This window comes from Cynocephalus volans, chromosome 1, assembly GCF_027409185.1.
Source record: "Cynocephalus volans isolate mCynVol1 chromosome 1, mCynVol1.pri, whole genome shotgun sequence".
NCBI classification, from domain to species: Eukaryota; Metazoa; Chordata; class Mammalia; order Dermoptera; family Cynocephalidae; genus Cynocephalus; species Cynocephalus volans.
This window is the reverse complement of record NC_084460.1, coordinates 145,383,680-145,613,381: the sequence shown is the minus strand read 5'-3', so window position 1 is coordinate 145,613,381 and position 229,702 is coordinate 145,383,680. Positions and strand designations below refer to the sequence as shown.

Genomic DNA, 229,702 nt, shown 5'->3' with positions numbered 1-229,702 from the left:
GTGTGGCCCAGGGCACAACCTGGAAACTAGAAAGTGAATACATTAGGGACTGACATGTCTCTAATAATAATAATATGAAGCTCTTCCCAGACTATATTATATTTTTTAAAGTGGTTTTGTTTTCCTCAAAATTACTCTAGACTTTGACTCAATATTTATTTTAGAGAGGTATGCATGAGCATGGCTTGCAAGGGCAACAGTTGTGTTTTGAATGTTTGAGTCTTTACTATAATTCTTTATTGAGCAAGCTGATGCATTTCATGTTTTTTGCATATCCTAGTCACTGTTGTTTTAAATATCCAGTGACCATCTAAGATCCTGTTTTTTGCTGACTTTTTTTTGTCTTAAGTGATTTCTGAATAGGAGTGTCTGTTCCTAGGGTTCCCAATGGAAAGTGAACATTTTCTGTTATGCTGAACCATATGACATTGCCATTTTATAGGCTCAAAGCGGCTGAATCATAGCAATTTCATATAGTTCAATTGAGATCACCTGGGAATTTCTGAATGGCTAAATTCTCCAGTAAGGCCAGAGAAATTCGTTGGGAATACGTAGGCTGCCAGAACCTAGCCTTGCACAGAGGAACCTGTGGTGGAAAATGTGGCCACAATACTTTGTGGTTCTATGCCTCAAACTAAGTTCTTATTGTCTCAGGCTCACCATCTCCTGTTTCAGCTATCACTGTTCATAGGCTTCAGCTGTATGTATGTAGGTACATCTTGACAGTGCCCACATTACGCTCATATATCTCATTTCCTGTTTTGGAGTTTCCCTATTTTTGCTCCCATGCTCCCACCAGTGCCATTCCCAAACATACATAACCCAGCAGGGAACCAATGACTGGTGGGAGAAAGGGGCCAGTGAATAAATTCTTCTCTCTTTCTGTGTTTGCCATCAATTATGGACAGTCTTGAGACTTACTACATATAGCTCTCAGATGAGTCTTCTGAATCTAACAATTAGTCATATTTAGCAGCAGCCAGCTCAGTAATACTCTTATTGCCTCTGCCTTAACCTATTCATTGTCCTTGTTCATAACATTTATTCCTAATAAAATAATGGAACAAAATCCCTCTGCCTCACCAATGCTTTCTGGGGAACACGGGCTATAACCAATACTAGTTCTCAAATTTTGATCAGTCACTTATGGTAATTACTTGTACTGGAGTTTGAGAAGCACAGCGTTAGGATTTTTTTTTTTTCCACTTTTTAAAGACTATTTTTAGAGTGGTTTTAGGTTCACAGCAAAACTGAACAGAAGGTACAGAGATTTTCCACATACTCTGCCCACACATATGCACAGCCTCCCTTGCTATCAACAGCTGATCTCTTAGAATTTTTACGCACATACAAGTCACCACGAAATAATCATTGTGATAATTAGTTGATCAAAAGCTACTTTGGAAGTTCTAGGTAAGTTAAAGTAAGCACACTGCACCCTATATCTCCTATTGGACACCATTATAAAACCTGGACAAATGCATGAAACAGCTATTTGAGGACTCTGCAAAGAAAATGATAGGTAGATTAAAGACCAGAATTTAATGTACCATCAAACCAGCAGTGAGTTTGGCAATTCTTTCCCTTTGGTTTCTCCTCCACCTGGACTCAAGGCCACTTAAAATCCAGAACTGGGCATCAGTACAAAAAGAGTTCCAGGAAAAGTCCCCTGATTCTGGCTGAAGGAGTGGGAAAGTACTCTTCGTGACAGAGAAAGTTAAGGAGATACTCCATGTTTCTTTTCTCCATTTGCTTGTGCACCACCCCCAAGCAATCTGAGGGTGTCAGTAGCAGCAACAATAGCAGTGATGGGGAACCCACAAACATCTACAATTCTAAGGAAGGGTAACCTTCCTCTACAATCAGAGTAGCTGTGGTCCTAAGACAGTGTGGTAAATCTTCATTGCTTTTGTTCTCTGCCCACTGCTAGGCCCCTGATGGAAGAGCATTCTGCAGAAAGTGTACAGCAGAGTGGGTTACGTAAAGCCCCAGCTTTCTTGCTAGAGGAGATTGGGAGAAGGAGGAGATTGGTAAAGCTTACCTTCAGCATAGATCTGACATCCAAATAGACTTTGAGAACTGAACTGCAGGATAGATTATGACTCAAGTCCAAGACTGGCCACTGGGTGGCATACATGTGGTCTAGATCTGAATAATCTGCAAAGGTTTTGAAAACAGAACTAATATTGAAATTACAACCCTCGCAAGGCTACTTGAAACTTTTGACCTGAGCCCAACAAGGTTGAATGTCTGCCAAAACAAAATTATCAACATTCTCCATAGAATTTAATAAGACCCTGACTCTCATAATATTTCAAGTGTCCAGGATACAATCCAAAGTTACTAGGTGTACAACAACCAGAAAAAAAACTGACATGAGCAAAGAAAAATCAACAGATGCCAATGTCAAGGTAATACGATCTTGCAAAGATCTTAAAACAGGTATAAAAATGCTCAAAGAATGAACACGAAACAAATGGGGAGACAGAAAGTCTCAGCATAGAACTAGAAGATATAACAGAAATGAATGAAAATTTTAGAACAGAAAAGTGTAATAACTGAAATAAAGGCTAACTGGATGGGTTCAATTGCAAATTCCATGAACTTGAAGGTAGATTAATAGAAATCATTTAATTTTAATAACAGAAAAAATACTGAATAAAAAATAATTCCTCAGAGACCTGTGAGACGTTATTGAAAAATCTATATATATATGTAATCAGGGTTCCAGAAGTAAAGGTCAAATGGCATCATACTGTACCCCATCCTAATGCAAAATTTACAGTAATTGTATTACAAATAGGTATTACTAATAGGTTGTATTAGGTAATTGTATTAGTCCGTTTCTGTTGTTTATAACAAAATAGCTGGAACTGGGTAATTTTTAAGAAAATGAAATTTATTGCTTACAGTTTGGGAGGCTGGCAAGTCCAGAGGCCAGGGAACACATTTGGTGAGGTGACTCTGCAGCCATGTCACATGACAAGAATGGTGGAGCAGAGAGGACTGTTTGTGTGTTCTCCTTTTAAAGCCTTCCAAGCCACACACCTGACCACCATTATTAGTCCATTCACTATGGCATGGTCCTACAATTTAATCACCTCTTCAAGGCCCCACCTTTCAATTACTACAGTAAGACTTTCCACCCTCTTAACTGTCACAGTGGGGACCAAGCTTCCAACACATTAAACTTTTTGGGGGGACACAATTCAATCCATAATAGTAATGTAAAGAAAAGTGGGAGAATTGAACAGTATTTGCACTTATATAGGCATGTCAAAAAATTTTTTTAAAAACCTTGTTAATTATCAGTATTCCATTCACTTTGTGAACTAATATAGTAAGATCTTATATTTATATGTATTAACTTGCATTACTTCATTTAGCCAATCAAAATAACAGTGATCAAAAATGGTTCATTGATAGCAAAGTAAAATAATGGAAATGGTAGTGAATGTAAATTATGGTCCATTACGCAAAATAATCAAATTGATAGTTAAAACATGAAGAAGGTATATAATTTCTCATCTCCCTCTTACAGTCCATCAGTAATTCCTATTATCTGACCTCACCTCCACTAGGATTTCTCTGGTCCAAGCCACTGTAAACTCCTCTCTAGATCTCTGCACTCACTTCCTAATTAGTCTCCATTTTCCCTCTTCCTTATTAGCAGTGTTCTATCTACACAATCAGTGTCATATTTATTTCTTTTTAAAAAATAAAACATATTTCTCTCCTATTTTTCACTTTCCAATAGTTTCCAGTCACATATAGAATGAAATCCAAAACTATCAGGGCCTGCAAGGGCCCCTACATAACATGTTCCATCTACATTTTTAGCCTCTTTTTCTATCACTGTTGCAAATCCACCCTCCTCCCCTATACTCTTCTTCTGCTATATTTTCTTCATAGTATTATATCACTACCCAATATTATTATTATGTATATTTATGTATTCATTGCTGGTCTTCCACACTAGAATGTTAACTCCAAAAGTGCAGGGATATTATCTATTCATACACTAAATACCAAGAGCCTAGGATACTACATGATACATGTTAGGCCCATATTTTTACTTCCAGTTTTATTGAGGTATGATTGACAAATAAAAATTATATATATTTGGGGAGCAATAATCAGCCACAATGTATATCGACAAAATAAAATTTTTTTTAAAAATTATATATATTTAAGGTGTACAACATGATATGTTGATACATGTATGTATTACGAAATGATTAGCACAATCAAGCTAACATATCCATCACCTCAGCTAGTTACCTCTTTGTTATTGTTGCTGTAGTAAGAATACTTGAGATCTGCTCTCATCAAATTTCAAGTATACAATAATTTATTATTAACTGTAGTCACCATGCTGTACATTACGTCTCCAGAACTTATTCATTTTATAACCAAAAGTTTGTATCCTCTGACCAATATCTCCCCTTTCCCCCGACCCCAGACCCTGATAACCACCATTCTACTTTGTTACTATGAGTTCAACTTTTTTTTAAGATTTCACGTGTAAGTGAGACCATGCAGTATTTGTTTTTCTGTGACGGGCTTATTTCATTTAGAATAATGTCCTCCAGGTTTATCCATGTTGTCACAAATGGCAAGATTTCCTTCTATTTTAAGGCTGAATAGATTCCACTATGTGTGTGTGTGTGCCTATATACAAGTACGTTGTAAGTAAGTGTATAGAAAAAGACAACTAAAAGATATACAACTATGATACTTCAAAAGTTCATGGAAGAATTTATATTATCTTTAATTCTATTTTTCCATGAACTTTTTGATGTACCCTCATATTATAGAAGCAGTAAGTGTAAAAATGTTTAAATAGCTATATTAATATCAGATAAAGTAGACTTTAAGACCAAGAGCATTAGTAGAGATAAAGAAGAACCTTTTATCAAATTCATCAGAGTCATAGATGTGCATTCACCCAATAACAAAGTTTCAAAATACATAAGCAAAAATTGACAGATGAAGGGAGAAATAGACAATTCCACAACTGTAGGAGATTTAAACACCATTTTTTCCTAGCAATTGATGAAATAACTAGACAAAAAATCAATAGACACAGATGATTTGAATGAAACAGTGAACCAGATTGACTCAACTAATATTTATAGAACACCTCACCCAACAACTACAAATTATTTCCAAGTACAAGACAATTCTGTTTTTAAAAATGGAAAGCAAGCTACATAACAGGTGAAAATATCCTACAATACCTATATCTGACCAAAAAAACCTCATATAACATATTGAGAACATTACATATCAATAAAAGAGCCAAAAACAATAACAAAAAAAGAGCAAAACATTTGAGCAGACACTTCAAGAAAGAATATGATCAAATGACCAATATTCACAGGGAAAGATATTCATCATAATTAGTCATGAGGGAGATGCTAATTAAAACTATGATGAGATACCACTATACATCCACGATAATAGCTGCAATTTAAAAAACCGGCAACACCTAGTATTGGCAAGAATATGAAACTACTGGAATTCTCATCCAGTGCTGGTTGTAATGCAAAATGTCACAGCCAGTTTTGAAAACTGTTACACAATTCTTTAAAAAGTTAAATGTACATCTACTATATAACTCAGCCATTCGACTCCTAGGAATTTATCCAACAGAAATATATCTCCAATGACTTGTACAGCAATGTTCATATCAGCTTTATTCACAGTAGTCAAAGACTGGAAACAACTCAAATATCCATCAACAGGTGAATAGATAAATTATAGTATATTGGTATAATGGAATGTTACTCAGCAATAGAAAAAAAGTGAACTATTGGTATACACAGCAACATGGGTGAATTTCAAAATCGTAGAACTGGATGAAGGCAGTCACAAAAGAATACATACAACTCTGTTTATATAAAATTAAGAAAACACAAATTGTAGTGACAGAAAGCATATTAGTGGTTGCCTGAAGTGTAGAGATGGACAGACTGCAAAATGGCATGAAAAAACTGTTGGAGGTGAATGTGTCAGTTTTTTCACCAGTATATACACTGGTCAAAATTAATCAAATTTACAATTTAAATTGTTGCCATTTGTTAATTTATTTAAAAATTAAACTTAGATTTTGCCTGCCTGTTGGCTTTCCTTTCTGAATAATTCAGTTCAAAAGCCATTATGTGGGACCAAGTAAGGTAGGCATTCTTGCAGGGAGACAATGGTAGAGCAACAAGCTCAGCCCCATACCAATTGTTGGACCCAAGGTAGGATGATGAAGGCATTTGTGTTGCCTAGTGTGAGATGCAGGAGTTCCGGAAGGGTGAGAAGGGCTTCTGAACCAGAGGTCAAAGGGAGGTGGGGGTAACACATTAGGAACATATAGTGGGGGAATCATGTAATAAATAATATGTAATACACATAAGCAATACGTAATTAATCATGTAATACAGGGGTACTTCAAAAAGTTCATGAAAAAATAGAATTAAATGATAATACAAATTTTTCCATAATGAGAGTAATGGGAGCCAGCCTCCTCACTGTTAGAGAAGGGAGTTCCATGTGGAAAACAAGAAAAGTAGAAGGAATCCCAGGTTGTTGGATTACAATTGGATGTATTGGTGTGAGCTCATGGTTTTCAATGTATAGATAGATAAATGCATATTCAATCTGTGTGTGTGTGTGTGTGTGTGTATCTGTATATGTGCCTAGGAACAGTGATCCCAATAGTAATGAGCACACCTGACACACACATGTCAATTTCATGGTTCTCTTCTCCACAAAAAAGAACCAGTGGTCTGCGGGAAAGTGGTTAATTCCAAGACTGGGCAAAAAATAAGTAAAAAATAATAAAAAATGAGCCTGGAACATTTTCTCTCTAGAAAGTATGAAAGTGCTCAAAGAATGATGTGGACATGACAAAAGGACATACAAGACAGCTTGCAGAGGCTTTAGCTGGCTACATCCAAACATTCAAAAGTGTCATGGACCTGAAAGTCAAGGAAAGATGGAGGAACTTTCCCAAAATAAAGAGATTAAAGTGACATGACAACTAAATGTGATATGTGATTCTGGACTGCATTACTTTTCTATAAAAGGATGTTAATGAGACAATCGGCAAAAATTGAATGGGGTCTGAGGATATATCACCATTAACGTCTTGATTTTGAGAGTTGTATTGCAGTTATTTAGGAATTTAGAAGAATGGTCATGTTCGCAAGAGTTACACATCAAAGTGTTCAGTATTTAGTATGTATCGTTTTGACAACATACTTTCAAATGATTTGTGGAATAAAGAGGTTCTTTGTTCTATTCTTGTATTTTTAAGTAAGTTTGAAACAATTTCAAAATAAAAATTATCTTTAGGAGAAGTAATTTTACATGAAATAGTGATATAAAATATATTGCATTTTGTATATTGAAGGACTAGAATAGTATATAGTATATGAGTAATTTATTTTCAGAAAAGAATGTCTGAAGTAGTATCGCTCATTATAAAATTCAACCTCCTGAATATGTCAATTGCAACCAATATGGGAATATGAATATACTTAGTATATGGATTACAGAATTATTGAAATTTGTAGATACGATATCAGAAAATATAGTACTGCTGCCAATTTTTAGAAAAAAAACACTTTAACCACTTTGATCATAAAGACAGATGAGCTGCTTTTCTGGATTTCACAATAGTAATACATACTATCAACCTGACAACTTTTAGAGTGAAGTCCAGGTAATAGCTGTGAGAAAGGCAATTCATATAAGCGTGCCAAACAGTTGTCAAACTATTTAATTCTTGTATACACTTTATTTTAGTCCTAAATTAGATATTTGGTTGGTAGTGACACTTCTCCAGCCTGATTTACAGGTTTAACCTGTTTCAGGCAGTAATTGGTAGCTGTAAACTCAAATTATGTATGTCGCATTAGGGTCAGTGCAGCAGTTTCTTCACCTGCATATTTCTCATACCTTATCATTGTCATTTACTTTTTAATTATGCAATTATTTTAAAGAAGGTTGAGAGAATGTAGCAGAGTTCACTTAAAGGTAGTTTCGTATTAACATACCAAAGCCCTCGTATGTGGCAGTATTACGCATAGCATTTGATGACTCACAATGTAGTAGCACACATTTACTGCCACACTTCTTCACCAAATCGGACAGCAAGATATTAAGTATATGTCTATTGTTGGCCTAGCATTGTGTACACTCCTACTGGTCCTTGATATTGCTTTTTGACTAGTGTGATATTCCTAATATAAATCTATTTCAATAGATGTTTTAACTGGGTTCTGGTTGTAGGACTTTCCAATACACGCTTCTGGAGCTACAATTGGTGAAATCTATCCCCGACCCCAAGCATAGCTTACCCAAGTCATACAGTTAGACATTTTTTCTTTTCTTTTCTCCTGTATATATTTCCCACTCTTCATATTTATCACACTGTCCTGTAATTTTATAACTGTTGCTTAGCTGTATGTTTCCTTCTCTGACACTGATCTTCTTTAGGGTAGATCACAGTGTGTATTCCAATCATCAAACAAATGGCCTAGAATTATTTAATAAATGTTTATTCAATGGGTAAATGACTATAAAGTGACCTTGTAGATAGGCCTCTGGGTTTTTTGTTATCATTTTGTTTTGTTTTAGAAAAATATATATTCTTCCCACCAACTTTCCTAATCAAGTTTGAAGCAGCTACCACTAGAGGAAATATAATACTAGGTCAATGGTCTTTAGAGTCTGTCTAGATCTTTATTTCAGAAGTTTCCATTTTCTTGGTTTTTCATTTAGTTTTGTTTTGTCTTTCTAAAGTGTAGAGTGATTAATAGACTTTTCTGAAATGTAGTGATTAGTAGACTTCAGTAAATACGTATTTATTTACTTATTTTTTAGTTTTCTGACTACTTCCTAAGCTACTAAGGAAGAGTTTTGCAATAAATAAGTAGCTATTTGTTAAATTTTATTTAAAGATTCATCTCGTTCTAAATTCTAGATTGTGTTTTATTTAAACTATGGAGATCAGATGTACCTACAGAAAATACTTAAATGGTGGTAGGAAGAACAGGAATGAAAATGGCAGAACTTAAAATGAATAAGTTTATTTCCATTCCCTTCAGGCTGCATGTGGCTGATGCTTTTATGGAGATAGATTTTATACTGTTGTGTAGTCAGCTTAGGTCACTTGATGATGTACTTCATTGAAGTGGAGTTCCTTTTGAACCAGATAGAAGTCGAATCGTCATTCTAATTTTTTGAGTTATTTAAAATTAATACCAACTGTGAGGTTCATAAAAACAATTTGTTCACTTAATTGTCTTCTAGACCTGATAATTCAAAGCAGTATGTCAATACATTTAAATCAAATGACTTATAATGGAATGTAAACAAATGACTTGTAATGAGAAGTAAACCAAATGACTTATAATGGAAACTGACTACCTAGAAGTGTTTATTCAAGGAGCTGAAAGTGAAATAAAATAGAAGATAGAACATAGAAATGAATGAAAACGTAAGAATGGCTATTAATATGAAACAAATTATGAGAATTCTCTTTATTAATCTGATATTTGAGTCAAAATATCTCTCTTGATGGTTTATAAAAAATGCTATTCCTTTTGATTATTGTCTTTTGCTAAACAGTTCTTCTGAAGTATACAATCAGAACTCATTCGAATGGGGTCTTGGATATGAATTATTTATTGTGCTCTGCCAGGGAAGTACTTAATATCCTTTCCAGTAATTTTCAAAATGAGAAATAATTTTAAAAAATTCAAGTACATTAAGTAATACTTATTAAATCTTTTCTTGTTGATGATATACATATACCAAAAAAAAAAAAAAAAAAAAAACCATATAAAACACATTTTGGTATTCCCAGCCACACTCATGAAATACAGCAGTGTGAAGTCAATTCCAGAGGGCATAGTAAGGGGCAAACCTAAGAAAAGAACATAACTTCTTTTCTGTTTTACCTTTTCATAGGTAATTCCTTTTTTCCTTTACCAGTGAGAAGCTGACTGGAAACTGGAAGGGGTGAGGAAGAAATTCAATTGGAGGGCTGGCCCGTGGCTCACTTGGGAGAATGTGGTTCTGATAACACCAAGGCCGGGGTTCAGATCCCTATATAGGGATGGCTGGTTAGCTCACTTGGGTGAGCATGGTGCTGACGACACCAAGGCAAGGGTTAAGATCCCCTTACTGGTCATCTTCACAAAAAAAAAAAAAAAATAGAAATTCAGTTGGTAGGATTGACTGGTGAAAATATTTGATGTCTGGCGCTTTTGTTCATTATTTGCAAGGCCAGTTAAGTTACACTTTGATGAATTTTTACATGTCTTTCAAAACAAAAGTGGGGTCATTGAGAAATATACTTGCCACATTTCTAAAAAATAAAAAATTATACCCTCTATAGTAATACTTGGTTTTATAAGCTCCATATGGATTTTTTTTGTTACTATATTTAGCAATATTTTAAAATGAAATTTTCTGACAGTTTGTTAATGGTATTTCAGAATGGTGTATGTAAGATTTCCATAGACAAGTATATCAAGTTTATATTCAGCATTATATTCATTACTTCATCACTCCAGATTATAATCAAAGTGAATAGGTTTCTACTCTATTCTATGCAAAGAAAACTCACCTAAGGGAAATAATGTTAATCTCAATTTTATTTTATTTTATTTTATTTTATTTTTTAAATTATTTTTTAAATTTTATTTTGTCGATATACATTGTGGCTGATTATTGCTCCCCTAATCTCACTTTTAGATTAGGTAAAGTCCCAATGCGAAAACTGTGGTTCATTTTATATGACAGCATGTAGCATTTCCAGCTGCTTTCTCTCCCTAATCAAAACATTTGCTCACAATAGCAGCTGCCTCTGTGCCTTGTTTTTAAACCATTTGCAACAAATAAAACTGGGAACAAAGTGTCCATAGTAAGAGAGCTCATGCTTCTGGAATAATGTTATAAAACAAAATAAGAGAGAGAAAAGGAAGCCGACACACAAGCCAATTATTATTTTTACTCTAAAACTTTGTTTTATGAAGCCCTAATAAACAACACTTATGATTAACACTAGTATAATACAGTCCAGAAATTTATAAGTACATAATTGTTTTTTACAGAATAAATGCACTAAAATTGCATATCAGAATTGCATAATACAGTGCATAGCTTATGTACTCAGATGAAGTATTTTGGGGAAATAGAATACAGGGTCTGAGTTTCTCATCTAATAGTAAATTATAATTCTGAGCCATAATCTATGTCATATTTATGAAGCTGCATTAATAAAAGTTTATATGTAGGATATTACGTTGTATTTTAGATAGTATTTGACTCAGACAAAATGCACATCAAAATGAATTGGTGTAACAACTATTTTGGAATACGTTTTATAATCTATACTTGCCAAAGACATACTCCTTCTATTTATATACTTTTAAGAGTACAATGTTTTGATATTACCAAATTTTGCGCTGTTTGAAAAGTATATATTTAATTTTTAATGTTGATGTTATATATTTTCAAACAGTTCATTTCTCCTTGTAAGTATCATATCAAGGGAAGGAAACAGTGAATGTAATTTAGGTCAGACTAACACATTTTACTCACTTTAAGCATTAAAAGATTTGTGTTTGAATGATCTCAATCTCCACATGCTCTGAAAATAAAAATCAAACAATGCAATGAAAACATAGACGTCTGAATAACCAGTTACTTAAAAATTTCACCATCTGCTGTCATTGAAATACCAAGATTGAGGCATTTCCCCATGTTACAAACCTTGATAATCACAATATAACAGGATGAGAAATGGTAACATCATTTTCTGCCTCCTTTCTTATTTGTTGTGGTGCTCTAAGTAAAACGTTGAGTATACAAACAAAGGAAAGGGGTGGCTATTCCCCCGCCCCGTCTCCTAATTGAGCGCTTATATCCAGTAATAGCTTTTTGCTGCCCTGGGCAGCATGACATTGCCTCATTTGGCCACGCACAGCTATTATTCTAGGAGGCAGCTAGTGAAGTGCCCTGATCCATCTGCTTGCTTTTTCATGGGCTGGTGCTTTCCTTGATGTTGACAGCTGTCTTAATATTCCTGCGCCACCTGCCACACAGTAAATACTGTGCTCTAAGATATATACAGAAGTTTATCCCTCTGGTGGGCTTTTCAGAACAAAAAAGCTTAGCATTTCTAAACTATTCTTGTGTCCTAGTTTAAATGCTTCAAGGATCAGCACTTTTGGCCTATTCTAATACATTTGGGGAGTACAGTACATATACTTTGGGAATGGCAATTCAGTTACAGTGTGATGAACTTGAGATTTTTTCATATATTCGAAAGCCATTGAATTGTAGTCTTTTTGTGAAAGTCATGTGGTCACAGAAGGCAGAGAAGAAAGCATATTGACAGTATTTCCAGTGAGCCTTCTAGGAACGCTCTAGACTAAATTAGGGCTATATCCTATTTTGCCCTTAGAAAGATTTCCCGTCTTACCCTTTTTGCTCATCTGCTTCCCCCATCAAGCTCGCTCCTTTAGGGAAAGCTCGTGGTCTTATCCATTACTGTATCTCTGTATCACTAAGAACAAGCATGTATCTGACACATCGTGGGCACTCAAAGACATATCCAGGTTTTGTGGGATCTGAAGTTTTTATAGTTTGGAAAGTCCTCTTCAAAGACAAAAGATTTAAAATTAAGAATAAAAATTAAAAAAATACAAATATAAATACAAACTGAATGTTTATGTAGAATGAAAAAATAAATCATACAAATTTCCCAGTTTAAAAAGTTGTCTAATACTACAAACATAAAGTCTAGAAAAACAATATATTTTTCTATTAACTGCCTGGCACATCACAATAACACTTTTTTTTCTTCAATTTTTAGTAGCATATTCTTTGATAGTCTTTTATATGATGATGGTTTTCTACACAAAATAATGGAAATGTAATTCAATCATTCCTTTAGTTTGGATCTTATTTATTATTGATAGAAGGGCTGTATAAACATGCATTCACACACACTCACTGTTTGTAGTATTGCTATGGGTTTGTGGCTTACAAATAAGGATTCTGATAAATTGTATTTTATGTGGTTTATATCAAAAAGAAGAAAATGTTCAGTGCATTTACATTTATAAAAACTGTATACATTGCTTTACTGAATATATTACGGTTACGAGAGAAATTACATCAATTGGAAGCAATTCTTCCAACTTTGTCATCTGATACCTGGAATAATTTTCCACATGTCACGTGCTCTTGTTGTACATTTCAAATCTTGATTCATCTCTGCTACCCACTTATTTTTAGTGCCAGGGGACATAGGATATGTTCATGTCTTGATAGAAGCTCTGGCCTGAATCTTGGGTGTACTGCTGGGTGAGTTGCACAGTGGACAAATTGGAATTTAAGCAATACTTAACTATACGAGAGGCTGACAATCACATAAATACATCCCACTAAATGCAAACTAGTGTATTTCCAGCTCAAATTCCCCAGCGAATCCCAGATATTCCCAGTATGTCTAATACCTACTAACTGTGGGAGAAATATGATGGAGGGGAAAATCCCAGTGGAAAGAGATTGTGGTCTTAATCAACTTAATCAAGTTAAAATGTTTATTTTTGTAAAATTTGTGAAAACATATTACCATGTGATCAAACAGCTGAGTTCACACCGGGAGAGACTGTGCCAGTAAGGAGCCCTGAAATTTGAGCATAGTAAATATGTTTCTACTGTAGGCATTTACTAAATGTCTGGGAATAACTGAATAAATGAGTGAATGAATGAAGACTACTGTGCTAAATTAGTATCTCTAAGATCCTTACAACTCTAAAATTTGACATTTTTACAGACTTGCTAATACAATCATAGAACTTAATATTCAGAAATGTGTTATTTCGAGTTCAGAATATAAGGATGTAGGACATCTAGAGGACTGATAAATATTGGAAAAGCAAATACATGAAAATTCAAGGTCGTTGATTTATAGCTTTAAGCTAATTTTTCATAGACAGTTTGTCTTAATGGAGGCATGGCAATATTTGTATTTAAAATTCATTCAAATGCTTTGCTCTGCCAGAGTAGAGGTGAGAGTATTGTTAGATACTGGTTGTTTTCTTCATGGAGTAGTTGCTCTTGAGAAAAAATGTAATGGGTCTGTATTGGCCCAACTGTTCACTTTAAGACCCTCAAATACATTATCTTATACTTTTGCAAGCTGTCCATTACTAGAAGGAATTCTATCTGGATTAACATTAGCATTATTTCTACAACACTGTAGACAACTTCAGTATTAAGGACTTCACATATTGTGATTTTGATACCTCCTCATTTACAGAGGAGAGTGGTTATTGTAGAAATACATGGACTATCACAGCGTTTTCCTTGAGAGATTTATTTTAAAGAAAACTTATTATTTGTTAAAACTATAATTCATCAATAAATCTTACTGGCTTTGACCCACTTTTATCCCCAGAGAGACTTCCTGAACAATGTACCCTCTTGGTAGGCATTGGGGTGTAGAGCCTGCTTTGGTCACAGTACAAGTGGGGGACATATCTGGTAGTCATTTAACATTCCTTTGGGGAGATAAATTATTCTCTGGGCCTTCAAGCTGGAGGGAACAGATTGCTTCATTCTCTCTTTGCTTTCATACTCTGGGCTTTCTGATAAGTGGGCCTTTCATGGAGATTGTCTCCTGAAATAATAAAGGTAGAATTGGGAACTTCACTTGTCTTATTCTAATGTATTATCATAGCCTTTTCCTATTTTCTCAGATTCACAAGAGGAGGAGGAAAGATTGCAAATGAGAAAAAAAGGGTTAATCTTGAGGTATAATCTGAGATGAAGCCAGTTGAAGGAAACTGGGCTGATTAACTTTGGTGGGTTAAATCCAGCCAGAACAAATTAGAATGGATGCCTTGGGCTCTGCTGCTTTTAGGAGACAGCTGTGGGGTGGCAGGGAGGCTCAATACAACCAGCTGGTGCTGAAATGACCTGGGGCTTATAGATGTGCAATCTAGTCATAGCAACCTTCTCTTCCTCTAGCACCTGAAAGACGGGGAGGGGATTACTCCAAGGTCTCTCCCTCAATGCCCCCCTCCCCCCGCCGCCAAAACTGCCGTGGACATTTCATTTTTATCTTATTTACCTGTATAAAATTATTAGTGAACAAACGCTATATCACTTCCTTGATTTCTGTATGGGGGCAATTCAACTTGAAACAAAAACAACACCTGGGGTAAATGGGCCTCTCAATGTTTTCTGTAATAGCTACTAGGATACAAAAAACTAAGAAAATCCATACTACTGTATTTAGACATTTATTTTAAAGTAAGTCCTAAGGACCTTTTGGTTTCCACATTTCAGTGATGCCAGTGTAACGATTACAAAATATTTGCTTTAGCATTTACAATTTTGAATCATACTTGGTTTGGATCAGTGACATTTTTGAAAAGGGTTCGCGGAGTAGTACGAGGGTACTTCAAAAAGTTTGTGGAAAAATGGAATTAAAAGATAGTAGGAAATTTTCCTTTAACTGTTTGAAGTGTGAGCACTTTAAAGCACATCTGGGTTAGGAAAAGCTACTCCACATGTAAGCCGAGAAGCGGCAGAACAAGAAACGAGTTGCTGACGCTCGACAGGTGCCACCCCCCTTCGCTTCTGCGACTGGGCCCTGGGGTGACCCCATCTTTTGCACTCCGGGTTAAAGCTGTCGTTTGAGTGGCCGTTAGCTCAAAGGCAGTCCAGGGCACTCTGGTACTGCAGTTTACCGGATGTTTTCACAAACCTTAGTTTGTAAACCTCTTTGAAAAGTCTGAAAACTGCGCACTCACTGTAGGGTAGAAAACAAATAGTTACAAAAAGTAGCTGAAAGCAAAGCCAAACAGGCTGCACCCTGAGCTCGCTTGGGCGGGAAGCCCGCAGGCTGGCTTCGCGGGCTGCGCTTCCGCTCGGCTCTCAGGCCCGCGCCTTAAGCGGGGACCCCGCACGCCTCGCCGGGTGGCGGCGGCGCCGGGCGCGGGGCGGGGCCGCGGTCGCTGGCTCCTCCCCGGGGCGGGCCGCGCCGGGCGAGGGCGGGAGGAGGAGCAGCGGCCACGGCGGAGGAGCGGCAGCGCCGGGGAGCGCGTCGCGCCCGCGCTTCTCCCGCCCGGGATGAACTGAACCGCGGTGGCGGCTCGCGCCGAGTCGGTCCTGCCCTCGCCGGGTCCCCTGGTGCCGGGCCGGACTCCGGGCACCACGTAGTCCTTTTCCCGCAGACGGCCCCGCGCCGGCGGCCGCGCCTGGAGATGTCCGGCGGCCGGAGGAGGGGCAGCGCCCCCTGGCACAGCTTCTCCCGGTTCTTCGCTCCCCGAAGCCCTTCCCGGGACAAGGAAGAGGAAGAAGAGGACAGGCCGGGGACGAGCCAGCCGCCCGCTCCGGGCCGGGGCGTTGCCAGGTGGGAGCCGCGGGGGACGTCGAGGGGCTCTGCGCGGACTCGCGGGACGGGGCTCCTGGCCTGGCCACCCACCGAAAGCCGCTGTCGGGCCAGGCTGCAGGTCGCTGGCCACTTTCTGTTCTCCTTCCTCCATTGCTGAAGTTTCCTCCTCCTCGCCCCGTTCCCCGCGCCGCATCCCTCTCCTCTCCTCAGTTGGTTCAGTCTCGGTTTTCTCGGTTCGGGAAGTTTTCGCCCTGCGGCCGGTGCCTGCTCCGGGCCCAGCCTCGCTCCGCGCTCTTCCTCTTCCTATCCCCTCGCCGTCCGGGGTCTGCTGCGGCTCCACGCGTGCGTTTGCTCTCCACGTCCTGTGGCAAAAGCGGTTCCGCCGGCGGCGTCCTGCCGGCACTAATGGGAAACGCTTGTGAGCCGAGCCGTCCGCCCGCCCGCCCGCGGAAGGGGGGCGCCACCCGAAAGACACTTGTGTGGGGGGCGAGAGATCGCAGCACACGTGGGAGAGGAAAAGCTTTGGGGCGTCACCTCCTCAGCTGGTGTGTTGCCGTCTTACTTCAGTTTTCTAGAAGTGATTTTTTTAAAAAAAGAATTGTGATAATGTGTTCCCAACACTTCATCAAAACGTGAACACCGCGCTAGTTTTATTTACCGTGGACTGGACATTTAAATGATGCCGCCCTTCTTTTTTTTCCCCATGTCTCTTCGGAAACATCTGCCTCAAGTTTCCAAGTAGATCCCAGAAACCAGGACTCGAGCTGTCTTGGTTTCAGTAATCAAAACGTGCCGCTTCTCTAGAATCCTTTCTTCTTCCTCCACCTTCAGTAAATCGAATTTTTTTAGACGTGTCTCATGAAAAATGCCCTTCCTGAGTCTTTTTTATCCATCCTGAAGGAGGAAGAGGGGTTAAATGAAATACGACTCGCTGTTTTAAACTTTTGATGAGAAGAAAGGCTTATACTCCTTCTCCTCCAGATTGCTCTGGAAGAGTGTGTTACTCATGTCATTGGAAGGACGCATTCCAGAAAGCTATGTTTACTTCAGACTGTAAAGACTTCGTGGTGGGCCTCAAAGGAAAATGGATAAGAAACAGTACCAGTGACAGAGCTTGTTTCATTAGTATTCAGGTTTTGTGGTGTGATTTTAGTCGTTTATGTGTTCCTCAGTTTCCCTACTTGTGAAACATTTCCATTATGACCATCTGTTAATAAATTACCACATTTTCCCAAGAGAGCTCCTACTGTAATTGACTGGTTAATTTCCTATTGACCTGTTATTACCCTGTTGAGTTTCAGTAAATTCAAATTCAAAGTTACACGGTAGTTAAAAATAGTTTTGAAGTCTGACAGGTCTCAGCCAGGATGTCAGAGAGTTCTGGTATAAGCAGACAGCCTGTGGTGCTTGGCCTCACTGTAACAACACTAACAGTCTCGGATAATATGAAATCAGTCTTAAAAAGAAATCCCAAGAAGACTCGGTAGGAATTGCAAACTCGAGAGTCAGTGTTAGAAAGGAGTAAACAGGCCAGTTTCAGCTTCGTGTCAGCATTGTCCCGAAATCCTGCCTGCCTCTTCCCTATTTTGTTTTTTTAAAGCACTTCTCAGTTCTGACTCTGGAGCTGACCACTCTAGCGGCTTGTCTGCCAACCACTTCTCTATTCTCATCATCTCCTGATAGGCACAGACTGTGGCTTTCTGACAGTGAAAATTATAATTGTGATTATATGAACACTAATTTTGTCCTTGTATTTTTGAACACTTGCCAGATGTTAAGGGGCAGATAATCCATTGCGTGGGTGCTTTACTGTTTTAAATGAGCTTAAATCTTTCAGTTCAAGGAAACAAAGCCTTTTTTGAAAGTTTAATGAAACAAATGGTAATGCTTAGTAGTACCCAGTGTCCAAGATTGGAAACAGAATTGCAGTTTGTCACTTTGTTCTTATTTCAAAATGAAAGGGTAATTTTGGCTGTTTTTCTTTGTGGCAATAAAAACTTCTGGCCATAAGAGCTGGGTTTACCTTTTGTAGTAGTGCTTTTAGATGGAAAGGAATCAGTTCAACAGATAAAATGTGCTTGGTGTGGTAGGGATGTAAAAATGACTGAGAAAAGGGGTCCTTTCAAGGATCTATGAAAAGCAGAGAAGACCACTTGAAAACAGTAATACTAACACCTATCATGTGTCTAGAATTTTACAATTTAGAGAGTACTTTTAGTAATACTGAACATGATTTTTCACAAACCTGTATCATCAGTACCCCCATTTTATTGTAAAAACAGGATTGAAGAAACTTGACCAAAGTCACATGCTACTTACTCTTCAGTCGGTGAGCTACATACACTGTGCCTGCAACTCTGAGGCCCCTTAACATACATTAAGGATTAATATCTGTGTTCTGGTTTTTCAGTGTACTCAAAATGACATGAAATATATTCTCTCAAACTTATGTTGTACAGTCACCTTTTCTGCACTCCCAGTGTTGACTTAACATGAGTCTTATGTAACTTACACATGTATAAACACAAAACAGGACATAAATTCCTTAAGAAAAGAATTCCTTAACAATTTCTTAAGAACAGAATTAAAAATTAAGCACAAACATAACCACAGGACCAATAAGAGTCAATTGTACAACATTATCCTGGCAGCTGATTTTTGGCTACTCACAAAATGTACATGGAACAAATTGGGACAACCATAGGGTCTTTGGGAGGTTGCCATGACTGTACTGCTTTGCACTACATGATACAGTGCTTCCAGTATTTCTCTGTTTAACCATGGTGTGCTTTTATGGTGTGCTATGAGTTATTTGGGCTTTGCTTGATGCGAACACATCATTTATGTATAGTTTGCTGCTGTTCTATTTTCATTACCTTTCAGCAATTAAAGAAGGCCTGTTAACAACAACAGCATTGTATATTTGAACTCAGGTATGGACTCTTGAGTTGCTTGACAGTACTCATATCTTGGGTGGTTGACCAGATCCAGGAAATGCTTATATTAATTTATTTTGCATTATATAGAAATGAAAACTGCAATTGAAGTTTTTATTGGAAATTCAAGAACTCCTAGCGTTCTGTGGATCCCAGTGTGAGAATCACTGCTGCAGTGTTAAGCTCAATTTATGAGCACACATGGAATGGAGATATTGGACTTGATAGGGGAGACTATGGAGGGCTTCACAGTAGAGATGATTTTAACTGGGTCTTCAAGGAATCAATAATATTTCCATAGGCAGAGAACTTAGCCAGGAAGATAGAAATAGGTAATAGGTATTCTAGACAGAGCAGAGTCCTGCAGGGGTTTATGATCTGTTAGGTGCTATATACATTAGTGGGACAGAGTAAAAGAGGCAGTAAGAAAATTGGCTTAGATCTGGATCATAAAGGTCTCTAGACAGAGTGTTTGGCTCTTGCTTTAAAGTTCAGAGAATTTTTGCAAAAGCCTGTTAAACAGATACTGCTGAAATGTGAAACTGGGAGGGATACCTACCTTCTTGTTTTATGTGCTTTAAGAAAATGATTGCTCAACTTTTGTTTCTTTGCTGTATGTCCGTGCATGATGGACCTGTTTAAAATGACCTCCATACAATGTTTGTAACTCGGAAGAGAGATAGTAAGATGATAACAGTATTTATCAAGGACTGACAGTGTGCTTAGTCCTGGGCTGAGTACTTTTACTTGTAGCATGTCATTTAAACCTCACACTCAGCCTGAAAGCTTGATGCACTTATCACCATCTGACAATTGAGGAAACTGAGGCTGAGAGAGTGCTTAGTGGTGAATGCTATAGGCATTTTAGGTGGAACAATTCTTTGAACTTGACTTCTGTCCTTTGTAGGACATTTGGTATCCATGAACCCTGCCCACTAATTGCCAGTAGCATCCTGCAGTCATTGGGGTAACTCAAAACACCTCCACATAGGTGGGCAGGAGGGAGAGTGGAGAAGGGGAGAATAATTTACCCCAAATCATGAGGATTAATTTTTAGGAGTGAAAGTTAACTTAGGTCTCTGTAGCTGACTCCAAAGCACTGGTTCTTTCTTCCACACCATCCTCTTCTCCATCTTTCAAAACTCGTTTGTATTTGTAAGTCAGTTACACCTTCTTCCCTTAGTCCTGGATTGACTGATTGCTGTGGATTGAATGTCCTCTCCAAAGTCATTGAAGCTTGTATTGTCTCTCCGCAAGTTTCATGTATTAGAAACTTGGCCCCCACTGTGACTGGGAGGGTAGGAAATCCTATTATGATAATTGACAGATGTGTCCCTGAAGAGGTGATTAGATTGTAGTACCATGCCATAGTGAATGGATTAATAATGGTGGTCAGGAGTGTGGTTCTTAGGGCTTTAAAAGGATAGCATGTCAGAGTCTCGTTGTCTTTCTGCTCTGCCATTTCCTGCCATGCATTGCTACAAAGCCACCACCAAAGGAGACCCTTACCAGATGTGTTCCCTGGACTTTGGACTTTCTAGCCTCCGAAACTGTAAGCAGTAAATTTTGTTTTCTTACAAATTACTCAGTTCTGAGTATTTTGTTACAAGCAAGAGAAACAGACTAATACAGAAAATTGGTACCAAAGAAATGGGTTTGCTTATAACAAATAGTTGGAAATGTGGAAATGGCTTTGAAACTAGGTGTTAGGCAAAGGTTGGAGGAGTTTGGAGGACTCAGAAGACAAAAAGATGAGGGAAAGTTTGGAACTTCTTAGAGACTGGTTAAATGGTGGTGAGCAGAATGCTTATAGAAATATAGACAGGAAAGGCCATTCTGAGATGATCTCAGATGTAAATAAGAAGGGACTTGTTGGAAACTGGGGCAAAGATCACCCTTGCTATGAACTGGTGAGGAACTTAGCTGCATTCTTTTCATGCCCAGAAGTTTATGGAATGTGGAACTTCAAGGTGCTGACCCAGGGTATTTGGTGGAAGAAATTTCTAAATAGCAATGCATTAAGGAAGCTGCATGGCTACTTGCAACAGCCTACACTGAGTTATGGTAGAAAAGGCATGAGGCAAAGCCAGAATTTATAATTCAAAAGAAAGCACAGGGCAAAAAATTGGAAAACTTTCAGCCTGGTCGCAAAAACAAGGGTGTAGCCCAGGGGTCCTTTGCTAAGGAGTTGGCCCCAAAACACAAGAGTAGTGATGCTGGCAATTTGGATATAGAAAAGAGAAGCCTCTTTTAAGTGAAGAAGGGAACATTCTCGAGTTAATAAGAGAAAAAAAAAAAAAATCAAATGCTGAGATTGCTAAGATCTATAGTAAAAACAAATCTTCTATTTGTGATATTGTGAAGAAGGAAAAAGAAATTCTTGCTAGTTTTGCTGTCCCACCTCAGACTGCAAAAGTTATGGCCACAGTGTGTGGTAAGTTCTTAGTTAATATGGAAAAGGCATTCAATTTGTTGGTCGAAGACATGAACAGAAACGTGTTCCTGTTGATCACAATCAGATTTGGTATTATCTGTGGTTTCAGGCATCCTTTGGGGAGTCTTGTAACATATCTCCTGAGGATTAGGGGGACTGCTGTATTTTATATCCTATCCAGAGTTCTGATGAAATACTTTGAAGCCCAGATATACCAGAAATGCTAAGTAAAACAATGGTAGCAGGAAACCATAGGTTGATGTAAATTTAAATGAGGGAAAATAATTTAGGTTATATGCTGAAAAGAGAAAATCAGCATGAAGTAAAAGTTAAAGAACTAATACTTGAGTCTGTTCAATCAGTAAATTAGAGTGGCTACTATATGTTCAATATGGTGTTAATGTGGATACATCATGAGTAAATGATCAAAACTGCCCTCAAAGTGTTCCCATAAATTAATGGGAGAGATGAACATGTACATATCTACCTTTAAGATGAGTTCGTTATAAGCCAAACATGTTTTTGGTGTGTGCGACTTGTTTGGTTCAGAACACACGTAATATTTCATGAATGTCACACATTGTATGAGACTTTATTGGGCTTTCAAAATGTCTTCTCCCTTATTAACTTTTTTCTGAGCGTGGTTTGATTAGCATTTGCCACGCCAGAATAGTGGGGGAGATTTGATAGTAACTGTACCAGCAAGGTGGATGGAAGTGTTTTCCCTCTATACCTTTTGCTCCTCCTTGACTCTGCAGGTTTGGCAAGTCCTACATGGTGGCAGAAAAATGCATCCTTTCAGGGGTCAGCATCCCAAGTGAGAGGAAGTCCTTACCAAAAATAGCTTGATGTTGATAGAGAACAATTTGAAGTTTTACAACCAGGAATAATTCACTCATAACTCTTCTTTATTTGGCAGTTGTGAATGGCCAAGTAATGGTACAACTCCAGCAGGAATATCCCTCAATGTTTAACTACTGAGATTATTTAATTAGAAGTATTCAAAGCACTGAAACAACTGTTTGCTTACCCAAGTGTTTTGTTTTGTTTTTTGTTTTTTTGGCCTGGCAGATTAGTGATGACAAAACTAACCAGCCTTTGTTGAGGCCCTACTCAGATCTAAGCCCTGTGCTTGGGGCTTTAAATATATACATTCACTTAATCCTCAAAGCAAACTTATGAAAGAGGTATCTTTACTCCATTTTACAGATGTGTAGTTTAAGGCTTCTTCAAATTCAGTAGCTAATCAAAAGTCTCACAGCATCAGTGGTAGAGTCAGGAGTCATTCTCCTTCCTGAATTCAAAATCTACAGCATTATGTGACAGTTTCCTCTGTTTAACTCGGGAAGACTCATAAAAGAAGGATGGCCTTAGAAAATGGTTTTGAATGAAAATAAAAGACAATGACATGTAGCTGGATGCCTGCCCAGATGGACTGGGTCAGTACTCTATACAGTAAAGAATTTATAGTCCTGACCGTTGGGAGAGAAGAAAATAAATGTATACATTTATATAGGTTATAAATTTTGTATTTAAACACATAAAAAGGGTCAGTCTCCTTCAAAAGAAGAGATAAAAATTGAAACTATAGCAAGATACCATATTCCACCTATTATTAGAAAAGCAAAATTTCAAATCACCTATTAGAAAAGCAAAACTTCAGTTTGATGTGGGGAAACTGGAACTGTCATACACTATGGTGGGAGGTTAAATTGATATAATTTGGAGGAAAATTCGACAAGTTCTATCAATATTACAGATTCACATACTCAGCATTTTCCCTCTAGGAATTCCATCAGATGTATACAATTTGTAAATGGGCCAAAAGTTGCCTATAGACGTTTAATCATTGCAGCATTATTTTAATAGCAAAATGTGAAAAATAAAGTAGATTCCCATCAATTGTGGAATTGATAAATTGATAAATTATAGTATATTTTTAAATAGAATATTATATAGCTGTCAAAAGAATGAGAAAGCTTTTCATGATGGATAATATCTGCAAGATACCTTAAGTAAAAAAAAAAAAAAAAAAAAAAAGCAAGGTACAAACATTGTGTATAGTATGCCTTGATGGGGTATGAAATAAATCTGTTACTGTTGTTTCATTACCCATTTTGGGGGGATGGGGGTCTGAGTGAAAGGATGAGAACAGGAGGGAGACTTTTCATTTTATACCTTTTTACACTTAAAAAATATGTAAATTACCTATTTTAGAAATTAAGAAAAAAAAAAAAAAGACTGGCTTAAGATATGGAGAATTTGTGATTCTGAGTTGGCAAAAATATTCCAAAGAGAGAATGAACTACATAAGCTTGTTAAAGTGAGAAGAGTTCCGATTAAGGTTATAAATAAATAGAAGTAGTATTTATAATGCAGAATAACTTGATATTTTGCCACTTTCTACAAGTTTGAGTGACGTTTATATCTTATTAATCTACAATGTGAAATGGGGTGGAGTTAACAGTGAGAGCTACAAAAATATCAACTCATTTTTATGAGATCACCTATCATCTACCTTGATCCTCCTGTGTGCCCTGCACAGGTCATTAATCTTCTCAGAGTCTTTAGTTACAAAGTGAGAGAGTTGGCTGTCATCTTTAAGGGCTCTTCCAGCTTTAGCATACCAGTCTAAACTTAATGGGATAATAGGTGTGTATAAAGTTAAAATGCCTTATAGATTAAGAAAAGTTATGGTTTATTGGGAAATTAACATGTGAAAATGCATTAGTTAATTCCTCCACATGATCCTAACATTTTGGTCATTAGATTTGAAATCTTCTGTGTTTAACAAGAATTAATTTAGTGCCTTCTATGCCAGGCAGAGTTCTTGGCTCTGGGAACCCAGCAGTGAACAGATGCAGTATGGTCTTTGCCTCAGAGCACCCATGCAGTTTTGTGAGGAAGGCAGACATTGCATAGGTCTTTCTTCCTCTCTTAAAATAAGTACCAAGGCAACATGCAGAGGATTGCAGGAGCACTTGACAGGTGTGAGCCCATTCTTGAGACTCTTTTCTTAGAGGACATAGTTTTAATCTCATTTAAACTCTTTCTTCTGGTAATTCTCTACATGTGTCTAAATAGTGCTTTACTGTCTTTATCGATTTATAAACTTTAGACAATATATATTGACTACTGGTTATGGTAGATGAGCACTTAGCTATTTTACACACTTCTATATCCCTTCACTCATACAGCCAAAATAATTCTTATAAGTTTGGGATTAAATCAAAAGTCAATCTTTAGATTTTTATGACTATGTAAATATCGTTTTCTGCCAAGCCAAGTCCTGCACTATGATGACATTTCTTTGTTTGTATGATCTTTCATTTTTCCTGAAGTAAATTACCTTGTTTTGCATTTCCTTATTACTACTTCTAGGATGCTCAAACACATTTTAAAAATCCTTTCAGTGCTTTTTTTTTTTACCCATTAAATCACATCTCTTACTTCAGTGCCTTCTGTGACCTTTCTCTTGGCCGCTGGGTCTTCCTCTAATTTGTATAATCCAGTAGTTCCTAAATTTGCTGCATTAGTCTTTTACTCAACCCTGTATTAGATCCCGTATTTTTGAATTTCATGTATTCTTCTTTCTTAGTTAATTCCCTTTTTGTTGGAGTATATCCAACAAGAAAGAGTGCAAGTGAGATAAAATTGTTTTCAGTCTTTGCATTTCTGAAAATACTTTTTCTACTCTATTAAATAATTGTCTGGCTATAAATTTGTAATGTAGAAATTATTCACTCTCAGAATTTTGAAGACATTTCTCTATTATCTTTCTCTTTAATTCTGTTGCTATCCTCCCAGCCCCTAGAGTGAACCTGAGCCAGTGGCTAGCCCAGCTAAGCGGCCCTTTCTGAAGCAGTGTGGCCCCAACCTGCCCAGTTGGTGATTAATTAACAGAGCCTTATTGAGGCTTGGCTTTGGCCCCAGAGGTTACTGACTACCAGCCCGAGGTCTCTGGTCCCAGGTTAATAATCACAAAGAATTCTGATGCCAGTCTGATTTCTGGACTTGTTTTTGTGATTCACTTTTTGCAGATTTTGAGAATTTTTAAATCTCTTTTTAATACAGGCTTTACAAATGCACAGTAATATTACTTAGTCTTTTTTTTTTTCTTCATTCATATTGCTGAGCAATTAGAGGACTCTTCATTTGAGAGATTTATGTCTTACCATATAGGATAGAGAGTTTTGCTCAGGCTCCCTGTTTTCAGTCTGTCTTTTGTATACTTCTACTATTCTTGGTTTTCCATTGCCTTGGAGTCTTTCTTTTTTAAAATTTCTAGTCTCCTGCCAAGTGTCTGTGAGTTGGGGTGGAGGCTAACCAAGTTTTATCTAGTCCCCATTTTCAGCCATGTGCCTTATCTCCTACCTTGGGCCTCCAAGTCCCTGAGATTTTTCTGGAGTTGTTTTAGGATAAACTGAAATGATAGTTTCCTTTTCTGCATCCATTTACATCACAGTTTTATCTGTTCTAAATTGTTCTTCTGCCTGCTTTTCTCCTTCAAAAATCTGTTATCTCATGAATGCTGTTATCTTTCCTCGATACCCAGTAGCTTTTTCCTCTTATTTATTGTTTCATTGTCATTTTAGTTGGACTTTTTCATGGAACAGAATTAAAAATGTATTCATGTTTTGCTGGAAGTAGCTAGAAAATCTTTGTAAAAATCATTATTACCAAATTTTTATTCTTTGAGTATGAATTGAACTCCATAACAAAACCTGCCAACAGTGGCTATTGGGAAATAATTGCTAAAAGATTACAAAACAGAGGTTTCCAGCATACTTATAAAATTAGAATATTATGCTTTAAGTGCTAATTTCAAGTAAGGTGTTGGAACAAAAATATAACCCATTGTGATAGAATTAGAAAATGGCCCCCAGTGTACTTGTATTTATTAAAAAAACAGTTAAGGAACATATCTTTTATATATATATATATTTTAATGACAAATAGTGCAAATGGCAGTACCATAAATGACACAAAAATGGTATTTGAATGATCTCACAAATATTAATTTCAAGTAATTTCTGGAAGATATGTTAGAAATTTCTGCTTTTACTCTTTGGAACATCATAATTTTTTTCTAACTACCATGCTTCTTATAACAAGGAATGAAATATTATAAATTTTATGTCTTAATACCTGAGGACAGGTTTGGTAAGACATAAACTTTCTGCTTTTTATTGTCTTGCCTGTTGGAGCACCAATGAGCATTCCCTTGCTGGAAGGGTGGTTTGTGCTGTTTATTAGTCAGAGCTGAAAATGTGAACTTTAATAATTTTGATTGTTTCAGTTCTAAGTAGGCAAAAAGAATCTTACTTGTCAGTGTTGTATATATTATGATACAAAGAAATTACTGTTATGTAATATTTGTAGAATTGATATTTTATTTATCTAAATTTATTACTTACATTTTTTCACTGCCTTTTTTTGCTTTTTAATCAACTAAATTACTTTGGTTTTTTTTAGTATTAATTTATGCTTTTGCAAAACAGGCATGAAATTTTCCCCAAAAGTAAAAGTTCGCTTCAGAATTTTGAAACTTGAGTTTTTTCACTTAACGATAGTGTTTTAACATTTTCTACAATAATATGTATATTTATACAAGTTATAAAAATAATTTAAAATATAATCCTTATAAAAATCTTAGTTGAGTCATCATTTATCAAAATCTCCTTGAATATCTAAATATGTCTCTGCTTACATAGGTTTTGTAATTCTAATGGAGGAGGGCAGAAAATATGTTATATAAATTAATATATAGTGTGCCTTGAAGTAAAAATAAGGCAGGATGAGGGAATGGGGCACAATGGAAGTTGGTGAGTCAAGGGGAAGGTTTTTAGGTAGGGTGGCCTTGAAAGTCCTCTCTATTGGGTAACATTTGAGCAAAGATCTAGATGAAATCTTGGAGTGGGACATGAACAAATTCAAGGAAAGAACTTTCCAGGGGTAGGATCATGTGGCACAGATCCCAGTGTGGGTAGAGACAACAGAATGGGAAGAAGTGTGGGTGTCAGTGACATGGGGAAGGGAGCCAGGGCCGGATGAGGTAGGACTCGATAGCCCGTAGTAAGGAGGTGAAATGATGAGATTGACTTTTTGAAAGTATCACTCGGTCATGAGTTTATGTGTGCATATGTTTATGTATGCACACGTATGTTGTCTGTTTATGTGTGTCTGGAAATATTTAAAGAGGAGGAAGGATTTGAACTGGAGGTGAGGTCAGCCATGGTCAGGCTCTGAGGAGCTCTGCTTGTCCTTGGTCTATTTCTGTTGCTTTTAACAAAATACACAGAACTGGGTAATTTGTAAGAAAACAAAATTTATTGCTTACAGTTTTTGAGGCTGGGAAGTCCAAAGTTCAGGGAACACATCTGGTGAAGGCCTTCTTTGGTGGTGGCTTCAGCAACACAGGGTATCACATTGTGAGATAGTGGAAGCAGAGAGAGAGAGAGAGAGAGACTCTGACATGATGTCCTTTTAAAGTCCTCAGGACCACGCTCATGACCACCATTATTAATCCATTCATTATGGCATTGTCCTACAATGTAATCACCTCTTCAAGGCCCTAACTTTCAACTACCATAGTAGGATTTCCCAACCTCTTTACACTGTCACAGTGGGGACTATGTTTTGGGGGGACATGAATCCACAGCAATCTCCAGTGCCCCTGCAGAACAATTCATTGAATGATACTTGAATTAACACCCCATTTTAGAAAACAACAGAACTGTTTAGAGTTCATGTCACAGCAAAAGATGGAGGTATTGGTTCTTTTGAGATGGGTCATAAACATTCAGAATCTGAAGGATAAGAGGTAGACAGAGGACTTTGGGAAGAACAGAGCAGTCTGTCAAGACAGTTTAGGTATACATCAGACATAACAAGATTCTCACTCTGTAGCCTGTGATTGAACTGTAATTATGGGTCTTGTTTTGGGGATGTGAGATAAGGGACAGGAAATAAAGCAGCTTCAAGGTAGGTACATAAATTATAGGAGAGGACTGACATTATGGAGAAAAGGAGTGTCAGAAGAGTCTAAATTGCAAAGCAACTGAGCCTAATAATCATGTCTGCCTTTCCTCCCCTCTCCCAACTTTTTTCCATGGAGTTTTGAAATCATTCAAATACCAGATGTTTGAACTAAAACACATGCTGGTTGACTGCCTTAAAATTGCAGCTTTTAGTTACCTTTTAATTTGAATCCCAGAAATAGTGCCATAACCACCTGTTTTATATTCTGTTAAGGGTCATGAAAAAAATGCATTGCTGGTCTACTGCTGGCAGTCACCATTTGTGAACGGACAGTTTTCCAGATGGTTATTTGTAAATCATTGGTGTGGAACTCTTTCTTTTTCCCTGTAGAAACAGAAATGGACCTGCTGGATGGGCTCCAGGCCAGTGCACAAAAGTCAGTTTAATCCATGACATACCTGCAGTATAGCATTGAACAAAGAGACCTATAGAGCTTGTCATGTGAAGCTGCGTTTCTAAGAAGAAAATCCCCAGGGTAATGTAGATGACCCCCCAGTATAAGCAGACCCTTCAGGAGGGTGTGAGGATAAAGTCCGTAAAGTATTTAAGGGCCTAAGTATGGGCTGAGAGGGTAAGAGTCTAAGGAAATAAATGACAGGCTAGGAATAGCCTCAGTAACTTTGAAATAAGGGACAGTAGATATTTCTGCCTCTTTGTTGTAATAGCATGGTGTTAGTTTTGATTCTGAGTTGGTTTCTTGGTCATAGTCTTTCTCTTCCTTTACAACAGAAGCCTCAAGATTAATCTATCTGTTTCTTTTTCTATTCATCCTACTATTGTAGGATCACATCAGCATGTGATTTTAGATCTGGCAGAGATCTCATATCAGCTGGTGTGACCCTTTCAGTGTACATATTTGTAAAATCAGACCCAGAAAGGTGCGTTTTGACTGAAGTGCCTTTTGTTGTAAAGTGCTGTCTCTGAAAGCATTTTAGTACTAATTAACAGTGGGAACGGGAGTTGGGTAGGTAAAAGACCCTTTTTTGTTCCATATTATTTTTTCATTTAGTCTAAGGTAAAGTCATACCTGGAGGACTGATGTGTGATTTGATCACATTTCAAGGGAAGGCCAGATTCTGGCTACTTCTAGGGTTTCATCATAGGAATTGGGTCAGGTGGGCTCTGAGATGAGGAACAACATGCCAGGAAGTAAGGGCCTAATGAAGTTGGGGTATAGGAGGAGATGCTGCAAAGTTAACCAGGCTTCTGGAACCAGCAGAGTTTTATATTAGTGGGAGAAGAGAAAACCATAGAGAGATTTGTTCTGATTCTCTCCCTGTCCTCAATAATATTGCTGGTTCCTTTGCTGCAGACCACACTTTGTGGAGTGGGAGTGAAAATCTAGAGTGGGAAGATAATTTCAGGCAGCATCAGGCTGAATGGGATGGACAGGAAAGAGAGAGGATAAATTCTCAGCAGAGGAACCTGGAAATGGTAACAATTCCCAGGAGCTGGGGTGGGGGGGCGGGAGCGGGAGCAGGGGACGATGTGGGAAGGTGCTGTTAGATTTAAGGGCATTCCCATATTGGGAACTCCCTATGTTAAGTAACCTTGTGTTTAGTTAGGGATGTTCAGAATTACTGACAGTGATGTCATCAGCACCAAAAGATCACCTCCTGTCTGGAAATGGCAAGAAATCATAGACTCTGGCATCCATAGAGAAGTGGGCAAGCCTCTGGAAGGAAGTTATGGAAGATGTATTCAGGTCTTACATTTTCAGAAGGTTTTGATGCAGCCATGATCATAATGTGTGGGGAGAAAGACATAGGACGAGGAGGTGCCCAACGTGTTTTACAGGAAGGGAGGAGGGAAGAGTTGTGCTCCCCTCGCTGTGCCTCACCCCTCTTCTCTGAGCTGACCCCGCTGTTCCTGTGAGTCTTCCCGCTGGCCATCCGGGAAGCTGTGTCCTTGCCACACGAGGAACTGACTCTCGGTGAGACCCAGCAGCACCCTTTGTGCTTCAATCTGTGGTATGGACTGAAAGAAAGGGATTTTTTCCTTGTTGGTCCCACTGTGTACTTTCAGTACTCTATGAGCTCCTTAAGGCAGCAGCTTTTCTCTGGGGCCCAGAGCATTGTTGAGCCAGTGTCAGAAAATGGGTGGTGTTCCACATGAATGAGTTTCCTACTCATTAATTATCAATACTTAATGTATTTAAATATTATTAAGTAGAGATATTCCTGACCAGATTTCTGCCTTCCCTATACAACTATCAGTTGTTAGTTTCAGCTGGAGAGAGAGAGGCTCTCAGACCATTGTTTATCAAGAATGTGCTTAGAGGGTGACCTGCTACAGAACAACCTGGGGAAGGGGATAGTTGGTTGTTAAAAATATGGATTCCTGGGCCCCCCTCCAATTGGATTCCTTGACAGTCAGGCCCAGAAATCAGGTTTAGAAACACAGTTGCCCAGGTGATTCTGATACATATAGATACAGGTTCTGAAAGAGTGAGGTCAAGGACCTTGTTTGGTTCATTCATTGCTCAACACCCAGCACCAAGAACAGTGCCAGACACATACAGATGTGCACTGCATACTTGTTGGGTGGGCAAGTGTGTTCTTGGGTCCAGTTTTCTGCTTATCTGCTATTGGTTAGGGAATCTTGTTAGAATTTAATAAAAATTAAGAGTATAAGATATCTTATGTGAAAGGGGTTAGAGGCTCTCCTCTATGTGAATTATTTGAACTTTAGAATGTTAATGTACCCTACTTTTTTCATGGCCCGGAGGTTTGTTTTATTTTTTGTCTAACACAAAGAATGTATGTTGGAATCCTGATTTTCAGCTATGGTCTAAATAAAGTTGCTTTAAAAATGAGCTTCTTTGTTACATTGACCTTCATATTTGGGCTGTTTTGAGAGATTAATTTTCAAATTTCTGTTAGCTAAGATGAGGCTGTTTAGAAATGCAAGGTAGTTTTATGAGGGTACTTCAAAAAGTTCATGGAAAGATTTGTATTATCTTTTTTTTTGTTTGTTTGTTTGTTTGTTTGTTTGTCTTTTTCGTGACCGGCACTCAGCCAGTGAGTGCACCGGCCAATCCTATGTAGGATCCAAACCCGCGGCGGGAGCGTCGCCACGCTCCCAGCGCCGCATTCTCCCGAGTGCGCCACAGGCTCGGCCCTTCCATGAACTTTTTGAAGTACCCTTGTATTTCTGTCTACATGTGATTATGATTTCTGACCCTCACCTCCTGCCAGGAACAAATGTGTTCTTTCTTAAAATATTGCTATTGAAATATTCCTGGGTCCCAAAGTGGGGTTAAGTTGTAAATAAACAATAAGAACAGATTGTCTTCCTTCATGAAGTTTGAGATGAATGTGTTTCTCTTTCCCTCGTGTTTCAAGTCTGAAAGTACCACTTCCAGTCTTTTGAGTTCTTTCTGTTAACTTTTTTTTACTAAATGGATGTCTAAGTATCCAGCTGAAAATGCCCTTTTTTTGTTTTTTGTTTTTTGCATCTGCCCCACTCCCTCCTTCATATCTTTAGAGAAAGATGATAAAGAATATTAATGGCTGGTATATTCTTTCAGGAGATTTATATACTACTTTGTGAAGGAAAAAAAGACTATTGTGTGATACTTACATTGTTCACAATGAATAGTGTTTCTTGAGGAAAGTAAGCAGGAACAAATGGAGAACCTGTTAATAGATTTTTTTATTCATTTAACAGATACACAATATTTGAGTGTTTCACAGTGCCAGGCACAATTCTAGTCTCTGAGGGTGGGGAAAGATGTTGCAGGCAGGAAAAGAAAGTGATTTGCTGGCCTGTGAACTTGGCATATTTTAGCAGTGTGAAGTGGTTCTATGTGATTGGTATACCAGGAGCCAGGTCATGATAACTTTCTGTATCTATGCTAAGGACTCTTCATTTTATTCGTCAACTGATAGAGATTTGTTTAAGGATTTTTATGTTTAAAAAAATTTTTTTAATTTTAACATTTGTTTTGTACATATTTGTGGGGTACAGTGTGTTTTTCAATACGTGCATATACTGTACATTGATTCACTTAGCATAGATAGCATAGCTTTGTACCATTTACTCCACCATTTCCCCCACCCTCCCATCTCCTCCCCTCCCACCCTCCAGTAACCATTATTCTGCTCTCTACTTCTATGAGAACCACTTTTTTTTTTTTTTTTTTTTAAAGCTTCCACACATGAGTGAGATCATGCAGTATTTGTCTTTCTGTGCCTGGCTTACTTCACTTAACATGAGGGTCTCCAATTCCATTGATGTTGTTGCAAATGGCAGTATTTCATTTTTTTAATAGCTGAGTAGTATTTGAGCATATAGCCAGTAGTGGGATTGCTGGGTCATAAGGTAGATAAATTTTTAGTTCTCTGAGGAATCTCCATACTGTTTTCTACAATGGTTGTACCAAGTTACAATCCCACCAACAATGTAGGAGAGTTCCCTTTTCTCCGCATCCTCACCAGCATTTTTTATTTTCTGCTATTTTGATAATATCCATTCTAACTGGAGTGAGATGATATCTCATTGTAGCTTTAATTTGCATTTCCTTGTTGATTAGTGATGTCAAGAATTTTTTCATGTGCCTATTTGGTCTTTTGAGAAATGTCTGTTCAGGTCCTTTGCCCTTTTTTTAGTTGGGTTATTTGGGTTTTCGCTATTGAGTTGATTGAGTTATGTATTCTGGATATTAGCCCCTTGTCTGGTGTGTAGTTTGCAAACACTTTCTCCCATTCTGTGGTTATCATTTCACTTTGTTGATTGTGTTCTCTGCTGTGAAGAAGCTTTTTAGATTGATGTAGTCTCGTTTCTGTATTTTTGCTTTAGTTGCCTGTGCCTTTGTAGTCTTGCTCAAAAAATCGCTGCCCACTCCCATTTTGTGCAATGTTTCCTCTATGTTTTCTTCTAGTAGTTTCATAGATTCAGGTCTTCAGTTTAGGTCTTTGATACATTTTGAGTTGATATTTGTGTATGGGGAGAGATAGAGGTCTAATTTCAGACTTCTGCATGTGGACTTCCAGTTTTCCCAGCACCATTTATTGAAGAGACTGTCATTTCCCCATTCAATGGTCTTTGTGCCTTTATGAAAAATCAGTTGGCTGTAAATACATGGCTTTATTTCTAGGTTCTCTATTATGTTCCATTGATCTGTGTGTCTGTTGTTATGCCGGTACCATGTTATTTTGGTTATTATGGCTTTGTACTATATTTTGAGGTAAGGTAGTGTAATGCCTCGAGCTTTTTTCTTTTTGCTCAGGATTGCTTTAGGTATTTGGGGTCTTTTGTGGTTCCATTTGTATTTTAGGATTGCTTTTTTCTATTTCTGTGTAGAATGCCATTGGTATTTTGATAGGGATTACATTGACTCTGTAGATAGCTTTGGGTATAACGTCATTTTCACAATATTCTTTCAGCCCATGAACATGGAACGTCTTTCCATTTCTTTGTGTCATCTTCAATTTCCTTCATCAGTGTTTTATAGTTTTCCTTGTAGAGCTTTTTTACCTTCTTGGTTAAATTAATTTCTAGATATTTTGTTTTTTTGGTAGCTGTTGTAAATGGAATTGCTTTCTTGATTTTTTTCATCTTGCTCATTATTTGTGTATAGAAGTGCTAGTGATTTTTGTGTGTTGATTTTGTGTCCTGTAACTTTATTGAATTTATCAGTTCTAGGAGCTTTTTGGTGGAGCTTTTAGGTTTTTCTATGTGTAAGATCATGTCATCTGCAAACAGGGACAATTTGACTTCCTCTTTTCCAATTTGAATGCCCTTTATTTCTTTTTCTTGCCTAATCTCTGGCTAGGACTTCCAGTACTATGATGAATAAGAGTGGAGAGAGTGAGCATCCTTGTCTTGTTCCAGTCCTTAGAGGAAGAGCTTTCAGCTTTTTCCCATTCAGTGTGATATTAGCTGTTGGTTTGTCATATATGGCCTTTACTTTGTTGAGGTATGTTCCCTATACGTCTAATTTGTTGAGGGTTCTTATCATGAAGTGATGTTGAATTGTAGCAAGTGCTTTTTCTGTGTCAGTTGAGATGATCATATGGTTTTTGTCCTTCTTCAAAAGATTTTTGAACAGGAGAATGTCATGATTGTATTAACAGACTCATATTGACAGCCAGGTGAAGAATGAATTGAAGCAGAGCAATCCTAAAGGTGCGAGAGACTGATTAAGAAGGGTCTCTAATAATCTAGGAAAGGAGTTGTGAAACCTTTAATTAAAGCAATGACTTTTATCACTAAAAGAGAATTTTAAACTATTTCTGCTTTAAATCTCAACACATTTTAGAATTCTGGTTTAACAGTAAGAATCATGGAACTTAAACATAGGAAACAAGTTTCAGAACCTTTTAAGAAGTGTCAAGTAATATTTCTTTTGGTGATATTAGCTTTGAATTTTTCTGTTGTTTATTCAGTACTTATGTGCTGATTTACTGCTATGTTATTGTGGCTGTTTTGTGTGTGTTTGTAGTGTGCACTTGGAAGTAATTATAGCTGCTTGAAAAGACTGAGTTCTGTATTAATCCCATGAACTCAAAGCTACATTTTTCGCAGCTTTTGTGCTAGAAAAGAAATTCGTACTATTTTCATTTATAGTCTAAGGCAGTATATTTATAGAAAGCCCTGTAAATACTCTAAATAAAGTAGAATTTCAGGAATCTTGAACCTAGAAATAGGAGAAAAAAGTTAAATGGTTGCTGTATGTTTACATAGTTTTTAGGTAGGTCATTCAAAATAGATCGTATTTAGAGAATTCATTTATAAAATCATCAAGGGCAGTATTATTCTTAATTGTACCTCTAATCCTTATAACATTCTCTTTTTACATGTGTTTTGCCAGTTGGTTTTCTTTGATTTGAGCTTAAATAGACCAGTATCAATTCACAATTAATTTAAAAACAAAACAAAACAAAAAAAACCCCGAACTGAATTGTAAACAACCTTGTGGCAAAAAATAAGGCTAGTAAAATAGGAAAAAAAAAAAAAAGAAAGGATTCACCTTTACAATAGCAACTATTGAGACATCCTTATTTTATGCATATATATATGAATACAGATTGTAATTCTGTATTATATAATATTATTTTATTTTCTACTTTCATCCTCTGGTTTTTCCTATAGGATTTTCCATGTCTTTAACACACATCTCACATATTTTTTTTTACAAGCTTGTTTTTTCTATTGATATTTAAGAACACTGCTGTATCTTGTTTGTCCATGTATTTCTCCATAGAATCTGGGACTTAATGAAATTTTAATCTATTGAATTTTCCAGGTTTTCATGATCTTTCTATCTTCTTTTCCTGTGTTTTGACTGTTACCATTAGTTCACTGGATATTTTGCATAATAGCACTGGCTTTTATGGATAGAAAATCTAAGTAGCATAAATTATGTCCCATCTTGTTTGAGGTGGCCTTTACTTGATCTGAGCTATTGACACTTCTTCCTTTCATATCTCTCTACCACCAGTGACCATGATTCCGTGTCTTGGCCACTCTCAGTCATCCTCCTGCTTATCATTGTCCCCTGCCTAAAGGCTCTAAGGGCTTCTCACTGCATGTAGGGCAAAGATCATATTCTGTAACGGGTCAGACCAGTTCTTCATAGTCTGGCATTGAATAACCTCTGGTGTCACTACAGGATTACCTCTGCCTGTCACAAGTTTTATACTCCAGTTGTGTATTAAAAACAAACAAAATGTAATTTCCTGAAAATGCCATATTCTCTACCTTTGTACCTCCTCTGAAGGCATTTTACAAAGCAGGCAGAATTGGTTGTTCCTTATTTCCTCTAAGCTCCACAGCATTTTGCTCATTCAACACTTATAACATCTACCAAACTCTATTGTTAAAGTTTGTGTATCAGTCTCCCCAACTAGACTGAGCTTTCAAAGACCCTGACCTACTCTTTTTCATATCCTTAAGGCCAAACACAGTCCTTAGTACATGGTAGACAGTCTTGATAATCTTTAGAGTGGAGCTACTCAATTTGTTTAGGATTATGAGATCATAAACACAGAGATACAAATATTTAGATCTAAGATGTATATGTGCCTGATAGGCTAAGTAGTTTATTATGACATCTCACAAAGCATCTGGGAAGGTATTCCAGACAAAAGACAATTAAAAGTGACTTTCTGGAAAGTCAGATTCTTAAGGTACCACCAGGGATGCATTTGGGATTACATAAAACTGCATCTATTTTTGAGTGTTCCCCAGATTCACTAGATGAACCTGTATGTTTGTAATTATTTGCTGAGTAGACATGTATTCTATTCCAGATAACATTTAGCATAGGCATTAAAAAAAGATTAGTGTGTGGAGAACCTTAATATAAATAAAATCTCAGAGTGCTAGTACTTTTTGAGGTGATGGTAGTCTTACACTGGTGTTCCTTTGTTCAGATGCATCATTACTGAGATGTTGATTAGCAATGTAAGAAAATATGAAGCATAATGAACTCACAAAAATTTCTGAAGCCTGGATGACCATTTTTGAATGTGTATTTCAAGTTTAGAGATCCAAATTGACATAATCTTAGTATAACATTTTGTATGTGACTCTGAGCATTGCAGATAAAGGACCTTTCAGTTTTTGGTTTAAATACAGAAACTGTATGAGTTTAGTAATTCTCTTTTAATTTCAAAAGAAACTGTGGTTTTTATTTTTCAGTGTTGAAAATGAGCCCATGAGCACAAGTCACAAAAAGGAAAATGTACTCTCATCAGAAGCAGTAAAGGTATAGTTTTAAATTAATATTATTTTATATCAAGTAGATATTTTTAATTGCTGCTCATTCATCCTTTTAGATTCTGTCATCTTATTTTACATTTCAAAAAGAACACCATATCATTACTTTATGTGGAAATACAGCCCAGCTCTGTTTGACATTTGCATCATGAGGTGGGGTGAAAATGGGGTTGGGGGAGAAGGGCACTGAGAAGGGAGTTGGAAGAATGGTGTTCTCAGCTTTGCTACTAACTAGCTGTATGTCTGAGACATGTAACTTCTTTGTGCCTTGGTCTTCTAATCTTTAAATTGGATCATGTGACCTCCACAGTCTCTTTTTCCAGGGCAGTTGTTAGATTTATGTCATGTTATCTAAAATGATGCAAACAACTAATAGTGCTTTTGGGCGGTAGAAGTTAATAACATGTTTCTGCATGTCATTACTATGTGATGGATGTGTTTGGTCAGCTCCGGCCTTTGCCCCAAAAGGGTATAAGCTACACACCTGGAAAATTGTTGATGAGTGCTTGAAAATCTTTGACAATGACTAACCGTTGCAACCTTTCTTTTTATTCATAAATGATTTTCTAGAAATTGGATGTTTCTGTTGTTTGTCCAGTTATGTGATCACATTTTGGTAGCTATCCCACAATCATGGCTTTAGTCCCAGTTGCTTTCTTTTTGTATGATTCGTGACAGTCAGTCTAGGAGAGTTTGTATTTTATGGGGATTTCAGGGTAGTAAATTAGCTTGGTCAGTGAAAAGACCAAAAAGTCAGCTGAATTCATTATACTGATATGGGCATTTTTGAACATTTTTGAAAACTTTATAAAGTCCAAGTTCATTAAGTATGGTAAAGATAAAGTTGTTACATTCTTTATTCCTACCTTCCCCATTGTATTAGTCTGTTTCTTCTGCTTATAACAAAATACTTGGAACTGGGTAATTTAAAAAGAAATAGTGTATATTGCTTACAGTTTTGGAGGCTGGAAAGTCCAAAGTCCAGGAAACACATCTGGTGAGGGTCTTGGTGGTGGCAACAGTGACCCAGGGGTCTCATGTGGCAGAAGATGGTAGAGCAAAGAGAGAGAGACTCTCAAGTGCTCTTTTAAAGCTTTCAGAAACATGCCCCTGACCACCATTATTAATCTATTTACTATGGCATGGTCCTACAATCCAGTCACCTCTTCAAGGCCCCACCTTTCAATGCTGTAGTAGGATTTCCCACCCTGCCAACAGTGACCGTGGGGATTAAGCTTTAATGACTTTGGGGGGCCGTTCAATCCACTATACTCATCATAGTAAAAAATATAAATATTTTATTGAAAGAAAAACATCATGATCACCTTGCTTCCCTTTCTTCACTCCTTTGTGAGTCTGGCTACTACATTCTGTTCCAGGTTTTATAATGTCTCTCACCTACTTCTCTTTTCCAACCAATTGTTAGCCAGCCTGCTGGTTACCCTTGTACAGGCTCTGTAGCTTTCTTCCTCCTTTGGATTTTACATGCCTTGAGTTGCCCTATTGAACATTTTCACTTCTGTTCCTATATATGAAACTTTGCCCTTGTGTTGTTTCACAGGAAGGCTGTTACCTCTGAGATTTCAGACTTTGACATTTCTTTGGTTACCAATTCCTGTCATTCTCTCTTATTGCCTCTTTCCTCACTCTTGACCTTCATCAGACTTTCCTGTCTTTGCTTCCTTCTCTTCTCTTGGTCTGTGCTTGTTTCCCTACTCAGTCTGCTATTATAGCTATACTTTCACTAAAAAGAATCTCCAGTCTTCAAACTTGGATAAATTCAGGCTTGTATTTTCAGAAGTCCTGCTTTCCACCTGTGGAGATTTACTCCAAAAAGTCACATCTTTGTGTATACAGGAAATATATATGGTGGCAAATATATTTATATATATGGAGGCTGGGTATCCATGCTCTTTTTTCTATTATTCTTAATATTTTAGTTTGAGTTCCCATTAGTCCATAGTAGAAAGGGTACCATGGCACTCTTTCTGGGGCAGCCTGAGCATTTTGGCCCATGTAACATTTTTTTTAACCTTCTGGAAACTACTGGTAGGATTTCTTCAACCTAGTCACATAGACACAGTTGTTCAGGGACTGCTGCTACCAGGCATCAAAGCAAATATATATGTTGGTAATGCCAACAGTCAGCCACATACCTTAAAAAAAAAAAGAAAAGGTTAGCAACAACCTTTTTTCTTGCTATTTTGAATAGTATCAGTTGACAGTTTCTCGTTTAACAAGGGGCATAAAGCATGTGGCATTTCTTATTTAGCAAGTGGCATAAAGCATTTTTGTTTTTCTAATGAATAGTTTTCTGAAACATTGCACTTCACTGAAGTTTGACATTTCTCACCGTGCTTCCATCTTGTTAACCTGAATTTTATAATGCCTTCCGTGATAAGAAGGAAAAATATGCATTTTCCCTCTCAAGTCTGAATCATAACAGATTTATGTATATAAACATATTCTTATATATGTCTTCTTATTGTATTTGATTTTGAGATACCAAATTGAGATGTCAAAGATTGCTGGTTATAAGACAAAATGAGCTACAAAAGTTAATTGTATCTTTAAACAATTAAACTACATTTTATATTATCTTTGGATATCATTAAGTTATTGATTCTTAACACTGGTAGCCACTTTGAACACTTGAATCTGTTCTTCTGCTAGAAGGTATTGTTTATATTAATCAGGTTTTTGTATCTAGCTGGAGGAGCTTCCAGATATTTATTCCACATTCTACCATTGTCATATAGCCTTGGACTCTTGCTGTGTTCACATCCACTTTTATTTAAAAGGGTGGAGGCATCCCTTTCTCCCTTCCAAGGCTAAACTCCCTAAAGTCCCAACTCCTCACCCCCCATACCAGCAGTATTGGTGGTCTGTCTTCTGGCTGCCTCTCGTAACTTGCGTTGACTACTTCAATCTCTGAATCTTCACTGGCTTCTTCCCATTTGCCTCAGGTCTCCCTGTGTTTCTCTCTAAATATGTAAAAACAATGTTTTGGTCTTTTAAATTTTTTTTGTGGGTCTGGTTTCCTTTTAGTCTGTCATACCACTTCAGTCCTACTTTTTACTGAAAAATTTTTTACGAAACTCTGTCTTAAATACGTAGTCATTTCTTAACGCTTTCTAATCTGACTTCTTTCTCTCCTTTAGTTCTCTCCTGAACTATGACTTGGCACACATGTCATGGATGCTCAGTAGTTGTTGAATGAGTGAAAGCCATTGCATGAAACCAGTACGTTTAAGGTCGCTAATGACCTCTTGTTGACCACACTCAGTGGCCTTGTCTTAGTTCTTACTATGTTTAATCAGTTGAAACACTTGATTATCCAAGTCTTGCTCTCCTTTTCAGGAATTTCCTTTGGCTTATTTTTGCTTCTGTGATATCATCCCTTTTGCTTTTTTTCCTTCCTCTGGCTATTTCCTTCACTTTGCCCTTCACTGATTCTTTTCTGGCTAAGTAACTTTTCATACAGATGTTTCTCAAAGTCCTCAGCCCTTCTCAATGTCAATCTTCCAAGGTGAAATCTTCCAATCTTACAGCTTCATCTTTTGGCTCCCAGATCTCTCTCTTCTTAAATTCAGTCTTTCCAGAAGTCTCAATATCTTCATAAATGTTCTGTAGTTTTTGTGGTTTCATTTTTTGGGAGACAGGCAGTAGTGGTGGTGGTGGGAACTAGGGAGGATCATTGGACTTTCTGGAATGGTGAGACCCCCTTCAAACTACTCCATTTGAAGATTTTCAAACCCTTTACTTTTAATCCCATGTCTCACTCTGCCTTAAGCAGTACCTAGTGTCTTCACATCTTGAGATTATTCAGATTGTTTGTGGGATGGATTATTTCCCTTATGAGCTTCTGATGAGTTCCCTTTTATAGACACTTAGGTGAAAGCTTTCTCTGCTTGGTTACTATGCCTCCATCTGCCTTTGCCTTCCAAATCTTGTCTGAAATCTCTTACCTGCTGTATCTGTTCTCTTTCTCTCTTTGTACTTTTAACTTAAAAAAAATCTTTTATTATCATTTTAGGGTGTTTTTTGCAGCAGAAGAAATCAGTGTGTGTGGTCTATCTACATTGTTAATTCGAATTTTTATCCCTTTTTCTAGTTGAAGAGAGTAAATCTCAGAGATTAAGTCACTTGACAAAACTCACAATTCTAGTGAGAGGAGGCAAGAGAATTCAGAGGCAGTTCTGTACCATAGTACTTCTCATTTGTGCTGTTAATTTATAAACTATATTCATAAACTGCCTTTATCAAAAAGAAAAATTTGCCTTCACAGGTGCTGTATATTGGTTTTGGAACACTAGACAGGGCTCCTCAAAGATCTCAGAGAATCAAAAGCATTTATTATTCTGGCCCAGTGTTTTCACTGGAGAAGTCCTTATACCGTAACAGGAAGGAATGACTTTCCTCTATGTCATGTGTTCTTGTTCCTTTCTCTTCTCACCTTATGTCTGCCCTGGTTGATTTGATTTCTACCTACATGTTATGACAAAGCCCACCTCTGTTCCTCTAGCCCAATGTGCATTCCTGAGCTTCAGGGTAATAGAGCTAATTTTTTGACAGACCTTTCTTCCCAGATGTCATGGGGTATTTTGACATACTGAAAGTTGAACTAATTTTATCCTGACTTTCTTCTATTTCTGTGTTACCTATCCCTGTAAAAGGTATCACCAAATTACCCAGTCTTGACACCTAGGAATGATTCTGTCATATTATCTCTCTTCCCACTGCACCAAGGCCTATCAGCAACCTTTCCTTCATATCCACACCCACTGCCACTATATAACTCAGACTTTTCTTATTTAGACAGCAATGTTCATCTATATTTTTTTCTCTGATGGTTAAATTAACTTATTTGGTAGTCTACATATAACTACATCCCTTTATCAAAGATCATTGTGGATATAACCTGGACATTCTAGAGCATTTTTAAAAGGCGAAAGTTCAGCTTTTTAACTAATTTTAGAAGTAAGTTATTTATGACATCTCAGAACTGATCACAACAGTGGTGTGTCATGATATAAAAGTTGCAAACAGCTTATTTGTTGCTGTGTTAAACTGTAACCAGCTTAGGCAGGGAAAAATAGTTTATGACCCCCCCTGCCTTACCTGTTTTCATTTTCTAGTGAAAAATTAATTCTATGGTAAGATGTAATGGTATATGTAAAGCAAAATTACTTTCACAGTGGGGATATAAATGGTTTATCTTTACACATTAAAATTAGTTGTAAAATTCATTTACTGAAAAATATTTCCTGTACCAGCCAGCCTCCAAAAAGAAAAAAAAAAAAAAAAATATTGTTGCTTTGCATCAATATTCACTATGGATTTAATTAGATAACCCACCACAAACTGAATTTGTTATGATAAAGGCAAATAAAGAGTAATTTTGATTTTAAAATTTTAGCATCACTTAAGCTATAACTCAAGATAGCAGTATTTATAAACTGATAATAAATTATTACCTTCAAAATTGAGGGAATTTTAACTATTGGTGGCAGAATTTAAACTACTGATAAATTTGCCAGATAATATGTGGCAGCCAAATGTCTTGGTAAAACACTAACTAGAATTCTCTGGTAAGCAGCGGTTTTTGTTTATGAATACCAGATTTTAGTAACTGTTAATATTTTACGTAGTAGTCCTACTCATGATGAAAGCATATGAAATTGTTTGCCTTCAACTTATGGTAACAGGGAAGCCATAAGACATCTAGAGATATCCATTGCAAGAACATATGTGCAATTTTCAGTCTGAAAAGCATGAGTTGTATTAGGAATTTTCCAGGCAAAGAGGGCAAGGGATAAATGGTTTCAGCAGTGGGAATAGCATTGTGCAAAGACATATAGTAGTAAGAAAGAGAAAAAGAAAGGGAGGAAATGAGAGAGGAAGAGGGAGAGAATGAATGAATTCATATGATGATATTAGCATTGCAAGTATCATGAGTGGCAAAAGAAGAAATTAGAGAAGGCCACAGGGGGAAGATCTACCATGACCTTGAATGCCATGCTAGGTAGTTTGGGTTTTATCCTGATGGTAATGCACAGCCATTGGAGGACTTTAAGTATGATCAGATTTGACTACTAAAAGACTGCTCTGGCTTTTGTCTGGAGAGTAGACTGAGAGACAACAGGAGTGAAAGCGAGGAAACTGATTAAGCCACTGTTGGTGCTACTCTAGGGGAGAGGTCATGGTGTCCTGATGTTTTGTCTGACTTTAATGAAAAGTGGGAACTTTATAGTTTACAGAAAATGGACGAGTAGAGACATAGCATGGTCAAGTTCAGTTTGTGATGTTTTGAATTTGAGGTTCCAGTGAAGCATGCAGGTAGTGGTGAATATCTGGTTGATAGTTAGATGTGCAGGTTCATAGCTTAGGAGTCTGAGCTGAGAATACAAATCTGGGAATCATCTGATAATTGAATCTGTGGAAATCAAATCTCATAAGAAGAGCATGAAAGCAAAGCAGACCCAGGCTGGAAATTAGAAGAATGTGGTATATAAGGGGTGTCTGTGAGGGAATGAACTTGAAGGAGATAGAAAGTGTATTCACAGAGGAAGAAGGGAAACCTCAGAGTGATGTCATGGAAGCCAAAGGAAGAATGGTTTTCAGGATAAGATTGTCTCAATTTCTGCAAACACATCTTATGACATCACTAAAGAAAAAAGGTCCATTCAATTAGTAAGTAGGACAGTGTCTCAGAGATTGTGATCAGAGCATGAGCAGGGAGGAAGCCAGACTGCAGGGATTTAGCGAGTAATTGGGAGGGAAGGGAAAGAAGATGGTGAGGGTTGGAAACTCCTTTTTAAGGAGAATGGTAGTGAGGAGAGAGGAGAAGACTGTCTCTGGACATACACTTTTGAATGGTAGAGGCTTAAAGAAGGGACAAATCAACAACTCAGGTCCCTGCATTCCTAGGGCTTTTCCATAGCCCTCAGTCCTTCATTTATTAATCCAACAAATATTTGAGCACCTTGTACTGTCAGAGATACTGCAGTGAGTAAAACAGACAAAAATCCCTTGAAGATTGTACATTCTAGAGAAAGAAACAGATATTAAATGATATGTGTCTGTGTAGTTGTGTGTGTGCATGTAATTGTGTTGTGTGTGTGTATGTATGTGTATGTAAATGTATTTACTGGCAAGTACAAGGAGAAAAATAAAACGAGGGATAGGCAGTTTCAAAGTGGAGAGGTTGGTATTTTAGATAGCAATGGGAAACTTTCAATGAGGGTGGCTTTTAAGTGAAGGTCTGAAGGAGATGAGGGGTGAGTCGTATAGCTATCTGGGGGAAGAACATTCTAAGCAGAGTAAATGCAAAATTCCCTGAGGTAGGGAAGTGTGCTTGATGTTTCTGAAGGCCGGTGAGGAGGATAGTCCTCATCTTTCTTGAGCTCACAGTGGCATTTGGCATTCGGCATTCTTTATTCCCCTCTGCTTTTGGAAGTATTCTTTGCCTTTGGAGACCAGTATTCTGGAGGGAATGACCTGGTCTGGTTTTGGCCTTCTCCATTTCTTTCACTGATATCTTCTCTTCTTGCCTTTTAATCTTTTTTCCCCTAGGGATCTTTCATTGGTCTCTTTTTTCCCCTGCACACACTGTGTATTGCCAAATTGCATTCTTAAACTGTGCTTCTGACTGCTTAGCAGACATCACAACTTGTAAATCACAAGGGGACCAAATATCTAACGTTTGACGTCTGAATAGTTTATTGCCCTACCTCCCCTCTGCCCTTACAAGGCCCTAATTCTTACCTCCCCTTCTTTTCTCATATCCATTTATCACTAAACTACTCAAATTGTTGCTTAGTCATCTATGACTCTTATCCCTCACCCTCCACTTCTGGTCTCATTTTCTGTCCTCATGCTCCAGGCTTGAGCGACACCCCTGCCATGGTAAACATGCTTCAGACCTTGTGTCCTTGTACATGCTATACCTCACGTCTAGAATGTTCTTCTCACCTTTCAAGAGCAAGCTCAAATGTTACCTACTCTATGGAATAGTTTCTCCTCATCCCCTGTCAAGTTAATGATGTCCTCCATTGTATACATAGCTCTTCTAAGCCCCACAGTGATGTAATGATGAGTATCTTGCTAGTCTGTAAGCTTCTTGAAGGCCACAGCTAAGTCTTATTAATCAGCATACCTAGTGTTTTCCTGTATTTCCCTGTATTGGGCACATAGCAAAGAGAGTAGACAGATGGATGAATTTGGACTAAAGGATACTGCATTAAACCATGTTGAATGTGAAGGGAAAGAATTAAAAGTTCCTAAGATACATATGCCTTCATCAGTAGTGTTCATACATTATATGCGGGATAGTAGCATCTTTGATAGCAACTGGAATTGATGTTTTGTTTGCTTGAATCCTGAGGGCTTTCATTCTACTCAGGGTTGGAACAGTAGCAGACAGTCCTGTTGGCAGGCAGTCATAGGCCCCACCTAATGAGTGCCTGTGGCAGGCTGAACTTCATTGTTGTCTAGGGTGAGAATAAAGAACAGCTGCTTTAGATCAAACTTAAAACTTTAATTACATAAATACAGCATTTATTGTAGGTGTTTAGTTTGAATAGCAGTGTTCTTTTCTGCTAGTTTTAGTTTCTACATTTAGAAACCTTTTTTCTTGTTGAGGGTATTTTAATTACCGATACAAATTTATCATGAGATATGAGAGAAAAATTAAGCAAGTGAGATATTTAAAGAAGTTAAAAAAATGCTCTTCCGTACACTTACAATATAGAGATTCTGGGATAGCAAAGAAGCTGAAAATTGAGGGGAAGGAGAAACGAGATTAAAAAAAATTATGCAGATCTCAAAAGGTTAAATGTAAAGGCTTTCATTAGTTTAGCAAAATGTATCTTCCTCATTTGGCAAGATGCTTTGAAAGGAATAATCAAATAAAAATAATGATTGAGTCTGTGAAATAAGTACTATTTTGACAGAAATTGTTTGTCTTGAGATTTTAATGTTTAAAAACAAATCTCCTTGTTCTCTTAATTTTCCTTTTTTTAGACCATTGCCCCAATTTTATAAGGCTCTTGTGAATCTCTAAAGCATTTTAAGAATATTTATGAGTTTTAATGAGCATAGTTCACTTTCTTCAAGTAGCTACGCAGGACGAGTGGTCATTTATACTGGTTATAGAAAAGAATTGATCACTGTTCTATTCATGTTATAGTGTTGTTAGTACATTTTGACACATGGAGAAATATTGTGGCTGGAAATACAACAAATTAAGTGGGGTAGTTAAAGGGGGAAAAAAGTATAACTTTTATATAAATAAAAATTTTCAAAACATGGACTAGCATAGCTTCTTCTGCCAAACTGAGAGGCCATTTATGCTGTTTGCGAGGAGAGGGTGCAAGTAACTTACAGTGCGGGCTCTTAGAATGAGCAGAAGCTTGGATGGGTGAGGTAGAGACAAGTGGAATCAAATTGCAGTTGAAACCCATGAAAGGTGAGACTTGTAGTGACTTTAGGAGGCTGGTGATACTCTAAATGTAGAGGCTCACGTGATAAATTGAAGTTCTAACACACAGAAAAATGCTGTGTGTTTATGCCCTTTGACACCTAAGGTGGGATATTGTTTCTTTGCAGTCAATTTTCTGGGTAAATAGTTTCTGAACATTTTCTCAACCTTTCATATGCTCAATTTTATTAGTGTTTAGTGGAGTACTCCTTTAAACTGTTTTGAACTTGTACTAAAACATGGAATAAGGTGAACAAATGACATTATCTAATTATAATGCTCTTGCCTTCTTGAAGATTAGCTTCTTAAAAAATTTTGTTATGTGAACCTAAAGTGCCCCAAGGTGGTTTTGCCTTGGTGTTCTGATCTTTTTCTGACTCACCCACTTGAGCTTTCCTTTTATAAGGGCTAGTGAGCATAACAGGTGACAGATACTGTCGGACGTGCATTCCTCTTGCCAGTATGTGAGTGAGCATGTTTGGAAAGCAGGGCGAGTTGACACATTGGCCTAAAGCTTTTTGGAATCTAGGAAGAGTGTGAGGTGGAATGCCAGCATGCTCTTTGATACAGCAGCTCAATTTTTCCTCACACAGAGTGCACATGAATGTGAGTTTGCTTTTCAGTATCTTAATTCTGAGCAGGCAAAATGCACTTCTGGAAGTGTTTAATGTCTACAAGAATGCCCGGTGCTGTCCTTGTTTTGCATCATGTAAAACATGAAAGGGTCACAGTGGGCTTTTTCTCTGAATTGAAGCACTGTGTTACTCTATTTTCTTGAGAAACAGTTTTACATAATGTGACAGGTACATGGGTTAATGCAATGCTGAAATGATGAAGTCTATTTAGGTGTTATTGTCTAAAGTACAATTATTTGAAGTACTCTCCATTAGCTCTATAATAATAAAGGCTGAATTTAAATACACATGGAGATTTGCCATTATCTCTTTACTTTTCTCCATGCTTACCTCTCAGTCTTCTCAATTTTGTACATTAACCTCCAGTCACGTTAAACTCCCTTAGAAACTGACACCTCACTAAACATGAAACATACACGCGCATGTGTGTGTGTGTATCACAGTGTCACTTTTTAGGTCTCCTTCAGGAGATGCACTTCCTCTGCATCCCTGTAGTTACCTCCTCTGCTCTCACCTTCACCAAATCTGGGCTCCCACTCTGTAGCTCTGGGTTCCTGTGTGTGCTGTACTTCTCCCTTCACAACACTTACTGTGTGGCTTTGTTAAAGTTGTGCTGAGTGTGCTCTTCAGTAGAGTGAATTGAAACAGAAGCCATCAGTCTTATTCACAAATGTATTCCTGGTGTCTAGCACAGATTCTGTCATGTAATAGCTTATCTGTCAATCTATTTTAGTTTTTAAATGATAATTCTTACTATTCTCTATTTTGTTTTCAAAGATTCTCCAGATTGAGGACAAAAGGGACCATGCTGAGAAGCCAATCACTCTTGCAAGGCAGGAAGATCCCAAAAAGCCAAATGACCTTTCTAGTTCCACTTCAGATGCCAAAATAGGAGAAAGTGATAGACAGCCAAAAGAAAGCTTTTTTCAGTTTCTTGGTAACTTATTCAATATCTCAGGAAAATCATCTCTTGGTGAAGCTAAGCAATCTTCTCTCAAAGATGAACGTGATAAAACTGAGAAGGATTTACAGAATCCTGTTGACCTTCATGAGAAAGGGATCAAAAGGGAGAGTGGCATTTTCAGTGGCTCCCTGGGAACCCAAGCACTTGCAACAGAAGAAAAAGAGTCCAACTCAGCTGAACTCTCAGATGCCTTTTCTGTGGGTACAACACAAGACAGTGAACAAGAAACCAGAGATTTGCTAAAGTAAGTTTAAAATTTAATTGAATCCAAAATTTGAGCTTTCGGACCTAGCTTTTGAGCCTAAATTCCAATCCTATTAATTGAGGGGATTTGAAAAAGTATCCTATAATGTCTATATTAGGAGGTAAAAAAAATTGTATGATTCTGTGTACCATATAGGTAATCTGGGGCCTTTTGAGCTATTTTAGGGGGTGGTACTAATACCTTTTAGGTACTAAATTTGTTGGAGAACAAGATTTATTTCTAACTTAAGACTTCCTTGAATGGGACTGTTTGCTATTGTCTGAATTCCTCCTTTATTAGGACCAGCTATATGTTCAATATGTGCATTTTAGGAACCAAAATGGTGCTATGGTTTGTATTCTATCAATATTTTTTCTTTGTGGAATTTAATTAAAGAGGTTAAGAAAAGCAATTAAATTGACTCTATTCATGAAACTAGCTTTATGAACCTTTTACACAGCTCAAAGAAACTAAAATCTCATATGAATTTAAGGAGCATTTCACCACCCTTTATTTCGTTCTTTGATTGACAGACTCAATTGAGCTAGAAGGAATATTTTCTACCAAAGAAATATTTATGTGTGTTGAGTTCATTCATAACACTCATAACATAAGAGTGTTCATTCATAAATAATAAGGTTCTGTTTTATTAATTTTAATTTTACTTCTACCTGAAAACTTATGTGAAGAGGTCATCAATAATACTGTAGTCAAATATAGATGATAACTTATAGTTATGAAGTACTCTGTAGTTTCAAAGATCTTCCTGTGGGTGCTGTTAATTCTTCATAGCAAGCTTGTAATATGTAGGCCCAGATACATCTTACGGTTGTGAGAACTAAGACTGAAATAGATTAGAGTTTGCCTATCAAGAGTGATGTGGTGGAGCTTGCTCTACCAGATGTTAAAATGTACTGATAAAGCTACGGTATTTAAAACAATGTCATACTGGAGTAATATCTTCTAGACATTTAAATGGAACAAAATAGACAGCCTGAAAATAGACTGTCTGGTATATGTGATTTGAACATTTGAATGTGATGGCATGTGTACTCTTGTAGAAAGGAGGAATTGGGAAAATTGGTAGAAAAAAATAAAAGGCAGATACTTTTCTCATTTTTATTTCAAAATAAATTGAGAGTAACTGTTAAAAAACAAAAAAATTAAATGCAGCTATATGAATTATTTTGGTGAGAAATGACTTTCTAAGCATAATAGCAATGGAAGGTATAGGGAAAGAGATGGTAGATTAGATTACTCCCAATTTGCAAACTCCTTTATGTCAAATAACATTAGACAATGATAAATTCAAATGGAAAATGGGAAATTATGTGCACAAAATATGACAAAATGACAGATAAACAATTTAGACACTAACTAACCAATAGCAAAAAAGGCAAAAAACATAAACAAATCATTCAAATAAAAGAAATACAAACTAATAAGTGAAAAAAGTTTTTTACTAGCAATCAAGGAAATACTAACTAAAGTGAGACAACTTTTTTCTATTAAGTTGATAACAGTAATAATAAATGGCAGTATCCTGAGTGAGTCAGAGTTGATAAGGCTGACACTCATGTACACTGCTTGGAGTGGGAGTGTAATTTGGTAGCATGTTTCAGGGATTCAGCTGGCAGTATGTGTCAAGAACCTTAAAGTTTGTAGATTATTTCTGATGATGTACAAATGTGTTTATTGAAACATTATTTATAGGAGCATGTATTTGGAAATAAATATCCAACAGCAGAAGTGGCTAAATTGTGGTGCTTCTGTAATATAGAATTGTCTAAAGCAGTGCTATTGAAAGTATGGTCCTTGGAGCAGCAGTGTTACCATTACCTAGGAACTCATTAGAAATACAGATTATCTGATTCAGACCCACTGAATGAGAATCTCTGGGAGTAGGGCCCAGCACTCTTCTAACAACTTCTCTGGGTGACATTTTTGCATGCTTACATTTGAAACCCAGTGTTCTAAAACAACTTAAAATGATGGCGATCTTGAGGCTGTTATATGGAAATTGGGTAGAATGGAAAGTTTGTGTTTTTTCTCCTTTGGTTTTGATTAGTTTGGTTATGTTTGGTACTGGACAACAGAAAATGAAAAAGGACACTGTACCTCGTATTTCTCATTAGTAAAGCCCTCCTTGTTAGTAGAATAATTGTTTAAGACAATTCTCCAGAACCACTTCAGCAAAGAAAGGTGATTCTTGATTTAGGAGGAAAGGAAAACACCACTGGACTTCCACTTTGAGATACAGGCTTCCTCCAGGCCTAGTTTTGGAAATTCCACAGATTATAAGGCATAGAATTACAGTTTCAGTAATTTAATGTTGACAGTTGTCAATTTGTTAAAAAATTATAATTTAAAATTTGAATACCATTTTGGTAATATTTTATTTTGACAGTATGATTAAGGACTGCTCACAACTGATTTTAGAGGTTATTTAAATAATATGTCTGAATAATTACTTAATAATAATTTTGAGAATGCATTCTAAGTATTAAGGCTGTTTTGGTTCTATGATATAAATTTAAAGCAAGGATATATTTAATTTTTTTGATTAAGATAATGAGAATATTTTAAATATAAAATACTATTTAAAATGAAGAACCTATACTTTTGAAATTACTAGATTTCAGTGTCACATATAAAAGTTTAATTTTATTGGTTAATGGACACGAATAATGAGTATGTTTTATATTGATAAATATGCTAATTACACTGATTTGATCATCACATACTGTACACAACACTGGTAGTCAACTCTGTACCCCAGAAATATGTATAATCAATTATGTTTCAGTTAATAGATTTAAAAAAAACATTTTTTTATGTAGGAAGGAGTGACTTAAGTGAAGGTCTTGCATTGCTTTTCTCATGAATAAATGCCCCTACTTTTTTGTCTTTGTTAGTCTTGATAATCAGGATGTATTGAATGAAAATGGTTAATGGCTTAATTCAGACAAGTTAATAAAATAACCTGTGCTGTAGAACACTGCCCATTACTATATTACCAAATATATTTTTTGTGTTTACCATTAATACAGTTTTCAAAATCTAGACAAGCTATTATGTATTATTCGAAGTGAATTTTAAAAGATCCTCACCCAAAGACATTGTAAATGACTTTATCTTCAGTTAATTACAAAAATAATAATAAAGAGCTTTGTTATTGTTTTTATATACAGTCGCAAATTCATTGCAAATATTATTTTTAATATCCAGAAAACCTTTAAGAAAACCCATTTGTTAACAATTTTTTGAATGTTTTCTTTACGTTAACTCATGCTTATGGTATAATTTATATAGGAAGCTAGTTTGTAGGTTAAATTTTAAAAAAATATTCTGTTATAATTCATATATTTTCACAGGTTCATATCCATCATAATGAGAAGCTCTACTGTCAAACCTCTCTTGTAACTTTTTTTTTTTTAATTTGCTGGTTTTGCATCTTTTTTTCCCCATAGAAAAGTTAAAAGCCTTCCCTGTTGTGAGAGAAGATATTCTTAACTATGTAATTTGAAAGGAAATGTATCTTATTGCTGTAAAAGTAGCTTAGTCATATTTTCCTAAAAGTTAATTAGATGCTTTTGCTAGTTATTTTCAGGCTGCTATTATAGGATATTCTTTGAAGAGTGACACAAGTCTTTGGTTGACCTTTGTAGTATCAAGTGTATCAAATTTATCCAGAGTCAGCCATGTGTAGTACTTACAGGCTTGATAAACTTTCAAATGATGAACATGATGAGTAGTTATGTTTTGGGCTGAAATCTATAAAACCTTTTCAGATATAACCTTCAGTGTTGACATTTCTAGATATTTTGTTTTTTTCTTACTATTATTTGGATTACACACCTTTGGTATATAGGATAAACTATAGATCCCATGTATAATTACATAATACATGATATTAATATTCTTTTTTCTTTGTTCAGCTGTGAAAGTATACCTTTTTAATTTTTCATCTTCAGCTTATTTTTAAAATTATATGGTGTTGGAATTTCTATTTACTAGGAAAAAATTAAAGGACAATTTTATATTCTTAATATTATCCAATTATGGTGACTCAACTGTAACCTGTGAAAAAATGATGTAGAAAATAGACAATGTTGGTATGATTAACCTTTGAAAAAGTGGGAGTATAGCTCGTCAGTACCTGAAGGGACTAATTATAATACTTGAAGCTAAGCTTGCAGCTTTGATGTTCAATGCTTTAAACATGATAGTATAATTGTTTAGTATAAAGAATGCATATTTTAATTATAAGTATGTAACATTTCCATCCTAGGTGTTACAGGACATTATCTAGTTAAAAATTTAAACTAGTCCATTATAAATCAATTTAATCATTTTAGTAGAAAATACTCAGAAAGCCCTAAAAAAATGTAGTTTTGGGGTCTTTCCCTAAGAACCCCCAAACTGCCAAAAGACATTACTATAGTGAGTTGAAATTTAGTGGACTTTTCTCTGTGATTTATTTGATTAGAAGTCCTTTTAGACCAAAATTTGCATTGATGCAGGATAAAATGTGTTGAGGTGTGGTTAGGAGAGAGTTAGTAGTAAGAGGACCTGAATAAAATCTTTATCCTTATCTCCTTTTTCCTATTTCTTTTGAAATCATGAATATTTCTTTGGGTATTTCTTTCTTAAGAACTATTTTGGTGATCTTTTGGAAAAAAACATTGCAGTCTGTTCACAATAGATTTTAGGTCTTAAACATTAAAACTTTGATAGAAAAAAACTTCTTGTAATTATTTCAGACTTCTGGATATGTTCCTCTGAAAGGCTGTTGTATTTTCTGAATAATTTATGTATTTTGATATGGGATTTCACCAATAACATTAATTTACCTACATGTATTTTTCTTTTCTTGCATATTTTCATAGATAGGTTGCCTTATCCAACTTATGTCTTTGTTCATGTCTTTGATCTAGCCTAAAACTCAGGTAGCAGCTAAAACTACTTTTTCAAAGGAAAGTTTTTCTCTACTCATCTCCTTTAGCTGCATAGTAAAAATAAATGAATATAACGAGCACAATTGTTTACAGTAGTGGTATATTAGGATTTTAGGGGCCATCAATTATATAGATTGAAATAAATTATTTCAGCTAAAATTCAAGAAGTATGTAAAAAGCACAATTGATGAAGTTTTATATGTCAAAGAAGTTTTACTTTGTTTTACCATTTGAACAAATCTAACATTCTTAATGTGACTGCTTTAAAGTTGGGTATAAAAATGTATTTTTTTAGATATTAGAATACTGATAATGGGATTTCTTATTCATATGGATTCCCGAGTAATGTTTTGGTTAATGTGTTTAATATGAAAAAATCAAGTTAAATACACATCAGATTTTTCTACCATATGTTTTCATAGTGAGGACACTAAAATGTAACTAGAATTCAGAATGTAAAACACTTTGATATCACCTCTCAGAATTAAGTCATTAGTTTAAAATAGATTACTTAGCATTTAGTAGCATTTTTTACTTATTTATTAAGATACAAAAAAGTATAAAACATATACGATTTGCCAAATCTTGTGTGGGCACTTAAAAATACAAAGATGATTAAGATACAGTGCCTTTCCTCAAATAGCCACCAGGCTAGTGAGGAAAAACAATAAACACATAGATCTTTATAATTTAATGTGGCAGATGCTGTGTTCTGTGCACCCACAGATCAGAGACTAACTGTCCATCTAAGTAGTAGAGGGATAGGTTTGTGATGAAGATGATTTGTGAGCTGAGTCTTAGAGGACTTGAGAGTTTCTCTCTGGTGCTGAAGAAAAAGAACAGAGAGTGGTGTGTGTAAAGGGCTGCAAGGCAGAATGGTGTGGCGCGAGAACTCCCAGAGGCAGGTTCTTCAAAGGAAGTTGGATGCTGAGAGCATCAGGAATTTTATGCTGGTTCTCTCCTTTTTCCAGAAATCCTTTTTGATGTCTGCATTTACCCAACCAGTTTAATACTTACTACTCTAAATGAATATTTGAAGAACTTAACACAAGAAAGAATTTTAAGGGCAATTCTGTCATTTATTCAGTTTTCAGATATATCTGAGCACTTACTGTGGGCTAGACATCTTGACAGGTGTTTTCCTTTAAAACTTCTTCAACTTTTGTGCTAAAAGTTGCTGTTCAAATTCACATCTAAAAGTAAAGGAATAGAAGCTCGCTATGATTCTCTGATGTGCTGGAGAAATCACAGTGAGGTATCCATAAACTTGTGGTACCGATATGAGGCATAAAGTCAGTGTGGTTGCTTAGAGTCAGATGTTCCTTTGAGATTAGAACTAGAGCCAAAGCCTTGGACTTGTCAGCCACGTTTTCTTCGTTAACCACAGTCAGGGATGTGTATGTAATCATGTAAAGGGTTACACTTCTAAGGAGCTCAGGCATTCTTCATGCTGCCTTGACATTCATGTGGTGCTTGCCAAATCTTTATTATTATTATTTTTAATAAAGATAAGTTTTAAAGCATTCTAGGATTTCTTCCCCAAATTAGTGCATATTAAGAGAAGTGGTGTTTGAAAAGATGTACTTCACCACAATAGCTGGGATTACTGTTAAGTGTTATTAATTATATTTCCTGATACTCTTATGCTGTTTTCTTTTATAGACAAATTGATGGTAAACCAGAGAGGCCTTCAGTAACATATGCAACATATCGAGGCCCCAGACAAATTAGGAAATATTTAAAGCATCAGACCACATTGGAAACTGTGAAACCCTTGGAAAGAGAAAATGAAAGTTCTGACTCCAGTATAAATACACACACTAGCCCTGGAAGTGAGGTTGAGGCTGGGATAGTGCCATCCTTGTCTTCAGCCAGCACAAGCCCATCTGTGAAAGGATATTTGCTTGGAGGCCCATTAGAAGACTCTGACTGTAGCGAAATAAATCTCAACACACAAAGCCATATGACAAATAAACTAGAACTGCAGAATATTGCTTCTTCTAAAGATGTTTTAAATAAAAATGGTCTTGGGGGAGCTGAGAGAAGTAGGGCATCCCCTTTTTCTGTGACTAACTCCAACTACACTGTTGGAGAATCTGACTCACAGCACCATTTAAGTTGTGTACCAGTTTCTCAGACTGACAGAAACTTGGTATGTTCAGCATTGTTTACAGGAAACAGCAGTAGCAAAGTCCCTTGCAGTCCAGCTTTCCAGAGGATAACTACAACAGAAGATACAATAAAAGAAAACAGTTCTGTGATTAGTGATGAGACATTGGTGCAAAAACAGGAGCATGTTGAGCCTCAGAACCCTGCTCTTTCTGATTTCTTTTGTAAATCTGATGAGAGGGACACTGCCAAACAGGAAAGTACAAATTTGCCAAGTCCAAAGAAATCAATTAGGCATGAAGATCTGCAGTTGCCTGAGAGGAAGTGTTCTGACAAGCAAACCATAGATAACTCATCAAAACAGGCTGCCAATCACACCACTACCAGTGCTCTTCAGAGACATGCTGTGACAGACACAGAACTTGTAGATGAAGGAAAGAGGTTGTCTGCCCAAGACTTACAGAAAAATTTGGCTGATACAGAAATTAGGCAAGAAATAGAAAGTGCCTCAGCTGGTGAACACTCAACTTCAAGTCATGTAAAAGCTGTAGAACATAGGATTGAGTCATTACCTAAAGATACTGACCGATTGTTTGAAACAGAAGCCACAAAGCTTGATTTTAGGCCGCATGACAAAACTCCTCACATTATAAGACTAAATCAAAAGGACCCTGTCTCTGTAAAATATATCAGTGAATCAGCAGTTGTAGCATGCTTAGAAAATAAAATAACACCTGAATTGAATTTGAAACTTAATAAAAATCACATTTTAGAATCTCCTCTTGATTCTGAGAGTCCTCATCAAGCCAAAGTGTCACTTGATGCTAATGCATCTCTTACCCTTGACTGTAAAAAATCAGATTTCAATACTTCACTTCCTACCGTTGTTTGTGGAGTTGGTATGCTGAGTAAGTTGGATATTCCTGTTTTAAAGAATGAGGGTTCTTCTGTGCTCATTGAAACCGGGGATGTCAATACTGTTAGTGTTTCCTGTCAGCCTAGCAAGTGTCAAGAAGAAAATGTGGCAAATCACATTGAGGCTGCAGACAGGAAGAGTCCTCCTCCTTCCCATCACCTTGAGCATGCATCTGCAATTCTTAAATACAAGGAAGTTGTTCCTGATAGTGAAAACTGCCAGGTTCCTCTAGGTCCTGAAGCCAGTGGCACTCATTTAGCTGGGGTGGACCCATTCACTTTTGAGTCTAGAAGCTTCTCTAAGGCTCATAGTTTTTCATCTCAAGACCCTAATAAAGCAGAGTTAATGCCTTCAAGCAATAAAAGAAGTAAGAGCATGGTAGAGAAGTCTCATTCTCTTTCCTTGGATACCAAGACTGATAAAATTGCAAAAATTTTATCAAAAGCTGAAGTTGATGGTCAGAACAATGTTCCTGTTGAGTCACATTCTGAAAAAGGAAAAACCATAGCCTTGTCCAAGATATCTGTTTCCAAAACAGAGCCCAGAGACATTTCTCAGGATAAAATTACTTCTTCTGCATTCAAAATTATAGGCGAGCCAACAAAACCTATTTTAAAAGAATTAACTTTTCTAGAGATTGAACAGGACAGAAGTTTTCAGTTGATGGATCATAAGGAGATTAAAGAGAAGTGTTCAGATGCTGGCTTTAAAGAGAATTGTCAAGCTGAGGTTTCTTCTTCTGCCTCCATACAAGAAACAAAGGTAGATATAGGCTCTCCTTTTGTCCTTCTTGAACGTAATATAACTGGGATTTTACCACCTGATCATGATGAGAACGTTACTGGGAAGGTGGCACAGAATTGTGGAGCCAACTCTTGTATGATTCATCAAGCTTTGGATATTTATGGGACAAAAAAGGTTTCTGGTCTTTCAGAAATGGCAAAACTCAGCTTAAGTAATATTTTCCCCAAATTCCAAGATGGCACAAAAGTAAATTCACCATTTCTGGATTCTGATATCAGTTTGGAAAAAAATGGTTTTGCATCTGAGGATTCACACTTTCTTAATGTACCTTTTGTGTTGAGATCAGAAAACAAAACTTTATCTCATAGAAAGAAAGAGAACACTCATTTTCTAAGTGGTAGCATTAATAGTGTGTCTTCTAGTCACTCTGAAGAAGTTAGCGTGGTTGTAAATTCACATAATCCTCCAAATAGTTTTGTTTCTATAAAAGTTACCAAAGATCTCACACATGAAGGTGCCTCCTTAGCTAACCAGCTGTACCCTGATAGCCCTTGTTTGGAATTTGAAACACCTATCACAATAGGGGCAGAAGTGACACCATTTAAGGAACAGTTTGGGATTCATACTGGGAAAGTACCTCTTGATTTTCCAACCACTGCCCAATTTGACAGTCCCTCAGAGGAAGAGACCGGAGCAGTTGCTGGGGCTCTGGCGTCAGTTAACAGCTCAAGCCACCAGTGTTCTGAAGCATCTGCTGAGCACATAGAAGCAAGGAGAAGAGCACATGACCAACTTTTGGACCTCAAAAGTGGTTTACTCGTAAAGGTTGATACGTTGGTTGAGAATTTTAATTCTGTCAGGGAAGAACTAAAATCCAAACACAAAGTCAGTACCTGCCAGAAGCATATAGCTGTAGATGGTATAATGAATCCAGCTACTCTGAAAGAAGACATCCCTGAGAAAAGACCATCAGAAGTGACACTAACAGGGATCCAAGTGTCAGAGTGTTTGGAAGAGCAGGGCATTGGAAACATGTCAGAAGTCACAGAAGAAGAGAAGACTTGTGTTTCATCTCCAGTTGGTGAGAAGAGTCTCCTTTTTGATTCTGATAGAATGAATGTACCTTGTTTGTTAGAAGATCAAGCTAGGAAATTAGTCAATGAGATTATTTATTCAGCCCAAGAAAATTTGACAAATGCTTTTGAAGATACTGAGGATACCTGGGATTCTGAACTTCAGGCTAATACTTCAAAAATTCTGAACAGTGGTAGTGTTAAGCCACATGAAATAGTTAGGGGGTTATCAGAGCAGGCAGTAAATCAAAGTACACATGAAATTAGTGAAAATAAGTTATTAAGTACATTCTTCTCTTTGGGTAACTTAGTTAGTGGCACAGAATCAATTAAAGGAAAAGAAATTGTTGTCTACCAAAAATCCCCATTTTCTGGAACTGGAGCTGGACAATCCGATAGTGTCAATTTGCAAGAATCAGATACTGTTGTACTAGCTGAAGACATGTCCCAGAAAGAGTTAGATGATGGGGTAAAAACACATTTATTTCTCAATGAGGACTGTAAAGAGACAACAGAAATAGAGCATGTGGAAAATCACAAAACTGGGACAGAGAATTCAAGAACTCTTGTATTAAATTTCAAATGGCCTCCATTTGCGAATGATGACATCCATGCACCTGGTACATCCAAAAGCAGTTTGTCTGATAGTCTTGTGTGTATATCTGAAAAAAGCTTGCCAGGACATAGTAAAAGCACACCCCATGCAATGTCAGAGTTAGGGAAAGTACACAAAAAGGATAATGAAGTAAATATAGCAAAAGTTGAGGTTATACCTTCCATGTTAGAAATGGGAAAAGCAAACAAAAAGGATGCCGAATTGAATATTATGAAATATGAGGCAGCTCCTCCTATGTTAGAAATGGGAAGAGCACATAAGAAAGATACTGAGTTGAATATCACAAAAACTGAGCCATGCGCTGATGTCTTTAAAATGGGAGAATTATTCCAAGTGGATGCTGAGAAATATGTTGAAAATGAGGGATTACCCATCATTTTAGGAATGGAAAAAGCTTATAAGATGAGTGATACTGAAAAGGATATTGGCAAAACTGAGGTGGTGCATGTTAGGTCAGAAGTGAAAAATATCTGCCAAAAGGATGCTGAAGGGGATATTGCAGAAACCAAGGTGACACCTGTTACAATAGAAATGGGAAATATTTACCAAAAGCATGCTGAAGGAGATGTTGGCAAGACTGGGGTGACATCTGTTATGTCAGAAGTAGAAAATATCTACCAAAAAGATGGTGAGGGGATTACTGAAAAAGCTGAAGTGATACCGGTTGCATTAGAAATGGAAGATATTCACCAAAAGGAAGAGGAAGGAGATATTGCAAAGACTGAAGTGACACCTATTAGGTTAGAAATTGAAAATATTTGCCCAAAGGATGCTGGAAGAGATAGTGGCAAAACTGAGGTGATTCCTGTTATGTTAGAAGTAGTAAATATTTACCAAAAAGGTGCTCAAGGGATTACTGGCAAGACTGAGATGCCTGTGTTGCAAGTGGAAACTGCTTGCCAAAAGGATGCTGAAGAGGATTTTAGGAATGCTGAAATGGTACCTTTTGTGTTAGAAGTGGAAGCACACAAGAAGGTAGCACCTGCCTCCTTAGAAATGGAAAAAGCATGCCAGAGTGATGCTAACGAGACTATTGGAACGATTGCATCCATGCCCTCTGTGAAAATAATGGAAAGAACATCCCCAGATGATTCTGATGGGAATATTGGGAAGCACGAAGTGTTATCTGCGGTGGTAGATGTTGAGAAAACATACGGGACAGGAATGGAATTGACCATTATGCAAGTGGATGCCATGCTTCCTGTATTTAAAACTGAAAAAGCACCCCAAGAGTCTGCTGAAGGGAGTGTTGAAGAAATGGAGGAAGAGCCCACTGAAATAAAGGAAGGCTTGATAGCATATAACAGTAGACTTGACTCACATTTCAGGGGATATCAATCACCTACATTAAGTAAGGACTATGAGGGCTATCCAGCATTAGTAATGCCAGATTTTCAACCTGAGGATACCATAGTAAGTCTAGACAAAAGAATGTCCGTCAGTGCAGTATACGACAAAAGGAGAGATCTAGATTATAGCAATGAAAAAGAAGAATCTAATTTAGCCTTCATTTCTCAGGAGGAACAAGAACATTCTTCCTTTACTATATTATATGAAGAGCCCCTTCAAGACGAGGACAAGTATGCTTCAGCAGAAGTAAGAACACGGCCTGTCTTGTTTCCTGATGTGTCCCCTGACAGCATACCTGTTACAGCATGTGAAAGGTCTGAGAGTAGAACTGACCTTGTCCATCATTTTGAAAAAGATACCAAACTAGGTGAGCCATTTGATAGTGATGGTTCAGAAATGTTCTTATCAGTGGAGGCCAAAAGGTACAAAGTTTATCCTTTAGCTTTGTCTCCCATTTATGAGGATGACAGCTCACAGGAGGACATTCTATCCAGTGAGGTCTCACCTGGTCACCGTGGCTCCACGAAATCAAGAGAGAGTGAAAACCAGTCCTCTTCTGTTTTATCACTTCTCCAGTCAGTATCAGAGCGTCTGAAGATGAATTTTGATGAAGATGACAGACAGGGATCAGAGGAGGAAGTAGAGGAGGAAGCAGCAGCATTGCACAAGAGAGATCTGAGAGCTCGAAAGAAGGAGCATGTTACCTTCCAGTTGCCAGATTCTTCCATCACATTTTACCCTGATGATGACCAGGAAAGCACTGGAATTTCTAAGAATTCATATGTAATGTCAAGTGAAGCTACTACCTCCAATCTGCAAATTGGTCTGTGGCCAGAAAAGGCCACATTTCTGCAAAAATCTGACCTTACTTCTAAACTACATTCTTCTTTAAAGAGTGCATATCATCAGTATTTGCAGACTTCCAAAACTCACTCAGAAAAAGGAGCCAGATTTGGTGGGATTTTCCAGGAGCCAGTGTCAAAGTATTTCCATGTTCAAGACAAATCAGACAGATTGAGCCCATTCATCGAGGTGAGTTATTTCAATTACTAACTATTGAAGTAAAGTTTTGGGTCATTATCTGAAATCTTATTAAGAAAGTCAGTGTTTTGAGGTTGTATAAAGTTTGTTTTTAAAAAAATTCAGAGATTTATTCTTTGGTTGAAGTGTATTATATCTCATGTACTTTAGCTGGACTGTTGCACTGAGAAAACAAAATCTCTTAGAATTTAAAAGGCATAATAGAGAAGCAAGTTACAGTCCTTTGCTAATATTGTTCAAGCTAAATTAAGTGACAACATTCTGAATTTCTCAAGGTACTGTCTGTGGGAAGATTGTCACTTTCCATTTAGCTTATGTGTCTCATGGGTAAAATTTTTAAGTATTTGCTTGGTGACAATTTCTCATTGTAGTTGCTCATGTTGTTTATACGAAGAAGGGCGGCAAACAGTCTAATTCAAAGGAAAAGCTGAAAATGTTATAGCTGGAATATGTTTTAAAATTCAGTTACATTTTTTTAATTTAGAAATATTTTGATGTCTGAGATAGAGTATTCATTTCAATGAATATTCATATGGGACTTTCCTTTCTGGCATTCCCAAGATCATGGAACTTTCTTGAGGATTTCCAAGGCCTGCATTTCACCTTGAACAGACTTAGTAGCAAACAGTGATACATGAATACCAACCAGTACTTTGCAAGGCAAAGTCATTTTAAAAGAAGTAATGGGATTTGAAGAGATGTTTCTGTCATGGTTTCCCACTGCCTACTACATCCAGTGGAACCTCTTCACTCTGTAACACAGGCTAAAGTTTTGTCCAGCCTTGTCTCCCTGCACTCTGGTTACACTCTCTGTGTTTCCTACCACTGTATTTTTTCTCAGGATGGTTCTCTTCCTGGTATTTTTTTCTCTACTATCCTCACTCCAACCTGCCCCATTTTTTCACTCATTGAAATCCTGTTTTTCAAATCCTCTCAATACCGTTTCCTCAGAGAAGCCTCTTCTGAACCTCCCTGTGTCATCACCTCATTTCCTGCTGGTGCCATTCCCATAGTCTGGCATTTACTTTGTATTTTACCTGTGGATTTAACTTAGTTTCCACTTAGAACAGTTATGTGAATATGATCACCTGTTTTCCCCTTCTAAGCTATGTGCTTCTTGAGGTAGAGACAGCACATTTTCCTATATATTTACATTTATATCCCTTGCTCATAATGGTCAGTAAGTAATTATGGTGATATATTGGATTCATGATTGCTAAGATAGTGAACTATGTATCTTTTTACTGATGTTTCTAAGGCTTACTTCTTCCACTTTTATTATTTCAGAATGTTGACAAACAAACTTTAAGATGTAACCCAAGACCTGGGAAGGTAAGCTTAATGTTCTCAGGTAGACTAAGATAAAAGGTGAAAATCTAAGTTACTTGTTGGCTTAAAGAATTTAAGATAAATACTTTTCGCCAACTTAGCAAATTATTATTTTACTCAAGGATTTAACATCTAAAGTTATATTTGCTTTTATGTACTTAAGATATTTTATTTTCTATATTCTAGGGCATGTTGGAATTTTAAATGCATTCTTAAAATTATTGTGCCTACTCACTATATGTTGCAGATGATTATCTACGATCTCCATGGAAGTAAATACAAACAAGAGATCTACTGTAATATTCCTGATGCCACATCATGGTGCTTTCCGAATGGGGTACTGATAAAAGTTGTAAGGGGCTGGTAAGAAATATCTTAAAATTTTATAGCATGTTTTCAAAATTAAATGTGTCTTCTTGCTGTTTATGCTTTATGTATTTTTTTAAAGTCCTATGTTCTTTCCTCTAGCTTTGGACAGAGTATTTCAAAACATTATTAGTGTTTTATAACTTGATTGTTCTCTTTATTTACTATGGCAAAAAATACAGACTGTTTTTAGTGCTTAAAGACAGCAGTAAGTTGTAAGACCTAATATATACGATTAATACAGTCAATACTATTCTGTAACTGTATGATTAGCAGGATAAATTGGCAAGTTGAGTTGAATGTGGCATAGCTCTGAAAACAAGTTCAGAATTTGTAGTATCCTAAGGAATGAGAAGGACACATAGTTAAAGTCATTTGTACAGATGACATGCTCAAGAAGTAAAGGATTCTTTATATGGTCTAAAAATGAGGGAAAACCTCATTTGTTATTATGGGTCATGTTTCATGGCCTTGCTGGAGCCAGAACTTCTTTGTCCAGTGTTAGGTTACCCCCTGGTCAGTATTCACATTGTAAGCCCTATGATGTGTTGTCTTCATTATCATAAAATGGGACACTTGTTCTATATTATCCAGCAACAGGAAAATTAGGGTAGAAGTGTAATTTGGAATTGTAAAACTATTGTTTTTAAAATAAACTTAGGGCTTTGTGTGTACAACATCTATAAAGTGCATGTATACATAAATGTAGATATAGGCATATATTATGGTACTGTGTTCAGCAAGTATTTTTATTTTTCCAAATCGTATGCACTTTTATCTTTATATATATTATTTGTCTATACCTAAATTAGCTTATATTGTTTCAAAATAGGATTATATGCTAATAGTGGAAGATAGACTGTCTTAAAAAATTTAAGTAGATAAAATGGCCTATGTCTTACTAAGCATCTTTTGTTTTATACCACATTTCTTAGGAAATTAAATGTAACTTGTCATTGCATTTATATTTGTTTAGCTGGATTTTATATGAGAAGCCACATTTCCAAGGTCAGAAATATGTTTTAGAAGAAGGAGAGAAGATGTTAAATCGTGACTGGATTCTTCAGAATAAAAGGCATCCACAAAGAAACTTTGTATTGGGTTCTATCAAACGTGTCTTAAAGGTAACAAAAATTGTTTATTTTCTATGATGTTTTATTTGTCATGCAGTAAAGCTGTGTTATGGCCTAACAGTATTTAGAAATGGTTGCTAATTGTGCTAATTTTATTAATCTTCATTATCATACTCATATTGATAATCTTTTGAGTTTATACATATAAAGTATTAGAGTGAATGATGATTAAAAATATTAACTACATTCTGGTCCATAAAGTGGCACATAGTGTTCTCTCTCTCTCTCTCTCTCTCTCTCTCTCTATATATATATATATATATGATATTAGGAGTATACTATTTAGGAATCTTTAGGAAAAGAGCTGATATTTCCAAATACGTGTTTTTCTACTATAAGTTGCTACTACTTAGTATACATGTGTGTATGCTTGTGTGTGTGTGTGTGTGTGTGTGTGTGTGTGTGTGTGTGTGTGTGTGTGTGTGTGTGTGTGTGTGTGTTATGGGAAATTAGAGAAGTTAGGATGGGCAGAGGAAGGAAGGTGTTGCTCTCATGTTTTCTGTTTAGAAAATATTTTTTAATACTAAGATGAGGAAAGTCTTCCAGTATAATAAAACATTTTGTAAGAATTTCTCTGGTGGTTTAGATACAGGATAAATTAATGATAAGGACAGATTTGCTAAGGAAAAAATTCTCTCCCCATGTATTCTTAAGACTTCAGTAGTAACTTAATACGTGATACAGTGCAGTTACTCATGTGGCAATATGGATATATATATTTTTCAAAGTTTTCATTTATATACTTAAAAATATAAATTGAGGTGAACCCTATTACGGTGATTTGGATTGATGCTATTAAACTATTGATAGTTGTAGGTAACATGTAGAAAAATTAAAGATAACACACAGAAAAACTCAAGTTATTATAAAGAAGTGTCTGCATGTATTTTACATGAATGGATACATTCTGCAAAGCTCTAAACAAACCTGTATATAACAAATATTTGTGTCTGCTTTTGGACCCAGTACTGTGGTGTGCAGTGGGAATAGAAATACAAGTGAGATATGGTCCCTTACTTCAGGTTGTTTAAAGTCTGGGGAAGAGACAGGTGAGTCACATGACCATATGACATGGTAAGTGCTCTACAGGGCCCTGCAGGCACACAGAGAAGAGGCACCTCACTTCTTGGGAAGAGGCACCTCACCTGGAGGAAGTGGCACCTGATATCTTGAGAAAATAAACAGGAGTTAGGTCGCGTGGGAGGTGTGAGAGAGTTCCTTCCTGGCAGAGCCACTTTTGACAGATACAGAGGTGAGCATTGGTGGCTTGATGGTATGGCAAGGAGATGAAGATAGCTAAAGTGGAGACGGTAGTGTCTGTCTTCATTGAAAGATTTCATTGTGACCAGTTTGGCTCCATAAACAGCATTTCATTGCTCACTTAATTAGCAAGCTCACTAGAAATTTTTTGAGATGAACAATTAGTTTGTAGGTGGAATCTTCCAAGGTTTATATAATTTGTGGTTTTGTGCCTTCCTTGTGAATATCAGGCACCATGCCAGGCCTAGTAGGAAAAAAAATGAATAAGAATTGGCAAACAGCCACCTACCTCCCCAGCTCCCCTAAAACCAAACAATAAAGTCAAACATATTCAGCCTCGTGAACATGGATATTTGAATGTACATTTGCACGTCCACCAGTTGCTTAGAGTACAAGAAAGAATAAGTCATGCTTGCATTTTTTCCTTCCTCCATTGTTCTTAGAGTCATTTTTTTTAGTTGCAGTGTTAGTGCTCACACATCTTGAACAACAGGGTAGCAACTTTTAGTGAGGAAGGAAAATAAAACTATTGAGCATTGAACAGGAAAGGTGTTAGCATTGTTCAAAATATTTTACAAAGTAATAATCAGACATCAAACTGTTTCCTTTTTCCAACCTTTTCAAAATTCTGCCTCATTATTTTCATGGTGGTGGTTGCCATGGCAAAGTCACCTAGGCCTGTGTCAACTTTATCTTGCTTCATTATCTTAATTTTAGTTGCTCTCATCTGAGTGGTCAAAATGTCCTTTAAAGGTAATACTTTCACAGGGTTTTTACTTTACTGTGAACATGTACAGCAGACTCCCACAGTTATCAGCAATTGTAGATTTCACTCAAGTCATCTTTGCTCCCAGTGAAAATAATTGGGGGTGGAGATAGCAGGGCAGTGCATTTTGACTCACGTTCTTTCTTTTCTCAAATTAGAATAAATGGCTATTGCAAATTACTATGTTTACTGTGCATTTAATATTCTTTTAAAAGGTATGGCCTTTTTCTTATGACCAGAAGTTACTTAGGTTATCTCCTCATTAATGAGCTGAAGAGAGAGAGATCTATTGTTGGATCAGGGATTGAAGGTATCTTATGTAAGGTGGACACAGATTGATTTTGTTTTTTTTAACTATAATCCATTCCAACCTTGTTTCTTTCCTGTAACTTTCTTTCCATTTCTACTAATTGCTATAATAGTTTAAGCTTGCAGATTTCACCAAGATATATTTGTAAAGTATAGCAAGACTAGAAGAGTCTGGGAGAAAGCCATATAAACTTAGAGTAAACTTTATTGTTGGTAGGTTATTATAAAATGCCCTTCAGTTGCTGGTGTTTACCTTTGTCCATCAGCAATTGTCTTACAGAAGATGCTATTTCTATGAATAACCATCATGAAGAAGGTAGAACTTATCAGTGAAATCTTTTAAGTCAAGTAGAGCAAAAACTGGGCTTCTCATAGAGATAGCTGAGAACATATATATGCCTTCTTATTTTTCTTACTTTTCTTTTCTTTTTTTTTTAACTTATCATATTTTTACTGTTACACTGTTTCCTTCTATGTTGTTGTAGACTTGGATGCCTCTTAGCTTTTTCCCTTTTAAAGTACACCACCCGAACATTGTTTGTCTAATACAATGCAGAGGAAGCTTGTTTGTGTGAGACACTAATATATTCTGTTACAATACCTCACATCCCTGGGGGAACATTAATGTGGCAGTATTTGAAATAATATTACTAGAACTCTAATATTAATAGCATACAAAAGAGCCTTGAAGATTGACAGGTGACTGTTCTGGATATTTCTCGCTATTTTTGAAATTAAATTTTAGAAAGAAATATGCTTTTAATTTTTTAAAGGATATTTTAGGTTACTCTTCTTTAATGTTTTACATGTTAGAATTAATTTTCTTAAAATGAGATGTATAAATTTGCTTGCTTTTACAAAATAATAAAAGTGATTGAGAACTCAGTTTGGGGAAAGGTTGAAAAATCAGAAAATTGCAGTTTTACAATTGCAAAACATATGATAAAAATACAATTGTTCAGTTTCTAATAAATGCCACCTCTGATTTTTATTGCGTTTACCTATTTCATTAAAGTATATTCATTTGAATTTCACAGTGTCATAGGTGAGAATTATGCTACCGAAATTTGAGTTGTATAATTAAACATGCATGAGTACTGAGATAGATTGTGTGTTCAGACAGAAGTGTATCTATAATTTCAGAAAAAGTAAAAATGTGATTTTGATTCCCTAAGAATCCTTTATGAGGTCTTTTTTGAGTTAGAACTTGATTATCATGAGATTTTTATAAATAAGAATACAGAGAATCATCTGTTTAATTGAGATGGGAGAAATAGCTACAAAGCTTACAGAGGCCAGAGTGGGAGTGGAGATAGTATGGAGACAAGCGTGACTGCGGAGTCGTGGGAAGGTAGTGTGGATCACCAGTTTGTTCCATGTTGTAAAAAGGCAAATGGAAATATGAATTTGATGTTATTAGGTCTTGAGCCAAGAGTGTCACCAGGAAAGTGCTGTTCTAACATGCTCAGCTGTACAGCAAGTAGCGAGCTCGTGCTTGACTGGTGGTTGTGACTAGGCCCATAATCTAAGGCTGGGCCTTGAAAGGAAGAGTCGACACCAGTTGACGATCCACCAGAGAGAGCCCGTTTATTAGGCAGCACACACACACATATATAGGGCTTTAAGGGGAAAGCTGATTGGCTTAAAATACAATCCCTACTTAGCATACCGCATGGGGTTTGGGGGGAGCTGATTGGTGTGTAATTCGCGCCTGTGGGAAGGAGAATACGGAAGAGAAGGGCAACCAGCGCCATGATGGGGTGTGGCCGAGAAGGGCTTATGTGATCAGGGTGTGATCCCTTGGGGCATTTGGGTCCCTACAGGCCTGACCAAGAGCTGTGGCAGTGGGAGTGATAAGAAGAGATATACACAAGTAAAATTTTAAAGGAAGGCTTAATAGGACATGGTGACAGTGGGTAGAGAATTTTTTAAGACTGTGATGGGGTGTAGGGACAAATTTCATAATGCCTTTGTTCTTCAAACGAACTCACACTAAAAAAAAATAGAGTCCCACAAGTAGGAAAACAGATTTCCTTTACTCTCACCTCTAATTCCTACTTCTTTTGTCAATGTAAATTAGATAAACACAGTGAAAGGGTAGTGCCTCTCTGTTATTTATTTTTTATATCCCCCATGAGGTCAGCTTTTACTTAACTCCCTTCCTCCCTTATGACCTTGTTATGCCGCTAAGAAGGAAGGCTTACAGACATTTGGCACTCGAATAGTTTGGTAACTCTGAACGTTGCTTAATGGAACTAGTCTTTAAAAAGCAAAGCACAAAATATTGGAACAAGTTTTCATCAATATTTATAATTTTCATGTTATTAACATAACTCTTTAGCAAAACTTACTTTTAAAAAAATGGGTAAGTAGAAACAATATTTCCTTTATGTTGTTTCTGTGAAGAAATTCAACTGAACAATGAGAGTAATTGTAACTGCATGTCCAGTGTGTTGGGAATACTAGACTATGTGTCTCTAGATGATTTCAGAGTCAAATTATTATTATTTTTTTCAGGATTGCAGCATTCCAGAGATAGAGCTTTGCCCACAGTCTGACCCAGCACATTGTCCTATCTACATACAGCGAGCAGTCCCCAATTTGGAAGAACTGAATATCCCCAAATCTGTGTCCTTCACTGTAAAGTCAGGAGTGTATGTATCAGTTTCTCTTTATTATAGTGATGGATGGCCACCAAAGTTAACTTTTTATTTTATATTTCAGTAGGTGACATACATATTTCTGAGGTTTTAGTTAATTAATCTCAGCTATACTCCTGGATACCCAAGAAAGACTACTTCAGGGGTTAGAAAAGATTCTTTCTTTGGATTCAATTAAGGCTTTGATGTATGACTCACAGGAGCAGGTAGAGAATTCTCAGAGGTAGTTCTTGATAAATAGATCCATTGTCTTTTCATCCAACAAATTTGGGGATTGAGAAATAAAAACATGACACTGGCCAAAAATTCTGGATCCTGAACTATTTCTAGAATGTGTAAGTGCTAATAGTTATTGAATGCCTCCGCAGTGCCAGGCACATGCTACTTTTGTTTTTACTCCTTTGTTTTTTTATTTCTGCAAGGCAGTTGGTGTTATGCTCATGTTACAGATGAGTGATTTATCCTGTGCTACTATCCATAACCTTACTAGGCTTCTGTGTTTCCAAAGGTATCTGTAAGATTCTGGGTCTGAGTTCACCCTTAGTTCCATACATATTGGCTCAAATCACAAAACTGTGTGGATGCCTGGCTCAATGTGGACCCCTCTTTTCTCTTTTATTGTTTTTGTCTGCTCTAATGGTGGTGATTGTATGATTTTGGGGTCACTGTAGGACATCTTTCTTTGTCTCCCCGACCATGAATTAGAACTCTTGGGCAGAACCAGTAATTGGCCCTATCCATGAGAAATGTCTGTAATTGTCAATCTTAGCTGGAAGATAGATGGGTCTTTTGGGAATCTTATTTCAAATATTGTTTCTGAGTCAGCCAAGAGAACTGATATCAGTTCTAAAAATGTGGGTCAAAATATAAAATACCTAGTGGAATCCCAATGTCTGATTGCCCCACTTTTAAAAAAGGAATGGAATATAGTGGAATGGTTTTGATTTTTCAATTATATCCTACTTGATTAAAGGTGCCATATGTTTTAGGTATTGGAGAATTCTAAGAAGAGCGGTGTCTAGCACTTGGAAAGTGAATTAGTTTTATTATAGACAGGATAGATAGTGTGTGAATGTAAGTACTTAGTAACATGTTAATTCTTATATGCTGTCTGGCTAATCACTTTGGGTGTGTTTTACTAGTGTAATTCTGTGATGGAGGATTTATTATTATTATTATTTTTTTTGTAGCCCTTTTTACTTTCACAGAGCCAGAATAAAGTATTACCGTTATACTTTAACCAACTGTTTATTTCTTATTTAGTTGGCTTGCCTACCCAGATATTAATTTTAAGGGGCAAGCTACAGTTTTGGAGGAGGACCGTGGGCTCTTTGAGATTTCTGCAGCGGAAATGAAATCATTGCAGCCGCTTCAAATGGTAAGCAGATTTAAAAAGAGCAGTCCTTTCCCAAGTACTCATGAATCCAAAATTAAATAACTGTGATGATTGCTCATGCATCTCAATCTCAAGAAACGAATGTGTACTATTGAATTGGCAAACTATATATTGTTTTCCTTTTTATTTATATTGTAGAGAATGTGTATGACACATGTCTGAATTTACTTTGTACTGTACCAAGTTTATCACAGTACATGCAGTTTCCTTAATAAGTATTGTTCTGTGACAGTTCTGAATATTTAACAAAGTTCTGTGTTTGTTTCATTGGTGCTTATTACAAAATTAGTTGTTAGTAAATTATACTCTTCCACCGTGGTAATGAATGATAAGCTCAGCATTAATAATAACTGGGCAGTTCTTTCAGTGTTTACTTACTTCAAGATGATAATTGCCTGCAGTATTTATTTCTTTTTGTCGTTGTATTAGTCTGTTTGTGTTGCTATAACAGAAATACCTGAAACTTGATAATTTATAAAGAACAGAGGTTTATTTGGCTTACGATTCTGGGACAGCAGCATCTGGCATGGGCCTTGGGCTGCTTCTACTCATGGTGGAAAGCGGCAGGTACAAGCAGATCAGATGGCGAGAGGAAGCAAGAGAGAGAGAGAAAGGAGGTGCTGGGGTCTTTTAAACAGCCAGCTCTCGTGGGAGTTAATAGTGTGAGAACTCATTCATTACTCCCCCACCTAGGGAGAGCAGTAATCCATTCATGAGGTATCCATCCCCATGACTCAAACAGCTTCCAGCACTGCCACATGGGGGATCAGATTTCCATATGAGTTTTGGTGGGGATAACACATCCAAACTCCATCAGTCGTAAATGTTTTTGAGAGGTGAATTGTTCAATTAAATCTTTGCTATATGATAAACCATTTTTGGTTGTTCGGTGCCTTTTAAAAATATAGAAACCAGGGCAAACTGAGAAATTTTAAGAAATATCACAATGTGGAATAGCATTTTAAACAAGAGGATTACAGAAATATGGTTTTTTATGGGGGAGTAGTTTTTATGCTCTACAACTTTGAGGTCACAAAGCATTGAATGTTATCAAAAGTGTTGACAGAACTTGGAAGGGGAAGTGTGGTCAACTCAATGTTCTCTCTAATTTAGAAACCCCAAGTAATTTTAGAGAAGACATTTGTTTTAATTGCCTTAGAAATCTACTCTGCCAAATGAGATTTCTGAATTTACTAACAATTCCACTCTTCTTTTTGGGACACTCTGCAGTGGGATTAAATCTTAGTTGGTCATGTGTGCTCCAAGGACTAAAGCTTGATTTCCTTCCTTATAGTGGTTGGAATCTGGAAAGTGTCTTTTTAAGTTCTTGCCCCATTTACATTGATGTAGAGCATTCTGATTTGGCTTTGACTACTGTAGAATACTCTGTTTAAAACTTACCACAACTTAAATTTGACTAGTATGTCATCTTCACTAATCAAGTTTTTATATAGCCTACATATGTTGTTTAGTTACTTTCAAATATTTTAAATATTTACATATTTAATATTAAAATATCTTGTTATTTTAAGGGTGGACTGAAAGTGGAAATGCCTATGAACTTAAAGGTAAGTCTTGAACAGACTTTTGTAGCATGCTAAAAACTCTGAGTATTAATCTTAAGTATTTTGAACTAGTATAATAAAAAAAATTAACTGAATATATGATAATACCTAGCTAATGGATGTTGGGGTAGTGGGAAGTGAGTGCACAGAATATTTGCTGAGGGCACACCCTGTAGTTGTGGACGGGGGGTAAGTATGTGAACATGGAGGTCTGTACTGACAACCCAGTGAAACCCACTAATTGTCTCCTATGGGGTGGAAAGGTGATTAGTTTGATTTTTGTTTCTGGAAGGCTTGAGATAGCAGCTAGATATTCAAGTGGAGATATCTAGCAGGCATTTGGGAGTAATGCTCAGGAAGGCGATCAAGGCTGATCAGAAGGAGGTGTAGGTAGCTCTTATCAGATAAATGTCAGTTTGTAAATATGACTCTCTGAAGAGAAAAGTAGAGGTTCTGAAAACTAGGATGGCAGTGGTGCCAGGATCAAGCACATTTGGGGAGGGAAAGGAGGAAATAGAATTACAAAATGAGTATAAAGACAGGAAGAAAACCAGTGTAGTGATTAAAGATGCAAACAGGTCTCTATGTAATTAAGTTACAGCACCTCCAGAGGCAGGTGTGGAGCAGAGATTCATCCATCCTTCTCCTTTGCTCCTAAACAAGACACAACTCCTCCAACCTTCTGATTTCTGGGCTTCCTAATTTATGGAGCTAACTATATACTATTCTCTCAGTTACATAGATGGAGTCTTTTAAAACCTTATGTATCTTTAAAACTGAGTGTATCTAAAACACATTGACTGTATGTTGGAATCGTACATATTGGAGTTTTAGAAAGATACTTATGCCTGGGTTCTATTCTCAAAGATACCATTTTGGTCTTGGAGTGTGGTCAAAAATTTCAGAGCTTCCCAGATGATTCTAACATGCAGACAAGGTTGTGGATCACTAAAAGATGTTCTCTGAGTGACTCTGTCTTAATCGCCTGATTAGGTGAATCAGAACTTCAGGTATGGAAAGCTTGGACATTTTCAATTCGGCAGGTTGTAGGTATATATGAATGGATTGATTATCATAGATAATCACAATTTACAACTTGTTAGGTATTAACTTATGGCTTACTCATCAAAAAATTATGCTTCTTAGTTTGAAGTTGTCAGCATGCATAACATGTATAAAACCCAAATAAAACTTCATCACTTCAAATACAGAACCCTGTGAAAATCTAATGTGTAGAAAACAGCAGGATCAGTATTATATATTTTTTTAACCTGTGTGTTATCAGTTTTTAGAAATAAGGAATCTTATAACTTGTTGGTTTAGTGTGTTTAAGCATGGAGTCTTATTTGCCAAGGTCTTGGGTTACCAGTTCTGCACAAATGATATCACTGGCCACAAATAGGACCAAGTGACAGAGTATGGATAGAGTAATGCTATCTATCATCACTGTTATCACTTCTACATACTTAGGGCAGCTGGTACTTGAGAAGTAAAGAACAGCAAAATAGTAGAAGAGAAATGTTGTACCAATCCAAAATTGAAGTGAATGAAATGCTAGAAATTTGTTTCCTACTATACTCATCTCACCCCACCCGTTTGAATCACATATTTAATAAAAATTATAATTTTTTCAATCATATTTTTAGGAAGTTTTGTCTTCTCATTCAATATTTTGCGTGTCTGTTTTCTCGAAATTAATAGTAACAACCATAAAAACAGTTAGTGTGGTTAAAAAAAAAGAGTATGTATTTTCTCAAATCAATAGATAATTTATTGTTATACCCTGGAGAGTTTTTCTTTCTTACAGGGGAAACTCAGTAAATGTGAGGCAGTTCTGTGTTAAGTTCCAAACACAGGGATAAACTCCTAAAGATAATTCAAGAATCAGCTATAAGACGGTTCACTCTATGAGACGATCCCAGGATTGGGGTGACTAGAACAACGTAATCATACCAAAGTATATTAATATGAGAAAAACATACTGTTAATTAAGATATTTTACCTTTCTTTACCTTATTCTTGTGACTATCAGATACTGTGCTATATTATAAGAATATATTAATAAAAAACAGTGGTCTCTATGTTGTGGTCTTTAGTGTGACTTAAGTAAATCAATTTGTATCAAAAATATGAGCACATTAACTTTTTAAATATTTTGCAGGTTATTATTTATGAAAAACCTCACTTCCATGGACAGTCCAAAGAGTTTAGTGAACATATAGATTCTGTCCCTAATTTTTTAAAAAATGATGAGGACTTTCATGGAATTGGATCAGTTCGTGTCATCGGTGGAGTGTGAGTGTAATATTTTCAGTTTTTGAATTAGAAGTCTGTGTTTGAAGATCAGCACAAGAAATGTGCTAAGCAGAGCAAAAGCAACCTGCCTTAATCTACAAATACATTCCTTCTGTAATATGGAAAGTAATATTAGTTACTGATGGCTTTCTGTGAACTCTTGGTATCAAAGATTTTGAGGTAGATTATATGTAGAAAATAGTTTCTAAAACTTCAACACTTAGTATTTCTAAACACAATATAGAAGACAAGAATTGCAAGATAAAATTACTTTTTCACAGGTTATGAACATGAAGGAGAGCCCCAGTTTTTATCCTGTATCCTGTTGACCTTAGTCAACTTATGTGCCAACCACTTTGGCAATGAGTCCTCCCTTGTTAAGTAGTGCTATTGCCTGTGTATTCCCAAAGTCAAGGGTTTTTGACATTGGTTTGACATTGGTTGTCCTCTGGCCCTGAACTGCTGTTGAGAAAGCCCTCTAAAAACCCCTGGGAATAAAGCCAAGTGTCAGTCAGAAGTTACTGGGGCAGAAGCCCTAGCAAATCTGTGACCAGGCTGGGATGTACTTTTGTATTTGTATCCTGGCAGGTAAAACCGTGGAGAAGAAACTTTCATCATAGTTTTTTTTGCCATTGTCAACAGAGTGCTGGAATCCGTCCAGAAACATTCTGTTGTCTCTCTGTTGATACATTGGTTATTTTGGAATGTTGGTTCATTTTAATTTAAGCATCAGTATCTCTTGATATTTCCTGTAAGATCATAACTTGTTCATGCTAGTCTAGCAAAAGATGCTACTGAAGTATTTTATTCATAGAAGTTAAATGACTTGTCTAAGATCACTCAAGGGTGTGTATTTAGAGACAGACTTTGCAGTTTCTGGTAATAAATTAAGTGATAGCCATACTAGCCAAGATGGAAATGTAAGAGACCACCATATGCTAGATATGCAGGTCATATCAATTATTAGTCTGACATATTGGTAATCATTTAATTCCTTATCCTTGCACTTTAAAAATTTATTTGGGACTTGAAGAACAAACATGGTTTGGATAAACACATTTTTATTGTGATGTGTTTATTTACAGTATTCTCTGGTTTGTGAACACATGCTTCTTGTTAACCCTGCTATAAAATATTTTTTCCTTTTCTTCCCTCTGGGATCTAAATGTTTTTCCCATTAAGTAAATTGAGTTAAAACTAGTGTCTGCACCATAGAAAATTATCTGCTAAAATTCAGTGTGATTCACATTGTTGTTCTCTAACTTTTTTACAACTATTTTATAAAAATCTCAAGTAAACGTGGCTTGTAATACAGTAGACACAGTTTTGTTTTTATATGACACCTGCAGGAGAAAAATATGTCTCCATTTAAAGCTTAACAGCTGACTTCATTATTTTTTCACTGTTTCTATCCGTTTTTGCTTTTGTTAGATCTTTAGCTTTTAGTAACAGAGACTCTTCCTCATCTCTGCCCCATCTTGAGGAATCTGAGGAAAGTGAGTTTGATGTTTCTTAATTTTTCTCAGGCAACATCTGTTTTTAAATAATCCAGAGGGATATATAAATTGAATATTAATCGAAACTTAGTCTGTTAAGAAAAACTGGAAGGGTGAATTTTGGATTGTCATTTTGTAACAGATTTACTGATCTTAATCTATTCCTTAACATTAAGGCCTTCTACACCTTTTATTCTTTTCCCATTTAGGTATAATTAAAAGCATGTTTTGAGTAGCCACATTTATATAAAAGAAAGCTTAGAATTTGAACATTTTCTTTTGAAATTTGTTTTTTTGAAATTTGAAAATAGTTTAAGAATAAAATATTGTTAGTTTCTTTACATATTACCAAAATACTAAGATGTATAAATTGGTTTATAAGTTTATTCCCCTCCCCAGCACTATATATACACTTACAGAAAGTGAAGTGGGATTAACAATTACTGAATGGCTACTGTTATTTTGTGCTTATGAGAACAATTGTTTGGAATACTTTTTCATATCTTCACACTGTAGTAGGGGTGGGGAAAGAAAAAACAATAGTAGGCAGCCCTCCTGACTTTCATTTTGTCAAGCTCCTGAATTCAGAAGTTTCCAACCCTGGTGCTCAGAATAGTTATCTTTGGGATCCTGCCCCACTGGAAGGGTGTCCCACCATAACTATGCGATGCAGCTGAGGGCAGATTTAAGCAGGCGAGTATGTTTTATGGACCAAGGGTGCCCACATTGCATTATATATTGTGGGTTACTCCATAAGAAGGTATGTTTCATGGAGGAGCTTAACAACTAATGGTGTTTATCGTTGTCCTGTACTGGTAGTTTCAGATTAGAAGTCAAGAAACTTGTGTCTCTGAAAAGTACTCTGCCTGTTGCTTTCTGTTTCCATGGTCACCACTGATAAAATGGTGGGACCAACATTTCCCACCCGTAAGTATTTATAGATGTCTTTGTATATGTGTAGGGCACGAGGGCTAATATCAGTGCAGTTGCATTTGCCAGTTCCTCTTTGCTAAACCCTCCTGTATTGTGTTTTTTATAGAAAGCCTGGCGAGAGATTCCCTTGATTTAAACCATGAATAAATGTTTAATATAATACTCATTCTGTGGTTCCAGAAGGGTTTAATCAGTAAAATAAGAATGATTATCTTTGGATCTCAGTGTGGGTTTGTAACTTTTCTCATTGGCTATGTGCTTTCTGTTATTCTTACTTGACAAACCATTTTGTGACCATATTGAGCTGTGGTATCAAGTCACTCCAAAAGCATTTAAATGAGCATTGCTCTGTTGGAATTCTACAATTAACCTTTTTTTTGAGGAAAAAGCCTCCAAACTATAACAATTATTGATCCACGAAGCACACACCATTTGTCTGTCTTTGTAAATGGAAAACAAAACGAATGTGCTGCTTTTTTAGAATATGGAAATGACAACTATGTGCTTTATCATTATTTTCTCTGTTTTGCTTTCTTGAGTACATTTTTATTAATGGCTTAATTGGGTGTCCTCTGTATTTCCAGGTGGGTTGCCTATGAAAAAGAACATTTTAAAGGACAGCAATTCCTGCTTGAAGAAGGAGACTTTGAAGACAGTAATGCCTGTGGGGCATTAAGTGGCCCCATCTTGTCTTTCCGATATTTACAAGCTGTGAGTTAGCTTTCTTATCCTTAATTTTCTACCTGTTTTATCTTTTCATAAAAATTAGACATGGCTGCTGATATAACACGAGGTTATAAAATGTTTCTAACACCTGAGAGCATTAAATTGAACTGCTTTTGTGATTGTCCTGTGTTTCTCAACTGCCATGATTATTATAGAATATTTATTTTTACTTTTCATCCATTGATCCCATAATCATTTTTGAGCACCTGCTTTGTTAGATGTATTGTGCTAGGTGCTGGAGATGTAGTGATCAGAGACTCAGGTCCAGTATTCACCAGGCAGGCAGTATGCAAGAGAAGATAGCACTTACATGTTTAATATTGTTAGTCTAAGACTGGATTAAGTAGAAAGTACTCAGATTACCCAGAAAAAGGTCAGTTGGTCGTTATCCTCACTTGGAGTAGAGAGGGTTTCATGGAGAAGATGACAGCTGAGCTGAAGTTTCAAGTTCAAAAAAGAGTTAACAAAATAGAGAATTTCCAGGACAGTGTGAAGGGGAAATGTAGGTGCTGTTTAGCAAGAGATTAACACATGTTAATGTGAAAAGTCAAAGTTGTAAGCCAGTGGTTCTCAGGCAGGGGTGATTTTACCCCTTAGGAAGCATTTGACAATGTCTGGAGACGTTTTGGCTTGTCGCGTCTTTGGGGTCGGGGGTTACTACCAACCTCTGGTGGGTAGAGGACAGGGATGCTGCTAAACCCTTACAATGTGCAGGTCAGCCCTCAGCAACAAAGAATTATAGAGCCCAAAATGTTAACAGTACTGAGGTTGAGAAACCCTCATGTAAGTGAAATTGTGGTGTGTTTGGGGAAATGTAGTTAAGTCAGGATGTTAGGGAGAACTTTGGGAAGGTGAGTCCAGAGGAACATAATGAAAGGTCTTATGCCATGTTGAGGAGTTCAGACTTTTTTTCTGAGTTGACCATGAGCCACTGATGGATTTTAGGCCTAGTGAGCATGATTGGAGTAATGGTTCAGGAAGACTTTTTTGGCGACTGTGTCAAGAAGTGGCACGGGGTGAGGGAGGTAAGGCTGAAGGTAAGAGGTCCAGAATATTACAGGTGGAGGTTGATGAAGGCACAGAAAAGAGACAGATGTTAGAGATTTCTTAGGCTATTAGGGCTTATCAAATGTTGCTCACTTTTCTGACCAGCCTTGTGGACTTTTTAATGTGTTCAAAGGGACATGTTTTCTTATTATTCAAGAGTTACCATTGCAATCTCTTCAGGATAGTATCTACCCATATAAACTCTAAACTATCTGGGATGGTCTGTCTCTGAAGCCCTCTTGGAGGGAGTTGATAGAGAAGTGGAGGGCGATTACTGGGTCAAAAGCAGTATTACAGTGAGTCAAAAACCAATTCTACGTGAAAGAAATATAAGACAGGCCACTGAACATTGAAATATAATCAGTCCACTGATTGCTTGAGCAATGGCTAGGTAAGACTAAGCCATCTTACCCAGGGATGGGTAAGATTCCCTTCTCACAAACGCAGAAACTGAGGATCCAAGAAGTCGGGTACTGTACCTAAGTGTAGAGCTGCGATCTGAGGCCAAGTCTGTCTTACTGTAGAGCACATGTCATATTACCCATTTTTCCATTATCGCAAATGCTTAGACTTAAAAAGACCTTAACAATGGAAAACTGGATTTCATTCAGTCAAAGGCTTATTAGCATTTCATTTGTAGTTATAAATTTAGGGACACAGTAAAGACCAGTATACATATATAATATGTAAATATTTACATGATTTTCAGACACTTTGTTTATAACTTAAATTTATGTTTACTAAAATATTTTCAGTTGAAATAGATTAAAAAAGCGATGCATATTTAGACAACATACAATTTATGTATGTATGTACTGTGAAAATGCTTTAAAAACTTGCTTATCTACTTATACTTAGAAAAATTATATTTTCTTTCTACTTTCTTTCTACTTATACTTAGAAAAATTGTATTCCAGAGATAGCAGTAATTGGGAAGGAGATCTTGTGATTGTGACCGCCCTACGTAAGGTAATAGGTAGAGCAGATGTGAGACATATTTTCTCTGTACAGACTTTCAGATGCCTCTAACCTGGGAAAGAGTGAAGCACTACATTTAAGATCTCATTTGAAGTAATATAAATAAACAAGAGGACAGATAGAATATCTTCATAATGCAATGCAGTTTTCAAATATCCTGGCTTCAGTATATGGAATACTGTGGATCTAATAAGGTCAAATACCAGACACGTTCCTTTTAGGGATAACGTGATCTCTTTTTCGACCTCTGAAACAGGTGGTACGCAAAGGAGACCATTACTTCTTTGAAGTTAATGGATGCACCAGATCTCCACTGGTGTCTCATATCACATTGCCTTCTGGGGGAAGATCAAGAGTGCAGGGCTTGATCAGTTGAGGCATTTTATGGAATTTAAAAGTAATCAAATTACCTGATGCTTGAGACTTATCTTTGGGCCTGGAGCAACTGCTCATCAGTTTTCTCTAACAGTAGGAAGTACTGTACTAAATTGTCCAAGTGCTTTAAAAATATAGAATTGGATTTTTTTTTTTAAAAAGAAAACAAAAAATATAGAAGGGAGTATAATTTTTAAGGTCATTCCATCACTGTTTATTCTTTTTGGGTAGAAGAGCTCCACTTAAATCTGTATGACTTTCAAGGTTATTTAGCTGTGCCTAGGAAAAGCAGGAATGGTAGTAACCTACTAACCTCATAAGGCTTACACTGGACTTGTCTGTTTGGCTTGAACAAGTCGGTTAGAAGTGTTTTGGTTTTTGTTTTATGTTTTTTTTTTTTCATATTTTACACCACGCTTTGCACGTGTGACCCCTGGAGGTTTATTCCCAGGTGATTGGACCCAGGTCTAGCACATGAGTTAGGTTAGAGCTAGAGCTCTCCCTTGCAGGAACACTATATTGATGGCAACTAATCAGTGAGGTCAGATATTGTTTATTTGATAGGTATGCAGAGAGGGGAAAAAACCAGGAGAGTGGCTCAGCAGGAGAGAAACACTTAGAAAAAGATGGGTGCAAAAGCTATAAGGCAAGAAAAACTATGACAAGATAAAAGTAGAAGATTGAAAGAGGAGAGCAATCCCACCTAGGAGATGACCTGCTTCAAGGTCTCTGGAAATGGTAGACAGTGTGGGAAGGAGAAACTGAAGCCATGTGAATAAATTTATTTGTGAACCCATATGTTGCCAGCACTTGTACTTGGCAGTGGGCCCTATGACAGTGAGTCCCTCCTGCTCTGCTCAGCTCCTGGCTGCATTGTTGCCAAGTGGCCTTTGCCTCCAGTCTGTCTGCCAGCTCTCTCTCCTCACTGCCACCACTCACCCTACCCCACTACTCATAAATATGACTTGTGCAAATCATTGACCAACTGAAGTACATCACAGCATAACACAAGTAATTTCTAAATGACAGGGCACATATATGTACTTATCTTGCTGTGTCCTTATCCTGTTTTACTCCAACATAGCACAGCGATTTATGACATATTTCAGCTTATTCCTGGTCCCCCATATCTACAACCCTAACAGGGAGTAGAGAACAGGTAGTTGTAGGGGCAGAAGAAGTAGAAGCAGAGACAGAGTTCCAGAGTCACCAAAGTGGGAAAGGAGAGGTCCTATAATTGAGAGCTGCTGAAGAACCTTCCCATTATGGTTGAGTCTGATTGTATTGGTGACTATTGATACTGATTTTCGACCAGGACCCAAAATGGGTTCACTTCAGCCATCACTACTATGTTATATCCTCACAGTCACCTTGAGCTAGTTAGCACTCATGTTGCAAGAAACAGAGGCATTTAGGTTTTAAGAAACCTAAATTTTAAACATCATGCTCCAGTTGGGAAGCTTGTTCTGGGGACTTTAAAGCAATCACCTGTAGGCTATTAAAGCCTTGATTTCCTCATCTGGAAAATGGCATTATGTATATATGTGGATATGTGTGTATATACATGTGTGTAAAATCAGGAATTAGGAGAGCTCAAAAAAGATAAATGCAAAAGTGTTTTGAAAATAAAGTGTTCTGTTTATAAGGGTGGGGTGGGGTGGTGATATTGATAAAATATAAATCTACCCAGCTCTCATTTTTTAAGGAACCTTGTGAGAGTAATGTTGGTGGCAAGTACGCTTAGGTTCCAAAGATTAACTCTCAAGGAGAAATTGAAAGCACAGTTATGGGTTAGAAATTGTTTTACAGTAAAATTTTAGGTAAAAAACCTTTACTTTTTATCCTAAAGTTTCAAATGAAATTTTACACAGTGATAATCAGCAATTTAAAAATCTTTGAAAGCTGACAAGTAGTACATAACAAAAGAATGTTTTAAAAACGTATTTTGTCCCTCTCCTTACAGATACCTTGTTTTTGGGAGGACCCTGCTGTGCTTTTTCATATAAAATGAATGTTTACCTAGAATTCTTCTATTCTTCCATTAAATATATAAAAACATATTAAAAATGGGAGAAAATTGTTATTGTTGAGACTTATAGAAGTTGATAACATTTTCTATAGGTCTAAGACTTGATTTACAAACAATGAAGTAGTAGTGGGGAAGGAGGTTTCTTTTAAAAATGTATTGTTTTCTAATTAAAAAATACACAGTATAGAAATTTGAAAAAAGGGGGGGGGGAGGTAAAATTGTTTGGTTTCCTTGTACCAAAGATAGCTACTCTTCATTTTTAATAATTTCTTATAGTATTTTTTTTAGGAAAAGTTATTTTTTTTTTTGCATACTTGTAATCTTACCAATGTTTATAAGTTTGAGTTTGTGTCCTGCTCTTCCATCCTTACATTTACAAGGATGTTTCAAAAAATTTCTGAAAAAAAATGGAATTAAAAGATAATAGGAATCTTTCTGTAAACTTTTTGAAGACCCCTTGTATATCTGACAGTGACTAAAAGCTGAGGGTAGACAAGCAGACAGACTTGAACTCATATACAGTCTCTGTCCCTCACTAGCTGTGGGACCTCCAGCAAATTACTCGGTTTCCTTGGATATAAAATGGGAATGATAGTAGTAGAATCTCATGTGGTGGCTCTTTTGGAAGTAATATACACAAAGCCCTTAGTCAGTAGTAACTAAAGAATGTATTTAAGTGTAAGGTTGTTAAAAACTCATAATATTTAATATTCTATCAAATGATGGATGTAATAATGGTTTATTAAACCATCTTTTGGACATTTACATTCTTTATAGCTTTTCACTGTTGTAAATATGAATCTTTGCATATAAATTGCTCACTAGTTAGTGTTTTTAGGAAACTTAACTCAAAAAGGAGTTTGAGAGTCAGAGAGTATGAACGGTTTAAGTCTTTTTAATCTATTTCTAAATTATTAAGTAGCTGTTCAATTTATATTTCCACCAGCAATGTTTCCTGAGAAAACTGGATTTTTAGATCTTTCTTAATTAAACTTTAAAAAAGTTAAAATTGTATCTAATTGTTTTAATTTGAATTTCTTTAGTATAGTAGTGAAATTAGATATTTGCATATTTGTTTTAAATGTTATTCTTTTCTCTGTTATGAATTGTCTGTGACTTTTGCTGATTTATTTAGGCCTTAGAGTTTTTCTCAGACATCTTTGTTTTAAATATGTTGGCCTGGTATAAACAATTTTTAATTTCCTATCCTCATTTCAATTTTTTAAGAAACAATTTTTCGTTAAGCAAGTTTTATCTATTTTTTCTGCTACATTTAAGTTTGTAAAATCCTCTCCCACATGGCCCACAGTACCTTATGTATTCAATTTTGTTCACATAGTTTTTCACTCTTCAGGAACAAGTGAGACTTTAGTTTCGTCTGCAGTTAGTGTTACACATGATAGCCTATAAATCCCAGCAATTTACCATCAACTAATTTACATTTATATAAAAATGTTATATTTTTCTGATTAAAGTAAATTCAGGCTTATCTTTTTAAAAGTGAACTTACTATGGAGAAATCACTGTCTTGGCAGGTTTATTATGTATATGTACAAGTATTTCCAATACTTACATCAAATGTTTCTTAAAAGAGCTAGTGGGGTTGAAACCCTTCTTTTTCATTTCTACTATGTTAATGGTTTGGAGGGAATTGGGCAATACTCTGGAGCCTAATGTTTGTTTATTGTCTGTTGAGGCCTAGAAATTGTGCCATTTTAATACTTTTGCTAACTCTGTGAGGTGAATGTTAATGCTGTTTATAGATACTGTTAATACTGCTTATAGGAGTAGTGGCTATAAAATTGTTTCCAGTGCCATTTAAAATTCTTCCTCGAGTTACTTGTGTGGAAATTATTCCACAAGTCTGTGATGTTGTGCTAAGATATAGCAGTCTATAAGACAAAATGCAAGAATATGCCTTCCTAAACTTTCCTCTTCCTCTTTTTAGAATTTTATAGAATCTTCTATCACATTGTTTGAATCTGACATAGAGAGTGGGAAGTTTATTGACATTACAAATCAGGAAATTTCTGACTTAGAAGAAATTGGCTTTGGCAGTGAAACAAGATCCATTTATGTTAAAAGTGGAGTGTAAGTTGTCCCCCGCTCTAAGAACCTTGAGAGATTCTTTGATATTTAAAATTCTTGGTTGCTTGTTTCTACATCATCTGTCTTCATTTTTCCCTCCTAGATGGGTTGCCTACCAGCAGAAGTTCTTCTGTGGAGAACAATATGTTTTAGAGAAAGGGAAGTACAAGTGTTTTTTTGACTGGGGAGGATCAAGTAATATAATCATGTCAATACGACCTATCCAGCTGGTGAGTGAAGTGTGAAGATAACCAGTGCCAGTGGCATATAATGATATACAATTGAATGTGTGGAACAAACTTTTTAAAAGTGGAATTGTTAAATTATGAGTGTGTATATAGAGAAAAAATAATCATATGGATTTCTGTAGACCCCAGAAAGCTAGCAGATATTAACACACAGATGAGATGGCTCCGTAATTTGATCAGTTCATTCATTCATCAGCGTTTACGTGCTGATCACTGGCAATAAAAGATGAACAAGACTGCCCTGGTAGGTTTCAATCTCTTAGGGGAAAGAGATGTTATGGACAATTAATTATGGTATGATTAGTGAGAAAATGAAGTGTGTAGGCAGTACTGCGGGAGCAGAGGAAGTAAGCACTCAGTGCCTGGGGATTTGGGGGACCTTGCCACAGAAGAGGATATATTGAGTGATATCTGAAGGGATAAAAGCAATTTTTTCCAGGCAGAGAGGGCATTCCACAAAGAGGGAATAATATCCTTATGTGCAAAGTCATGAAGTTGTGCAAAAGTGTGACCAGTTTGGATAATAACAAACACTGCGGAACAGCAGGGCACTCATGAGATAATGGTCAGAAATTTAGATTCCATCTTCTTAATGGGCACTGGAGCACATATTTCTTCCAGCTACAGTGTTCCTCAAGATGAATTCCTTGTAAATACTTAAATTATAGAGAATTAAGTAGGTTATTTGAGAGTGATAGCCAGTTCAAGGAATCTAGTAAATTGGTCAGACCATTTAAAAAAAGTTCTTCAATGGGTATTTTCAAAATGTTCAGAAAGACAGCTAACATTATATGATTACAATTTTTAAAATGTTTTAATATATTTTTCAGGAACCACTTGGGATAAATGAGCCTCCACATTTGGTATGTTTAAAAATGTTCTTCAGTTGTAATTGTTAAATTGTTTACTGAAAGAATTTATACCCTTTCTCCCAAATCTTTCTCTTTCCCACAGATAACTTTTGTGTGTCTATTGCAGATCAGATTGTGTTGTTCTTGGTACCTGTGAGCAGAAGAGCACCCATCTTTGTTAGTGGTTGTATTGGCCTGGATTTCTCATAGTTCCTTCATTTTCCCCTGACAGTGTTACAGCTCTGACCGCTTTAGGGTTATTTTGAACTTGTACCACTCTTTCTTTTCCTATTGCCCTAAGATTCTTTCTTCAGAGTCACAGACTTAATCAGCACAGTATATTATGCTTTCTCTGGAGCAGTAAACTTAACTATGGAGAAATCACTATCTTGGCAGGTTTATTATGTATGTGTACAACTATTTCTAATACTTACATCAAATGTTTCTTAAAAGAGCTAGTGGGGTTGAAACCCTTCTTTTTCATTTCTACTGTGTTAATGGTTTGGAGGGGATTGGGCAATACTCTGGAGTCTAATGTTTGTTTATTGTCTGTTGAGGCCTAGAAATTGTGCCATTTTAATACTTTTGCTAACTCTGTGAGATGAGTGTTAATACTGTTTATAGATAAGAAAACCAAGATTCAGAATTTAAGTGCCATATCACACAACTAGAAATAGCAAAATAGACATTTTCTAGTGTAACTGACTCTACTTTACACAACCACATTTTTGGGATTTTTACATCAAAGATAGACATGTCGTGATATGAGCAGTACAGATGTAGAAAAAAGGGGATGAGAGACATTGCTCTCTTTTAAATAACAAATTCAGAAAAGTTCCTGTGAAAAAGCCAAGTATAGTGACTAATCTTGAATTTTTGGCATTTGCTACCTTTACCTAATGCTACATCTTTTTCTCTGAATGTGTATGTTATTCATGTGCATGTCAGGGTTTATGTATTTCAGATCAGCTTAGTTTAACATTCACAGTGCTTTCGGTTTTTATGTTCTGATTAGCTCAGGCCTACTGGGAACATTTCCTTTCTGAATATAATTGAGTTGTTGTATTAAGACACACTTCCTGCCAGATCTTTATTTTGAATTTTTGAAAACTCCCAACAGTGGATTTTTAAGGTACTTTTCCACATGAATTCAAAGTAGTATGAATGGCTAAAAGAATTAAACAGGAATAATTTTAAACTGCACATTTTCTGAGTTTTAAGTACAGATAAAATGTCTCATTCTTTTAAGCTCTGTTTCTCCTCCCTGTTATTTCTTTATGGACTTCCTTGTTTGGGGCACATTGCTCGGAAGGTTTTCTTTATAGTATTTCTAGTCTAACTTGAAGAGAGAGGAAGCAGCAGTAAACACCCAGTGAAATCAGCCCTGCTTCATTTTTCTGGATATGGCTCAGTTACTGTCTTGTGAAGTAAATGTTTCTGACAGATATATGATAGCTGGTTATTTGGTAACATACAAACAGACCTTCTTTGTTTGCTTAGTATCAAAGCTCTTATTATTTTCAGTGGACCAAATTTTCAGATGTTTTTCTTGTTTATATTTACCTAAACATAAACAAGTGGATCATGGCTGACAAACTGGTTTCATTCAGTAATTACAAAGTATTTTCTCCTTCACAGTTAGCTATAACAGTCAGATTGGCAATACAGATGCTGCGTTCAGATGGCATACGCACTTTTCCTGTGTGAGCAGTAAGGAGGAGGTTACATCTCAGAGTTCAAGTCAGAAAGGGAATTTTTTTTATGCTGGTGATTTTAAGGGGAATCTCAAGCAACCTAATAGGGGAAAAGCCAGAAAATGTATGTGTGTAGGGATTAGTGTACATCACAAAAATTATCATGATAAAATATTACTGCTGAGATATGTCTTATTTGGGATACTAATAGAACACCACCTTTTACTGAGATTATTTTTCTCCTGAGGCTACAGATCAGTCACTAAGTCTAAATTACTAACTCGAGATATGTAGGGTCATTATAGACTTCTTCCTCATTAGCAGATAGCATTCTATTTTGTTTTTATTTTTTTTCCCAAGTCAAACAAAAACGAAACAGAATGTTATCATCTTTCTCTTAGCAAGTCCTGAATATCAGAAATCTCACTAGATTAAATCTTATACAAGTGAACTTAGTTTTCAGAGGAGATTGTAGTCAAGCACCATTATCTAGAAATTCTAACCAGTTCCCCGCTTTGACCCAACCAAGTACTATGCATTCCTGGAATCTTTTTCAAGTTTATTTGCAAGTATACTTAAAAGTTTGGATTTCTTAAATATTGAGCCTCTGTTCCATTTTATACATGATTCTAGCCAAGAAAAGCAACTGGATGTTTTCTAATATTGGATAATTTAGCCTCATTAAATTTCACAGGATCTGTAATAGTTGTAGTTAATGTGTTACCTATCTGAGTTGTTTTGTGCATATATTCTCCATTAATCTGGAAAGGAAACTGACATAATGATTTATCCACCTAGTTTTTCCCAGACTTAATTTCACCAAGGCACTGTCATTTAATTTGAACAAGAGTAGAAACTACAATTTAATTATTATTAGTAGTAAGCAAAGAGTTGGTTTCTGTATGGCCCATTCTCAAGACATTATTGTGAGAATACTTCAATTCTGAGGCATTTATATGGTGACCAAAATGAGGTGTTACTTTTGTGGGATTGGTCTAATTTTGGGTGAACCATATACTATACATCATTTGGGGGATAAAAGTAAAATAAAGTCAGGTAAGCATTAAACCCAGTTTTTTTTAAGTTTGGACAAAGAACATTTAAACATGTCAAATCAAAAAAGATACTTTATTCAGGTTTTGTGTGTGTCTGAATTTTAATTAATTTTGGATATGAAGGCTAAGACTAAAAACTAGATGTGGCTCCTATATACTCCATCTGAAGTATGCTTAGCATGCATTGTCAGTAGTCCAGGATTTGACATTTCACGGTGAAATGTTCAAGTGTAAATTTTAAACTCAGCAATATGAAATAAACTAATTCAGGAAACTGAGAATACAGGTAGTGAACAAGACAGTTGTGGTCTCTGGTCTTGTGTGGCTTTCCCAGTTTGTATTGTGAATTAAGATATATGCATGCAAAAGAAATTTCTCTACTTCCACTCTTTGGAAATTAAAAGTGATTTGCTTTTTAAGCCTCATGTTTTATAAACCTTTAAGTTAAAAAAACATGTCTTGTTTTGGACTTTCTTTTTCTTGCTATCCTCTGTATCTGTCATGTGGCCCGTGACGGAACCTTGCTGGATCATATCTCCCTAAGGCAGGGAGGGAGTCCCTTGGTGTTTTCATGCTCCAAATTCAGTGTGATTTCACAATAAGAAGTCATGTTGTGCGAGCCACAGTTGTTCAGGGAGGAATTGGTTTTCTCACCTCCCTGGTTTTGTCTGATCTCTGTTATCAGACCAAACAAGGTCAGAGCAGAATGAGATAGCCAAGAGACAATTCCTCTAAGAGGACCCTTGGAAAGATGAAGTTCTCGATGACAAAGGGTGATGCTACAAAAGTTCATTATGATGCATTCTTTGCTACAGTGCAGGCCTGTTAGTGCAGGGTGGACCTGTGTGCTGTGTTATTCCAAGTCTCCAGTGTATTAGGATGTATTTGCAGGGCTCATTATTTTTTGCTTTCGTATTATTGATCCACGGCCGCTAGAGTTGCAGATTATCACACCTCTGGACTAAAGGGAATTATAGTTGAGATTTCATGGATTTTTCTTGACAAAAAGGACTAAAATAGTAATGTAGTTGTATATAACTATAAGCTGTACATTTAAAGTATTCTGATCAGAAAACTGAAGCCTGTAAACTGAAATACATGACATAGATGTCTGTCTTTCTTTACCATAAATCTTCTACTAATCCCGTCATTATTATCTTCTCTGCCATCTGCTCCGAGGCTCTCACAGGCACTCCCCTGCTCACTTAATGGGCATGCACTCACGTTCTCTTCTCTCTTTTTTTAACTGTGGATCAGGAAGACTTGAGGAGAGAGAAAGGGCATACCAGCTATCTGCCACACTAATCCAGGCCTCTTTCCTGTTTAGCACTAAATTGCTTCTTACTTTATACATCTACTCTCACCATAGAGGATAATAATTGTTTGATGCAGTAGACAAGGACCACATTTTAGTGGAGGAGAGATTCTGATTTATAGATAGAGTTGTTTTCTATGCCTCTGTGCTCACAATTTTGTGCAGGATATGATGAAAATGGTAAATAAATGGTGACATTCCATTCCTGAAAGTGTGAGAAAAAGTGAGTTTAAGGAGAATATCATCACCCCTTACATGAATTCATTGATAATGAATGGATAAAATGTGAGTCTAATATGTTGCTGAATTTTTTATAGGCACATAAAATTAAGGGTTTTTATTTGCTTTTGATGATATCAAACAATTGTTTTCTATTTAATTATTGTCTTGTTGTAGCTCAAAGCATTCAGTAAACCAGGCTTCCAGGGTGAATGTATAGATTTTACAAAGGAAATTTCTGATTTGACTTCATTCACGCCATGTTCTTTTAAAGTTCTTCGGGGTTGGTAAGTATACTTGTTGAGTGTTTTCAGCTTTTATTTAATAACTAAATTTATTTTAAATTTACAGAGATTTGATTTTTTTTTTGCATATACAGTGAATTTTAAATTTTTTTTGAGCATTAGTCAATTGCCAATTAACCTGTATTCATTTTGCTGAATTTGTATTTTGAATCATTATGAAATACAGAAAAACAATGCTTATTAGCCAACTTTGGGAGCATTTTAATGATTTTGTTTCTCACTATTAGATTATTTCCTAAATATTTGAATGTTTATATTCTATGTTGACTGTATAGCATAATAGAACGCTATAAGAAACAACTAGTGTTTTTGCCCATGTAAGACATATTACCCCTAAATTCTTTTTTTTTTTTTTTTTTTTTTTTTACCATTTTGTTTGAAGTATTTATTATCCCCATTTCACAGATGAGGAAATCAGATTTATCAGTAAGGTTTCCCAAGATCATACACTGAATGTCAGACCCAGGATTACTTTGGTTTTTTTTTTTTTTTAACTTTAAATTGTATATTCTTTTAACTGGATCAACATACTGGACCTTTCTCACATAGGTATGAAACCTTATGTGATTCTCAATGCTAAAATATATTCTACTTTTTAAAAAATTGTGGTGAAATGCACATAACATAAAATTTACCATTTTAACCATTTTTAAGTGGGTAAGTTCAGTGACATCTCTGTGTATCAAATATCTACCTGATGACTCATCAAAGTCTCTTTAATATCAAAGTCTTCAAAATATCTTGAATTTGTCAGTTCTTCTCCCTTCTCTCTTAGACCATCAGAGACCTGGATCTCCTATTTTTCACTTAAGGAACTTCAGTCTCCTGATTACTCCCTGCCCCAGTGTCATCTTATTTTCAGGGTTTACCACAGACCAACCGTAGCCCTATTTGTTCCCAAAATCCAGTGTAATATTTTTACAAATCTGTTGTAATTCCCGCAGTCATTACCTAGTACCAGTCAGATGAAGTTCACACTTCTTCTTCAGGCTTTACCACCAGCTAGCCTCATTTTCCCAATCCATTCACCATTCTAGTCTTATGCTGTCCCCTATACTCTCCTCTTCCAACATGTACACAGCCATTTGTTTTCCTCCTTCCTCTTTATCCCAAGGGTTGGCAAAAATTTTCTGTAAAGGGCCAATAGTAAATATTATTGACTTTGTGGGTGCTACATGTTCTGTCGCAGCTACTTAGCACTGTCATTGTAGCACAAAGGCAGCCATAGACAATACACAAATGAATAGGCACAGCTGTATCTCAGTGAAACTTTATTTATGGACATTGACATTTGAGTTGTATGTACTATCTCCATGTTATGAAGTAGTTAAAAAAATTTTTTTAAACCATTAAAACAATGTAAAAACCTGTCTTAGCTTGTAGTCTGAATGGAAACAGGCAGAGGGGCGGTTTGGGCCTGCAGGCTAGCATTTGCTAACCCCTGCTCTCTACCAAAGGTTGTTGGTCTCTGGTAAATCTAACCAACAGATATTATTTGTTTGGCCTACATGCTATATTAAAAAATATTTCGTACTGATGCTTAAGTTTAGATTATATTTCAGAAGAACCTGTTTCCCACCGTCTCCTTAAAAATCAGAAGATTTGAAGAATTTGGGAAAGTTTTTGCCTTTGGCAGTAATGAGCTGATACTGAATAGATGGCATGTGTGCTCTCCAGTGTGCCATGGTCACTACCATTCCCAATTTTTTTCATTTGGTCCACTGCTCATTTGCCTTATCTGTCTTGTCTGCTGAAGATGTGCAAGTTTGGGAGCCCTGCTTAATACTACTCTGAATATATCCTTTAAGATTTGGTCCATCCCATTCCCTCAGTTAACCTTGATTAACCCTAATTCAAGCATTCCTTTCCCTTTCATATTTCCTATAGCTCTTCTGCTTTGAATCACTCTGTATTTGTTACTCTTTTTATACTTACTTCTAAAAAGAATATTAGAGTTTTGCAGTATTAAAATACATAAAACAGGGCACTATAAGTTAAATAGTTTATTTGCAACGCTTTAGTAAGAATATGTACTAAGGACCTGAAATAATTTCGTTACTCTTATTTGGCTCTCAGTTTCTTCTCTGATAAGAGAAAATATTTTGCAAGATGTATTTTTGTTTTCTAATAAACAGAAGCATTGAAATGTTTCTGGAGGGGCCGGCCCGTGGCTCACTCGGGAGAGTGTGGTGCTGATAACACCAAGGCCACGGGTTCGGATCCCATATAGGGATGGCCGGTTGCTCACTGGGTGAGCGTGGTGCTGACAACACCAAGTCAAGGGTTAAGATCCCCTTACCGGTCATCTTTTTAAAAAAAAAAAAAAAAGAAATGTTTCTGGAGGAAAGTTTTTTTCCGGACACTGAAGTCTAGGACAAATTAGTCACACATGTCTCTTCATGTAGGAAGTATACAACTATAGTTTAATAAAAGGATACAAGAACCATAATGATTATGTAAGTACCTGGAATGCTTGAGAGACCTGGATTTGAGTCCAGTTCCACCACTTCCCAGCTGTGTAACCTTAGGCAAAATTTGGTCATGTCTCTGAACCTTAGCTTCCTCATCTGTAAAGGAAGGATAATAATCGTACCTGCCTCAAAGGATTCTTATAAGGACTAAATAAAATAATGCACATGAAGGGTTTAGCTTCATGCCTGGCAAATTGAAAACCTTTAATGAATATTGGCTGTAAAATGCTGATTATGCAGAAGATGTGACAATAAATTATAATGTCACAAGAGTATTTCTGTGGTTATCCGAAGGTAACCTGCTCTAGCTTGAGTACAGTCCTGGTGATCTTAAAATATAGGGCTAGTACTTAAGCAGACCCAAACTAAATTAGTAATGGCCAATTCTTTTCTCCCTTGGGCTCCTTCTTTTCAAAAATACGCATCTTAACCAAACTTTTGACAAGTGTTATATTAAATATAACTCAACTATTGAAGATTCTAAAGGATTTGTTTCTTTTTAAAAATTTCCTTCAGCTATCAGATGTGCAGATAACAGATTTTATATACTCTTGTGCGATTTTAGAAGTTGACCTTCTATACTCACCCAGACTGAATACAAGCTCATTACTAAATAAGGATACAAAAAAATTTTTGTTTTTCTCAAAAGTAACTTCTAATCTGTTCACGTACTTAATAATCACCATAATCTGATCCCATGGTTTTGTACTTGAAGGAAGTAAATGAAAAGAAGGTGGTATGTTTCTAACTCAGATTATTGAGGACACAATAAAATAATACATGTAAAGTACCTAGAATAATGCCTGGCACATGGTAAGCAGTCAATAAATGATAGTGGTAGCTGTTTTTTAGCTGGTGCTGGTCAGCACCACGACTTTCTGTCCTACCCCAGCCCCAGTTCCCACAGCACGATGATGAGCCTACACTGCCAAATGAATTGCAATTGACTGTCTTACTGCTTGTTTTTAGCTGGCTGCTGTATTACCAGGAGGACATTTTTTATAATCAGTGTGTATTAGAAGAAGGCCTTTATGCTGACCTTACTTCCTGTGGCTGCCCAACTTCTAGAGTCAAATCCCTCAAGCCCATTGACTATGTAAGTACTTTGCATATTTATGAGAATCTTTTTCTTGTCCACTTTAATTACCACAGGTGATAATATAAAGTTGAAAGAAATGATGCAATGGAAAAAATCAAAATATCAAAAATATTAATAATTTACTTGTTGTTTATAAAATTGAGATTCACTCATGAAATGAAACCCAAATTTAAGATTGATATTTTCCTTTTTTTTTTTTAAAGCAAGAACACAAAACTCAAAAACTAAATTAATATATGCCTGGGCTTAAATTGTAGTCTGATACTTTAACTAGTTTGGGTGACATTAGCAAAGTTACTCAGTTTCCTCATCTATAAAAAGTAATAGTACTTTATAAGGCCACTGGGATATTAAATGAGATGATGCTTGTAAAATGCCCAGCACATAGTGAGAACTCAGTCAGTGTTAGCAATTAGTACCATGGTTGTTATTTGTTACAGCTGCTTAAATATAAAAATAACCTGACCACCTTATTTTTCTATTAGATAAGTCACACACCAATTTTTCTGCTACTCAGGTTTATAATGTGACTTTAAGGCATGGATGACCACTGGTATTGTTTCCAAACCTTGTTTTGAGGAACTGGGGCTTTTCTGCCTGATGTGTGCAGAATTATCTGGGTCAGCTTGGCGGCTCACATTTAGAGTTAAGTAAGTTCTTTCCAACAGATTTATTCAGAATTTTAAATGTGAGAAAAATAGGATCACTACCTTGGGTCATCAGTTTTGGGCTCCTGGTCGATAGGGTCTATGTACAAGAATTGGTGAGGATTTGGGATATTTTCAAGCTGTCTAGTTATGATGATTCCCTAGGGACATGTTTGGTCAAAACTTGAGATTTACACAGCTTGATTGGAAGCTCCGCATAATAGTAGGAGTGACTCAGATCTGTTGGCCAGAACTGACTCCAAGGATAATGGACATACTCAGGATCTTTGATCTCAGTCTAAGCATTGTGGTCCTATTTCACAAGGCATTCCTGGATAGAGTATTCCTGGTATGAGGCTAAGAATAGAGTCTTGGCTGTGGATTGAGAGTAAAAATAGAGTTCTTGGTCTCTCTCATTGGTGCTGTAGATACCTACTTGGAAAGGATAAGTTGCCACTGATGCTTCCTTTCTGCTGGAGGAACACTGGTTTTAAGAAAGAATGTAGTCTGGTCAGTCTCTGCAGGTAGCAGGTTGTGATAATATCGAAAAAGGCATAGGAAAGTAATCCACATTTACTGGGAAAGGAATTTTTTCTTAGTAATTTTTAGTGGTCAAATCAACAAACATACTTATTTGGTGTTAACTCTAAAAGCAAAAGATACAAATCTGAATATGAAAATACCATCTTCAAAGAATTTCGCAGGTCTCTTAATTCAGTGAACTAAACCGACTAAACTTCTAAGGAGGACATTTTAGAAACAGGGTCAAAATTAATGAGTATTACTATTTTTCTTTGAAGAGTTAACAATTCTTTTATATTCATGAAGTGGAAAATGAGAGATTAAAATTAGGTGTGAAAATATGCAAAGAGAAAGAGATGTTTTTCTGTAAATTGTCATGTGCAGTTAGTTGCATGTCCCTGGTTTTGGTCCTGTGGAATCCAGCCAGTGTGAAGGTGCCTGTTGGGAAAGACTTTGAAGGCTTTTCACTCCAAGAACCAGTTAAGGGGTATATTCAGTTTATGTAAGGGCAGCACATTAGTTTCCTTAATGCCTTTTCATGCTACATTTTAAATCTTTGAAAGGTCTTTATTGAAGACATATTTGGGCAGAAGGTTTGGTGTTGAAATGAAAGGAGTATGAGGTAATGTTGGGCATCCCAGCAAAGATTTGCGAATTGACCATAAAGAGGCCTCAACAGGTAGCATTACCTTGGTGAAGCCAACCATGCTTCACTCTGGAGGCCCCAAAACCCTGAGTTGATCAGACCTACGGGGACTGATATGTAACCAGAAGGTCAATTTAGTAATTGGTACTAAGTGGGATCTAGTGACTGGAATGCTTGAGAATTTTGTCTTGGACTTTTTTTATGTCTCTGGAAGAACATGGGAAACTGAATTAGTCATCAGAAGGTTATTTATTACACATAAGATTTGGGTAAAATAAGCTAGATATCTGAAGATTAGTTTACCTAGGCTAACATTCCCCAGAGAAGAGAGTCCTTCTACTCTCCACGTCCTAGTAGCTCACATCCTCCAGATTTGGTGTCTCCTTTCCGTAGACAGTACTAGACACACTGTACCTGTTCTGCTTTTCTTATCCCTTCTGCATTCTCTCTCCCCACATTTTATTCTTACTTAGGAATAATGTGCCTTTTTCTATGTATTTGTTAACAACACTTCCTGTGCTGAAATCCAGTGTGATTCCGGATTCATTCCAGGAAATGTTTTTGTCCAGTTGAGTTGACTTTATGTATGTATGAGCTAGTCCTTTGAGGTTGCTTTTGTTAGTTAAAACTACAGAATTCTGAGGGTGTTGCCTGCAGTTGGCATTTACAGACATGCTAAGACTTGGTGTGTAAGTGTCATAATGGTATGATATTTGAAGAGTCTTAAGCCTTTGTCTTTATACAAGATCAGGGTGTTTGCAAATGATTTGCTGCAAGCTAATGTCTGTCGGCGCAAATGTATGTTACATTCTAGAAGTCCAAAAATGCAGTTTGCAGTGTTGCAATCATTTTACAGTGAAAGGAGTTGGGACAATAGTTTATAGTTGTAATTCTCACTATTGTGACATTGGGCAAAAATCTTAATTTATATGGGCCTCTGTTAACTAATCTGTGAAGAAACTGTGAGAATAGGTATTTTTAAATCTTTGACAGCCTCCACTTCTGTTGCAAATAAGTATCCTGGTTATAATTCTAAATGGACATGAAAAAGAATCTGTCCAGCCTTAGGATTCACATATTGTGAAGGAATAAGCTTTCACAACAGTCCCCAGAATCTCAGTGGTTAATAACAACAGATGTTTGTTTATTTTTTCATATTTTGTCTCAGCAACTGCAGGACAGTTGCTTGGCCTCCACTCCAGGCTATAAGTTGGTTTTAGGTACACTTTTGGTATGTACGGTGTTTTGGGACCAGACTAATGAGAGTGCCTCCCATCAGGGACATGCCTGTCTTCATGATGGGGGGAAAGAGGGAGAGAGACCCCAACCACAGAGTCACATTTGAAGCTTCTGCTCAGATATGGCATCATTTGTCCATTCACATTCTGTTGGCAAAAGCAATTCATAAGACCAAGCTCAAAATCAGTGTAGTGAGGGAATAGACTCCTCATACTCCTCCCTGGCCAGAGGTGAAGTTGAAGAATAAATATATTCAAACAATAATACAGTCTGCCATAGAGCTAAAATCTCATAGAGCTGTTCTGTTACTAAATTTGGGGGGAAATGAGAGATGATGAAATCTGATAATTTCATGTATGTTTTTTTCTCTGTCTTTGAAACAGAGCTACCTTCTTTTTGTGGGTGGAAAAAGATTTTAGATTAATTTTTAGTAAAAGCCTGGAATTGGTTTGTTAGATGTCAAATGAAGTGTATATAGACAAGTTAGAGAAGCCTACATCTGAATATGGTCCACAGTTCCCTTTCAAAATTCATTTGGAATTCTAAAGTCAACAGTTAATTTAATAGTGGGAATTTAATTTAACCATAAGAAGATGGTTCTGTGTAAATATATGTGAAAAATAATACCAAATTAAGTGGCCTAGTGTTGAGAAAGTGAAGTAAGATACAAGATCTTCATCAGGCTCTTCACAAGATATAATTAATTGTATTTCTGTAAAAATTATGTCTGATAATAGAACTGAATAGAGCCGAAGATCTATTTCAAACCACGGTGGATTAGGTGTCTATTGACTTATTTCTTTTTAAGGTTTTCACCAACATTGGTTTGGTAACTATTTGATTATTGAACAGTGATTACAAGAAGACCTTTTAAGGTGAAGCCTTAATGAAGCCTAAAGGAGCCTCAGTGTTCTGTTGGGTTTGAAACCAAAGCCTTCTGTATTTAGCAACAGTCATACCAGGTGTGAAAGAGCAACAAGATGACAAAAAGACCAAAAATGATGATTTGGGCATGAATGGTAGGGTTCTATGAATGAAAAACACAACTCATTAGTGATTTTGGAGAAGAAAATTTAAAGGTATTCTATTTTACTTGGATCAAAGAGAAAAGATTTAAGGTGGCTGAATTTTTTTTATATAGTATTACTAATGCTGAACAATGACAGCATTGCTGAATATGCTGAATATATTTATTCAACCTAAAGTATTGAACACCTACTATGTAACAAATATTTTGCTAAGTACTGAATACAAATAACAAAAAGAATTAGTGAGATTCGTGTCATTAAATCCAAGTGTCATCTTCTTCCTGGCCCTCATGTTTAGATGGTTCCCAGAGATCCATTCTTGGCCTTTTCTCTCTTGTAGCTGGAAATTTCCATTATCATAACTTTAGCTTTCACCTCCATCAAGGTAGATAATTCCCAAATCTTTAGAATAAATAGTAGTCTATTAGTCCCCGAGCTCCATTCCCAGATTCCAAGTATGTCTTCATCAATATGTTCTGCACTCCATTTTCCTTCTTAGACTTGTTTTTTTGTCCTTCATATTTGGATTTATTCTTTTTTTTTAATTCTATTTTTTTTTCATTGTACATGTTTATGGAATACAGTTTATTTAAATACATGCATATATGATATAAGCTAATCAGACTAGTTAGCGTATCTGTCACCTAGACATTTATTGTTTCTTTGTGGTTATAACATTCAAGATCCTCTTTCTGGCTATCTTAAATATGTGATAAAATATTATTAGCTGTAGTCACCTGAGGGCACCAGAGCTTATTCTTCCACTCTAACTGTAACTTTGTAACTTTTTACAAAGTTTTCTTCCACTGCCACCCCTCCCCATCTCCTGCCCTTTCCCTGCCTCTGGTAATCACTATTCTGCTCTTTATTTCTCTCTTTTTAATTTGTTTTTCTTTATTGACCCATAATAGTTACATATATTTGTGGAATACAGTATGATATTGTGGTACATTCATACTGTGTACAGTAATCATATCGGGTGTTTACTATATCCATCACCTCAAACATTTGTCACTTCTTTGTGTTAGGAACATTCAACATCATCTTGACTAGCTATTCAAAGATATGCAGTACTTTGATGTTAACTATAATCTCCCTATGTTACTATGGAATCCCAGATCTCATTCCTCCTATCTGTCTGGTATTTTGTATTCACTGACCACCCTCTTCCCATCACCTTTTCCCCTTCCCCTCACTAGTCTCTAGTAACCACTATTGTACTCTCTACTTCTATGAGAATAACTTTTTTAGCTTCCATGTATGAGTGAGAACATGTGGTATTTCTGTCTTGGTGCCTGGCTTATTTTACTTAACAAATTTCTCCAAAGTTATCTGTATTGTTGCAAATGCAAATGGCAGAATTCCATGCTTTTTTATGGCTGAATAGTATTTCATCATGTGCATATATACCACATTTTCTTTATCCAGTCATCCATGGAAGGATATTTAGGTTGATTCCAACTCTTGGCTGTTGTGAATAGAGCCAAAATAAACAGACTTAAACAGACTTTTTTTTTTTTTACTTCCCCATTTCTGTTGAAAGGCATTATTATTGCCTCCATCATCTCGTCTTAAAACCTGCCTTCATTTTTGATTCTCCCTATTTCATGATTTCCAACAACCAATTAGCAACTAAGTGTTAGCTATTTTTTTTTTAATGTGATATTTTCATTTATTTTTGTTTTCTGTATCTGTTTAAAAATTTTATATTTATTTTTGGGGGGCACAGTGCATTGTTTAAATACGTGCATATACTGCACAATGAATCACTTAGGGTAAATAGCATAGTTTTGTACCTGTTAGTCCATCCCTTCTCCTTCCCCCCTCCTGCTTCCCTACCAGCATGTTAGCTCTTCTGCCACTGTAATGTGTCTGAAGTTTTTCTTCTCATCTCCTTTCCATTGCCATGACCAAGTTCAGATCCTCGTTCTGTCTTTCCCGAACTATTGTGATGGCCATTGAACTGATTTTCTTCCTTTGGCCTCTTTCTTCTTCAGGTCATCTTATGTGCATCTTTGAGCATGTAACCTTCCAATAAATTTCAGACTCTAAGGTTAGGTCTAATCTGCTTCTCTAGGATTATTGCTTAGTCTTCTTCATGTCTCCTGTTCACAAAGCTACCTATCTCAATATCTTCCTCTAACTTTCTCTATTTTGTGTTACTTCTTTGGAAACATAGAATGCACTTTTTCTTTCCAATGTCTAAATCCTTTAAGGACCCCAAATCTAAGAAGTCTTCAGTGAGCCTTATTTCTTGAAGTCATTTTTATCTGCCCTAAATATTCTTTCTCTGCATCTCAAGATGCTTTTCACTTTCTACATTTTATCACACCTTATGTACCTGTAAAGTCATTGAGGGCAAGAGCTATGTTTATTGTAGCTTTGAATTCTGTCACTGCTATGTTCTCTCTACTTAGCACTGTGCCATAAAGATATAAAGAACTCATTATGTAATATGTAGACTAAATAAGCTAATTCACTCATGCCTAAAAATATACAGGCAGTACTTTAATGTAAAGTTTATTTTTCTACTTTAGCTCATTCCATAGAAGGGTTGTACTTTGGACTTACCCTGGACTTATGTCTTGTAATGTAGTAGTAGTAGTTTTGTAAGTTGTAGTTGCCACCCATTGGTGACTGGATATTGAAAGAATAATGGGCACACATGGATGGAGCAAGATACATGAGCAACTGCTGATTGATCTAAGGAGGAAGGTAACTGCAAGTTTCAAACTACCATGAGTGACATTTAAGCATTACCCTAGTAGTGTGTGGAGTAACCTGCTTTTACTGCATTTCCATAGGAGCAGCCATCTGCTCATTGCTTCTCAACTGTCTCCATGGTGGCTTGGCATGGAAGTTTGGCCTTCTTTGAAGTAATAATCCAGTCCTGGCAGCTATAAGTAGGCAAAACCAAAGAAACATTATAACAAAAGGCTATAGAAAAACTTCAAATGAAATTATGATGTGATGACATAAATGATCTTAAGAGGTAGAATAAGAATTGGCAAGACAGCGATTCATTGGTGAAATGGTACTGAATAAGAGTCTCAGCTACAAATCGAGGAACACTGTCAGTCCAGCTTCAGGATGGAAGGAAGCAACGAATTTATAAAGTGTAGAAGAATTTGGTTACCATTAAATTTTTTAGCTGAACACACATATATAGAAATAGTATTAACTGTTGTGTACATTTTGAAAATGAAAACCCACAGTAAATATCACACTTCCTAGTGAGATTTTGAAGCAGTTCCCATTAAGTTCAGGCAGAAGACGAAGGTCTCTACTATCACAACGTTTATTCCACAGTATTCTGGATTCCTAGTCAGTTTAATAAGATTAAAACAAACAAAAAATGTATAAAGGAAGAAACAAAACTGTCTAAAGCATCTACAGATAAATTATTACCGTTCATGTGAATTTTTTTCAAAGTTGTTTGATAAAAGATAAATAGCAATTAAACTGTAGGGTACTTAGGAATAAATCTAATACAAGGAGGTAAGTTCTTTCTGAGGAACATTATAAAAACTTTATTGAGAGATATAAAAGATTATATAGATGAAAAGATTCATACAATTTCAAAGAAAATGCTTAGAGTCTTTGGTCTGTTTGGGGGTGGGGTTGACAAGCTTATCCTAAACCTAATTTAGAAAAGATAGGGGTTCGGAATAGCCAAGATAATTTTTAAGAACAGCAGGGAGGATCACTTATCCTACCAATGTATACTGCATCACACAACAATAATAAGGTAGTAGGCAATGGTGCAAGGAGAGACAAGTGGAACAATGGAATATGGTAGCATAGAAACGGACCTATGTAATAATAGGATTCGGAAGATAACAGAAATAGCATTACAAAGGAGCTATTATGAACTATTAAATAAATAGTGTTGAAGCAATTGGCCCATTACATGGAAAAGGATAGTTAGAATCCTACTTTACTCCAAACACAAATATGAGTAATGATGACCTCAATGTGAAATGCAAACTTTACAACTTAGAAGAAAATATAGGAAACTATCCTAATGATATAGGTATAAGAGAATTGAAAAAAAAAGAAAAAGGCACAAGTCATTTAAAAAAGCATATTTCCTGTTGCTGCTATAACACATTATTTCAAACTTAGTAGCTTAAGATGACAGAAGTTTGCTGTCTTTCAGTTCTGGAGGTCAGAAGTCTGAAATGGGTCGTATTGGGTTAAAATTAATGTGCTGGTGGGACTGAGTTCCTTCTGGGAAGCTTGAGGAGAGAGTCCATTTCCTTCCCTTTTCAGCTTCTTCACCTTTACTTATGGTCCTCTTCCATCTCCAGAGAGTATCACTCCAACCTCTGCTCTTTATCCTCTATCTCTGACCTCCTTGCCTTCTTCTTATAGGGACCCTTGTGGCTATATCAGGTTTACCTGAATAATCTAGACTAATATCCCCATCTCAAGATCCTTAATTCTCAATCATGTCTGTAATGTCCCTTTTACCATGTCAGGTAACATATTAACAGGCTCCAGCAATTAGGATGTGGAAATTTTTTTGAGTTGGGGGTGGGGCAGGTATTAATTATTCAGCCTGCTACAGCAAGCCACAGAATATATTTGCAGCCAATTATGCAAAGGTTTAGTGTACAGAATATAAGAAGAGCTTTTTCAAACCAACTGAGAAAAACCCATTTCAAAAATTGTCAAATATAAATAGGTAGCTCATGAAAGGGAAAAATGGCTAAGGACATAGGTGTTAAATTTCACTTAGTGATCAAGGAAATACAAATTAAAACAGTAATGAGATAACATTACCTTACTTTAGATACAACCATTAAAAAATTTGACAATATTAAGGTTTGGTTTAGCGGAAGAGAAGCGGGATAAATCATATACGGCTAGTGGAAGAAGTGTCAATTACAATGGGAAAAATTAGGATGTCTGTTGCGGCATTGATTGATGAAACAAACTATAGTGCATTTACATAAGAGAAAGAAATATGGTAGTAACAATGAATGAAAAGCTACATGAAGGAACAGTCAAATTTCAAACACAATAGGCAAGAAAAGCAGGTTGCTAAAGGGTGTTTCAGTAAGATACATTTCTGTAATTTTGAAAAACAAAGGACGTGTAACTGTTCATGGAAAATCATGAACTAGAAGGATTCACAACAACTTCAGCATAGTGGTTACCTCTAGGGACGGGGGACGGGGGAATTTAAAGTCAGTTGCACTTGTTTTATTTATTTAGAAAATTTGTTACAAGTATAGTAAAATTAAAATGTAATACTTCTGGGTGTTGGGCACATAGTCATCTACTATGTTATTTATTCTTTTTGAAATGTATTATATTTTTTTAAAAAAAGAAAAAAAAAGGCAAGTAAGAAAGGTAGATCTATAATGAGACTTATTTTCTAAACCAAATGGAAGAGGCTCTATGAGATGGATTATACTGGTGAAGAGTTTACTGGTGAAGAGTTTGGTTTGGGTATCTGAGAGAACTTGGTTCAAGTCCTGACTCCATCATTAATAATTGTTAGCTGAGTGACCTGGGGCATGTTTTTGACCATGCTGAGCCTAAACTTTCTCATCTAATAAAGTGTGAAGATTAAATGAGTTGGTGCATGTGAAGCCACATGGTAAGCACTCAGTAATATTATAACAGCTCATAATCGATAGTTTATTAATACTTGTGCAACACTAAGACATGATAGGCTGAAGGTTATTTAAATGATTTTGTTTTAAATAGGTCAAGCCTAGAAGATTCTAGATTAGAGTCTTACCGGAGATTTATGAGCCCTCTACTAAATTTTTATCATTTCAAATAACTGTTTTTGCCAGCACACTGTTGTTGGTATTTATTTGGAATTGAACGGTATTTGACGTATATATTATGGTTAATTTATTTTAATTCAGTTGGGTGCACTTTATTGTTTAGCTTTGGTTCATTAGGTAAATTCTGGGGTGAATTGATACAATACTGTTGGTCTGTACCGATATGACTGTTCTCAGTGGCTGACTGCAAAACATTTTTAAAGTAAAATTATATGTTATATTTAGGACCTGACCAATTAATGTTACTCTGAGGTACTATGAACATGTTTTCCATACAAAGTTATTTGAAACCCAAAGAACTATACAGTGCCAAAGTATGTCTGTTTAGTTTTTTTTTTTTTTTAATCTCAAAAACTAGTAGTTACTTAGATTTTAAAATTTTGTTAAATTATATTGAAGACGTGTTGATATAAATGTAATCCTTCTATCAGAGTACTTGTACTGGGGTCTTAGAGCTTCAAATTCAGATGTCAGATAATTAGTTAAGCAAGCGGGGTAGTTAAGAATAGGGTTCACAGCTGAGCAAGATGAAGTCAGGTGCTTCATATAATATCATATCTGCCAATCAGAAATATTCTACATTGTAAAATTATCAGTACTTAGAACATTTTAGAACAGTAGCCTAAGGGTTAAGCCTCTGGGGCCACACTGTCTAGATTTGAATGCCAGCTCTTCCACTTAGTGTGTGACCTGTGCCTCCTCAGTGGGACTAATAATAGTACCCATATCAAAGGTAAATTGTAAGAATTAAACGAGTAAATACAGTTCTACAATCCCTGATCTGAATGTATTTTGGGATTTGGAATTTTTCAAATTTAAACAGTAATATGATTTATATATGGCATGTAAGAAAACACGCCCAGTAGAGTTCTGGGCAGAACCCCTTAATTAAAAGAATTTTTGATTTTAAAACTTTCTGAATTCCAGAACTATGAATACGGGATTGTCAATGGAGGGAGGGAGGGATGGGGAGAGAGAGAGAGAGAGAAGAGAGTGAGAGAGAGAGAGAGAGAGAGAGAGAGAGAGAGAGAGAGAGAGAGAGAGTGTGTGTGTGTGTGTGTGTGTGTGTGTGTGTGTGTGTGTGTGTGTGTGTGTGTGTGTGTGTGTGTGTGTGTGTGTGTGTGTGTGTGTGTGTGTGTGTGTGTGTGTGTGTGTGTGTGTGTGTGTGTGTGTGTTTTACTTAGGACAATAATACCTGCCACATATTACGTGCTATATCTGTTAGTGATTACTACTATTGTCACTTAAAATATTATTTTAGTTGATGGGATGAGGAGGAGCAATGAGTTTTGCCTTTCTTATTGAAATTTTTATTTATACTCTTTGTCAAGCATTCCTTTTCTTTCATAACCATATCCTCCTTTTAGAAACTGTATCCTCTTTGCATAGCCTAGATTTGACCCTGTAGGAATGTCCTGTTACTGCTGACACCTAAGAAGAGCTTTTAACCTCAAATGGTTGGCTGTCTTCTAAGTTAACATGGACTGAGACCAAGCCATTTGTAGAGTTCAAATTGTAATCAAATTCTGGCAATTTCTGTTGTCCCTGGAAAGTTCAGATTACTCTGTCACCTTCAGTTTTGAAGACTTATTAATAGTTTATATCTCTTCCTACTTTCATGTTTGGGAAATGTACCAGAAAAGTATTATTTTAAAATAGTTCTTCAGTACTCTTAATTTCTGAGTGATTAGCTCTTAACCTCCCCCCACCATCCTGCTCAGATTATCACTATGATGACCTTTCTAATCTTTCTAACTTTTAAGTACGTTTATAAATCAAGTGCATTTGTAAATTTAAGTATATTTATAAATTAAAACCATTTAAATTAAAATAATTTAAAATAGAAAAAAATCAAGTTAAACATATATATTAAACCTCTAGAGGGTTTAATATTTAACCTTTAAGCTTAGAAACAATAGATGTTCTCAAATGAAAAATTTGATAGATTGGACTACATGATGATATCCTTTAGTTGTTAATGGAGAGGTGGGATATTTTTCTACATTGGTTTATTAGTCATATCTCTTTTTTTGGTAGATGCTATTGGCTTATGTTCTTTGCTCATTCATTTAATGGGGATTTTAGAGTGTCTTACAGATTTTTATAAACTTTTAAAATTTAAAAAATATTATCTGTCATTTTCTACAATTTTTTTTCTCAATCTCCGTGCATTATTATTTTTTTAAATAGAGGTTTAATTGATTTTTGTGGTCCCCTCCATTAAACTTTTCATCTTTCCTTAAGATAAGTTTCTAGATGTAGAATTGCTAGGTCGAGGGAATGAATTTGATGGAGTTGGAGTGATAATGGAAGCTTTTTGAAAAATGTCTTTGTAAGCATTCAGTAACAGGAAGAGGAAAAATGTACACAGGTTCTATTTTTCTTAAAATAATGGTTAGCATTTAGATCACATTCTCATAATAGGCTTTTAATTTTTTCCCCTTCTGGGATATAAAACAGTTCCAGCATGTGATCAGTAAATACCTTCAGTATAGGTGGCTATCACTATTACCACAGCAGCTCTTCGCAGGGAGTGTGTTGCTGCTTGTTGATTGTGAGCCCTGTCCAGTCTCCTTGCCTGTCTGCTCTTCCTCAGTAATCAGTAATTCAACAAGTAGATGTGTGGAAAGAAATAAGCTGAAGTGCTTTTTTAAAAGCCTGAGGGTGAAGATGTTGAAAAAAGTCTAACAATACAGACAGGAACTTACCTGTGGATTTTTACTGTCTGTTCATATTCAGTCACCATTTCAGTGGGTAACTTAGAGTCTGCTCTTGGCTACATCTCTAACCTACTGCTGTGCTAGACTCCTGTGAGTACATTTGTTCCATAAACTGTTGGGGTGCTTCCTATTTTTATTGTGCATATAGCAGAAGAGTTGTCTAATCTTGTCTGCAGTCACTCAGTAACTCAGTGACTAGGGGTGAATTTCTTTTTCTGACCCCATCAGTGAGGGAAAATCAATGCTTCTGGGCAGGCTTTCTATTCTTAACTTACTGTCTCACTGCATGCAGTGATTTTTACGTTTTTTTCCAGTATCCTCTAATCCCTAGATCTGCACTATCCAATACTATAGCACTAGCCACATGTGGTTATTTAAATAAAATAAAATAAATTCAGTCCCTTGGTCACACGAGACACTTTTCCAGTGCTCTAGGCCATGTGTAGCTAGTGGCTGCCCTATTGGAGAGTTCAGGTGTACATTTCTATGACTGCAGAAAGTTCTGTTGGACAGTGCTTCAGACCTTCCCTGATCAGCAGGCAAGGCAACCTTGGCAACATAATGTGAAGAGAAAATTACTCAATTCCCTATTTTCAATGGAAAGATCTTAGCATTCCTTTCCTATGTTTTATTTCAGAGGAAGTATAATTAATTCTTGCCAAAGTGATCCTTTCACTCATGGGCCAATTTCAGCCAAAGGTTCTGAACTGACAGGCAGCAGTGGATCGGACCTCTCACTCCTTCCCTGGAACCATCCCTCTTGTCTTGCATTATTCAGTTTCTTTCTATTCCACTGCCACTTTCTGCTGTGCTCACAAGCATGCTCCTCCCATAGGCCGCTACTCTACTTCGCTCCTCTTCACCAAATTTCTCTGAAACATAATCTGTCTGCCATTGCTCACCACTTACTCCTCAGCCGTTTCAACCCAGATTCCACCCCTCATTTCTGACACGCCACTGAAACAGTTCTTGTAAAGGTTTCTAGCTGCCTCCTGATTGCCAAACCCAAACCAGCTCATTGCAGTCACCCTCCTCTTCAACATGGGAAGAATTTGATGCTGTGGGACAAGTCTCTCCTATAATTTGCTTTCTCCTTTTCTTTTATAATATGAAGAGCTGTCTTTGGGATCTCCTCTCCTGACTTACTTGTTCAGTCACCTCCACCTCCCGCAGCACAGTTCTATCCTTCCGTTTCCATTTTCTTACCCATGGCTCCAGTTATCACCCAGATTCTGAGAGTTCCCAAACTTTTCCTCTTTATACCTGTTCTTATCCCTGAACTGCAGATCAAAGGGTTTGGTGTATGTTCAACATACCTGTTAAGATTCTCCAGCCTCTTAAAACACCCAGTTTTAAATATAACTACTTAGCTCCTGGGCGTGCTTTTCCTCCTTATTTCCTTATAGATTACAAATTATTCCACCATGCTCCCAGCCACTATTTTTTCACATCTTTTTGCTTGCTTACTTTTCCCACTTCTTTGCCTTAGCATTTTATCACTGTGATGGTTTTCCTGGCCATCCCTTATTGTAAACCTTTCCCTGTCCCTCATTTTAGGTCTGGTTCTTTATTTTTTTTTTTTTTTGATGTCAAATATTCTACCAGAATACTGGTACTGTTACTTCCATTCTCTCTATTCTTCACTCATGTTGTTGTCAGATACATTTCCTGGAGGCCATTTTTAAAAAATACACATAAACACACATACACACACACACACACACATATTCAATGCAAACATATGGATTATAATTAACCAATTTAAATTTTTGAATAAATAATATGTTCCCATGGCTTAGAAATCAAAAAGTATCAAAAGGCATTCAGTGAAAATCTTTGCTCCCACTCATGCCCTTTATCTTCTCAGATGCTATCCTCCTAACAGGTAGTGGTGGTTACTGGTTTTATATTTATTTTAGGATTTTCTAAATGTGTATATAAGTAGAAATGTATGTATGTATGCATAAATAAAACGGTAGCATATGAAATTTGCTCTTTTATACTATTCTTCACTTCGTATTTGCCTCTAAAGAATATATCTTGGCAATCTATCCATAAAGAAAGGTTTTCATTCTTTTTTACCTCATTTTTAAAAATAGGATTCCTCTATGAATGTACCATAATTTATTTAATCAGTCTCCTCTTGATAGGCATTTAAATCATTCCCCATCCTTTACTTTTCCAAACACGGCTGCAAAAAATATCTCTTTCATAAGTCTGTTTTCTCTTACGCACTTGTATCTTCAGGTCATTTGTGAGAGCCAGTTGCTTTTGGACTGTTGATTTTCTGTTCTTTGACCATCCACAGTCTGTGCTGCTTGCTCTGCTTCTCAAGTTACAGATACTTCAGCCCAATCTTAGTCCTTAAATTCAAAAGCCTACAAGAACTCCCTGTTGACAAGAAATCTGTCTGCCCCGTCAGTGTAGGAGAGAAGCAGGCACCTCAGTACACAGCAACAAACAGTGCGAGCACTTGGCACTGTGTCCTGTGGGACCCTGTATTCTATCTAAATGGATCTACTTGCTGTTGCCCTCACCCATCCCGTGCACTTCTGCTGCTTTGCACCTAGTGCCTTCCCTCTCTTCCTTCTGAGTCTTCCAAATCCATTGTATCCTTTGAGACTGAGCTCACACACCACCACATCCACAAAGCTTCCTTGATTCCTGCTCCCTTCTGTTAAAAATAATCTAGCTTTCTACTGAGTACTCTCACAGGGCATACCCTTTTCTACCCTGGATTATGTTACAATATCTGTAACTACAATATCTATAATTACAATTATGTGCAGTTCTCCTAATTTAGCTACTAGTTAGTAATACCCCAACCGCAAGCATGGTGACTTGTTTTGATTTCTCATCCCCCAAGTCTCTCAGCATGATTTCTTGCACAGACTAATGAATGAAAAAGAGCAATATTCTATTGTTGTCCGACATGATGGGTTGAGGGAATACATACTTTTAATGCAGAAGTCACCCCTGTCCTTATGCATTCTGGCTATTTTTTTAAGTTAAAAATGCCCTTTTCTCCCTCTTAGCAATGTTCTTAAGAGCCCAGAGCCACACAGTCTTGCATTCCTAACGACTGTGCCTATAATCTCCTGGTGCCATTTTGTTCCATATTTATTCTGTTGCCAGCTAGAAGCATTGGCAGGACCAATATGTGATCTGTACTACAGCATCACAAGACCTTATTACGTGATTTGGATCCAGGTGTCCCTTTTTATTGTGTCCATTTTTATTATGAAATTATGATTGCTTTTCTGAAAACTTCAATTTTAATGTACAAAGAGTTGAATAAAAATTAATAGAATCTATCCTCACGAGCTCAGTTTTGACTATAACATCCATAGAGGGCACATGAGTAAACTCTGTGCATTTGAGATTACAGTGGATCCCGGGGTACCCGGCATTCTGACTGGGATGTTGCTGAGGTATGGCTGCCCATATAGTGATGCTTTCTCTTTTTTGTGCTATTAGGTTTTTGAAGAACCCTCTATCAGCCTTTTTGCTCTGGAACATTGTGAGGGAAGAGAGTTACATCTAGAAGAGGCTGTGAACTCTGTTTTGAACAAGGACCTTCACTTCTACACCCAGTCTGTGTGGGTAAAAAGTGGACTGTAAGTATAGGAGAAGGGCTTGGTCTGGTTTGGTCTGTCCTAGGACAGAGTTGCACAGTTGCTTTTTATTCCCTGACTTCTGTTGTTTTGGTCTGATGATGGTCTTACTCCTTTCTCTCTTGATGTAGTAACAGCAGTTTCTGCTTAAATAAAGAGAAGACTGGGTACCATGCTCAGTAGGCAGTAGTATGCAGTGGTCTGGGGGAAGAGCCCCTATAAAAAAGGGCTGCCACATAGTCAGAGCATGTTTCATAGAGTAGGTTGACCAGATGAGTTTACCCTTGTGAGCCCACTTTTCTTTCAGGAGAAATTTCATTTAGTCAGTAACTTTGATTAAGACCATTTTCTGCTTAATTAAGGCAAGTGACTGTTTGCAAGACTAAGAATGTTCTGTTGTATTTTGATTTGACAGCTTGTTTATTCTAGAATGGTTCCCTGCAGGGTACTCATTTTCATGTGGAGTACAGTGGTTGACCTAGCCTGCCTACCAGTGTTGCTTTTCATTTAGGTTTCATTCAGGGTGGATCCAGATTGTGTGGCTCCTTCACTTTTACAATTTGGGAAGCTGCCTATACAAAAAGAAATTAAAAAGTATGGATACAGAAATTAGGTATCAACTTTACATATTTATTTAGATCAAAAGTGGTGAGAGGCCTGCAAGTGAGGGGCTCTGAAGTTGAAGTTCTATTTGCTTCCTGGAAAATCTGCCTCTCAGGCCATTTCTGAAGAGTTTGGCATATAAGTCAGCCTCTGCTCCTGCACGGTTTTGCTTTGGTATGAAAAGTCAGCTAAAAAAAATACACAAAGCTCTCGATGGTTAACATAAAAATGACTGTTTTTATTTATTATGGCTTTTAAATTATGTGATAATCAGCTTTGCTTGTTTAAATGTCTGGAAATAATGAAAGAGAAAGCCAAGAATATAAGTCAATTTGAAAATTGTCAACTATTTCAAAAATGACGTTTACATTATTCACATGTATAACAGGTTAAATTTTCTTCTGCAAAGCATTTCACATTGTTCAGTGTTCATTAAAATAAATTGATTTACTTTAGCCATAATAGTCCAGTATATTGTTTACCAATTAACTAGTCCTTTTGAACTGAATTTTACATCCCTGTAATATAGGACTTGCACAACATTTTTATTTATTTCTTTACATTCCCAAGTAAAATTAATATTTGACTCATTTCTGAAAAATTTTCACCTCACTTTATTTCACTCTTTTCTGGAAAACTGGTGCCATTTTACCTTGACATTTTTATTTCTTCTCTTTGCCTTATTATCCACCTACTCTCACTATCCCAGATTCTTTGTAAGAGAATTGTACATAGAGTCAGGAATAGTGAAGGCTGTCTGAAGATATTTCTAGGCTACAAATGGCTTACAGGATACTACTTAATGCACAGCCAGCTACCCTCAGTGACAAGTTGGGTTTATTTTGTTTTAAACCCCATGTTATCCCATATCTTTGGATCTGTGATGGTAACGAGGGCCATGATTTAATGCACCATACCACACAGTTTTTCCAGTTGCGGAATCCATGTAGATCAATATATAATTAGGTACAGTTTCTTAAAATCTTGCCTAGATTTTATAACTGAAACTTCCCTGCCTGCTTAAAGAATCAGAGAAGCTGGAGCAGTGGCTATGCCCTCCGTGATCATCCTGTCCTGCCTCTGCACTGGTCTGATGATTTAGATTTGTGTGGGCAGGAAGGGGTCGAGGGAGGTCATCCATCTTCTTCATCTATCCATGATTTGGCCAAGCCTGATCACAGTTGTGGGGAGCAGTGTGGACTTTTCCTCGTAGAGGTCAGTTTAGGTCAGTAATCTACTACCCAGGCTTTCATAGTTTTAATACATCAAGATTTCCTCAGTGACTCCCTCTTCCCCTCAGTTTTATGTACAAGTTGACGTATTTTCCTATATTTACCGAGGTACATGTCCCTAAGGAATTCATCTGGAAAACTGAAGGGCTCAAGTCACAGCCACAGCACCATAGCACCAGCCCTTTATAGCTTGTGTCCTAAAGCCTGGAGCAACCTGTTCCTGAGTACTGGCCCACCTGATGGGCAGACTGCCTTTCCTGCTGCTGGTGCTCTGCACCTCATCTCCAAGGTTACACATTCTGTGGTCCAAAGCAGGGCAACCCTTGCTGCAATTCCAGGTGCTTTGTCTGAACAAGCAAGGCAGCCACCTCATCCTCCACACATACTTTCTTAAAGCACTGTTTGTGGAAGTTCTGCTGAAAATTTAAAGTCCTCTTGGCCATCCCAGCTTATTCTCCTTAGCTGTCCATCTTGCTTGGTAACCACCTAAAGCAGGGCTAGGCCAACTTTTTCTGCAAAGGGCCAAATAGTCTTTTCAGTTTGTGGACCATCTGTCTCTGTCACAACTACTCCACTTGCCATGGTCATAGTGCAAGAGCAGCCATGGTTAATCTGTAAAGGAATGGGCATACTGTGTTCCATTAAGTAAGTAGTAAGACTTCACATACTCACCTCGAGGCCTTGTGCACATTTATACACTTTAATGCAGCCAGAGTTGAAGACGTGGGTATTTAGGAGGATTTGCAAAGGACCAGGCCTTGAAGTATAAGAATGAGATGGGGGCCTTTGTGGATAGTTGTAAGTAGTCCTCGGTGGCCTTGGGGAAGGTGTGGAGGGAGTTGTGGGAGAAGATGCATCTGGAGAGTTTGCTGGAGCCATCCCAACAGGCCTTGAAGGACATGTGATAATGACCCAGAGGCAGGAGAGTGGTTTTCTACTGGGTAATAAACCAGTGTTACTGTCTGCCTTTGAAATGTTAAAATGCTATGAAAAAAGACTTAGCTTATCAAAGGAACACAGAATTTCAGAGCTGGAGAGAACTTTGCATTCATTTTGGAAGAAAGGAAACCAGCATCCTAATTGGAATCCAAATCTTCTCACTCCAATCCAGCCTTTCTCCTGGACGTCCCTGCTTTTTCTGTTAAGAAAAAATGTTTAAATCTGCAAACCTAGAAGTTATAAAGAATGTACCCAATAAAGCATAATAGCAGGTATTTTTGATAAGAGATTGCTTTTTTGTTTTGAAGTATTCCACTTTTTTCTTTCCTGCTCTCTTATAGATGGATAGCTTATGAAGGATCCAATTTCTTGGGAAGACAAATCCTACTTGAGCCTAATGAGATCCCAAATTGGACAGCATTCAGTGGATGGAAAACAATTGGTTCCCTCCGTCCTATGAAGCAGGTAAGTAGTAAAGAACCATAAGATCCAAAGCAGCTTGATTTTCTGGTAGAAATGTCGTAAATCATAGCATCTGAAATATTGGCCATTTAATTTAGTTTGCCATTTATGTAGCAACAGGAGCAGATTAGGATGGGGCAATCTTTTTTTTTTTTTTTTTTAACTTCTCAATATACATTGTAGTTGATTTTCGTGTCCTCTTTCCCCCTTCGTCTCCCCTACTCCCATCTACATCATATCTGTTCACTTGTCTTAACAAGTTCAAGGAATTGTTCTGATTGTTGTATCTTCTCCCCCCCCATTTATTTGTATATTTATTTATTTTTGGCTCCCACAAATAAGTGAGAACATGTGGTATTTCTCTTTCTGTGCCTGACTTTGTTTCACTTAATATAATTTTCTCTAAGTCCATCTATATTGTTGCAAATGGTAGTATTTCATTCTTTTTTTAAAGCAGAGTAGTATTCCATTGTGTAGATATACCACATTTTCCTTATCCACTCATCTGGTGATGGACATTTGGGCTGGTTCCAACTCTTGGCTATTGTAAATAGTGCTGCAATAAACATGGGGGTACAGGTATCCCTTTGGCATGATGATTTCCATCCCTCTGGGTTTATTCCCAGCAGTGGAATAGCTGGGTCGTATGGTAGATCTATCTGTGTAGGATGGGGGAATCTTGTAGGTTTTAACCAATTAATAAAATTGTACCTAAGGTCAACATTGGATTTTAGCTTCAAGTCCAAAGTTGTATTGGCTATGTTCACTTTTCATGGAAAAATAAGATATTGTAAGCTCTTTGTCAAATAATGGAAGCAAGAATATGAACTTTTATACTGTACTAGTTTTACTTTCTAAGTATTTGGATTTTTTCCCCCTACTTACATAATACTCAGGATGGATCTGGCAATTTAATTAAAATAGTATTTATTGCACACCTACTGCTTGTCAGTCTTCTGTTCAAAGTTTCCCACTGCATTTAGCATACAGTCTACACTCTTCACGGGGCCTCTGTGATCAGACTCCCCTGCTTCTCCAGCCTCATCTCTCACGGGTCTCCTCCTCACTCACATGGCAGTGTCATATGCACCAAGGAAGAGTGTGTCCCCACTCAGGTGCTTAATATGGGCTGTGCCCTCTGTATAGAATGTTCTTCTCTCATTCTTTGTCTGGATAATTCTTAATCATCCCTCTGAATTCAACCTAAGTGTCAGGTCCTCAAGGATGCCTCCCTCACCTTCTCCCAATCTAAATTAGATTCCGAGAGACCTGGTTCTTTTTGTACAAGACGTTGAATGTAGTTTATAACCATATAGGTATGGTTGGTTTAGGCTCCTTCCTATTCTACTGAAAACCGCAGGAGACAGGGGCTGTGCATATTTTGCTTATTGCTGTACCCCTAGTGCCTGTCCAAAGTCTGGCACATTGTAGATGCTCAGGGACCATTTGTTTAATAAAGATACAAATGGATGAATGAATGTTTGATATTATGCAAAGTATAGTTGAAGATATAAGGATAGACAAGATTTCTGCCTTATTAGAGCTTACATTTTGTTGGGTAAAACATGTCCAACTCAAAGCAGTAACATAAAATGCAAACTAATGTGTAATCATCAAAAGCCACTAGGCATGCCTAGTTCAGAGAAGTATCAGTGTGTGTAGGAGTGGGGGGACAGGTTTCACAGAAGATGGAAAGTTCAGGCGAGGCTATCGGGTGTGGTGGTCAGTGGATATGCCACTTGTGCCCTCAATCTATCTCTTCAGAAACACTTTCTCACTTGATTCCAACAGCAGTCCTCTCAGGTAGAAATTATTCTCCCCATTTTCTAGTTAGGAAAATAAGGCCCAGAGCAGTAAAACACATTAACAAAAGTCATCCAAGTGTCAGAACCAGGATTTGAACCCAAATCTGTTATGCTTTAAAATTGTGTTCTTACGCAACTACACTCTACTTTCCTCCAGAATATGATCAGCATTTAGCATGCCACCATATATTCTAGGCACTGAGCTGAGTGTAGCATAGTGACTGTACTTGCTGAAGTTCTGATGTTCTGACATTAAGTGTTAAATAAATGGTAGCCAAGAAAAAATGAACCTAATTGGTCTTCACACGTCCTATACACACACACACATACGCCCCCACACGCCCCCCATTCCCACCACTCCTGGGTTCTGCTGGTTCAAATCTTTGCCCTGCCATTTGTGCCACACCAGGTTCCTCTCTAGTGAAACAGTCATCACATTGCTTACATCTCATTGTTGTTAGGGTTAAGTAAGATAGTGTATGTAAAGGGCCTGATACAACACTTGGCTCATATTACTATGGTAATACATTAGTTTTTAAAGATTATTTACTTACAATGTCCCTTGAGAGAACCAGAGATGCTTTTCTGAGCAATGCTAAAATATTAATAGCTTTCTTGGCATAGAGGGTGTGGTACAGGATTTCATGACCTTTACATCTTGTAAAGGTTTATTTCTCACTCCTATTGCATGGAATGATGGGTAATCTCACTGAAAAGCCATAGGAAAATGCAAGGTAGAAATGGGAATTCAGTTTAGCTTTTACCAACTATATAACATAATGTGAATCTTATTTTGTTAGAAACTTTAGTGGCCAAGTTTAATGTTGAGAATATTTTCCTCATTTTTGAATGGTGGTTCTTTGCTAGGGACAAAAGTTATTATCCCTTCCCATTGTTCAGGGTCCTGAGATAATGGGTAGCTAAAACGATGGCCTCTAATTTAACAAGTTTTTTGACAAGAATAATATGATATTCTTCTTGCATTGTGCTTTAAGAACTATGTGATTTCTATTCTGACTAAACATTTAATTTCAGAATAATATTTTAATAATTATTTCGAGCTTTGAAAACCCAGCAAAGGAATTCTGGGTTGCTAAAATAGTAGTTGTCTGTCATATTTAACTTTTCAGTAAGGCTACTGAAACTGCCTATAGTTCATATTCTTGTTTAGAAACTCAGGGCTAATTAAAATATGGTCTTCTTCGAGGCTGGGAATTAGGAAGTCACTGAGGTATTTACAATGCATATCAGTGTTTTTAAGTATAATTACAGAGGAGTCAGACTACAAATGTGTAATAAGGGTAATTAGTACCTTGCTTGAGTTAATTGATTAAAACTGTGATGTTTGGTCCTAAAGTAATTGGGATTCTGTCATCTGTGAAGGTCACGCCTGTTTTCTTATATGTACAAGGTAATGAAACTGTAATAGAGATATACTAAAGCCTCATGAATAGTTACAGTGGGAGACCAGGGTGAATCATAGAAATTTAAGTACATTATTGTTGCATTATGAATAAGAAGGGGTTTGAAACATTTAAAACATTTTGCCAAGTAGAGGTCCTGTTCACCTGCTTTAAATGACCTGATAATTTGCCCTTCTATTTGCTTACTCAAGTGCTCAGAATGTTTATTTCTTTAGGAAGGCTAAACATGGCAGCAATTTACCAAAATTCAACTGGCCTCATGTTGATCTATCCTAAGGTTCAACAGTAAATATTCATTGGCAGTCTTATCACAACACCCTGTTGCATTTACCTTGCCATTGTTTCTCAAACTGAAAGCACTCTCTTATTAACAGACCATTTGTTATTACTTCACAAGGCTCAAACTGGGGTGCCAACACCCCACCAAAGGTGGGGATGTTGAGTGTCCTGTATTTTATTATATTAAGGCTGGAGGCCTGAGTCATGGGGCTGAAAGAATGGTCTCTGTTGAGCTTCGATCATGTTCCCTGCCCTTTCACTGTCTCACTTATCCTGCCAGCTTTGGAATTAGTCTCTTATTCCCTGTGCCTAAGAGGAACTAGTGCATTTCAGCATAGGCCTTAGAGCTTCCTAGTCAAGAGATCTTGTTTTGGTGCAGACAAACCTGGCTCTTCCACATCTGTGTTAACCAAGGAAGATCATAATTGTATTTTCTTAAAGGGTAGTTCTGGTTATTAATTCTGACAAATGGCATAGAAAGCATTTAGTACCCTAGTTGACATATACTAAGCACTCAATGAACATTAGCTATTATCCTTAGAGGTAAGCCCCAGATTTAATATTTTATTTTATAACTTCCTGTATATATTCCAGGCCAAGGGGGTGAAGCCCTTTATTACCCAGTTTTTAAATGCTGAAGTAGTGATTAAACATTTCTTCTTCCTTAGAAGAAATGTAAAGGTTTTATGTAAACAAAGAGATTACCACAGCTACTAGGGCCCTCAGCTGAGTTTTCAAGAACTTCCATAGCAGTCTTTTGGCATTTTATCATAGCTCAAGACAGTATGTCTGATTACTGTACTTGTTTTTGTTATAAGATCCTTGTAGGTAGTACTCTGCCCTCTTTCCATTCTCCTATCTTGCTCAGCACAGCAGTGACACATTAGTTATTGAATGAAATTCATGAAGTCCCTAATTATGCACCACCCCACCTCTTGCTATATGGGGTTCTAGTGAATGAAACTATTATCTTCACAAATTCAAAAGGTCATTTTACAGAAAATATGACAGTTTGTACAATTTAAGCTTTGTGCTTGATAGTCTAAGGATTTATCAATAGAAATGATTAATTTACACATATTTACTAAAGGGAAAATAAGAGTGAAACTGATGTAAATAAGCTAATCACCTCTCACTTCTCCCAGCTTTCCTTCTTTGGAAGGACTGATTTCCAGATTCAAAATGTCATTTCTAAATGGCTCTGTTTCTCCTCTGTCACAGCCTGCAGTATACATTAGAATAAAGAACCGAGGCCAAAATGAGTATCTGACAGTCACTGGAAACCTAGCTGACACAAGGGCAGCATCTGTGTGCATTTCTCCTTATGGTGGAAAGAATACTCAGATCTGGCACTACTGTCGAGGACTCTTTAAATCCAAGGTAAACGACCCCACTTTTTGGTCTTTGTCTTTTTTTTTTTTGTTTTCTTTTAGAGATGAAAATCTTGACAAGTCAACTGGCATTGTAGAATAATGTAACTTCCTAAGAAAGTTCAGTGCACGATCACAGAAATACTGACATGTATGTTACTAAAACATTAAAGTAAAAACTAAGGTTATCACATACTACTGATATGCCTAAATGATTTTTTAAAATCAATGATATAAGTCACTAGATCCCAAGTGGGCAAGTGCTTTCATGAGATCTTCCTTACTTGATGGTCCAGATAAAATCAACTGTGTAATTCCAAACATGTTAAAATCCTTTCATTTTCAAGATATATAATGCAGAAATAGTAAAAGAAAGAAGCTGTTATTGAAGGAAGCTTAGAAAATAAAATTCAGGTTTATTTTTTCTGTGACTCCTCCATTATGTTTGATGCTATGCAGAATGGTGCACTAGTTTGAAAACATTAAAACCGTGTTTCCCCAGTGGATTATCTACTTTTTCTCATGCTTCAAAAATGAAAGGCGTTGAAAAGTAATTATTGTATAGATGTCTTTAGCACATCACCTGATGTTTTTATAAGAAAACCAAGCTTAATATAATACATTTTAAGCTAACATGGACTTAACATTTAATTTCAATCCAACAAACCTTTATTGAATATCTGTTGTCAGATGCAGACATCCTATTAAAAACAAGTACCTGTTTCAGTATTTATTTCTGTACCATTTCCTCCCCTCAGCCATAAAGACGATTAAAAAAATTTACTGAAATTATAATTATGCAATATAGTATTCTTTTTAGATAAGAAACAGCCACAAATCAGTCTATGATTTGTTCACCTGAAAGAAAAGGGACCCAACTTTATTTTGGCAAAGTAACTTATTTCTTAATACTTTTAGGCCAATGATATGTGCCTTGATGTGATTGGTGGCCGGGACACACCTGGAGCTAAAGTAGCCCTATGGACTGAACATGGGCAATTCAGGCAGAAGTGGAGACTGAATAAAAACGGAACCATCAGCTCTTATCTCAGTGATCAACTTGTCCTTGATGTTAAAGGTGAGCCCTTTGATAATTCCCAATGTTTTGTGTTCCTGGATATCAATTTAAGTTCCAAACTTCCTTGTTCTGGGTAAAGGACATCCTTATTATAAGAGAAATGTTAAGTCATTTTTAATTATGCTTAAAAAAAGTAAAGATATGCAGTTATACAAACAGAACAATTAGCTATATGGATCTAGTAGAAAAAGCCTAACAACAAAGTCTAAGGTTTTTTTGATTAGTACAGTTGTAAAATTTTTGCCACATGAACTCTGAGAACAATTCTCAATTTGAACCATCATAAACCATAAAATAAATGTCATCTATTTCTTAGAAACATCTAACTTTTTGCCATGAATTGACATGGTCTGTAAAAGCCCTCATTTAAGATTTATGGTAGATATCAATTAACCTTGTTTTTGAATGCAGCAAGGTCAGGGGCAATATTATTCATGGCTGTTGCTTTAACTGGGTTAGTCACAGCTACTGTTGGAGTAACAGTACCTGACATTCAGCCAGAGTTCTCGGCACTTTGTTCCAAAGAGTCTCATTTCTGGGCCACACTGCTTACACAAATCATGTATTACACCTTTTAGTTTTTCAGTTTGAGCCATAATAAAGTCCAGTTTGAGGTGAATAATGACTAACTCTGTTCAAACTCAGTTTCCCATTGCAGACCAATTTGTAAATGACATATTTATCTATCCAGTGGGCTGAACAAAAGCTTGTGAAAATAGTGAAATCGCTAAGCACCTAAATGAGCAAATAATCATTTCTTTTGGGATTCCTATTTTAGGAGGAAATTATTGTGACAAAACTTATGTAATTGTAAATCAGCCCGTAGAGGGAGAAGAAACACAGAAATGGGACATTGAAATATTGTGAGAGAATCTACAGCACCCATAGGAAGAGCAAAGGAAGCTACTGTCCTCCAGTCCTGGATTACTGAGCAGAATGAACTTCTTCCCCAAGCTCTAAGACTATTGCTGTTAACACTGGAAAAGCTCAAAATATTCTTGCCAGTTATTCCGTGTTCCTATGAAGACAATGTTATGATTTCTGGGAAAGGTTCTATTCCTGATTGATCTCCAGTTTGGTGGGCAAGTTTGCTGAAGTCTGTATTTTCTATCTACCACACGAATCCTATTCCTGATAGCCCATTACAGGACACTGGTCACCCCGTATTAGTTATTAATATCCTACTAGATGCTTGTATGTGTGTAAAGCACAGGGGAAAAATTCCCATAGGTCAAGTCAAACTTTTGCAAAAAGATGAGTAATTTTTAGCAATACCTGAAAAACGTATTTAATTAACCTTAATAAGCTGCTATTTAGATAAACCTTAAAGTTTCTGTACTGAGGCTTTTCTAACTAACTGAAGCACCCCATAAGTCTTTATACTTGTAACTGACTCAAGAGAGGGACCTCAGCTTTGTTAGGAAAAAAGCACAAGTAACCTATGGCCAATCTTGCACTCACATCCCTTTAGGCGAAAAGACTGGTTACCTACCCTGGTGCTGAGACCTCACCCTAAATTTTGCCTGATCTGTCCTCAAGGAGAAGTGTTTATAAAGACTATGTCACTTAAAGAAAAAATTGCCTAATCTTATACTGTCTGCCTGAAGCAAAGGGAAATCTCAAATCTTCAAATTAAAATGAAGTAGTATTTGAGCCCTGACCTTACCATCTTACTTTGCAAATAAAGATGGAGTTGATTTCTCTACCAAATGATAGAAAACTCAGTTTTTCACTCGCATTCATTTAAGCAAAATCAGGTAGGACATCATCTTTGACTTAGTTTCCAGTAATCTTTACCATCTTTAACTGCACAATTGACAAGCATTTTCCTTTCTGAGTTGGATTTAAACTTACATCAAGACAACTGTTCCTTTCATCCCCAACTTTTGTCGGAGAGCAAGAAAATGCTCTTTTTATATAGAAATGTTAAATTCTCCAGTGATATTTTAAAAAATAGCAACCTATATGCACTTTAGAATGTAAAATGACAGTGAATAGTTTAAACTCAAAGACCTACTATTTTGAGTATTTTTTATAGACTTGGTCTTTCCATGTAAATATTTGGGTTTTTTTCCCTCCAATCTCAGGTTCTTCTCTTGTCATATTTTAAGCAGCATCTGTAAAACTCCCTGCTGTCCATAGATGTTGAATGTTCCTCATTGGAGTGGCAGTATTATTTAATGAAACTTATGTTACAGGGATAACTTTATTTTAATGGGGGTGGAGTCTATGTATACACAAAGATATGTATATTTTCACTGTAAAAAACCAAGTTAAAAATTTTTCTTCTTCATGTTAACTGTTTATAAAATTTTTCTAGAGCCAAGGAAGCTCTCTAAAGAACTTGTTTCTTCCAAAGAACAAAGATAAAGCCAGGTTAACAACATTTAATTCTAAATGATTTATTGGAGTTTGTGCCTTTTCTACCACACTGAACTAAATAAACTTGTTAAAAGTATGGGGTGGTCACTTTTTGGGATACTTAGTGGTATGCCGTTCTTTCTTCCTGTTAGTACATATGGGCCCTATAACAGGTGAGTCTCATGTTAGTGGATACACAGGTAAGGAACTTTGAATTTTCCTTGGCTTATGTGTGTAGCTGTTCCTCCTACCCAGTCTGTTGACTCAAAACAAGAGGGGCTACCGAACACTTAAATCTTCACTTTTCTCTTAACATGTGCACATAAAATAGTAGATATTTGATTCTGCAAAGGCACTAGATTACTTGAATTAAACATTCTGTCCAGAGGGATAATACCAGGCTTTCCTTTTCCTCGTCTGTAGTAAGTTTCAGGTCCTTCACAGAAATAGCTGAACTGTTCCAAATTTGCTGCAGTGCATCCATATGTGAGAAAGGAAAGCGAAGTCCATGAGACTGAAAAAAGAATAAATTTAGTCAAAAATATACTACTTAATGTCATTGAAGTGGCATTTCATATAAACTTCCACAATCCAATCCATCATTATTTTTGATACCCTTCACAAGTATGAAGCTATTTCCATAAACTATAATTAGATAACTTATAAAACTTGCCAACTCCCATATGAAAGCTAAGAATCCATGAAAGGCATTCTAATTTATGTAATAAGTGATATCAGTTATTTGAAATGCTTCAGACTTACTATATTACACCTTGCCTATAAGGCTACAGGTCCCAGCTAGTATGTGTTAAAACTGGTGTATGTGTGTCACAGAATTATCTGACTTAATCATCCTCGTGCAAGGGCTCTGTCAATCATGTGAAATGTTAAGTCCATACTGCAGCCATAAACAGCACATCTACCTGTAAATCAAAAGTAATCGATTCTTCTCAGCTACCACCCAAATCACAGAAACAAACCTCTGTTTCCTCCTCGTTTCCCATCATATGTCTCTCTCTCCTGTTCTTTAAGGAATGATAGATGTAAACCATCTTTTCTTGCATTTCATCCTTTAAAAAAAAAAGTCATCAACAAAATATTGAGGTCAACAGTACGAGGATTTTCCTATAGGCCAACACCAACAGAAATCTTAAAGCCTTGGTCCTCAGGTAAAATACGAATAAAGAATCTTTTTGGCAAAAAAGTTTTGGGGTTTGTGTGTACATACACACTATGTTCATTAGCATCAATTAATGGGCACTCTAAGTCATTTTTTAAAAGCTAAAACAGCTAGAGTGCTACCTGGTAAAGCATCTTCAAGAACTTGATTTATAATGAAAAAGTAACCATTTATATATCAACAAATCAATGAAACCCTGAGTTTCTTCTTTTAATCTTACCTGCACTGTCTTTTCTGCATCACAAATTTTGACTTTCCTAGGTATAAACTGACAAATTATGAACACCATGGAATGATTAACTAGAGAAATACCAGCTGTGTGATCCGTAAAAAACTATTTCAATTATAGTAGCCTCCCAAATGGTCTCTTCTTCCCTTCACTCCTCACCCTACACAGTACAGTTTATCATCTCTTCCAGAATCTTTAGTCATTCCTTGTCACCTCTCAGATAAGGGCCAAAAACCCTGGCTTGACACAGAGGGTCAAACTGACTGGTTATCAGAATAACTAGGATATTTGTTTTTTATAAGGATGTGGGAATGTGTATTTTTAAGGTTTTATATATATAATACATCAGTCCTCTCCTGGTCTGGCCCTGATGGCTGGCACAAGCTGGTTATGGAGACATGTAAGTGCCCCTCTAATCCCTTTCAATCATCTATGGAGTATCTGCCAAAAGAGTTGATTAGGAGAAACAAGGTGAAACCACAGGGTATGGGATAGTTCCCAAGGTCCTCAGGATTGTATAGGCAGCTTTATAAAAACATAGGTACAGAGGCTCCAATGCAGACCTGATGAAGCCAGGAATTTATAATTTTAAAAAGCTTTCCAGTTGATTCCATAATCAGCCAGTTCTTGGAATAGCTGGGCTAGATGGCAAGGTGGCAGAATATAGATTTTGTTCTCCATGATCTACAGGATAAAGCTGAAGGAGAAGAACCATCAACAAAACCACATATAAAGATCTCTCACACAGTGTAGAAAACTGGAGAGGGATTGAGGTAGGGAGACTCATGAACAGGGTGTGCAGTTGCCCCAGCAATAGCAAAGACTAGACATTAATACCTACATACGGAAAATGAAGGAGGGTTCTGTGGGGACGAGGGCAGGCCCACAAATGCCTAATAGGCAGGAAAATTTGGAACCGGAACAGTGAAATTTAGGCATTATATGACCTGAAAAGATGATATTAAACTGTGAACACAGATGGATTCACAAAGGAGAAGGGCAGGGCCCAGTGGTTAGTCTGATAACCTGAGGCCTGTGATAAAATCCCAAGAAGAGAGGCAATCTCCCCTCTGGATACTCACAGTTCGATCCTGATCCAGCCCTACTGTGAGGACGATGTGATCTTTAAACTGCAGTCTCACTATGCTGTCCAACCTTGGTAACTTTCCACCTAGAAAACCCCAAGGAAAGAAAGCCAGCATTCAGAAAAGGAAACCGTCAGATTCAAACTTGTTTGTAGGTGCAATTATTTAGAAAACACATTCATTAGCAATTTGCAGGTAAATCCAAACACGAGCACCCTCTCCCACTCAAGTATTAGTTTACGTTACAATATTAAAACTATAGTTTACATCCTTATGGAGCTCATTCTTATATTGAAGACAGACAATAAGATAAATAACAATGTAAGTTAAGTACATGAGATAAATATAAATAATACCATCAAAGCACAGTAGCTGTCACAATAGGTAGGGTCATGGTGCCTTCTGCATGAAACAAGCTTCTTGCTCTACACGTGGATGCTGGAAAGACTACCTGAGTTCACACTGCACCACCCCACCAATTACTACTTGTGTGACCCTGGCAAAATTTTCAGTCTATATCATTCAAACACAGTGTCCTATAAAAGCCATCTAATAAAGTTAACAGAAAAAAAAAATCTACTATTTTCTAAACTGGGTTTAACTTAGTGAAGAAACAGCCACTAAAAACAGGCTAGCCTTACTGGGTCATCTGGGTGGGGAGAGTCTTGAGGGATCATAACTTTATTGAATATAATGGTGAAGACAAGAAAAACATTAGACAAAATATCCTGGCTATAAGCTAGTACTCAGCAAACTGTTCTGCTAAAGATTAAAATGTGCTGATAAAACATTTGCTATTTTGAATAGATTCAATCAAAAACAAATTCTAAACCCTCCAAAGACTAGAATAAAAATGTATATAGAAGCAATGTTAGAAGGGACATTATAGTTTATCTATTTCAGTGGCTCTCAGCTAGTGATGAATAAGACTTAGTAAAAATACTCTTCTCACTCAACCCCACGGAGAAAAACAGCCTGAGAGCTGGCCTGGCAGTCATAGGTAAGTCTTGGTGTTCTCCTATTGAACACAGACAATTTCACAGAACACTAACGTCAGACAAGACCATGATGTTTCAAGACAAAACCAACACCACTCCATCTTCATGTCCAAACTCAAGCAAAAATAAGAACACTGTCCAAACCACAACAATGACCAAACTTCTCCTATGAGGGCTAATATGAGTGACTACTGCTGCTTTACCAATGATAACTTTAGCTTCATACATCCCTCCTGTCTACTAGACAAGATTTAGAAGAGACCCAATCATAGAATCCCTCCTATTTCCTGACGGCTTCAATCCAGAGCAATGCTCTGCTTCCTTGCACCCTCTCTAAAATTACCTAACTCCAGACCAAATCCTATATATCTTTTCTAGCACACTTTTACTGTGATTTACCACAGCTTCCAACAGTGTGCAGTCTTCCCCATTGCAGCAAGTCAATAAATACAACTTTGTCTGAGTTCAGGAACATGTTCCCAGTGGTCTTTGCCACAGGATAATGACATACATACATACAGAAGTGTGTTACGTCATTTGCAGCCTAAATCTATCATAAATTAGTCTCCTGTGACCTGGGGAAGGTCAGTGACAACCTTGAGCATTCTTGCATTTCACCTGCTGATGGCCACATTTCACCCATCCCTGCGTTAATTCCAACAAGATTATTTCAATGTTCAAGTCCAACAATACACACAAAGGATAGCTCTTAGTCCATGTTCTTATTAAAATGCTTCATACTTTCTATCTCCTCAAAGAGGAGCCTACCCAGGAAAGCTCAAATATCCCACATTAGTTTCTAACCACCTGGAAGAAAGAAGCAAGCTCCACCTGGTGTAGATAGCTCTGCTCCATCTCCCACATAGTATGGGGGGAGTCTGTGTGTAACAAAATCCTTCTTCATATCTGATGAAAGCAGTTCTTTGGTGCCCTCTAGCCGGTCTGCAAGCGTCCTCAGAAAGCCACTCAATCTTCTTGTTGCAACAGTTGTAGTTTCTTCCTGCTAGAAACACAGAAGTGAGTCCTTGTCCAGACCCCAGCAAAACTCTTACTGCCCAGGTCAGTCCCGACAGTAGTATGCGTAACCACCAACCAACGTAAATCCATGTCATTCCAGGGAGGGAGGTGAGTGGGGAAGGGACAACCTGCGCCCTTAGGAACAATATCCCATTACTTTCTTGTAACATTGTTCATCTTGTGGTGGCTATTATTTGCACAAAAAAAAAAAAAAAAAAAAAAAAAGGATTTTGCTTGGTGAGAGGGATCATCCTTGGAAATACAGTACAGCCTGGGCTATGCCTGTTGGAAAGGAAGTCACTGTCCTAAGGTGACTGCTCCAGACTGTGAAAGCAACCTTTGCTCCACTCAGCACTAATTCACTCAGCTTCTCAAAACTAACCAAATAGTGCTCCTGTTTCAAAATGTGAACAGGACAAAACCAGGGATCTCCAGTGGGTCTTTCCTTACTAGTAAGTTGTTATGTGCTGAATCTACAGGTCTCCTGGCCACATTATTTATTCAACCATTATTCAGCCAACATTCCCATAATGCCTGCTACTGCACCTGTGAAATACAGACAGCCATGTGCATAACACCTGCAGTTCTTTGGATGCCACATAACAAGCAGCACTCCATTCATTCTGCAAATCCCACAGCTCAGCAGGACAACACAGGAGACAAGCATGACTCATCTGGGAAGAAGGGTCCTAGGATCCGTAGGAGGTGGGGCTTCAGCTGGCCGGGGCTGCAGCTACCACCATCATTCCCACCTGCCTTCACTCCTTACCAGGAGCAGCTGCCGGGGTATGCCAGCCCGGAACTCCACGTCTTCCTTTGCAGTATCAAACACAAGCCCCGAAATGGTGTCCAAAAGGAAATCTCCCCACGAGCTACAACATGGATCATAAAAAACCACAAAAACAGTGAATGCATACAAAATATATATATAATGCTAATTACTAATAAAGCCGAAAGCTGCAAATTGGGTTCCAACTTCCCTGCCCAGGCATTTGGACTTCAATTAATTTCACGTTACTCTGCATAAACACTTAAGACCTTTGTCAACCACAATGCTTCCATCCCTCGCCATTTGTAGACACTCAGCGATTTAAAGGTGGGAAACTAGGCTTCATTCATGATTTCTTTTAGAGATACCAGAAAACTAATCATACTGTCATAAAATAGATAGTTCAAGGGACCAAGTTTTTTTACACAAATGTCTATTGTGAGAGCTTCAGAGGAAATTTTAACTCTCATTATAGGACCTAGACAAAAATTTTACGTGCAAAAAATCCAAAAGCAATACATTGAGGGTAACAGCAAGATCTCTGGACTGTGTAATTATTTGAACAATTAAATGTTACATTTTTCTTGTCACTTATAAAAGAGGGAAGCTGTTACTCAGTAAAATATCCACCAACATCAATAATTTCAAAAAAACTGATTTCTAACAATGGTTTTACTGGGGCAGAAGGTAGAAGCCAGTTGCCAAAAGTAACATGCAGGGATAATAATCACCTTTGATTTCACTAGGGTATTTAGAATTGGCTCATTCCTAACTGTGTGCCAGTGTAAGAAACACACTCTGTGGGGTTGCTCTCTTTAAACATTTCTTAGCGGTTTAAAAATTTCCTGTGTCACCAGCAGATTTTAAATTGCCAGCTACATGCAAAATGGAAATTCACGGTGTGACTTTTACTTCTCACTCAGTAAGCAAAATTAACACTTTTATGCTTCCCTCCTGGAAAAGTGACAGAGGAGGACAAAAGCCACATGAGAGACACTTTTCCGAAGACATCTACTTCTTGGCAGCTCACAGCTTTGTGACTTAATGTTACATCTGACTTTGCATCTTTTTTTGAACTTCAACCTGGAGGACACATGCAGATCTCTCAGCAAAAAATATGCACTTCCTTTGTAGGGTGATGGGTGGAAGTCATGCAGCAACAGCTCAGGGAGGAATTCAACAGCATTTTTAATAGCTCTATGCTTTTCTAAGAGTCAGAATAAATCTTGGAACTTTGCAAAATTTAGCAGTAACACCTCCTGAGGTGTTCACTGGTAAAACAGCTAAATCAACCTACTGCTGTTTCACACAGCAGGCCCCAAATGTACCAACAATGCCACCTTAAGAGATGTTAGGAAGAGGCCCCAAATCTTCACCCTAGCATAGGACCTGTAGGAGCAGCAGGCTCAAACCATAGGAACATCTCCGGGGAGCAATGATTTTCAAGTTACATTTTCCCCATTCTATCTCCAGCATCACTGACCAAGACACACGTCACAGTCCAGCCTATACACCTCAATCATGGTGCCTACCCACAGCCCCAGGCAGGCAACTTCTGTAACCTAGAAAGCTCTTCTTCAGCTACAGGTAACTGGAGAAGAGATGGGTGGGACCCAGGGGCAGCCCAGCAGATCTTCATTCTTGGGATTGAGAAATAGAGAGTCAGACTTAGCAGAAGCAAAAGCTAATAGGTTCAATGAGACAGAGGGAGGTCAGAGAAGTAATTGAAGTTGGCTTACTAGAAGCCAGCGTTATGAGTAAACAAGCTGAGGAAGGAAAAGGAGGGAGCAAAAACCAATTACCAGAAAACGAGTCAGTGGCAGTGAAAGAACCAAAAAAGACAGAGAATTAGGGAGAGGGAGTAGCTGAGAACATTAATGACTGGACACCAGAAGACACATGAATGTTCTCAGGGCCAAAAGAAGTGGCTGCCAAGGTGCAGAGCTGCTCTGGAGCCAAAATGAACTCCTGGTTCCAGCCTGTCTGTGGTCCAGCCCTTCTGTAGTTCCTATGACTCACTTCCACAGTTGCACCTGCTCCTCTTGAGCTGGCCTTGGTGACTCTCTGTTCCTCACTATGCAAGGAACCTAACTAGCCACAGTGATGAGGGTGTTTTTCAGAACAGAAGACTAATAAAAGCTATGGCCTTTTCCTTGTGGGCAACGGCAGCACTAACCTCAGGCTGGGCTCCAGCTAGTTCCCCCAGGAAGCCTCTTAAGCAAACAAAGGTGAATTTCACATTGAAAAGTCAGATGAGGAAGCACAGGTATGCTAACCCACTTGTTCTGCCATTTTTGTCTTTGAAGATAGACCGGGGCTCGCTTTTCCTTGGGTCTGGAATGTCCTCTCCTACTCTGATGTTCTGACTTGCCCCTACTTACTCATCCTTTAAGACTCCCTCAGCTTTGGTGTCAGGTCATTTTTGAAGCCTTCCCGGATGCTTAGCTAAAAGCATTTCAGCTTAGCTAAAAGCATTCCTCTGCTACAAGTGTCTCCTCTGCAAACTTAATGATAGAATTTACCACACTGTTTGGTAACTATTTACATGTCTATCTGCCCTCCTTCCAGCATTTCCAAAGCATAAGCTCTCTCAAAGCCCCTTCAGTACAAGGCTTGAACTACCAACAGCCAGCACAGTGTCTAGTGCATGCTTGCTAAATAAATGAACTAGTGCTTTTCAACTTGATTTTGACCAGCAAGGTTGCTACTATTTGGAAATAACACACAGCACTGCCACCCAGTTCCCATCATGTGATGAGATGCTCACTGAAACGGGACATGCAGCATGTGTGCTTTTAGTTCCCACTGTTCCAGACTGCCTTTCCTCCTTTAACTTTACAGACTGTAAAAACTGGAAACCTTAAAAGAGACCAAGAGGTTTCAATGGCTACAGTTTCTGTTATGGGTATTGAAAATGTTTTGGAAACAGATAGTGGTGATGGTTGCACAGCAGTGTGAATGTAATTCATGCCAACAAATTGTACACTTAAAAATGGTTTAAAATCGCATATTTGATGTTATACATATTTTATACAATAAAAAAAAATTTACAAAAAAGAGACTATGAGCCCAGCCTGCATCACTAACACATCAACATACCCACAGCTATAGTTTTTTTTCTTTCCAAACTACAGGACTTTTTATTTGAGCAACTCCCAGTGTCCTAAATATGAGGAGTCTTCAGAAAGTTCATGGGAGGATTTGTACTATTTAATTTTTCCATGAACTTTTTGAAGTACCTTCGTAGAGTCAGATTCATGACATTCCCAGAAGGAAGTCCAGATGGGACAGTCACACACATGGAACACCAAAGGAATATGGAAGTCCACAAGGGAGACAGAAACCCCAGGGTAGTGGCCAACTCTGTCAAGTCCTTCCTGAATGTGGCTGCCATGGCCACAACTCAGAGCTGCCCTGGGGTGCTGGGCTGGGAGGCAGAGCGTTTACTTGTTCTGGTAGGTGCTGATGGTCACGTGAGTAGAGTGGGCCAGCCCCGGAGGAGTGTCCGCTTGATGAATGGTTCCTCTGGGAAAGTACAACAAATCACCTGGCTAAAGGAAGAAAGAGAAAAGGGGGCCAGGAGTTAAAAAGAAGTATACCTTCTCATTCCTCTTTGAGGAAATAAACATAGGATTTGAGTTCAGTTCTCCATTCTAGAAATTATTACTTCCAGGGGTGCTCTGTATGCTGAGCTCAGGTGGTATCTAGCTTCTAGGCTGTATCCATGAGCCTGCTGCTGTGAACCACAACCCACAAGAAGCTTTGAGTGCCTGAAGTCACCATCTGTATTCTCAAGCTGAGACCAGATACACCTGAAACTACACTGCCTGCACTGAGGAATCCAGGAAGGTGACATCCCGTGCCTAGGAAGCCTGCTCACTCCCTCTCCACTTCTGCAGTGGGTAAGAAGAGGAGCACTGGAGTCATACAGATTGCTGCCACTCACTGGTTGGTGACCTGGGCAATTTACTTACCTGCCCAAAGCCTCAGTTTCTTTATCTGGAAAACGGAGGAAGTAGTCCCAAACCTCCATAGGATTATTTTGAATATTAAAGGAGATGCTGGTCCCAAGCTATTGGGGCAAAGATGGGCATGTGGTTTTAACATATTGTTTTACCTGCCAGTCCCTCCACCCCGTGATGACTTTTGAGCTTCTCTGCCAGTTCTATACCCTACCCATCTTGTGTTTCCTAGAGCCTATCCTAGCAAAGCACCTAGCACACAACATAGGCTCAATGAACGTTCGGAAGAATGGATGAAAAACTATATAACCGTTATTTCAACCTAAAAAACGGACGTAACTAAAGAGCAGTCATTTTCTTGGGCATTTGGGTCTCCTCCACCCTATCCCTTTTCTCTCCCAAGCCACTGGACAGAAATATTCTCCTCAAATTACCCCTGCCCTGAACTACCACCTGCCTAATCCCACCTAGACCAAAACACTGTTTAGTAATTGCTTAAGGCGAGGAGAGGGAATCCTGTGTGCCATTCATCTCTCCTCTGCAACTGCAGGAAGCCATCTAGCTCACTGCTTAAAAGCATGAGCCCTGGAGAAAGAGCTCAAGAAATATCAGCTTAAAAAATCTTTTTAAGATTTTCTTCAAAGCAAGAGACAATATACAATTATGCATATTGGTAAGAGCCATCTTGGTTGCTAATTTGCCCTGAATGACACCAAACTGACAGTACTTCAAGTAAATAAATGCTTTACTGGTAACTGTAAATATCATTTACTGTCTCTGTGCCAGCCCCTGAGTGAGGCCCTCACATACCTATATTTCGTTCATTCTACAAACATTTGATCAACGCCCCCCATCCCCTGCTGGAAAGGCAAGGAAACAGATCCTCCCCTAGAGATTCCTAGAGGAATGCAGTCCTGCCAACACCAGTGAGACCCTTTTTGGCCTTCTGATCTCCAGATAATTTTGTGTAGTCTACTGAGGTTGTGGTAATTTGATAAGCAGCAACAGGAAAACTAAACAGACATACAGATACCTCTTCTAAGTAATTTTATTGTAAAAGAAGCATCAAAATAGTATTTTTCAATCCTTACAGCCTGCAAGGTAAACATTAAGATCTCCATTTTAATAGTGAGGAAACTGAGACTTAGATAAATAACTTGCCCAAGGATGTGCAGCTAGTGACAGAAGCTGAATTCAAGCCCAGGCCTTGTGAGCCCAAGCCACAGAGCGGTGTTTCCATCACAGGGTGGTCTTCACCCTGAGTTCCCAAGTTTTGCAGATGCGCTACTGCACAGGCTGCCACTGGGAGGGGGGAAGAAGGGTGACAAGGGCTCCAGACCTCTCATCATTGTCCCCATAACCACCACCCAACCACAGTACCTCCCTCAGCTTTTCTATTTCACATATTGGGCATTTACACAAGACTTCACTGGAAGAGGTCCACTGGTTAAAACCTTGCATGCATACACATGTACACACTTGAAAAACAATATACTGCACAATGCTATCCTTCTCCTTCTAGGAGACTCAGGGCTTCTCCTAATGAACTGTGTGTTAAATGGGCATCTGCCCCACCTCCTCCAAGTCCTGCAGCAACAATGCAAAGAATCCACACCCTCTTCACTTGAGGCCACTAGGAAGGAAGCCTGACCTTCTTGAGCAGGGAAAGTAGCCAAGTTGTCAGCCTGAACAACTCATCCCTGGCCTCGGAGACCACAGATGGCTTAGCCTTTACCTTAAAAATAATCAGCCAAGAGTCTACATAAACATGCTCCACTAAGAGAAGGGGATGGCAAACTCCTTCTGGGAATGCCCAAATATAAAGATAGTAAATATTTTTGGTTATGCACTAAGTGGTCTCTGTGGCAACAGTCAACTCTGCTGGTGCTAAGTGAACACAGCTACAGACGATACATTAAGGAATGGGTGTGGATATGTTCCAATAAACTTTATTTATAACAGGCAGCAGGCCAGAGTTTTGACCCATGAGCCATAGTTTGATGACTGCTGTTTAAGTCCCTTATAATATAGGCACCCATCCTTAAACAGGAGATTGTTTCTCAGTTATTGGCAGGCAGGCAAAGATTTTAAAATCAAGACAGACATACAGGGCATTGAGTAAGAATTAGACACTAATTATAACTTTAAAATGCAAGAAATACAAAAACAATAACTATATAAAAATATATCAGGTTGGGAGAATCTTCAGAATAGTTTGAATTAACTATTATTTTATTACCACTGAAGGAAATTAAATGAATGTTTTTTTTATGAAAGAGCATAAAGTTTAATTATACAGCTATTCCTATCCCTTTATGATTTTTTCTCAAAAACCTCTCTTGCCGGGGACTGACTATGTTCCCATCCAGGCTAACAGCTCAAAGACAGATTTTTCTCAGCAGTAATATGCCAAGGAACCAGCTCATGATCAAGCCACCTGGCTCACTGGAGGAGGAATCCTCTAGAGCTTTCATAATTACTATTCTTCTGGCGACCATATGCAGGAGGAAGGAAGGGAGGTACAGAGACAGTCTGCTGCATAATCAGGAGGAAAACGGGTCATACTGGAATTTTAGCAACAAAAAAACTTATGGATCCCTGGCTGTGCTCTGTCCAAGCAACTTACAGCCCCATGCTGACTGCTGTTTTCAATGTGGAAAAGGCTGCCCAAGGCTAAACCTTCCACTCTTACTCAAGAGAAGTCAGTGGTTCACTGAATTCAACTTATTCTTGTTGAATTTGGATCATACATGGAGACGGTTATTTGGAAAATGAACTCAATATTTCCTTAGCTCAATTCTCCAAGTACAGGCCACCAAGACTCCTTCAGAAGCTACATGTGCCAGCTGACTGCAATGAGGGCCAGCCTGCTCGGAGATCCATGGATACCTTCCCCTGGGGACCGTAACACAAACTCTACACCTCGAACTGCAACTTGTCCCAGCAACAGAGAAAACTGCTCAGAAAATGTACCCACAATGGTCAACCCGTACCTTCAATGTGAACTCATGTGTTGGCCTGCCGATCCTGTCCTCAGCCTCCACGCTGTACTCCCGTGCCAGGGGCACGGTGGGGTGGTAGAGGCGCCAGTGTTTCTCTCCCTCCAGCTGAAGGATGAAAACCTATAGAGAACCACAAAACCAGGGAGTGTCAGAAAGCTTCCTAACAACTGATGTGGCAAAGTCCTTGTATAATGCTAGCCCTCCAAAGGCTTAGATTAATTATAAGTTTTGGATAAAAAGCAAAAATGAAAGATTAGAGATGCATGTCTCTCTACACTTAAATAATAAGTTTCCACTACTGGTGTTCATTTTTAAAAACAGGTTATTATGAATCCTGATACTGGACAGGTATTCATTCTTTTCACTTTCTTAGAGCCTTGTTGAGTTCTTTATATCCCACCATCTCATTCCTTTAAATCTTCTATCAAACAGCTAAAAGCTCATAATCTCTGACAGAAAAGCCATGCTTCAGATATTACTGAATATCTAAAATCCTGACTATTGAAAGGGCTTTGACAAATATGAAAACTTCAAATTTTTTATTCTTTATTCAGCCAAAAATATTTTAATGCTCTACTAAAATATTTTTTAAAACACTTCTGAAAAATGTATCAATATCAAATTGCTCTCAAAAGAGAAAAAAGGGACTTTTTCATAGTAGCTCTGTGTTCACACCTTGTATTAGCACAAAAATAAAACTATGAAATACCTAAGCCAAAGACTTAACTTTTTTTGGAAGCCACATGAGAATGAAATCAACACTTGTCAGGGTGCCAGTGCTTAAGTGAAACCATGACCTTCATTCAAGCTGCCCCAAGATTTTCACAAATGGAAAATATATATATATTTTTGGCAGCTACTGAAAAAGAACAAAATGAAAGCAGATGTAAGAATTATTTGTGACCTCACCTTATTAAAAACCATACTTCGCAAAATTAAAGAAAAAGCCACTCATATTTTCCTGTAGATAAATTCAATAAATACCTGCTTCAAAGGAATGTGTGGCTCTTCATATTAGTGAGGTTGGAAACAACCTCTCCCTTTGAGAAGGAGCAGGAAACCAGTTTGGTGGAATTTATTTTGGCCCACAATTTAGATGAGATCAAGATCTCTGGAAAATGCAAAGAAGAGAGGACATAGACCTGGTCTAAGAACTTTAGAAAATGTAAACTAACCCTGACAATTAGCAACTCATTCTTCCCCTTGCTGGGCAATTTTCTTCCTCTCTTACCTCGACATCATCGTAATGGGGTGGCAGGCCCTGAGATCCTGCTGGGGTTATGTATACATTTGAGCCAACCAAGGAGCCAAAATAACATTCCAGCTTCTCCTGGATCCTCCAAAGCTCGTCCTTTAAAAAAAAGAAAGGGGTAGGAGAACAGTAAAAAATATGTTAGAAATGAGAGGAAGAACATGTTCTTGTTCACTTAGGAAGTCTTTTCTGTACCACTATTATATGCCAAGTACTGGGAATTAAGCAGTGAAAGAGCTAACACTCTGCCCTCTAGAATCTTCCCTTTTAGCACAGAAACACTATAGAAAAGATATGAGCAGACACATGAGAGATTGGTAAGGCAGGCACTTGGGAATCATGAAGGATTTTAAGCAGGAGAAAGACATGATCCAATTTACATTTTTAAAAGTTCACTCTTGCCACTGTGTGGAGAACAGGTTGTAGAAAATCAAGAGCACAAGTAAGAGAAACTAGTCTGGAAGTTACTGAGGCAGCAGACCAGGCAAGAAATGACCAGGGTGGTGGAAGGATGGAGAGAAATAGAAAAATAGAGATGTACTCTGGAAGTAGCATTGATAGGACTCACTGATGGACTAAATATACAGGGGTACGGAAATGAGACGAGTAAAAAAAAAAAAAAATACTCATAGGTTTTTGATTTGGGCAATTAGCTTCCATTTACTGATATGGGAAAGACTTGCCAAAAAAATTTTCAAGAGGAAAAAAAAAGAGTTCTATATCAGAAATGTGAAGTTTGAGATGCTTAGACCCCCATGTGAAGAGGATTATAAGTACACCTGAAGTTCAGGGCTGAAGATTTACATTTGGGAAATGCCTTCACAAAATGGATATTTAAAGCAACAGGAGCAGAAAAGATAACCTAGGAAGAGGGTATAGACAGAGAAGGAAGAACAAGGCCTAGGAATTTTCCCTCTCCTCAGTCACTAATCAACTCTTCAGGGTGTAAGTCAGACTGGGCGGGCCTAGAGACAAGGAGCCATATATTCCTACAAGAAAGAAAGAAATCTGATTTTCCCAAGGCAGATGAGAAAAAGGGAGGTAGTATCAGGCCATGCAGAGATTAGTACTTCCTATGTGCCAGGCACCGTTTCTAATTGCTTTATACGTATTAATCCTGTATCCCTCACAGCAACCTGGTCTCGTAAGGTGGGTACTATCATTATCTTCAGTTTACAGATGAGGAAACTGAGGCATGAGAACACACAACCAGTAAATGATGGGGCTGGAATTCAAATCCAGGCAGTCTGGCTCCAGAGTCCATACCTTTAAGATAATTTAAGAAAAGACAAATCACAAAGGACATTAAAGAGTCCAAAGTTTTAAGCATATGAATGAACAGTGCCTGGCATATAGAAGACATTACAACATATTAAAATATTTGCTGAGTAAACCATAACCACAGCTTGGAAGTTAATTCTACCACTGGACTGAAAAAGGATCCATAGTATTAAAAATGTCAAGTATGAAAGAAATGGGTCAGTATGAAAATGCTTTGGGAGACATTTTTATATAAACCACTGGGTTTCTCTTTTTATAGATCTCAGAGGAAGAATAATTTAATGGCATCTGAATAGCTCCAAAGAGTCAACAGAGGTCCCAAGGAACCCAATATATTTCAGGGAGAGGACAGCAGGACCTGGCTCTGTAATTACATTTATACGGTAACTGGAACTATTAGAAAACCAGGGCTTCTCTCTCTCTCTGATGACCTAAGAGGTCTTTCAGGACTGTATAGGTGACTTTATAGTTCCTAACTCAAGCACCAAGGGGTATAACTCATGAATATATGTCTCTTTTCCTCTCAAAGGTAGCGAAATGCTATCAATTTCTACAATTTTTCCATTTCACCTGGGCCTTTAGCTTCTGAATCTGACAACTGTAGCCTACTAAAAAGAGATTTGTAGTCAAACCACCTCAGTCCAAGTTATAACTACAAGCAAGGTGACTTTGGTTACTTTATTTGTAAGATGAAGATACTACCACTCCCACCTAAGACTGTGGGGAGGAGCATAAAACAACTTGTCTGAAATCCTATTTAAATTGCAAAGCAGTATACAAGTGTTACTGTTTCATCAACATTGACTCAAACACAAACAAGGCTCCCGAAATCTATGTTCTCCTTTACCACATGACTCCCAACTATGTCTGGAGATGCTGAGGAGAACACAGAACAGTGAAAGAGAGAAAGGGAAGTCTCTCTCCTGGCCAGGTACAACCTCCTGTCTCCACTGACCTACCCCACAGAATCAAAACTGAATAGCATGGCTGAGACCAGAAACCCATATGTATGCCTAAAGACAGGCAAACAAACTCACAAAAGCCCTACTACATTTCAATTAACATCTTTCAAAGTATGGAAGGAAAATGCCTTAAATTTGTAGTTAGAAATGCTTACCAGCTCAAAATAGCTATAAAAACGTCACATCTGTGAACTGCAGTTTTTTCACATATAAAATGTAGACCACAATGGCTGCCCTACCTATTTCACATGTCTGTTGGAAGGTTCAAAAGTTAATATCATGTGAAAGTATTTGGTGAACTCTAATGTGCTATTTAAAATGCAAATAATTGTGATAACTCCCCTCACCCAGACTTTTCATATATGGATTACCCAAAGCAGGTGGGGAGCACCTTCTTATGACTCTGGTTATCTCCTTACTCATTTCCAGACTAACAAGCCAAATAAGCTGTGCATAGTCTGAGACCCAATAAACAAAGTGCTAACTGTCCATTCTAACAGTCTCTCAACCTGGCCAATCATGAACTGCCTCCAGACTTTTCCTATTCTGATGTTAACATGCGCATTCCTAAAAAATACACAACACCGACTCTCCTTGTACATAGTTCTTTGAACCCAGCTTCTAGTGTAAGAGTGTGAGCTCCTACAGCTTATAGGTCTCTTGAGTACTGGTGGTGGAAAGAAAAAAAAAAAAAAAGGGTGCATCCTAGTCTATCCTGGGCACTGCATTTGGGCTGAGAAGGCTCATCCTGCCTGCTTTAATAAACCCAGCCAAAGCAAAGAGTGGAGTCAACAGGGCAAAGGAAATAGGTTCCTGGCCAGTGGGAATCCCAGAGGAACGTGCCTGGCTTAAGAAGACAAACAGAAAAGAACCCTGGGGAGATGATTCTAAAGTACAGAAATGACAGCCACAGAGGACATCACACATATGCCAAATAATAACTTCCTGCTGGTCTGTGACCAAATTACATGTGACCAACCTCACTGAATTCATTTACATTCATAGTTCTTAGGCTTCTAAAAACCACTCTTCAAAGTGCCACTTCTAGCCAGGTAGAGTCAAGGACTAGCTCAGAGAGAAGCACTTTATCCACTGTGTCCGTATTTTCTGAATTCAAATCATGACTTGATCTGGCAAGTTTATAAATTCTTTTTGGTGCTGGGGCCAAAAAGCTGGCATTTCAGGTACATTTCAACTTCTTATGATTGCTGAATGGAATAACTTGGGATCAGGACTTGTCCTGAAAAATCTAAAAGTGCTTATATGTCATCCAGAGTATGAATAGGAAAGGGAAGGGCACTCACCACATGAGGCCTATGGGATCTAACAAGCCAACTCCTGAGTTACATCATGGGAAACATTATTGGTAACTGATGACAGAGCCCCAGAAGCCACTGATGCAGCCAGAATCCACTCCCCTCAATATGGAACCGCACAAACCCCTCATTTTCTCCTCCCACGCTGCCCTTTTGATTCAGCCATGGGTCACAGAAGGGAGTTTCTGAATAGAGATAAAACTTTATCTAAAACTCAGAACAGGCCCTCAGCTGATCTGGGCCATCTGTCACGTAAAGATCTCAAACCTCTAGGAAAGCAGATTAGCTCATCTTAAGTCTGCATTTTATAAATGCAGAAATTGAGAACAGAGGAGGCAAACTATTTTTCACATGTCAATCACTGATGCAGAATAAATTTTAAAAATTGGCCAGTTCCCTGGACTCACAAATCAAAGCTATCCTCTACCTACGACTGCCTCCCCAGCAGCAGTACCAGGATCCCACCCCTCAATGTCACCGTTTGGCTGTTAATAAGTGTGAAGCTTCTTTCTTAAACATGCATCTGGTATGTGATCTTGTCACGGCTCTGAAGCCTCTACTTAAGTAGACATAAGCAGTAAAGGGAAGCAACTTCAAGAAAAATTATTACCTTGATGCTATCATGCCTTAAATGATAGTGAAGGGACAAACCAAACAGAAAAGTCTACCAATAACCAAAACATAAACCAGCCCATAGAACTAGTTCCTGGAAGTGTAGTGCTACTTTAAAACCTTTATAAACTTGAAACATAATTTAGTTTATGTAGCTCAGCGATACCCAACAATATCCACGCAGAGTTGCTGCAGATTCTAACAGTTTACCCAAAAGATAACATAGAATTTCCTAAGTAAGAATGCATTTGAAGACCAAACAGGTGCTACCCCTTCTCAAACGGGCAAGAGGCTGATCATCATCATACCGCATTTTCACCTTTGAGCTGATCTGGCCAAATGGCAGCACCTCAGTATGTGGGAGGATTCTGCAACGGGAAAACCTGTTACCTTAAATCTCTGAGGTTGGTGAAATTGAATTGTTGCCCTTTTCTGATCAAAATCTTTTCTCAGCTGAAGAAAGTGTGCTTTGCCATCTTTATTTAAAACCTTCTTCTTCCCATTGACACAGCGGCAGACATTCACATCTCTTCCGTAGTACATACCCTGGCTGCACAGACTCTTCAGATCTGTTAGCCTGAAAAGGGACTGGTAATATGTGGCCAGTGCAGGATCATCTCTCTGAATGAGAAGGGGCTTCTGCTCCCAGAAATCCTTGAAAAAAGTCTCTATCTTGATGGGTGAGATTAAGCTTTCAAAGAGACCACCGGGGCTGTCAAAGTTTAAAGTGGAAGGCCCACCAACTGCTTCCACCTTTGCCTTCTTGTAGGGAAGAGGCCCATCTTTCTTCTCGTTCCCTGCAGGCTTTGCTTTCTTTGGCATCGTTCTGTCTTCAAGACAAAGCTGTGAGGAAATTCAGCCTGCCAAAAGAACAAAACACATGTGATTAGGTTTGCCGGAGTGCCAGTGTTGATGTTAGTGGATCATACACACACAACTTGCATGACCATTACGCCCTCATGAGAGTTCTTCGTAAGGCAATGCTACTTCCTCCAGGGTATGAGACAGCCTTAAGCCAATGCCATTTCTTCCAAGATATGAGTCGGCCTCAACCACCACTCAGATTACATATTCATCTAAAGGAAAACATAATTTTCTTGGACATAAGCACTAAGTGGTGGAATTCACTGTTTATTAGGAGAGATAATTATTCCAAACTAAACCATTCAACTGTCTCAGCAGTTCCTAGTCACAGGTTTTGTCTGTGGCCATTGACAAAGCAAAGTCAAAAATCTTGAATGTGGCTGCAATCAGACCAGGTCCCAACTCTAATTAGATGTTTTCTGAGTAACAAACACTTGACCGAAGAACAACCCACAGTTGCCCTCTCCCAGGTGCTCCTCACCAAGGCACCACCCTCAACTGCTGTTCAGGAGGAAACCACAGTGCCCTGGACCAGTGGTGTCACCTGGTGGCTGGAGCAAGAAGCTGCCTGATCCTGTCTCCTTCACCAACACCTGAACCTCCTCGCTTCCCAATCTGAGCTTATTCCTGAAAACTGCCACTTTATCAGAACCCCTCCCTCATTAAAAAAACTACTTAGGGGCCAAAAAGTGAAGGCTAGAAATATCTATAGACCAAATCTTCAAAAAGCTGTAAATCTTTTAACTGAAATGAGATATAATAAAGTAACATCATTAACCTAACATCCCTCTTCTCCAAATTTAAACACCTTAATCACAGATCACCTGGGCATCATGCCAAAATGCAGATTTTGACTCACTAGATCAGAGAGATTCTGTATTTCTACCAAGCTCCCAGGGGACACGGATGCTGATGGAACATGATACGCTTCTGAGGACCAAGAGGAGCAACACTCCCAGTGTTTCCAAGCTTCTCTCAGAACCACCCCAAACCACAACTACTGTCACACAATGTAAAGTCTCCCCAGCCTGGGTTCAAGAACTATAATTCAGATTCCATAGATTTCCTGAGAAGCAAAAATCTATTTTGACGTACTTATTTTTTTTGTTTTGTTTTTTTCTGAGAAGGGAGCTATCCCTGTCTCCCCCCACAAGGTTAAGAAACCACTGCTTATAAAAAACCTAATTTTCCCAAAGACCAGTGACTTATCTATTATAAATGTTATGGTTTCCTATTTCTGAATTGCAAGAATACTGTTTTCTGCTCTTTTGTCATTATAACTAAGCGGTATTTCAGCTACTCTGTAGACTAAGCAGAATTAGTGGTCTGGCCTGGGAAGTAAGCATCCTAGAATAATGTGTTACACATTACAACAACCAATTTATTTAAGAACCTTTAGAATGCAACTCAGTTGTAAACTGAACAAATTAGGAAGTAGAAAAGTCAAAATATAAAACTCTCTAATGATCTCATTTTAGCTTCTAAATTTCATACCCAGAAACAGCTCAGTTCTTTCTAAAGATCAAGTGCTTTTGGTAAGGAAACACAGGACCGTGGTGGGAAACTAATACAAATTGATAAACTTTAGTGTTTTAAGATATGAGACATATTTTCTGAAAATATTTCCTCTTCCTTTTAAGTCAAAAAGACTAACTTAAAGATCAATGAAAAAATCAAAGCTTCAGTGAGACAAAGCACTGCTAGTACTTGGAACTCTGAAGTAATACAGAAATACTAGGAGATATGAAAATAGATTCATAAGGAGCACTGCTTGTGCACAAGAGTTACGATAGCAGGCTTGACTGCTATAATTTGAAAGGCCAGCCTGTGGCTGACATCTGGGAACTTAGATTTTGCGGGGGTTCCCACCACCATTAACTGATAGGAGTGGCTTACTACCCTAAAATGTACAAACAATAAAGTTTATACTGAGCATCTGCTTTCCTTCTGGGATATGGAATTCTGGTACGTGACAGGCAGAAGCTGCCTATGTGACCAGCCCCCACAAAAACCCTGGGCCTCTAATGAACTTCCCGGGTTGGCAACATTTCACACAGTTGACACAACTAGCTGCTGGAGCAATTAAACATATCTAGTGCCACTTCACTGGGAGAAAACCCTCGGAACGTTGTGTCTGGTCTCTCCAGCATGATCAGCCCAGAGTCCTCCAAGCAAATTACTGAACCTAGATGGTGCTGTGGACTGGATGTCCCTCCAAACTCACTGAGGCTTGGTCCCCACTGTAACAGTGTTAAGAAGGTGGGAAATGTTATTATTGTAGTTGAAAGGTGGGACCTTTAAGAGGTGATTAGATTGTATGGTTTAATGGTGGTCACGGGTGTAGTTGTGAGGGCTTTAAAAGGAGTGAGGAGTTAGCTCTCTCTGCTTCCACCATTTGGCAACGTGGCATCCTGCTTTGCTGTGAAGAGTCATTACCCACCAATAAGGCTCTCTTCTGATATGTTCCCTGGACTTTGGACTTCCCAGCCTCCAAAACTATAAGCAATAAATACTGTTTCTTATAAATAACCCAGTTTCAGGTATTTTATTATAAGCAACAGAAATGGACTAATACAGATGGTCTTGGGGACCCCAATACATTGCTCACATTGAATTTTTAGAAACTAAATGTTAGATTAGCTTATTAGGTTTGTATCACTAAAGGTACTTGATGGAGTTTGCATGTGTTGTCCCCTCCAAAAGTCATGTGGAAATTTGATCGCCAATGTGGCAGTGTTGGAAACTGAATGAGTCGTGGGGGTGGATACCTCATGAATGGATTAATGCTCTCCCTGGGGGCGGGGGGATTAATGAGTGAGTTCTAGCTCGATTAGTTCCCGTGAGAGCTCATTGCTTACAAAGACCCTGGCACCTTCTCTCTCCTTCTTGCTTCCTCTCACCATGTGATCTGCTTGTACTCGCCGGCTGCCTGCCACTTTCCGCCATGAGTAGAAGCAGCCTGAGTCCTACGCCAGATGCAGCTGTCCCAGAATCGTAAGGCAAATAAACCTCTTTCCTTTATAAATTACCCAGTCTCAGGTGTTTCTGTTATAGCAACACAAAACAGACTATAAAGTAATTTTATATTCAGCCACACATCTTCTCTTATCCCTCACAAGTGGACGGTTTAAAATTTATGTAAGAGGTGTGAGCAGCAGGAAGATGCAAGTGAAAAGGCTTTTCTTTAAGCATAATGTACGAATGCAGCATAAGCACATTCACCAGGAAGTGTGGCTAAACAAAGTGCACAAAATACTTAAGCCAAAATAAAATCACTTAAAGAATGTTTCCCATCTACAATCACTAACAAAATAAATCCCAATACTGCATAGCAAATGCTTTTGTTAGAATATAAACTTCACGACTTACACTGCCAAAAGTTACATCATTTATTGTTTCTCTAATGTTCATGTTGAAATGATTTGAGGCTGAGTTAACTGAAATCTAGTTTAGAGGTGACTGGGCAAATACACTATTTCTCTCATTCTTACACTACTCTTATTGTAACGTAAGACAATCATTCCTTTTAACAGCTTGTGGAGGAGGGAGGGGAGAAGAGATGACATAACCTACCACATAAAAGATACAAAAATCCTAAGCTGCATCACAATTTCCGAAGACAGTAAAAAGTAAAAAAGCATGTTTTAGAATCCAAGAAACAGAATAGCGCAGCCAACATAAGCCTGCTTATAAACCTCGCAGACCACCCAAACAGAAGTTAATGTTTCTACAAAGCTACTAGAAAAAAAAGCAAGCTTTTGAAAAGCAATCAGTTTCAATTTGAGTTGACTATGAGCAATAAAATGGAAAAAGCTTAAGTCAAAAGAAAAGATATATGGTTCATACTTTGGTAACTGCCCCACAGATAAGCTCTACAGCCAACAAATATATAGAGTGTTTGTATTTTTAAGGTGTCCTAACCACTTTTTCTACAGTAATATTTAATGACAAGAAGCCATAACGCAGCTTCTTGAAGGAAGGAATTTATACATTGCCAGAGCATAGCAGAGTGTGGCACATAGGAGGTCCTCAAGACATGTTTACTAAATCTACTGTTTTTCACTTTTGCATCTTTTGTCTGTATACAATTTAAGAAAAAACAAACAAAAAAATCAACGGCCTTAAGAACAAGTTAGGGGGGAAACAGGTGGTTAGTGCAGTGTGGCTTATTCTTCGGATGGCAGCTGTCACTTGGGTATTCAACAGGTATTCTAAGAGCCGAAAGACATCGTAGACAGCAGTAGTTATTATCAACCAAGGGAGGGAGGTGTGAGTGTCTTTACTTCTCCTGAGCACTGTTTTACAGAAAGTCCACAATCACCAGCAAGGCTTAACATGAAAATTTCTGGGCCCCATATCAGTCCCACCAGAGTGCCACTTCTGGTGGCTGGAGCCCAGAAATCTGCATTAATATAGTTAAGTTCTCAAGGTGAATTTTAGATCCACTAACACAGAGGACCGTAGTCGAGCTCAGCACAATTAAACATGCACATCTGTCAGAAATTATATATACAGTTGGCCGTCCGTATCCATGGGTTCTACATCTCTGGATTCAATCAACTGTGGATCGAAAATATTCAGGGGAAAAAAGTAATAAAAATAATACAAATAAAAAACAATACAGAACAACTATTTACATAGCATATACACTGTATTATTATAACTAACCCAGAGATGATTTAAAGTATACAGAAGTATGTGCATAGGTTACATGCAAACGCTATGCCATTTCATGTCAACGACTTGAGCACCCGTGGAGTTTGGTATCACAAGGGGGGTCCTGCAACCAATCCTCCATGGATACAGAAGGATGACTAACGAGGTCGTATTGCCTAATGAGGTTGCCCATGCTGATTTAAAACATTTTTCGGCCCACAGAAATTTTATCAACCCAGAGAGAGAATTGGTTCTTCTGTTGACCTAAAGCTGTGACTGACAGTTATTTTTTTAGTTTTATTTGAGACAAAAAATGTGTGTACCTCCATAACGTACGGTGGTGACCACGACCTTACCAAGGATGCCCGGAAGGCAAAAACCATCCAAGGGATGGTGGTAGAATCTGAGTTAACTCCAGGCTACTTTAAAAAGGTGAACCAAGTGAAGTGAAACTCCTGGCGCCGAATTTACAGCTAATTGGTGGTGAGCTCAGATCCTCTGGCTCCCTATGCTTCCTGAAAACACAGTGAGCAACTGGGTCTTATTAACCTGTTGGACACCCCCGCTGCCGGACTGCCGTTGTCCAATCGAATTGATCAACGAATGAACTGGAAGCGCAGGCTGGAATTAAAGTCAGAAGCGGGCTGCCCTCTGCCCACACTCGACCTGCAGCTTTCCCAGCAGTGAAGCCGGTCTCGAGCCGCGCTCCCTCGGACGGCCCCGCCCAGCCGGGCCGAGGCGGCACCCTCTTCCCTGCCAAGCCGCCCAGCTCTCCATGCGCTCGTCCCAGGTCTCCAGACCACAGGCCGAGCACGTGTGCTTCTCTCCGTGTCCCAGACATTCGCGACCCTACCCCTAGATCCGGGCCGCGCCACACGTGCCCGGTCTCCGAGAACAAGTAGCGCGTCAGCGCCAGCAAGCCCGGCTGTACCGAGGCTCGCAGCCCGGGCCCGGAGGTCCCCCAGACCCGCGCCCGCGCCGGGAGCGGCTCCGCCAGATATCCGCGACCCCGGCCTGCGGAGGCGCCCCACACCTTATGGGATCGACCCACTCACCCGGCGCGGCCTGTTGCCGACTGAGCGGAGGCGGGTCGGCGCGGGCACGCTGGGGCGGCGCGGGCACGCTGCGGCGGTGCGGGCACGCCGGGGCGGGGCGCTCCTGCTCTGTGCCGCCCCCTGGAGGCCCGGCAAATGTGGTTTTGTTTTGTTTTTAGTTGGGGCGCTTGTACAACTCTGTTCCTTCTATGAATGGAGAAACTGAGGCCTGGAAAGTTTTTTTTGGAATTCCCCAAGTTTAAGGATCTGGTGGTCCGGGTTCTCCCATCGCTTTCTCCCGTCACGTTCTATGGGCTCTGTGACCAGGCTGTGCTGCTTTCTACTAAGTCAACTGTAGTTTATATCGTGCTGCTCCGGGAGAGAGAATTACTCCTGGTTTGAAAGAATACTGGGAATTCTTTGTGACTATGGCTCTAGAAACTGAACAAAAGCAATTATATTGGTAATTTCTCCTTTGGACTTATCTGGAACTTTTGGGTAGGAGGCATGAACGAGTGGGCAGGGGAATCAATGGCACTCTGTAGTTTGGCTTTTACCTTTCTTTGCTGTGTTGACAGCCGAAGAGGACCCAAAGGAAGTCATTTCATTCTGTCAAGGTGGTTGAGACCAGTGGTGGTTTCTGATGGTAGAGTGACATAAGCAAATGGGAAAAAAGTACACCCTTGTCTAATATCTGTCCAAAAGTAACAATAACAGCAAGCGTTGGATTGAGTTCTTACTGTCTGTAGGCACCATGCCAGGTGTTTCATGGACTCCTCACTTCATACTCATCACAACCTTGTAATTACCACCATTTTACAGTTGAGAAAACTGAGTCAAGAGAGGTTAAGTAATTTGCACAAAGTCACACAGCTAGGAAATTGCAGAAACAAAATTGTAGCCAAACCAGTCAGGCAACTTCGGGTCCTTGGCTGTGTTACTGCCACCTATGATAATCAGCAGGCTTCTGTAATATTCCAGTCAGAAAAATTCAGGGTTCACAACACATTCAGCCCTTTCAGAAAAGACTACAAAAACGAAAACAAAACTCTAATCTAGTTGACATGATATTGGTAAAGAACTACACTCTATTTTGACTTCAAAACATCTATACAAGATAAAATAGAACAATATTGATGTCACAGGGATTCAAAAAATAGTAAATTCTCACACATGTCCATCACCTGGAAAAGCAGTACTTTGTGTCTGTCATTAAAAAAATAGTGTCAATGTCAACATAAAAGACCATTTTTCAGCATGTAGAATACCTCTAGGATGTCTAACGGAACAAAAGTGCATACAGCAGTCTCCACTTATCCATGTCAGAAACGTTTCAAGACCCCCAATGGGTGCCTGAAACCTCAGATAGTACCAAGTCCTATATATACTATGTTTTTTCTTATACCTAAGGTGAAGCTTAATTTATAAATTAGATACAGGAAGCTTTATTTATAAATTAGATAACAATGATAACTAATAACACAGAACAATTATAACAATCTGCCAGCATTACTACTCTTGTGCTTTGGAGTCATTATTAAATAAAATAAGAGTTACTTGAACATAAGCATTGCCATACAATGCCAGTGGAGCTGATAACTAATAGGGGTGGTATATACAGTGTGGGTATGCTGAACAGAAGGGATGATTCACGTCTCCGGCAGGACAGAGTGGACGGCACCAGATTTCATCACACTACTCAAAATGGTGTGCAATTTAAAACTTATGAATTGTTTATTTCTGGAATTTTCCATTTAATATTTTCAGACCGAGGTTAATCATGGCTGACTGAAACCATGGAAAGCAAAACCACAGATAAGGGGGGAATGCTGTATTGAAGTCAGCTTTTCTGGAGCTAATCATAATCTTGTATATAAGTTCCTCTAATGCAAAATTACTCTCGTAAAATGTTCTTTCTGATATTTTCATTATAATCCAGATTTTGTAGCATGGTGAGCAAAAAGAGTCATGATCATTCTATGTTCAGACCTAAATAGGCTCTTGTCATGTCTGTAAAGAAAAGAAGGAGGAAGAGGACGTGAGGCAGTACAGGTGGGGCGGGAGTGGAGAATGATCCTCTGTCTTGTCCAGGATGCTTCTAGACCCTATGGCGTTTATAATATATAAATATAGTAAACATATAATAATATGTTTCTGGTACTCTGTTTTTATTTTTAGTGCATTGAGTTTAAAAGTTCTTCCCGAAGACAAGAAACACACTGCTATTCAGTTCCCACTTACTTATTACAAAGATTCGTTAGAAGTCAGTTATTTTGTTTCCGTAATTCATTTTTTCATGTAACAATGTCATAGATGGCTCAGCTCCCCAGACCAGCCTGCAGAAGCCCCCAGATTTCTGAATCAATAGACTAATGATACTCCTCTGGATCCTGGAAACAAGATGCCAAGAAGACAGGAGAGAAGAGAGAATTCCCTCCACACCTTGTCTTGGGAGTAAATCCTGAAATACACTTGTTTGTGTTTCTTATAAAAATAAAATATACCCCCGCAGAGGTGCTTTATGTCCATATGCTTTGGGTTGCTTTGTTAAAAATCTCTTCTCAGAGCCAAGTTTGTCTTCCTTTTCTGTGATCTCCTAGGCTCTCCTTCCTGCAGAGATTTTAATTTTTAGCCACCTCACTGTGACTCCCTACCAGGCATACAAAAGTAAATCCCCGTCCTACCCCTACCTCCAATCAGAATGGTGCTGGGGGCAAAGAATCTAAGCATTCTAGTGTGTGAATGTACTTTTTAGGGTTATTAGATCTAACTCTGTGGGGGCCAAGTGTATGAACTTGGACAACTCTTTATGCTTGCTAACGTTCAATTTCCTCATGTACGAACTGAGATTGCACCAGCTGTACCATGATGTCCTATTGGCTCTCAAATTCCGAAAGCCTAAGGATCTGTGCACCAATTTCCAGAGGGTATTGGGAGAGAAATCAGTCTGACTGGAATCACTTATTCAATTCTATAAACATTGAGAAGCTTGTAAAATTATTAATATTTGTACTTTTGCTTTAAAACTTTCTTTCATTTTATAGTGCTACCGTGATGCACAACTTCAGAAAGCATACACATTGTTTTAAACTATATGGATGGTACCTCTTGTATATTTGTATTCACTTTGGCCCAGAAAAGATCTAAGTAATGTCTTTCTTATATATGACTTTAATATGCATATCATAATTATTAGCCTAACTTTTTAATATAAGGAAACTGAGGCACAGCAAGGTTAAATAACTTGGAATGTTGGATAGCAAAACTGGGGCTTAAATCAAAAGCTTCTTGCCTTTGTTTCAGCTGCTATAACAAAATACCATAGACTGGGTGGCTTATAAACAACAGATGTTTTTTTCTCACAGTTGAAGGCTAGGAATTCCAAGACTGAGGAACTGGCAGGTTCTGACCTTCACAGTGTCTGGTGAGGGCTCACTTTCTCGTACACAGAACCTTCTTCGTCCTCACATGGTGGAAGGGGTAAGGCAGCTTTCTGGGGCTTCTTTTATAAAAGCACTAATCCCGTTCATGAGGGCTTCACCTTCATGACCCATCTCTCCCAACTGCCCTTCCCCCAATCACATTGGTGATTTGGTTTCAACATATGAATTGGGGAGGTCACAAACTTTCAGATCGTAGCACCCATGCTGCCTATCAATTAATACTCTCATTGCACCTGTTTCTTTATCTGTAAAACTGGTTAATTTCACCTAACTCATACAGCTGCTGTGAGCCTCAGGTGAGACAGTGAGCAAAAGAGTTTTAAAACTGTAAAATGCTGTTCCTTTGAGAGGCATTATTGTTAAATTCCATATAGCATCCTGAATATGATTCCAACAAACAAATTAAATGCAATTGAGCTTTTTACAAATGAATGCTTCTTTTCACTTACAAAACTTATCAAACCAGCCATCTTCAAATTGATGTAGTCCTATCACCATGGGATAATCTTGAGGTTTTAGTAACTTTGAAGAGCCAAATTTAAGAATAACCCAGACCAAGTTCTTCCAAGATTATACTTATGAGTCATCTCATGGAACCCAATATATTTAACATGATAAAAGCATACCATCACAGTTTGTAATTATATTTTATGTATTTATATAACTACAGTCTAAACTCCTTGGGGGCAGGAAATGTGCTTTCTTCAATTCTGAGAAGTAGAACAGAGCTCTGCACGGAATAGTTGTTCAATGTTTAGAAAATTGAATTGGTTTAGCATTCCCATTTCCTTTTCTTGCTTACAGCCTAATTTATTTTAAAGCCTGTGCCTATGGAAAGTCAATGTTAGGCTGCATGGCTCTTTTTTTTTTTTTTTTTTTTTTAATTAAATGATACTGCTGACCTTTCTTCCCCAGTGATTTAGAACTTGTGGGTGAAAATACACATTGAGATATTCCAAAGTCTCTTTTTCTTATGTGTTTCTTGACATGTTACCCGTAAACCTTGAAACACACTTGTCCGTGATTCTTATAAAAATAGGATATACTCCCACAGAGGTACTTTGTGTTCATACTCCGGGTTGCTTTGTTAAAAGGTAAACAAGCTCCTATTGAAAATGTTTCTTAGGAGACTAACAAAATATACAGATGGCTGAAAGGACCCAGCATCATGATGGTTCATTAGTTTACTCATTTTCCTTTTAAAATTTATCATAATGACCTAATAATGACCAACTCATTGATCTCCAAGGTTGTAGTAATCAGCAACTGATGGATCTATTAATGAATTATTTTAGACTTGCAAGGAAGAGAAAAATTTACCTATATAAACTGCTTTTGACTATAGAAAAGGAAAATAACCCTGAAAAAGAAAATCATAGGCTAATGTTGTTTATAAAAACAGATGCATGCACTTTGGTGAAATAACTTGTGTAAGAGTGTACCAAAGGAGATTTTTGACTTGAAATTTCAGTTGAAGCTCCCAAACTGGAGACCACAATAATATTTCATAATTGTCAAGCACTTACCATTTTCCAGGCCCTTTTTTAAAACCTTGTACTCAAATTATTAATCCACACAAAAGCCTATGAGGGAGATACAATAAATATCCCTGTTTTGAATGTTCGAGAACTGAGGCACCATGAGACTAAGTTATTAGCCAAAGCTCACAGAGTAATAAGATAGAACCAAGATTATAATCTAGGCAGCCTAGCTTTAGAGCAGAGTTTTTTAACATCTGTATTACTGACATTTTGGGTTAGTAATTCTTTGTGTGGGAGGCTGTCCAGTGCATTAGAGGATGTTTAGCAGCATTCCTGGCCTTGACCCACTAGATGCCAGTAGTGCTCGTGACAGCCTAAAATGTCTTGTAGAGATTGCCAAATTTCTCCTGAGAGGAACCACTGCTTTCTAGGTACCCCCACCCCAGCTTTTAACCTCATGCTATGCTGCAGTTAAGTACCACCACATTCTCAAGAGGAGGTGCTAGACATTGCCCTGTAGGACTTATTAAAAGGGCCCCAAAAGGTCCTATGACCATCAACCACATTCACACTAAATAAAGAGAAGACTGGAAATTTAAGGAAAATTTGTAGAAGTGAAGAATATGTGGGAATATTAGATCATCAGCCTAGAGAAGATTTCTGTAGCATGTCCCTTCCTCTCCCAAGCCAGGTGACAGGGACTCCAGAGCCCACACAAGGAGACTGGGGGCATCTGCAGAAGGACATCTGACTGGCTGCTTATTGAGCTGTGGGATCTGCAGTTCTTCTCTGAAGCTGCTATCAGAGAAGATCCCAGTGTGGTTAGAAAGTTCCTGGACTCCTGAGATTTGGCCCTAGGAGTCTGGGGATGGAATGTGAACAGAGACAAATGGCTGCTTCTTGCCTGGAAGATCATGAAGATGGAGTCTGGCTGGTGCCCTCCCAAAATCCAACATGACTCAGGCAAAAGGGCAGTATTGGGCAGCCTGGTCTAACATGGATTGTCATGTCAAGGGTCCCTGAGTATGCTCTGGGCTGAGTGGTTGCTGTGGCAAGTAGTTGGGCCTGGACCTTCTGGAAGGTACCTTGCCAAAGACAGTGGCACAGCAGGTGAGGAGATGGTGGGGTCCGCGGTGTCCCAGATAAGAAAGGAGACACTGGGTCAAATGAAGTCTACCACAAGTCTCAAGGTTAATTTTAGTGAACCCCAGTTTTATAGAGTTCCAAAAGAATCTTCACCTGCATCCCTTGAAAGCTTCAACACTTGAACACCTGCCACCAAGGCTGGCTACCTACTTTGTGGGACCCAGTACCAAATGAAAATATGGAGAATCTTGTTCAAAATAGTGCTATTAAATGTACTAAAGTATGAAACTATTCTTTTGCAGTCTCTCTCTTTACTATCATGGTGATGTTTTTTATTTGCTATTAAATGTCATGCTCTACCCACAGTGCTGGAAGGGCAAGTGCAGATGTTCACAGGCAGCTAGGGCCTTGCAGTGCCACTCGGCACCCAAGTGTGCACACAAGCACATGGCCCAATGGCTGCCGAGATCCCCCTCCTGCTAGCCACTGGGCCAACACCATGCCCCAGCCAGGGCTGGAGAAACCAATCTTCCAGACCTACTGGCCATCACCATGACCAGCCCCAAATTCTGTGGGTTGCGAATTTCATCCCGACCCTCCATGAGTCTGTGTCCAAGTCCTTGCAAGGGGTGGAGGACAGCAGTGGGTACTGAGCAGGTGGGAGAGGGGGCTAGGGACACAACTGCATGTGCCATGACCCAGTACATACTCCGTTGTTCATTCAGACTTCACTCACAAAAATTCAGATTAAATTATTGAGAATTTCAAGATGGTGACTGCAGAGCATTACACCCCAAGGCTGAGGCTCCATGTGGGCTGCACTGGTTACATGCCCTTGACACTGGCCCTGTCTGCTGCTCAGACGACATAAAAAAACCAAGAGCAACAACTACAATAATTCCTTGAACTCTCAAAAGGAGAGAATGGAACTGAGGAACCCAGAGGTGGGAAAGGGGGAGGAAGAAGGGGAATATGTAAACCGACACACAAAATGGTAAACACAAAAATGTTTACATTGTGTAATGGTAAAATTTTAAAAAAATTAAAACAAAACAAAAACAAAAACCAACCAAGAAACAAACAATTGAGAGCTAAAATACACATCATTTAAGTAAAAAGATTTTTGCTTAATCCTCCCCATCAATTCCCTACCCCAAACTTGATGGACTAGAAGAGGGTAATGAGAGGTGTGTATTAAAGAGCAGATTCTACTTTATTCCTAGGACAGCTTTCTCAGCCCAGGGTTGAGGGATGAGCTGGGGGACAGGGCAAACAAATTTGAATCAGAATAGGCTTTATACCTGGAAATGAATCTCTCTTATGAAAGTGAGTGTTTTGCATTTATGTATGTATGTGTTCGTTTGTTGATAATTGATTAATAATTCAAGATATCCCAAAGCTATGAGATCTGCCTGAGATGTCAGCAAGACACAGAGAAGGAGTAGCGAATAGAGCATGTTTGATGGGGTTAGTGAAAATAAAGCCATTTTCCGTTTGTATTCCCAACAAGTTCAGATTATTCCACAAAAAACTTGGTTTAGCAATATAATAAATGTATAACAATGTTAACCAGATAGAGCTCACCAGGAATTCCATCAACACAACTCACTACATAAAAGGGGTAAACAATAATATCATGATAAAATCAAGTAATGCTAATAACTTGAGTAATTTGAAATGGGCTGATTATTTTAGTCAAGATGGCATGTTATATTGATTACTTGGTGACCAACATGCAACTAGTTGTTTTGATTGCCCAGAGGTACACTGTCTTTTGTACAAATGAGCAGTAATCATCTGAGTACATTAATCTAGACCAGGACATTATCCCAAATAATCAAATATAGTTCATTCTACATTTGAATCCAAATATTCCCCCAAGATATACATTATGGACTTCAAGGAGATCATTTTGTGGACCAACCACATTTTTAGCTTCTATCCTTGTCTTTCCTTTGCCTTATTTTTCTTTCCTATATTATCATTTTAAATCACATTCAATTATTAGAGCTTATTTTCACAAAACCTTCTCTTTTTCTCTATCTGAACTTCATATTTCAAAGCTATTTTGCAGGTCCTGAGGCTTCTTTCCCATTGATTCGCGATTTAAATATGACTTCATCTAAGATACAACCTAATTGGCAAAACATATTTTAAGTTATTTTGAGGTGTGGTTGCTTTAAAATTTTAGGTGATGTGTGGGTTTGTGTTTATAGCAGTTCTTTGAAGTGCAAAATACTCGGTACACCTGCGTTAATGTTCTCTGATGAACAGGAGGAGAAATGAACGTGTGCAAGTACTCCTTCCATTCTCAGGGTGCCTCCTTGTTCAGTCAGCTGGTTTTGGAAATGTTGGAGCCTATGTCACTCTTATCTTAGAGGACACAGGCTTGTTCATCCAACTTCACACTTGATCTTAGCCAAAAGGCCGAGAAGCGATTGTTGTTCATCCAACTTCAAAAGTCTTATTATGTCACAATAGGAAATGCATTTTTAAAAAGTTGCTAGTGACATTACAACTTCATGTACTTTCAATTGCTTAAGGGAAGAAGTGGTCAATGAATAGCATAATTTTATAGAAAGCCTTTGGAGCATTCTTGTAGAAAATAAGTTTCTATAATGAATTGTATTGATCCTAGGATTAAAAGTAATATCATATCCTTCAAATGAACTAACTGATAATAGAACTTAGTTCGATATTTCCTACAACAAATTAAGAATCAGAATATTTATAACTATTGTAATTTTTTCCCAGTGACTTTATGAAATCTCTCTTGTACACTTGGCCCCAACATTGACCAAAAAGCACTATGATTTGGCAGGGGGTTAAGATGGAAGAAAACTGACAATGATGTTCTGGCAGTATTGAATGTCATCTGAGCCCCTGTGCTCCTGGGAAGCAGCGAAGGTTGAGAAACACCCCCTCCATTGTGTGTTCTGAGAAATGACCACCCTGCTCTCATATATCCCAAGATAGGACCCACCTCTACCCTTCCTCAGTGAATGCAACTCACTTGCTTACCTGCCCCTTTGAAACTCTTAGCTCCTTTTTCTTTCCTTTCTTTTCCTTTTCCTCATTAATGAACATCTTTCCTATTCCAATAGCCTGAATAAAGTCATCTCCATAAATGTACAGTGTGTTTTGTCTTTCAAAAGACAAAAATTTAAGCTCTTTGTTAACTACAGGGGAGTCAAATTGCAGTTGGAAAGTGGTCTGATTTTGAAATTAAGCAGGACATTAGAGCATGCTAGAGTGTTTCAAAGCAGTGTTTACAGGGTAAGAGTTGGTGGCTGCATTGCATAAATGAGGTACTTGCAGTGTAACATTGACTGCTTTGCCTAAGGCCTTGACAGGAAATAACAGCAGCACCAGGTACAGCATTATAGCTGAAATAGCAATTTCCCTACCACCTCTTTCTCTTGCTGCTTTGAGGTTTGATCCCATCAGAATTTTGACCTTAATAGTGATTATAGAATTAGATATAATTCCTTTCCTCATTAATGTCTATGTTAAAAATTATATGTGTGCATATATGGATGTGCGTATGTATGTGTGTGAGTGATTTGAACAGGCTTATGAGTGACACGATAAGGAATGATAGACCTTACTCATGAGGACTAACCCACGTGCAAGAATTAAGCCCATGTGGTCACAAACTATAATTTTGTGGCAACTCATCTGCAAATATTTGCAATCTCAGTTGCTCACTTACAAAGATGGTAAAGGCTTTTGGTGGTGATAGTGGTGATGAAAGGAAGCAGGCTTTCAATATGTAGGACTGCTTTAATATAAATATTTTATACAATGTCAAAACTTTCATTACAGAAGGGAATGCCAGCAGATATATAGAAGAAGTTTCTGCTTTGTAGGGAAAAATGAACTAAAAATAAAAAAGTTTCTTCAGTTACAGTGATCTATACCCCAGAGCTTCTGGGCAGACAGGTGAGTAAGTCTGATGTGGCAGGTGCTCCTAGCAAATGGATTCTTGTAAAGAGAATAAGTATTGAAATTCGAATATGGCTAGAAATTTTATTTGTTTCTAAAATAATTTTACTTCTAAATTTTCTTTATGTTACTAATTGCAACCCAATACAATTGCACACAATAGGAAATAACGCTAATGTCTCACGGGTGGAAATGGGTTAAGTAAACTATGGTGAGCCCATTCAGTGGACTACTCTGCAGCACATAAAAATTAGTTTGCTGGGAAAAAAAGGTATAGAAAGTTGTTTATAATCCAGAAATAAAATCCTGGCCGCAGATGGCACAATTTAGAAACATTTCCCAACAGAGTATAAAGTCCAGGGACCATATCCATCTTTCATTACGGTATCCTCAGCAGACAGCACAGTGTTTGATACAATATAAGTGCTTAAATTAATAAATAAAAGTATATACAAAATGGTACCATTCGAAAAAATATAAACGATGCATAGAAAACCTCTAAGAATATATGTTAAAATGTTAACTGTTTAATTCTGGGTGGATAATTTTTTGTCTTGTTTTGTTTTTATTTCTTTTTGCTAATTGGTATTTAAATTTTTTTTTTTATAATGAAACAGTATGAGGGTACTTCAAAAAGTATGTGGAAAAATAGAATTAAAAGATGATACAAACCTTTCTGTGAACTTTTGGTAGCACCCCTGCATTCTTTTCTAATCAGAAAAAAACCCAACACTAAAACAAAGTTAAATTGTAACTTTTCATAGATTTTCCAGAGCAGCCCCTATAAAATAGCCCATTTCTATATTTAGGCAGTTTACAGAGCTGGCTGGCTTTTTCTTAATCTTAGAAAGCAGCTTATTTTCTTAAATCCTCACATTTTATTCTGGCTTATCCCTCGGTGAACCATCGTGCACAGCCTGTTCAGGATTGTAATCAGTAAATGAAGTGAAAATCAAAATGAGGTAACTATTGTACGCTGTCTGCCACTCATATATTTTCTAGGTAATTGTGGTTTCATTCTTCTTGAAATAAGAACTGGACCAGAAATCTTTTTGCTCCCTAGTAAGTATGAAGCTAACAGAAACAGCTCTGTCTTCACAGTCTTCACAAGCCACCAGTACTCGAAGAAAACTGGCTAAAATCCTAGGAGCTCATTCTGAATGCTCTTTCTTATAATTCTCTTGAGCAGTAAACATATTTTATTTCTTGGTGTTCGACATATATTATTGAAGAATGCAATGCTTGTGTTTCTAGACACTAACGAAAGTTATATTTGATTGGCCAACAATTGTGCATTAATGCTTCTCAGGAGGAATGCTGAGTGCACGTGTAGTGGGATAGAGATCTATTTTTCTAGCCTAGACTGCCAAATGTATTCAGTGGTGCATTTGATTGAAAACAGTGAAATAAATATGCCCAGGGGAATCATGAACCATCTTAAATATTACAGTTCAAAATATATGAAAAACAGCAATGTCCGAAGACCCAGAGAATTATAAGAAGGAAAGTATAGATTTGTTATGTTTGCAGATCTGTCTTTTTTGTTTGTTTTGTTAACATCAATTATACGGTTTGTCAAACTCAGAAACATAATCCAACTGTAGTACTTTGCTAAGTAATAGCTACAGATTCCCAACCACCTAGGATATTAATCTGTGCTGTATTTTGAAAATATAATCCTACCAAAATACTATTCCTGTTAGGTCTAGTGGAAAAACCATTAAAGAGTTTTTAAAATTTATTTACGATCTATCTACAATTCAATGAGGTTTTAATAAATTATATGAGCTGAACTTTGAATAGTATCCTAGAAAAATGTTATCCTTGGGAAGTTTTGAAAGAATTGGAAAAATTGTATCAAGAAAATGGAATGAATTATATCCCAGGATTAGCCTGCCCATGACAGAGGTCATAACAGAGAAATAATTTTCCTTTTAATTTTTTGCATCCAGGAGGAAGATAATTTTCTAGAGTCCTATGGGATTCACAACAAAGAACCGAAACCAATATTACCAGTAAATAAGTAGGAAGTTATTTTTCTTTTTACCTGGAATAAAATATTTCAAATAGTTTTGGTTTAATTTATGGCAAAATAAAAGGGAATACATACATTGAAAGTAATACACCATTTAATTTATTTTTCTTAATTCAATGCCAGAAATCGGAATAGAAAGGGAAATATTTCATACTTTAAATATAAAATTTGGAATATTTGATAGAATTTTTTTCTAAATTGAATCTTTTCCACAAAATGCTAAACACAAAAGCATGCACACTGTCGATCTGCAAAATGAATGCTGGTCATTGGAGGTTTTCCTACTTAACAAACATTTATTTAATCCCCACTTGACCTGATTTATTTGATTCAACCAAAGTTACTAAAGATTGCTGTAGGATACATAAATTTCATTCAATTTTTTCACTTAATAGGATATCTGGAAGCATCTACAGTTGTTTATAAATTGAGAGTCCACATCCCTTCATGGATGTTCTCTTCCTTTTCAGAACTCACACAGCACAGAATATGTATCTCTATCTTAACATCCATTATGTTATATTTACCAGTTCACTGTTCCTGCTAGGCTGTGCACTCAGGAATGGCAGGAAATTTATTTCATATTTGTTTTTCAGTACATGACACTTAATAAAGTGCCCGGTATTTGTAGGTGGTCAATAAACATTTGCTGAATAAAGCAAATAATTAATTAAATACTTCCAAAAAGCTATAAAAGCTATCTCTCATCTACAAAATACAAGATACTATTATTGATGATTGAGTATTAATATTAGAATAAGAAAACTGAGTGGTTTAGATTTTTCCCCCTTGGACTCAATAACATATGAAACTTAATAGTTAAATAAGATAAAAGACTTGATTGGAGATGAGAGGAGGCAGTTCATAGGACTCTCAGCTGTGTGAGTGTAGATGGTACCACTTTGATGTGGTTGTTATTCCCAGGAGGATTCAACTCTGTTAGGTAATCTGGCACTTGGCTGGCACTAAGAAACAAAGTATTCTTAAATTATTGTCATAGTCCAGCTTTATTCCCTAGTTAAATAAAGAATGTTTTTATTAAGAGAGGGGGGTCTAGATGAAGTAGTCACAAAGCCCTTCCCAATAGAAAAAAATTTTTCCATAATACACATGCCTGTGACTCTTATTTATAAAGTCAAATTCTCCTAGGACACTAAACTCTTTTCTAGATGTAAATACGTCAGCTTTCAAATCTTCTTTGGGCCAGGAGATAAGACTGGCTCTCCCTCAGTTGAATATAGTACTGCCCCAAAATCAAGAGTTTAGAAAAAAAAATCTGACTCCAATATAAATTTTATATATTGAAAATTCCCCTTCATACATATACACCCCAGTAAAACAAATTAAATACAATATACACAATGGGAAATAAAATCCTAGAATAGGTGTCAATGACATGGTTGTTTTCCAGCATTATTCTACCAACTTGTCCTCCTAGAGATTTTCTTCTCTTTATTTGAGATGAATCTGTGCTGGGTCTGCCTGTGTATCTTCCTCTTATGGAGTCTTCTGAGTGTAGAGAAAAGGAAGTCTGGTCCATGTCAGACTCAGTGTCATAGTAACAACCGTCAAAGGCCATAGTTTGAACTGTATCAATATTGTACATTCCAGAAATCTGTTAAAAAGATGTTTTTAGTAAGTCATGAATATGGTTTTATGAATAGGAATTACAGTAAAAATGTAAGCAATCAGATTTATAAAAATAATTTAAATAAATGCTAAGAATGTTTTCTTTATTTGAAAGAATAAAATTCTGATTTTGCTTCTGGTGTCTGACTAAAAGTCATTTTAATAATAAATGGAAAACATCATCTTACAGATACTGTTTTTAGTAGGGATTTAGCAAAGAAGTTTATATTTATTCCCATAGAGATATCTGAGCATCATACAAGTAAATTTACACATCTATAATGTCAGTGTTTCCTAACTTAGTCCTGGCTTGATAGATTGTTACACCCCATGTATGTTTTCCCTTTTGATTCTGAGTAGTATAAATGGTTTGCCACAAGCTTGTGAGTTGAAGCTGAAGATGATTTATCAGAACAGCAATATAAACCAATTGGATTTGCTTTTCAACTAATTTTTCCTTTTTAGAGAGAATATAGCAATATGCCTAGTCAGTGTGTTTTTTTGTCCAAAAACAGAGCTCTATCACCTGGTGATCCATTTATGCTTAAATTGGGGATGGGATAGGGAATGATTTTTAACCTCTCTTTTTAAATGCAAATTGGCCAGGGCTTCCCATTTTTGCTTAAAAGCACCTATAAATGATGCTAACATAGCTCAATTAAATAATATGAAATTGGTTTATTTTTCTGAAGGAGCAAATTTTCAATGCATTCTGGCTCCAGTGCCTGATTAAACTAAATTTTTCTTTAAGGTTTTACTCTGAGGGAGATAGCAGTTCTCACTGGTATAGAGCAGTGCCTATGAAGCAGCTGTTACTAATGGCTTTTGGAGAAAACAAAATCACTTCTTGATCTATATGGAAGTTAAAAAAATAAACAAATATGGAGAGGCTACAACTGGAGAAAAGTATTCAGAATTCAAATCGGAGGCTTTAGAATAAATTCTGCCAAAATGTGTACTTGGTTCATAGTGATCTAAAAATCTAATATTTTACTGAATTCAAAGACATGGAGACTATTTGGTGCAGCCGGTGAACTAGCCAGGGACTCATACTTGAGTTATGTTGTCCCTTTTTGTTTTAATTGTAGAAATTTTTCTATATAAAATGAAAATGGACAAAATAAACACGAAATGAGATCAAGACTGAGTAACTTCAGATAGCCAATAATATTAATAATATATTCAACTCTGGATATGAAGATAGAATAAATATACACAGTCCCTTCAGTGGTCTCCCTGGCGACCCAGAGCAGTACTGAGCCATCTCATCAGCCTTCCACTTTTCTATCTTAACAAAACCATCGTTAGTGTGTTAAAGAAGACGTATCTTCTCTGAAGAGCAAGGGCACCATTTTCTTTCTCCATTATGATAATCTAGAACTATTTATATATTTGATCATATCTTGCAATCCACAATCTGTCAATAGGCTGCTATTTTCCACAGGTTTATAAGTTGGTTGTCTCAATGGAAACAGTTTTAAAACTGGTCTTTAATTTTTCACTTGAGCCCACAAATAGGCACATAGCTGAGGCATAGTAGATCTACACTATAGATTTGACTGTTTCAAACTGAGTTTTAGGTCCTGGAATGAGAAAAATATTTGGATGAAGGGAGGCTGTCCTTTCAGGGAGAGCCCTGCATTATCCAGCTTTGCTCATCACCAAGAGTACATATATTTAAGTCAGTGATGTAATATTAGTGAACTCTCCTGCTATAGATCTAAGCAATGCTCTCCAAACTGCTTTATCAATAACAAAAGTAACCTCATTGTATCCATTTTTCTGGCTCCCACATCTGGCTGTCTCTCTAAAACTGTTTCCAACTCAGGTATAGAAGAGAGGTGTCATTGATTAGCCTCCAAGCCTACAGACATATCCTTGTACACTGCCCCTTGCTAGGACATCCTAGCCCTTCAAAGGCCTCTCATCTCAGTCAGCCTGTTTTTACTGTCCCTATTGAAACTCCTATTCCTTCAGAGTGGGTGCTCTGGGCACAAATCACAATAAGAACTTACATTTGGATAGCACTTTATATCTGCAAAGGTTTCAGAACCATTTATTATATCACTTGATCTTCACATTAGCCCTGTGAGGTAAACAGGGAAGAAATGCCACCACTGTTCAGACGGAGAGGAGGTTTGGGAGACTCAGCCTGGAGCACAAAGCTAGGAAGTGGTGGGATTCAGTTTGCTATTCTTCCTTCTCTGACTCCAAATCACTTCTTCATTTCATCTTACAAATATATAAATGGCAAGTAGAACATTTCTTTGAGATAACTGCATTTTTTTTTTTGAGATAATTGAGGTTACTGAGAATGGTGGCTTGGGGGCTTGGGGACGGGGAAATGGGGAGTTTAATGGGTATAGAGTTTCAGTTTTGCAAGACGAAAAGCTCTGGACATCAGTTGTACACAATGTGAATATACTTAACACTATTGAACTGTACACTTAAAAATAGTTGAGATGGTAAATTATAAGTTACATGTACACACAACTAAAAATTTAAAAAAATTTTAAAAAGGAGGATGCTTATTAACCCAAAAGAATCTCTTCATAGTGATACACAAGAAGATTGTATATAACACCATCAAAAGAAAAAAAAAATCAGTGTGGATGGTTGTTTTGTGTGGCAGGTGCGGTTGGGGAGATGTAGATATTTTGGAGTCAAAGTACCTGATAAAGGTGGGCCAAAATGACTGCAGTGCCTATTTTTTTGATTAACTACTCCCCACATAAATACAGAACAAAACAAGAACAAAATTCTGTTTTTCTTTATGCATTTTTTCCTGTCACACCACAGATTATCCAGACCATTGCTCTTCACAGTGTGGGTCATGGGCCAACAGCATCAGTATCACCTGGAGTTTGTTAGAAATGCAGAGTCCTGGGTTTTACCCCAGACCTGCTGACTCAGAGTCTTAACATGAGCCCGGGTGATGCATGTGCATCATGGTCACAGACTGGTCTAAAAGCCCCTGGTTTCCTCACAACTGCATGGCATTCCCTGTGGGTATGTATGAGACAGGCACACGTAGCCACATGCTGTCAACAAAAGAAATTGAAGCATCTGCAATAAAATAAAATCAGCTCCGATTAGAGCTTTGACACAAAGGATATAAAAGAAAAGAATGAGGTTAGCATTCCAGGAGATCTTAATTGCAATTGCAGCTCTGTTGGCTTTGAATCTTTTGGCAAATCACCTTACTTCACTAAAACTCTGCTTCTTCATTTACGAAATAGAGATAATAGTTTCTGCAAAACCTACATTGGGAAGCTGATTTGAAGGTTTATTGAGAGAAGAGGATATAAAAACACTCTGAAAGTATAAAATGTTCTCACTAGAAGTATAAAAAATATTAACTAATGTTTGGGGTGTGTATAAGTGCTCATGTAAGAACATCAAACCAATGTGAGTACATTTCATTGAAGTTATGTATGTATGTGCATGTACACTATATATATAAACCCATACATATTCTACATACATATATGTTTTTGTGTGTGTACATATATATATATATTTTAAGTGAAGTATAGCAAATGAATGAATCAGTTAGGCTTCTGAAATATAGTATCTTATGTCAGTTCTCATAAGAGCTGAGAGCTGGTCCCCAAATCCTTTGTAAAACAAAGCAGGTAGAGAGAAGTTTATCCACATTTATTAAGCAATGTCGCAAAAAAAAACATGTGATAACATGTAGAGCCCAGAAGGCACCTTAGTCCTAGGAAGTTGTGAAGAGAAGAAGCTTCCTTTATGCTCTACGACTCTGCCAAGTGGCAAGAAAAGAAAAATAAAACCTGGATCTTGGTGGAGAAAAGCATGTCATTTATTGGTTGAGGGCACAGCCTTTGGAGTTAAGGAGACCCAGAAGCAAAGCCTGATTCTTCTTTAGCTGAGTGACCTTGGCCAATTTACCACCCATCTGCACTTGTTTCACCTCTGTGAAATGAGTGAGGGTAATAAAACCAGACCTCTCAGGGTTACCAGGAGAATTAAATGACATAATATATGTTAGGTGGTTGGCATAATGCCAATGTATAATAAACATTCATGACATGTTAGCTATAATTATTATTATTATCATTATCATCGTCATCCACCTGAAAGGATTTGGTTTGGACATGAACCCCTTCTACTCAAGGGGTACGGTCAGGGGAGAGGAGTAGGCTGAGGGAACCCCTGGTAAAGATGAGCAAGGATGCTGAGGAAACCAGCCAGCACAGAATATTGAAACTTCAAGTTCAATATTAAATGGTCACCATTCTGTAAGCTTGGCTGAGGCATACGGACTTAAACACAAGGGCTTGTAAATGCTGTCAGGAGAGGGTGAGAGACGACTATAGTCCTTTCCACACTCTGAAAGGGATGTGATAGTCAAAGCAAGGCTGTACCTTCTCTGTCTTCTTGACTTGTTTCTGCTCTTCCACTGTGGTGAGGTAATTCACGGCTGCATACTCAATGACTGACAGCAGCACAAAGAGGGAGCTGACCCACAAGTACACGTCCACGGCCTTCACGTACGACACCTGCGGCATAGAGGCACTCATGCCGGTGATGATCGTGGACATGGTCAGCACTGTGGTCATTCCTGCCATTAGAGAATAGTGAGAAGCTCAGTGACATAGCCATTTAGTTCCAGATCTGGTGCTGTATCCTACCAGCTGGCACATTTCTAGAACAAGATCAACCTGGTGATCCAAGAGGGAGGGAAATCCGCATGTTAACCTAGTACACACCACGCGCCGAAGCAAGAAGCTCTCCTGGGACGTTTCTTTCCACCTCTTTTTCTTGCCCTACCCTTATTGTCCTCAATGCTTCCTTTCCTCATTTAAAGACTTTACAGAGTCCCACAGGTGAGCTTCTCGCCCTCTTCTAACCATCCAGAAAGGTAAAAATGTGTTCATTTAAAAATTCTTCTGGGAAAAAAATTCCAAAATCATTTCCACTAACCTTTCCCACTATTTCACAACGTTGACTGTAGAAATTGTCTTCACGTCTACCTTTAGCCTTTCATGCTTTAGGAGGAGCACATTTCTTCTTGAGTGGTCTTTTGTAGCATTAAAAGGTTGCTATTTTCCATCTTATTCTTTCATCGAGAATACTTAAAAGCCATCATTATTCTCTTTGCCTAAAACCGTGGCCTCACTGAAGTCAGACCATAAAGTGTGCCAGTGGAGGCTCAATCCTTGTAAGCATTCATAGAGCAACTGCTAAATTCCAGTCACTTTTCTATGCCTCCTCTCTTTTCCCTCCCCCTTTCCCTGCCCTCCCCTGCCTTTTTCTTTTCATTCTCTTCCTGTCCCCTTTCCTTCTTTGTTCTCTGGCATGAGCTCAGAGGTGAGGAAATCAGGGTTCTGGGGACAATGCAGAGAGAAATGACTGGGATTTCCTTAGTAAAATGCTGCCTGTGGGGAGGGCCATTCCATATCTACACTAATTTCTTGGAGGGATATGGCAAGTGTACTGCCTGGAGAGAAAGCACAGTACTGTAAATATTTGAAATGTACACTGGCATGGTTTTATTTCTTAACTTCCCACTAGGGAAGTACAAATGGAATCTTTAGTGATTTTGTAAGTTGTGAGGACATTTTAATGTCAACAGACAGAGTCCCAAACAGCAGGAAGAGCACGGTGGTTTATTCCTAAATGTACAGACACAGCACATAGATGGCTTTCACCAACACATTTCTACCCTTTCTACAAGAATTCTGTGAGGTTCTCATCAGAGGCAGCCCCATATCAAACACAACGATACTATAGAGCCATTCGGTTTCAAATGCAGTTTTTAGTTTGTGTGATCAAGAGCAGCACAACGAGGCAATTTGACAGTCACCACGGGAGGGCCTGGAACCTCACCTTCTCACTGACTTGAAGTCCAGAGTAAGAAACCTAAGTGCTGTTCTAGCTCTTAACATCAAATACAGGCCTCAATCTCACTGAGTCCCAAGTTTACCTCAACCACGGTAATATCAGCAATCTGCATTAACAGTGAACGCTGTTTGCATTCCTTGGCTCTAAAACATTCTTGCTACATCTCAAACATGGAGATGTGGAATTTTATTGACATTACAGTTACAGCTGAAGCCAAGATTATTAAACAAAACCCACTTGCTTTTATCAAATATTTATCTACCACACCTAGGTAGATATCATTAGCCACATGTTGCAGAAAAGAAATATGAGCTGAGAGTTGCTAAGTAGCCCACATTTTGTCAGGAGCAGGATTCAAACCTTTCCCTGAGTCCAGAGCCTGTGCTTTGTACATGCAAAACTGCTGCTTCTCATTCTGGACCTGTAAAGGAAATTTCCTTCTGCTTTTTCTGGACCTGCAAAGGAAATTTCCTTCTCTATAAGTGGAGGATCTCTGAGACAAGATGCTGTAAAATTGAGCATAGAGTTATGTCAAGAGGCACAAAAAAGGTACTTTGTGCTTTTTGACTGGCCAAAAGTCATATTTCGATATTTTACTGGTAGAAACTGAAGGAATCCTGAACTAACATTTCTATTTGGTAGCTTATCCCATTAGTTTAAAAATTTAAAAATGTCTTCTCTTACTGGTTTTCTAAGATATGTAAGATAGAACTTGATTTATATTTTTTTTCAGTAGACAGTAATATGGGGCTCAGTGAAGAAAATAAAGTTCAGAACAAACACCCAAGTGTACGTGCCAGAAAGATCTCATCTTATATTTGAAATCGATGACTGATGGGCTAAGAAGAAGGAATTGCATTATCTATATTTGCCAGAGAGCAATGAACTATATCAGTCATTTTCTTTAAAAGGGTGTTTAGTCCAACTAATTTACTATAGCTTTATTTATTTTAAAACCAGCATTCTAGATTTTCCTTATTTACAATGAGCAATATATATAAAAAATACATAAAAGAGTTAGAGAGCGGGGAGGAGGGACTTTTGTGTAGGGGGAGTAAATGATGAGAAAACGAATATATAAATTCCTACAGCAATGGAACTTGAAGTCAGGAGTATTACAGCTACATTAAACACACTTACTGTGTCTTGAGCCAACCCTCAGAAATACATTAATCTTGACAAATAGTACTCCTTCCAAACCCATTAAAGTTAACATCCCAATAAAGGAGTTTTGAATTATAGGAAGTGACTGTTCAGTCAAAGAAAGATTGTGTGTTGAGATTAGAGAATTATCCTCCCACCTAATATTGCTGTGCACAGTTAGGAAAGAGTTAGGAGAAAATATTTCGTCTGGCCATTTGATTCAACTCTCCTGAGCCTTTGCGGCTTCACCATATTAACTTTTAAGGACGTGCATGGGGTCCTAAGAACCCTTTAATCTGGGGAGAAGTATTCATTTTTGTGTTTCATTGGATATTTTTGTCTATACAAGTTTGAGAGGTTTGTTGACTGGTGTCATCACTGTAGGGCAGACAGGCATCACTTACAGAACTATTGAGTTTGTTCATCCCTTCAGTAGCTGTGCTGAGGGTAGTTCTTTTGGAGGGAAGGGATATCTACATTCACATTCAAATGAGTAAACATATTTGCCCTACAGGCCTACGTAGAAAAAAAAAAACATTAAGTGATATGAGGGAAAGGAAGATGGGCTGGATATTCCAACACTGCTCTATGTTCAGAATCTAACAACCATTTCCCGACAAAGGTGGTGCCAGAGTCCAGTGACTATTATTAGAAGTTCTGGTAACCTCTGTAATGGTTAAATGATTTGCTCTTATCCAGTTCCCTAAGTATTCACTTTTCCAGGCATATGGCATATCTTCTGTTAGGAGACATTTTTGTCTATGAGCGATGACAGGCCTGAAAGCCTTGATTGCCTTCCTCTGCCACATCTGGTTCCCAGTAAATGCCCCCATTACTTAATGCATTATGCAGGGAATGGCATACCCCACATATAGGGGACAAGCAAGAATGATCGGGATAAGGAAAAAGGAGGGAGGTAGAAGAGTGAGGAGAAAGTATAATCCTTAAACAACATTATAACTGTCTCATGCTCTCTCCACACCAAATCGAATGGAGAGATAGAGTATTTCTGACCCATCACACATTCTACGTTAGCTATAATCTTTTATGAGAATTGCCTAATCACAATTGGTACTTCTATACTAATCAGCATCTATTGTTTTTTACCTGAAACATGAGAAATATGGGAGGGTTTTAACTAGCAAATGAATCACCCTTTATTGTTTGCAGTTAGTAACTAAAAATAGGTATTAAAAACATGGGGGGCTAAGCACTGGCAACTTAACAACTATGTATTAAGCATAAAATGTGTGCGGGAGGGCACTGTGCTAGTCACTGAGGGAACAAAAAGATGGCAATAATGATCCTTGTCCTTGAGGAGCTCACATTCAATAGAGGAGACAAGATAAGCTACCCCTGCCCCACAGCTAAACACAAGATAGAGGAAGCAAGGTGCCTTAGGAGACTTACGAAGTGCCACGTGGTTCAAGAGACCATGTGTGCTTGGAGCTATCAGTAAAGGCTTCTGGTTGCTAAGAAATGGCAGGATTTTGACAAAGACAGGTAGGAAGGGCATTCTAGGCAGAGTGGGTGCCCCTTTCTCTGGAAGACACACCTCAAACCATGACTCATGGTGCTCGGGCTGGATTCTTGCCCCCTACTTCTCTCTCAGTCAGATACCACAAAGCCTTGAAAGAGGTGCTGGGTAGGTAGGTGACTACTAGGACAATCCAGAGGAAAGGTAACAAAGATCACATGAGTGGCTAAGTCAGAAGAAATAAAAAAGGGATGCTAAGCAGATGTGAGGGCTTTTTGTGGAGAAGACAGACTCTAAAGATTTAGATACCTTACAGCCACAGTTCTCAAAGTGTGAGCTGAAGACCCCTCAGGGTCTCCAAGACTTTTTCAGAGTATTTGTGCAGCAAATAAGTTTGACAATAATACTAAGACATTATTCACCTTTTTCACTGTGCTAGCATTTACACCGATGGTGTAAAAGCAATGGTGGGTAAAAATGCTGCTGCCTTGGGATGAATCAAGGCAGCAGCACCAAGTTGACCTAGTAGTCACTGTATTTTTCACCTTCCAGCAGTCACAGTAAAAAGAAAAGTCAGTAAAATTTGTTAATTTTATTAAACCATAACCCTTGAATGCATGCCTTTTTAACATTTTGGTTGATTAAATGAAAAGTAAATAGAAAGCACTTCTGCATTTCTGAAAGTACGAAGCCTGTCTTGAGGAAAAGCACTCAGGTGCTAGAGTTGGAGTTGTGAGCTGAACTCAATGCTGTTTTAAATGGAACATTATTTTTACTCAGAAGAACAACTGAAGACAAACTATGGTTGTCCAAATTTGGGAATTTGGCAGACATTTTCTCAAAACTGAGCAAAGTAAACCTATCACTTCAAGTAAAACAACTAATGGTGTTAGCTGTCAATGATGAAATTTGAACTTTCAAGTCAAAACTAGAATGTTACCAAACTTCTATTCATCATTATGACTTGAGAACTTCTCAATACTTAAAAACTTTTTTGATGAGATTAGTGGTGATACTAATTAATGTGATTTTTTAAATATAGTATAATGAATTACATAAACATTTGGAAGATCTGTATAATTCAGTGAACCAATATTTTGCAAATGACCAATGCATGGTTAAAAATCTATTCAAAGTGAAAGATAGACCAATGAATTTTAATTCAACAGAGCAGAAAAAATTTGTTGACATGGTTTCAGACAACACACTGCACTAATCTATAAGGAACTATCACTTGCTGAGTTTCACTATCATGTGAAGGAAGACTATTCACAATTATCTGGAAAGACTATTAAAATACTACTCCTTTTTCCAACTACATATCTGATGCGGCCAGATTTCTCCCTATATTTCATCCAAAACCCATTGCGATAGACAGAATGAAGAAGCAGAGATAAGACTCCAGTTGCCCTCTATAAAGCCAGGCATTAAAGGCATGCAAAAATGTAAAACAGTGCCACTCTTCTCACTAAACATTTTTTGGAAAATCGATTATGTTTCACACAATATGTTATCATGTTAACTTGTAAGGAGTTTGTTTTTAGATGAATTAATAAATGTTTTTTAAAATTTTGTTTTAATATCTAATATGGCTAATAATGATAGATATAATTCACAAAAACGAAAGCGCTCTGGAGTCCACAATAATTTGTAAGAGTGTAAACGGGTCCTACAGCCAGAGGTTGAGAGACACTGCCAAAGAATAAGAAGGAAGTTAAGGTTTCTGATATAAAAGACTCAGTGAATTGGAGGGTCCTTAATAGAATGAGGAAAGTAAAGAGAACGAGGGGGATGGAAAATGGGAGGAGATAGTAGTTTGCTCGGTCCTGAACGTGCTAAGTGCTCGTAGTACCTGAAGGTAAGTCCAGCAGGCAACTGGAAACACTCATCTGGGACTTGAGAAAAAGATTTGAGACAAGGACAGAGATTTGGGATTTACTTTCATAGAAATAGTAGTTGGAAACAAGAGGCTCAAAGCTGAGCAAATCCTTGGCTAAGAGTTACCCATATTTAAGGAGTAGAAGAAAAAATAAAAAGCAGGAAAGAGAAGGAAAGAAAGCCTATAGGAGGAGAAGAACTAGACAAGTGCAGAATAATGAAGACTAATATACTGTTTGTATGTTTGGTTTTACCAAACATGGAGGGCCAGGCATCCAGCTCGGCAGTTGATATGAATTCTCCCATTTAACTCTCACAGTGACCTTTAGAAGGTAGTATTAATAATCTCATTTTGCAGAAGAGGAAGATGAAGCTGGACTCTTGACCACAACACTGTTCTGAATCTGGAGAGTACGCTTAATAATGTCAATTGCTGTGGAGAAGGTGAAGGAGGGAACAGCTGAGCAAAGGCAAGTGGGAATAAGAGAACAGGCAGTCGTTGGGGCTTCTGGAGAATTGGGTAGCACAGCATTTGGGAAGAGAGAGTAAAGCGAGGGGAGAGTATTTTTGAAAAAATTTAAATGTGTTAGGAAGCAAAAGCCTGAAAGGATAGCAATTTTATAGGAATACTGCAGTTCTCTTTATTTAAAAAAAAAGAGAAAGATGGGCACTTATGGTTTGCATAATATTTTACATAAATCTGCATAGCAATTTCCTAACTCTAAGGGATCAGATGTAGAAACAAGAAGCATGGAATTTCAGGGTCAAATGAAATGTGTTTCAGTGTTCTCCATGCACTCCAACCTGCCATGGAGCTAGCTCTTACTGCTGTCATTTTCACGGTATAAGAGCAGAGCAGTCAGCTTTAGGAATCTGATTGAAAGTCATGTTCACAAACCTTTAGAGACTGAGTGCCTTTCTCCTCCTGTCTTGGGGCCTGGCAGTGTGCCCCCAGTCTCCTGCTCGGGTCTATGCTGCCCCACTGCAGTACTGAGGTCAGGGCACAGATGCTCTGATGTGAAGTAACAGTCAGAATAATTTAATTACTCATTCAGATGGTATTTTTTCCTTGAAGATATTCAAGCCTCAAATGCTTGTAGATTAAAGCTTTTAAGGGGGAAAGAGGTGAACAAATTATTAATATTAATAATTTATGTCTTTCAAATGATCTTTCAAAGTATGCATATAATTTATGAACATTGACATAGAAACCACCCTTTCTGGAATGAATTGTGTGGTAATTATAATGATTGTGAACCACTTATAACAATCTTTTCTCTAGATAGAGCATTATGGGTGAACGAACAGAATCAAATAAAATGAGGAAGCTCTGCCCCAAACCAGCCGAGAAGGCAAGTGGAACTGACTCTTGGGTTCTCATTAAGTGACATGCCATCGCAGTGCTTAGCTTGGCGTCTCCCACTTTGTAAGGATTCAATAACTGCTAAGTGGGTGTGAAATGGCTCACATAAATCAGTGTGTGACAGTGGCAAGATAGAGTAGACAATCTCCCCTGCGTAGTGACTTAATGAGCTGGCAATCTCTCTTCACCTGAAATCTCTTGCCAACTAAAGTGCCGCTGCAGTACCTAAAATTCCACTGTGATTGACTCTGATTTCAGCCTTTGGGTTAAGCCCTAATTTCTAGTCAGCACACCTGTTTCCAAATTCAAGCATTTCCCCCACCTCCCTAGTAAGTTATTAAGGCACCAACAGTATAGTAGAAATTAGTTTGAAGATTCTTCCTTCTATGATGTAAGGATTTGTCATGCAAAGCTTAAGGGGACTTGGAATAAGGGATGGGAGGTTTCCTTGAAAGGGAAATGAGACAGATTTTTAAAGTTAGACTGTTTGTGCTCCATAGCTTCACCACCTTTCCTTACTATCATTCAGCTGCAGGTCAGTCAGCACAGCCTTCATCCCCAAAGTCTGGGTTCCCAAGAAAGAGCCCAATTACAATTTCTCTTCGTGCTGTTGAGATAAATACTTTAACCAAAATATGCATCTCTAACTATCCCTTCTAAAGCACCCCTCTCTTTTCCTCTCCATGTATTACCCATTTTTATTTACCTCCCTCATTCTTTCTCCTATATTAACATTTTACTAAGGTGCAGAAAAATTTACCCAAGGAAACTCTTGCAGGAACTGCTCTTCGGTCAATCCAAAATGAAACCCATGAAAGCATCACCATCAACATGGCCGGAAAATAGGTTTGCAGCACAAAGAAGAAAATATGCCTCCTTAGTACAAAGTTGATGAAAAGCCTATTGTACCAGCCTGTAAGAAAAAGCCAAAGTTTTCATTAGAACAGGCTTCCTCTCAGAAACATCGTACTTAAGGAAATGACCTGCTTCTCTAGACTCCGAGCTCATAAGGGACGTGGAGCTTGACATACTCATCTCTGTCCAACACTGGCTCAGGCACTGGGTCTGGCACTCCATCAATGTTTGTTTGACTAACTGAACTGCAGTCGGCTTAATTACTTGACTCAAAGATTCCACTTAACTTCCACACCTGCACTTCAGGGACATATGATAATAAAATTTTGTGGGATGGCCTTTAAAGATCTTTGTCCACAATATATTGTGTTTACAGTATTTCTGCAGATGGAAAGTCTTCAATACAAGATTGATTACTGCATGAAATAGCCAATGCACCATTTATTAGCTATAACGAATGAAGAGAAACATTTTATCTGAAGGAAAAGATGCAGAATAAGTACTAGGTTATTGGATTCCAATCTGGGATCTAGACAGCTAGGGATTCACAGAGGAGGGAAAAGGGCATCTGTAAACTATTTTTATTGTTTTAAATTCTCAAGGACACCATAATTTGTCTATGATAAATCTACAAAAAAGCAACCAAGTGATAATGTTTCTTTGCTTCTTATTGGAATTATGTAAACTCAGTTGGTAATCTTGATTATTGGTGCTAAAAGCACTAATTGTAATCACATCCACATAGATATTTTGTTCATTTCCCTATTTACTTTGATTGCAAGGAAGTTTAAAGCCAGATTTTCTGACCATCTATAGGACTTCTTGAGTGCTATTAAGTAATGACCACATACCAGGTTATATATAATACCTTATGCTTGTTTTTCATTTTTCTTTCTCACACATTTCTAATTCATATTACCTTGCCTTATTTCACAATAACTGTGATGCCAATCTTAATAAATCTTTATTTACGTAAGGCAATGAATAATGAATGAAGATAAAATATACCTTTCATGAATAAGTGGTAAGATTGATTTTTCTATGATCAATACAGTTCATTTTGAGACAAAATTATTCAAAACACAGGGACTATAGGTTAAAAATTATGAAACAAAAACACAAGTATTGCAAAGGTAGAGAACCCTTCTACTAGACTCAGTAGCAATTTCTTAGGAAATCCAAGATGGAAGTCTTATTAGACAGATGAGATAAATATTAAGGCATTTGACCTAAGAAATGCACCTAGCCAACCCACCCTGGATTGGCGGACTTTATTCCTAGCATCCTATTCTCAATAAAGTGCTCATTATCCTTCTCTTCCTTACCTGGTTCTCTTCGACCATCGGTTGACCTATGCTTCAGGAATACAAAACAATTTCATTACCAGAGGTAATAAAACATACATCACACAGTGCATTCTAAAGTTAAATGCACTGTTATTGTCATGTAAAAAGAAATAAGCCTATGAAAGTAATTCACCAAGAAAGACACTATTAATGTACATAGTTTTCTGTTCATTATTAAGTCTTGAAATAAATTTAGGTAACTGCATCCTTTCTTTACTCATAATTTTCTGAGGAATGATTGTCTTTTGGGAGGATGGGGAGGGGTAACCAGGAAAGAGAAATGTTGCTTTGTCTTGTGATTCTTCTGGAAAAGAAAGTCTAGGGGTGGTATTGTGGTTCAAACTGTAGGCCAGGAGGAGTCCCTTTACCTACCAGGAGAGGTGGACTGCCTCAGAAAGATGCAAAGCCCTCATTTTGGTATTTTTTAGTCTAATAAAGAGTCTAATTCCACTTCCTCTTCCCCTTCTGCCCCACATCTGGGCAAACTAATAAAAAAGCCTGGGTGCACCCTTTGTTGGCACCTGTGTGAAGTTCAAACCATGAAAGTTTCCCCAAAGGGAAATCTCACCTTAGCTCCACCCCCTCACCACTATGAAACCCCATGCTCACTGCCCCATCCTGCTCTCCCAAGCCGTTTGAGACCTACTTGGGAGCCTGCCCTGCTCTCTCTTGAAAGCCTTGTTCTGTGAGTAATACATCTCTTCATAACCTTTTGATATATGTATAACATCATCAGTTTTGGCATCTGAATCAAACTCTGTGTGTGTGTGTGTGTGTGTGTGTGTGTGTGTGTGTGTGCGCGTGTGCGTGTGCAGGGGATCCATCTGCCTCTATCAAGTCACCATATGGTAGAAAGAAGAGGAATTAATGAAAGAGAGAGAAGAACTGAAGAGTTGGCAGCCAGGAAAATGGAGAAGAGGGATTGTAATTGAGGAGTTAGTCCCAAGACAAGATTCAAGAAGGTTTTTACACCTAGAGACTGTCACCTCCAATGGCCTTTTGACAGTAAGGCTTCAGTCTGTATTAGAAGGAACAAGACAATGATGTTGGTGAAACTGGTGATGATAGCTACTAACTAATATTGATTGAACACCTACCATATGGCAAACAGTATTCTAAGTTACTTAAATGTATTAACTCACGTAGCCTCACAGCTCTATGAGGTAGAGAGTATTATGAAACCCCCTGAAAGATGAGAAAATTGAAGGTTAGAGAAATTAAGCAACTTTTCCGAGGTCACATTGCTAATAAGTGATAGAGCCAGGGTTTGAACTCAGGCAGTATCTCTCCAGTACTTACATTTACAGCCATTACATTACGTTGTGATAAAGAATAATTATTCAATTCATCCCTTAGGGGCAGGAGTCATTTCTTTTTCCTTTGGTAATCTACAGTGCATGATTTTGAGGAGCATTGAAACAGATGAGGGGGCAGAAGCACTCACCTGCTTGCTAATATTGCCAGGTAGTAGTGGTTTTTGAATGATGGCAATAGTACTGGTGAAGGCAATGCCAACATAAAAACAGGGAGGACCCTGTGGTTCTGCTATAAAATGGAAACTAAGGTTCTATATCTATATTTCTGGATCTTACAACCAGAGCCAGGTGTGCAGTTTTTCCCTACAGCTGATTTGGAAGTGGTGATTTGTAAAACCATAACCACTACCAAAAAAAAAAAAAGTCAAAAATTAGTTTTGATGAAGCTAATATAGTTAGACAGGGCACTAATCTGAGAAAGACCCTTGAGTTTGACTCTCAGGAGACCATGTTTAATAATTCATGGGTAATGTGAGGCAGAACTATCATAATTGTGAACTAAAATAAGTTTCTAACATAATCTTTCTGAAATCTAAAACATGGTTAAATGAATCCAGACATGATTATTAATTTGATATTTGAATACAACTTCCAAAATGCTTTACTTTTGCATTTTTCCTATTCTTAGACCTTATTAGAAAGTGTATATATTGTAAAAAAAATTCAAAAATACAAGTGTTCAAATAAAATACAAAATCTCCCTAATATACACCCACTTCTCAGAGATATTGATTGTGAATCTTTTCAGAAATTTAAAACACACACACACATACTCAGATGTATCTACACATATGAAAGAACTTCAAAAAGTTCATGGAAAGATTTGTATTATCTTCGAGCCTATTTTTCCTTTAACTTTTGGAAATATCCTTTTGTATACACACACACACACACACACATGTGCCTTTCTTCAATAACAAATATGGGATTATATTATATGTATTCTCCTGTAACTTTTTTTTCATTTTAATTTTTTATAGATAACTGTCCATTTCATGCTATGCAAAGCATGCACATTCTAACATAATTCTGTGTTTTCCATTTTTCTTATGAACCAAAATGCTATTTCTTAAAAATGTAACTACACTTGAATCTTAAGGATTTATAGTTCATTTTAAAACACTTAAAAGCATCTTTGAGAGCAGTAAGTTTTTTAACTCAGGTACACTGTCTGGCTTCAAACAGACTCTGACGCATGACCAGAAGATAAAAAAAATCAAGTAGTGTTGGACCTGCGTGGTAGGACTCAAAAAAGCTGATAAGCACAAATAAAGAGACAGCAGAGCCAATGAAATGAGTTAGAGGTGAAGTTAGAATTTGGAAGTGAAATTTAACGTCTTCTTTTTAAGAGGATAGCTTGATGTATATTAATGGATACTTGCCCTTCAAAGTCTGAAAGAAATGTCATTGCTATTATTGTTATATGTGTTGTAGGAGGGAACTTCAAAAAGTTTGTGGAAAAATGGAATTAAAAAATATAAACTTTATTTTTCAACATAAGCTTCAACAAGTTCAAGACACTTTTGTAAGCGATGATACCAGCATTTAGTCCATCTCAAAAGGACAGAAGATCCTGAGAATTTAACCATGTCAATGCAGTCTTTTTTATATTAGGAACTGAAGAAAAATTGGTGCTCTTTAAAGATTTTTTTAAGATTATGAAACAGAAAGAAGTCAGAAGGAGACAAATCAGGACTGTAAGGTGTATGCCTAATGATTTCCCATCAAAACTCTTGCAAAATTTCCCTTGTTTGATGAGAGGAATGAGCAGGAGCATTGTTGTGGTGGAGAAAGACTCTCTGTAGAGCTCTCCTGGGTGTTTTTCTGCTAAAGCTTTGGCTAACTTTCTCCAAACACTCTCATAATAAGCAGATGTTATCATTTTTTGGCCTCCCAGAAAGTCAACAAGCAAAATGCCTTAAGCATCCCCAAAACACTGCTGCTGTGACCTTTGCTTTTGGCTGGTCCACTTTTGCTTTGACTGGACCATTTCCACCTCTTGGTAGCTGTGGCATTGATGGTCCTTTGTCTTCAGGATCATACTGGTCAAGCCATGTTTCATCTCCTGTTACGATTCTTAGAAGAAATGCTTCAGGATCTGGATCCCACTTGTTGAAAATTTCAGTTGAAAGCTAATGTGGGCACAATTAGTTTTGGCACCTATTGAGCAGAAAGTTTGTTCAACTTTAATTTTTCAGTCAGAATTGTGTAAACTGAACCAACTGAGATATAAGTGGTATTGGCTATTATTTTCTGCTATTAATTGCTGGTCCTCTGCAATTAGGCACAAACAAAATTAATTTTTTCCTTTCAAATTGATGGGGTTAGTTTGCTGCTACAGCCTTCGTCTTCTGCATGGTCTTGTCCCTTCTTAAAACGAGTTATCCATTTGTAAACTGCCAAGTTCTATGGGGCACTGTCCCCACAGACTTTTTGTAAAGCATCAGTGATTTCACATTCTTCCACCCAAGCTTCACCATAAATTTGATGTTTCTTCTTGCTTCAGTTAGAACAGAACAGAACTCCTATTGCTCTGATAGGGGCTCTTTTCAAACTGAGGTCTTATTCTTCTTGGCATCTCAAACTAGATTCTGTTCAGACATGTTATAACAAGTTAGTATGAGTTTATTTTGGTGCAAAACATTTTGAAATCCATGCCAAGTTTTTTTCATAATATGCATTTTCCATGAACTTTTTGAAGATCCCCTCATACATATTCTGTGCAGGAAACTATACTCTTAAGAGTTCTGTGCTTCACATGTATCACATTATATTAGCATTGAGCATTTCAAAGTTCTACTCATTATTTATCACGTGCCAAAATTATGAGAGCACTTCAAAAATTTCATGGAAAGATTCATATTATATTTTAATTCTATTTTTCCTCAGTTTTTGAAGTATCCTCATATTTCATTATAGCAATAGTAAAATTAAGAAAAAACCCCTATAAATTATACTTCATACATATCATTGTTCATTGCATAATTCCTTTATTTAAATATTAAATTTAATTTAGGACTAAGAATACTAAAAATTCTGATAAAAATATACCTATATTTATTTAAATAGAAAAAGACAAAGAGAAAAGAAGGAAAAGGAGGAGCAGAAAAATATATCATCATAATAATAGAGTTTATCTTTACGAGATAGGCTTACAAAGGCTTTTTCCTTTAAACTTTTCTGTGGTCTTTTCAAGTTATCTACCATTTATTCATTCATTCAACAATTAGCCTTTGAGCATTAACTATGAGCCAGGGATATATGAGTGCTCAAAACAAATAAATGTGTGCTACTTTTATAATCAGAAAAGGCAATAAAAAACATGATTAAAATTAATAGCATTATTCACTGAGTTCCAAGCAATGTAGACAACTAATGGGGTAAAACAGAGCATTTATTTAGGATCTAAATAGCTAAACTGGAAAGTCATTTAGCTTCTCTGTGGTGTAAATTTTGGTTTGTCTCTTAAAGATGCAGGCTTTTGGAAAGCCACTTGATAACTACTCTCCAAAGTCTACAAACAGAGTGCAGAACCATCGAAGAGAAAAAGCACAAAAGCAGTGTAGGTGGAAGGTTTCTACCCAGGACAGCTGTGAAACGCAGGGGCAATTGTCAGTATACTATCTGGTCTGAACATAGCTTCACTGAATCTGAAATAATATTTCTGCTTAACTTCACCCAAAATACTAATAACTAGCAGGGGAATGATGGTGGGGAATGGAGAGTGGTGGAGGAGAACAGAAGGAGGCTGCTTCTAACTTCAGTGAGTAGGGATCATGCATAACTTTAAGAAGTGCTTTGGATAAATGTTGCCAATTCAAAAATATATGTTATAGTAAACAGTGTACACTATAGGCCCAATTTTGAATGGATTTTCTATTTGCGTCAGTGATGCATTTTATTGATTGATTCATTCAGCTGATTTTTACTGAGCACCTCTCACGTACCAGCCATATTCCAGGAGCCAGGAAAGAAATTGTGAGCAAGGCAGACAGATTCTCTGTCCTCTTTCTAGGGAGGTAATAAAGTGGTCAAATAAATACATGTTTCATGTAATGGTAAGTTGTGGAATATACTAAAAAGCATATGTACTTCACAGGGCCTGGTTTTCCAAAGTCTTGCAGTTTCAAATATTGACCTTGCGGAGGACTGGAAATTTTTCTCAGGCTATAAGTCTCTGGTGTAAGATAAAGATTTATGGCACAGCAAGGTTGCTGGCTCAAGGACAGACTAGTTACTGATTGTTATGTAAAGATACTGAGAAATTGCTGTAAGAAGGAATGTTTGCTAAGATCAAGCTTGTGTTGATAGGACCACTTAATTGCCTTACTGGAATGTCATCTGGCTTGCTTCACTGAAACTTTCCAGCCTATATGGTTAAACTATAACCCCACCTATGTTTTCTTCCTGTAACTTCCTGGAAAATAAATCCAGGAAGAGAACCCAAATTCAGGGTTAATTTCCCAAGGAAGGGTTGCCTCCCGCTGGAAAATAAATCCAGGAAGAGAACCCAAATTCAGGGTTAATTTCCCAAGGAAGGTTTGCCTCCCGCTGGAGGGTCCCAGGGAAGTTAACCACTTCGGGGCTTCTCACTGCTCAGAAGAGATGGGCTTTGAGTAATCCTTTGCATCTCCGTCACCCAGGGGAAGTGGGGTGACAAATCCATGGGGGGGCGAAGCAACACAAAGCAACAGCAAGTGCTATATAGACAAATAGGATAAGGAATGGTGAGGGAGAAGGCCTATTTTAGACAGCATGGTTAGGAAAGCCCTTTTTTGATCAAAGCTCTGAATGAACCAAGGGAGCTGGCCATAAGAAGATGAAGGAAAAGCATTCCAGGCACAGGGAGGAGAAGGCCAAAGCGGAGGACCACAGCTGAAACGAGATGTTCAAGCGAGAAGGCCGGTAGGGAGAGAGTAGGACGTGGTGCAGAGAGCAGGGGTAGTGGGTGAGGTCAGAGCATTAGGCAGGAGACAGATCACATTGAGAAGCATGAATTTTGTTATAAGTGTAATGGAAAAACACTAGAGGGTTTTGAGCAGGGAAGAGTTTGATTTTTATGTTTCAAAAGATCACTCTGTCTGCTGTATTAACAGCAGACTGGAGGGGCCAAGAGGGAAAGCCAGGCATCTAGTTAGAGGTGGCTGCATGAGGAGGAGAGAAATGATATATTAGAATGGTGGAGGTGGCTTCCTGTAGGAGAGGGAGGATGTTATTGGACAAATGGGACACTTGTTTGGATTCAGGTCTCTTCACATGTTGTGGTGCTTTGCAAACGGTAGATGTTTAATAAATGGTGATGAATCAGCCATGTAAATAAAATGCTGTACCTGTGCTGCTATAGAAAGCTAATCCACTGGATGCACTGAAGTCTTCAACAAAGAACTGAGAGAGGGATATATGTTCTTCAGTGTTTAAGGACTTGTTTCCGTGTTTCCAATATAGAATTAGATCCTCCTCGTTGTAGGCATCTAAAACAAGAAAATAATATTCTTGTAGTTGGAATTAGCTTTCATAAGCTGCATGAGGTCTATAATCATTTTTTGTAGAGCTCTGTGTCCCAGTGCTGAGTCCAAGGACATGGCCATATTCAGTGCTGAAAAATGTTTGCCAATAGACTGATCACACCCACACCTTCAAAAAGAAAAGAAAAAAAATCCCCCCAAATTAGATCCTGATGACTGATAGAGTGTGGAGTCTTTTCTTGTGCTCACGTGATGAATCAGAACTTTCCAAAGAACTGTTCCCATATCTGAGTGCATTCTCTTGAAATATGAAGCCAGGCCTCAGAGTGATGCCATAACACTGCTCCACAGTCACAGGCCTGACGCCACCATTAGCTCTCCTTAGTTCTGTAGTTCTCTTGGACAGAATTTCAAAATGCGCCCAGCTTGTAAAGAATTTTCTGCTGAAATCAAATAGTGGTATAGAAAGTTTCTAATGGATTTGGGGAGGAGCATCTGTGCAGTAGACATCCTTTGAGATTCCCAGCATTTTAGACTCATTATGGAAAATTGCAGTCACCTTTTAAGCTGTCATATCAAAAATAGCAGATGGGTCAAAGTGATTGACAGGGAGATTTTGACAGGGCTTTGATTAGGGGGTCTGTATCTAGAGCTGGGTTTTTCTGGGAAATCCAAGTATACTTAATGGAGGATTGTGACTCATTCAGGAACACGAATTCCAGAACTTTCCAAATGTGAAAAGTCTGTGTCAGCCTGTATAATAACATTAGAAAGAATGCACCTTTTTAGGGAACTGTTCCTTTATAGCCATTGTGGAAACTGAAGAATATGCAATTATTAAAGCACTTTTTCTTCTGAATCTTCTTATTTCAAAGACAAACTACCATCATCCTTAGTAAAAAAACCCAAAAAACAAAAAAACAAAAATATCAAAAAAAACCCACAACTACTTTGGATGGACATATCAAGATTTAAGAATGCTTGTTAAGAGCACGCTTATTTATATGCAAGTATGTGATGATGTGTTCGGATGATGTGTACTCACTCCATTGGCAAGTAAGACTTACAGCTTTCCAGTTCAAGAGAACAACTTTGAGTGTCAAGAGGAAACTTGCTGAAATCCATGAAGCACATGGCTGAAACTGTTATCCTATAAAAAGAATGAGAAAAAGAAAACCACAGATCATTTAACCATATGGCCAAATACACATGCAACACTGAAGTTCTTATTGTTTGCCTGTTTTGCATGCCTTTCAAGAATAATGCAAAACAGGCATTACTATCTTCTGTACAAATAATCCACAAGAAAGCAAACCCAGGACAGTGGATGATTTGCTTAGACAGAGTTAATGAGTGAATTCCAGTTCTCATAATTGCTTCTGATCTCACCATCTCCTGGTTAGACCCCTCTGTATTTTTCTGGCTCTGATGTCTTCAGAAAAACACACTTCAAAGGGAGAAGACTTTTAAATAGAACTAAATATTTTCTGGTTTTTGGAAGATCCAAACTCAGACTCTAGTAATAAAGGGCTGGGATAGTGGAAATAAAAACCTATAGGTAATGGTTTCCATCACAAAGCAAATTTACCTGAGGAAATTCTCTTTCCAGAAGTGAGGGAAAAGCCTGGAGCATTTTGGGTTATAGATCTGTGTGCACAATGCATAATTCAGGTGCTATTAAGTCAAAAATCTGGCAAATTGATGAAGATTGCTTTTCAAATTTTATATCCTCCTAGATTTTCCCTGGCTTCAGGCAGAAGCTGCTGTACTCTGATCTTTCCTCAGAGTAGAAACTTTGGTACCACAATAGTAGATCAAAGGTTCATAAAAGGCCCCTGAGCAAGCCTGTAAAAAACAAAGGCAACAGATGCTCCTACCCATTGTGCCCCTGAGCTAATCAGAGGACTAGAACCATTTTATCTTCGGTGGGCTGGATTCTACTGTCAACAGTCATGCAGCAAACCACCAAGTCTGGGAAGTGTCTGGATGACATTGAGTCACAAAACATATTCATTTTGGCATATTCCTAGTACAGACAGTCCCTGACTCAAGATCGTCCAACTTGGGTATTTTTTACTTTATGATGGTGCAAAAGCAATACATATTTGGTAGAAATTGTACTTCAAGTACCATACAACCATTCTGATTTTCACTTTCAGTACACTATTTGATAAATCACATGAGATATTCAATGCTTTATTATAAAATAGGTTTTGTGTTGGATGATTTTTACCTAACTGTAGGCTAATGTAAGTGTTCTGATCATGTTTAAGGTAGGCTAGGCTAAGCTATGATGTTTGGTAGGTTAGGTGTATTAAATGACTTTTTGGCTTAAAATAATCTCGAATTATGATAGGTTTATTGGGATGCAACCCTGTACCCCATTGTAAGTTGAGGAGTATCTATACTTTAAAGCTGGAAAAGACCTCTGAGGTCTTTCAGTCCACCCCTTTCATAGTACACAAGAAGAAATTAACATCCAAGGAGGCTGGGTGACTAGGTGGTGTCAGAACCAAGCCTGGAACTAGGTGATCTGGCTCTGGGCTTGGACTGGCTCTGCTGTCAGCTGGAAGAGCTGTGCTGACAACAATTTTGAGTCTTCTTGCATTCAGGAATCTTCAAGACCATACTCAGGGTCAATGATTTGCTAGAAGGACTCATGGAACTCAGCAAACCTGTTAGACTAACAGTTACCTCTATTGCAATAAAAAGATACAGATCAAAATCAACAATGGAAAAGGAGCCTAGGGCAGGGGCCAGGAGACACCAGGAGCAAATTTCCAGTTGTCCTCTTCTAGTGGAGTAATGCTTCATTCTCTCATCAATGATGCATGACAACACTCATGTAGTGTTGCCAATTAGGGAGGCTCAACCAAGACTGGTGTCCAAAGTTTTAATTGACAGTTGACCACATAGTCATGGATGACCACCCATGTAGCTGACCTTAGTCTCCAGCCCGTCCAGAGGTCAATCTGATACCACATGGCTCAAGTCCCCCACCTTAAACCACACTGTTAGTACAGACTCTCTGCCATGGCCCAAGGCCCCCATGTAAATATAGACACTCTTCTCAGGCAGGATGTTCCAAGGGATTAGAGGTTACCTCCCAGGAGCTCAGCAAGGCCCAAATCTTTCTTTGGAATGTGCAGGCTAAAGAAAATCCACTGAGTTAATACTTTGCTGGATATCCCTTTACCAAAATAAATTTAAAACAGTGAATTATTTGGCTATGCTGTGGATTGATTGAATTGTGTCTCCCAAATTCCATATATTTGAAGCTTAATTCCCACTGTTACTGTTAAGGGTTGGAAATGCTATTATGGTAATTGATGGGTGGGGCCTTGAAGAGGTGATTAGATTGTAGGATCATGCTTAGTGAGTGGATTCATAATGGTGGTGGTTCTGAGGGCTTTAAAAGAAGAGCACATGGGAGGTTAGTCTCTTTCTGCGCCACCATTTTCTGCCGTGTGAGACCCCTGCAGTACTGTCACCACCAAGACTTTCATCAGATGTGTTTGCTGGACTTTGGACTCTCCAGCCTCAGAAACTGTAAGCAACAAATTTTCTTTTTGTACAAATTACCCAGTTCCATTTTGTTATAACCAACACAAATGGACTAATACAGGCCAGGTATTGCTGTTCTGCTTCTGATTCCTAACGAGGCTTATCTCTCTAGTTATGAGTCCTGTGTTACACCTGAAGACACAACAATCACAACAATTCCTTGAACTTTTTAAGACAAGTGAACAGATATGATGTGGGGGGGGGAGGGGAGAGAGGGAGGGGGGAAGAGGAACGGGTAAAGGGTCATGAAAATCGAATACAATATATACTGAGAAGTTAAAAAAAAATGTACAAAAAACAAGTCCTATTGAAAACAGCACTTTCCTTTTATTGCATTTTTAAAAACACTGACAGCTTTTAGGAAATGGCTGGCAACAGCTCCCTTGTACTGAAGTGAGTAAAGTATTTATTTTAGTGTTACATTCACATTTAGTTTTATTCAATAAGTTGAGGAAGTAAAATAAGAAGGAGGATAAATGGCATTAGGGACACACTACTTTATGGGAAATGATCAGCCTCTCACTGCCTTTGAGTCACAGCCGCCTTTGAATCACGAGTATATCAGTGAACGCAACTAACAAGATTTTCTTTTTCTGGCCTGAAAAGAACATTAAAACTGCTTCACAGTTAGCATCTCAGTAGCTGCAGAATATGTGATTCTCCATGAGAGACACAGAGAGATTAGTTTGGTGCTCAATATGTTCAGAGATGGGATGACTGGGCAGGCGATAATGGAAAAACTTTACCAAGGGCTGAGGGGGTTTTAGGAGCCAGGCATCATAGCATAGATCCTTATTACTGCTCCCCAAGCTTGCTTTCAAATGCACACATCCTCCTTACACTCCATGCTTTTCAGGTAAAAACATGTTTTCCTACTTTTTAAAATTTCTCAAAAACAGCATGTTCAAAATGAGTTTTAAATAAAAGTATTTATCACATTATCTAAAAACATGTTTTCATTTTGACAAAGTAAGGTGAAAACACTACCAAACAAGTTTACTTTTGGGGGAACAGGGGAATGAACTTGCTTTCATGCAAATTATACAGATTACATGTGTGCACATGTTTAGCTATAGTGAGTAAGGTAAATGTCACATATTTTCCCAAGGTGATTATCCAAATCTACATGACCAGTCCTGCATATTAGAGATCTAGCTGCTGCATTTCAAATTCAACACATAGTACTGTGTTTCGAGAGAGGTATTTTTAATGAACAAAAAGAATCTGTATTCATTTCCTATTGCTGCTGTAACAAATTACCACAAATTTAGTGGTTTAAAACAACAGAAATTTATTCTCTCACAGTGCTGGAGGCCAGAAGTCTGAAATCATTACCACTGGGCTGAAATCAAGGCTCTGCTCCCTCAGAGGCTCTCGGGGAAAATGCATTCATCTTACAGCTTCTGGTGGCTGCCGGCATTCCTTGGCTTATGGTCACATTGCCTTCTCCTCTTCTGTGTATATCCAATTTTCCTCTGCCTTTCTGTTATAAGGATATTTCTGACTGCATTTAAATTCCAACCAGATAATCCAGGATAATCTCTCCATCTCAAGATACTTAATCACATTCTCAAGAATCTTTTTTGCCGTATAAGGTAACCTTCACAGGTTCCAGGGATGAACACATGGATAACTTTTGGGAGGTCATTTTTTTTCAGCCTACTGTAGAATCTTTCTGAGATTTCTAGGACTTTAAAAACTGACTTGCTTAGATTTACCAAACATTTTTAGAATTATCTATGACAAGCCACTCAGTATGCACAGGATTCATTTGGCTAAAAGAAAATATGGGATATTAAAGATGGAAGGCCATTACAGCATAGTGTTAGAACAAATATTTTAAATTTTAAAAAAAGAAAAAGAAAGTGAGTAAATTAGTGGCGATTGGGATGATGATTATGCCTTCCCATGAAAAAATGAAGTAGATAGTTAAGAAAATTATTTAGCTAATCTAAGATTCCAAAACTGCTTGGTGAGGTGCAGGAGTTGGGTGGAACTGGTGAGAAGGAAAAAGCAGGTTTGCATACCTATAAAATTGCGTGCTAGGCTCTTAAGAATTTCCACACTCATCTCCAATCTATTTATGCAACCAACATATACCCAGGGTGGGTATAGTAAGAATAGGAAACTGTTCTTTAAAATCTGGATGTTAGAACCAGGGAAAATCACATCTTTTGTCTGTGGCCTATCTCTGGCATCATTAAACAGACAGCAATGTTGTGAGTTTACTCTGACGTGAGACCCCCACCAACTTTGGTGGACATGGCTGCAGTCCAAGGAAGCCAAAGGTGATATGGGCTCCTTACCTGACACTGAGGAGGACGTTTCCATCGGGGTGTACTCGCAGCATGATGTTCTCCATGGTTGTATCATGGATGAAGGATCTCTTAGAATGGACAAAAAAGATATCAGGCATCCAAATCTTTTTGATCAGTCTGTGATCAAACGTCATGCTTTTGTTTGTTGTGCTAGGAAAGGAGAGCCTCTCATCTTTCCAGTAATGCCTGAGATAAAAAGTCATTGTAAAGTCCTACGTAGAGAGAAAAAGAGACCAATCAAAACCATAGGATTATGGCTCAGGATGAACACTTTCATACTAGTAGTCTTGTTTGCCATGGGTGTGAATGGCTTGTAGGTGAATGGCTTATAGGAGAGGGCTTCGAAAAGTGCATAGAAAGACTTGTATTGTCTTTTAATTCTACTTTTTCCACGGACTTTTTGAAGTATCCTCGTATTGAATTTTCAGGTAGATTTAGGATGAAGCCAATAAGCTTATGGTTGGAGCTTCTCCTTATGGACTCGGGTAAGTGTTGAAGTTTCTGGGAGTTATAGAGTTTTCAAGTTAGGGAAGTGAAGACAGCATTTCTATGTAAGCATTCTGGTAAATCACTTAAAGAGATCTCAGAAGAAAGGAACTTAAAACTCTACTATTTTATTATCTGTTAGTTTATTGTGCTTTCTTCTCTTATTCTAAATAAATATTTAATTTTAAAATTGATTTTGTATTCATAATTTGGTATTATTTTTGTTAAAGAAGTTTCTCCAAATTGAATAAGCTACAGGGACGCAAAAACCTGGATACAGCATTTATTACAGCTATCCAAGGAAAGCAACTTGCCAGAGATCTGAGATAGAGACAGCTATCTTCATCAGCTTGAGAAACAGAAAAAATTTCAAGAAATAGTCGTTCTCAAATTTGAGTGTGCAAAAGAATCACCTGCGAAGTTTGTTGAAATGGCACATTCCCCAGAAGCTAGTTTCCAGAGATTCCAATTCAGTATTGCCCGGGGATTTGAATTGTTAATGTACATCCCAGTTGTAAGGAAACAAAGATGAGAGGGAAAAACTATATTCCCATTATATTAGCAAAATAATGTTTGTTAGTCAGGAATTTGAGGGGGTTTTTTTTGGCTCTTAGAAGTTACATTTAATATTTTGGTTGCTTGAACAGAGACTCTCTGTCATCCAAGTCATTGTGTGTGTACAAAGACAATGTGTTTCACTTCACAATTGTTTCCCTTTTTATTTTTTATTTCCTCACAAAAATCAAAATTTTGTTGGACTGATCCATATATTAGAACTTTAGCATTTATTATACAAACAAAGGATATGTCTTAGTAAAGCACAAATAAGTCACCAGTTAATTATGAACCGGTTTGTTTTTCCTAGGTTCAGAATAGAGGTGCATTGTATTATTGCTCTGGGTTAATCTGGAAGCATTAGCCATGTGTAATTTTGGATCAGGGTGAGGACAAATAAATAGAATGATTCATTCATTAACAAAACACTACAGGGAATTGTGTGGATCACTGCAAGGATTGCCTTAATAAGCACATATTTAGAATTAGATGCTCAGTCTGATCTGAAGGTCACCAGGCAAACACTGAGTGTGAGAAGTCAAACAGACCTTGGTGTATGTCAGCAACACATCTACCTCACCCCTCGCTGGCACTATCATGGGAGCAGGATTGAAAGTGAATTCAGGATGGGACAAGAGAGGGGGAAGATGATAAATGAGAAGCAATAAAAGCCAACACTGAGTGCGGGGAAGGGTCACTGATAATTAGAAAGCATTTTCACATTGTGCATGGTGAACCCAGTCCAGTTTTATCTGATACTGAGCTGCAAGGATAACCTTACTCAGGGGAGAAAGATGATGTCCAGTTTTGAGGGCTGCAAGACAGAGACAATGAGAATTTTAGATTCAGACTGGGTTGTTCAGAGATGACTTAGATATAATGCCAGGAAAAGGAAACAAGAGCTTTTCCCTGGAACACAACAGGCTCGAGGAAGTAGCAGTAAGTGCTGCCTTTTAGTAGGAAAGGGCCAAAATATTCCAAATGAGGCCTTTTTGAATAGTGGGTCCTATTAGTGCTATTTCCTTTGAGAGTAGGATGGCAAAATGAAGGCAGTTTAATTTAAGGCTCATATTGAACTGAAATAAATGTTGAGTTAGATAATGATAAGGACTATAAGGATTGTTAAGTGAAGAGTTAGTTTATGGACTAAAACAAGGTGTAATGCATCATAGAAGATTTTGGTTAGACCCTGCTGGAATTTTTAGGTGTTCTGAACTTTTCATGCAGTTAATGATTTGGAGGAATCACTGTAAATAAAAATATTAATTAAGTATACATGCAAAAAGATTATTCAATGTTAGTAATTTATGTTTTCTGGGTCCTGCTCCCTTAAGAGATCCCTGCTTAGTTCCTTTTTCTTTTTTTCTCTCTCATTTTTAAAAAACATTTTTATCTCTAATTGTGGTATGTGCGTATTACAAAAATAATATATAGAATCTAAATTTCTCAAGTTAATTCTATGAAAATCTCTCTATATGCTATATAATTTTTGTATAAAAAATACTTTTATTCCAAAAAGTATCTAAGAGCAACTTTTGAAAATTTCTTAAGAACACACACGTAAAAGATTTCAGAAAAGGAATGAAGTGCAGGATCAATGTATGTGAAAATGTCCATTAAATGAGTAAATTGGATAAACAACAGACTAAATCTTTTCAGATGGAAAATAGAGTTTGAAAAGAAAGAAATTTAACTTTTTCTTTTTCATGGATGAGATACTCCTTGGTTTTGTTAAAAACAAAACAAAACAAAATAAAAAACCGGTCTGTCATACTTGAAGTAGAAAATGAAGGACAAAAAGCATCTGGCTAAAGGTCACAATCTTACATGACCCCAAGGACCAGATGAGTAATTTCAATGAAAGAAGCAGGCTGAATATAGAGAGAAGCAGGGCAAACTGGAGGGCCCAGGCCCCATCTAAAAACATTCAAAAATTAAATTGTTTAATGCTTTGGGTGGGGGAGGGGGAGAACAAAAGTAAAATTGAAACCAAATCCAAAATTGAAATCAAAACCCAAACCAAACCTGATTCATAAGCTTCATCTTACGAGTGGGTACCTGTTGGGGCCCTGGTCATTAACGCTTGCACGTGGTGTAGTGTTGACAGGAAACAAGAGAAATGCATCTAGAGGGGATGATGGAAAGACAGCACAACTGAGTGGAATGAAACGATACGAGCAGAGTGACTCAAATGTAAGCACATAAAGCAATTGGGTAAGAACCAGAAGCGGACACTGAAAATTTGAAACAATAAAGGCACTCTCTGTTTGCCATAGAAAAATAATCTGAAAGAGGGTAACAAAACTCTCTATTAGAAAATTAACATAAGAGGAGTAGGGAAAAAGGAGATACAGGACATCTGAAAGCGAATGTGCAGGGGCTTGTGCATGTAAGTTAGCCACGGTATTAACTGTTCTTTCTTACAGTAAAATCCTGAAAAACCCTGAAAATTACTTCAGTGAAAAGTGGCTTTGGTAATAATGTAGACAAGGAAGGTGATTGTAAATTGGGAATTGAGAAAATAAAAAGGAAAAGTTATGGTAGAGGGTATTAAAACATAAAAATAGCCAAAATGGTAAAACCTGGTTAAGGGAAAAAGCAAGGCACGGAAAATGGCATAGAAGACAGAAAAAGGCTAAAAGGAAGGCTCAAGATAGAAACAAGTCATCAGTTTCAAGTTTTAAGGTCAATGGTTTGTGAATAATACTCATGAAAATACAGATGTTTCATTGCAAAATAAAAGAATGGCAGTCTCTTCTAGATTTCTAGAAAATATAATGGAATAGACAAAATTTTCTTAACTAAATTTTAGTCCTACGAATTTAAAAATAATCCTTTGTCCTCTGATACTTGTTTTTTACAGATGAACAACGCTGATAAAAATTGAAACACTTGGAAGCAGCTGTCAATTGTCCACCATTCTGTGGGTAGAACTCATGGTCGTGATTTCATATTGCACATACGTTATGATCATCCTTCCTATGCAATCGTCCCCAGCTCACACTACATAGCTAAATATATCATAGTGCTCTATGGTGCCCCATCACTGCAAAACCATTACAAGGAAAAGAGAAGAGGAGGGAAGGAATGAGAATTGTAATTAAGGAAAGAAAGTAGTGGATAAAAGAGAGTAAAGTAACCACAATGCTATTATCAAACAAAACAGGGAAAAAGAAATAACATACACAGTTAAAATGACTTATTAATGTAACAGTGATTTTGACATTGTTGAGTTTCTATCATTTTAGAAAAAGACCAATATCCCATGGAAAAACTTACCATATTAACCTCTGAAATGCTGTCAATGCTTTCAATGTGAACATCTACACCTACTGGCACTGGGGACCCTTCAGAAAGAAGAATGGGTAATATTCTGAGAAATGCATTCAAACCAGAGAGACAGATCAATGTTCACATATTGCAAATGAATTATTTTTCAAGTTGTTTGAAACTACACATTTCTCCATTATCTATTGCATCAGTTATTATACATTCAATTACAACAATAAAGGCACATGTGTAAATATTCCAATGATCATTACTCACTTGCTTGGGAACATCTCAATGGTTTTCTTTCACGGTATAGAAATGGTATCTCTAGTTTTTTTCGTTATTATTATATATTACTTAACATATAATACATTGTATATTAATAATTAATTAATATCATTATATATTAATTATATATTTATTATTTTAAAAGTTATTATATTATATATATATTTTTTAGCTAGTAGTGATCTGAAAAGGAATAGTGTTTTGAAAACATGTCTTAATTATATGTTCTACATCGTAATGGTCATATCTGATAGTCAGGGAGTATTATAGAGTCCTTGACTCTGGCAGTGTTGGAACCTTTTCTCTCCTGCCAAAAAATCAGCCTTCTCTCACTCGGGGGTGGCTAGAGGAACACAGATGATCGTACAGTGCTAGACACGGACATCACAGATTCAGAAGGGTCCCTTCGCAGATCATCCGCAACTGTCGGCTGCATTTGGGAAGAAGCAGACATCCTTAGAAATGCATTTGATGAGAATATACTGAAAATCAGAATTGAACCAATTTCAGAGAACTGCTGAGACTTTTTTGCAGTTGGATCTCCCAGATTTATGTTCATGGACTCAACAAACCTGAATGACCACACAAGAGAATCCAAACTAGACTAAAACTGACATTTCTTAGTTACCCCTAACAAAGGATTTCACCACTTCCTGTGTAAGGGGAAATCGATGTTAATAACTTCATCATTTAGTTTTGCATATGAAGTTTGATGCATATGTATGTTAAAATAATTTATATATCTACTTGTGTCTTCTTCATATGTTTTGTTTTCATAATGAGCCATTCTCAATGAAACCTTATTGCTTATATAGTCCTAAGTTAAAAAATGCTTTCAACTGTTGATGAAAAGATATGAATCCTACCTAGATGGATCCCAGCTGTTGTTTTAGTCGAAATTCTGGGATTTAGAGGGGTCAGGCCTGGAAAGCTTTCTGCTGAGGCTTAGTAATGCCTGGATTTGCTACATGTGATGTGTGTGCATATAATTCAACAGCCTTTTAATTGCACAATACAGCATAAAACAAAATATGTCTTGCAAGTTCCTGTCTCTCTTTTGTGACTCCCCCATTAATGGCTGATGTTACCCTCACTTTATCAACATCAGACTCCCTTGTTTGTTCCATGAGTCCATATCTTCAGTATCATTTCTTACTCAGAAGGGTTTCAGCTAGCTGGGCACTAGGCCTATCACTCAAATATATTCCCGCTTCAGGCTTAAGGAATACCTTACATGCATCTTAACCATTCACTTCTTCCTGCCATATTGGATCAATTATATCCTGTAACACTAAAAATGACAATTCTATAAACAACATTGTTTAATGATAATTATGATTAAGCATTAACTTGGGAACAGTTTGGTATTATTCCTTCATAGGGGTTTCATAGGTTTCAGCTATGGTGCTTTTTTGTCAGTTTGTTTTTCTTGGCAGCTGGCTGGTACAGGGATCAAACCCTGGACCTTGGTGTTATCAACACCACACTCTGACCAGCTGAGCTAACCAGCCAGCGTATTTTGGCCTTTTTCCTTGAATTAGAGTTATCGACATAAAAATTCATGAAAATATGTTGGCCATGGCTTTACCTGTCATTTCATGGTGAGAAAATCTTCGCATTAATTCCATTACTCCAAGGGAACAAAGCATTTGAAAAGTTCTTGGAGGGGTGGCAGAATGTCCTGGATAAAGTTCTAGCATTAGAATTACATAGACTATAGAGTTTGCACCCAGCTGCATCACAATTATGTGATCTTGGGTAAGTAATTTCTCTAAGCTTAGTTTCCTCATTTATAAAATCTCAGTAGTAATATTCACCTTAGAGACTCATGTGAGACTAGAAATAATACAGTTATTGAACTTAATTGGTGCTCTATAAATGGCACAAAATAAATGTTATTGCTATTGTAATTAAGCAAAAATGCAAATGTGCCCCTTAGGAATGCAAGCCACTATTATTTCCCGATAAAACCAGGGACCAACTTGGATTTAGAATCTCATGACTTGTGAGTAGATCATAGATGCTGATGCAAGTCCTTAGCCTGACCACATTCGAATGTCTAACAACACAATTATTCATTGTCTAGTGTATTAGTAATAAATAACAGCATAATCATTTTATAAATACTTTTATTAATTCTGCATTTAAAGCCTTTAAAATACAGTAAAAATTAAATAAATATTAACCTTTGATTATGGCGTTGATTTCCTGGGATCACTAACTAGATACAGTTCATACGTTTATAATCCTTTTTATGTTCATAAAAATATAACATCAATCTAGTTTTTATGCAGGCTGAAATAATGAGGGCCAAATGAAAGTTATATATCTTATTAATACAGTGCATTAAAATACATTAGATAACATATTATTTCATGTTATCATTACAACAACCTTGTTAGCTAGGTAGAATAGATTTTAGCTCTACTTGACAGATGAAGGAACTCATACTCAGAAAGCTGTACCACTTGCCTGAAACCCAAGGCTAGATAATACTAGAAATATAGCCAGTTCCTTCTGAATCCCAGGGTAAGTCCTGTGTTTGACAAGCAAAGGCTAGACAAGCAGCTTTTATAACTTTAGTTTTTGTCTTGACTCAGTGGCCACCATCTACATGCTGAATTGATTTCACTTGGAAGAAACAAAGAAATTATCATCTGTAAGATTAAAACAAAAAAGCCCTTAATTATGGGAGATGTAAAGGGTAGGAAAAACATAAATAAAGAAAATGAGCTGCAATTTATAACCCAAGTTAAACAAAAAGCGCCCCTAAATTTATATCCTCCTGTTTCCACATAATGAGTCAATTAATCTTCTAATGCTTTATAAAAGTAAAAAACACTGCAGTAGCAGCTGGTTTTAATGCTAAAGCTAATTAGAAAAACACATTAAGGCAAGAGAAGTGCTGAAGTTACATTTAGCTCAAGAGGAAAGAAGTATGTTCATGTGTTTGTGTTGTGGACAAGTAGAAAGAAAGGGAAGATAAATTAAAGCTTGTCTTGTATACCCTGCAGTCTGATTTCCCCAAGGAGGGCAGCTGTGAGAGCAGAGAAATGGGTCGCTGGTAAGTAGCTGTTCTAACCAAGACAGGCAAGAGAAGGCTAAGGACTATATTTCACAGAGCTACCACCCTGACGCTTCTGACTGAATTTATGAATTTCTCTACCAGAACTGACTAAACACACAAGCCATTTGGACACTATTTAGCCCCAGTCTATGACTGTCAGAAAAATATCTTAATTGTGGGATGACTGGCCACATGCCACTCAGGAGCACATTTCAATTGCATTTTTAATAGCCCAACAAAGAAGCCTCAAGAAAAAAACACAAATTTTTTAAAAAATGTATTTTTACTTAAAAAGACAACATGTATCTCTAACACCTCAAGCAAAGTGGAAATTTAAGGTCAATTTTCTGTTTTCCTGGGGTATGGGAATGATGTAGGGGATGGAGAAAAAACGAGGGTCGGTTTGTAGTCTCTACAGCGGCGTTTCTCACACTGTAATGTGTACGTGAATCACCTGGGGCTCTTGATAAAAATGCAGATTTTTATTCAGAGAGCCTGGGTGGGGCCTGAGCTGCATTTCTAACTCACTCCCAGGTGATTCGGCTGCTGGTCCTTGGGCCACTTTGAGTGACAAGGTCTCTCTAGCCTGCTTGTTTCAAGGTCCACATTCAAGGACAGTCATTTTTCTCTCAATCTTTCTGGCTTTCAACGGCCTGAAATAATCCATATAAAAACTCTTTCCGCTAGGATAGGGATTAATTTAACTGAGGAACCTAACTTGACAGGAATTAGGGCAGCTTTTTGAATTGGTGTTGAAAGGAATACATCATGTTGAGCTTCCAACTGCGTCAAATGCCGGTTTCGAGCCATTGCCGTGTGACTCGCGCCCCCTAGTGACTGAAAAGACCCACTGCCGGGCAAGTTTATCTTCCGAAGATTACTATGAAATCTTGACAAACTCATTTATGGAATTATAGAGACCGAGGTACAAAATATCTGCTTGGTAGTTATACAGTATATTATTTAAACTTTGGGAAAATTTGATTGGGGGAAGATTCTATTGAGGATGGTAGTTAAGGGCTCAAGCATGTTTAGGAGAGTTGTAAGGACGTACATATGAGAGGCAGTGAAGTAAAGAAAAAAGATAAAGAAATAGTCTCGGTAAAAAAAAAAAAAGGTGGGGGAAGAGGACCCATTTCTAACATGTGTAATTTCAAGACTTCTAAAATCTTAAGTTAGGATTCAATAACTGTGAGAAGCACTCCGAAAAACAAAACAACAAAAAAATAAGCTCACCAAGATTTAATCTGATGCTGATAATCTAATGCGGTGGTTCTCACAATGTGATCTCAGATCAGCAGCATCAGGAATTTATTAGAAATGGAAATTGTTGGCCCACCCAGATCTAGTGAGTCAGAAACTCTGGTGGTGGGACCCCGTAATCTGTGTGTTAAGACCCCCCCCCCCCCCCGGGTGGTACTGATGCTCGCTAGAGTTTGAGTCACTAATCTAATGAAATCAAGGTCACACCCTTAGAATTGCAACCCAGTGGGTTCCAAGAAATTAAAAAAACACAAAACAACAAAAAACCCCACAACCCTCAATATAACTACCTGACATACTTTTTTATGTTATCTGTGAGCAAATGAGTTCTCTCTGTTATCTGCAAGCTTGCTTTGGTCATAATCACAATAAGGCAAGAGCACTATGTTCCCCCCACCCCACCCTGAATACTTGAGGTATTGGTTAGTTATTAAAAAGCTGTACCTATTCTACTGCCAGAGGATCCTGCTTCTGCCCTTCATCCACACTTCCCTCATCTGCACATCTCTGGGATTCTGAAAAGTTGTCAGTTTAGGAACTGTGGCAGTGGAAGACTTTGGGTCAATGAAAGAAGAGTCAGAGTGGATTTAGCAGTAAGCCGAGAGTTCACTTTAACTGGTTGATTTCTTCACACCCCGTGCATTTTGGAAAACTTGGTACCCTCAGTGATTCACCTATATGCACGTTAAACCATCTGAGAGGAAAAAAGGCTTTGATCCAAGTGTGCACCTCTACTGCAGACTTCTTCCGTCCTCTGCATCATGGTTCCACCACTTAACTGCTTTTATGGTCTTGGGAAAATCTCCTAACCTCTCTAAATCCCAGTTTCCACATTGGAATTTAAGTATCAGGATAGTGCCTATTTCATAGAGTCACAGTGAGGGTGGAATGAGATAGTGAATTAAAGGGCTTAGCACAGTGCCTGGTACTGCAACATTTTGATCAATTTTAATCGCTAGAAGTGATAAAAATTTTAAAAATAACTCATCAGAGTTGGTTCATAGGGAGCTATGATATGTGACATGCTAGTTCTTCCACGAAAGCCAGATATTCCAGCTCAGAAGAACATTCAAGATTTTATGGATAACATGTAACACATCTTATAGGCTTTAGTTAAAACAGTAAATTGATATATAGGCAGGATATATCCATTTACCATTTATCGAACACATACTATTTACAATAGTGTGTATAGTAGAAAAATGAGGGTTTTTTTTGTTAAAGTGGATAATTAATCAATTGCTCTCATTCAAGACAAGATAATTGTAAATTTTTTTTTTAAACTGGTGGTCTTTACTTGTGTTTTGGTCTAAACTGCTTCAAATTTTCACCTCCATATTGACAGTACAATGGGTTTTGACATGAGTTTTGTAAGGATAACACTCACCTCCAAATCCAGGTCTCATTGCAAAATCGTGGTCTTCTATATGGAGAAGTTGCTCATATTTCAGGGGACACACTTTGGTACTATCACCTTTCCTCATTCTAGGTTCTTGTTTGCTGTCCATCCAAAGCGGGGAGGGAAGAAAACAAACAAACAAACAAACAGCTTTTGAGATACATATGCTTCTGGATGTTTTGATTTAAGTTAGCCATCTGTGCTTAACATAGCATGTTCTAAAATATGTACATAAGAGCTCATTTTTTTAGTTCATATTAAGCCAAAGATCTACAAACAATTGCTCTTTATTATAAAAGAGTGGAGCAGGTTAGGTAAACCAAATTTTGGAGCACCTTAAATGACAAACTGAATTTGGATTTCATGTATGAACTGGCAGTGTTTCTCAGAATACAGAGTTTAGACTTGGTGTATCCCGATTAACTGGATGGAGGTGATAAAAGTTCAGATTCATGGACCCCCGGCCCAGATCAGCTAAATCTGCCAAGGAGGCAGGGCCTAGGAATCTGCATTTAAAATGCAGTGATGCTTGGGGCCACTGAGGTTAAACAATCTTTGAACTGACAGTCGAAAAATAAAAACACTGCCGAGTTGTAAACTGATGAAAATAGTGTTTTGCAAAGACAAAATGAGCAGAAAATATGGGAACAGGCTGAGATTGGAGGCAGAATCCTTGTCTGAGGTTCTAGAACCTAAGGGATGGCAATGTTTGGACCTGATGCCAGGTCAGATTGTGAAGCAGGTGAAGTTTGTTTTCACCCACAGTTCTGCAGGGCAAATGCAAAGCGGGGAGTGGCCTCTCTGCTGTATGTGTCCTGATGTGGGAATAAAGCCCTGTCTCTCCCTGGGTCTGTGAACTTGGGCAAGTTGCTGCACCTCCCTGACTCACTTTCTGCCCTGTGATACCAACTTCCCGGTGATATTGTAGGTGAGAAGGCAGAGTGTCCCTGTGAGCACAGCTCCTTTGGGAGTAACATGCAGCAGACTTCTCATGCTGGGGTCCTTGCCCAGCTCCGCTTTCCTGAAAAATGTGCCTGTCATCCTCACTATTATGGTTAGCAGCAGCAATAACACAGACCCTGAGGAGTCTTCTAGGTGAATTCTAGTCACTCTGAATACCTGATATGCTTTCATGTTAATAAATGTCTTCTCCAGAAACTGATGTGAATTTTAACATAAGACTTGTGCATGCAATTTCTTGCTTCAATAAAATGACTTTGATGGGGAAAATTTCAGATCCTGAAGCAACTGGTGAAAGACATATGTGCAGGCTGTGGGCACCTGAGATCACCCAGTGGGGTCTTTCAATAGGACAGTTTCTGGTTGACACCCTCAGAGCTTATATATATACACAAGCATTTTTGCCCTTCAAAGAAATGGGGAAGTTGGGAGATCACAACTGGAGTAGAAGGCAATGAGTTTGATTTTAAACATGTTAAGCCCTTATATCCTATGAATAATTGAACATATAGAGCTATTTCTTCCATGGAGCTAGAATTAACTGGAAAAATTATTCCGAGGAGCTATAATGAACTATGTATTCAAAGATAATAGCAGCTAGCTTTTATTAAATGCCTACTACATTCAAGGCACCTTGCCAGATGTTTTGTAAATATTATCTTCTTTGGCATGCATCTAAATATCTGGTTTCCTGGGCCTAATGCCTAGAGTTTCTGATTCAATAGGTTTGGGGTATGAGAACTTGCATGTATACCAATTTCTCAGGAGAAAAACTGGCCTAGAGAGTAGAAGACATTTAATAAAAACTAGCTACTTGTTACTATTTTAAGGAAAATGGAAATGTAACTTTGGGTGGAACTCCTTTGGTAATATTTTTTTTTAAAAAAAACAACTAAATGGCATATCACTACTGTGTCTTTTCAGGAGCATATCCCTCCATGAGATTAGAAAGGAGAAATCTTAATTAGAAATCCCAGGAACACTGAACACAGCCTGCTATGAAATGCTTTCTTGGCAGTAGTTGGAAGCACATGCACCTGTTCATACCTGAGGGCTCTTCTGATGTACAGGAGATGTTCCATATTTATCTATTTTTGCCTTTTTTATACCTCATCTACTTCCCCAAAAGGATTTGTTGCTTTTATACCCTGTAAAAAAATTTTGAGGGCTGGCTGGTTAGCTCAGTTGGTTAGAGCACAGTGTCACAACACCAAGGTGAAGGGTTTAGATTCCCTTGCCAGCCAGCCACCAAAAAAAAAAAAAAAAAAAAGGGGGAAAATCTCTGAACTTCCTCACACTTATTTAAATAGATCTCTACAATTTTCCATCATAAATTTTTAAATTACTTAAGTATTGGTGATTTTTAAAAACCCTATATTGCTTCTTTAAATGTATCCAATGAATCTAAATACCTACCTCATGTATTTAAAAATACACGAACAAGGTCTTTTTTAAATATCAGAAATTTTATTTCATTCCTTGTTTTCTTTGAGCTTGTATTTCCATTTTATTTCTTCCATAGAATTTTATTGCCCCATCGCACATCTTTGCAAGAAAAGCATGTGTATACACTGAAATTAACTTTTTTAGTTTTCTATGACCATTACAAATGGAGCAAAACATAACTAATATAAACACTGATGCTCGCTAAAATTAAAAATAGAATTTTATTGGAAATACATTTCTTGATAAAGTGATGGTACCTTTTTCCTAATTATTTATGTATCAGTAAATGGGTATTACTTATTGCTAGAATAAAACCAGGTTTAGCACAAATTCTGTTCCTATTTTTTGTTTTTATAGATGAAAATGTTGAAAAAATTGGTTCATATATGTGTAAGTACATGGAATTTAAAGAGATTTTGTTTCACTATTGTTTTAACAAAGTAACTTAATTATTTAAATTTCTTTTTACTTATTTTAAAAAATTCACATTGTGTGATCATCACCAATAATTATTTTTAATGATTTATAACCTGACAAATTAATTAGGTTCTTCCTTCAGTTTTGTTGAAAGCAGAAAATAGGAATCACCAAGTTTGGAAAAGGATGTGTTATTTAGTCCAGAGTCATCCTACCTCAACAACAATAGTTACAGTCTCCTCTTTGTACCTAGGATGTTGTTATACACTGGGGCAATGCACACAGTAAGATTCAGGAAGAGGGAGAGGAATGCCTTTATTTTTCACGTGGGACAGAGCAATCATGAAAGGAGGTGACTAAAGGAGACTGCAGGCGAGTTTTCAGGTGGATCAATTTTAGGAAAGAGGCCATAAGGAAGTTAAATATCCAGAAACTGATTTTTGAAAAACTATCCATGTCCACCTGCTCCTCAGGTATCTTGCATGTATAGCTTGAGGTATATTATACCTCAGGGTATAGGTGCCCTGGTTTAAAGGCCCCTGGCTTATAAAATAACAATAAAAAGATATGCATAGAAAGGTTAATAAAATGAAGACTGAAATAAAACAAAGGAGACAGAGTCAAATATGCTCAATAAAAGGGGTTACTATGTGATGCAGCATCAGATTTAGCTCAGAGCTTTCTAGGTTTATTCCACTATGTATCCTTTTAAACCACTTTGTGTCTTCTGCACTGTCCCCCATTCTAGAAAAAATGATTTCATTTTTAGTAGTTACTGAGAGAAAGATTTTGGATAACTTCTGTTTGAAGAGAAGATCTTCTAGAAATCTGAGTCCTGATGGGATCAAGCAACATTCTTAATCTTTGTCTTTCCTTACAAAGTATTGTGAACATTGTTTAATAAACAGTAAGCATCATAAGCCTTGGTAATAGTTATGGTTTTTCTCTTTGAGTTAGGATCTTATTCTTTCTGGATCATATAGAAGAAACATATTTCTATGAACCTCCTTCTTTTCATTGTCAGAAACTCTACATTGTCAGAAACTCTACTATTATTTTGTGATTAAGGATGCAGGGGCCTGGGGGGAAAAAGAGGCTGGATTTTGAGTCATCTCAGAGGGGACTAAGAAAGTCTTCAAGAAGGACATATTAGGCAAAGAGTTAAAAAGTACTAGAACTAGTTGAAGAAAAGCAAATACACCTAACTCATTTTGTTACACTGGAGTTTTATAAGCAGAATGACAGAAACTCATTTTAATTAAGTCACAAACACTTAGTTGGCTGCTTTTCAAAACTTCTTCCCTGAAGGCTTGGAGGTCTGTATACCAGGGATCTTTGTAAAGTACATAAAAATGTGTATTATGAAAACACTATTAATGGATTTTGAAATTTTTTTCACCAAAATAAACTTATACTAACTTGTATATCAGAACAGGATCTAGTTTGAGACATTAGGAAGGATAAAACATCAGTTTGAAGTGAGCCTTTATCAGAGCAACATAAATTCTGCTAAAATTGAAGCAAGAACAAACATCAAATTTATGGTGAAACTTGGGTGGAAGAATAATGAAATCATTGATGCTTCATGACAAGTTTATGGTGAAAACGCCCAAAGGTCATGGGCAGTTTACAATTGGATAACTCATTTTAAGAAGGGGCAAGATGGTGTTGAAGATGAAGTCCACAGTGTCAGACAATCCACATGAGTTTACAAGGGAAAAATTCAATCTTGTTTGTGCCCTAATTGAAGAGGGCCCAAAATTAACAGCAGAAATAACTGCTGACACCATAGACATCTCAACTGGCTCAGCTTACACACTTCTGACTGAAAAATTAAAATTGAGCAAACTTTCACTTGATGGGTGTAAAAACTGTTGTACCCAGATCAGCTGCAGACAACAGCAGAGCTCTCAATGGAAATTTTAAACAAGTGGGATCAAGATCACAAAGAATTTTCTTGGAGGGACTGCAGCATGACTTTAACAGTATGATTCTGAAGAGGAAGCAAGATCAAAGCCATGGCTTCCTAGAGGTGGAAGTGGTCCACTCAAAGCAAAAGCAGACTGTCAAGAGAAAAAGTCATGACAAAGATTTTTTGGGATGCTCAAGGCATTTTGCTTTTTGACTTTTTGGAGGGCCAAAGAATAACATATGCCTATGATGAGGGTGTTTGGAGAAAGTTAGCAGAGCCTTACCAGAAAAACACCATGGAAAGCTTCACCACAGAGTCCTTCACCACCACAACAATGCTCCTGCTCATTCCTCTCATCAAACAAGGGCAATTTTGGGAGAATTTTGATGGAAAATCATTAGGCATCCACCATATAGTCCTGATTTGGCTCCTTCTGACTTCTTTTTGTTTTCTAATCTTAAAAAGTTTTAAAGGGCACCCATTTTTCTTCTGTTACTAATGTAAAAAAGACTGCTTTGACGTGGTTAAATTCCCAGGTCCCTCATTTCTTATGGACTAAGTGGTTGCTATCTTCATTTATGAAAATATCTTGAACTTGATGGAGCTTATGTAGAGAAACAAAGTTTATGTTCTTATTTTTACCTTTAATTCCATTTTCCCACAAGCTTTTTAAAGTCTCCTTATATTTGATTAGTTAACTAGGACCAGAATTTAAAAACAGCTAGGCCTGACATGAATGGACTATTTACCCAAGGGTGGATGTAATTAACAAGTGGATTTAAAAATATTTAATTGAGAGGGTTAAAAGTGAGATATGAATTAAAACCATAACTACCATATTATACCTATTAAATGAGCAAAAGACAAAAAAACAACATATTGCCCCATGCTGATAAGAATATGATGAAATGGAACATTTATACTTTGCAGGTGGGAGTACAAATATTGGTAAACCCCTTTAGAAATTAATCTCAAGAGGTACAAAGGTATTTCATATGCTTTGACTCAGTTACTCAGTTTCAGGAAAGTTATAATTTTTATTGTAAAAGAAAAAAATTACATATGTGAAAATATTTATTGCTATTATTTATAATAGTGCAAAGTTGAAATAAATGTTTAACAACAAAGAAGCTAATTCTTGCCCTCTAATTCAAATTAAAAATATGAAGCAATTAAAAATATCATTTTGAATTCTATAAAGCAATGTGGAAAACGCTTAAGTTAAGAAAATACAAAACTAGCCTCTATGCTATAATTTTAAACATGAAAAAGTCATATAGACATATGAGTAAAGATTAGAAGTGAACTTGGAAGAAAGCATAATTGAGATTCTTGGTTTTTTTTCTATTAAAAATCTATATTTGCTATGGTATTTTTGTGTAATACATGCTGTGTAAATTACCTAGGCCAAATTGGACTTGCCATCTAGAATCTTTTCCAAGTAAGGATCTGGTCACAGCTCTTTGACTTATCCTTGTCATTCTAGAAGCACGCCCTGTTGCTAACATGAATGTTTTTCTCATTCATGCTCTGTTATGAATCATTGCACACTGAAGCCCAGCGTACAGTCCCAAATAATGAAGGCAAAATTAAAAAAAAAACTTTTTTTACATTTATTGTTTTTCTTTAGAAAAATACAAAATGAAGCAAAAATGTTCTTTTACACTACACAGATGCAAATCCAGGGAATAAAGTAAAGTAGTGGGAAAATCAATTGGTCCAGTTTTTTTTTTTTTTTTTTTTTAAAGATGACTGGTAAGATATCTTTTAAGATGTCATCTTTTAAGATGTCTTAACCCTTGACTTGGTGTTGTCAGCAACATGCTCACCCAGTGAGCTAACCAGCCATCCCTATATGGGATCTGAACCCGTGGCCTTGGCGTTATCAGCACCACACTCTCCCGAGTGAGCCACGGGTCAGCCCCAATTGGTCCAGTTTTTGATTATCACTAAGAATACATTCATAATTCTGGATCCAATGTTTATTTCCAGGTCCCTGATGCTTTTTAGATGTCTTAGAGAGGACATGGTGCATTAGACTAAGTGAACCTTGTGGCTTTGACTGAACTGCTCCTGAACTCCTGATCTCTGGGAATACATACCTGATTTTAGTCAACAGCTTGTCTCTTGTTAAGGAAAAACCTATGCAAATGAGCATTTTCATGGAAGAACCAGCCAGAAAGAATGCTCCACTTGAGACACGACAGTTCCTGTGTCTCCCTTGGGTCTCTGTCAGATTATGAACTCAGTGATGAACCTTCAGTATCCCCATCTTTGAAATGAGCATGAAATTGGACCAGATTAGGAGCTGGTCTACAGATATTTTTTGGATAAACCACATGGTGTATTAAATTGGAAAATTTCACATGAAAACTGGGATTTCCTGCTTCTTTTGAAAAATCAGAAAATCTGGCATCACTGGGCTCAAGTTCTCTTAGGAGTTGTCTTAGGGAAGGCTGGACCTGACCAGCCACTTCACCCAAGAGGAGCATGCACACACACACACACACACACACACACACACACACACACACACACACACACACACACACACACACACACACACACCTCGTGCAGGTGGAGTCTGCGCCATCCTCTGTCTTACTTGCAGCAGCACTTGAATTTACAAATCCTAGGACACTCCTGGCTTTTACATTAGGTTCAGGGATGTGCTGGTAAATGTTTAACATGCAGCTATCAAGGAAAGCAAAGCCCTGATTTGTAGTGTTTGCTGATTTCCATGGTGTTAATACTCTCATCATGGCCAATTTCAAGCTACCAACATGACAGAGATGCATGTAACCCACATAGTATAGTGTGGTGTAGTGTGCTATGGTATGGTATGGAATAGTATAGTATTTCTACCATACAGATACAATAGAAATAAATAGCCTCAAGAGGAACAGATAATGGTAAAATGAAGTAAAAAAATAATAGGAAGTGGTGAGTTTTAAGTATTTATTACCTTGTCAAAAAAATAATGTATTTAATTCTACATTTACATAATTTAATTTTTCGTAATGTTTGTTTTAAACAGCCAGCTAATAAATTTTCTGAATATTTAACAATTGACTTTTGCAAATCAGTTTGAGCTGACTCCAGCACTCTGCTGATTATTCTTAAGGCCAGAGTCAGTGTGCTCTTCCTCACGTATCCTTAGACCCCAAACCAGCACTTGCATATTAAGGTCACTCAGTACAACTGTGGAAAGAATGAATAAATATTCAGTGAGTTTATATGCCTAAGTCTTTTTGCATTCCTAGGAAGCCAAGTTTCTTCCCTAGGCAGACACGAAGCAGACATTTTTACTTGCCATAACTTACTTTATTCACACTCCTCCCCTTGTTATTTTTAAGAAACAAAGGAAAATCTTGAATAAAAGATTTAAAACATCTTTGGACTAAAATAAGGTAATCTTTGGATAAAAAGTGAGGTTATATTCTGAAGAGAAATAGTTAATAACAAAGCATCTAAGGGCCTGGTTGTGTGAAAACTGACTCAAAATAATGTGTGTAAATACAAAGTAATGTACAGAAATTCACTTCATAATTTTCAAAGAAAGACCATGTCATCCTTTCATGATCATTCTATTAGTTCTCTTGAATTAGGAAAGAGTGAATTATTAATTCATTACCTATTTAGTTATGATAATCAAGTTGGGTGTGGGGCAAAGAACCTCATAGTATTTATTCACATTCTAAGGTATGAGGAATCCTGGGCTCCCTACTCTAGAAACCATCCTATAGATTCGTTTATGTATTTTTGTCAAATTCCTTAAAATCTACATGAGACAGTGCTGAGTTGTCAGCTTAGAAACTGGCTGGCTGAAATTACTCTACTCAGAAAAATTGCCTGGGTTTCATTCTAAGTGGCTGCTACTGAATCAGTATGATGGCCTGTTCAATTCCCAGTGCCCTAGAGGATTTCTCCTTGAAGAACTAAAGAAGCAGATATAAATTTTCATAAATCATATTTTAATTTGTGGCTCAAAGGGCACCTCACTTAGGATATAGAGAAGTGAAAACAAACATGCGTGGCCCCATATAGCAGAAACCCGGGGGTTCCCTCTGGGGGAAATCTGGTTTATGTAGTCGCATGTTCTTCTCTTCCTTTGGAAATGAGGCATTTAACATAAGAAAAAAAATTTCCACTCCACCCCAAAGAATCAATGCTCTTCTCTTGCTCCTTAAATGACATCTAAAAAACACACATGGTAGATTTTTTCTGCAGCAACTCTGCCTCTGGGCTGGTGTGATGGATCAGCTCCTGTGACAATCTCTTCTCTTCTGAATATCCACCAAACAGACTGGACGAATCTCCTACTGTTTGAATGCTAGATGATATTTTAAGCAGTCTTCATCTATTTTAAAATTAGGTAAAATATACTACAAGAATGGTATCAACTTGAAAAAATATATAGTCTGGTGGTATAAGGCTATATTTCTCAAATGTTTTCTTGTCTAACTGTCTTGAAGAAGATCAGAAAGTGGTTAAACTAAACAAGAGGCTTTATATCATCTCAGGTCTTGGATCTGGGAGGAGAAGCATAAAGGGAATTGTGTGAGGGGGCCCTTGATATTTAATTGCAGAGCAGGAATCTGGTCACCCCTCCCACACCCCCCAAAAAACCTCTTTTGTTTTTTGTCATTAAACCTGAGGCTACAGAAGGTATTTATTAAAATTTTATATTCTCTCTCCTGATCTTATGGTGGCTGCTTAATAAATATTCAAGATGTAAGGGCGATCTGGCTGAAACATCTGTCACCCCCCTGACTGCCAGGGTTGACTGGATGATATTACTCATCTTCATCCCTCAGTTTCTCCTTCTGGGTCTTTTTGAAAATAGTGTGCTTGGTGAAAAGGGAAGCCTTCCCAAAGACATACTTTGGTTATTAGAGATATATGGATAGTGGAGCGACCAATCATTGCAGTTTGCCTGGGGCTGAGGGGATTCCTGGCACTTTTTCATTGCTAAAACCTATCACATCCCAGGCGAATTGGGATGAACTGGTCACTCTACCAGCTCTCTCCCTTAGTAGCATGTCCAAACACTCTCTTAGTTATTGATGAGAAGATAAGAATGATGATGTATTGATATTTTGGGACAATATTTTCAATGTATGGAAACTATTTTTCAAAGACAATAAATGGCTTTAATGTCTTTCAATTCTATCTCATCAATATATGAAACTACATACCCTACAAGTACTTGACATTAAAATAATTTGGTCTTAGACTAATTTCTACTAAAAAATTTTAAAGAAACATTAAGCAAGTGTATAATTTATGAGTTAAAAATGTATTACTCATGGAAGAAATACATTTCCTGACAGAGGATCCCTACATGAACACTTTAACTGTTTTCTCCAAAAATAAGCATAAATAAGCAAACAAATGTCCCCAGAGATTCAAGATTCTGCTCTTTCAGTTGTCAACCAGAGGTGATCTATTTTGATGAGTGAAACAGACACTGCCACAAAGATCTGTCACCATTAAAAATATGTTTTTTAGGGCCGAGCCCGTGGCGCACTTGGTAGAGTGCTGCGCTGGGAGCGCGGCAACGCTCCCGCCGCGGGTTCGGATCCTATATAGGACTGACCAGTGCACTCACTGGCTGAGTGCCGGTCACGAAAAAAAAAAATGTTTTTTACCTTTCTGGTAAGTCTGGGGCAGTTGGTGAGAGAAACCGGGCAATAATTTCATGGACGATACTGTGGTATCTTACCGGGATTGTTTCCGTGGTGAGGAGCACCGCTGGTGGAACTTCTTGATGTCAGAAGCAGCAAAAGCACTTGGCATCAATGTGATCCAGACGTAGGTGAAGGAGACCAACTGGAAAGCCAGGACCATCTCTTCCAAGACAAAGGAATGCAGGTGGGTGCACCTGATACTGTTATCAAGATTTCTTCTTCATGTGTCTTTTAAAAAATAAGTGGCATGCCAGGCAAAAGGTATTAAGGAAAAAAGAGAGACATTGCCTCCGGTGCTATCTTTTGTTTTAGTAGATTAAATAGATTCACATCATTTACAGGCAAATATCTGTCTGGATCATCGGCAATTTAAAGAAAACAAAGCAGATTTTTTAATTTGCAGTTTACATCCTTCAGTCCCTCTTTCCAGGGAAGGTTCTTAGTGAGATGCTTGATCTCCTGCTCAGTAAACTCTCAGCTGCAGTCCTAGGCAGACAAAGAAGTGAGGTTAGGCATTAATCCTCTTAATCCAATGCAATATCATTTAAATATATTTAATGACTGCAAAATAATATGCTTAATGAGAAAAAAGATGATTAATTTAATCTTAATTACACATTTGAAGACCTTTTCCTTTATCCCATGGTTTCTCTTAATCCAGAAGGAATCTTTTCTTCCCCAAATGCATACAAACTACCATAGCACAAACAAAAAATTAAATTATTTTTGTCAGTACAGAATCATATTTTGAGATGATGGTTTATTCTATTGATAACAAAAGTGGTTCAGTTTAAGGTTCAATATAGTAAGCAACCTGGTAAATAAAAGAAATTAGTCCTGGTCAGTGTGCAAAGCACACACTGTTACTGTTAAGTTATGGCCACACACTCTCGTCAAAGTGCTTTGCATGTGGAGTAGAACTATTCCCTGGAAATAGTCCCTCTATGTATGCAAAGTACCAATGAATGGATGTTTTGGTGAAATTAAATTTCTCCAACAGGAATATCACATGGAGAGGAATACAACAGCCCACCTGTTTACTAAGACTTTTTCCTTCCAGAAATATAGTGCTATGAAGGAAATTTTCAAATGTCCTCAAATTGATTTGAGTCCTTGACACCTTTTGTCCTGTGTTATTGCTTTATCACGTTAACATCCTTTGACTTGGATTATGTCTTCCCTTAGCCCATGTGTTAAGAACTCCTCCTATGTTTCTTAGGCATGTCTTTCCTCTTTAAAATATATTTTTAATATAAAATATTGCAAATACACAGAGTTAGGTAAGGAATCCTGCTTTTCTCCATATCCTCTATTTAGTGTTTATGTTTATATTCGGTTATACTATTGTTATGTATGTATTTATCCATAAATAATGTAAAAACTTTTTGCATATTTTAAAAACTTTACGTAAATGGTGACATATATGTTTACTTTTGCAACCCACTTTTCTTTCAACAGTTATGCTTAGAAATCTATTGTGTTGATAGATGAAGCTCTAGTTAATCCATTTTAACTGCTCTATGATGGTATCTCAGTGTGGATACATAATATTTTATTATCTATTCTTTTGTTGATGGACATTGTTTCTTATTTTTTCTACTATAAACTATTATGCAATGAATTTGGGTAAGTATTTCCTTGTGCACATGAGTTAGAGTTTCTTTAGGGTAAATACTTAGAAGTAAAACTGAACTAGAATAATTTTCACATCTTCAAATTACTGGATACTACCATATTGCTCATAATAGTGATTGTGCCAAGTTACTACCCCACTAGCAGTGAAGGATAGTTCTCATTTCTTAAAATCTTTTTAACATTGGTATTATCAGGCTTTTAAATGTTACCCAATGCAGCGGGTATTACAGTCTTAATTTAGTTTCCCTAGTGGCTAGAGAGGTTTGAGCTTTTTTTTTTTTTTTCATGTATTTCGGAGCCAGTGTGAGCTTTCTTTATCTTTGAAGAGCCAATGAAAGAAATGTAAGAAAAGTTGCTGGTCTTACGCTATTATCACCTTGGCTGCTGGAGGACTACATTGTGGTCAAATTTGTTTTCAGAACCTTTCATCTCAGTGCTTTCATGAGCTCCATGCACCAACCCCTTGACCCCAGCACTCTGTGTTACCTAGGCCTGCTCTCTTCATTTAATACTTAGCATCTACACCAACATTTCCCAAAGTAGTTCTTTGCTACTACACTGGAGATGTTTTGTGGAAAAGTGTCCAGTGCTAAATAAGTTTGGGAAGCACCATAAATTTTATTACCCTATCAGGGATTCACAGTTCCCATTATGTAGTACAGTGAAAATGCTCTTGTCCTTTAGTAGATGGAGGATATTAGTTCAATGCTCTATTCTCAGGCTCCATCTTACTCGATCTGTCAAAACCATTGACACACCTGTCTTCTGGGATACTCCACTCTCCTATTTTCCTCCTATCTGTCTGGTCATTCTTTTGCAGTCCTGTTATCTGATTCTTCCTCCTCTGTCAGATCTCATGACATTGGAATAAACCTAAGCTCAGTTTTTGGAACTTTCTATCAACCTTTTCCTTTAGTGATTGCATCCAGTCTCCAGGCTTTAACAGCCACATATCAAGTTTCAGTCATTCAGGAAGAATACGTTTTTGAGCTATATTGCACAGCACGTTGACTGTAGTTAATAATATGTGTTGTGTATTTCAAAATTGCTAGAAGAATAAATATTAAATGTTCTTACTTCAAAAAATAAGAATGTGAAGTGATAGAAATGTTAATTAACTTGATATAATCATTGCACAATATATACATGCAGTCACATGCCACATTAGGACATTTTGGTCAATAACGGACCACATATGTGGCGGTGGACACATAAGATTATAGTATCATATTTTTATCGTAGCTTCTCTATGTTTACGTATGTTCAGATACACAAATACCATTATGTTACAATTGCCTACAGCATTTAGTACAGTCACATGCTGTACAGGTTGGCAGCCCAGCAACAACAAGCTACACCATATAGCCTAGATGTGTGGTGGGCTATACCATCTAGGTTTGTGTCAGTATACTCCATGATGTTCACATGATGACGAAATAGTCTAATGATGCATTTATTAGAATGTATTCCTGCGGTGCATGACTGTATATGAAAATGTCATGTCATACCCCTCAAGTATATACAAATTAAAAAAAAAATTTAAATTAAAAAAAATGCTAAAGAAATCACATCTTTAAAAAAAAACCCCAAAACCATATATGTCAAACAATCCCAAATCTGTATCATCAGTACAGGCTTTTGTCCCCAAATTCCAACACATATACAACCGCCTGATTAATATTCCTACTTGGATTTCTGAAAAGTGTGTCAGATGCAACACGCCCGAAAGTAAACGTGTTGATGTCTTCCCCTGCTCCGCTTACAACTTTCTCCATCTCAACTGACAGCAATACTATCCTTTCTTGGTTCCTCTCTCTCATACTCCATATCCAAATCCAGGATCCAGTGCTTCTCACCCCTGCCCCAGCCACTACCCTGGTCTTAGTCATTATCTTTTGCTTGAATTATTGTAATAGTGCCCTAGCTGGTCTCCCTGCTTCTTCTCTTGCCTTATTTCAGTATCGCAGCAACTAGTGATCCTGTACAAACAAATAATAATCAGACCAACTAAGTCATTTGTTCAAACCTCTGCAATGGCTCTTAATTTTTCTTAATTTAAAAATTCTTTACAATGGCTAGGAAGGCCCTGTATGATCTGCAACCTCTTCTTCCTCCTCACCTCTCTGGCTTATTATCCTACTATTTCCCCTGTCACCACAGCAGCTCATTCTGTTTCAAGAACACTGTCCTCTTTGCTGTTCTTCAAACATGTTAAACATGCTCCATCCTTTGCACTGTTTTCAACATTGCCTGACACACTCTTTATCCAGATATTTATATGACTAACTCGCTTAACAAATTAACATTTTTGCTCAAATATCATTTATTCAATGAAGTATTCCCTGACTACTCTTGTAAAAATGCAATATGCTTCCTTTCTCCAACAACTTGTGTTACCAATCTGTCTTAGCATATTTTATATAATTTACATATTATGTTTGTTGTTCATAGTCTGTCTTCCTGCTAGAATGTAAGCTCTACAAGGAGGCAGTCTTTGTCTTTTTTGTTCTTTGGGTTTTCCCAAGCACTTATAACCATCTTTGGTATATAGTCAGTGTTTCAGTAATATGTGTTGAATAATGAATGAGTATTAATACATTGCAAGCTTCAGTAAAAAAGCCTGTTTAGTCCTGCTGAATTTTGTGTTTTCCAAACCGATTTGATCTCAGATTCCTTTTTTTTTTTTTTTTTGGTGAAAATCACGATATTTACTAATATTTCTCAAAAAAAGTGTTCCTCCAGAACACCCAGTTTGGGAAATTCAGATTTATCAGTAAATCCATGCTTTACACCTCCTCCTTATCAAAATTTTATGACCTATCATTTGGACCTACTTTTTATGACTGTTAAACTTTTAAGTGCACAATGGAATGTTGGTAGCTTATGAAGAATAAGCAAGACATTAAGAGGGGACTTCTTGAAGCAGTACTTTGATCTGAAGGAATGAAGCACTGAAGTAGAAGTTGTCCACCTTACAAGGCTCATAGGAGCTTTTTGAGAGCACTTGTTCTTCAGAAATACCTGTCAGATCATACACCTCCTCCTCCTCGTTGAAATCACATGAGGATGTCCTGGCGGCCTCCTTCTGCACTGTAAGAGTGAATCAGTGAAAATCTGTGTGACCTCTTTATTGAATAATATTTGCTAAACCAACTACCCATGTCAATACTAACATCCAAAAAGAAATAAAAAGCAGTTTATATATACATATATATATGTAATAAATTCTAAGTGGAAATGATTTGCATAAAAATAAAAATAAGGCAATGGCTTAGCCTAGAAAGAGTTGGCTCATAGAAGATCTTAGGAATTTGGGCCAGTTACAATAAGGCATCTGTCGCTGTTGATGCTGAATCGGCTCTTTAACCTTATCACTTTAGTGCTTTCCTTTGTGAACCCTCTAAGCCTCTTAAGAAAAAAAGCAGAAAACCACATCTGTCAAAATTAGAAAGTTATAACTACCAGGAAACAAAATGATCAGAATCATTTGACAATTCTGTAATACTTTAAGCTCTCTCTTGCATAAATTTCCTCCTGTTCCCTCTTCTTTCACTCTGATGATGTCAGTTAGTTTCTATTCCTTTGGCAGGGAGCCAGTGAGAAAACTTGGATAGCACGTCTGTGTCCCCAATATTCATCCTAGGATACGTAGCTATTATTTTGCTTACAAAGAGAAAACAGAAGGAAAGCCAAGATCTTATTTAGAATGGATCTAGTACATCTAACAACATCAACAAATTCTTAGCCTTCAGAAATTTCCCAGTGTGTCTGCAGGATGTCATGTAGGCAAAACATCTTGAGCTGGAAATTGTGTAGTCATAGAATGTTAATACGGAAGGACATTTGGAGATCATTTAGACTACCCTCCCCACCTTATACATGAGGAAGCTAGGACTAGAGAGGTTGTGATCAATTCATTTGCTTTTGTTTTTTTAGAATTATTTTGCTTTAGTACATTGTAAATGTGATATAACTGGCCATCCCAGAAGCAGCAGTAGGGGGCATTCTCTATCTTTCCCAGAAACCTTGCTCTTACTCACAAATCCTGTTTTCTCTCCAGTTTTCCAAAATGACTGGAGCTCCAGTAGAGCATCTTCTTTTCCCACCACCCTTCTTTTATTCCCCTCTCACATCATTCCTGAGATACCGAATTAGCTGTGGTAGGAATGGGACACTGAAAAATCTTACTCTGTTTTAGATAGTGGGTGGCACTAAAGTACTGCAGTGTTCCTCACAGTGTAATAGTAAACTATGACCACTAGATGGAAGCATAGGACACACATTCCCATCTAGACCACACTATTGTCGAAGTACTCTTTTCCTTATGAAAATAAAACCACAAACTGAATGCTGAATAATTTCCTCTTACCAAAACACAGGCTAAATGAAATAGAAACATTACTGTATAATGCCAAATTATTCAAAGCACAACAGAACCACCAAATTCTGTTATTGAGAAAAATGCAATTATTAACCTTGAATGATGATTGACTAGTGAAGGAATGAGGCTCGTTGGTTTCTCTGATTAGGCATTAAGCATATTTTAAGGTTTTACTTCTTCCCTAGACCTAAGAACAACATTTTATCTCTGAGAATGCTAAGAGATAGAGGTGAACACTGTGGAAAAATAAGCTTTCTATTAAAATAAAGTGTCTGTTTTGATTAATGTTTTGAAATGGCACTAGATAAGGCACTAGGATACTGGGCTCTAGGACGGGATGTGGCACTTAGTCTAATTTTTAGAAAACCTGTTAAACTCCCTGGACTTCAATTTCCTCTTCTGTAGTCATTAAGTAGGTGAATTTAAACCCTGATTCTTCCACTTACTAGTTATATGAATACTGACAACTGCCTAATATTTTTCTCTGAGGCAGTTTCTTTACACATCAGTTAAGGATGATAATAGGGCCTATTTCTTAGGATTATACTAAGAATTGATGAGACTGTGTGTTTAGCACAATGTCTGGTACATTGAAAATACAGTAACTATCACAATTAATATTAGCTGCCAATCTCATTCATATTTGGTAGTGTAGATTTCAACCAAGATTACCACTGTTCTCTCTGCTTCCCAGGCTTGAAACTTTGAAGTCATCTTTAATCTCTCCCTTTCAAGTCTTGTTTATTTATTTATTTATTTGCTTCAAAACTTTTTCTTGCCCTTTAAATTTTCATTACCATTAGACCTTTTTGTCTCTAATATTAATATATATCTTCTTGAGCACCAGTGCTGCCACTGCTGTGCCTGTGCCCACTTCCCAGGCCCTGGTGCCACTATGGCACATGCCCATGCCTTGGACTCCAGGGCTAAAAAGGATCAGCTCAGTTGAAACTTCTCCCCCATTGGAAGAAAGAAGAGTAGAAGGAGCCCAACAGCTGTTGTTACTGCCAAGAAAACCTGCCGTCTTTCTTGCCAAGGACCCCCCCAGACTTCACTGACTGTCATCTCAGCTGATGCAGCTGCAACCCCCTAAGAGTAGAAGCTTCTGCACCCCATCGGACCAGCACCCTCACACCCATCTATAGGTGAAGGTCTTTCCTCATCAAACCTAGTCTGCAAGGTCTGGAAGAAGTAATTGCTTTCAAATGTACAAGATATCAATGCAAGTCTATAAGGAACATGAAAAATCAAGGAAACATGGCACCACTAGAGGAACACAACAAATTTCTACTAACGAAATGTAGATTTATGAAATCTGCCTGACAAAGAATTTAAAATAATTGTTCTAAAGAAGTTCAGCAAGCTACAAAAAAACACAGATAGACAACTCAGTGAAATCAGGAAAATAATGCATGTACAAAATGAGAAGTTCAACAAAGAGATAAACATCATTGAAAATAACCAAACAGAAATCCTGGAGCTAAAGAATACTATAAATGAAATGAAACATGCAATAGGGAGCTTCAAAGGAAGACTCAATAAAGCAGAAGATAGAATCTGCAAACTCAAAGACACGTCATTTAAAATTACCCAGTCAGAGGAGAAAAAATTTTTAAAAAGAATAAATAAAACCTACAGGATTTATGGGACACCATCAAATGAATATGCATTTTGAGATTTGAAGAAGAACAAAGAGAAAAGGTGACAGAAAGCTTATTTAAACAAATAATGGCTGAAAACTTTCCAAATCTTGGGATATTGGGACTCATGAATTCTGATTTATTTATTATTTTGTTGAACAAATTTATTGAGATATAATTAACATGACAAAATTCACCCATTTATAGTGTAGTTGTACAATTCAGTGGCTTTTTTTGTTTAAAATTTTTTAATTTTAAAAATTTATTTAGTTTTATTATGAAGCTCAAAAGACCCCAAATTGAATCAACCCACAGGAGAAGACAACACTGAGACACATTATAATTAAATTGTCAAAAGTCAAGGACAAAGAGACTTTTACAAGGAGCAAAAGGAAAGCAACTCATCCAAGGAAAATTCCATAAGACTATCAGTGGCTTTCTCAGCAGAATCCTTGTAGGCCAGAAGAGAGTAGGATGATATATTTAAAGTACTGAAAGGGAAAAACTGCCAACCAAGAATAGTATACACAGAAAAAAATATCCTTTAGAAGTGAAAGAGAGATAAAGTCTTTTCCAGACAAAAACTGAGGGGGTTTATCACTATTAGACCTGCCATCCAAGAAATGCTAAAGGGAGTTCTTCAAACTGAAATAAAGCACATACACACAATGTGCCATGACTGAATCAAAAAGAAATAGAAAGCCTGAATGGACCAATAGCAAACAAGGAGATTTAAACAGTAATCAAAAACCTCTCAACAAGGAAAAGCTCAGGACTAGATGACTTTATAGGCAAACTCTACCAAATATGTAAAGACAAATGAATACCACTAATTCTTAAATTCTTCCAAAATATACAAGAAGGAACACTTTGAAACTCATTTTAAGATGCCAGCATCATCCTGATATAAAATCCAAAAAAAGACATAAGAAAAGAAAACTACAGGTCAGTATCCCTGATAAGTACATATGCAAACATACTCAATGAAATACTGGCAAATTGAATTCAACGGCACACTAAAAGGATCATTTGCCATGACTGAGTGATATTCATCCCTGGGATGCAAGGATGATTCAAGACATGCAAGTGAATAAATGTGGTACACCATATTAACAGAATTAAAAACAAAACCCACCTGATTATCTCAATAGATGCAGAGAAAGCATTTGAAAAAGTTCAACATTCATTCACAATTAAAACTCTCAACCAAACAGGCATAGAAGGAACTTACCTCAACACAATCAAGGCCATATATAAAAAGCTTATAGCTAACATCATAACCAAAGGGGAAAAGCTAAAAGCCTTTTTTCTCATATCCAGTACAGGCAAGGATGCTCACTCTCACTGCTTCAATTCAACACAGCCTTGGAAGTCCTGTTAAGAGCAATTATACAAGAAAACAAACAAACATAAAAGAGTCACCCAAAGTAGAAAAGAAGAAGTAAAATTATCTCTGTTTGCAGATGCCATAATCATATATGTAGAAAAACCTAAAGACTCAACGACAACAGCAACAAAAAACCTGTTAGAACTAATAAATGAATTCAATAAAGTAGCAGGATACAAACTCAACATATAAAAATCAGTTTCATTTCTATATACAAACAACAAACTATCTGAAGAGAAAAGTAATAAAACAACCTCATTCATAATAGCAACAAAAAGAATAATGTCCTTAGGAATAAGCTTAACCAAAGAGGTGAAAGACTTGTACACTGAAAATTATAAAATATTGATGAAGGAAATTAAAGAAGACATAGACAAATGAAAAGATACCCTGTGGATTGAAGGAATTAAATGTCATACTCCCCAAAGGATTCTACATATTCAGTGCAATCTCTATCAAAATCCCAATGGCATTCTTTACAGAAAATAATCCTAAAATTCATAGGGATCCACATCAGATCTTGAGTAACCAGAACTATATTGATCAAGAACAAAGCTGTAGTCGGCATCACATTTCCCAATTTCAAAATGCACTACAAAGTTACAGGAATCAAGACAGTATGGTACTTGAATAAAAACAGATGCATAAGCTAATGGAACAGATTAGACAGAGACCCCAGAAGTAAATTCACACATACTCAGTCAACTGACCTGTCACAAGGATGCCATGAACACACAATGGGGAAGAGAAAGTCTCTTCAATTGTGCTGGGAAAACTGGATATACACACGCAGAAGAACAACACTAGACACAGTACACAAAAACCAACTCAAAGTGGATTAAACCCTTAAACTTAAGACCTGAAACCATAAATCTATTAGAAGACAACAGGGAAAAAGCTTGACATGGGTCTTCACAAAGATTTTTTGGACACAACCCCAAAAGCATAGGCAATAAAAGCAAAAATACAGAAATGGGATTGCATAAAACTGAAAAGCTCTGCACAGCAAGGAAAATAATAGAGTAAAAAAGGCAACCTACAGAATGGAAGAAAATATTTGAAAAGCATATATATGATAAATGGTTAATATCCAATATATATAAGGAACTCATACAACTCAATAGCAAAAAACAAATAACTTAGTCAACTATTCTCATTAAGGTTGGAAACCTCCTCCAACCCTATTTAAAAATGGACCAAGGGCCTGAATAGACATTTCTCAAGAGAAGACATACGAAAGGCCAACAGATTTATTAAAAAATGCTCAACATCACTAATCTTCAGGGAAATGCAAATTAAAACCCTGATGAGATATCACCACACACCTGTTAGAGTGATTGTTATCAAAAAGACAAAAAATAAGTGGTGGTGAGGATGTAGAGAAAAGGAAACACTTGTACAACATTGGTGGGACTATAAATTGGTGTAGCCATTTTGAAAAACAGCATGCAGGTTCCTCAGAAAGTTAGAAACGAAACTACCTTATGATTCAGCAATCCCATTAAAGGGTGTATATTCAAAAGAAATGAAATCAGTATCTTGAAGATATATCTGCACGACCATGTTCATTGTGGCATTATCCACGATAATCAAGACATGGAAATAACTGAAATGTGGATAAATGAATAAAGAAATGTGATATACCTGTGTATGTGTGTGTGTGTGTGTACACATGCATATACATATATATACACATATATACTGTAATTTTATTCAGCATTAAAAACGAAGGAAAAACAGCATGCATGAAACTTGGTAGGCATCAGGCTAAAATATTTCAGACAGAAAGACATTACTGCATCATCTGATTTATATGTGGAATCTAAAATACTCAAAAAATGAGTCTAGCATCCTATGGAGAATGTTATTTTTGTTTCAGCAAGCAATTAACCTGGATGAATTCAGGTCACACATTCTGATCTACTTTCTAAAGACTGTGGTTCAATATCAGTTCAGTTTTCAAACATTTTGTAGTTTTATTCAGATCTGTCTTACTGGTGTGCCACCCAGTGGCCATTGCAGCACCTGGGGGATAGTATATCTGTTAATTCAGTTCTTTGGTATGCTATTTAAGATCAGATTCATGCATGCAAATATTGGAGGTGAGCCAGGAGCTCATAAACATCTTAATGGGGTTGCTTTCCCAATTTTCTCCCTCTCTGAGGTGTCGCCAGTATTTCCCCATTTCCTAGACCCCCTTTCCCTGTCCTATGGCCAGAACACTGGACCTTTAATTATTTGCCTCTGCTGTGCACTTCTGTAACAACATCTGCATTTGGGCCAAGCAGCAGTAGGTAATCTTTCATGACAGAAAATCACACTCCCTTAGTATTTACTAAAGTTAAACTTTGCACAGTGGTATACTGGGGGGTGAATTCTGGGAATGATCTTTCTTGTGTGTAAGCAATAAGGTGGGTCCATTATTTGTGGAGAATTTTAAAACAATAACAGAACTGATTAAAAGTAATTCTGATTTTTACTTTTATTTATTATAATTTTATAGTTGATTGTACATATCTGTGGAGTACAGCATTGAATATCAATACCTGTGTGCAATATGTGATGCGCAAATCAGGATAATTAGTATAGTTAGCATTATACAATGCAGTCATTTTTTGTTGCCCTTTACCAATTCCTTCTTACCCACTCCCCCTTTCCCACCTCTGGTAACCTCAGTTCTGTTCTCTTCTTTTGTAATCCTGCTTCTAATTATCACCACTTGCCAGCAATTCTAAACAATTTTTGTGATAAAATACTCTTCCCTGAAAAAATATTTTGTTAGGGTAAGTTTGAAACAATTGCTGCCATTCCTATTGAGTATTACTCGTATATGTCTGTATGTTCCAAATTAGCATGTTTTATTGCATAAGCATTAATAAACATTACATTCTGTTTAGAAGTTTATTCAGAGAACTCCCAATTTTACAGCTGTTCTAGACCCATGGGAATTCAGCTATATGAACTCCTTTTAAGAGTAACTTCATAACAGTTTGGAATTTCTTAGGTTGCATTTTTGTGTCTCCAGTACCATTGGTATTATATGTTTCTATATTTAAATGTTAGATCAAAAAATAGCAATGAGAGCACATTGATTGTTAAAGCAAAAGAATTTGAGTTACTTTAATTTGTCATTGTGTAGGATCACTTAAAATTTTAGGAATTTAAAATTTATAACAGCATAATAGAATGCAAATTGCAAGTTGCAGTATTTTTGTTTGGAAAGTGTATATTTTAGTTTTTCAGTTGACTATAGACAAAGCTATTGATGAACCTGGTTGTAGTGTCTATTTAATATCATTATATGAAAAAGATAAATTTTGGGCAAATCACTGCCAAATTTGTAGAAGTTGAGGCACAAAAATGGACACTAATATCGATTATTAATTACTGTAACAGACCAAAATGTAAATGTTTCATTTTTATTTTCAAAAAATATATAAATGTACTTAAAGGTATTAATCTGTTACTTTTTCATTATATACTATAGCATTTGTTTTATTTTTAATTTTTTAGTGGTATATATGAAGTTTAATAAAAGAAAATTTTTATTGTTTGCCTTTTTTTGCCTTTATTACTTGTTTTAATTTGTGATTATTGCTGAGAACATTATTATCATATAGAAGAGATGTTAAGAAATTATCAACTCCTGTGTCAAATAAGCTAGTTATGCCACTGACCCTTACTAACCTATGAAAAAGCAATTGCACTTTACTTCTAGGTAAAAATCCACAGAAACAACTGTATATGTCCACCGAAAGACAAACTCATACCTGTGTTATTTGCAACAACCGAATACTGGAAATGATTTAAAAGTCTATCAACAGGAAAATAAACTGTGGTGTTTTAAAAAATGGACTTCTACACAGTAGTAAATTGATTAAACTAATTGTACACAATGACATGGATGAATCTCAAAAACACGCAGAGCCAACTAAACTGGACACAAAAGAATGCATATTAGATGATTTCCTTTAGAAAAGCAAGCAACAATACTATGATAAAAAAATGTACATTAACAAATTATTTCCTCTAACATAGCTTGATTTTGCTTTTGATCCACCCTATCCTCTCCTGAATACATTCAGCTCATACTATTTTTTCTTCCAAGAATAGCTAAAGAAAAAGTCACAGACTGAGACTGGTTCCATTTAGCCTCTGCTTAGACAAATAGCTACATGATTTATCTTACAGAGCATCCTGCATCCACCCGCCTGCCTCCTAAGACAGGCTCCTTAAAATACACTTATGCCAATCGCATATAAATCGCGCTCTCTTAATCCATTCATTCTCCAGTCCATAATAGTTTGCATTTACATAGATTTATTCCTCTTCTCTCCCTTGCTTCTCCTCTTCTCTTTCTCTCATCCTTCTTCTTTAATTTTTAAAAATAAAATATTCATAGTCTGTTTAGCAGGACTTTTTAGCCATTCAAGTAGGTATATTTTATTTTTGCATTAGCCAATTTTCTTTCTTGGTCTTCACATTACTGTTAACCTACTTCAAGGCATTGCAGAAAGGCATGCTATACCTTGCACAGCTGTAAAAATTATCCCACAACGAATTTTTTTGAGGTTCTACTGATGCCTAGGATTTCATGTCTTCTATGTCCCCCAGAGATTGTAAATTCTAGAACACTGATTAAGACCTGAGCATGAAGATTGACTTCTAACTATTCAGGACATGAGTATGAATTTTTAGGTAATTGATGTTTTTTTTTTTTCCTGATTACTAATAGTTATATCATTGACTAGCTTATTTAGAACACTCAGTAAAAGGCATAAAATGATTTAGTTGACACTGATAAAGTTACAGCTTCCTTTCTTTTCTTTCAATCCTCCTTTCACACATTGAGTATAATGTTTCATTGAAAGAAACAACTTGACACATTGTTCCAGTTATGTCTTACTATCTAACAAGACACACCAAAACCTGGGCTTAGAACAACAATCTACTATTATCTCTCATATTTCTGTGGGTTAGTATAGCTGGGTAGCGTAGTGTTGAAGTGAGACATTGCCTGGAGCTGCCGTCATCTGAAGGGACTACTGTCTGGACGTCAGGAGAGCTCACTCACATAGCTGGCATGGAAGCCAGCTTTTCTCTAGTAGCTCAACGAGGGCTCACACTAGAGCATCTACATGTGAGCTCCCTGTGTGACTTGAGCATCTCACAGTATGGCAGTTTGATTCTAAGCATTAGCATCAAGAGACTCAAGCAGAAGTGGAGGACTTAACTTTGGAAATTCCAGCAAACGACTTTTGATCATTCCATCAGTGAAACAAGTCAGTAAAGTCAGACCAAATCTAAGGGAGGGGGATTTAAACTCCCCCTTTAATGGGGGAGTGGGAGGTCACATTGCTGAAGAGTGTGTAAGATAAAACATATTGTTGCAGCCATCTTTGGAAAGTAAAATCCTCCACGCATATTAATTTTTAGAAAGAAGATCCAGTGAATCATCTTATGACTGTTTCACAAGACTATTATGTTTCCTAGTAATTATCAGTGATTATGAGTTGAATCTGCATGAAGACACAAATCCTAGCACAGGGCCTGGCATATGTTAAGTGCTTAAATAAATAAATGCTTGATAAAGGAAACATATGGCTTTAGTTGTTTTAAATATATTAATGTAAGATTTATGCCTATCATAACCCTCATATGGGTTAGAGTAAGTAGGGAATTTATTTATTCACCAAACATTTAAATAGCCCTTATAATATGTCAGGTACTTGTGAAGCAGGCTCCCTATGCACTGGATATCAACTTATCAGAGTCTGGTGAGACAGAACACCCACATACACTGTAAGATACATGAAGCTGATTTACTACTTATAGGCAGTTAGCAAGGGACAACAGAAATGTTGGATTCATGACAAAACTGTCCTGCAGAGCTGAGGTGAGTTTCCCAAGGTGGACGGAGTCTCGTCTGTGCATGTCCCAATTGCACCATAGCTGAAGTACCGCAGAGAAGAGCCTGCCTGTGTCTTATGCCCCAGGTCAATCAGGAATTGCTGGGCTAAGGCCTTGAAGGACAACCTATTTCTAAGGGGTACCAGAAGAGCACCTGGGCTGTTCCAGTTTCTTCTTATCTCAAGATGTTGCATTCCCAGCACATTCTACAGTTGTTCATGAGAACTAAAAGTGAGAAAGAGGGGAGAATTGGGTCAGTCCAAGGTCACCTGGAGAACTGTCCAGTAGTACTATTTTATCACTTTAAAATATTACCTTATTTAATCTAACATAAACCAGGTATGGTAAGTACTATTGTTATCCTAAATTTTGCATGTAGACAACTGAAGCATATGTAACACACACTAAGTCACACAGGAAGTAGCTCGGGGTTTATTTGCAGTCAGTTGTACCAGAATCCATGCTTTTATTTATTTATTTATTTTGATATTTTCAGTATTTATTTATTTAGAATTAAAAAAAATATTTATTTTTTATTGGAACATAATTGATTGTACATATCTGTGGGATACAGCATTGACTGTCAACACCTGTGTGCAATATGTGATGTTCAAATTAGGATGATTAGTATATTCAACATTATAAAATGTGATCAATTTTTGTGGCCCTTTACCAATGCTTCCCTTCCCCCTTGCCCATCTCTGGTAACCTCACAGAACCCATGCTTTTAACCACCACCCTATGCTGTCTCTACATGGCTATTATGTCTTATGTGAGGGAAAGAAATCCAGACAGGAGAGTGGAAAAATATCAAAATGTGTATAAAGACAAGTTAGTGTGTATCTGAGAAGAAAATAGGAGAAGAGGATGAGATAACATAAGATGGCAGAAGAGGCACATGGAAGCGGATGGAGCCGGCCAGTTCTCTGCTCTCCTTCCTCAACCAGCTGTGTCCCTGAGGCTGATAGAGTGTAAGTAAGGAAGCCTCAGGTCCTGCTTCTGGCTTCTTCTTTTCCAGGAAAAGCTCAGATACTAGGTTTTCCATAAAGTCCTGTGAGCTCTTTGCAGATATTTTTGTTTTTCATGGGTATATATTTTAGGTAAAAGAAGGTTTGGATTCTACTTAATAGCTACATAACCCATGAGAATTAGAGCACTAGGTGCTTCTCAGTCCAGTTAATGGCATATTATAAAAGTGAACAATTCTTTGATACTTCAGACACTGTTGATAACAATACAACTAAAGGAAAAATGTCAACATACAAGTCTTGCATATCTTTTTCTTCCTCATCCAGAAAGTATGGATTAATAGTTCTCACTCTTGGTTACCATCATAAAAAAAGCAAATTAGAATCTCTAGGAGTGGATCTTCGGGTTTAGTACTTTTATAACCCCTCCAAGTGCAGCCAGTGTTGGTAACCACTGGAGACAATTATCACGTGAAAAATGGCAAGCCTCTGAAAAGATTAAATGATTATTATTGAGTATGAAAACTCCTCTGTATAACGGTTAAAATAACTGTTTTGTCAAAATGGCGAATTTATGGATGGTTTATCCCATTTTCTATCAAGACTCTCATTTTCATTTCCCCCTATTTTTGATGGGGCAAAAACCATCATTGATCTGCCAATGATGTGTATGTTGTATAGTGTGCATTTTTGTTGGAGGCAGTGGTGCTCAACTCTGGTGGCATGTTGGAATCACCTAGAATGCTTTAAAAATAAAGATTCTTTGGCACAATCCTAGACCAGTTGAATGAGACTCTCAGGAGGTGTCACTCAGATGCTGATTTCTTCCTTCCTTTATTTCTTTCTTAATGAATGAATGAATGAATTAAAACATATGTATTATACATATTTACAGGGTACAGACATATTTCAAGACATGTACACAATGTGTGGATGATCAAATCAGGGTAACTAGCATATTCATCATTACAAAAGTTAATCAATTCTTTGTGATGCAAACATTCGATCTCCTCTCTTCTGGTCATTTGATAACTTGCAATAAATTATTGTTAATTATAGATTCTTGGGTTGCCTGTACAACAATATAACTTATTTTTTTCTATCTAGATGTAATTTTGTGTGCATTATCCAGCCTCTCACTCTCTCCCCTCTCCTCTCCCGTAACCAGTTCTTCTCTCTCCTTTTTACAGTTCAACTTATTAATTTGTTTATTTATTTTTAGTTTGCACATATGAGTGAGAACATGTATTTCTCTTTCTGTGCCTGGCTTATTTCACTTAACATAATTCTCTCTAAGTTCATTCCTGCTGCTGTGAATGGCAGAATTTCATTCTTTTTTATGGCTGAGAAGTATCCTGTTGTGTATATATACCACATTTTCTTTATCCAATCATCCATCGATGGACATTTAGGTTGGTGCCATATGTGAGCATAGCTGTGAAAAACATGGCATGCAGGTATCCCTTCGTATGGTGCTTGCCATTCCTTTGGGTATATACCCAGTAATGGGATTGCTGGATCATATGGCAGTTCTATCTGTAGTTGTTTGAGAAAGCTCCTTACTGTTTTCCATAATGGCTGCACTAATTTACAGTCCCACCTGCAGTGTATAAGAAATCCCCTTTCTCTGTGTCCTTGCCAGAATTTTTTTTTCTGTCCTTTTGATGATAGCCAGTCTAAACAGGGTGTGAGATGATATCTCAGTGTGGTTTTGATTTGCATTTCCCTGATGCTGAGGGATGTTGAGCATTTTTTTCACATGTCTGTTGGCCATTTGTTTATCTTCTTTTGAGAAATATCTATTTACCATTTTTTAAATCTATCTGTTGGCCATTTGTATGTCTTGTTTTGAGAAATGTCCATTTAGCTCCCTTGTCCATTTTAAAATTGGGTTATGTGTTCTTTTATTGTTGAGTTGTTTGAGTTCCTTGTATATTCTGGATATTAATCCCTTGTCAGATGCATAGTTTGCAAATATCTTCTCTCATGCTGCAGGTCAGCTCTTTGCTGTTTATTGTTTCCTTTCCTGTGCAGAAACTTTTTAGTTTGATAAAATCCCATTTGTTTATTTTTGCTTTTGTTGCCTGTACTTTTGAGATCTTATTCATAAAATCTTTGCCCAACCCTACATTTTGGAGCATTTCCCCTGTGTTTTCTTCTAGAAATTTTATAGTTTCAGGTCTTACATTTAAGTCTTTAATGCATTTTGAGTTGATTTTTTTATACGGTGAGAGAAAGGGGTCTAGTTTCATTCTTCTACACATGAAAGTCCAGTTTTCCCAGCACCATTTATTGAAGAGGTTGTCCTTTCTCCAGTATATGTTTTCAATGCCTTTGTCAAAGATCATTTGGCTGTAAGTATGTGGATATATATTAATTCCCCAGATGAGGCCAATATATAGCCAAGGTTGAAAAGTACTGGTTGGAGGTAAAAGTAGAATCTTCAAATGATTCTTTATTCTTCTATTGTTTTTGGAGATTCAATACAACTGTCTAATTGGTATTGAATTTAGACCTGGACTATGCCGTCTGAAAACAAATGCATTCATGAAAAAATTGTAGATAATACCAATTTCTTTCAAATTGTCATAAGATAATCAGTCTGAGGAGATTGGCTGTGCATATCCAGACAGTTCTTGCCTTATTGGAGTCTCATTTTGTATCAGACATTTTATTTATGTTGAACTGTTCTCCATTTTTATCTATATTATAGTGTAGTATGATCAATCCATTGAATATCAATAGAGCTCTTACAAGGTGTCTGCTGGATACCTCGCTTATATAGTTGAGGCGAATAGCCTCTATGTAATATTTATAACTGGTAACAAGCAGAAAAGAACCCAGTGATTTGGAGATTTTTCACTTGAGATGGTCATTCTCAAACTGTGGTGTGCAGGAGCCTATAGGTATTGGGTTCAGTAGATCACTGATGGGCCAGTCACTAGCATCCCAGGTGATTCTAATGAAGGCAGACCTTGGAGCACATTTTGAGAATGAAAGCACTGAAATTGTTTGTGCATTTTTCACGATCTCTTTAGATTTTGAATTATGATTTCTTCTTAATAGGAAAGCTTACCTCATATTTAAATATTACTTCAGGGCTTTTAAAGTGTGCTCATCTGAGTTATCTAGTTGGTCCTTTCGCTAGCTTTGGAGATTGGAAAGGAGATGGCAGTCTGGAGTAGTAGAAAATGCAGAAGATGTCAAATTAGAAGACCTGTTATTTTTCCTATGTCTCAAATGAGGCTAAAAGAGACCACCATTGCCTCCAGTAAATCTGCTAGTGCAAAAACAGAAGGAAAAATGAGTGCTTGATGCTAATTTAAATGGGCAGTGCCTTAATTTCTTTGTTAAATGGGGATAATAATAAGAGCTTGTCTTCCTGTTCAGCTAGTCACGTGATTCAATAAATGTGTGTAAGTACATTACAGAAATATCAATCACTATACAAATATGAGTTTTTATTTTTATGAGGAAGTTAAGATTGCATTTTCCCAAAGGTACGCAACCAATAAGGGGTTAAGCCAACAGGGCAACCACTGCCACAAACTGCACTGTCACAGATAGCCAATGTGATCACTTGAGACTTATTTTCATTATATCATCTATGTGAGAAATGTCAGGTGCTCCAACAGTACTGAGAAATTTAGATATTTTATATGGATACATTTTGTTGTAAGTTCAATGTAAATATAGAGTAAACTATATCATGATAATGAATATTATTTTTCCATAAATAAATACATATTTCAAAAGATTAGCTTTAGGACATGTAAAAAGCATGTATCTGTAAAATCTCTCTTTGGAAGAAAGGCTTCAAGAACATTACCCGATACAGACATTTTCCTGGCAAGAAATAATTTGGTCATTAGACAGAAAAATCGTTTATTTTTTAAAAAGTGTGAGAAACAGGAATCATGGACCAAATAGAATTTGGAGCAATTTTCAATTGATTGATAATAAATTTATTTATTTATTTATTTATTTTCAAAGAATACTTCAGACCATGGTCTACTATACAGTAAACACTCAAAAATATTTGTTGACTGAATAATTAAGCTATTTCACATAAACCTTGCCTTAATCACTAACATTCTGACTACATATAACAAGGAAGATGAGCTTTAGGAGACTTGGAGAAGCATCTGTGAATCTCTGGTGGGGTTGAAGAAGTCTAAGCAATGTTTAGATACATTTGCTTTAAATATCTGTTTCTTTTTATTATGATACATTTTAAAACATTCTGTCATTTTTTCTATTTTTATTGTTGTGTTAAAATATGCCAGCCAAAAATGTAAAATAAATTATAGAATTTAAAAATTACCACTTAAAAATTCCTTATGCCATAATTGACTCTGGCAAGGATCATCAAGGGATGCTAAAAATTTCAGCTAAACAATTCATAAGGACCTGGATATTTGCAAGGTGCTGAAGTAGCTTATCTTTAATTACTTGCTAGATGTAAAGGAAAAAAACATATGACTTTTTAGTAGGGAGATCTGGTTTTTACCACCTTAACCCAGGGATCAAATTGAGTCTGACTAATAGCTGGACAAATAGACTTTATGTGCTTCCTGATGTGATGCAATATGAGGGAATGGCATCATCTATGAAGTATTCTTGCCGAAAATGTTTAATCAAGGCTTTAGATATAATGTCCACCAGGAATAGAAAAAATACAGGGTCTAGGAAAACAAGTTACCAAATGTAAATTACACAAATCCAGAATGTGGGACATTTCATAAGACAATTTTGCAATTGACTCAGTCTCTTCAAAAAGCCATTGTCAAGAAAAATAAAAATTAAAATTAAAAAGGAGGGGGAAAGAAAGAACTAACACCATTCTGGATTAAAAGAGCCTTAACAGAGACAATGAACAACAAACAAATGCAATGAAATGCTGTGAAAGATAATTTGGGAACAATTGAAGAAACTTCAACACAGGCTAGTTATAAGTTGGTATTGTGAGAATAGTGTCAAAATGGTATTGTGGTTAGGAAGAAAAGTGTCCTTGTGTTTTAAAGATGCAGGCTAGTTAGCTGGGAAATGTTCTGATGTTTGTAATTTTCAACAAAATAGTAATTGCTTCTCTTTAAAACATGTCATTTCTATAGTTTTTTGCTCTAGAAGATGTGTCTCATTTGCTCCACCAAAATCACAATTTCCTGGTGTACATGCCAACCTGCAGATGGTTTAGACTGGATGTAAAAGTGGTTTTATGTATGGAATTTAATTGCCATTGTCACATATTGGTAATTTGACAGCACATATCTCAATTTTGCTCACCCAAAACACTATTCTCTTACAAAAGTGCTTTGCTGATTTCCTTATGAATAATCAAAATAACTAACAAAAACTATTAAAGTCACCATTTTATGAGCCCTTACTATTTGTCAAGTACAGTGATAAGGGCTTGACATGCATTCTCTCATTTGATTCGTGCAACAATCTTTTTTTAAAAATTGTAACATAGTTGATTATACATATCTGTGGGGTACAGAATTGAGTATCAGTACCTGTGTACAATATGTGATATTCAAAACAGGATAACTAGTTTATTCAACATCAATGTAATCAGTTTTTGTGGCTGTTAACCAATTCGTCCTTTACGTCTTCTTCCCCTTTCCCACTTCTGGTAACCTCAGTTCTTTTCTCTTGTTTTGGAAGTTTAACAGATTATTGTGATTGTTGTATTTTTTTTCTTTATTTGTTTATTATGTTTTTATTAGTTCCCACATATAAGTGAGGACATGTGGTATTTCTCTTTCTGTGCCTGGCTTATTTCACTTAGCATAATTTTCTCTAAGTTCATCCATATTGCCATGAATGGCAGAATTTAATTCTTTTTTATAGAAGAGTAGTCTTCCATTGAGTATATATACCACATTTTCCTTATTCAGTCATCTGTTGATGGACATTTAAGTTGATTCCAACTCTTGGCTACTGTAAATAGAGCTGCAATAAACATGGGAGTGCAGGTATCCCTTTGACATGATGATATCTATAACTCTTAGCAGTGGGATTGCTGGATCATATGGTAGATCTATTCTGTTGTTGTTTGAGGAACCTCCATACTGTTCTCTATAGTGGCTGTACTAATTTACAGTCCCACCAACAGTGTAGAAGAGTTCCTCCTTCTCTACATCCTTGACAGCATTTGTTATTCTCTGTCTTTTTGATAATAGCCAGTCTAACTGGGGTGAAATGATATCTCTGTGTCATTTTGATTTGTATTTCTCCAATGTTAAGTTATGTTGAACATTATTTCATGTGTTTGTTGGAAATTCATATACCTTCTTTTGAGAAATACCTGTTGAGCTCCTTTGCCCATTTTAAAATTGGGTTATTGTTTTTTTACTGTTGTTTGAGCTCCTTGTGTATTCTGGATATTAATCCCTTGTTGGATGTATAGTTTGCAAATATTTTCTCCCACTCTGTAGGTTGTCTTTTTGCTCTGTTAGTTGTTTCTTCAGCTGTGCAAAGTCTTTTCAGTTTGATATAATCCCATTTGTTTATTTTTCCTTTTGTTGCCGGTGCTTTTGGGTCATATTCATAAAGTCTTTGCTCAGTCCTACTTCCTGAGGTGTTTCCACTATGTTTTCTTTCAGGAGTTTTAGAGTTTCAGGTCTTATGATTAAGTCTTTAAAACATTTTGAGTTTATTTTGGCATATGGTGAGAAGTACAGGTCTAATTTCATTCTTCTACATATGGATGTCAAGTTTTCCTAGCGCCATTTATTGAAGAGCAGTCTTTTCCCCAATGTATGTTCTTGGTGTCTTTATCAAAGATCAGTTGTCTGTAAATATGGTTGATTTCTGAGTTCTCTATTCTGTTCCGTTGGTCCATGTGTCTGTTTTTATGCCAGTACCATGCTGTTTATTTTATTACAACTTTGTAGTGTAATTTGAAGTCCGGTAGTGTTATACCTCTGGCTTTATTTTTTTTGCTAAGGATTGCTTTGGCTATTTCGGGTCTTTTGTTGTTCCATATGAATGTTAGGATTGCCTTTTCTATTTCTATGAAGAATGTCATTGGTCTTTTGATGGGGACTGAGTTGAATCTGTATATTGCTTTGGGTAGTATGGACACTCACAATGTTGATTTCTTCCAATCCAAGAGCATGGCA

The 229,702-nt window shown here is 37.3% G+C and overlaps 3 protein-coding genes across 4 annotated transcripts; 1 reads left to right on the top strand and 2 right to left on the bottom strand.

The window, feature by feature from the left end:
• Nucleotides 1-16,289: 16,289 nt before the first annotated feature.
• Nucleotides 16,290-121,543, top strand: CRYBG3 (crystallin beta-gamma domain containing 3). The gene is made up of 22 exons (XM_063094384.1): nt 16,290-16,438; nt 37,478-37,544; nt 48,449-48,879; nt 55,500-61,677; nt 62,974-63,018; nt 63,263-63,378; nt 64,358-64,505; nt 69,367-69,503; nt 70,773-70,887; nt 72,438-72,473; nt 74,632-74,765; nt 77,779-77,905; nt 84,298-84,440; nt 84,541-84,667; nt 85,516-85,548; nt 89,997-90,106; nt 93,565-93,691; nt 109,778-109,917; nt 113,030-113,153; nt 117,880-118,038; nt 118,947-119,106; nt 119,885-121,543. The coding sequence occupies exons 1-22, from the start codon at nt 16,290-16,292 to the stop codon at nt 119,971-119,973; spliced, it is 8,895 nt and encodes a 2,964-aa protein (XP_062950454.1). The 3' UTR covers nt 119,974-121,543.
• RIOX2 (ribosomal oxygenase 2) lies at nt 121,484-145,744 on the bottom strand. Of its 2 annotated transcripts, none has more exons than XM_063094391.1 (10): nt 145,708-145,744; nt 139,523-139,992; nt 134,941-135,060; nt 133,701-133,829; nt 130,193-130,296; nt 126,746-126,848; nt 125,791-125,962; nt 123,959-124,047; nt 122,448-122,537; nt 121,484-121,981 (listed from the first exon to the last, which is right to left on the bottom strand). In XM_063094391.1, exons 2-10 carry the CDS (start codon nt 139,952-139,954, stop codon nt 121,823-121,825), a joined length of 1,398 nt encoding a protein of 465 aa, XP_062950461.1. In that variant the 5' UTR covers nt 139,955-139,992; nt 145,708-145,744; the 3' UTR covers nt 121,484-121,822. The 2 variants fall into 2 exon arrangements, with proteins under 2 accessions (XP_062950461.1, XP_062950468.1); XM_063094398.1 differs by having other exon boundaries at nt 125,791-125,959.
• A 13,247-nt stretch (nt 145,745-158,991) lies between these two features.
• On the bottom strand, nt 158,992-206,814 carry GABRR3 (gamma-aminobutyric acid type A receptor subunit rho3). Its single transcript, XM_063075832.1, has 9 exons — nt 206,690-206,814; nt 196,218-196,330; nt 190,222-190,289; nt 185,890-186,113; nt 181,087-181,169; nt 179,885-180,025; nt 171,798-171,950; nt 163,697-163,893; nt 158,992-159,291 (listed from the first exon to the last, which is right to left on the bottom strand). The coding sequence occupies exons 1-9, from the start codon at nt 206,812-206,814 to the stop codon at nt 158,992-158,994; spliced, it is 1,404 nt and encodes a 467-aa protein (XP_062931902.1).
• Nucleotides 206,815-229,702: the final 22,888 nt, after the last annotated feature.

Bases quoted from the DNA above. Each gene is read 5' to 3' on its own strand.
- CRYBG3 (XM_063094384.1), top strand. From the start codon at position 16,290: ATGTCCGGCGGCCGGAGGAGGGGCAGCGCCCCCTGGCACAGCTTCTCC. The intron at 84,441-84,540 runs GTAAGTTGTCCC...TTTCCCTCCTAG, and splicing joins ATTTATGTTAAAAGTGGAGT to ATGGGTTGCCTACCAGCAGA. The intron at 119,107-119,884 runs GTGAGCCCTTTG...TTCCTATTTTAG, and splicing joins ACTTGTCCTTGATGTTAAAG to GAGGAAATTATTGTGACAAA.
- RIOX2 (XM_063094391.1), bottom strand. From the start codon at position 139,954: ATGCCAAAGAAAGCAAAGCCTGCAGGGAACGAGAAGAAAGATGGGCCT. The intron at 130,297-133,700 runs GTACGGGTTGAC...TTCTTCCTTTAG, and splicing joins CACATGAGTTCACATTGAAG to CCAGGTGATTTGTTGTACTT. The intron at 121,982-122,447 runs GTTTGTTTCTGT...TTCTTTTTTCAG, and splicing joins GAAACGAGGAGGAAACAGAG to TCTCATGGACTTCGCTTTCC.
- GABRR3 (XM_063075832.1), bottom strand. From the start codon at position 206,814: ATGGTCCTGGCTTTCCAGTTGGTCTCCTTCACCTACGTCTGGATCACA. The intron at 196,331-206,689 runs GTAAGATACCAC...TTGGATGGACAG, and splicing joins TCACCACGGAAACAATCCCG to CAAACAAGAACCTAGAATGA. The intron at 186,114-190,221 runs GTAAGTTTTTCC...CTCTCTACGTAG, and splicing joins GCATTTCAGAGGTTAATATG to GACTTTACAATGACTTTTTA.